The sequence below is a fragment of the Asterias amurensis genome, chromosome 6 (assembly GCF_032118995.1).
Source record: "Asterias amurensis chromosome 6, ASM3211899v1".
NCBI lineage: Eukaryota > Metazoa > Echinodermata > Asteroidea > Forcipulatida > Asteriidae > Asterias > Asterias amurensis.
The window spans coordinates 24,051,973-24,280,325 of NC_092653.1; the positions used below are offsets into that span (position 1 = coordinate 24,051,973).

A 228,353-nucleotide genomic window follows, 5' to 3' on the forward strand; every position below is an offset into this window, starting at 1 on the left:
GTTGGGACTTCATTTGTGCCTCAAATCGTCATTTTTTTACGTGTAAACTTGGTTGCAGATCACACAAAATACAGCAGACATCTTGCATGTCTTGAAAGCTACTGCATGTGTAAATGGCGCTTCGTATAACTGCGCATGCGCTATTTTCTGCTTTTGTCACACCAATAGGAGGCCTACTTTTCGCTCATTGCTATGCATAAATGAAACTTCTTGCAATCTCTGTTTTTAATAGAGAAATGACTGAATAAAACGTTAGATAGTCGAAGTAAGCTCAGTTAAGTCATTACGATAGTCTATTACTTCATGCCAGTATTATGTTTTGACTTTGGAGTCGAGAAACTACAAACATTTTTTCCCAAAAGATCGCCATGGAAATTTCAATGTGACTGTTATGAATGCTGCCCTCATACGATCAAAGAAGGAGAATGGGGTTGGTACCTGCTAAACGTGGATGTTCGACGGTCCTGACGAAAATTTCATCAGGGGTTTTAAGCTGATTTTCTACATAAGTACATATTTAAAAAAGAAACTTTCTCGTGTATTTTTTTTATTGTATCTTTTAAAATTTATTGCCTCTAATTTTGTATCATTACGCTGCAAAACAACCCAAGAAATGGCCGTGCAACGAGCCATTCTTTAGGGTAGCATTCTGCCCATTGACCTTTTTTGTGTGAAAATCAATTTTTGGTTGAAACTAGTGAGAACTTGTTTTTTTTTATGCGCTACCTTAGCCGTGCAATTACTCGCTATATTTTAGTCAAGTGGCACAAGCCAATTAACTTTTAAGTTTATAAAAACAAATTGCGTTTCCTTATGTTTTTCTTTAATTTTTAACCAATTAATCTATTCTTATAAACCTTTGTATTCAGCCCTTCGCTGCGAAGTTTTAATGGTTTTATAAAACCAATAATGATAATTTAAAAAAAAATGCAGATGATTTTGTTCCTAGTTTCAATCAAATAGAGTGAACATAGAGTGAAATTCATATAAAACTTTTAGAAAGTATAGCTAAAAAAAGGAGAGATATTGCGGACGCTAGGTGGCGGCAGATTCCTGCCGGCCCCTGAAATCAGCACACCATTTTGTTATGCATCACATTGGGTGCGTTCGTTTACCTTCCTCGGGTCGGCCCCGGCGTGTGGTGTTTTTTTTGCAGGACGAACGTGTGCAGATTATTACCCACATTCGTCCTGGAAAAAAAACCGCCACACACCGGGGTCGACCTAGGGAAGCTAAACGAACGCACCCTTAGTGTTCCCTTTTCGGTACCTTAATGTAGACCAAGTACACAAGAAGGAAACGAAAGGACTCCATCGGGAAATTCTGTAAAGACTGGTGGGCTCCACAATGACATTTGAGTACAAAGTCTATGAGAAACTTTTCAGTGCAGGGACAAAGGAAAGAACAAAAGAATGCTCGACAGGGGTGCAGTTTTGGTTAATTATTACGAAAAGCCGTTTTACAATAAGAATTTAGAATTATAATTATTCTAAGAGAGTGCGTTGACTTCCGGAAATCGTCCAACTGAAACTCAAGCAGCTGATGGGAGAAGAAGTGATGAGACACGGTTGGCAAGTTGTATCAGAGGGTCGGTGTCAACAGATCTCTGGACGAGTTGTGTCTGTCAAAAATACAAACAAATAAACATTAATAAATAAACATTGTGAAACATAATAAGATTGATGACCCATCAAGTCTCTATCAAGCGTTCGATAGCTGATTCTAGGCGAACGCAAAAAAAAAAAAAAAAAAAAAAAAAAAGTAAGCCAAAATAATAAAAAAAATAGAGAAAATGTCGACTCAATTAAGGGGAAAATGTGTGCGCAAAAATTGGCTCTAATTTTGCCTTAATTCGTTTATTTTGATTAGTCCCATTTTACGGTCTTTAGACAGTGGTTCAGAATTAGCATTCCAGAAGAAAAAAAACAATCACCCAATTAAAGCTGTTAAACACGTAAAAAAAAATACCTTTGTGCAGATGTCAGGAATGTCAAACCATTTTCCTGGGTCAGCGATTCCCTGCGTATAGTTGAGGTAACCAGACGAGCTCATGATCGGAAAAGCTGAAAGTAAATAGGGAAAACAAAGGGCGTTATGACCAGCATTTCTGATGTAAAACAATGGAAAAGTGTACTGCGCATGACTCTCAGCCAGTGACCTTTCACGCGAGTGGCGGTCAATGCATATTCGGTTTGCTATTTTTATCCTTGATAACTTGTCTTGCCCATCCCCTGATGCAGAGTAGATTTCGGAGTTTGGGAGGCTACTCATGTTCTGAAAAGAACTGTCCTGGGATCTGCTCCCGGAGGTTGCAAATCGACCGGGGAGTTCTGTGCTTAGTGCGATCGGGACTTTTACCTAAATGCTATTCACAGGGAACACAAACGTTGTTAATTCACCGGTTTGGTGACTTTAGTTGTAAAACATTCTAAATTGTCCCTGGCAGTAATACGGAAAAACAGGCCATCCGTTTCCTATTTTTTGTATTTTTTATCCGTGTTATGTTTTGCATACATACATGGTTGCTGAAGGGTCTTCCCGGTGACGATGGCACCAACTGGTATGCAGCCATCATGGGTAACCGAGAACGACACATTCCCTTCCACTGGCGATGGTGCCTTGGCATAGTAGGAGTAGGAGTCTGCTTGCAGTTGGTTATCACCAATGAAGTAAGTTCCCACAAACTGCGCAGTTTCTTTAAAAGAAAATAAATAATGATAATAATAATATTGAAGTCTTATATAGCGCACGTATCTACCAACAAGGTACTCAAGTCGCTTAGTTTCTAATTTTTTTTTTACAGAAAGATAGATATTGAAGTTATGAATTCTGAGACCCAATTATGTAGCACATTATAATGGTTTACAAGGCGCATTCAGCAGCCACAGCCAGTAACAACGGGGCGAACCCCTGCTCTTTACAATAAGTGCACCGTGTATTTTACGTGCGTCACACAACACACGGGACCAACGGCTTTACGTCCCACCCGAAGGGCGAATAAGTATACGTTTGGAATTCACTCTTAAATTGAGAATCGTTTCACTTCAAAGTAATGAGGTTACCAAACAAAATTACGGATTTTTCTTCGAACATGGATAAAACCGCTCCGGATTCTCGGCGATATCTCAAAAAACGCTCACACCTTTTGAAATGAAATTACCAGTGGTAAGTTTGATTGTATCAATCATCTACATTTAAATACATTATTAAACAAATCGAGCGGTTTCAAAATAGGCTCAAGTTGAATCATGATTTTTCTCGTGACCCAGAAGGCTGATCGATCTTAAACTTCTACAGGTTTGTCTGTTTATATGTTGGATTACATAAAGTGCTTGCACTGTGCCAGCGACTGTTTTGTGAGTAAAAAATAATTCTGTAATGTTCCTTTAACTGGCACACCGTGAAGTCTGTGTGATGTGAATCATTTATCACGGATGTAACACATTGTTCTGCCATGTTTTAGGCAATGCATCTCATCTCATGATTTATGTTTACATAATCTTCTTTTAAAACGGAACATAGCTTACTTGGTGTGCATGAAGGAAAATCACCTGTTGCTGCACTCTTGGTGCATTGTTTTCCAATAATGGTGTACATGTAATTCTGAAGAAGATGAAGAAAAAGACAAACAAACACAGGCGGTTAAAAAAATTGTAAAGTTAGGCGACGATTTGTATGTTAAAAAACAATTTATACTTTAAACTGCGTTTTTAATTTTGTGTCGACCAGTTTTTATTTTTATTTTTTAAATGTTGCTTTCCATTCCCGTTTGTCTTCTTCACTCAAGTAATCTTTATCATTGTATTTAACATAACAAATATGTGATTTTAATTCAATTTTATTGTAAACCAAATTCCCCTAATCTTTGACTTTTTAATTGGTGATGTGTATTTTTACATAAAATAAACCAACATTGAATTTGAATTTGAATTTGAAGAATCTTACCTCCTTATAGTCTATTATGACCTTGATTGAAGAAATTTTTCCCATGGTCTCTGTTTGTATCAATTCTCCGGCTCGATTATTGGTGAAGTCGAACGCACCCATGATATAATTATTTTGGACAATGGGCATTCCAGTCGGTAGCACCAACCCATTCACTTGGCCTGGGGAAAAGGAAAGACAATCTTTGGTCGTTACTGAACTTTCACCATAAAATGTGTGGTTAGGGATTTTGTTTTACATTACTGCCTACCTCAGTCCATCCTAATTAAAGACAGATTAAAATTTCATTTGTTTCAACCAGGGCCCAATTTCATGGTTCTGCTAACCGAATTCTGCACTTACGATCACAATTCTCCGCTTACGTGCAAGCGCCGAATTTCTGCGTTAGCTGTAAGCGTAGAATGGGGAGGGGAGTACGCACGCGCACAAGCCAAAATTCCCCACTAACCCGTGAAATACGCTTGACGTAAGCACAGAATTCCCTGCTTCCGTAAGCGCCGATTATTTGCCTACGGTAAGCAGAGCCATGAAATTGGGCCCAGCTTTTCAGTAGTTTTTTCTTTCTTTTATTTCCCTTCATCTGATGCTTTTGTCTTTCCATGCGTTTTGAGCACCCTACTATAGGTGGATAATGCGCAATATAAATATCCATTATCATCATTTATTATCACTTGAGCCTTTTGATATAGGTTCAAGAATACTACCATGCAGACAACGTTATTTTAAAGGGGAAAACAAGGTGTTTTTTGTTGTAGAAAATATTCGTATTCGTGAAGTATTGTGGTTCAAAAGTTTGCATTTTTGAAACAAAAAATATTTGTCATCATGACGTCATAGCTTGTTATCAAGACATTGAGATAAAGTTTTTTCAAGGTCATTAAACAATTTTGAGCTTGCATTATAATACTTCGAAGTGACATGCTTTATATATACTATATATATATACTAGTGAAAGCTGCTGTTTAGGCTTATAAAAATAACAAAATGTCTTAGTTTTAAGAGTATTTAATACCAAACGTATGCCTACCCTTTTAGGTATCTCTTTTGTATACTAAAACATAGGTAGGCCTAACTTCCCCTGCACCCCTATAATGTTTCGACACAGCCCTACGTTCCGCTCACATAATATACACTGTAAACAAATTGGGTAAAAAAATGCCCAACTTTTTACCCAATTAAGGGCGAATAGTGAACTCCTCCAACTTTTGGGCAAAATATTACCCATCAAAGTTAGGCACTCTGATTGCCAAATAATTGGGTAATATTTCCTCATCAATAGTTGGGTATATTTTGGTAACCAACAGTTGCGTAATTTTTTGTTTACCCATTTTCTGGGTATTTAATAAATTATCAGTAACTCACTTATTGGGCGATGATTTTATTAATGATTTAACCCTTTTCGGTGTTATCCAACAAATGGTGAATGTATTTAACCCTTTGATTTACAGTTTCTTCTGTGATACGTCATACAACCAGGCGTAGAAAATATCTTTTCCACGATGGCAAACGGTGGTGAGCTGTGACCTTCCAAGGCCTTGTCATCTCTCTCAAAATCGAGAGGGTGCTCAGTGGTTTGTAGATGCTTTGGAAGGTTAGTTTTCAACTAAAATAAATACAGTTTGTTTCCTGTTCAGTTGTTGTACACAGTCGTGACAGTTGCACATAATGGCATGATAAAACTGAAACTAAAAACTGAAACTAATTCAACAGTAGTGTCACATTGTTGCTCCCTCTGCAACTGTCACGACTATGTACGACTGAATAGAAAACACAACTTCATATTTAGTTAAAAACTAACCTTTAAATTTGATCTATATCTACTGGGAAAACCCCGCTCATCACAGCCACTCCTCCACTCGCCATGTTGGAAAATATCGTTATGTTTTTTCATACCTTGCCCAACTTTTGGGCAACTCTTTGATCGTAGTGCGCATGATCGGATGATTTTGACCAATTAATGTGCATCATTTTAACCAACAATCGAAATTAACTAAAATTACCAAAAAAAGTTGCTCCAATAAATACGCAAAAGTGTAACCAAAAGTTATGATAAATTCAGATTACGAATTATTTGCCAAACACTTGCCCAAATTTTGTTCCGCTTTTTAAACACAAATTTGGCAAACAAAATGTTTGTCCAACACCAATTATTGGTTTTGTTGGGCAATTAATTGTTGAAGTTACTTTGCCCAACAAATGATTTGACCAACGTTTTTGCAGTGTACCCTCACGCTAATAGGGTTAGAGTTAAGGTTAAGTTGGGGTTAGGCATTAGGGGTGTCAGATCAGAACATAGGTGTGTAACCCATAAAAGTCTCCCCCATATTACTGTGAAGTTCACATTACCGATTGAAGCCTCAAACTGTTTAGGAAAACAGCAGCCCTGTTGGTTGGTTGGTGCTGATGCAGTTACCGCCACAAGGACGAACACACAAACTGTAGAGAAGTACATCTTCAGGTTTATAACAATTCTTGACAGGACTTGATACTGTATGGTAGGCCTACCTCAAAAATGTCAATGGTTTGGTTCAAGTGTGTCAAAGTGTTATGGTATAGTGCGTGGACAGAGCAGCCGGTTTTATATGCGTTCATCAAAGCATGCAGTGCAGGCGCCTGAATTTAAATTATTGTTTTCATTTTATTGATACAAGGCCACAGCCTCGTACCCGGAACCTCTCCACCCAAAGCATGCACAGATTATTTAAACGCATTGACTACGTATGAGATCGAGGTTTGCATTGTACGTGTACAATTATATCACTCCCCTTTATTGTACAATGACGTCACCACTTAGTAATAACTATTTATAGCAAGCGTGTGCAGCAGTCTCGTGACTGACCTAGATCACGTAAAAATCACGGGGGGTATTATAGGCATCAGAATTTACAAGTTAATCTAACTTTTCTATATAGGCTAACAATTTAAACATAAATTCAGTTAAACCAACAAGAGTAGCCCTTTTTATTTATTTTTTTGTCGGCTAGTTCAAAATAATGAAGCACTTTGTCAATAAACGTTGCGCCGTTTCTCTTCAATATTAATATGATGCAATAATAGTTTGGAGCACAATATTGGACAAGATGTTTTCCTTATCCGTATAGTAATACTGCATGATAGGGTTTTACACAAAAATGACCCAATTGACAATGGCACTGGACACGGTTGGTTTGTGAAAATGTTGGCTCAAATGGCCCTCGATTTTGCATAAGAATAATAAGAGAAGAAAAAAACACTAATGTTGTATATTTTGTGTGCTTTCAGATGCATAATAAAAGGCTTCAGTTGAAGTCTTTTATTATTTGAGCGAGAAACTACCTCCTCCTTGGTGTCGTCTCATTATAGAATTAAACTGTTTTTCATGCGGATGAGCAAAACGAAGGAGCATGAAAGTATGTTTTTATGCTTGTAATTATTTTGAGCAATAACCAATAGGCCTATAGTGTCCAGTGCCTTTAATGTTAAGGATGTGTGGTTTTAACCAATTGGGTTAATTTGGGTTAATCCATAACCGACTGAAACAGTTGTTGACAGGGACACTGTTCAAACTTCCACACAATGGAGGTCCAATGGTCAAAATGGTAAACGAACCTTATAAACTGATCTCAAACAGAAACTTGTTTTGATCGACTTGAGCGTCGTTTTCATGTTTGCTTAAAACCAATAATCGGTGATTCGTCATCGGGATTGATAATGGCATTAGAATGGCGTCGTTTGAGCAAACATGCTGAATATACAAATTAATATAAGTTGGGATTATAAAAAAAAAAATAATAATAATAATAATAACACAAATTTTAATGTATAAATTCTGACGAAGGTCCGGTTTGGATCGAAAGCAATTAGGCCATCTCCTCTAATAATAATTTTAAATTAAAATACATATACAACATGCCTGATGTTGTGGCACAGGATGGGTATGTACACACATTCATACCGGGTAACAAAAGAGGAAAATAGGGTCCACGTTCGGGAAAGAGGTCCACAGTTGGAAAACGTGTACAAAACCAACGGGAGCTGTTGTCAAATATACAAACGAGGGACAATAGGAGGTCCACTGCAGGCGTTTAGTTTGTGTGTGTGCGTGCCCCCGCCCCCTCCCCCTCCCCACAATGTCCCACTACTGTAACACTCTCTTTTCCTTGGTACAGATAGAAGTAGTCTACTCCATCAGGGGTCGATTTCACAAAGAGTTAGGACTAGTCCCAACTTAGGACTAGTCCCAACTTAGGACTAGTCCTTATAGAGATATCATAAACGTACAGCTAGTCCTAAGTTAGGACGAGTAAGTCGAGATAAGACTAGTCCTAACTCTTTGTGAAATCCACCACAGGTCCTCTAAACACTGTATACGATTCCCAGAGCAATGTGAATACACAATACCGGTTGGGGGGGGGGGGGGGTTACATCATGCCACGTGTCCAGCGCCAACTTTCAAAACAAACAATGAATCAATAAGTTCAAGAGGTGTGTGATGACATCATGTTTAAATTTAACTTGTACAGCGCCTTGGGGTTAGCATTTTGTATGTGTAAAGACTTAGTTAAAGCATGTTAAAGTGCTCAGACCTTGTGAACTTTTGTTGATTTTGAGTCATGCGCCGTTTGTTCTTTCAGTGTTATCACTACTACAGCACTGACTACAGCACTGACTATAGTGACGAACACTTAAATAGAGAGAGCGGGCTCATACGGTACTGACTTATTTCGAAGTTTTCAGCTTTTTGGTGGACAAAATGAAGGTGTTCTTGGTATGTGCGTTTGTTATTTCAGTAGTTGGTGTAGTCACGTCAGCACCACCAAGCAAGGCTAAGTTTTGCTGTTTCCCCGATCAATATGAAGCATCAATGGGTAAGAGTAGTGCATCAATGTTTCCTATACCTCCGTTGTAGTGTGATATAGACATTGAATTACGTATGTCTACAGTGCTAAATCGATATACATGTACGTGCTGTTGGCATGCATGCAGTGAATGTATTAGTTTCACTAATGGACATTTGACATGTCTCATCATGAGACATTGCTGCACGGACGTACCAACTGAAATGGCCTAATGTAAATTACATGGTCCAATATGTCAAACATCCATGCAGTATCCGCCTCCATGATGTAGTTTAATATTGGACATTAGGAGTTCGGTACAGCGAATGTCTGCAATGCTAATGATGCTGTTGGTAGGCCTATACAATGAGTGTCTTCTTTTCATGAATATTGGACAATGGACACATATTGCTGTAGTCCATCGGCTCATGGAGGAATCCTCCATGATCGGCTGTACAAACCTACTACATGTATATTATGTGAATGACAATGTCCGATATGTCCAATATGTAAAACTAGTTTGATATTGAACATTCACGTACAGTGAATGTCCACTTTGCTATTTCGATTTTTGACATACAACCGGTTCATTTCAGATGCAACACTGTATAGCTCACAGGAGATTTTATCACGGTGCTACCGCAAACCCCACATACTCCTATAGACTTGATTCAAGTCCCGTTCTCGTGTGCGAGAGGTCCCTTAGCATATCGTGCCGTAAAGCAGTGCGCCCTCGCCGTCAAAATGTAACGCAGAGCATCACAAAACAATAGTTTTCTGGCGATGGCACGGGATTGGGACTTGAGTCAAGTCTAACCTACTCCATCCACGCAGTTTCAGGCCGAGAGGGCGTGCTTATTACTATTATTCATGGTTGTCTTTTCAGGCGAAGTTGATGGCTATGCTCTACCGAATGGGAAAGGAGGAGTTGCAAACAGCTTCTCAAAAATCGCTGTAGATTCTCAAAATGGACTGGCTGCTACCGAATTGACACAGATCTACAACGGCACAACGACCAAGTTGAAGATCATCATAAACTACAAGGAGGTAATGTTTTTGTTTTGCTATACAGGCAGTTTGATGTTTTTTATCAGTTTGAAAAAGAGTCACCTAATAATTGAACTTCAGGGTCATAGGTGACCTGAAACCAAATCGGATCCGGAGCAAAATTTACCAAGATACACGTCTCGTAGGTCTGACCCATTCCTAAGTAAGCTTGACCCGGAATCTGTGTCAAAATTACCCATAAACGAGTCAAACTGACCCGGAGCAGTAGTATTTCAATAGACAAACAAATGAACGCCATGTGTACGATTGTTCATTTCAGAAAGTGGATTACGTCATCGTTGGAGAAACATGCACAAAGGCTGTTATGAATGAGCCACAGTTTAGATGTGTTCCGGGTAAGTGGTAATAATGGAAAACTTCTGAACGCTAAGTGGCAGCAGACTTACCACGGAAATTTCCATTGTTTACGGTAACATCTGTACATTATCGAGAACCATTGATTTACCAAACTGAGTTATTAGTGCCGGATAGACTAAGGCTCGTTTGTGTATGAGTCCATAGGAAATTTATTTGAGACAGCGGACCAGTCTATGTTGTAAAAAAAAGCGGTTAAACGACCTTGAATTAGGTTTACCAAGCGTTTTCTCCTATAGTAGGAGTAATGGAAATGGGACTTACTTAAAAATGAATAAACAGAGATATATTTGCCAGTTGCTAGCTGGTATAACGTACCAGAGCTTTAGAACAAAAGTACGACCATAGGGCTTTTATTAAAATTGCCATGTAGCATAGTATAACTAAAAAGTAATTCTAACAACTATATTTTCTTCATTTGGTTTAGACAATGCTCAAGATGGAGGGACTTTTTACTTTGGTGATAAGGGGTTGGATGTAAACGTTTACACTTTCCCACTCAATCAGAAGGGACTATTTGAAGGCAACGTATCATTGACTGTTACCCGTGACAATTGCATCCCAGTCGGCACAACTTCGATTGGGCGGTCTTTGGATTCAACACTAGCACCATGTGAGTAACAGTAAAGAAGGTTTGTTATTTTATGCATAATTATGTTTATGCAAAGTGGTCTTTGACAATTACCAAAGGGGTCAGTGCCTTTAACTAAAGGAACCGTTTAGTAATCGAGTAAATGGCCCAAAATACCCTTACTGAGACTTTACATTACTTAATTATTGGACAACAAAATGAAGTCTGACCTGGGATAGGTTGAGGATTGCCAGAAAACCAAAAAGTTACCAAAAATATTCATCATCAAACAGTCGTCAGAAAACAATGAATTGTTCTTCTCTTTTTTACAACAGCCCTGCCAGTGATGAAGACTTCTGGTTTCGTCAACTTCGTGATCGGAGTCAAAGATCCCGATCATTGGTTCAAACTTCCATCCTTCTGCCCTAAAGTAAGTAAATGTCACCGTGGTCAGACTGATGGACCTGCAATCACAACGCTGTGGGTTCGAATCCCCAAGCTAACCATTGACTTCACAATGACTAGAACAAGTTTTGTCATAATCAGTTGTGCAATTTATAAGCAAAGACAACAATTAAACCAATGTTGCGAGAGATTTGCTGTTGCCAGCTTGGTGTTTATATCCCCTTGTTTGAACTTTGCCGAGTACCCTTCCTTGCCGGGAAGATCATCTAAACGACTACAACATCAAACGTGCCATGAATTTCTTAAATTTCATGATGTGAATGGATTGTAGTAAACAAAAACCTTGACTCTGTAAAGTGCTTTATGTAACACTGAAGTAGATTAATGTTACGTGCTATCTGATGACTTTATCAGGTGATACGAGAAACTCATCATGCAAATCAGTCCATGGCCTACGTCATAAACCATACATTATGTTTACAAATGCTCATCAGTGTGTGGGTTCGAGTCCCAGTCGTGCCAATTGTGTCCTATTATACACAAAACACTTAATGCCGCGTCCTTCAGATGGGACGTAAAGCTATTCGCGAAAGCGTTGTAGTGCGTTATAACGAATGATAAGGGAGGATTCGTAATAGGGAATTAGTGAATATTTGACTTAAAGTTTTCGTATTTATTTACAGGAAATATCTGAGAGATCAAAAAGATCTGTGGACGTCAATCCAGTGTCGGGGTTTTTGCCATTCACCAACCTCATGATGAAGTATGAGGAGTGACCTGCCAAACATCAAACAGCCGTAGAAGTCCAATACAGCTTAAAGACAATGGGCACTATTGGCAAAAGTCAAAGACCAGTCTTCTCACTTGGTGTATCTCAACATAAACATAAAATAAACAACCCTGTGAAAGTTTTTGCTCAATCGGTCATCAAAGTTGCAAGATAATATTAAAAGAAGAAACACCCATGTCACACAAAGTTGTGTGCCTTCAGATGTTTGATTTCAAACTCCTCAAATTCTAAATCTGAGGTCTCGAAATCAAATTCGTGGAAAATTACTTCTTTCTCAAAAACTACGTTACTTCAGAGGGAGCCGTTTTTCACAATGTTTTATACCATCAACCTCTCCCCATAACTTGTTACCAAGTAAGGTTTTATGCTAATAATTATTTTGAGTTATTACCAATAGTGTCCACTGCCTTTAACCGAGAACAGAGTTAGAACATAGACTTAAAACTAGTCGTTCAGTTTTTGATAATTAAAAAAAAAACAAGGTGTTCGTGAGTGATGTCATTTAATTAAGATTTAATTAATTGGTGACGACATTACTTTATATCAATCCAATGACTGGTTCAAGAGTGAACTTCCAATATAAAACTTCAACTTCCGGTTTGAACCGGAAGTCAAGATCTATTGGGTCACAATACGTGTAGCGTTTGTTGATTTCGTGATGTATAATTCCGATTCGAACCGTTTTCGTTGCAAAAATTAATTGTTTGCTCGTGACATTATTTTGTATCTAATAGTTTAATTCATTTTAATCAAACATGTTTAATACATTTATATTACCTTTATTAAGAAGTTGTGTCGCCTATTATACATACTCAAAGCAATTCATAAAATAAAACAGTTATAATAATAATATTATTCGTCGATTTTAATTGTGTTACAATAATTCTTTTTAGTCTAGACCAGATTTCAAAAAGGGGTCTACTTAAGGGGGTTAGCGGCATTGTTAAGCAAAAGTCGGTAACGTGCCTATTTTACCTATTTTGGGGCTGCTGATTCCGAAAATAGTAGATACCAAGGCTAATGTTTAGTCCTTGTCCCTGGAAAAAAATCACATTCAAAACAGCACAGAAAACCTAGCAGACGACAGTACTTTACATGCAAAAATAGTCAGGTTCTGCTGTAGTTCCATATAGAGGTTGTCAGGATTCCATGCAAGTCGGATATCCGGCTATAGTCAGGCTGTTGTTTCTAATGCTTTCGGTTTCCACAAGGTAGCCAATAAAACAAAATGTGACATGCAATGGTGTTTGAATGCTTGCAATTTATATGTCCACTATTTTACACAACTATACATCTAAATTGAGGCAATGAACTAGCTACTCAAGCCTCTCCATTTGTCTACACGTGGCGATCAGTTCAAACGGTTCCGGTGCCAAAGTAATCCCCATTCGTCCCTTGAGAGATGGCTCTGGCGCCCCCAACGGCAGAGTGAAATTAAATTGATGAAGAAGGTGGGTGAAAAACAAGAATACTTCCATGCTGGCCAGTCGCTCGCCTGGGCACATACGACGACCTATAAAGAGTATATCGAATGTCGGTTACTTCTAGAACAATATAAGTGATAGACTGGTTCCAGATCCCAAGTCATAGATATATGATTTGGGACCTAGAACCTATGGTCATGAGACCTGGGATCTACAGGCCCGCGAACTCTGCGACAATGAATGTCAACTTTGTTTACACTTATGGTAAACATTTCTTTCAAATTAATATAACAAGTTTAAGCCCAATGTAGACATGCCCGAAAAGCGATGCGTGAAATTCAACAAAATCAAACGGCGATTTTATTTTCAATTTACCCATTCTTACTCGATGCATTTTTGCTTTAGCAAACCTTTACAATATGATATCCCAGTTGTAACAACATTTTATTCATAAAAAGTTCAACAGTAAAGTGCTGTCAGAGGACTTCTTTGCAAGTCTATTTATGAATTTTAGAAATCAGGTTTAGTTAAAGGGGCACCCACCTGTTCCGTAAGGCAGAAAATGTTCATGTTTGCGGTATTGCCCTCTCTCGTCCAAGAAACGCTCCGGTCTAAATTGGTCTGGCTCCGGCCATGTCTTGGCGTTGTGCATGACGGCCCACATGACTGGCATGACCGTGGTGCCCTTCGGTATATCGTAGCCGTATAGTTTGGTGTCCTCTGTGGTTGCCCGGGGCACGGCTATAGGGTAAGATGGCAAACGTATATGGTTAAATTAAACATCTATCGGTAGGCTAAGTGTATTACATTATGGTAGGCAATTTTATACATCAGAAAAGATACAATATATCTGATTAATAGAAGTGTGTTTTAAAGAGTTGACTTACTTATTGCGGCAATGTAGCGTATTCTCTGAATCTCACTTATAACGGCCCTCGTGTAGTTCAACCGGGGTCGCTCCTCCATTGACGGCATACGGGCACGCCCAACCACCTCATCCAGCTCCTCCTGTACCCGGCACTGCACACCAGGATGCGCGATCATATAAAGCAGTGCCCATCTCAAAGTTAGGGCGGTGGTCTCCGTGCCTACTGCAAACAGATCAGCGATGACCCAGGTCAAGTTATCCTCTGTAAACGGTGACGTCTGCCCGTCGCTACTGCGTCTGCGTATCTCATTTAAATACGCGTCGATGAAGTCCCGGATGTTGTTCTTATTGAACGTCCCCAGGTGCTCGCGTACGGACTTTGTAACCAGACTGGATATAAGTTCCTGGAGGTTGGAACGGAATTTCCTAAACCCACTCAGCGGAACGTACTTTAAGAACGGGAAGAAGTTGACCAGTCCGGCCATTCCGGCCAGCTCGAAATTCTCCTGGAGTAGAGCGAGCATCCGTTTGAACCGGATACTATCGTACTCATACCGGGTTCCGTATACGATCGAGCAGACGATGTTAGACACCGCGGTGTTGAGGGAGTGGTTGGGATCCAACGGAACCGTCGGATTCGCCTTCAGCCGGTCACAGAGATAACAGATCTCGGTGGTGATATTTACCGCGAAGTTGTCCTTTCCAAGCCCCAGGCCACGGAGCGCGTTAAACGTCCATGCCCGCTGCTCCTTCCAGTGTTTGCCATAGAACGCTCCGGCAATACCTATTTGGGAGAAATAGAGTCAATACAATAACCTTTGGTCAAAAAGTAACACAATAGATTTTAGTTTATGATGCAAGTTCATTTTGGCATTAGAAAGATATCTGATTTGAAGGTCTGACGTGATCAGGGGCGTATAACCAGCTACATTCTTATTTTGGGGCAAGATTTACAATACGTAATCCCCCTCTGTTTTATAAACGCTACTGTCAGCCAGACGTAGCTCTATGGGGGATACCCTTGAGCCAAAACGGAATTTGATTTTACTTTATATTTACTCGAACTTAAACTGATGGTAATAGTGTCCTACCCTAAACCAAGTAGACCTTACATGATTTTTCCAGAATATAGTAATTATAGGCAGTGTATGCCGACCATGCCTCCGCATATAGAGTCAAGTATTTACACACACACTATACGATCTACATATTGACTGTGCGATGTGTAGAATAATTGATATGAGAGCTAGAAGTATAGGCTCGAGTGGGGGTCAACCAAGTTCAAGGATAAAGAGCACTGCCCCGAATGGGACTCAAAGAACCGACGGTCTGCCTTTTTTATAGCCGCAATAAATTTTCGTGTGAATATTTACAACTGTAACGGTGGCGGTCCATAATTACATGTAATAAATTCTCGCTGTGTGTTAATCTGACCCTAGTGGTGTACCATTAAACCGCAAACGAACCACACACAGACACAAAGTCCAAGGTTAGAATTTACCTTGTTTTAGGGTCCTTAAATAGGGCATGCACATTTCCGGTTTAAAATAACCCGAAACTTAATCAAAAATATGTTACTGACCCGGGTTTAGACCCGACTCAGATATGGGTAAAATGTCTGTTTCATTTCTGACCCGTTTGGGGTCAACATGATACAGAACTCGAAAAACATACACCTTACTGACCCTGTCTCCAAGGTTGACCCGGAAGACCCGAGTCAGATATGAACAGACCCTACCCTGTATGATATTGTGATCCGTTTCTGGATCAAAATTACCCGGCAATTGAATGAAACAATTCCTTTAACTGGCCCAGGTTTCCGGTCATGTTAAACCAAATGACCCCTAGCAGACAAGGACATTCTCTGCATCACTTCTGACTGAGGTCAACTTGACCAGGGATTCAAACAAAAAAACACCTTACTGACCCGGGTTTCCGGTCATGTTGACCCGGAATATCTGACTCAGATATAGGTATGGACATTACAAACTATTCAACTATTCAATGCAGGCCTTTTGATCTCTTTTCAAAGCCAATGTTTTGAAATCTGATCAAACAGTAAACTTGCGGATATAACCATGTATTAAAACTCTTTTGGAGGAATGTGGGATCAAAAGAGAGCCGGTTTGGTCTCGCATTTCCAACAGTATACTCTGTTCGTCTTCAGTGAAATCCCTTTAATATTGCCGGCCTGTCCCTGTGGATTATCACAGTAACACTTTGGGATAAATTGAACGGGGTTAACTCCCTGTGCGGTAATACGTATCACACTAATATTTAAGAATGGAAGGAGTATAAGTTATTTATTACTTTTATTTGACAGTGGCTAGACAGTTTTAAGTAGGCCCTACCCTAGAACGTGGACCGGGATCAAACACTAGAGGTATGTGGCTTTAGGTCGTGGTGTTTTTGGGGAGGATGTTTTTGAATAGTTTACCATAGGCCGGAAAGCCACAAGCAAACCAGGTTATAGAATAGTCATGTATTTGTTTGTTTGTCAGATACAAATGCAGAAGATAGTTTGATGAGCAGAACAAAAATAGCTGTAATGTGGATGGGAAAGTTAGATGGGGGTTTTAACCACACATTGTGTTATGTATTTGAAATGATATCAAGTAATAAACCATACGGGAAACTCACTGGATATATTGATTTATAAGCTCAGACAAGTCAAAGTTGGTAGAGCGACGGCACGTCAAATGGGAGGTCGTTGGTTCAATTCTCGCTCATATCAATGTTTTCTTTTTTGTTAAACCTAATGGATTAGGAATCTTTGAAAGCTATCTTTCGGTCACCATATTCACGAGAAAATAAGTGAGAAAAAACCTGCTAACATAAAAATGTGTTCACTTTAGTTTCAAATAGTCGGGTTTGTGACTCGATCGCGAGATAAGAACTTCACTCATTTTTCAAAACCTTGCAGCATTTCAGGAAAAAAACATTTCAGGTGAAGTTTCCATCTTGACAATCTTTATATGCTCCATATAAAGCTGTATGAAAATTAGTATTATACAATAAGATGAGTTTAGCAGCAACATTGTATACGGCATTACTAACAGTGCACTATTTCACACGACCACATCGCAAGAGTAGGGAAGTAATTCGCACCAATTCAGCTCAAGGTAGACCCCAGCGTGTAGCAGCTAATACAAATATGCAACGTTCAATTCAATAACACATTTTGATCAACTTAATTAGGCCACGTGCTCGATTACATCGATGCTCCAGAAAAGAACAGTACCAAGAAACTCAGTTTCCCAGTGCTGTTGGTGTTTTTTATTGAATCAGTCACCCACCCATCACTATCTCCATCAGGAAAACCTTGACTTAGCGCATGTTTATGAAACAGGACTTCATAATAAAAAACCTCGGACTAAACTCGCCCTCAGGGCTAACTCTTACTTAGCTTGAAAGCCGACTTAAAGGCAATGGACACTAATGGTAATTACCCCAAATAATTGCTTATCTTGGTAATGAGCAATGGAGACCTATTGATAGTATGTGAGAAACGGCTCCCTGTATGCTCTGAAGTAACATAGTTTTTGAGAAAGAGGTAATTTCTCACTCAAACAATGAAAATCTTTATCCTTTGTGCATCTAAATTGTGCAACAAGGCTGTTTTTTATTTGGTTTGCGGTAACACCAAGTGTATGTCTACTTGCCAGGTAGATGGTGTTTTCTTTCATTATTCTCTTGCAACTTCGATGACCAACTGAGTCCACATTTTCACAGGTTTGTTATTTTATTCATATGTTAGGATACATCAAGTGATAAAACTGGTCTTTGACAACCACCAAAGGTGTCCAGTGCCTTTAAGGCCACATTACGGAAAGACAACAAAAAGTCCCTGTAAACTGCTCCTTTATAACTTTCAATGAATTGGTCAAGCGTCCTTCTGTAACAATACAGATCAACTCGGCCTTCCCACACTTCGAATTCATTGCCGTCCACTCTGCTGGACGCACGTTCGCCCTTGCTCCGATCACGTCAGCGAACTTGAGCTCAAGTTGGCTTAAAAAAAATAATAAAAAAGAAAAAACCCGCAAAGGCATTTCATACGAAAGCGGTCGCCACATGACCAAAGTTATCTATCGTATACGATAAGTTTGGATGTATCGTGTACGTACACTATAATTATAAACTTATCGTGTACGTACAGGATAACTTATCGTGTATATACACGACACATTCAAACGTATCATGTACGTACACGACAACTTAATGTACGTAGACGATTCATCCACTTAGTATGTACACGATAAGGTTTTTTATTCTTGTGGCGGCAATATGCGTCCGTAATTTCGCAACTCACATGAGTTGTATTAATTTGTTTGCCAGTTTTCCGTTCGAAACACGTACATCTAAAACAAGCTTGGTTATTTAGTTTCATAATATTGTCTGTTTCTTCAACTTTTCCAGTCTCTAATCTCTTAATAATAAGGGTTGAACAAATAGATCAAGTCTATTCAGAGCCCGAGATTCCGTAAGTATTCCGTAAGTATAAAGACGATAGACAGATGGGCGAGCCTTAACATGATTCCGACCTCGGTCGACTAGAAAGAGAGAGACGAAGACGATTTGACTTGAGCTGGAATTGAACCTTCTACCTGTGGATTAACGTGCCGGCGCTCTACTAAAATGAGCTATCTAGCCCTAATGTTGGCGGTCTCCCTATCAGGGGATGGAGTTTGGTTTGACCATACATGTTACTTTACTTCCTATAGATCTCTAGTGGACATCTCTACTAACCTTTTCCTTCTCGAATCTCAGTGAACATCGGCAGCCTTGGTCGGTCGCTGAAAGCATCTCCAGACCGACCCAGTGCCTCTGTGATAGACTCATAGTCCCCAAGAACCACCACACGATGCACGCCGAAGTAACAGGTGAACAACCCGCCGTACTTAGCGGCTACCTCAGCCAGCCTCTCATGGGGTGCACTCATGCCTAGAGACGGCAGGATGCCCAGGAAGGGCCAGCCTCTCGGTCCCGGTGGTAGGTTGAGGGATGGTTTACTAAGGTACTCTCGAATCACCCAGACCAGCAGCCAGACAGACGTGAAGACCAAGATGACCAATTTGGCAGTGAACAGGAGGCTCTTCTCCTGGTTAAAACCAGGGGTAGGTTCGCGTCCACCCTCCATACTTTTTATCTCTACAACTGGTAACACCCTTCTTGCATCAATCAGAAACTTATCTAATATGAGGTATTAATAAAACAAACACCCACATCCGGAAGTTGTCTAGTGTGAGTTATCGGAAACAATTTTCAAAGGTTTACCCGCTTATCATTTACGATAGTGCAATGATCGTCTGAGTGATTCGCCTTTATAGCTATGCCTTTATTCATATGTAAATCTTTTTAATATCCACTGTGACGTAGTGACTTAACTGTCATACCATTTTTTTATGGACACTATGCGTTGACACGTGTTTGAGTCGGTGGTCGAACTTGACTCTACGTGGAGTGTCTATTAGAAGTGTGGCCTCGTTTTTTTCTATACTAGATTTTTTTTTTAGCTTACAGACAGAACTTGAGGACATTCTCAGTGGCGGGTCTAGACTTTGACAATAAACAGTTGAGGGGATCCACAAAGTTTAGTTTAAACAAGATTTTCGACTGCCGTCAGCAAATAGACTAACATTAGCTGAACAAGCAAGCGTACGCTGCGAGCTGTCTCTTTGACGGCGAGACAAACTAGCAGTACATAGAGCCCTTCCTCGTAAAAAAAGGCCAAATAAAAATAAAAAACAGTTAATCGTCCCCTCACTCATCCTTTTTGAGGCCGCATCTTTTTCTTTTCTTTCTTTTCAAAAAGATAAATGTTTTGTGTATGTCTCATTTAACCTTTTTTTTTAAAAGAACTTGTAACAACATAACGTTAGTGGCGACTTTAAAGTAAAGAATAGGTGGCCAGTTTGAATAATGTATGTAATTTGAAGAAATACACAAAAAAGGCCCTCATGGATGATCCTCCTCTTTTTTTTTTTTGAAAAACACGGACGATCAACTGGTATATTTTTGTTACTTGGCCTAACCCCACTGTGGTCATGATAACCTAATTTTCAGTACGGGGTGCGGCGAATGGTATGTGACAAACTTCACTGGTACTCTACGCGAAAAATGGTGTTAATGAACAGATCGTGACATTCTCAAGTACAAGAATGCCACCAGCACCCCTCTTTTTTTTTTTTTAGAGGGTCACGCCTCTTTTCTAGACACCGATGAAAGCAGTTAGCCAGTTGCACTGGCCTAGTTATTTATTCGGCTTTAAGATAGGGGCGTAGATTGGTAATGGGCCCCTACTCCAGAAAAATTAATGACCGGAAAAGAATAGAATAGCAGGTTTATTTGCAACCTTAATTTAAAAACGGTTGAACTTTACACTTGAAAACAAAGTAAAAAATGCTTTAAATGGAAACTTATAAAAAGCACTTCAGCTCTTGATAGATTCAACTATTTCGAGAAAGGGTTCACTTTGAAGGGGATTTGATAGTAGTTCACCCCAAATTTGAGTCGTAGAAGCGATTCAAGCCTTAATAGTTCATCTCGGATTTCTGGGGGTTGGTGTCCATTTAGTAGTCCCGGTCGATTTTATACCTTCCACCCAGGTAGTAATTGAAGAACAGGGCAGTTCTTTTTAGAACTGTCGACACACACATGGTGTCACTGCAAACCACTGATATGCCCTATTGATACCTCACCATGCAATGCCTCAAAATATTATTCACTGCGTTGTGGTAATTATACATTTTTTTAAACAGACACATAAACCCGGGTGCACCGTTGCCTGCCATCAGAAAATTACTTAGTCACCTTTTGTGAACAAGGTGTCCTATTAAATTGTTAAAGTATCACCTAATGGCGGCCTTGCTTTCAACAGATTCTAAAATGTTTTAGTTCTGTTATCTACAGGTAAGTGAACTTTCTCTGCATCATTTTCTCAGACATGTTGCACCCTCACTGATTCAATCAAACTGATTAAAGCCAACATTTTAAGGTGTTCCAGATGTAACCAAACAGAAACTCACACACTTTTTTTGTAATAACTATAAACACAAAATATGATTTGTTACACTTTGAAGTATGCTACACCCTAAAGGCGGTAACGTTTCTCAACATTTTTCTTGTCAAGAAAACTGACTTGGACAAAAAAGTACCCGAGGGTGCACGGATTTCAAAATATTCTGTCTGGAGGAAATATTATGAGTTAAATTCCAGACATGAAAACATCAAACAATTTCGGATAACATTTTGCCGTAAAACTGTAAAACAAAAATGTGATTTACGTTTTTATGTTGTATAAGGTCGTGGAAATTTGGAGCAGCGTCATAAACAAAGCTGTCAAGTCCCCGCAGGGGGTATAGGGGTGTGGGATACACATTGCGCCAAGGAGAGCTGGGACTTCTTTTTCTAGGTCAACCACTCCTTGTGGGGAAGTCATTAAACGAAAGTTTTTAAAACAAACCTTTGGCAGGGATAGAAAGTGGTGAGTGGTAATAACCGGGTTCGTTCAAACCATTCTGCCAGGAAGATATGGCAAGTTACTGCCACCTTCACTTAGGTAGTTAACATGTAACAGCATTAAAAGCAAAAAATACCTTGGAACCGCTCGTTTGTTTTAATTTTGTTTATGCAAGTTTGCCCCAAACACGACTTGGTATCGCATCACCAAGATTTAAACAAGTTGCACCAATTTCTTAACTAACAACATATATGTTTTAACAAACTGCTGGTGCAAAAAGTCCTCTTTGGACTCAAAGTAATGTATGAACATCAAATCCGTATACACAAAATAATCAACCTCTTGTCCAAACAAAACACTGTCATCATATTTCAATTTTATTAAGCTTTTTAAATGCTATTAATAGTCAACGGGAATTCTTTTACAAAAATACATTATTGTGCATAATATAGGTACAATAATATCGACATTTAATGAGTAAATGGCATTTATTTAATTCACATTGTAATAATATTAATTCGTACTAACATCATTGTCGCGTTCGTTAAAGCGTCCATAAAACAGTCGTAGTGTATAAGTAGTTCGGATCTTTCTAGAAGACAGCACATTATTATACATTGATACATTGAATACAGCACAATATCGGATCCACTTTGGGATACTTATGACCAGTGACTAAAACTGTAAGAAGTCGGTGTTTAAAGCAGGACAGATGGAAACCCAAATACACAGCAAAAAAAAAGAAACAAATAAATAAAATATAAAATCTTTTGCGATCCATTTCCTTGGCATATAACCAAAGATTTGGTGATTTGTGGGGAATAAAAGGCTGTGGTGGACTGAAGATACGAAAGTGAAAGGTCGCCAGAATTTGGTGAACCTGTGACATCAAAATGTTTTCAAAATATAACAGGAGCGTAACATAAAATCGCTTATAATAATAGCGTCCGGCCTATGATGCAAACCAACACTTGTATAACTTTAGTTTACATTTTGGCCGGTTCCTCACCAATTATTTGCTGAGCAAAGCAACATTTTCGGCTTTATATAATGTGGGGCATTTTGTGATATTCTAGTCTTTATTTTTGTTGTTGTTGATGTTTTTGGTGTTGTTGCTGTTATTTTTGTTCGGGGTGGGGGGGGGGGGGCAAATCACACTGGTCGTTGAAGTACAATAAAACTTAAAAAAATTACCAAACTTGTAGAAACCTTAAACAATTCTGAATACAACTATACAATCAACTCAACCACAGATTTGAAATACCAAACCGTAAGATTTCATTAATTCCAGTTCATTAATTCCAGTTCAGTCAGCCGTCAAACTTAGCCTTTACTCAAGACTGAAACAAGGTTATTTCAAATGGTTTGCACTACCCACAATGACAAGTCATGAGAGAGTATACTTGCATCAATACGGCCATGGAACGCACTCCTTAAAGGGGTGCGTTTCTCTGCAGTAATTGTAAACCTTTGTGGCTTGTAACACTCCAAAAAGGTAGTACTTTTTAGAAACGAGCCTTCTGCACCTTGAGAGGAGGCTACTCACTTGGTGATCAGCAGATGTTTGTCTACCCCGGCAACTTATTAGATCGCCTTAAAGATATACACCATTATATACAATCTATACACATGAGATTATACATACATACAAACATGTACAAGAGTAGACCTAGACAGATATTTACAAAGGGGCACGGTGTTTCTTCAAAGTTTAAGAAGCAATATAAAGTACGGCGTGTTTTGGGGGCAGCAACCAAAATCTGTTTAGTTTGTGGCTCAATATAACTTCATCACCCTGCGGCCATGTTTTGTCTGGTTTCCTAAATACTCAGTGATAAAGGCAGTGCTTAATCTCATAAGAAAAAACGCCAGACTAATGTTCTTTCCTGACTCGATTTGGTTTAAGATGACTGTGGTACAAATTCAAAATGGTCGCCTAACGATGCAGATCTGTATAACCAATAACAGATTTTAGTTCCGGCCAGCAAAACCCACCATAGTACGAAAATGTTTTTACAATAACATGACATTTAAAAAAATAATACAAATAATAATAAAATACAACAATAACCGCTCACCAAACTTCAACTGTAATATTTTTTTCTGTACGATTGTTACCATTTGGATTGTGCTCAATAACTTTCATTGTGAAACACATGAACACTTTAATTCAAATTTCATGATTATTATTTTAATTTTAATTTTAATGTGTCTGTTAAGGCAATAAGGGAAATAAACACCAACCCACGGCAATTGTTTTTCCATAAACTATGTTGAGTTTAGGTGGACACATACTATAACCCTATTTGGTTTGGCTAAATGTGTCTTAGCTGTATACACCCAAACCAAAGAGTGCACTCCTATACCATACCTCAAGAAGGCTAATGATACATGCCACTCAGGATGTATGGCTTAATAGATTCCCCAAAGAACCATTAATAGTAACCTTAATGTCTTCCCGGATATGCACACCTAATCATGTTGGGTAAATATGACACACAAACAACTTGTGCGTGACGCACTGGTGTTACGGTTTAGTTGTTAGGTTCGAAAGCTGCTATTATTTGTTTGTAAAGCCCCTGTCACACGAGAACCAAAAACTAACAACCATTGTTTTTAAATTCACTCATGTTTCCAAGAGCGATTTTTCTGATGTGAATGAACATTTCTGTAGAGTTTTTCATAAGCAATGTAAAGAGGAAGTATTAAACTAGACAACGGCTCGAGTAAATCCAAAAGCAAAATAGGCCCACATTCCAATATGGGACTTTTGGGACGCAGGTGGCAGCAGACATACCTTCGTTTCCTGTAATATGTGCAAGCTCAGAAATACGTAAATAATGTTAATTTAGATGGTAAGTCTGCTGCCACCTAGCGTGGCACCCAAAAGTGGGCGTGGCCTATGGCTTAATTACATGTACACATACTTCACACATGCCAATTGAATGTACATGTAGCCTACATTTTGTAAATGAAAGCCACAGAATCCTTTACGAAGATTTGTTATGAAAATGCCAATTTTGAAATTAATTAATTATACCCTTCCTTTAACAAATCAAATCTAAAGTGTGCTGGAGCAAAACATGATTTTCCAAAAATCATTACATATCCGGGGAAAAAATGTGTGGACCACAAAGTGTCCAAGGCCGTGACCAAATTAGGCAGCAACTGAGGCCCTAAATTAGGACAGGGCCTAAGAAGCAAACAACTTATTAGCTTTTGTGTTCCATGGACCCAACAAGAAACTTTCTTACAATAAAATTTCCAAATAATTTGAGGTTGTAAACAAATACACCGATAAAAATAGAGGTCATGTGTCGTAAAAAAAAGAAGGAAAAAGAACTTTAAATGGGTGTATATATTTATAGATATATTTACCAATAAGTTTTCGTAATTCTATTGCACTTGTAGTACTACTTACATAATAGACAAAACACACACACAGTCAAACGGTTATACACAGTCATTGGGTAAAGAGAACCGCTTTACGTTATAATCGGTGAAAAAGGCTGACTACATTGTACTGCAAAAACGACCGTCGATATTCACTGATGTTTCATGTCGTTCGTCAACTCCACAAAATATTCAAATTAGTTCAATGATAAGCGTAATCTTAGGAAAGTGAAGAAACAGTTTCATTGAATTATAAAAAAGACACACCGTCCAATCTCAATCTTAGAACACAAAAATACTGTACGTTATTCCGGAGGTCGTTGGTTTAAGTCCCACTCTGGTAAATTTGTCTTTGTTCAAAAACCAAAAACTAAAAACAAAAGAACAAAAGGTCTAACAGTTACTATCTCATTTATTTTTCCAAACAGCTACTTGTCAACAGCTTTTTGCGTGTTGTGGTCGAGCTGTTAAGTGCATCAGACTCAAGTTCTGGTTGCTGAGTCATCAGGGTGTGGGTTCGAATCAAAGTCATGACATTTTGTGCCCGGGAGCAAGACACTTAACTATAATTGCTTCTCATCACCCAGGGGTAAGTTGCGAGGGCAGATGTTGTTCATGTGATTGATTTAGCTTGATTCGGCTACATACTTGCATTTCTGGCCAGGCCTGTATGCTTTGTTTTTTGAAAGGTCAAGGGCACCAAGGCATTTCTCCTTGGTAAATGGCACCTTATGAGGAAACAGATAGGGACAAGGAAGAGTTGTAAACAAATTCCTGAAATCAAAAAATAAACCCGAACTTTAAAAACTGAAGGACTGTCTGATCAGAATCAGAAGATCAAAAAATGCATCAAACCAAAAAAAGCATCAGATGATTTCTCATGCTCACATGAAACTTGGGTGGGTCTAATTTTTTGTTTTCCTTCAAGGAAACTACTTCAATTATCTTCATAATCCTGTTGATTACTTTTAGAAAATTATACTTTCTAAATTTCCAAACCGATCAAGTAACAAAATAAATAATCTTTGTACAGATTTCCCCAATTATTAGTTCTTATTTTAGCTTTATGTAGTGACGTTTAGTTACCATTAACTATCAAGCCTGAAGTACCTGTACTTAAAAGCTCAACACTTTCTGTTTCCTGTTGATGTGTCGATATCAACAGTCAACTAATCACACAATTTTCTTCAGTTGAACGTCAACAACGTGTGGAGTCCAATAATGAATGCTGTTTCCCCTCAAAGACTTAAGAAACTAGACGCATGCTACTCATCCACAGATATGTTCCGTTGCATGACGTACTTGGTGTTGCTGATCAACATTCAACAGGTTTATCCACAAGCTTAGTGTATCTGTTTTCATGCATGAATCAACTAAATCCACAACATTGTTGATTAATGGTGGGGTAAGCTGTTCTTCTCATAGTGCTCCTGTCTAGCACCCACACATTCTTCCGTTTTGCAGCTTTGAGTCAACTAAGGATATCCTTTAGCATGTGGATAGGTTGACCCCATAAGCCGACTCCACACAGGGCTCTGTTCATAGCTATCCACAATTATTTTCCCTTTCCATGCACACATTAGTGATATGCTCTGAATGCTAACATGAAAACATCAGCTTATACATCTGATGTACCTGTCAGTAATCAACAACATCTCCACTACCACATGTTTCCAATTACCTATCCACAAGTCACTTCGGTGGTCATCAATAACATAGAATATCATTCTTGTATTTATCAGCTACATCTGGGACACTGATGGTTCATAACAGACAGTTATACATCAGCCAGTCAGTAGACTTTAACATTCAACGCTGTCAACTTTCCACACACTTGCTGATTTCCACAACACGAGTCAGCACAAAGAACCTGTCAACTATCCACACGCTGGCAGAAAATTTGAACAATTCCATGCACTGAGTGCTGCTTTTCAGCAACTCATATCTGTTGATTATCAGCAGACAACAATACCCTCGATTACAGTTCTTAGAGCTGTTTCCCGTCATACTCGTTGACTATCAACAGGTAATACCGTTGTTCATACATGATTCACCACAAAGCACTAATCACAAACCACAGACCAGCTGTTTTCTGCTATTACCCGAGGTATATTTTCAAAGTGGTATGGCTTCGCATCACTAAGTTCCCCAAACGATATGGCTTCGTTGCCATTATCAGTTATCCACACACCTGAAGCACCCGTTAGCTGTCAACACAATTGCATACACATCTGTTGCTGATCAACAACACATCACATAGCACCTGTCAGTTATCCACTAATCCCCATTGTAGCCCTGTGTTACTTGCAATTGGAGTTCTTGGAGCTGTTGCGTTTCAAGCTGTCAATTCCCCACACACCTGAAGCACCTGTTAGCTGTCCACACAAGTGCATCCACAGCTGTTGCTGATCAACAACGCCTGTTGCTGATCGACATCACATCACATAGCACCTGTCGGTTATCCACCAAATCCCCATTGTAGCCCTGTGTTACCTGCCATTGGAGTTCTTGGAGCTGTTGCGTTTCAAGCTTCCCATACTCCTGTTCTTTGGCACCTGATGGGCAGAGCTGTGGCGAAAACGGCCGGCGTTGGGGACGCCGAGTAATGATTCGTTCTGCTCGCCGTCGACAGGCGGGAAAACAGAACTGACAGACAAGGAGGACATGGAGCTGGAGAGGTTTGAGGTTAGGAGGGAATGATGGAGGGATAGGCTGTTGTTGGCCGAGTCGCCTTCGCTGGGAGGATGCTGTGTCTGACCTATCAGGGCGGATATCAATTTGACAAACAGCTCTGCGTTGGCCTTGATTTGTGCTTTCTGTCGAGAGAAAAATAATACAATAGGTAAAAATACTTAAACAAACCTTTTCTAAAAAATGATAATATTAAGGAGACAACAACAAAAACAAGTTGTGGAACAGGAATGTCTTCAAGAGATTTGAATACAGGCAACGAGATTGCTTCTCTCAGACCAGCAGGAAACTCATTCCATAGATGCAGGGCAGCCATGGCGAATGAGCTATCCCAAGCCTTCCTTCTAGTTCTGGGAACAGCAAGTCGGGTCTAATCAGCTGATGAGCGGAGTCTGTGCCAATTTGCAATCTTTAATAAAAGCACCTATAGAAGCGTGTAATACCTGTGAGAAATGGCCAGAGAATCTCCACAAACCACCAAAGCCAATACCCTGGAGGTAGGTGGTATGTTGCTGAGCAGTCTCTTCACTGGCCAGGGTGTTCTGGACAATGCTTTGTACAGCACTCAGCGTTGCCTGATTGTGGCAACTTTTCAGGATACTGACTATCTTGGAATCTAGCAACAAGTGCCTGTCAGCAAATGGGGAAAACAAAAAACACAAGTCTTAATTAGGCGACTCTTTTCACCATCCAACTGTTTGACCATTTAATATCAACAACATTGTCTTGATTAATAAAGTATTATATGAAGTATGTGTGAATTGGGGGAGATTTCAAGTGGAATTGGCTTGTCTTGGCTTAGAACTATTAACATGCAGGTTCGTGATATGAAATGCCATTATAATTATGCTTTATTTGAATCTGAGACGTGCTACTGCAGTAATGTAGCAACCCAAGATAAGCAAACCCTGGTGCAATTGTGCCATACACATTCATTCAGTTATTGTTCAATGTCTCCTCCGCAATTATCTAAAAGCTTGCCCCGAATCATGTGACATAGCAACCGTCTTGTAGTCTGAGGAATCCAAATTTAAGCGGTAACTTGGGATCAAGCATCTCATTGTACCAGACAATATTTAAATCTAACATGCATATGGCTTATTGAGATGGCATTAAAATACTTACACTATGGGGAAAACTTGTGGGAATACTTGGCTTGCCTCGGCAAGATATTCATACAGGATGCCTGCATCTGCTTCATTTAAATTACGCACCAATGTCGCCTGAAAAACAACAAAATAAACCAGAGGGCAGTCAGACACACTGAACGAAATGTTGGGCAGAACAAACGCGCCAAATTCCTGTGGTAGATGTTTTAGCAAAGAATGTCTAGTAACATGTGGTATACACACTTCCCTGCTTAACTGTGAAGTACACTTGATAAAAGCACAAAATTCTCTGCTTCTCTAAGTGGTTGGGCCGGGGGTGTAATAAATGAATCAAAGGGGAAATTGAGAGTTTTGGGGGTATTGTAAGACTCACCAGTACTGTCAGAAGCAGAGCTTGTATCAATGGATCAGTGAGTACTTCTTCATCAAGTAGTACATTCTCTGATGGTGTTGAGACCTTCCGCTCTTTCCTCGCTCTAGGCACAACGATAGTACCACTACTCATCTTCCTCTCCATCTTCGCCCTGCGCTCGACGACGATATCAACAGCTTCAACTCTCCGCGCGGATGACAAGGATGTTGAGGAAGAGGAAGACGTTGATGGCGGCGTGGAGAGAGCCCCGTGGGAGAGGTCCAGGCTCTTATACGGCTTCAGCTGCATTTTGTCGCCAGTGCAGCAGGCCGGCTGCCGCTGCAGCGCAGAGTCTAAGCTCCTCTGTGTTTTGAAGGCGCTGGCTGCGGCGATACTCGCGACCGCTGTCTTCTGCGGAGACCTTGCTTTCTTGGCGGGAGACTTAGGTACGGGTGCTGGACTTACAAAGACGGTTTGTTCGAGGTCCATTTCAGAGAGATGCTGACAGCCACGGCGGATGCTGCAGCGACTGCGCACCTCTTCGGAGCAGGGTAAGAGGGCAGCGAGGTAAGGTACACTCTCTACATTGACATCAAACTTATCCCTGAAGAACAAGAAAATCTCATTTAAATCTGCAGTTAAGAGTTTTCTTATCAGCTTCAGGAAAGTGTTGTGACCTTTACCTTGTAGGATTCTCTTTTACATATCCTCAGCTTTTTATATCTTTATATACATACTTTGTCTATGCCTTGCTCCCTGTAAGGGAATCCTAATGAACATTATTCAAAATCCAACTCACAAATGGATTAATGTAAACGAAATGTGCACATAATAATACTAATCAAATCAAAAACAAACAAACCACATTAGGCAAATAACTGTTGTGGCAATTTGGGTAGGATCAACGTTTGGTAAACACTTACACATCCCGGTTTTTGGAGACAATCTCTAGCATCATATTGAGAATACGGATGGTTCGTGAAACTGTGGTGTTGCTGGGGTGTCGAAAACCTACAACAAATAATAAATCAAAAGGAATTGGTACATCTTCGGTAAAGATACAGGTAGATGGAGAAAGAATACTTAGAAATTTGTTCAATGCATAACCAGAAGAGATATGGTGTGAGGTTTTAAAAAGCTTCCACTGAAAAAAACACAAGTAACACAAATAACTTTTTATTATCAGAACAAGTTGAGTCTTGACAGGCGAGTTTAACATTTAAAAGATGAGAAAAACTGTCAGCTGTAAATTTGTGCATGTGCTTTATTGTGCAGTTCGCTTATTGACCAGTGTTTTTACCTTTCAGGAGATGTCCAACTAATGCAAAGTTGAAATTGAATATGAAGCTGAGACCCACGGCATGATCCATCTGCTTGAAGTGCCACTCCTCTAGAGGTCGACGAACTTCCATCAGAACATCCTCAGGGCTCTGAATGAAAATATAGATACAATAAGAGGCTAGATGCACAAGTACCATATTGAAAACATACCACAATACATCTTGAGTATAAACCAAGCTGCCAATATGGACACCATGTTGTAGTATACATGTTTCTATGCCAGGTTTTTATTACGGGAAAACTTCATTAAAGAATTTCCAGAAAATATACATCAGAAAATATACTCAGAAAACCTAAATCCTTTTCACTGATTGGGTGTGTTTACATTAAATTACTTGGGTCATTAAACTTAATGGATGAGCAGTTAATGTCCCTAGAGCAGTCAGCAGCCCTACTGGTTTGTGTATGATTCCATGAAGTCCACTGTTTGGAAGAGGAATTACATGGAGATAACAGGTGTGAGTTGCCAAATGAAAAGGATGTTTTGTTAAGCCCCTCTCTTTCATGGAGCTTTCCCGCAATGTTATAGGTGTGTACCATATTGCTTCGAGTCAGTGCGCCATGATGGTCGCCGATGATTTTACCCAGAATTATTTGCATGTCGATCATACGCATTGGGACATGCATATAGGCTATTGCATCGCAGATATAGAATATTATTTGGTTTGACCATTACACAGATGCAGTGTAGAGAGTCATTGCTTTTAAGTTTGGATGGGCTTGCAGCCATAAAGATGTTTAAAATGCAACGCAAGTTTTCATTGAACAGCGCCCTCATACGTACCATGTCATTGAATATGCCTTGCTCATCCAGCGTGTGCAGGTTCTGCTCTAGTAGTGCCAATCCAGCTGCGTATAATGACACTTCGTCCAGCTGTAACACGGCTATTGCCACCCAGAACAGGAGACTGTGTAGTGAATCACTCTGCAGATAGGGCAAAGAGGGGTCAAAGTGTAAAGGTCAAGAATGATTACCAAAGGTCACATACTCTCAGCTAGTGTCTAAGAGAGATTTGCGGTAACACCATGTGAATCTCTTTTGAGTAGCGTTCGTTCAGAAAAGAACTGGTAGTTAACGATTCAAAGGTTTGACCAGTATGCTTGGATCGTCTCAATGAGAAAAATTACGACAATCAGATCAAAACATTTAGTCTTTCTAATTTTTTGTTTTGGTTTTCAGGTTTTGTATGTTGCATTTAGATACCTGGTCATGTACATGTATGTAATGTTGTCATTTAGCCTTCAAGAAAGACTCTGCTAGTATCGAAACGTCAGGCCATAGGTTGGTAAGCAGTTTGCAACAGCTAATTCTATTTTCTCTATATCCTCATTGTGTCTCTGTTATTTGACATAATGATAAAGAAACGAAGCTTACTTTCTGCAGTAGAGGTTGTAACCTGGTGAGTGCGATTACAATAGACTCAATAAGGAGCAGACTACTAGGAAGCTGAGGCGGCTCCCAATCCTTGACAGCGTGTACAGCACCGGCTAGCCTTTGTAGTAGAGTCTTTATTTCAGTCGGGTCTGTCTGTTTACTGATACAGCCAAAGACTACCATGGCACGGGGCTGCAGGGCGGGGTTCTCAGCAAAGGCAAACCTGTCAGACAGAAAACAAAAAAATGTTTGATGTAAAACCATGTGTTTATCTACATGTACTTGTTGACAAACAATGGTTGAGAACTTGTCTTACTTCTATATTCTACTACCATGAATGGATTTTTCGGAACTCATGAGCTTTCTCTACTTCCGTGGATTAGATTTTCTGGATTGAGGAGACTTCTCAGTTCTGAAATGGCTTTTTCATACACAATATCAACCTCTACCAACACAGGTTCCCATTTATACCCCCCTGGGTGAAGAGCAGCAATTATAGTTAAGGATGCAAGTGTCATGACCGGGATTCGAACCAACACTCCAATGATTTAACCACCAGAACTTGAAGTTGATGCTCTAAACCATCCTGCCGGTTTGGTTTTCCACATTTAAATGTAACAAACCTAAACACAAATGTCAATAACCACCCTTTTTTCACACTGTAGGTGTGTTTTGAATCAATTTTTATAAAACTAAAATATAAATGTTATATTGTAGCAAAGCAAGGAAACTCTACATTAAAATGTTGTGACTTACTCTCTGGTCCGTCTATGCCATTCAGCTAACCACTGACATTCTGGTATGTCTCTCATACATGCCTGCAAAGTTACAGGGAAAATAACAGTATTGTTATTTGGGTTTAGAATACCTGGACATCAAGTAAGTAAATAATCACAGAAATAATCACAAGACCAGGAATGGAAAATTGTTCAGGCCACACAAATAAAACGTCTTGTTACTTGGGTTCAGAATATCTTAACCTCAAGCAAATAATCACAGAATAATCACAATGTATTAAATGGAAAATGTTGGCGAGGCCACACAGATAAAACAATTTAAGCATTGCAGAAATAATCACAAGATACATCGCTGAAGAGGTTCACAAGGCAATACAAATTAAACACTCTGTTACTTGGGTCCAGAATGTATGAACACCAACTATGAGCAAATAAATCGACAAATAGTCACACGATTTGAGCATCTAGATAGATAGCCCATCATGGTGGACTGTGTACAAAACATAAGTAAATAATGCAGGCAGCAATAAATCACAATAGATCAAACAATAAGTAGTCAAGATTCATGTCAACAAAATCACAGCTTAAAGACAAAGAAAAGTATTGTTTAGGATAAACAACAACAAAATGACAAGTTTTGATATGAAAAAAAAATGCCGTTCATGATTCATTCATGTCCCCAATATCAGAAGAAAGCAAAGGCAATGATTACTGAATTCAAATTGCAGATACCATTAGTTATGCAGAAAGGTTGGTAGAAGTGAGCATGAAATACAAGTGATACTGCAGAGGTATCCGTTTTACCAAAATAGAACCAAATTCACCAAAATCAAATTACATGTACATGTGTACAGCGCCGGATTTCATACAGCTGCTTAGATACCAGTCATAAATTGTATGACATGGTATTTTGGCTGGTAACTGTATTCTGGTAAGCATAATTATTTTGCGCTTAGCTACTTTTTAGGCTTAGAACCTCTATGAAATTGTGCCCAGGAACTAGGAAGGCATTTACCCCCAATCCTAAACACTGCTTACCTCCATGATCTCTAGCAATGCATCAGTCACAGTCTCTAGTGAGCTCAATGGCATGACTTCACTCTGCTGGCTTACCGGTCGTTCCCTGTAGCTGGAACGGAACGCCGTGACGGCGGCGGATTTCACTTTACTGATTCCGAACATGCCGTAGAACTTGGGTAGTGAGAACTCAGTCAGCCCAAGATCTAAAACCTTCTTTGTCTCCTCTGTGGGTTGAAATTAGAATGATAATAATTTGCATCCCTGACAAATATGGCTAGTTAGCCGAGTTGGTAGAGCACTGGCAAGTCAGTTCGAAGGTCGCAGGCTCAAAAAAAATAATCAATATTATTCTTCATTGACACAGACACAGCGATTGTTAATTGATATACAAATGGCATTGAGTTAACTGTTACATCAGTGGCTTTCAAACTGTTTTTCATAAAATAGACACAAAACACCAAAAATGTGTACCAATCATTGTGGCTGTGCACACATAGCAATAAACTAAATATAATCTAATCTAGTATAATAGATGTTAAATTTGCATCTGGATAAAGAATATCCATTTAGGTTTTTACCCATACACCGATGTGTGTTAGCACTGTATACTCAGTGCATTCCTGAGTCCTGTGAGAAAATACCACAGGCATATTACACAAGTGGGGTTCTAACCCACGACCCTTGCAATTCTAGAGCAGTGTCATACCAACAAGACTACCGAGATTGCCCGATAGACACATTAGAGGCAGTTAGAATCCTATATTTTGGCAGCGGGTACCGCTAATAACTTATAATCTAATCTAATAACTTACCGCTGAATTTGAGTTGTGAACAGGTACGCAGGGAATGTAGCAGATTGATGACAAGACCATGGATGGAGGCTCGAAGGGGTAGAGGTCCCGTTGAAACCAGCAGGGGGATGATGTGGAATAGGGCAGGCAAGTTATTGGCAACTGCAAAGAGGATACAACATCTTGCTTTATAAACTTGTCTTTATATTAGAGAAAGAGTCTAGAATAGAACATCTTTTTCATCTGACAACTCACACCTGTTATCACCATGCAATTCCTTTCCCAAACAGTGAACTTTCATGGATCATGCACAAGCCAGATGTGGAATAGGGCAGGCAAGTTATTGGCAACTGCAAAGAGGATACAATATCTTGGCCTGGCGTTTCAAACATAAACAGATAACTAAGTGTAACATAAGCAGTGAAGTGGAAATACAGATTATAAAATTATGAATTTTATGAAGGATGAAAATGTGGTAGAAAGTTTGTAAGGGATGAGCTTACCATCGAGGCAGTTATTGAAAGATAGCATGAGTAGGTATCTAGTCAGGATGACAATGTCATCCCACATGAGATGCTTCTCTAGGGTCGGTGTTGGAGACAGGCAAGTCTTCTCAAGAATCTAGCATTGGAAAATAAAAAACAAGTTTCTGATCAATAGAGTGTGGGTTTGAGTCCTGGCCTAGACACCTTTAGCGACTATTGCTAGGAGTGTCGCGGAACGGTCTTGCTCACCGAACCCAAGCTCTTGTGTAATTAGCAGCAGGGTGTGGGTTCTATAGAACTGGTCATGAAAGTGCACCTGGTCATGAAAGTGCATTCTTCTCTACCAGCCAAGCTCCTTGTGGATGATACCCCTGCCTACATCCTTACGCACTGAGACATGGTTAAGTGTCTTGCTTAAGGACACAAGTGTCACGACCTGGACTCGAACCCTCACTCTGCTGATTAGAAACCTCCAAGCTTGAGTCCGGTGCTGTTATTATTAAAACGGTGGAATTACGTCGCAATAACAAATAGGATTTTGTGCGACCCTTAATACTCTAAGAGCATGACCTACCTTACATAATCTGTCAATGACCTTAGCAGAGACTAGTTTAACATTAGCTGAGGCTAATGCAACAGCTGTATCAGCCATGACCTCAGTGCGTGGTTGACCTCCTCCTGTTAAGCCAGTCTGTAGCTGAACGGTCACCTGTAGATAAAAATGAATCTACCATTAAAGTATAGTTCATTATTAAGCAGGAACAAGTCCCATACTTTGAGTCTGATAATACAATTCTGTATTGTAATGAGATGATGTTCTCTTAGTGCTTGTTCAAAGAAAAACAATTTCATTGTTAAACTTTGCAGAAAGCCCTTTCTTATGAAGAGTCTGGTCTTGTCAAATAAATTCAGGAGTGAATTTCGCGAAGAGTTAAGACTAGTCCTATCTCGAGATAGGTTAAGTTTTTAACAACTCCGAAAGAGTCCTAGGACTAATCCTTAGTAAGGACTATCTTTGTGAAATTGACCCCCTGGTCCAGTAAACATTTTGAGCTACAAGCGATGCAGTCTTATGGAGTTTTACGCAAAATTTCGGCTCTGGTCACCCTTGCCACCCATACACTAGTGATAAGTCACCACCCACCTTGATGAAGCTGTCCAGTACACAGTCTATGAGATCCTCAACCTGGCCGATGTTACCCCAGACTTTGGCCTGGATGGACGGGTACATCTGCTTCTCATCTATGGTCATATTGATCAGCTTGTCTAAGACTACAGAGAGCTTGTAGCGTTTCACCTCATCAGAACGCTTACAGAAACTATAGTGGGTTAAACCAATCAGGACTCAAATCAAATTATGAAACAAAACAAAAATACTAAACCATCAAACAGAAGTCCTTAAGACTACAGAGAGCTTGTAGCGTTTCACCTTATAAGAACGCTTACAGAAACTATAATGGGTTAAACCAATCAGGATTCAAATCAAATTAAGAAACTAAACAGAAATACTAAACCATCAAACAGAAATCCTTAAGACTACAGAGAGCTTGTTTTGCTTCACCTCATCAGAACGCTTACAGAAACTATAATGGGTTAAACCAATCATGATACAAATCAAACCATGAAACTAAAAACATAAGAAATACTTTCAAAACGAAACCATCGAATCCTTATTGAAGTGTGGAAGGTAACTATCAGGGATGTGATAGACTGTTAAAAAGCAAAAAGCCTGAAAGCTTGTGAGCGGAAAAACAACTACACCAGTCATTCAGCAGATTCAAATCTAGACTCAATGAACCAGTTGGTAAGATATCAAAGTTGATAATAATGCAGTGGATGAAAATCATGATTAAATAAAGCAGAGAAAGGTATATCAAAACATATTCTAACCAATTTAAACCAGTTATTGGTCAAATTAAGTGGGTTCTTGACCAGGTTAAATACTGACCGTGTTAGGTTAGGCAGCCATGGCGTCATGTACTCCAGACATAAATGCTTCAGTTCAATGCTGATCTTACTGAACCCTGTAATACACTCCTCCAGAAACTGTGGACCCAATACAGCAAACAAAAATTAATGTGGGCTGGAAGAAGAGGATTCAAAAGAGGGTGCTATCAGAAGAAGTAGACAGTTCACCGAGTAGGAGGACAGAATCTTGGGGAGGAGGGGATGGGGATGACAGAATCTCCTGCCATATCGAAACCTACCTCCAATGTAAGATGAGGTTCATTGGCAGCCAGCGTCTGGCTGATAGATACAATGAAGATGGTGTTATTGGCCGGTATACATAATCCCGAGGTCTCCAGCAGCTGGCCTTCTATCTTGAGGTTAAAGGTCGTAGTGAGTGCACAGAGGAGGTTGTATGCTGCGGACCGTAGACATGGATCGTTGCTTCCAAGATTCAACAATGCCTGAAGTTATAGAGGAGATAATACTTTATTATGATCAAGAGGTATTGTTTGTTTAGACGATTTTCCCATCAAGGGAACTCAGCAAACTCTCACAGGGGGATATAAACACCAAGCTGGCAACAGCCAATCTCTCTCATACAAATATTGGTTTAGCGTCTTTGATTATGAATTACACAAATCAAGAAATTGTGATTCAGTTACTACATGAAGTTTTTTATTCAAGTTATTGCTAAATCAGCAGTTGACTAGGGATTCAACCCCCCCCCCCCACAACCTTGTGTATGCAAGTCCTGCAGTCTAATCACTTGACCACAGTTATAATAACTCCCTTTGAAAATAAAACAAGTAACTCACCATGTTGAGGAGGGTGCCCGGTACATCCTTTGGTCGAATTTTTGGATGAACTGTTTCAGAATCCTAGAAATAAAACAAACCAAGAAAGCAGATTATTATGTATTATATGGATTGTAAATGGAGGTTTTGTAACTGTTGGTTTGGTCAATAAATATATATATATAATTGATGAAAGTTTTTGAGTGCAAAAAGAAGACATTTTTTTGAGTAAATACCCCCAAAAAATTGTGTACGATAATGGCACTGAATGAGTTATAGTGTACATGTGTATAAATATACATATATTTGTTTTTTGAAGTTCTGTTTTTAATTCTTCGGACATAACTCTTTGTTGGCAGGGGCCGCCCAGGGTAAGGCAATCAATCAATCAATCAATCAATAAAACGTTTATTCCATACTCTTGTTGGAAAGAAAAGAACAATTATGGGAACTAAACAGTACATAGAAATGTAACAAAATCAAAAGCGCTAAAAATTGTACAAAACAATAAAATGTTCAAGCAAATAGTAAACAAATAGGAAGTAACTATTTACAAGGCAGAAGTAAAACAAAAACTGTCATCAAAGCGAAGTACCCTCCCAGATCCCACCAACCAATGGCATACATATATATTAAAATATAGAATACAAAAGTATGAGTTTAATGAATTATGTTCTTACTGGTCTGGAGCGTTTCCACCTTGTCTTGATGTGGTGTATTGCTTTGGTCACTTCTTCAGATTCTTGATGCATGAAGGAGAGAGTTCTTACATCTTGGAGGGTTAGTGTGAACGTATTCTCATCTACCAGAGACACCTACAGGAAAATGGGTTCAAGTCAAATTCATTTCATTGCACATTCAATAGAGCAAGCACCAATAAAAGCCCCACAGGCCCGATAACGAGAACGAAAAACTATACAAATGCACGCCCCCAATTGGTTGAATGAGCGCGAGCATATTCTGCATGAAGCATTTCAACCAATAGAATGCGTTCTCTTGCATCGTTATCGTTATCGTTATCACTGCTCAAATTTTACACAGAACTGCAGGCCTGGGGCCAGTGTTTATTAAATGCAACAGTGTCCAGATGTTGGAAATCTCACTTTCTTTTGATCCTGTCAGAGAATTTTTCATTCATTCATTCATTTCTTTTATTTTTTCCCACACACAAAGAAAAGTGATATAATTTTAACATTAAATTATACGGATTAAGGAAAACACGAGTACAATAGGATTTTGTGTGAGGATGAAGATCTCCAAGAAGCATCAGCTTGTCCAGTACAGACCCCGATCATACAATAACAAAACAAAGAACAATACAACAATATGAAAATAGAAAAACAGACTGAAGTAGGAAAAATATGTCTGAAATACTGACCTCATCAATCTCTGATGCATGGTAGATGTCGTTGAGTAATACAGGCATTCCTAGTACCTTGACCTTATCCATGAAGGTCACCTGCATAGCAAACTGACCGACCTACAGAAAATCAAACAGGTTAATACACTGGACACTATTGGTAATTGTCAAAGACCAGTCTTCTCACTTGGTGTATCTCACCATAAGCACAAAATAACAAATCTGTGAAAATTTTGACTCAATTAACATCAAAGTTGCAAGAGAATAATGAGGAAAAAAACACTTGTACATTTTGTGTACTTTCAGATGACTCCAAATGGTTTGGCATATTAAGCAACTCACTGGCAAATAGTTCAGAAAGGAAAAATACAGAAGTAATAACTAATGAAAATTGTGACGTCAAGTTTTAGAAAGCTCTCTTTAAAAAATCAGATTTTTTTTATATAAATATTCTTCCACTGATTATAACCATTATTATACCAGTATTTTTGTTTAGGGCGGTCACAATATAACCACACTATCCTAACCTTGATAGAGACTTTGGTATCCTTGTGAGTTTCCGAGAGCTTGAGGGCATTGCTGAAGACTTTGAGGTCCTCGTCAAACGATAACGTAGATTTAGGAAGATGCTGCTGCACAGGCTCGATGAACTCTGACACCTTACTGATGGTCTCTGCAAAGACGAGCTTCCTTGTACCCTGAGAAGAGACCATTACACAATAACAGACAAAAATATCAGGACTCAACTAAAACTAACAGTACTGAGCATTACATAGTCAACCCTCCTACTGTCTGGTTTTGAAGGATAAATGCACTACTCCAAACTGCATTATGATATGAACTCCAACACCTCACTGAGGATTAAAGACAACAATTTCAGGACTGATAATTGTAACAAGTAGGAGGGTTAACTATTCAATCACATCCACATGGTTGTAAACAAAAGATGCATTACTCTCACGCTTCCTAATACCCTGAGGAGAGACCATTAGATGATAACAGACAAAAATATCAGCAATGGTAATTATATCTAAGGCCGTATTCGAATTGGCGGCTATGGCTCCGGCTATGGCTGGATCGCCGCGTCGTCATGCATTCAAGTAAAGGATGCCCTTAGCAACACCCCTAGCAACGGTCGTAGCCGCAGCCATAGCCTGGTTTTGAAGGATAGGCGCACTACACCAACGTGCATTATAATATCATGTGCTAAATGTACCACACAAAACACAAATTGATACCTTTAAAGCAATTATATCAATGTCTCTTACACTCTATCCAGCAACAAACTCCAGCATTCTCCTGAAGACGGTTAGAGCATACTGATCGAAATATTGAGTTGTCAACCAACGGTTCTTTTCAGTAAATATTAGTAAATAAAAGTACCTTGAATGGTGTGAGAATCCTCTCATTGCGTTTGATGTAATCCCTGAGCCATGAGTTGGAGTTGTAGATGTATACCATATGTAGATTCTCAAACATGTGTTCGGCGTACAGAAGCCAGAGCTGCAGGTGTTGCTGCCTGTAGCGATTGTCAGGACCGAAGTTTGTGCAGTCAAGGATGATCTCAAAGGGTCGCTGGTAGAAAGGTTTTAGTGTCAGACGGACGTGGTAGATAAGCTGGTCTATATCAATCTGGCCACACCTGTAACAAATGTACACAAATCAGAAGGAATAAAAACAACTAGAATATCAGGGTGTCGCTCAGTTTGGCTTGTTTACAAAGAGGGACAGAAGGTGCTGGAACCATTGGTCGTAATCACCCTTTATCGCAAATATCTTTTGGTATGAGACCTATTCCTTTATAGAAGCATGTAGTGGTTTACAAAGTGCTGTGGAGCAATGTGCTGCCGATCAAACCAAGATCACCGGGGCAAACCGCTTCTCTTTACAATAAGTGCACCGTGTTCTTTTATGCGCATGACACATCACACGGGACCTACAGCTTTATGTCCCATCCAAAGGACGCAGCAATAATGGAAAAGTGTCTTGCTTAAGAACACGACCGGGACTCGAACCAACACTCTGCTGATCAAAACACCAGAGTTCGAGTCTGGTGCTCTTATACGCTTGGCCACGACACTTGCCCTGTTCTAAGGAAATAGTACAAATTTGAAGCAGACTTACTTGTACTTGCGAGCAATGTAGTAGAAGACTGGATGGCCACAGCGTGAGGTTCCTTCTTGGTAGAATATATTGAGGCTCTTCAATCGCTTGAAGTCTTCCTCATTGTGAATGTTTCGTCTTGCCATCAACTCCTCAAAGTTACTACTTGTGAAATCCATGCTACCCCATCTGGAAAGATAGCATGGGCTAGTTTCATAGAGCTGCTTGATCACAAAAAGTAGCTAAGCAAAACAAAATTATGCTTACAAGAATAAAGTGACCAGCTAAACTACCATATTACAAGTACAATTCATGAATGTTATCCTGCTGATTTCTGCTTAGCAGGTATTGCTGAGCAATATTGTCTGCTTAAGCAGCTCTATGATATAGAGTCCAGGTCGTAAGAACACTATGAGAGGCACAGACGGCCCACCAAATATATGACAACTACTCCCTTCCTCTACTCTTCGCCAAGAAGACGAATTGGATGAGACCCAGGGCCCAATTTCATGGAGCTAAGCACGAAAATAGCTTGCTTATTTTACACATGTTACTGGCCAAAATTTCATGCCACATACATTGCTTGTGACTGGTATTTAACTCTTGTTTACTTAACATAACAATTGAGTGGAGTCTTGGCTGATAATCTGATTTGACTAAGCAGGGATTTTTTTGCTTAAGCAAAATTTTGTGATAAGCAGCTACATGAAATTGGGCTCTGGATTCACCATCAAGAGGTTGTCTAACAAATGGCTGCCACGGTAAGCAACAACTCGAGAGAAAAGAACAAAAACATTTAATTTTTATTTAATTTATTTTCATTTATTCTGTTGGGGAATCCATGGGCCCTCAGAACAGCAAACTTAATCACTACACTAGAAAACAAACAAGCAAAAAGACAAACTTACTGTGAGTCCAGTAATAGCCTGGGATGCTCTGGTGGTCCAATGTAAGCCAGCAATGTGATCATCTTATCAAATGGCCTTCTGCCTACAGCTCTATGATCTCTGTGGAATAAATATTACACACACAAACAACCATCAAGACAAAGTACAGGATTCAAAGATGAGATTTTGCAAAATGTGAAAACCCCTGAAAATAATAATAATTTAGAAATTTGTGAAGTGCCTAATGCAAAAGCGCATATAAAGAGAACAACGAAATATACAATTAGATTACAAGTAAGCAGATTACATATAAGCAGCTTCAAACAAATGAGTTTTTAGCAGATACTTATAACGGTTTAAAGAACTAGCCTGGCCAATATGCACAGGAAGACTTTTCCTAATACATGAAGCAGCGTAAGAGAACCTTTGACCATAAAAAATGGAAGAAGCTTTCGTAGTTGTGGTGAGCAATGACTGTTGAGATGATCATCAAGTCCGAGTAGGGGAATAATGGTGAACAAATTCATATAAAATAAGCAGATGACATGTTTGAGCTTTGAAAGTTAACAAAATGGCTTGAGGGCCTGGGTTCCACTTCATTCTAGAATTGGAACCTTCCAATTTTAAGGAAACAAAAATGTATTTGAAAGATGAATTTAGAGATTTGAATATTACCTGCTGCTTGATAGAAAGTCCCCCATCTTCTCCTGGTGGTTCCATAATAATCTATGCAGCGCCACAACGTTACTATCAGACGTAAACGTTGGGCTACTCTGACTGACAATGTCATTCATGTGGGTCTCAGATGCAATATCTTCAAAAAACCTACACAATCAAAAACAAGGTGAGGACAATTAAGTAGGAGCAACGTTGAATATGGGAAAATTAGTACATCACACAACTGAGTTTAACCTTGAAGCCCCTCTTTCAAAAAATGCGCAGAATATTCCCATACTTGGCCTATATTTGTTAAAGGCAGTGGACACTATTGGTAATTACTCAAAATAATTATTAGCATAAAACCTTTCTTGGGGATGAGTAATGGGGAGAGGTTAATGGTAAAAGACATTGTGAGAAACGGCTCCCTCTGAAGTGCCATAGTTTTCAAGAAAAAAGTAATTTTCCACGAATTTGATTTCGAGACCTCAGGTTTAGAACTTGAGGTCTCGAAATCAACCATCTAAACACACACAACTTCGAGTGACAAGGGTGTTTTTTCCTTTCATTGTTATCTCGCAAGTTTGATGACCGATTGAGCTCAAATTTTCACAGGTTTGTTATTTTATGCATATGTTGAGATACACCAACTGTGAAGGCTAGTCTTTGACAATTACCAATAGTGTCCACTGCCTTTAAATGATTCTCAAATACTCTGTACTATGATCATATATTCCTACACAAAATATGTACACAAATTAAAAAGTCAAATGTAAGAGATGTACAGTCCCTTCTAACGCTACCATTAGCAAAAATACGTGAAAACAGCCGCGACGAACCAGCTTTAGCCACTCCCACTATTTACTGCTGTTTTACATGCAGCATAACTTTGGTTCATTTGGGCCATTTTTTAAGACCTCAAATAATTAGTATTCTTTATTTTAAATGCTTCGTAAGGCTTCAAATACGATTAGTTAAATTTAATACGGTTAAGGATCTGCTGAAACCCTGCCATAATAATATCATAGCCTGGTAGAGACATACCTTCTGCCATCACTGAAGTTTGCCGACAGGAAGTCATTAAAGCTCAACATGTGCTGCTCTTTGAAGTGTACATGATTGGCAATGTTCTGCATGATCTTGGATACCAGCTTCAGACCACGTTGTGCATTGCCCACCGGTTTCTTGTCGACGATTCCTTGTTCATATGGGGAGACTGTAATTAAAAACAAATAAAAATAAAAAAAAACATTCTTATAAATTCTTTACTGTCACTCAACCTTACACTACTCTGTTTGCTACTTGATTGTATATGCCTTCTGTAGTGCTGTGTTTTTGACAGTATGGAAATAAATGTGAATTGAATTTACTCTTACCAATGGCTGGGTTGATGAAGCGTAGAAAGATGGCACTCCCAACGGCACTAATGGCATTCTGAGGGAAGCGTTGCGTAACTACCTCGTACAGACAGTGGCATACACTACGCAGCTGGGCGGGAAATCTGTACACAGTAAACACACAAAAAACAGATATGAAAGAAAGTCAAACAACTTACACCAAATTCAGACAGGCACGCGTCAAACAAAATAGGTTAGGAGCGACTCTAGGTCCGCCCAAATTTTGTTTGGGTTTCAGACAGGCAAACTTAATTAACATAAAAATTTCATTGACATCTGAAACCAAGGCGCTCCAAAGGTCAATCTGAAGGACTGTAACAGTCGATCGTCCATTTGCTCCTAACTGTTTCAGTCGTCAAACTTTTCATGTATTTTTCATTTGGTTTGTGCGACTCTGGAGCGCCTGTTTGAAACGGGTGTTAATTACATTTATTTTTCAGGTTTTTTAACTGGTATAATCATATGAACGATACAAATAAACATGTAGAAAGTCTACTTTCATATAAGAAAAGCTTGGAAGATACAATTAGAGTGTTTACTTACTTATCAGTGGATTGAGAAATGGCTGCAAAGAATTTCTTGCCGGCTTGGATGACATTCTGCCGGTTGGTCTCCAGACTCTCATCATCACCCATTCTGGGCAAGAAACAAAAGCAATGCCATCGTTATTCAGTAATCAACCTCCTTTGGCTAGTGCCATGTAATTCCATATCTGGAGCCTCACTATTATCAGAAGCCCATTACAAATGCAACTGGGTTCTTTTTTTGTGCATAGCATAATGCACAGGACCTATCAATACAAGAAAACTCCATTACAAAAAAAGGGACAGGAATAAAGCATCCATTTTCTCTGACGACTCACACCTGTTATCTCCATTCAAACAGTGGACTTAATTGGATCCTGCACAAACCAGTGGGGCTTCTATGACGACACACCACAACAGCTTTGGGTTGCAGTCGCTGAAGGGACATTCTTTGTTCTATACACTAAAATCCTATTCTTCAAAAATGTGGATAACACTGTGTGGACATGTGTAAGTCCACACAGTGTTTCAAGCCATGACATTAAGTAGACCTCTTTTGTTCTCAGGTCTGCACTTGTTATGTAACGTTAAAACGCACCCTGACAAAACATGGACATACACATTCTTTGTTCTGTACACTTAAGGAAAGCCCTATTCTTCAACACTGTAAATAACACTGTGTGGACATGCTTAAGTCCACATAGTGTTTCAAGTCCCTACAATACTGACCTGGCTGGGTCAACCTCATATGATATATGAGCTCGTTCAGCTGCCATCATCTCGCTAATGAGAGGCTCTAACTGACCATGGAGGTAGTTGAATCCGTACATCTTGAAACAGAAAGCCATGATCTTACTAGCGAGACTGTTCCCTCGGAAAAGCGTCTGCATACAGTCAGCCAACTCCACCTAAACGTGAATGGAAAAAAACATTCATTAACTAACACTCCACTCGGTGCATACTCCAAGATGCTTCAATATAGACACCATTTCAATGGCTCAAGACTCTAAGGTCATTGTTTGTATGCATTACACAAAATTACTTTTGAATATTTTGGACCTTTTGGTAATAGAGGTTATGGATCAAGACAAAACAGATTGGGTATTTTTACACTAAAATAATAATAACTTCTTGGTAAGTTGAGGGCACTTTTTCCATACACATTTAGTCTTGGTCCCAAGACCATTGGTGTTGCGCGGTCACACACAACCAACGTTCGGATTATGCACGGCAAAAACTGTCCACGCTTGTAATGAACGAACGCTAGCGGGCGCTCTGTTTCTCTGATTTAGATCTCACCATGGTCTTGAATATTTGCAACGACGGGTCTTAACTTTTTTATTGTTTTTCGGCAAATCTCCCCCGACTTTCCGGTGGAGCCAATCAGAGGCTGCGTTGCGGTTGGCTCATGAATAATTCATCAGTGTTGTGCATGTAGTGTACAATGCATGCAGTAATTCCATTGCATGACTTTTGCTTTACTCTGTGTGTGGGTATATATGTTTTTATCGGAATATAATAATGTCCAGATCAGTAGGATTTGAAACTTTGACACAGGGTGGAAATACGATGAAAGGTTTGTGGTACCAGCACAAACATTTCTGTGTATGTCCAGATCCAGACACCTGCATTGCCATGATATGCAGCTTGAAATGCGATCGTGGCGTTATGCTCCCGACGTGCCAGGGCCCACACTGATGAAGCCTGTATTGGCTAAACAATTTGCTTATAGTTAGCACAAAATAGTATTGCTTAGCAGAAACTGGTTGCCAGCCAATTTTTAATTAAATTTGAAATTTTGTAGTGCCCAAGTAAATTTTTGGATAGTAAAGAAATTGTGTACAGTATTTTCTGCCAAACGGATATTAACTGGTGGGCCCTGTAGTGTTATTCACAGTGAAAGTTTTTTAATCTTGGGGGAAGGAAATCTTGAGGGATTCAAACGCATCTTTGTGAGAACGTATTTTGAAACGTAACCGTAGCTGCATATCTTGGAACGTAAGCGTAGCTTGACTTGGGATTGAAAGGGTACTTTTTGATATTGTAGCGTAACCTATTAGTATCTTGGAGTGTATAAGCGTAGCTGAGTAGCTGCGTAGCTTGGAACATAACAGTATCTTTTGGTGGAGCGTAAGCATATCTTGGAACATAATTCATAGCTGCGTATCTTGGAACGTAAGCGTAACTTGACATGGGATTGAAAGCGTACCTTTTGATATTATGGCGTAACTTGAAGGAACGTAAGCAGATCTGTAAGCGCAGCTGAGTAGCTGTGTAGCTTGGAACGTTGACATCTTTTGGAACGTAAGCATATCTTGGACTGAAGCGTAGCATCTTGGAACATAAACGCAGCTGCGTATCTTTGAACGTAGGCATAGCTTGACTCGGGCTTGGAAGCGTACTTTTTGATATTATAGTGTAACTTGAAGGAACGTAGACCTAAGCGTATCTTGGAACGTAAACGTAGCTGCGTATCTTGGAATGTAAGCGTAGCTTGACTCGGGCTTGAAAACATATACCTTTTGATATTATAGTGTAACTTGAAGGAACGTAGACCTAAGCGTATCTTGGAACGTAAACGTAGCCGAGTAGCTGCGTAGCTTGGAACGTAACCAAATAACATTTTTTGGGAATGTAGTCGTAACAATATCTTTTGGAATAACTCATGAGAAATTTCGAGTTTTGATTGCTTGTCCAGCGGCGACTACTGCTATTCAACTCCCAGTTATTTGAGGCGAATAGTCGGGTCATTAAATTCCACTAGTTGCCCAGTTTAATCATTACCTCAAAAACAACTCTTCATTCACAGAATTAAAAAAAATAATACTTTGTTTGACAAAATTATGCTTTGAGGGAATTTTGTTTTAGCATTATTTTTATTTAAACCTTTTATAAAAAATTCTCATAATTTTTTTAAGCTACTCACACAATAACACTGTCAATATAACAATATGCGATATTCCTAGGTTTTGACATCATCAAAATTACCTGAAAACTCATAACAAAAAGAAATTAGGGGCCATGAATTAAAGTGGAGCATACTGGAACGTTGCGATCATAAGAAACAACGGATTCGACACCCGCAAGCTGGGAGTTCATAGCGCCTGGGATTTAACACCTTCAACCCCACGAGACACGGCATGGGCGGTACGTGATATTCCACAAGGCTTATTTCACGTTCCGATTGCTCCACGCCGTGGGGCCATACAGCGTCCGATACACGGACTCTCTGAATGCTAATTTTACGTTCGATTTTTGACCATTATTTACGATTTCAAATCGTCACGTATCCATAATCTGAATAGGTACCTATACTTAAAATTTCACTGTTTTCCTTTTAATAGGCCTATAATGACCACGGAATCACTCTTTGAGCAAAGATTATTAAAAAAAGACCGCCGATCATATTGACCTTTGATTCGATCTAGTTTGAATAGTCATCTTCAATTCGTCACGTGATATGAATATTGCATACATTAAAAGTAATTTACAAAGTCTGGCCACGCCTTCAATTTGCAAATATCCAAGACCATGGTGAGCACAGGACATGGTGAGATCCGTAAATCAGAGAAACAGCGCCCGCTAGCGTTCGTTCATTACAAGCGTGGACAGTTTTTGCCGTGCATAATCGGAACGTTGGTTGTGTGTGACCGCGCAACACCAATGGTCTTGGAACCAAGACTAATACACATTTAAACAGGAGCATCATTAGGAGCACTGTTAAGGTGTTTAACGACTAAATAGCTTCGTTTTAAGTACCGATTTAACAATTTTTATCCATCAAAAATTCCGTTCGACAAAGGAATAAAAGCAAAGAATCAAGTCTAACTATGAATGGAAACCCACCTCTTTTGAGAACATGTTCCATAGTAACTGATATAGGAGGTGCTTGGCATCAAATAAGGTGACAAACACTCTGGCCAACTCATCCTGTGGTAGAAATAATACACAGTTATTATCAATTAATAAACCACAAGGGAAACTGAATGGACAAATTTTAAATGATTTGGGGTTGAACAAAGACAAATTTACTAAGCGGAATTTGAACCATCGATCTCCTGAATAATGTTCTGGCGCTCTACTAACTGAGCTAACTAGCCCTTGGTGGAGTCAAGTTCTGTAATTTACAGAATGTGGGTTCGAATCCTGGCCTGCTCAGTCCCGACACTTGTGTCTTTGAGCAAGGCACTTAATCATAAATGCTTCTCTCCACCCAGGAGAACAAATGGGTACTGGTAAGAGTTGGGGAGTAACCTGCTATGAACTGACAAATTCTCAGTCGTTTAATGCCAAGGAGACCAGATACATGTATAAACACAGGCCTGATGAGCCATATAGGCTCGGGACAGACTTTACTTTTGTTACTTTCTAAACTGACCATTTGTGAGGAAGCAACCACGTTGGCCAAGGCCATGGCGATGGGTAGCTCTCCTTTATCCCCGAGCATGGTGACTAGCCCAACCAGTCTCTCGAAGCGATCAGCGATGACTGTCTCTGCCAGGGTGTCAAACTCTGTTCCCTGCTGTAGGATCTTAGTCAGTACTTCAATAAAAGCACCTCTTGTCTGGACGTCATTATGGTAGCCTAGCCCTGCAATGTGTATTAAGTAGGACTAATAATTTTTTCCACTTTGGCAAAATGACAACGTCCTTTTCATCTGACAACTAACAACTGTTATCTTCAAGTAATTCCTTAGTCAGTACCTCAATAAAAGCACCTCTTGTCTGGCAACATTATGGTAGCCTAGCCCTGCAATGTGTAATAAGTAGGGCTAATGATTTTTTCTGTTTCAGCAAAATGCTAGAGGCTAAAATAAACCGCCTGGATAAGGCGTAGTTTGTGCTATATAAGAAAATATTCATTTTTATGTTATTATTAAATATTTTCATCTGACAACTAACACCTGTTACAAGTCTGAATGTTGAGAGGTTTTAAGTAATGACTTAAAACTGCTCACTGAAGGTGCCGCTTGAATGTGGGTGGGTAGCTTGTTCAAAAGTGTTGTAGCTATGACAAAGAAAGCACGATTGCGACAGGCGTCAGGTAGCTGATGATAGTGAGGATGAACAAAGGGCTAATACATAAAAGAACTTGGAGATATACTGGGGCCAAATTATGAACATCTTTATACACAAGGAGAATTTTGAAACTTCATTGAAGAGATAACTACAGTAGGACAAGAGATATTGAAGCAGCATCCGTATGGACTGTAAAAGGGGTAACACTGTTTCAGCCCTAGGAGTAGGTGGCAACGACCTCTGGACAAAAATAATTGTAGCCCACACCTTGAAGTGGCCTTCAGGCCTTGTGTGTCTGGCGACTTGCATAAAAAAAAAATTTAAAAATAAAAAATAAAAAAGCATGACTACTTACCTATGGAATGTGTGAGTCCGCTATCAATGTTAGCGTTAAGTAGATTAGACATAGCTTGAATGGTGCACTTCCTGAGGTGAGCGTGGGTTTGTGTGTCGCCCTGCTGTCTGCTTTCTACACTCTTCTCTTCCTCTCCTTCTGTCAGGTCGTTTAATAGCTTCATGAACAATGTGAAGTACCTAAAGAATAGAATACAACATTTTAATGACCAGGTCCCGATTTCATAAAGCCTGTAAGCACAAAAACTTGCTAAGCATAGAAAAGTATTGCTTAACAGAAATAGGTTACCAGCCAAAATCACATTACATTTACATTGTTGTCAAGGAAAGTTGTCAAGCAGTATTTTCTGCTTAACAGCTTTATGAAATTGGGCTTAGGATGACAATATCAACCACCATTGAAAGAATAAACATCAAACCAACGACAATGACAGCGACAGCGACCGCAGCATAGCAGCTGCAACGAGTAACAACAGCAAAAACAGCAGTACACAATGGCAGCAGCAAACACAGCAATATAAAACAGTAACAACACTAACAAGAGCAGCAAACAGTACTAGCAACAGAGCAGCACCAAACAGCAGCAAACACAACAGCAATACAGCAGCAGCACCAAACAGCAGCAAACACAGCAGCAAACACAACAGCACCAAACAGCAACAAAAACAGCAGCACCAAACAGCAGCAAACACAACAGCAATACAACAACAGCACCAAACAGCATCAGAAACAGCAGCTCCAAACAGCAGCAAACACAGCAGCAAACCACCAGCAATACAGCAGCAGCAAACATAGCAGCAGTAAACACAGTTACTCAGCAACAAACAAAGCCGCAGCAAACACAACATCAAATGCATATGTAGCAAAAACAGTAGCACCAAACACAGCACCAACAAATACAAAACAACTACAACAGTATGCAATAGATGGATTGCAATAGCTGTCATCGGCTGCCATATTTGATGAATTGTGCATGCGTGAAGAGCTACCATTGGCTGAGAGTCTTGCGCAGTGCGTACATGAGTGCACATTTTCTCTTGTTAATACATGTACATCAAAGATGGCGGTTGATGAGGTGTATTGCAACCCATCTTTACAGAGCTGAGTGTAGTTTGAGGTGGTTATCGGAAGAGAAAAAAAAGACTACAATTTTTACAAATTCAGTTGCTCATGAATAAAGGACTTACTTGTAGAATAGATTAGATTTGGCTTTCATGATATCACCAGCATCTCCTTCTTCTGGTTGCAGAGGTAGACTAACTAGTAGGGCTGCCATTGCCTCCATACTGGCTTCATCTAACTCACTGCATAGCAAAACAAAATCAAAAATATTCCATCATATAGTAATGGTTTCTTATAACGCACTCATATCCGTCACTTACTGACACTCAAAGGGCTTCAACATTAAGTACCTGCAAGGCTTGTGGGGGCCATGTTTGAATTATAGGACCTACTCCTTTTACATTGCAACATGTCATTTATAAGGTGCTGTGGCGCAAAATGCAGCCAGTCAAACCAGGAACACAGGGGGCGATCCCCTTCTCTTTTTTGATTAGAGCACTGGGTTCTATTAAGTGCATTACACAACACACGGGACCAACAACTTTACATCTCATCTGAAGGACGAAGCATCATGATTAAGAATCTCGCTTATGGACACCGGTGTCAAGACTGGGACTCGAACCCACACTCTGCTGATCAGAAAAAACAGAGCTTGTGTTCGCAGCTCTTCTCCGCTAGGCCACGACATGCCACTAAGCATACATGGTGATTACTTGTGGGGTCACATGTTTACAAAAGCAAGGGCGAGAGTCAATGACAAATTATTTTTTTTTTGTACATTTTTTGTTGTTGTAATTTTCAAACTTTTTGACTTATTGATGTACGTGTAAAGGCGAAAATGAATTTATCGTTTGTGGATAATAAAGTGAATTAAGATATAAAAACTAACCCCAGGTTGATGAACCTAGAAGACTTACCGGGTTTGAAATGTGCCCTCCTCTCTAGGAATACTGATCCAGTCCGATAAATAATCCACCAACTTATTACGGAAGCGAATCTCTTGCCTGAAGGACAGGATATCGCGCTGGTTCATCATCTGCAAAAAAACAAAAAAATATTACCAACATAAATCAACTAAAAAGGGGTATTCATTTTGGTTTAACCCTAACACCGAAAATCAAACGCATATTACTTGGGTGGGATCCGAACCCATGACCTTTGCAATTCTAGAGCAGTGTCTTATCAACTAGGTATTGTATTTGACAATACACCAATGAGAGTTATGTAACCTACATAACTTGCATTTGGGATTGTTTCGTCAGCATTTTATCTCTAAGATGACGGCATGTTGACGTCAAACATAATGGTTCATCGCAGGCTGGCAATATTTAGGATAATTCAAAACATGTGGACAATATTGAATGGTCACACAGTAGGAGGGTTAATTTGTACAAATTTTTAATTTATTTTGTCCCATGAGCACAGAAACATTGATTATCAATTACAAATTCTACAAAGAAATATGAAACAAAAAAATAATTAATTTCAATCAAGTTGGGTGGAAGGGGAGTACTCACCGTCGTAAGTAGATTACATAAAAGCACCTTGATGCGCACCACATATGAATTACCATGGCTGTTGTCTAGTCTCCGAACATATCTGCAAGAAATTTCCAAATTAATTTGGTGTAAGTAATCTACAATCCCAGCCATATCTCGTTGGGTCCAACCGCATTGATGCCAAAATAAAAATGAATAAAACGCTCACTGAGCGATAAACCCCAAACGCGTAATTAGATTATTTATTTCTCATCAAATATGAAATTTCAGACAGAAATATTTCAAGGGATGTTTTCTACTATCATCATCATTATGCATTAGATCGTGTAAGTTTTATGTAAATCTGTGATCTTCGCGATTTTTGTTTCTTACCAATTCTGTAACGTTCCTTTAAATGAAAAATAAATTAAAAAAATAAAATAAAAAGGAGACAAGAAAGACTTTGAATGTAGCGAGTATTTACCTGATAATAGCTAGGATGAGTCCCTCTATGCTAAACACACCAAGGTATTCCGCTGCCTCCTCACTGCTATTCTCAAGTACTTTACATACCACTTGGATTGCTTGCTCAATGAACAATGTGTTGGGCTCTTTCTGCACCACCTAAAGAGATTGTACAGACACAGTGTTCAAGTCAAGAACAGAATGCGAGACTTTGGAACACTAGGTGGCAGCAGACTTACCAGGTAAATTTCCATTGTTTACATTGTTAACAAAGCTCTGAGCATGCGGCACATTACCGAGATCAATGGGTTTTACCTGGTAAGTCTGCTGCCACCAAGTGTCCAAAAAGTTTCCCATTGGGAGTAACGCATATCTCATGCATATTGAAACAAGAAAATAGCTACACTACGGAAAAGCGTCATTTAAGAATTTCCATATTTGACTGTAAAAACACAAAATAGGAGTAAGTAATAAAACATGGGAGTAGTTCAATCTGAAAGCATGCACTCAATATTAGCCCTTTTGAGATATGGTCATGATGGTGGACACATCGTGAGGGCACTACTCAGTTTGAATAAATCTGATTGCAGACACCCAAACTGAAACGTGCATTCCTACATAGTCCACCATACACCATACCTCAAATAGGCCAATAAAAAAAAGGCCAGCACCAATCCAACCAAGAAGTATTTTCATATGAAAAGATGCCAAAAGTCAAGGAAGGGTCATTTTAAGCCACCACAGGCTATTTTGATTGCTGTTCAACAAAATAAGGCCTATACAAACATGCCCCAAATCATACACACTTTAGCTGAGAAACCTACCTGGCCGTTGGGGTTGAAGAATTTCTCAATATGCTCCTTGACGAGCTCAAAGAGATGAGGGTAGAGCGCTGGGTGTAATTCACTGCCAATCAGGTCCTTAACTGAGTCTCGGATCTGGGGGCCAAGCCTCTCATTATTGCACACTAACAACTTAAGTAGACATCCTATGAAACTGAAGGGAAAGCAAGTAGGAGAAAATGTAACACACCAATAGCAATAGAATTATTAAAACCGCCAGCCAATAGCCCTTTTCACACTACTCTACTCTAAAGGCTGACCTTTCCACACTATGAATGCTTTAGCCTGGTCTGCCCCCCGTCTGCTCCGCCAAATGGGCATACTCAAGGGAATAGACCGTAGTGAATAACCCCTTTTCTGCTATGAAAGTCACCATCTTGTAGAGCAAACTGTATGCGCGTCCAAATGCGTACATCAATGAAGCACGCATCACGCAGCATTCCCGGCTTTCTACAGCATTTCTACGGCACATGCTTGACACTCGCACGCACACGCACACAGACGCCACGTTGTAGGGCAAATATTTGAACGGTGACGTCATAATACGGTCTATAGCAACCCCTGCTCCAGAGTAGGGGTGTACGGTAAAACCCAGGGGTAGTCTTGAAACCTGTAGCCGGAACCCTGTGGAATAAGGACCTGGGGGCAGTGTGAAAGTGCGCTGGGATAAAGGTGGGGTAAAAAAGTCCCAGGGCTGTGTTCCATATGGATAAGAGACATAGTGTAAAAAGGGCTCCACAGGGGTTGCAAATAATATGCTTGCGATTTGCTCTACCTGGCCACATTAAAGTACCACCCAGTGTCGGTGAATTTAGGCTGGTTGTACTTACTCATTAACAGCACAAGGCTTGTCTGATGAAGAGGGTCCGTTACTAGACATCGGTGACGTTCTTGGTGAGGTGTCGCCATAGGATGATTCATACCTAGTAATAATAATAAAATGCTGTTCTTAAATCACGTTTTATCACACCCGAGGGGGTATCAAAGCGGTCATTACCATACCAGAAAGCACCAGGGCAAACCCCTTCTCTTAAAGACCCTGGACACTATTGGTAATTGTCAAAGACCAGTCTTCTCACTTCTTCACAACATATACATAAAATAACCCACCTGTGAAAATTTGAGCTTGTCACACGAAGTTGTGTGCTTTCAATGCTTGATTTCGAGACCTCATATTCTAAACTTGAAGTCTCGAAATCAAATTCGTGGAAAACTATTCTTTCTCGAAAACTACGTCACTTCAGAGGGAGCCATTTCTCAATGTTTTATACCATCAACCTCTCCCCATTACTCGTTACCAAGTAAGTTTTGTTGCTAATAATTATTTTGAGTAATTACCAATAGTGTCCACTGCCTTTAACAATAAGTGCACTGGGGCCTTGGTACATCCAAAAGTCAATAGTATTTCTTGTATGATAATACCCTCACATGCAAACATAATGGGTCATACATGTACGATTGATGACAATTTTTGAAAAACATAAGATAGATCATTCATGTACAGTAATGACACTTGTGGCAATGATAATGTTAAGTGTCTTGCTTCAGGACAGAACTGACCGTCTCATTAAAGGCATAGGACACTATTGGTAATTACTCAAAATAATTGTCAGCATAAAACCTTACTTGGTAACAAGCAATGGGGAGCTGTTGATAGTATAAAACATTGTGAGAAACAGCTCCCTCTGAAGTAATGTATTTTTTGAGAAAGAAGTAATTTTCCACCAAACTATTTTAATTTGATTTCAAGACCTAAGAATTAGATGTTAAGGTTCCGAAATCAAGCATCTGAAAGCACACAACTTCGTGTGACAAGGGTGTTTTTTCTTACATTATTATCTCCCAACTTCGACGACCAATTGAGCTCAAATTTTCACAGGTTTGTTATTATGTGCACATGTTAAGATACACCAAGTGAGAAGACTGGTCTTTGACAATTACCAGTAGTGTCCAGTGTCTTTAAGATAAGGTACATGAACAAGAATGGTAGGGGTGGGGAGGTCATTGGTTCGAATCCCAGCTGAATACACAGTGCTTATCCCACATCGGTGCATGTTAATTTGATGTCATTGTAAATACAGTGTATGTAAAAAATAAAAAGAGAGATAGATACCTCTGTCTGGGGCTCTTGTTGGTCTTGAGGCAGACCCCACCAAGGGCGCAGAGGAAGCCGGTCATATTCTGCCACTCCTGGAGACGAACGGTGACAGACAATGGGTTGGAATGATGGAGGAGTAGGGAGGGGCTAAGGCAGCCGCATGACTACGAGAGACAGGTGATTCAAACAGCGAAGGTTGGGTTGGAGGTACAACACAGAGAGGTGGATAGACAGAGAGATGGAGAAGCAAAAGCAGCATGAGAGATGGCAGGAAAGCAATGGGGTTTCTTTTGGTGACGCTAGGTGGCAGCAGACTTACCACCAGGGCCAAATTTCATAGAGCCGCTTAAGCACAAAATTTTGCTAAAGCAAAAAAATCCTTGCTTACTAAAATCAGATAACCGGCCAAGACTCCACTCAATTGTTATGTTAGAAAACAACAGCTAAATACCAGTCACAAGCAATGTATATGGCATGAATTTTTTGCCAGTAACATGTGAAAAATAAGCGAGCTATTTTTGTGCTAAAGCAAATGTTGTGCTTAAGCAGCTCAATGAAATTGGCCACACGGCCCAATTTCATAGACCTTATCGCAAATATTTGATATGTGCGCTGTGCTGTAGGTGTTGAATAGACCGTATCAAATAACCTCTTTGTTGCTATGAAAGTCGCCATATTGTAGGGCAGACCGTATGCGTGTCTGAAACGCATGAAATTGGGTCCGACATGTTTAAGGTGCAATCTTTGAGTACTGCTTAGAGCAGAGGCCACTTCGGTTGGGCATGCCGAGATCAAGTGAAATGTATTTTGGGTGTGTGTTTGAAAGAGCAGTGTACATCTTCATGGATGATTTTAAGATAATGCGTTTTTTGAATGGGTAACCAATGTAGTTGTTGAAGAAGTGGCAATTCAAGAAAAATATGCATGAATAAATTCCATATGATCTTGCTGGGCAGTACAGGGGCCAATTTCATACTGTCAAATTCCAATTAATCATCACAGAATGTGCAAATCTTGCGCGAATTACAACTTGCGGGACAAAGTTTGTCCCAACTGTACTAAGATACCTACACAGTCTATCGGAGGGAATCAATTGCTATGTAGTCCAACAAGAGTAACTTTCTTACAAATCTGTTGGATCTCAACTTATGTTGGAACGGATACATTTGGATGCAGGAGCTTGTGGCATTCATGAGGGTTTGGTATTAACAAATGTAGTGCATTGTGCAGCTTGGCATTTACTTTGGGCACGTGTGGAGGCAGCACAGCAGTGGTAAACATCATTATTGACCCAATTCACCTGACGTCATCATCAGAATAATCTTGGATGTGCCATTTTGGTGGTCAATGTCAACGTGTGTTATTCAGTCAAGTGCGCAATTTAGGCGACGCGGCATTTACACGTAAACCTATTGACCACCAAAATGGTGAGCGTGTATTAGGCGACGCAGCGTTTACACGTAAACCTATTGACCACTAAAATGGTGAGCGTGAATTAGGCGACGCGGCGTTTACACGTAAACCTATTGACCACTAAAATGGTGAGCGTGAATTAGGCGACGCGGCGTTTACACGTAAACCTATTGACCACTAAAATGGTGAGCGTGAATTAGGCGATGCGGCGTTTACACGTAAACCTATTGACCACTAAAATGGTGAGCGTGAATTAGGCGACGCGGCGTTTACACGTAAACCTATTGACCACTAAAATGGTGAGCGTGAATTAGGCGACGCGGCGTTTACACGTAAACCTATTGACCACTAAAATGGTGAGCGTGAATTAGGCGACGCGGCGTTTACACGTAAACCTATTGACCACCAAAATGGTGAGCGTGAAACGGTCTCCGCGTGTGACACGCGTGCAAGGGGTCAATAGTAGTGAGTGGCTTCTTCTATAGCACTCATATCCATTACTCAGTGACGCTCAAGGGGCTTCAACATTCAGGTACATGTATTGTGGAGCTTGAAGTATGATAACAATTCCATTACATTGTAGCACCATGTAATGGTTTACAAGGTGCTGTGGCTCAATGTAGCATAATGTAATGGTTTACAAGGTACTGTGGCTCAATGTAGCATAATGTAATGGTTTACAAGGTGCTGTGGCTCAATGTAGCATAATGTAATGGTTTACAAGGTGCTGTGGCTCAATGTAGCATAATGTAATGGTTTACAAGGTGCTGTGGCTCAATATGCAGCCAATCAATCCAGGAACACCGGTGCGAAACCTTTTCTTTTTGATAAGTGCACTGAGGAAGCCGTAGTTTTAACCATAGCACAAGTAAAAGCAGTCGATATTTGTTTTATAACACCCTGAACATATATTGCGTCTAGATGTACCAAGAAGCTGCTGTTGCTATCGGTATAGTGCTGCGTGTAAAGCGAATTGGTTTGCGCAACTTTCTAGTAAAATTAAGACTTATAAAAAAGAATCTGAATTCAGATAAAAGTCTTGAGGTTTCTCGTCCCTGTAGTAGACCGATCCATTAAGCTCCGCCCCATTGTGTATTGACCAATCACAACCCATTGCGCAACCAAAAGTCTGTAAAAAAAAAGTCCCACATGCGTGCGTGTATGCTTGGCGCGCGCGGCAGAGTTGTGCAGAATGGCATTGGAGAGGCTCATGTGTTCTTGCTCACACGTGCTCAGTGGGCGAAGCCTAATGGATCGGCGTATTAATAGAACACAATCAACTATAAGTATACGTAATGATGTTAGTTAGTCCATAGAGAGTTACCACATGATCAGCATAGGTTATTTCTACCCTCCACCATACAGTTCAACCAGAAAAAAAAACAATTTCTGCTTCACACAAATGTAACACAAGATATGACATTAAGAAATTCAAAATTGAGAAGTTTGGTTTAAACAAACTTGAAAATGAACACTAACTGTGAGTCGATACTGCTGGCATGGTTAAGATCCTTGGAAAAAAGTACATGCTATTTAATACAAGTACCTACTATACAAATATTGGATGCATTTGCAGGCATGATATTTGGCCCTTGATAAAAAGTAGGAACATATCAAGTATAAGGGCTGACTTGCGAGTACACATGGTGTGGGCTTCAATAGACTTTTCAGGCCATTTAATCACAAATTTTATGTTTTTTCCCAACAACAAATACAAAATCAGAAGAAAGTAAAAAGAATATTATGCCTGCATTTGAGTGCATTACGGCAGAATATAATCACAGGGTTAAATCTGGACTATTCCATTTCACAAGACAAAGCCAAGAGAAACGGAAAAGCCTAGTGATTTGTGACACAACGCACCAACGAAATGTACTAAATATATATTTTTTTAATTCTGAAACATAGATCACGATCATATTAATTTTGTTCCCAATAACACAGAACAGGCAAAGAATCTTGTCCAACCAAGTTTCTACAAAAACTCTTCAAAACCCTTCCAAACGTGGACGAATCATTACAGTCAATAAAAAGAGCAGTTATAAAGAGGTTCTGGTAATAAAGAGTAAAGTCTGAAGTCCGGTTTGTGGTGACACCATGTACAAATCTCTTTTGTGAGTAGTGGTGGCTCTACGAAGAGCCAATTTATTCTGTTTGACGTTTCGGTCAGTAAGCTCTGACCGTCTTTGGAGAAATGTTTCTTTGTTCTGAAGAAATGTTTCTTTCTTTGTTTTGCTGGCCTCTTACAGCAATGTTACAACTATAAAGAGGCAACTTGGCCAGTCCCAGTGATCTTCTTATAATGAGAGTGAACTGTAATATTTTCACTATTTTCATTATGGCTTAGAAATAAAATGATGAAAATGACTACTTTGGGATAAAAGGTCAAAATGGTTACCTCTAGTTCATGCTCCTGAGCTGGTATGGTGTGGTGAGATATTCGCCTGCGGATGCTCCCACGCACTTCCGCTGCCTGACTGTCCTCCCCCCGGCTCTTGTTACTTAACAGCTGTCTGGTGATGGTTTCCCAGCGGCTGTAAGTTTCTTTCCAAGACTACAGGAGATACCAACAAAATGAGGAAATAGAATAAGCTTCTGCAAATTGCTTACCAACCATAAGGACCAGACATCAAGCCTGGCGAAATTACACAAAGGCCACGCAGGCAATGGCCTCCACAGCTACACATGTAATAATCCAAAAGTTATAGGATTTGAGGCATTACATGGTGAGGTATCAATATTTATTTGGTTTGCGGTAACACCATGTGTGTATCTACTTGCCAGGTATAGTTTGTTCTTAGAGAACTGTCTTGCTTTATTCTACTACCGCGTAGTAGATTGTTCGGGTGTTTGGGAGACTTCTTAGTTCTGAAAAGAACTGTCCTCTTTACTAACTATTACCTGGGCAGATGGTATAGAAATAGGCTGGGACTACTACTTTAGCTTGTACATGCCTGGAATAAGGTACAAAGTCCACAAAGGTTATGGCCTCTTATGCCCCTTGTCTTGGCCTTGGTGCCCAACCAGAAATGTCCCATAGACTTTAAGATTTTCCAATAGAAGTGCCCTTTACAAAATAAGAATGGTCTTGCCCTCTCAAAGATGAAATTCCAGGCCTGATAAATGCAAACAATAGTTAAAATCCTGAGGTTTTGACCCTACAGAGACTTTCTGGAAGGCTTGAGGACAAAAAGAAGTCATATCAAGATTTTTTTTTGCAAAGTTTTGAAGAAACAAGGGCATGGCTGCTCACCTGTATATTACCCTCTGTGACAAACTCAATCCTTCTCAAAAGAGCAAAGATTCTCTTCTGTAATGCTGCCCTCTCTGTTGGCGGAAAGAAAGGGACGATTTCACTTCATGGATATAGATACAATGACTTCCTTTGATGGTTAATAAATACTCCAAACCCTCCTACTGTCTGACCATTCAATATCATACAGTGAGGCTTTGAATGATGGAAAACATTACGGGAAGGCTCCATTAAAGAAAGAGGCCAGAATAAAAACATCCTTTTCCTCTAGCAACTAACACCTGTTATCTTCATGTAATTCCTTTCCCAAACAACAGACTAAGAGCTCCCAGATTTTTGACTGCGTGGGGGCGCTCTCATCTTTTTTTATCACTTCTGGGGGTATACGCGATTATCAATTACACAGTTTTACCATCGGCGTTCTGTCACTTCAATGCGCTGTGTAGTTTTTAGTTGCTTCTGAGGTGGGTCATAACGTCAGAACAGAAAGACTGCTCTTTTATCAGGGAACTTTCTGTGGAATCAGGGGGAGTTGGCAGCTCCCCAGTAGACTGCTTGGCTACAGTGTATGACACACCATAGGACGTGAAATTACAGGGTCGATAAGTAAGGATGTCATGACTGCCCCCACGCGGTCAAAAATCTGGCAGCCTAAGTCTATTGTTTGCAAAAGGAATTACATGAAGATAACTGGTGTGAGTTGCCAGAGAAAAAGGATGGTTTTATTCTGGCCTCTTTCTTTAATGGAGCCTTCCCGTAGTGTTTTCCATCATTCAAAGCCACAATGTATGATTTTGAACGATCAGACAGTAGGAGTTCTGGTGGTTAAGTCTCAGGGACTGGGTTCGAATCCTTGTCATGACACTAGTGTCATTGAGCTAGATCCTTTACTTTAATGGACTCACTTCACCCAGGGGTATAAATAGGTACCTGCGAGGGTAGAGGTTTATTTTGTCTATAAAAAGCCAACAGAGTGCCACAGCAGCTCAGGGCTTTATACTCCCCAGGGAGCTGATAAAGATGATATTGGCCCAATGACCAGGGCACTAATGTAAAGCGCATTGATACACTATTGGAAAATGCGCTATGTAAGAACTAGTTATTATTATTACCATTATTATTATCATTACCTTGGGGTCCTATGCCAACTGCCGTGGCTAGATCAGAGTACACGGTATGATTTGGTAGCACCTGGGTGAGGGTGAAGTCATCAGCTCCACAGCAGATCTCGGCCTCCTCACAGAGCTGGCCGAAGCAAGAGAGGGCCGTCAGTACCGCCTCTTGGTCACAATTCCATAGGTTCATGAAGAAAATACACTGTGAATAATGGAACGATTAAAAGTTTAATCGTAGGGGTACAAAATAACTCAATTAATTCACATTATATTATTTTATTTTTGTTTAAACAAGCAGAAAAGTGGTAGCACTGAACACTTTTGGTAATTACTCAAAATACTTATTAGCATAAAACAAACAAGCAACAGACAGCTGTTAATAGTGTAAAACATGTTGAGACTCCCTCTGAAGTAAAGAAGTTTTTGAGAAAGAGGTAATTTTTTTCAATAAAATATTTGAAGCCAAGAAAGACTCCAGGCCTCAAGCCTTTCTCAGTCATTTGAAGGGCGTTTTTTACTTGCAACTTCGATGAGCAATTGAGCCAAAATGTTTACAGATTTTTTATTTTATGCAAATGTTAAGATAAACCAAGTGAGAATAATGGCCTTTGACAGTTACCTAATGCGTCCAGTGCCTTTAAGCAATGTACACTGTATAGAAACAGTAATGGGAAACCAAAAGGTTTCTGAAATTGGGGCAAGTCTGGGGAAAATGTGCAAGGTTTATAATGGGTACCTCTAGTTTGTCCGGGGCATCTCTAGTGCGTGGAATGTGACAGTCAACGGTGGCATGGTCTTTGTACTTGTTCAGGAAGCAGTTTCTGAGGGCTAGGACCTCGCTGAGCCATTTCAGGACCTCCGTGCCGTTGATGACCTGACAGGAGACGAGCTTCTGGGAGACGGAGAACAGCATCTGAGAGCTGATGGAGGAGGGGGAGCAGGAGGTGGGAATAAAAGGTGAGTTTAAATGATGATAAGCTGCTGTTTTATACACATTCAATATATTTATTCGTTTCAAGAGTTTCTCTTCTCCAGCGTGCTTAAAACACTGCTGCAAGAATCATCACACCCACCAAGAAATTCAATCACATTACTCCATATAATTTGTTTTTACCCTTACACCGATGTGTATTACATGTAAGCACTCTACCCAAGTTCTATGAAAAACAAAGTCAGGCAAATCACTCGGGTGGGATTTGAACTCACTGTCTTTGCAATGCTACAGCAGATGTCTTACCAATAGACCACCGAGCTAGCCCGGTGGCTGAAGGCTGGCAAATCACTCAGGTGGGATTCGAACCCACAACCTTCGCATTGCTAGAGCAGATGTTTGAACACTAGACCACTGAGCTAGCCAGATGGCTAAAGGCTATTTCGCCCATGGAATTTTAACCTAACTCGGGAAAGTAGTGAGTATGCAGCTTTATGAAGTTTGAATGTATTAAACAGATTTTAATCAAGTTTCCGTTGTTTGACCTCAGCAATGACGGCCAATGGAAGGGGTCTATGGGAAAAGAGAAAACCTTGTGAAGAGTACCCATTAACTTCATGTTAGAATTCCTCAAATAATTTTTTTTAACATTTCATTCTTACCTAATATCCCAAAATGTTGCGATAGGAGCCTCTCTGTTCCACAGCTCCACATTCTCTGCTTGATGTAACGTCAACAGCGCCCTCATGGCCTCGTGGGCAACGTTAGGAATGGTTCCAAACATGTACATCAGCGTGACCAGCCCGCGTATGAGGTTGCTTGTACTATTCTGAATCTCGTGTCCCGCACGGTCTGGGTTCTGTGGACGAACACAACAAAACAATAATCACACCAGGGCCCGATTTCATAGAGCTGCTAAGCACAACAAATTTGATGATGATTTATCCTTGATAAAAACAGGATTGCCCACCAGTACGGCGCATCCAAGATTTTTCTGATGATGACGTCAGGTGAATTGGGTCAATACAATGCTTACACACATCGGTGTAAGAGTTAAACCAAATAACATTCTTTACCCCAGATGCAAATTTCAATTAAATTTCAATTAAATATTACCAAAGGAAAATTAATTGATTTTCTACTTACATGCAGCATTAGTTTGGGGTTAGCATGGACCAGTCTGACCAGCCACAGTAGTAACATGTTGGGTACTTCCTCATTTGATTTCTCTTTAAACTTCCTAACTGGTTTCTGGTAGACCCTCTTCAAAGTTTGCAAACTCTGCAATGAGACAAGGTTACATAGACAAATGTGTCTATCATTATTAATAATAATAATAATAATAATAATAATAGTAGTAATGAAAACTTATAAAGCGCACAAATCCATAAAAATATTCATGGCCCTAAAAAAATACGCACAATAACATTAAAATATTATACAATAACAAAAATAAAAATGTAAGCCTAAGTTGAGAAGAAATCTAGAACATGTGGTATAGGAATGCAATATTTAAGAAAACATCAAAAGGTAACCAAAAAAATTACAAAAATCAAACCATTGACTCAAATGCCTGTTTGAAAAGACGTGTTTTAAGTTGTTTTTTAAACTGGGTGAAAGAAACGGATGATTTAACTAGTGCAGGCAATTTGTTCCATAGACGTGGGGCAGCATGTAAGAAAGATCGGTCTCCCCACGAATGCTTGGATATGGGCTCATTAAGGAGGCTAGACATGTAAGACCGAAAGTGGTCAGTCAGGTTGTCTCAGTGGTTTCTTCCCTGCCTTTCATTTCCGTGGAGCCCGGTTCATTACCGGACCGAAGCTTCGTGTAAATTGGCTTTTCAATCTCTATATATAGAGATTGAAAGGCAATTTACATGAAGTTTCATATCCCACAGATCTGTGGGATATGAAACTTTGTATGGTTTGAGTATAATCAGGAGAGGTTTGGGGAAGCACAACGTGTATATCTCTTTTTAATAAGTGTTGGTTCTGAGACGAACCAGTGGTTGACAACTTAACGTTTCAATCAGTATGCTCTGATGGTCTTCAGGAGGACACTAAAAATACTGGTCAAAATATCAAGTAAAAACATTATTCCTCATAAGATTTAGATGATGTATGAGAGTTAAAGACATTGGACACTTTCTGAACAGAACAAAAATTAAAAGTTCACAGATTTACAAATAACTACCAGGGTTTACAGAAGGTAATGGTGAAAGACTTTTTGACAAAACATTAAAACAATTATCAATTCTCGATATCGAGAATAACAGAATTACTTTAAACACATGTCATGACACGGCAAAACGTGCGGAAACAAGGGTGGGTTTTCCTGTTATTTTCTCCCGACTCCGATGACCAATTGAGCCTAAATTTTCACAGGTTTATTATTTTATATATAAGTTGTGATACAATACTGTGATTTGGACAATACTGTTTACTGATGTTGTGCGATTGCTTTAAAAAAGACAAATCAATTTGTAATAGAAACGCTATGAGAGAAAATTGCAATGCTTACCTGACTTGATCTCATGGTTGGCTGACAGTGACTGGTGACTTTGGAATGAGTGTCACTAAACAGTATTCGGAGCGGTCCCGGCATCGTGTCGTACACTACATCTATTTTAGGCCACCATTTCATATTCGACTGGAGTTATGAGAAACAAGAAAAGAACTTGATTATTCAACATAAAAAGAATAGGGCTAGATTTCACGGAGAGAGAAGATGAAACTGTGAATCACTCTTAACTGCTAATTCTGACATGAGAAAATAGAAGGATTTTGGTGGTATGCAGCTTGGCCAAAATGGGATTCCGAAGGATATAGGCAGTTGGGGGATGGAAATATTTGATGTGATCGAGCAAAGTGAGACGTTTATCAATCCAGGTCATTACTTATTTTTGGCTACATTTGAAAGGAGCATAACCTATGGTTTTTAAGCTGTTAAAAACCCACGCTGAAACCTGTTTTAGTGCAAAAGTTGTGAAAGTAGAAACATCAAGTGCTACAAGAGAATAAAAGTGATAAAAAAAGGACTTAAAAGTCGAATTGTTTAATGAACATACATCGGCACTTTAAATTGAACGTACGTTGACACATTTTCTTATGATAATTTTAAGCCCTTTTTGATGGTATTTATCAGGAAGGAAGTTGGCAATATAAATTGAGATAAATTTGTGCATTTAAATTTACAACAGAAAATGTTTTTGAAAATGTCACCCCTGTTGATCACATCACATAAATATGATGATGAAGCCAGTCACATGAAGATTTAGAAGGATTTGGGCCATTAGAATGTCATCTGCTGCAACTGTACCATTTGATAAAGACACTCACCTTTGTCACGATGGAGTGCAATGCACGAACTAGCACCAAGTGAAAATGAGGTGGGGCGTGGACGGAGAGGCACGCATTAAAGTGTTCACACTTGTCTGGGCGGAGGCGAAAGCAGGCGACGGCACACTCTACCATCAGTTCAATGTCGGCTGAGAAGTTCCCACGAGAGAAGGGCTTTGCAGGGTTGAACAGGAGCATCTACAACACATCAATTCCAGATAAAGTTACCAGGGCCAAATTTTATAGAGCTGCTAAGCACAAAAATTTGCTTAGCATGAAATTTTTGCCTTGATAAAAACAGGATTACCAACAAAATTTTCACGTGATTTTGAGGATATGCAATTGACAGCTGACTACCAGTAACAAGCAATGTGTAACACATGGAAATTTGGTTGGTAATCCTGTTTTTATCAAGAAAGAAATTTCATGCTAGACAAATTTTTGTGCTAAGCCACTAAGGGCGAGCAGATCAGCAAAATTGTTCATGCTTAACGTGCAAGCTTCAGGTATGATGCCAGGATTCCAAAGTGTTTGTGTTATGGGGCCATGCAATAAGTTGACTGGCCTTTTTACTGTGTTCTTTCTCTGTGACATTTGATACTCTTTTTATCGTTAGCTGTGTCTCAGATCAATGCACAGTGGACAATATTATGATTTCAGGCCTGATACTACACGGAGGCAATGAAGGCGATTGCCTCCATTGCCCCAGGTTGATGCCTTGGTGCCCTTGAAATGCTCCAGTAGAAATTTACAATTTACTCATAGGGTGCCCTTTATTAAGGATAAAAAAGCCTTGATGCCCTTGCCCTTTCCAATACGAAGCATACAGGCCCGAGATATATTCTAGGGGAAATCTATTCTGGGCAGTACAATGTATTGTGCTCAGAGTGCTTGGCAAAAATTGTGACCACCCACCATGGGTGAAACATTGGTGTGGATCGTATGTCAGGGGTGAGAGTTATTGCTGACAAACAAAGTCTGAAACTGGGATTTAGATCTTAGGAAGTACATTGAAATGATTGCATGTCGGCCGTGCAGGCTTGTGGGGGGACAGAGCGCCGCTGGCCCTCTCCTCCGAACTGTATATTAATGATAACCAAACATATTACATATACGGGTTGTTTTTGACAGAACCCAATTTCATAAGGCCTGTAAGCACAGAAACCTGCTAAGCACAGGAAAATCTTGCTTAGCACAACCAGGTTACCAACCAACATTCCATAAAGTTTTCTCTGTTGTGACTGGTGCCCCAATAATTTTTTGCTGAGCAAAGAAATTTAATAAGCAGTATTTTCTGCAAAGCAGCTTTATGAAATTTGGCCCAGGTGAAATACAAACCTTCAAATCCATCATGAGGTCATTAACAAGCTTGCACAGCGTGGAATTCTGTGAGTCCTTGACGTACGAGGCTGCCTTGCAGAGCTTGACGCTCGACACCACAGCACACTCCGTCATCTGCTTGTTGCTGCCTGGTGAGCACAAGGACTTTTGCAGGTTGTCTAGAAACTGTTTCTTCTGCAGTAGGCGTGAGGAGAGGTTAGGGTGGTGGCTGGCGCTGCCGTAGATCGCTGTCATCAGTGCCTGAAAACAGACAAGGAGATGGTACTGGTTTAATTAGAGATCACCTAACATCACAAAGCCGGAAGGTCACTTCAAACTGAGGGCTAAACTTACCTGATTTGGACTACCAACCCAAAATGCCATCAGGAGCACGTTGCCACCTACTACACGCTACACCTTCCTAATGTCAGGCCTGGTCTACGATCCTCCATTCTCATCCTCCAAGTACCTATATCCTGCCTTGCTAGGTACGGACACAGAGCTTTCTCTAACATTGCACCTCGTCTTTGGAACTCACTGCCGCTTGCCCTCAGAACACAAAGTAACCCCTCAATCTTCAAACGGCAGCTCAAAACACACCTCTTCAAACAAACATCTTAAATCCTGGACTCTTGACTTTGGGAACCAGCGCCCTTGAATGGCATTTTCTTTGTCAGATACTGTGAGCTCTATAACTGCTGTATATTATTATTATCATTACACTTACATCCAACATTAACTGGTATATTGACCACGAATCACAATTTCTCAGGAATAGACTGTGCAAGTCAAATGTCAAAGTGTACGATTTAATTTCGTTTCACGACATGGTCAGGTATATTTTGCACTACTTACTGGGCAGAGGATGAGGAGCATGACTTGCAGGAGCCAGACCGAACTCTTCTTCTTTGTTGATTGCATTTCCGGCAGGCTCTCAGCCATGTCAAAGAGTTTCTCACAGCAATCTAAAATAAAACATAAAAACAATAATAATAACTGGGTTTATATAGCGCCAAATTAACAAAGGATGCGAGGCGCTTATAAGAAGAAAGACCAAAATAATGGGGACAACCAGATACACGTTGGAGAGCAGATAAGTCTTAAGACCCTTTTTGAAGGACAGATTAGTCTCAGCATTGTTTCAAGGTGGTACCTCCTCATAGCACGGCCACAACCCTGCTGGTTTTAAACTGCCGGTTAAGACACTCTTTAATTCCCTTATACCAAACAACAGTAGATGATATTTAATGGTTAGACAGTAGGAGGGTTAATGCTGAATACAATACACTATATTGTTGTCTTGAGCTTACCCTGAATTTCTGACTCCTGCGTTCCATGTAGTTCCATGAACTCTTCAGGATAGTTATCCATCCAATTCCATATTGCCTGTTTAGAGAAGAAAAAAAATAGATTTTAAAATCTCAAAACATCATCAAATCAGGAGTTAATTTCAAAGAGCTACCAAACAGCCATTTTTTTGCTTACTCTGTGATTTACACAGCGTTAGAAATTTACTCTGGACCACGTGGAAAGTAGTATATGTAGTTGTTCAAAGGGGTCTTGAAGGAAGCAACTGATGTGGATGAAAATATTTCTGTTTTTAAACATAGCTTCTTGTTAATATTGTGCAAAGCCACAACCATGGGTACACTTTTAGTTACAGAGACACCAAATGAACAACAGATAATATCGAGTAGATCTTTGTAGATTTTGTGTTGGGCAAACTCAAGCACTTTTCATTCACCATTGACACATTGATTGTTAATTGTTAGAGAAATGGCATTGAGGTAACTGTTATATCAGTGGTTTTCAAACCACTGCGCATACATGTTCTTGTGATTGACTGTTCATCAGTCGAAAACAGCTATCCTTTCAAGACTGCGACAATTTTACCTTTTCAAGACTGACTACCAATGTGGCCATCACACTCTTCCTCAACGTTGGGAATTTAGATATTGTTTCTGTAAATGAGATAAAAAAACATTGGGATCAAATTCAAAAAGACATTACAAATGGGTAAATCCATATCAAACAACCAAGAATTCCCCCAGCTCTCTATGTGCTAGAGTTCTTAAGATATGGACATTTTAATTTGCAAGGTAGCGATAATTTATAAGCTAAAAGTTTGCAAGAGTATAGCTCCCTTATTACGAAGCCTAGAGCTAAAATGTTAATTTGCCGTTTCTCATGGATCTAATAGATCCCTAAAATTTGAAAAACAAATCTGAGAGGTCAAGGAAAATTCTTGGTTGATTATTTATTATCTATTATCAAGGTAACCTATTCACAAACAATCCAGATGAATTTTCTATTGTTAAGCTTTTAATAATTATTGTATTATTATTAACGATTGTAAATTGTGTCGCAATTCAGCGGTACGCTGCGAAGATTTTTTTTTTTAAATTCCATTATGCAACAAAAAACATACAAATACAAAAAAATCACAGAAAAAGCAAACAACAGAATTAAACACAAATGCCTTAAGGGCAGTAAACAAGAAAACCATGAACTTAAGACAAACAAAAAGGGGCAACAAAAAGACCAAGGACTAGACAGTACCAACTAGACATCTACACACCAGAAAAACAGATATAAACCGGGCAGAAAATTATAATTAATGCGATGAAATTGTTAAATAAATTAACCATTTATATAAATGTCCCATCTGAAGGATAATAGTAGGAGGGTTAAAGAATCCATACCTGTTAAGAGTCTTGTGAGTCGTTTACAATCCATGTTAATGTGTTGAATAAGCTCGATATCCGACTCATCACCCGACTCATCTGTGATCTTAGCAAGGGCATCCAGTCTGCAAGCATTTAAGTCAAGTATATTTATGAATATTCTTCGTCATCCGGGTAACTATATTATTGAAAGATTTTAACCTGAAGACTATAAACTGAACAACTGGACTTACTATTTTTTGACTGACGACAGTTTTACATCCTATCCTGGGTGCATCATCAGGCCGACTGATGTTCTGCCATTTGCCGCTAGAACATCAGCCGGCCTGATGATGCACCCGGGACATAAAAAATTGTCTGGGACTACTACTTTAGCTTATAGGATCGTATAACTGTACTACAGCGGAGTCAGTTCTTGAATTGGTCTCAACGTTTCGACTAGCTTGCTCTATTAATTTTTGTTTTTTTACCCATATACACCGATGTATGTAGCACTGTATACTCAAACTCAAACTCACGACCTTTGCAATTCTAGAGCAGTGTCATACCAACTAGACCACCGAGATTGCCCGATAGCTAGAGGCAGTTCGAATCCTATGTTCTAATCCTAGCTTGCTCTAGTCACCATCATCAGACTGAATTTGTAAAGTCTTTTTCAGGTTACTTAATTACCTTGCATATATGCGACTGAAGACTGCATTGAAGTTATTGAGGCTGAGAGCAAAGAGGACCTTTGAGGCGGACATTTTGAGTTGTGTGGTTAGCGGATGATGCTCTTCATAGTTGAGGAGCTGACACACCTCCGGCAAGAGGGACTTGACAAGCATCGTCTCATTAGAACGAGAAGTATCTTTTGGTTGCTGAGATGAAAAAAATAAAATGTAAGAATGTAAGAATAATAATAAAAATAATAATAATAATAACCAGTTTTTATAGCACTTTTCACACCCGAGGGCATCTCAAAGCGCTTCCGACATTATTACCCCTGGTCACTTGGCCTTAAATCATTCCTTAAACCATCTCAACTTCCTAGGGAGTATACAGCCTGTACAACAATTATATGCGCTACTCGGCTTAACCAATCACAAGAACCATCTCTGCCCTCAGGTACCCATTTACCCCTAGGCTGAGAGAAGCAATTATAGTTAAGTGTCTTGCTCAAGTACACAGGTGTCACGACCGGGATTCGAACCCACATTCAGCTGAACAGAAGCATCAGAGCTCGAGTTTGGTGCTCTTATCCACTCGGCCATTTGAGGCATTGCATGTTGAGGTATCAATAAATATTTGGTTTTCCGGTAACAACATGTGTGTGTCTACTTGCCAGGTAGATTATGTTCTTTTGAGAACTTGTCTTGCTCTACATTTTTCTACTACTGCTCAGTAGATTTTCGGAATTCAGGAGACTTCTCAGTTCCGGAAAAGAACTGTCCTGCTTTTTAACTACTGTACCTAGGCCGAAGGTAGAAAATTGGCTGGGACTACTACTTTAGCTTTAAAATGGATGGAGGGGACTTCTTGTTATAAACTTAACTATCTCGGAGTGAGTTCTAAATTGGTCTCAATGTATTGACTAGCTTGCTCTAGTCATTGTCATCGTCTGAACAATAAATATGAAGTAATCTATTAGATATTAAATTTACATCAGGGATATTATTTGGTTTTAAACACATACACTGATGTGTGTAAAGCACTGTACATGTATACTCAAAATTCTGGAGCAGATATCAGAAAACTCTTGAAAGGAGAATTTGTGACATTGCTGAAAACAGGAAAAATCCTGAGAACAATTCTATGTCTGAACAATACTTACTGCTGAGAGGCACTTCTCTAGTGTGTCTAGGACAATGAGTTGAGATTGGTGCAATAACTTGACATCATCAGGTCCTAAGGATTTCTGTAAAGATAATATTACATAATAATATATAATAATAACCAGTTTTTATACAGCGCTTTTCACACCCGGCTAAATCAATCACAAGAACCATCTCTGCCCTCACAGGTACCCATTTACCCCTGGGTGGAGAGAAGCAATTAAGTGTCTTGCTCAGGGATACCGGGACTCAAACCCACACTCTACTGAACAAAAACACCAGAGCTTGAGTTCGGTGCTCTTATCTGCTCGGCCATGACACCCTGATAAAAGAGATTAACTTTAATCTTCTGTTGGTCAGACTACGAGTTGGTCAGAGTATGAGATCGATTCAACCATTTAGTCGCCCTTTGATTGACCACTGACCAGCAACGTTTGAAAGTCTACATTGCCTTCCACATTTTTGCTGTAGCGCCACTGGTTCCCTTCTGGGCTTTACACATGAATAGCATGGTACAGGCTATCAGGACCACGGAAGGAACCATGGTCGTGAGGCTGGGTTTTTTTTGCCAAACATGTAACTCTGGGCTCTTACCACAGAAAACGGGTTGAGATTGTTGAGTATCTTGGCCAGCCCATTGATGACTTGGGAGAAGAGCTTCTTGCTGACACTGATTAAACAGTTCTTGCTCCGCTCCAGGTCAGCGTGAGCATGGCTGGATTGTGCACTCACATGAGATGGGAGCTGAAGGGAAACAGAAAACACTTTTAACTTAATAATAATAAAACAATAATGACACAGGTTCAAAACTACCCACATTACCCACAGTCGTTGCCGTAGTGCCCTGTTTCTTTGCTGTGATGCCCTCTGCAAGGTTCTATTATCAACTTACATTTTCCACATAGAAGTGCCCTTACCAAAGAAAAAATGCCTCTTCAAGTGTCTCTACTCAGTTTTCTTGAAACACAATTATTTCAGACCTGATATTTCACGGATGCCCCCTGGTCAATGCCTTGGTGTCCTTGAAATGCTAGTTAGAAACTTACACTTTCCTCATAGGGTGTCCTTTACCAAGGAGAAAATGCCTTGGTGCCCTTGCCCTTTCAAAAACGAAAGCATACATGCCTGCAATTTTTGACAGTAATTGTGTAACATGACCTTTTGCTGGCATCACACTTTCGTTACATCCTTCCTCCGGGCACAGGACAGCTCACATTAAAATGTAATTACTCTTTACCTGATAGTGATAATTTAACTACATGTACATGTACTTGTACACAAATGTTACGTACAATAAATGTATAATATAAACTCACACTACATGTACATTGTATGTGTATCATACAGGTGCGTGTACTATTACATTGCCGATGGAATCAAATAGTAAATGAACTACACTGTACATGTACATTGGGTGTACAGTAACTTCACTGCACTTCAACATTGTAAACTCTCTGAACATTCAGTATACATCCAATGCGGTTTTGAATGATAGGCCTATAAACTTTGCCATCCCGCAATAATGTGGAATATGCAATCCATAGAAAACACACAACACAAGAATACACATGTATGCAGCAGCTGTACACAGTTCTACAACCACACAAAACCAGTGCAGTTGACTGATTACAAATGGTAGGTCAATTTGCTGGAAAATGCTACCAAGAAGAGAAGGAAGCAGTCTTTATATTCAACCTACACTACAAGGTAAACAGATTTCAGGCCTGATACTTCACGGAGGCAACAAAGGCAATTGCCTTCGTTGCCCCTTGTCATTGCCTTGGTGCCCTTGAAATGTTACAGTAGAAATTTACAATTTCCTCATAGGGTGCCATTTGCCAAAGAGAAAATGCCTTGGTGCCCTTGCCCTTTCAAAAACGAGGCAAACAGCCCTGAGATTTATAAGCAGGCCTGGATTGCATCTTGTTGAAAGGGCAAGCCGTTTTTATTTTACTATTAGGGCAGCATGTGAAAAAAACAAAAGGCACCGAGACCAAGGCCAGGGCCGGAGAACCCATGGCTTCCCCAGGCCTAAAATATACAACACCTCAAGTTCATGTCACATTGCATAATTATTTAGATCTGCTATGATAGGATAAAATGTTGCCGCAAAATTGTTTGAAATCTCAATTAAAATTTAGTGACAACATAATGAAAATGTGTCCAAGCCTACATGTAGGCATTAAGTACAGTGTCATGACCAGAAATTTAATCCACACTTTGATATGTACAATACAGCCATCAGAACTTGAGTCCAATACACATCACTCTGCCACAAGACTTCACATGACATACATAATTCGGGGTTCTCCACATGCGGTTTTATCCAGGTGCTGCAATCGTTTGTGCAATTGGCTTATCTATCGTGCAGGAATAGTTTGCGCAATTTGCCGATAGTGCAGGAATAATTTGCGCGATTTGATAAAAGTGCAGGAACGGTTTGCGCAATATTTGTCGAGCATGCAGGATTGGTTTAGCGCCCGGACAAAATTTAACCCTGTGGAGAACCCCTACTGATGAAGATGACCTGACCTGCCGATGGAAACCAAGCCAAAACCGTTTCCTGACACAGCGTACACTACAGTACATACATACTAGTCATTAATTACATCAAAAGAGAAAGAGAAAGTTAAAATAGATTCCAGTTCCTTTTTTCTAATCTCATAACAATATGGATCATTTGTTTTTGAAATATACACCGATGTGTATTACTATTAGTGTTACTGTATACTCAGTACTCCCCCGCCCCCTCCCCTCCTTTACTCTTTCTACTGTTTGAACATCAAAACGAGAGAGAAATATTTTACACTTACTTTACAACACATGACAATCATGACCATTTCACCCTTCAGTATGCCGTTTTACAGTGTACACTACTTATAATATTACAAATAAACAAACACAAACAATAGCCTACATGGCAGTACCCACTGCTAAAACATAGGATTCGAGCTGCCTCTAGCCACCGGCCAATCTCGATGGTCTAGTTGGTAAGATACTGCTCTAGAATTGCAAAGGTCGTGGGTTTGAATCCCACCCGAGTAGTGCCAGTGGTTTGTTTTAATAGGACTCAGGAAAGTACCGAGTATACAGTGCTTACACACATCGGTGTAAGGGTAAACACCAAAATGAATAGCCTACATGTCTACTAATACATGTAGTACCAGTAAACAGTATTATTCTCAAGCACATGTGCACTGAGTGAAAGTGCAAGGAAGTGCAGTACATGTAAAACATGTACAGTACGTATGTAAGTGTGGTGCATACTTGTATACATACTGCAGTTATATCATTTATAAAGGTAAATAAATGCATTGTGCCGACCATGGACTAGCACTGCATAACATGACATGACATTTGTACAACATGAAGGAAGGAGTAACAATCTTCAACACCTGTGCCAAAGGGTCTGAGATATTCTGTCAAAACACTGTCATAGTGTGATGTCACTTCCTGTTGAGGTCACTAGTATTTCCTGTGCTGATGGAGCATCTTGCAACAAGACGCTGGCATTTTCTTACTGTATGTCCTCATAGGAAAGCTACTCAAAGTAAAAGTTATCGAGTGTGTGCTTGAGTGTCATATTTCAAAAGCAAATCTATGTGAAATAAAATATGCAGGCATGTGTAGGCTCTATACTTTGTTTTTGAAAGGGCAAGGGCACCAAGGCATTTTCTACTTGGCACCCTATGAGGACATTGTAAACTTCTACTAGAGCATTTCAAGGCCACCAAGGCAATGACCAGGGGCCATGGAGGCAACTGCCTTTGTTGCCTCCGTGAAGTATCAGGTCTATTATGGCCTAATGTGTGTGTATAATTTATTAACAATAACAATTGAAGTAGTAGGCATTTTGAAAAATCACCAAGGAACTTTTCAACCAATACATAAAACCAAAAGTTTTAGGGACTTGTGGCAATATTTTTTCTGAGAAACAGTGATTCAAAAAAATCGCTTTGGTTCCATTTAAAGCTTTTTTATTTTACAGTTATTCTTACTATCCCTTGGACAATTATATTATATTTTATTATGAGGAAATTGAAATGTGACTCTCACTGAAACTAGGCACACGTAGGCCACATACTTTGTACACTTGTAGGTCAAGACCAGGACCCAATTTCATGGCTCAGCTTACAGGGAATTCTGTGCTTACGGCAAGCGTATTTCACAGGTTAGCGGCGAATTTTGGCTTCTGCGCGTGCATACTCCACATTACTAGGCATTCTGTGCTTACATAGCTAGTGCAGAAACTCAGCGCTTGCACGTTAGTGAGAATCGTGATCGTAAGCGCAGAATTCGGTGGTAAGCAGAGCCATGAAATTGGGCCCAGTGCTGTACCTGTTGGACTTGATGCCCTTCGAATGATTCCAATTGACTTTAGTTTTTCCGATGGAAGTACCCTTTGCAAAATGAAAATGACCTTGCCCTGTCAAAGATTAAATCTTGAAGTCTATGTGAAACTTTTGAAGGGGCACCAAGGTCAAGACCAGGGCAGTAGAGGCCATGGTCTCTGTGAATTTCCAGGTCTGGTGATGAGAGGCATTTTGTTAAGTGTGTTGTCCGAGGACACTCGTGTCACAACCGGTTATCGGACCCACTCTTCAATGATACTGTTAATTTTCTTCTGTAAAAGAGATAATCTGAAGTCTTCAGTGTTCAGATGGATGCTGTACATTTTTAAGAAATACATGTTATTGTTAGACAATCAACTGAAAGACTTTCATCAAAGTACACATGCTTATTTTCATTCATGTTTATTTTCATTCCCCAAATTATTGTTTGTGCAAAGTAAGTGAGAAGTTTTAAATCACACACACCCGGCTGTAATTTATCAAGTTTGTAGATGAATTGGAGTGTAAGCTGTTTATGTACAAAGATTCTAAACAATTCAATATTGAAAACATGGTTTCTATTCTAAAATGATTTTACCTCCTGAAAGTACTTGGGGGAAGTCTAGTTCTACCTCCATAAGGTTTATTGCAATTCAGAACCGCAATGCTTCATAGGCAGATGACAGTGTGCGCACGTCATGTCATGCGCCCGGGCTACCGATGTGCCTGGGCCACCGATGTCCCCTTTCATTACTCAGCATGCCCGGTGAAAAAGCGCCCTTTCTTGATATTTTCTATTCACAACATGGACGTAGATAGGGGCCCAAGAAGAAGCGGAGGGGGTATATTTATTGGCACTATTTTTGCTTTACCTCCATCATGTCATGTACATGGTCATTGTCATTGTCTGTAGTGCACTGTCAGTGTGAGTGTCACTAGTCATGCTAGTGTAGTGTTCAAAACAAAACTTTACATCATGTATTTTGATTGAAAAACACTTTCACTTCAGTTTCTAATAGGCCTACTTAAAATTGGGGAACTACTATTTAAATTATGTAATTTCCCTTACTTAACTAACTAGGCCTAGTGAAGGTAACAAGTTAAACATTTTCAATTTTCAGAAGGTCGAGTTGTCTCGTATTGTAACACTTATAATATTGGGGCCGGGTGTACGTCCGTAAATAGAATCCCTTAGTTAGATAATTATTCCTTAGTTTTGTTTTCATATAAAACAGTAAACTTGTTTACAAATAACAACTATTTGCGAAGAAAAAAAATGTCATTCTGGGACAAAAAGTCTACGTTGTGCTAGCAATGACCCGGTCGTGAGCTACCCTCTAAATTAACCCATCATACAGCACACAAGAATAGGCAGTCGCCAGAGAGTAGAGCAGTTTCTAACCAGGCAGTGCTGTCACTTGTTCTCGCTTCTTGCGCTCGTTCGGTGCATGAAAAAACGAACAAGTAAAAAAATCTATGAAAAAACACACACCTTCCTGACTCGATTAAGCCCAAACCACACCACGACAGCTCCTCTTACCTGTTCTTCGAATCTCGTGATAAGCCATGACACCCATTCCATAGGTCTTTGGGAAGCCATACCGGGTTGGAAACTGGAATTTTCTGCACTTCTGACGGCCAGTGTACACGCGGATTTGTGATTTAGGCCGCCATGACACTTTTAGAACAGGAACGGTTGTCTGCGCATGCTCAGGACACAAATTCCAAATAAGGAAAGTTGAATCGGAAGCAGGCGGTCACAGACAACAACACAAGCGCTGACGCAGTGTGTCCTTCGTTCATTCTGGGCTTTTGTTGTACAAGGTAATCCGACCTCTTTGACCCATTTAAAACGACAATAACTATTTCCCGGAGGCCAAACAAGCACAGTGAAACATAATCTTTGGACAGGAACAACTTTGCTTGAGCGAGTTTTTTCTTTCATCAATCCAAGTAAAATCTTCTACTGATAAACAGTGATGTAGGGATAAAACATGGAGGAAGCTATTTCTTCCTTCATGGATAATAAAATCAGCTGGCGTTATTTCACTTTCGTTTTACTTGTGCTGGTGATCTGAAACATAATAATTTGAGACAGTCCCGAGTTTATAAAATACTTCCAAATTTCTACAAAACACTATTGTTTGCCCCTACACCTTAAGAACCACGCCCCCCCTACGACCCCCCCCCCCCCCCCAAGTTTATTTTAATGTGTTGTGTTCTTCTCTCTCTCTGTCTTGTTTTTGGTAGGGATGTCAGGGTTTTATTTTGCTCTTCCTTTGTAACAGTTTTGACCAATCATCAAGAAGACCCAGGTTTCAACAAAAATCCGGCCTACCCACCCCCCCCCCCCAAGCAATTCTGGTTCATTACAGCGCCCTCTGTTGAAGTGCTTATACTGACTAATTGCCGTTTAGTATCCAACGATTTTGTTATAGTATATAAGTCGAGAACTGTGCCCAAAAATGCGCGTTTGCCTGAAACAAATTCTTGATTAACTAATAACAGTTCGGTTAAATAAATAACAACACTCTTTGAAATGCAGTAATAATTACAAAGACGTTTATTTTACAATTTTCTACTTTTATTTGCAACCTATTAATTATTACTAGTAAGTAAACAAAGTTGTTATAACTTAATAATATTGAGGGCTTACAAAAATGTTGAAGAGACTAATGCTCTGTGTGTTTTCCCTATTTATAGCCAAAAGGGAACTTTGCATTCAGATTAGGCGTTTTGTACTTTAAAAGGGGGGAATTTGCTATGAAATGAATGGTTGGAACGGAAATCATTTGTTTCAAAAGTAGAATTATAACAATAAACAAAACAATACCTTGAAATTGTGTTTTTCTTTTACTTCCTGAACTAAAAACGGACCGCCATTTTGTAGAACCAAATTGACTCCATAAAATAGCAGACCGAGTTAGTTCATAAAGTAAATAGGAAAACCACACAATTTCTAGGGATACTTTGTGTGAGTCATTATATTCTAACTTTCAAAATCTTTCAAACCATATTAATTTTCAAAACAAGCACTTTAATAACCCAAAGCGCTCAATCCGAGGGCAAATAAACTTTAATTGTCATATAATTTACTCACTCATACAAAATAAATGGTTATCCTTGACTTTCAGCACTTCATCTTCTTACTAACCATCCCTAAAGAGTACTGTAAATAAAAAAGTAACAGTACTGTTGTACCAATAACCATCAGGACCCACCAGGTACTTGTTGCGTTTGTTTGTTTATTTGTTTGTGGTTTGTTAACCCATCCCTGTTAAAATTGATAGATCTAAACCTGAATAGAAATTATTACGAGCCTCATCATGTATCCTTTTTGACTCAAAATCTACATGTGCATATAAATCTTGATAAAATAATAATTGTACAAGTATTACTTGAGCAATAAACAACCAAACAAAATAACTCAATATTTTAAAGGCATTGGACACCTTTGGTAATTGTCAAAGACAATGAGTATCCTCACATGGTGTATCCCAACTGGGCATAAAATAACAATTCTGTGAAAATGTTTACTCAATTGGTCATAAAAGTTGCAAGAGAATTTCAAAAGAAAAAACACCATTCTTGCACAAATTTGTGTGCTTTCAGATGCCTTAAGAAGGCTTCAGGCCTCAAGACTTTTAACATTTGAGTGAGAAAATACCTCTTTCTCAAAAACTATGTTACTTCAGAGGGAGCGTTTCTCACACTGTTTTGTATAATCAACAGCTCTCCATTGCTAGCTACCAAGTAAGTTTTTATGCTAACAATTGTTTTCAGTAATTACAAATAGTGTCCAGTGCCTTTACAACTGATCATCTTGGGGGGAAAAAATCAAGTTAATGTTAAGGTATTGCTTTATGAACTAAGATCAGGTGAACCAAAACTACTTTGAATGAGATAATCTACCACAACATTCTTGCTGGTAAAGGTAAACTGACCATTTCAAAATGATCGTTTGTAATGAAAAACAAAATTAACAGAAAAAACCCTAAAACATGTATATTTGCGTTTGAATGGTACGTGCACTCCAATAAATAAATAAATCAATTACTTAAAAGTTAACTGACCATTTAATGGTCCATGATAATGTACAGACATGATACCTTCCCTAAAACAAACCTCATATTCCTTCCGTGAAGGAGAACTTTGTCGAAATCATCCCAAATCCTGCACTAAGCCCTATGCCAGCGAGCAGCCAACTTGTGTAGGAACTTCCAACAAGAAAAAAGAGTACATTCAAGGGAGTTAAGAAAACCAAGAGTTGGACTTTTATGTTGTGATCATTGATCAGCTGGTACTGTACAAATGTAGACAAAACTGGAAAGGTTAGGAGAAATAATCCAATTTCCAAAATGGCCACAAATCCCACTCCCACTTGCCAGAGATCACTTTGCATCACTGCTGCTGAGAATACGTTGAGTAAACTTACCCCAACAACAACCCCACTTGTACTTCTGGTGGTTAGATTCACAAAGACAGTTGGATCTCTTTGTAGGCTCAACAAAATCAGCGATGAGACTGAATTCCAGATTTCCCACTGCTCAATTGGGCAATTCATGCAGGCAAGAAGGTAAGCTGAGATGGTTAACAAGTTGCAAATAAGTGCTTCTTGGTTTGGTGAAGACCCGAATGGATCTCTCTTCTTTATGAAGAAACAGTGGGCACGTAGAGCAAACACAAGAAGCATGCTGATTATGCAGTACAGTTGCAAACAAGGCATTTTCAAATCTTTGCCGTTGTCTTTCAGTGCTTGATTTGCCTCTGTAATATAAGTCATTAGGGCAACAATTGCAAGAAAACACACAGAGGGCTTCAAGATGAACTGCTTCTGAAGAGGCCTACTTGATTGAAAGTTTATCAAAAGGGTGAGCATAACAAAAGAACACGCTGTACAAGAAAGAGTATACTGTAAAATTGTTAAATTGGAAGCAGTTGTACAGAGCATCAGAGAGACTTTTAATCCAGATGCAAGTCCAAAGATACATGAGAGTATAAAGACCAAGAATGGACCAAGCTGAAAAGATGCTATTCTAAGGAAGATTGCTGAACCCAGAGTACAGGCAGTAATGGTCAGCCAGCTACTCAAATTGTACTGTGAAACTGAACTTGATGGCTGAATCACAAATATTAGACAAGTTGTCATAATCCACAGAATGTTGATTTTACGAGCAGAGGGAAGATGACGTAAATGTTGGGTAGTTATCTTCAGGCTTAGTAAGGTTGAGATGATGTTTACAAAGCATGCTGCCTGCAGTGATGTAGGGGTGCTGTCATAAAGAATGTAACACAGCGGTTGCAGTAGACTGTGATAAGAAAGTATTATGCCGACTGTGACAGATAAGATGTACATAGACGCAGCCCTGATTGAAAGATCACCCTGCTGTTCAAAGCAAAACAACTTGGTTACCGTCAACGTAAGAGCTACTATGCTGAATGAGCCAGTTATAGGAGACTGATTGACCCCGGCTAAAACTTCCACTAAGTATGGAGCCTTAAAGGCGTGTAGCGCTGACCCTATCCAAGCACAATACCAGGTAACAACACCGGCTGACAGCAACCTGACAAAAAGGTAAACACTACAGACACTTGTACACAGTAATAAAAAGGACGAGTATAGTTGGTGCTGGTACAATAGTGATTCAGCGTAAACCAGCCCTCCCATGAAAGCAATGAGCAGAGCCGATGAGAGTTTCTGGTTTTGTGAGCTGGATACCAAGAAACAAGCAACGGACAGGACTGCGATAGAGATGAGACCATAAGTGATCCATGTGAGGTCCAAGTCTTGAAGCTCTAAATGTCTTGGGATACTGTAATACACAGCCAGTGTGTAGATAAGACCAACAGCAACACCAAATATCAACTTGAACATTTGCTGCACGTGCCCTTTTTGTGATGCTGTCCAACCAAGAAGCACATTGGTTAGTACTGTGACCGATAACCAGTCAACCATGAATGAAACATGTGTGTATTTCATGAGTATTGACCCAAGAAGAAGTGCTGTTATACCTGAAATCCATCGAATCATGATGATGTATTTATAATGAATCCCATAACCTTCAGTCCATGCTCTCAGTTCCAGTAATGTCATTAAAAAACATGGTGTAAAAATCAAGAACAATAGTCTCAATACACTTATCAACTCAAATAAATTCAAAATATTCATGAAAATAAATACCTCTGCAGGAGTTGAAACATATAAAATTAAAAGTAGAGAAACTTCGACATGACCTAGAACAAAAGCCCCTGAACTGGTAAATGATTTATAATTGGGCTTACGAAATGAAGGTGATGTCGGCGTAACAAATAGTCTTAGTATGAGGAATCCATGAATAATGACGCTGTAGGGAATATAACTTGGAGAGGCCAGCATCGTCAACATGCAACAGGTTACTGCGACAGAAACACTGGGGAAGATGGTGAACAAAGACATCTCTAATGCCTCAGCGAGAGTGGGCTCTTCTTTCAGGAACTCCTCAAAGTGGACCAGAATCCACCCACCTGTCATCACTATGGACATATTCAGCAAGAGGATGGTAATGATGTTGTAGAAGGACTCCCAAAGAAGCGGCAAAGCAGAGTAGATGATGGTCATTTGGGCTGCAATAAAGACGCACAGATACACCAGAACAGCTCTCCGTTTTGCTCCTCCACTATGCATGAAATGGATCAGAAGCCCTCCTATGACCACAACACCGAGGAGTAGTTCTCCAGATAGGGCCAAAGCAAGGAACATGCCAGGTAAAGCTGTGATGAAGACACGGCCATCGTACTGGAAAGGTCGGAGTTCAAACCAATCAGGGAGTTCCTTTTGAGGGTCGGTTGGAGAAGGAGGTGGGCTAGAGTCGGTGGGTGACGGAGGAGGCTGATCACTTGTAGTTCGTCTCATGGTGACAAATTGCTGAAAAAAATTTAAACAAAATCATAAGCTGTCAATATTGTTTAGTCATTTATGTCATTCAGCGACAATTTTTAACATGGAAACAAAATTACAGCTTAGGTCAAGGTCATGGGGTTTAGAAACCCCGTTATAAAATTTGCCAGAAATTAGTGCGACTAGCTAAGTTTTTAAGATAACGTGAGCAACAGTATACTTCTGTTTATTGTGCTACATAATATGTTGCTGCACTGTTTAAGGCCTACTGTTAGTACAAAAATAAAACATTAGTTGACTACTCAGATTTTTTTGCATGCTTTGTTTTTTGCTTGTTTTCACGCTTATAAATACCGTTTTTAAAATCAATTAACAACACATTTGAGCATCTTTGCCCCAGTTGTTAGATCAGTGATCCTTGTCACACTAAGGTAAGGTCATCGTCATAACAGGTCCAATTACATTGTTTATTAATTCACAGGGTTATAAATGTGTGATTCGTATCATCAGACAAGTACTATGTTATGTAAAAAGTTAACTTGATTGAAACTTTGAAAGCAAAGAAAGATGTCAGCAATTAACAAATTTAAATGTCAAACTTAGGATTGTGACTGTCTATGAGTATGTCATGTCTGTGTAGCATTGCCATTGCATTGGTCATGACTGTGTCACTTGGGTTTTGGGGGTACGGTGTGTGCTGTCTATCACTTTCAGTGAGTAACCTTCTATTTATAAATATTTTTATAAGTTAGTAATTAGTATGAATGTAATTTTTTAACATTTATGATTAACAATCAATGTTTATTATATATTAGCCTAGGCAAACAGTCATATTTATTGGCAATTTTATATCATCCGATAATCATTATCAATGACAGTATCCTTATTTTTAACATTAGAAAATTAGAGAGATAAATATTATTCAGTTTAAACTTTATTTTGTTAAATTATTTTAATTATTTATTTAACATGTTTAATAAAAGTTAAAACTAGCAAAAAATTAGACCCAGTAACTGGGGCGCTGTACTCCTTTTCAACAATTTTTGACTTTATCTGTCGTACTAGCGCCCCAGGGAATGGCACAGAATTTTAACGAATACCCAGTTTTTCGCGACACCCAGCCACAAAAAATGCCTCAAAATGACAAAAAGACCAAACAAACTAGCTCAAAAATCGCCTACTCTATTCTCGATACGTCTAGGATGTAACATCAGGCATTTAATTGTACTCACGATCATTTTTTAAACTCCAAATCGATGATTTTTAACTCCGCATCGTGGAGCGATTGACAAGTCTGCGATTTTCGGATGTGTATGGTAACGAAACATGGCGTCGCGTTGTGGGTGGATGTCCATCAACGGCTGTTTAATGCTACACTTGTTACAGGCGTTGCAGCGAATGCTATACATTGTACACGGGGATGGGTACAGGCGCTGCAGCTAGCGAGTGCCCACGTGCGTTCAATCATGGTCAACGTAACTTACACGGTGCCGGGTTGTTGGAAAATTATCAGAAAGGGGGTGAAAGGTTCTCAGAAAGGGAATATTGTCTGAAAGAGGGGATTTTTCTGGTCTGAAGTCTGCTGGATGAAGCTGGATGGTTCGGGATGAAGTCTGCTGGTCTGGATTTTTCTGGTCATCGCCCCCCCCCCCCAAAAAAAAAAAAAGGAAAAAAAAAAAAGGGGAAAAAAGATGATAAATAAATATAAAAAAAAATCTACAGTGACACTGGCAGCACTAAACATTATAAGAAGCAATTTAACCGTGCACAAAAATCGTAGGCCTAGATGAAGTACAGCGGTTTTTATTTATTTATCATATTTTTCCTTTTTTTTTTTTTTTTTTTTCTTTTTTTTGGGGGGGTGATGACCAGAAAAATCCCCTCTTTCAGACAATATTCCCTTTCTGAGAACCTTTCACCCCCTTTCTGATATTTTTCCAACAATCCGGCACCGTGTAAGTTACGTTGACCATGATTGAACGCACGTGGGCACTCGCTAGCTGCAGCGCCTGTACCCATCCCCGTGTACAATGTATAGCATTCGCTGCAACGCCTGTAACAAGTGTAGCATTAAACAGCCGTTGATGGACATCCACCCACAACGCGACGCCATGTTTCGTTACCATACACATCCGAAAATCGCAGACTTGTCAATCGCTCCACGATGCGGAGTTAAAAATCATCGATTTGGAGTTTAAAAAATGATCGTGAGTACAATTAAATGCCTGATGTTACATCCTAGACGTATCGAGAATAGAGTAGGCGATTTTTGAGCTAGTTTGTTTGGTCTTTTTGTCATTTTGAGGCATTTTTTGTGGCTGGGTGTCGCGAAAAACTGGGTATTCGTTAAAATTCTGTGCCATTCCCTGGGGCGCTAGTACGACAGATAAAGTCAAAAATTGTTGAAAAGGAGTACAGCGCCCCAGTTACTGGGTCTAGTAAAAAATATAGTTTTTAAAAATATGCGTAAGATTTTCAGACAAATTTACCTTTTTGACAGCTTCCAAATGAAGTGACTTGAGATCAATTAGCGATTGTCGTATGCCTATTCACGAAGATTGAGCTAATTTTGTGAATACGAGTCGATACTGACAATACCAATCTCCTGTGTACTTGCTTGAAGCATTGATCTTGACCATCTTGACGATGCACGGGCGCCGCCATTGCTCCGTTGTTCATCTATCCGCCTATTCGTCAATTGGTGGCGCCTTTCAAGATTAATGGCGCACCAACTAAAAAACTCAAAATAATTCACAAGTCGTTCACACCGGTGGAAAGATGGAGCAAAGATGTCATGTGGGTTATTCGGATGCCGGAATATCCAAGAAAGAGTCAGGTAAGATTGCGTATCTTAAGGACACTGGACACTATTGGTAACTGTCAAAGACCAGTCTGCTTGCTGTATCTCATGCAAAAATCTGTGCAAATTTGAGCTCAACTGGTCATCGAAGTTGCGAGGAGAAAAAAAACCTTGTCACACGAAGTTGTGCGCTTTCAGATGCTAGTGATTTCGACACCCATATAAATAGAATTCTAATTCTGATACAATTATACCAATGGTCCACCAGTTATATTTATATTCCTCTATAACCTATAGAGGTTTCTCTCATCTCGCACCCACTTGCTAAAAAAAAATCCAAACGACATTGCAATTGGTAAAAGATTTTAATATTTTCATTATGACGTAATTTTGACGGAAAGAGCCAATTTTGACGAAAGGGAAAAGAAATAAAAATTATTGCAATGTCGTTTGGGAACAATACTTCGCCACCCGGTTCTGCCGGTGTACTGAGCGGGTTGTCTCGCGGACTGTTACACGGAGTATAGCCATCTAAACATTATGAAAAAACTATGCCAATACATGTTCATAATAATCTTAACTTGTGCCACAAAATAGTACGTTGAATCCGTTTGCAACCATCAATCTAATTCCACAAATACAGAGTTTAAAAAAAGGAAGCACGACGAGCAACTTGTAAATTCCACATTTTCTAATGGTATCTCTTTATTGCATTTAACAGAAAACAACCTCTTCGATCAATAATAAAAACAGTGAACTTACGGCCATTACCTGGAGACAAACTCTTGGAGGCTGAGCGTTGCAAACGGAGGGGTCTTTAAAAGACCGAAATTTAATGCATATAGACTGAAATTATGCCCTGTATTTTGCCAAATCTTAGAAAATCTTGGGATAATTTCACCCAATTCACCCAATAGCCATGGTCTGCCCGCTACATACTATCGTCGGGCCTCCCCGCTCTCTCTCTCAATGTTGCTGCCTTCTCTCGGAAGATCAATTTGCGTACTGAATAAAATTGTACTGATTTCGCCAGCAATCACTCTAACATTCCTCACTTACAACTCTTCCTTGTATACTTACAATAAAACACATTGGCACGTTCCCCAAATTCCTGGAACTCAAGCAAGAACAATGACAATTGTTTACATTAGCACTGTGACATATTATAAGGCATGCAGGCCGCGCCTAGGTATTCTCCACTAGTTGAACAATACTTGCGATTAGCCTGTTTGGCTGCCCGTGATTTAACCAAACAAACTACAGGGGTATTTTGCGCTATGCTAAACTTAGATAAAAGATGACCACATAATTCAGAATATGAACGGAAATTTGTGACAATTTCACTGTTAGTATACAAATATTGACTGCTTCGAGTGCTATGGTTAAAACTATGACTCCCGAGGTGATCCCCGGAGCGTTCTATTTAGAAAATAGAACGCTACGGGGATCACCGAGGGAGTCATAGTTTTTAACCATTGCACGAGTAAAAACAGTCAATATTTGTTTTATAATACCCCAAACACTTCTAAAGACTGTACTGTTATTATTAAGTTACAGACCTGAATGCTACAATCCACGGACGACGCGAATACAGATTGCATACACTTTTACTTACTGTGTTGCATGTAGTGTCGTGCAATCCGAAGTGGTTACAGACTATTAATTTATAATCCTCGTACACGCACAGGACGTCTGGGTACTGCACGCCATGTGCTAGTCTGTTGGACTAGCGCATGGCAAACCGACGCACTATCACACGGCCGTCGTCTGGCAAAACTAAGACATGTCATGTGACGCGCTCTAAACCAATGAGCAGGCAGAATACTTGCAAGGGGTGTTATAAAATAAATTAGTCAAAACGACGTTAAGTAATATTAATCACCATGTTGACTGACATAGGCTTACTTCGTTGCGTTCTTTATTTAATTTTTCAGTTTATAGGCTGAATTTATTTTGACTAACTTTTATGTAAGGATTGTTTTATAGTTATTTTAAACATGTTTGACGCTGGTTCGCTGTGCCTAGAAACCTGAATTGTCATACGCCAGTGGCCTACGTACATCGCTCTCCATTGTGTATTATAGCTTCTTTAAGAATTGTATGGGTTGTTTAAACCTCTGCCACCTTGGGCGGTTCCTTTGTTCGTTCAGAATTCTCGGGTGTATGGTGAGGCAATCCATGCAGGGATGAACTTCGTCTCTGCCCCCCATATACGGCATAGCTTAAAGGTAGTGGGCACTATTGGTAGTTACTCAAAATAATGATTAGCATAAAACCTTTACTTGGTAACGAGTAATGGGGAGAGATTGATAGTATAAAACATTTTGAGAAACGGCTCCCTCTGAAGTAACGTAATTTTCATTTTCCTCGAATTTGATTTCGACCTCATCAAGCATCGGAAAGCGCACAACTTCGTGTGACAAGTGAATTTTTTTTTTCATTATTATCTCGCAACTGACTTCGACAACCAGTTGAGCTCAACTTTGCACAGGTTTGTTTTTTATGCATTATGTTGAGATACACCAAGTGATCGAGACGACGTCTTTGACAATTATTACCGGTAGTGTCCTTAGCCTTTACTTATTATGTAATCCCCTCATCACATGGCTCAAGGCTGTTTTAATTATACATCCATCCATGGTTTTACTATACTTCGACTACAGTCTTGTCTTACTCTAGTATTCCTCCATGGTCTTACCATAGCTCCATGTTCTTACCAACTTGTCGTTTTCCATACGTTGCCTTTGAAGTATACCAACATCACCGAATATTAACATTATGACAATAATCTTCGATAAGAACTGGACTCAGATACAGCGCCGCTGTAGTTTTGTGACTTTTTCACGGTCGTGTTTTAGCCTTGAGGACGAGTTTACGGTCGTAATTAACAAGTATTCAAACACCACGTGAATCGTTCCTTGTCTTTGGCTTGTATTGGGTCATGTGTCTATCTTTGTTAAACAAATCACCCTAGGGAATGTTAGGTTTGTATGGAACGCCAAATATGTTCAACTCCGATCGGAACATTTCCCGCAATCCTAGCACTTATCCTTTGCGTTTTGAGGCGTACATTAGTTCACCAGATGCAAGATAATCCAGGTGGTCGCTTCTTTCTTGACGCCATCGATCAATGACATATTCTTATTGAAGTATAGTCTCAAAGAATTGGCAGAATAGCAAAGTGAAAGTTTGTATCCTTGGCGGTCTATACTAACTAGCTTGCTCGTTCCACCCGAATGGTTTGCATACCGTTATGTAATTCTCATCACCTGCTGGTTATGGGATGGGCCACTGACCATTTTGAGCAGCGTAGCCGTAAAACAGAGACCGAGTTGCTTTCCAGACCTTCATCTCGAGGAAGATATCCAGTGCATTCCTCGTAAGTAAACAACAATAATCTATTATGTAAACGTTTAATATCATTTATCTTAAAGAAAAGGAGTCCATCCTGGGCTGCTATATTTAGGGCGGCGACATCATGTAAAACAAGTCCTATGGTAGTTATATGGTGTGGTGGATACAATAAAATGACACTACATGTACATTAGGCTGGGTAAAAGTGTCTGTACACACTCACAACTACGGTGATGTAGGCCTACTCCTACAGACCTTTATCATTCTACCCAGTCAATCTTTGACCATGAAGGTAGCTAGAGAGCTGCTAAGCACACAAGTTTGCTTAGCATGAAACTTCTTCCTTGATAAAAACAGGACTTCTACCAACCAAATTTTCACGTGATTTTCAGGATAAGCAAACTACAGTTGAATACCAGTAACAAACAATATGCAAAAAATGGATATTTAGATGGTAATCATGTTTTTATCAAGGCAGAAATTTCATGCTTAGCAAAAACAAATTATGAACCAGACGGTTACACATGTTCTGGAGCATCACGTTAATGGATAAAAACAAAAACTTTTTTTGTTTGATACAATAATCGAAGTATATAAAAAATAGTAAAAAGTGTCCACCATTCCTCAAAAAGGCTTCTCGTACTCCAATCGGAGTGCACGTGTATTATTTTTTCAACATGGCATTTTACTTTATTAAACTTTGCAGTTCAACAAGTTAGTCACATTGTTTACCTTGAAGAAACTTTCAATGATTTTCAAGTGGATATATATTCCTTTTCCATTTTATCTAAAATAATTTTCATTGTTTTGTACACATTCCATCCGGTTTTAAAATATCAAGGGGGGTTACAAAAAATCAATTGGAGCACTCATTCCTATCCCGTCTAGAATTGTTTTATTTTGTTTTATTTTATTAACAGTTACAGTTGTAATCGGTCTTAATTTATTCACTATGTTCCTCTTCGTGTAAAGACTGTTTTATTATAGGCCTAATATATAGATAAAAGGTGTGTTAAAAAATAATTTAAAAATATATGTTTTAATGATTCCTTGTAAGAACTTGACAGAACCAGGTAGACAAAAGTGTCGTACGTCTTTGGATTTTTCATTTCGTTTTATTTGCCAGCAAACATGAAAAAAAAACATTTAAAAACATCAAAGATTTACAGGAACAAGCAATTCAATAATTGTAAGAAAAACACAAGCAAACTACTGAGAAACCAGGGCCCAATTTCATAGCGCTGCTAAGCACAAAAATTTGCTTAGCATGACATTTCTCCCGTGATAAAAAAACAGGAATAACAACCAAATGTCCACGTGATTATCAAGACAAGCACACCACAGCTGAATACCAGTAAGAAGCCAAATGCAACAAAATGAAATTTGGTTGATGAGATCCTGTTTTTACCAAGGAGGAAATTTCATAGCGCTGCTAAGCAAATCTGTGTGCTTAGCAGCGCTATGAAATTGGGCCCTGGCCTGGCCGCCAGGCAGATACATAACTGTTTTGAAAACTGTTATGTTTATTGTATATTTTCTAGTTTTAATTGTTTCATTTCGTTTAACAGGATTGCGACCATTTTGACAACTGTGACGAAAACCAAATCGCTTCAAAATGAGGACTTTGACTGCTGTACTCCTTCTTTCTTCCATTGGTAAATAACTTTCTTTGACAAATTGTACATTCCTTTAAAGACACTGGACACTATTAGTAATTGTCAAAGACCATCAGTTTTCTCACTCGGTGTATCTCAACATTTGCAACAATAACAAACCTGTGAAAATTGAACAAAATCACCATTCTAGTTCATTGTGTTTACTAACAGGGAGTATTATGGGTATCAGGTGCTATCTTTGCACCCTCGGAGTCGCTAGTTCGGTAGTCGATAGCCAACAGTGTGATGACCCGTTCAATGCACCGTCTTCTTCCACTGAGAATGGGACAACCAGCTCCGGGGTGCTTGACGTAGACTGTAGCACTGTCTCACCCATTTACGACGTCTGCGCTGTAAGTTATAAGGAATGTACTTGAATTGTTTATGTGATTAATTATTATATTAACATTGTTTTATATTGTATATTTAATCGTTCATTTTTTCTTTCATTTTTCTTTCTTCTTTTTGAGTGGAGATCTTAGACTCCGTTTTTTCATCTCTAATGAAAACAAAGAACATTCCAAACATCTTCTATAGAACATTAACACATAGATCAATACATTAAGTACATTGAGGATACAATATGGAAACAGATGTTCGACATTTTCGATGTCAGATTTACAGTATACATAGACGCCTCATGCGCTTTCTTAAAACGTCGGTTTCCAATACATGTCTCTCCATGTAATAGGGAATAATTATATTATAATTATCCTGTTTTACCATTTACTGTGCTTGTCCTCTAAAAAACATTTCGTCTTCCAAGAAAACGTTTTGTTTGTTGTGGTCATAATGTTCTCATATCTGTCTGTTTACAAAAGGCTACATTTATTTCACATTTCCCTTTACACACCTATGGATTTTTGGGGGAATATTTGTCATGGTCCGTTGAATATATGTGGGTGGTTGTGACGACAAAAACATTGTAACCTTATGATAACAATGGAGATTAATGTTAATTCAACGGCTTATGGTTGCACTTTAGGATGGTCACTATAAACTCCGGTTCCATTGTGTGCTTTCTGTTAACTTCCATACATAAAACTTTGTGTTTAATATTTTATTTGTGTAAAGTCTTATAGTTTGATGAATAATATGGCGGAAAAAACTTGTATCCTTTTAGAACTGAATGCATGATTCATTTTCTAATTCTCAGTCTCGCGTAGCTTTCTAGGAAATAGTAGGGTCAAAACGTGAGCACTATTTTTGCATGTACATTATGTAGTTTTAGTTGGACGCAGTTTGCTAACAACCATTAACCCCCAAATCAGTAAATTAATAAGTTTGCTTGTTACATGAAATAAAATTGAAGAAGATACCTGAATTGACGGATACAATTAGAGTTTGACGAGGTGCGGATAGCGTGCTCTCATTTGCTTATGTACAAGATTTTATACACACACATTGCAACGTGTGTTCAGGCTGTGTATAAGTCAACTTCTTGGTTTCTGTAAAGTCGATTTGGTGAGATAAATTATGTCAGTACATGTATATTGACTTATCATTTTATGTAAGTCGACTCGGTGAGATAAATTTTGTCAGTAAGTCGATTAATAATTTTATCTAAGTCGACTTGGTGAGATAAATTATGTCAGTAAGTCGATTTATCATTTTATCTAAGTCGACTTGTTGAGATAAATTGTGTCAGTAAGTCGATTAATAATTCTATCTAAGTCGACTTGTTGAGATAAATTGTGTCAGTAAGTCGACTTACCATTTTTTTAAGTCGACTTGGTGAGATAAATTATGTCAGTAGGTCGACTTACCATTTTATCTTAGTCGACTTGGTGAAATGAATTAAGTTGTCAAGTCAACTGATTGTTTTGAATAAGTCGATTTAGCAAAATAAAAAAATGTCGGAATTTAACTTAGTCCACGACCAAGTCGTCTTGATGAGATAAATCATGTCGGTAACTCGATATGTGGGATGGCACTCTTAGTGCTCAGGACTTCAGAGTATTTTTTCTAACAATTATTTTGAGTTATTACCACACCAATGGTGTCCATCAGTGCCTTAAATACTGCTCTTTTGTCCTTTCTTCAGAAAACAATCGGCAGAATTAATGGCGTCTACACTGTAGCCAGAACGTGTTACTCAAGCTTTGATTGCCTATCCGAGGATGGGTGCGTTTCTGGACAGGGAAACACTGTGTGTTGCTGTGGTACAGATGGCTGTAACGGTGCTGGTAGCGTAGCTGTCAACATTGCCGCCACTATCTTCTTGGCTGCAGCAACAGTGATGTTCACTCTGTAAAAGATAGTTTCTGTCTTCCGCCGTGTTCAGTTTTCCGGGACTCAGTGCGGCACTAACAACTGACTACTTTCGCTAGCCTTGCTCAAGGCAGTCGCATTATTCGCTCCGAAAAGACGCAGCTGTAAACCCACCCGCCGTATACCCTGTGCATGGTGTGTGCGATCACACCGAATGACCAACCCGTATTCACACTGTCACATCGCACGAATACTGTTCACACAAGTCATCGCACTCGTACACCACTAACCGCATGCGGAGGCCGTCAGGCCGACAGCCTTGTCGGGTCTGTATCTTCCCGTTTTAATGTGTTGTATTGAAAAAATTCCAATAGTGGACGAAATTGGGGGGCTCTAGGATATGCTAGTATGCAGCTCATGAATGTGTATATCGTTCGTCAGACCTATCAGACAACACAGGATGTGAGGCAAATGAATTATTCATTTTGACGTCCAATCACGCACTTCCCTTATCACGACCTTTGGACCCTATCATGCGTCCGTGGTGGTGGTGTGTGAGGTAAACATGTCTCGTCTTTCGCGGGCATTATGGTAATGAGCTGACCGTGGGAACTCTTCGCCTATTATAGTAATGAGGTCAGTGGCTTCAACACAGATCCTACAAGGCTGTCGGCCTGACGGCCTCCGCATGCGGATAGTGTACGGGGTCATCGTGTCGTGCGATGTTACGCACAGTGAATACGGGTGGGTTTTACGCACAGTGAATACAGGTGGGTTTTTATACAGCGGCGGTCTTTTTTCGGAGTGAATAATTCGACTGCCTTGAGCAAGGCTATACTTTCGCTTGCTGTGCGCAGGCGTCCTATGACGTAATGTTACCGTAATGTACCGGAAAACTGACACCGGGAGAGAGATAGTAGAACTAGGCCCTTTTCGAAACCACGACCTCGGCACCAGACTCGGCTCGAGCTAGCCTGGCCCCGCGTGCCTGTAACCTGTCGTGGCTTCAGACGAGAGAACGTAGCCTGAAGCTAAATTGATAGCCGAAGCCGTGGATTTGAAAGGGGCCATAGATTCTTTCACGGTAAAGGTTAAACACTATCTGAGGGGGACCAGTCAACTCGACGGAGCCAATTCGTCCACAAGCAAAGTCGCCCCATCACATACAAACTTTCTCCTCTCAAAGTCGCCCTCGCAAACTCGCCCTGAACGACTTTGAGAAGGGCGACAATCTATGTTAGGGGGCGAATTTGCTAGGGGCGACTATGTTTAGTGGCTGACTTTGCTGGTGGCGAATTGACTGGCGTTCATATGAGGTTATTGAAACTTAATTTGTAGAGGTAGTAAACATAACCGGCTGTGCCAATATAGAAATATCTTAGTGGAATGTAATCCTTGCCGTATATAATATGTCTTCGCGCTGATGTAACCGCTGCACACGTAGTGAGTCTTCCCTTTAACGTCTACCATGCACAAATTATTTCATAAAGGATTTATAATCAAACTTTTTATTGTAACATGAGTCGACTGAACATGCCTAAGGTCTTTTTTAACTATGCAACATTTCACATAGCAATATTAGTCTGTGACTCATTTATATAGACACAACATTGGAACAGAGCTCACTAAAGAACATTTTAAATTGGATATTGCACCCTTTAACTACATTTGTTATAATATTTTAATGACATGAACAAAGGGGTGACTTACTTAAAATGTTTTATATCAACATAAGCGTCACCTTTTTCATTACACCGTAAAATGTTACTAAAACACAGGCATGTGAGTTCTCATGATTATTTTAAAAATAAAATAAGGATATTCTCAAAATCGTAAAAAATAGAAATATTCCACATTGTAGCTTTTAAAGATTAAACCCCCTGAATTGTAAGATTTGGTCTAGACAAATGGGAACCCAAAGCAGCAGTCACATTCATATGAATATCATCTTTTGAAATATGTATGTTAGAAATGTAATAAAGGTCTTTTCATTTTAATAAACTTATTTTTGTTTTTGCTAAGTCTTTTTTTAAGGGATTCGTGGTGAGTTAATTATTACTTTAAAGACAGTGGACACTATTGGTAATTGTCAAAGACTAGCCTTCATAGTTGGTGTATCTCAACATATGCATAAAATAACAAACCTGTGAAAATTTGAGCTCAATCGGTCATCGAACTTGCGAGATAATAATGAAAGAAAAAAAGCACCCTTGTCACACGAAGTTGTGTGCGTTTAGATGGTTGATTTCGAGACCTCAAGTTCTAAATCCGAGGTCTCGAAATCAAATGCGTTGAAAATTACTTCTTTCTCGAAAACTATGGCACTTCAGAGGGAGCCGTTTCCCACAATATTTTATACCATCAACCTCTCCCCGTTACTCGTCTTCAAGAAAGGTTTTATGCTGATAACTATTTTGAGTAATTACCAATAGTGTCCACTGCCTTTAAAGGCTGTGGACATTATTGGTAATTACTCAAATATTAGCATAAAACCTTTCTTGGTGGAGAGGTTGATAGTATAAAATATTGTGAGAAACGGTGTCAGATGCAATTGTGTCTGCCATGCAATACTGTCTGCTCCGGGCACTTTTGCATATGCAATCGTGTCCGGGGCTATTCAAATACCGTCCGGCTGACATGTACATGACTGTACTTGTACAATGTATGTGCGCGCGTAAGCGAGCGTCATAGATTTAGAATTAAAGTATTTGGGTACCTTTTCAAAATGTCCATAGATTTACATTAAATGTCCATAGAGTTACATTAAACTTACAGGGTTTGAAGATAATGGTAGTGGAAAGCTTCCCTTCAAATATTACTTACTGAGGTGCTGTAGTTTTTAAAAAATTAGTTAAACAATGTCATGAAAATACGTTTGTAAATGCTTAAAACAATTTCCGTCTCATGAGACGAAAATATTTTCATGACATTGTTTTACTCATTTCCCCAAAACTACAGCACCTCAGCACGTAATATTTTCAGGGAAGCTTTCTACTATCATTATCTTCAAACTGTGTAAGTTTAGTGTAAATCTGTGGACATTGTGTTTTTTTGTCCTATAAAAGTTACATACATGTACACCCTTTAAACAATTATATTCTTTATCTATGTGCGTATATGCAGCATGAATATTCGCGTATTTAATGATTGCAGCGAATACCCAACGGCCGATCATTTCACATGTCATTCATGACATGCACTAATAGCGTGTAAACAAATGGCGAACGTGTTCCGTCGATCAATGGCGTTTAATTTACTGCAAGGACGGCTTTGCACGGGGCGGACACAACTGCATATGCAAATGTGTCCGGGCGGACACAGCAGCGTCCGGGCGGACACGATTACATATGCAAAACCGTCCGGCGTTATTGCATATGCAATAATGGCCTCCGGATAGTATTGCATAGAGGACATAATTGCATGCGACAACGGCTCCCTGTGAAGTACTAATGTAGTTTTCGAGAAAGAAGTAATTTTCCACGAATTTGATTTCAAGACCTCAGAATTTGAGGTCTCGAAATCAAGCATCTGAAAGCACACAACTTTGTGTGACAAGGGAGTTTTTTCTTTCATTATCATCTCGCAACTTCGGCGACCGATTGAGCTCAAATTTTCACATGTTTGTTATTTTGTGCTTATGTTGAGATACATCAACTGTGAAGGCTAGTCTTTGACAATTACCAATAGTGTCCACTGCCTTTAATGGCCTGACGTTTCGACCCTAGCAGAGTCTTTCTCGAAGGCTATAAATGACCAAGCATTATAAGCATGTACATCGGCACATGGGGATGCCACTGTAAGATGGCATGATAAAAGAACCTCTGGTCCCTAATGCCTTCCAGTTAAGTGTTTGTCAGAGGGGTGTGGGTCTTCTTTGTACGAACTGAGTAGAATAGAAATTACCATCTAACGTTTCGATCTCCCTTTGTTATGTATCCTTTCTGAATCGGATAGACCTTCACGGGTTAAAGGCAGTGGACACTATTGGTAATTGTCAAAGACTAGCCTTCACAGTTGGTGTATCTCAACAAAATGCATAAAATAACAAACCTGTGAAAATTTGAGCTCAATCGGTCATCAAAGTTGCGAGATAATAATGAAAGAAGAAAACACCCTTGTCACACGAACTTGTGTGCGTTTAGATGGTTGATTTCGAGACCTCAAGTTCTAAACTTGAGGTCTCGAAATCAAATTCGTGGAAAATTACTTCTATCTCGAAAACTACTCCACTTCAGAGGGAGCCGTTTCTCACAATGTTTTATACTGTCAACCAATCCCCATTACCCTTTACCAAGTGAGGTTTAATGCTAATAATTATTTTGAGTAACTACCAATAGTGTCCACTGCCTTTAAGAATCTGGGTCGATAGGCACAGCACTAAGATGGCCAAAGTTTATTCTATTACGCATCTCAATGGTCCATCATTGACAAAACAACTCTCTTAGGCATCCGCCATTTGTATACATGAAAATCAACGGTAGGCGATCATGCATGCAAATAAAGGTCCACAGAGGTCCTAGACAGGTAAACAACAAAGCCAAATTGAACCACAACAAGGCGACTCTATCTTTAACATTACATGATTCTGTGGTGCTGATGCAAGAACACTAAAGTAAGAGTACGACAAAAAAGGATTATGAACCGTTGGATTTGAACGGCGTTTTAACACTTCAAACTAAACATTCGAGAAACTCGTGCGAGGGTTACTAGTTGCTTAGTCATCGTGAATGATGAAAACTCTACGGGATCCACTGATTCTGTGGATGATGGTTGCGATACAGTCAGTGAGGATTCGATGTCAGGCGGGTGGTTCAATGGGATCGAGTCCATCGACAGACGTCAGTAGTGGTATGGGAGGTAAGGCAATGACTAAAAGTTAGTTTGATATATTGGACATTGACATAGATTTGTACAGCGAATATCAATGTTGTCTTTTCAATATTGGACATTTGACATTCACGTAGATTTGTACAGCAAATATCAATGCGGTTTTCCCCGAAATTGGACATTCACGTAGGTTTGTACAGCGGATATCAATGTTGTTTTTCAATATTGGACATTGGACATTCACGTAGGTTTGTACAGTGAATGTTTACCTTTTTCATCTACAATAACAAACTAACTTCACTGCCTTGGTGAGGCACCAAATATTTCTGCCATCAGACACAAGTCTTATCCGGGCATTCCTTGTTGGTTTCCATGTACAAAAACACCAAGAGCCGTTCCCTGTTAAATAAACTACAGTGCTCATCACTTTTAAAGGCACTGGACACCAGTCCTTCTTTCATTATTATTATCTCGCAACTTCGACGACCAATTGAGCTCAAATTTTCACAGGTTTGTTATGCATAGTTGAGATACACCAAGTGAGAAGACTGTTCTTTGACAGTTACCAATAGTGTCCAGGGTCTTTAAGTGTAAAAAGAGGCCATGATATGATTTTAGGCATCAATAAAAATTAACACATGTTGAGTAAGACTGTTTTGCCACATGGAAATACGCAATGGTCCGTTTACGGTGTAGTGAACAAAATTATTCATGAATTGGAAAACATCTTGATCAAAATGGTTCTTACTATCATTCAAACAGCCCTTTTATTTTGTATTTTTAGTTTCGGTTGTTATTTGTTCCATTCGCTTTTGTTTTTGTTTTGAACTATAGTTTCTGATTGCGTAAGTTCTGTATGTCAGAATGGTGGCACATGCTACAACGTTGGGACGTCCGTTGATGATGAATTTTGTGACTGTGAGTGGCCGTTCATTGGTCAATTTTGCGAAGAAACAGGTACGTACGTATAGTGTAATATTGCGTGTTAGAAACTCGTGTTTCGCTTTTATTATTAGACACTCGTTTTATAGTTTTGTGATTACATTGTTTATTTTCGTTCAACGTATACTTCACTTTGAGTTAAATTGTTAACTTGTGTTATGACAAAGCAATTAGAATGGTTCAAGCTGTCGATCAAACGCCGTTTTGTCATGTATTGGTATGTTTCGTTTCGCTTGTTTTTAGTGTAATTTGTTTTTGTTTTTGTTTTGAACTATAGTTTCTGATTGCGCAAGTTCTGTATGTTTGAATGGTGGAACATGCTACAACATTGGAACGTCCGTTGATGAGGAATTTTGTGACTGTGAGTGGCCGTTTAGTGGAGAATTCTGCGAAACATCGAGTAAGAAAATTGTTTTACTTCTAAACATTAACCGCCAACGAGCTTTAGCACCTTATTCGTTTGAACATAATTTCTTCACCGTGTAGGCTGTGTGCATAGAGTGTAAGATGTAGCCCATCTCGTTTAAATACAATTTATACATCTAGCATGGATGCCAGCCATTAACAAACAATGCCGCGGAATCATTTTCTGTTTCACTTTTTCAAGTTTGTCTGGTCTATACTACTACTAGTAGCCCTCCTCATATGTAAATGCCATTCATTTCTATTCCTTGCCGTTTTGGCCCATGCTGTTCCTCCATAGACCCTGATGTCATTTCTCCATCTTCTTCTCTGTCTACCTCTTTTCCTTTTCCCTGTCCTTGGTTGCCAGTCCATTATTCTTGTTGTCCATCTATTGTCATTTATTCTGGCAGTGTGTCCAGCCAATCTCCATTTTAGCTTGTTTTGGTGTCCCTTATGGTGTCTCTAACTCCAGTTTTCTTTCGTATTTCTGTGCATTCAATCTTGTCTCTATTTGAGACATGTAAAATGGCTCTCCATTGCTCTTAATTGTACTGTTCCGGGTTTATGATCTATCAGTTTTGTTATCGCCCATGTTTCTGCTCAATAAGTTATAATTTGTGTGAGTTTTTATAAAATATTATAAGCTACGCAAGCCATTTTTCCTAATGATTTGACTAGTGTTATGTTTTCTTATATTGCAGTTTCTGGGGTCGACTGCCTAAGCACTGTGTGTCAGAATGGTGGAAGTTGCCACAACATTGGCATGTCTATTCCTAATGAAATTTGTTATTGCCCGTTGCCGTTCACCGGAGAATTCTGCGAAACATCGAGTGAGAAAACGATTGTACTTTTTTACAACAAGTTTGCATCCTATCGTGTAAAGTTTGATATTAGTTTAAATAATAGTACTAATTTGTATTGTTTGCAAGTCTTCTCAACCGCATTTTCATTACAATGTATTGATGCAATTTCCTCACTATCTTCTTTCTAGGAAAGCCAATTCACCAGTTCTCAATTTCACTCTATCTTGTTTTGCCTGCTCCAAGCAATGCCCATGTTCATCTCCCACATCTTCTGTTTTGTCACCCTCTTTTTATTGTCTGGTTTCTTGGAGTCCAGTTGGGTGTTTTGCATGCCCGCCTGTTGTCATACTTCTTTGCTAGGTGACGTCACTTTGGCCAGTATTTTAAAAATAAATTTCATGTCTGCGTATTCAGTTCCGTGTGTTCTTAACAGGTTTTCTTTTATTCTTGTTTAAAAGTTTAACTGTGTTATCTCGTTTTCCTTTGTACCGTTTTGAAACCATATAGTTGATGTCTGTGCAGGCAACCCATGTGGGAACGGAGGATCTTGTACCGCAAGTAGGCCTAGTGCTGATACTTTTTATTGCAGTTGTTTTTCTGGCTGGACGGGCATTTTTTGTGAAATCAACGGTAAGTCTATCAGTCAAGTTCTATGTTTTAGTGATGTCATTGTTTTGTGTTTGTGTGATAATTCTGGGTATACCCACTGAAGTTTATGGTCTTTAAAATTAAAATGGCTCATGCCCTGGGACAACCCCCAAACAGTTCCTTCCATAGTTCCGGAAAATGAATGCAAAAGCATTTTTTTATTAGGATAGCCAGGGGTTCGTGCAACTTCAAAGTGTCATACAATGAGCCCTATTGTTGCTGTCCTTCGACGTTCACTTGACAATATACCAGCCTGTATGAAAATTACTGCTTCTTTCAATAAAACCATTCTCATAATAGTTACACACAAATCAATGGCCATGCATGGGACCCTTTTTAAATGATACACTTGGATACAGAGTTTGAGAGGGCATTAGTTCAACACCAATGCACATTGCCCTTTATACGGATAGTGTAGCCGCCATTTTTGTTTTTAATTGGCACTACCACACGTTGCTTGCCCGGGAAAAACTGCTCCCTCTGTATACTTGTGTAACAATAATATTGTAAAAAATGGTTACTGGCCTGCCGTTTCGACCCTATCAGAGTCTTTCTCAAAGGCAAAAAATGCCGTTGAGAAAGACTCTGCATGGTAGGGTCGAAACGTCAGGCCATTATTCATTTTTTGCATTTATACCATCGGTCCATTTGGTTGGTAAGTTGTTTGCAACAGCTAGTTTCATTTTCCAATAATAATATAGTTAACATTTCTATGGCGCTCTACAATGAACACAAGCCCCCCCCCCCCCCAAAAAAAAAAAAAAAAAAAATCCAATCGTTTTGTGAGTAGTTGTTGACGTCTGTGCAAGCTACCTGTGTCAGAACGGAGGAATCTGTTTCACAACAGCTACTGGTACTCCTAGTTGTAGTTGTATGTCAGGCTGGACGGGCATTCTTTGTGAAACAAGCAGTAAGTTAACAAGTTATGTGTTTTTGTTTGTTTTTTCCCCCAAATATTAAAAAAAAAAAAAAAAAAATCAAAAAACTGTGGGTGATAAGAGAAAAGCACCAGGAAAAAGCCTATAGGCTTATACAGGGCCTGGTCCCTTTAGATTATACATTAATTGGATTTAGTTTATAACAATAACAATATTAGTTGATGGAATGAGAGCGAAAGGTATAAGGCATATAGCAAACATAGATCCAAAAAATGGTTTTTGACTGATGATGATTGGGAATGATGATGATGATGATAATGGTGATTCACCGCATTTGAATGGTGCCATTTGATTTCAAAAAACATTCAAAGGCGACAGCTTCTCCAGTAAAGTTAGCATTTAAATGTCTGATGGAAGACGTGAGTCATGAGAGAAGTGGTCCAGGTTTGTTGTCAATTTCGCTAAGAAATTATGGGAGGGGGTTCCATACTCGAGGGAAGCAATAGAGGAAAATGCCTGATAAAATTTCACTGAAAGTTGGCCAGTTGGCCGTGTGGCACTGGCCGTCCCATTATACTTGTTTTACTTCAAAGAATAGCATTGTGCACACTGACAGAGAAAAGTACATGTATAGTGCAATAAAGTTCCGACAGAATTGCCATTAATGTCGTTAGTGTCGTTCTGTAAACTAACTTCCCTTGTTGCGTTAATTCTATAAATTCTTCTTTTTAAAATGATTATTTGGTTAAACTGTGATTTCTTGTCTTCCTTTGTACCATTTTGAAATCGTAGCTGACCTCTGTGCGAGCAACCCATGTGGGATCGGAGGATCCTGTTTCACAACTGCTGATACTCTTTATTGCGGTTGTTTTTCTGGGTGGACGGGCACCTATTGTGAAATCAACGGTTAGTTCATATTTTTCATACTACTTGAGAATTCCCTCTTTTTCATCTTGACCGGCGCCTTTGAATGGTTTTACATCAGATTTAGTGCGCCTTTATAAATGTTGTGTAATTATTAATTCTATTAAGTCTGTGTTTTAGTGGGGTTTTTTTTCTTTTTGTGTATGATAACTCTGGTATGCCCACTGATGTTTATGGTAATCAATGTTAACTTATAGTGTTTGTAGTAGTTGCACTATGTCACTGGGACTGGCCAAATAACCTCTTTATATCAAGAAGGTTGCTAAGAGGGCAACAAAACAAAAACACACAACGCAGAAACAGGATTTGGGGCTTTAGAAGTGCATTTTAAAAGTAAACATCTTGAAGAACACTGCTCCTTGAAGATGTTGTTATTAATTTCCTTTTTTCGTGTAAGAGATCAGTTTCCTACTTGCTTTATTTCCATATAGACGCTGGAATTGGTTGTAGAAGCGACGTTTGTCAAAATGGCGGCACTTGTTATGACGTAGGTGAGAATAGTGGTACGTACTGCGTCTGCCCTTGGATGTACACAGGTGGATTCTGCGAAATGGGTATGTACACCAAGTCATCTCCAACCAACTCTTTACTCTTTGTTGACCTAGCATTTCTTTGAGAGAACCTGGTGTTAGTTTTTGTACGACAACATGTCCATAATGACCTTGCATCATTTCACATGGCCTTAATGGTTCTGGGGATTTGCGTTTACCGACGTACATCTGAAATCATACAAACCAATACCATGTGCCCTTATCTTTGCGGATAATGACATGTGCCAGTCTAGCAACACGGAGTTGTTTTCATACAGAAATTGTTTCCACATAACGGGAAAATAACATGTGAAGGAAGCATATACAATTTATTACTTACACATCCGAGTCATTATTTTATTAAATTTCCAAAGATTAATTTAGAACTTAATTTATTTTTATTACTATTATTATTATTATTATTATTATTATTATTATTATTATTATTATTATTATTATTATTATTATTATTATTATTATTATTATTATTATTATTATTATTATTATTATTATTATTATTATTATTATTATTATTATTATTTATTTATTTATTTATTTATTTTTTTTTTGGGGGGGGGGGGCAACTATCAAATGTCATCTCACGTTGATGGCTTTAAAACCTTTTCATTTGTTGTTATCTCTTCCGTTGCAGCTACCAATGCTGACATTTATTGTTCTAGCGGCCCATGTGAGAATGGTGGTACCTGCATTCCCGATGAAGACTCGGGTTATTTATGTGCATGTTCAGCTGGGTTTACGGGGAACCTGTGCCGAGAAAGCAGTAAGAAATATTGTTCAATATTAATCTTTATTTAGTAAAATCAATACATACATAATATCAGAAGGCAAAAGATAAAGATTGCACACCTAAGCCCAGATAATGAATACATATTTCTTGTTTGGTTTGCATTTAAGGTATACTATATAGGGATATACGTTTGTTAATGTTGGTAAAATTAGTGGCAATAATAACAACTTATGGTTAGAGGCCTACAACAACTTTCGGTAGTATATAGCAATTTGAAGAAAAAAATCACTTCGATGTAATGTGGTTGTGTAGAAAAATATCAGTTGCTATAATGCACTAAAATTTGAATCTGTCATGAAGGCTTCTCAAAGTGTTTATTCCTATTGGGGATTATTCTTCCTGCGTGGGCATAGGCATACTTGCCTTTTTTCGGCAATTTCTCAAAAACTTAACCACTTTTTGAAGAGAAATTTTCACATGTGAATTTTATTGTCTACGTCTATTTTTATAGAGGATCAAGACAAACGAACGATTCCAAAAAACAAACGTATAAATTTCCTTTAGCTTTATTCCTTTTAGGTTCTGATAATGTGGGGTTATCGTCTAGTACTTTGAGATGAACTTAAGAATGAACTTCAATGGAGTTCAAACCAACGGTTCTTTTCAGAACCACCCCAACTCATTAGAGATAGTCATTACATGGTGTTACCTCAAACCTTTCTATAACTTAAATACCGTAAATGCAAAGCGCCATATTACATAAAGGTCTATGTCTGCACATTGATTGTAATATTGTATTTCCATTTAGGCGATGGTGAAGGCTGCAGTAGTAGCGTTTGTGAGAATGGTGGCACGTGCTACTTCATTGGTGCAGAGGATAATACATACTGTCTCTGCCCGTGGTTATATACTGGCGATGCCTGTGAAACTAGTAAGTTGTTATGTGTTTGTAGACTTGAGTCAAGGCATTATGCCTCCGATTGGTTTCAACCGATCGCTCTTAACAGTAGGATTCGTGGCATGACTTTTGATGCCCAGCGAACCCCCTTGAACCAAGACTATAAAGAGCATCCCACTGGGAGGATGTGTATATAAACCATGATGGTTTACGTAGGCCTAGCATGCAAAAGCCAGGGCTGTTGGCAGACATAGTGAACAATCATGGCTCAACTTACACACTTTTCAGAGCTGGAACTCAAATAGGCTGAACACTCCCCCACAGAAGTCCGGGGCACCTGAACATTCACGAACTTCGGGCATAAATTTGAAGTGTAATCGGGCATGATATTCTTCTTACTTTAGTCTGTTTTCCGATTTCCCCCTTGAAAAGTCAGAACAATTATTATAGATAGCCTCAAAAGTCTATTAAAGCCTACACCGTGTGTCTATATAGGTCAACCCTTGTACTAAACACATTTTCCTACTTTTTACCAAGGACCAAATACCATGCCCGTGTAATTCAGTTTGTAATTTATGCGTCTTTCTTTATCTGTAGCCATTGAAATGTACAACTGTGACACCAACAATCCTTGTGACAATGGAGGATCATGCTACCCGACGGGCGCCACCTACGTCTGTGTCTGTACACAAGAATGGACAGGCGACGACTGCCAAGTTAACTGTAAGACCCCGTACATAAAATTCCTGATAATTTACAGAACGAAGGCGATTGCCTCTATGCCCCCTCATTGCCTTGGTACCCTTGAAATGCTGTTTACAATCTCCTCAGGGTGCCCTTTTACTTATACCAAGGAGAACGTTCCTTGATGCCCTTGCCCTTTCAAAAACGAAGCATATATGCAGGCTTGAAAATGGCCTTGTCTGATGAGCAGACCAAATGGATGTAGACCTTTATCACAATGTGTCCATCTTGATTTTAATCCATTCCAACTCATTGTAACCAAACTGAGGCTGGATGAAATAATAGTCTGGTGCCATGTTTGCGCGATGAATGTTTGCATTCATTACTGTTATTTGAAGCAGGGAACATGACCAAGATGGCGACAGCGTGATAAAGGCTATAGCTTGGTCGTTGGCTGCAGATGCAATGTTGAATGTATGATTAGATGGCCGTAGCCGCACCAAAAGTTACATTTAACAAATCTATATTCAAAAGTTTACAATATCAAACAATGATCCATTATCTTTTTTTTAGACGACACTATAACATGTGCAATGTCGCCACCTTGTGGTCCAGATGGGAATGGTGCTTGTGAGGTAACCAATGGAGCAACTCAATGTATGTGTTATAATGGATGGGCGGGAGCAGACTGTGAAACCGAGGTGGTGTCTGGTGGGACTACTGGCGAGTCGTCAAGCATTCGTAAGCATTGTAATAAAAAATAATGACGTGCCTCGCTTTATAAGCTTGGAAGGTTATATTATGTAAGATGATAATTACAGGCACTCTTGAAGCGTGGCAGTTATCCCCCTGAAGCCTTACTTATTACTGATAGTGGATACTATTGACGTCCTTTATAATGGTGCAGCCATCTTGAACTTCCGTATAGAGCGCAATTGATGATCAGTGTCATAAACTTGTTCCAGAGTTTCCTATGTCAAGTGATAGTTTTATCTGATGGCGTTTACGAATTTGAAAATGTTTTTGTTTTGTTTTTTCATTAGCAATCATTGCAGGTGCTGCAGGAGGATTCATAGTTCTTCTTCTGATAGTTGGTTTTATCGTCTGCTGTGTAGTGTCATCAAGAAATAAACAGCGCAGGTATATTCATTCAAACAAATAGTCCCGCATATTATGCAAAACACCATGTGAATATTCATGTCAACCGGTAAAATGGTGTATAAAGATGGCCATGTGGCAAACGAAATAGTTTGCTTAAAATGCTATAATAGGAAATGAGTAAAACAATGTTCTTTATCGCACACGTCCGGTCAAACCCGATGTTTGAAAACAGTGAAAACATTTAATGGGAGTTTATATGACTTTGATGACCGATTTAGCTCAAACGTTCACAGGTTTATTATTTCGTGTTGGGCTAGGCCCTGTTGGATCACATAGTGCATATTATGGTCTATATAAAAATTACGAATAATGTTATTATGTGCTCTAAAGAATTTCTTTGATCTATTTCATTTCCTTTCATTTATCTTCCACAGAAATGCAGCCGCTGGGCCTCATCCCTACCCAATGAACGTACAACTAGGACCACAAGGCCCGCCAAAGTTCATTGACTCAAACCCACCGCCATATAATGGTTATGTGGCACCCCCTGATTCTGTGTATTATTCATCTGCAAACCCCCCTGAGTATCAAGTATCATTAGCTCCTGTTTCAAAATCACAAGGGCGTCCAGGCCATACGGCCCCGAAACAAGCAGCAAACATGGCCCCGAAACAACCATCCAGTATGGCCCCGAAACAACCATCCAATATGGCCCCGAAACAACCATCCAATATGGCCCCCAAACAACCAGCCAATATGGCCCCAAAACAACCATCCAATATGGCCCAGAAACAACCATCCAATATGGCTCCGAAACAACCATCCAAAATGGCCCCGAAACCGGCAGCCATTGCGAGGTCTCCAAAGGAAGGATACGCATATGACAATAATATCTACGAAGAGATTCCCGAACCTGCTGCAATGGAGGACGGCGAGGCTTACTTGGTGCCCTCCGCTCAAGACGTCAACCAGAACAAAAATAGTCGTGAATACATGGAGGTCATTTCCTAGGTGTACTGTACGCCTTTTGTCAAGGCTTTCGTGGCATAAACAGTGGAGCGACTGGAACGGTACGCGCGCAAGTCGAGTTGCGATCGAGTGGCGATCGCGTGCTTGGTCTCCCCTTCCAGTCGCTTGTGGTCGCGGCTCTCCAAGCCAAGTAGGCCTTGACAACAGGCGTAGGTTGTACAGTACCTAAAATTGAGCGGGGGGGGGGAAACGTCAAACAAATTCCGGGGTCCAATTTCATTGAGCTGCTTATGTAGTAATTTCCACTATTTTACTTTGTGTAAGCTATCTTTTAATTTGGAACTATCTGATACTGTTATTTCCCCTCCCCTTTTTGGAGGGGCGAGTAAAATGATTCCATCCTTCTTTATAAACCTGTTTTCTTTATAAACCTGTTTTTATGTACATTTTGTTCCTTTTGATACTTATTTTATGTTCATTTTTATAACTTTTTATACAAAAATACATTTTTAATGGAAACAACAGAATATAATTTCTTAAAATATATCAAGTTAATAAAACAATTATATAATTGTATTGTGTCATTATACAACGGAGTTTTTTTTCTCAATAATTATTTAAGACGATTACTTTTGGTAAACTTGTAGAACGACAAAATAATGTAAAAATGAAGTTTACCCCTCCCTCCATCTTCTGGTGTGGTCCCCACACAACCGCTGGATGCGTTGACGTAACTGTCAGTAAAACGCAACATGGATGTATCCAAAATGGCGTCTACGGTTATGGCTGCGACTGTTGCTAAGGGTGTTGCCAACGACTTTTAAGTGGACGCTTGATGCCACAACGATCCAGCCGGTAGACCTTGCCGTTGTCAGTTGCAATTGTGTCCGCCATGCAATACTGTCCGCTCCGGACACTTTTGCATATGCAATCGTGTCCGGGGGTATGCAAAAACCGTCCGGTGGACATGTAGATATAGAATTATGGTACGTGACTACATGTGCGCGCGTAAGCGAGCGTGTATGCACTGAACCTACGTATAAATGCAGCATGAATATTCACGTATTTTTATGATTGCAGCGAATACCCAACGGCCGAACATTTCCCATGTCACTCATGACATGCACTTAGCTTGTAAAAAATGGCGAACATGCTCCTTCGACTGTCCTTACTCTATGCTTCGACCAAGGGCGTTTAATTTACTGCAAGGACGGTTTTGCACGGGGCGGACACAACTGCATATTCAAATGTGTCCGCATTATGCAGCGGCGTCCGGGCGGACACGATTGCATTGTGCAAAACCGTCCGGAGGACATGATTGCATATGCAATCATGTCCTCCGGATAATATTGCATAGAGGACATAATTGCATGCGACACCGTGTAGCTGCCAACTCGGACAAGGCCTAACTATTATCGTACTGTTGCAACCATAAACAAAAATGCCATGTCAAAACATAATCTTTTGAAACATAAGCAAAGACTGAACGCCAAGGTGCTCATGGATTTTAGCGAGCCTAAGATATTTTCCCCAAATTGGTGTACTTTTATTTCTTCTTGTTGTTTTAATATGGGAAAAGGGTGAGAGAAAAATAACGAGTGGACTCAAAGTGAAAACTCGAAGCGCCCTCTTTTGAAACGGTTCCGCCTTGTTTTTTATCGTGGAAGATTTGGAGAATGTGTTCAAGACTTGTGACACCTTTTAAATATTATTGTGCGAGTTTCTTTTTTATAATCGGCAACATCCCTGGATGACTATGATCAAATATTTTGTTTTGTTTCCCATCGGACTCCGCGCATGACTTTTTATGAGTCATTTCAAATTGATAATCTATACTATTAAAAGCGTAACCCGCGCCATCTTTGATTGAAAATTAGAAGGTCCAGTGGCATGGCATCCTTGTGGAATTCAACACGGTTGTATCGTTACAGACGTCGGGTTGCAAGTCTACAAAACCCTGAACCGAACTCCCTCTTACGACTTGTCTGATTGGCTGGAGTCACGAGCGATATCTCCTTACATGTGTGGTTGTCTGGTTTTGATACGGGCCACCTGTTGGTCGAAGGGGGAAGCCGTAGGCTGCGCACAGAGTCACCTCTGTGGTTGTCTGGTTTTGATATGGGCCACCTGTTGGTCTAAGGGGGGGGGGGGGGGGAAGCTGTAGGCTGCACACAGAGACACCTCTTTAAGTGGGTGGCAACCTCGGACTCCCATTAACATTCCAGAGTGACTCATTGATGTTTCGCAGAAGGGTAAATGGCATTGTGTATATACCATTTTGTACAGGGGGTTTAATTTCGCGTGTTAAATAAAAAACATTAGGCTTTAATACATGCATCTGTTACATACGCGTTTATTACAATTAAATCACTCATGTAGGTCTACCCAACTTTCCAGCATTTTTTAAACGCATCAAACAGCAACCCATTGTTGTGAAACTTTATTTGTCCCATTTAACTCTGCACCATTAGTGGTTGAGTCCATAATTATGTCATCCCCACACACAGAACGTATACACGCAAAAGTTGAAACATTTTCAAAAAGAAAGTAAATGCATTACTGATTCTTTTCATATACATTGTATAGGTTTTTCCAGTTAAACCTACAAAAAAGTCCATGAACTCACCGTTTAAGAATAGTATGCTTTCATAGTTACGAACTTTGTGAAACATCAACGGCTGTTTTGAAGCTGTAAACGAACATTCCATTCAAAGTTCTGAAGCAACAAAATTGTTAGAACGTTGCCTGGTCAGGACTCAGGATGTAGGTTTTGCCAAATCCTTTTTGTATTAAGCAATCGGCCGTCGCGTTTTGTTATCGAAAGAGCCCTCATGTGCAGCTGAATCGGGTACTTTTTACGAATTTCTCCATACAAAAATCCAATCCTACGAAATGATTATTACCTGTCAGAATACCTCCCTTGCCCCCACATTACCTTTTACAACATTTGTATACTACAATCCTCCTCATCTAGCGGGGTGCCGCGCCAAGCGCGGCATCCCGCTAGTAAATCACAAATTCAGGCCGTGTCCGAAACGACGACTTCGGCTACAGCTACGTCTAGATCAGAGCGTCTACCAGTGTTGAAGAATAGGCAGACGCGCACGATCTAGCCGTAGATGTAGCCGAAGTCGCCGTTTCGGACACGGCCTAATTTTGTTGACAACTAGTTTAGTATGGTGCCCAACTAGCACGCCAGGTTTCCCCCAGACGTCTCAAAGGTGTGCAGGCTGCAGAGAGGTGCATGCGGCATGCATGGTACACACAGCATGCAGAGAAACGAGTGAACAATGTGCCTGCTGCGGATCTCCGAAGAACGACAAGACAAAACTAAAGCGTTCAGAATGTCTTATAAAAATTTCAAAAACCAAGGAGCTACCATTACCGCATTTTGTTGAACGGACAAGTCATACCTGCTTGTCTTGTAGTAGTGCTGTTTTTGTCTGAAGGACTTGTGTCCACGAAAACATGGACAAGTCCTCGGCCCTAATATTTTTGACCCAGCTGACAGTGTTGTTATCATTCAGGGCGAATGTGCATGGTTCCCCCGTGTATTCGTTTGTAAACAGTGATGGTGGAGCCGGAGACAACTCGACCCTGCATGGAGTCGGGAACACTTCTGCCGTCCATTTACAGTTAATCCAGGTATTTTTGTTAAGGTATCTCATTTATGTTTACTTGATTTGACTGTACACACAGTGACATTGTTTTAGTTCATTCATGATTCAGGAATTTTTGGGGCAGTTCAGTTCAATTTAAAAAGGGTTTGATAACTTTTGAATTTGAGTTCAGTTGCGTTTGTAATTTAAGATTGTCGACATGACTTGAATCCTACCTAGTCACTTGTCTTGTGAATGAAGCTGTGTTTCCTAGTGTGTATTGAAGCATGGTAAGTTTCTTCAGCATTGTGACATGTATAGTCGTCCAGTTTTAGGAGAACAAAAAGTGCAAATCACATAATCAATGTTTTCAGGATATTTGTTGTCTCCTTGAGACTGAAACTGTTAAATGTTCTATACTAATTTCTCAAAAACAGCAGCACCTTCTTAGCAAGTAATTAATAACAGGGAAGCGTTCTACATACCATGATTATAATTATTTAATGGATGTTTGTGTTTTAATAACATAACAGTATTTATTTTGTATAATAGCGCATATTATGAATTACGGCATTCCTCAAAGCGCTTAACAGCACAAATGAAAAGCATTACAAAAGAAAACAAACTTATATATTCACCAATTAAAGCCCCAAACAAATAATTATACAATTAGGCCAGACCAGCTGTTACCTAAATGAAACCATGTGTTGCTAGACCCAGTAACTGGGGCACTGAATTCCTTTTTCGAAATGTTGACTTAATCGGTCATGTATTGAAGGGTAATGTTTTCTAAATGTTATGCTTTAACAACAGCAGAGATGGCAAGTCCAGAGGCCAGCTTTGCGTGAGATTTTTCAAAGCTCACCACCACCCCGGTGGTCCGGTCTGGCCCCAATGCGTGAGAAAATGGTTGCTGTGAGTGTGAGACAGAGCCCAAATGCGTGAGTCTCACGCCTAATGCGTGAGACTTGGTAGGTCTGCAACAGCTGTCTGCTTCTCAGCAAGTAGGCCTAAGCTGTTATGGTATTTGATTTTGGGCTCCAAAAATCAAAGTTACTTTTGTAATAAAAGCTTGATGTTTCATTTTTACAAACTTCCTTCTTTTATACTTTAAGTGTACAGATTACCATGGGCTCAACGCATCTCTACAGTGTGAGTTTATCCGAGCCACCAACGACTGTCGCATTGATGATGGATTCATTAACTATCTGGAATTTTCTCACTGTGCTTTCCCACATCAGCTTTTACCGCTTGCGCTTTTCATACTGGTAAGCTTGGATAGGGATTTCTTCTAAGCACTAGTGCCCAATTACATAGAGCTGCTTAAAGGAACACGTTGCCTTGGATCGGTTGAGTTGGTCTATTAAAAGCATTTGAAACCGTTTGTTATGAAATGCATTTTGGTTAGAAAGATGTTTTAAAAGTAAAATATAATGATCCACACAAGTATCACTCGAAATTGCTTGGTTTTCCTTTTACGTCGCAAACTATCACGGTCGGCCATTTATGGGAGTCAAAATTTTGACTCCCATAAATGGCCGACTGTGTTACATGTAGTCGACAGGGTAAAAAGAAAACCGTGCAATTTCGAGGCATATTTGTGTAGATCATTGTATTCTACTTTTACAATATCTTTCTAACCATATACATTTTACAACAAGCGGTTACAGAACGATTTTCAAAGACCAACTCGACAGATCCAAGGCAACGTGTTCCTTTAACAGTAAGCACATTTTTGTGTTTACTGTAGCTGACAAATTTGCTAAGGTGTAGCTGTAAGCGTATTTCACGGGTTAGCAAGAAAAATTAGGCAACCATGGGCAAGTTTGAGCAGCGACCATTTGTCAACCTCTAGTCAATGTGCCATTGTTACCTTCGCTTTCAATACATCATGGTACCAGGCAATATTGCCCAATAAATGGTCTCACCTTGACCCATATTGTGCGATCACCATGGATTTGCATTGTGACATGATGTATTGTCTAGTATTTGGGTATTCAGCATTGAAGTTGACTTATAATGGGTATGCCTTGACTGCAGTCATTGATTTTAGAATTGTGTAGGCCTATTGTATGCAATTTCTTTTGAAAAGTTATGTTTTAAAGTCACCTGGAAATATATATTTTTTTCTTTCAAACATAAGAGTATAATTATGCTTACGAACAATAAAACAATTTTTTTAGTAATTGTTTGTCACGATTTATATGTTTAAAAAATATATAAAGTTGTTTGGGGGGCTGACTCCGCCTACCCCTTTTGTGACGTCAATCGAGGCAGACTTTGCCTGCAATGCGTATAGTAAACACACGTGCAAAGTACATGTACGTCCAAGTCGTGAGTTGGTCCATTTCAAAAAGTGTTTTTCTGCATTCAGCAGCAATACACCTGGTCGGCATTGCCGGAAAAAAACAAAAATTGTGAGTACAAACTCACAATTTGGTTAGTACATGAACTTTGCAATTGTGTTTACTCTACGCATTACAGGCAAAGTCTGCCTCGATTGACGTCACGAACAGCGCCCTCTCTGGTCGGGGTCTACTCTTAAATTTGAAAATAACATAAGAACTGATTTTTTAAAACCTTAGCTAACTGTTTGTTCACATTCCACTCATCAAAACACATATATTAGTGACAAAAGCTTTATTTTGAAAAAATACCACTTCCAGGTGACTTTAAATGTAGGCCTATGACTGACCAATGACCATCCTTGAGCAAAAGTTGCTGTTCCGGAAATGTCACCTTGAAATGCATTGCACTACACACTGGTTTTACAAATAAGGAAACTGCTAGGGTTAAAAATGCTTAGTGTGTAGTGCCACACTTTGTCCAGCAAACACAATATGGCACTCTTTATTGCATATTGATGAAGTACCAATGATAAGAAGTGCATGCATTTGTATTGTGCACTCCTTTTGTGCGCAAAAGTGGATTTCTTCACAAAGAAGGTCAATGAAATTTTAGTGTTTGATACAGTATAACAATTTCCTCTTCAGCCCATCCTTGACATGTATGTACTTGAATGAATCATGGATTTCTACCTCCATGATTCAATGAAAGGCACAGTGATGTATAAATCTGAATACAATTTATATTATTGTATTAATATACAAAAAAGAACTTAAAACGGGTACATCAATCTAGGTTGTCTAATGTCTTGCTATACAAGAGTAAATTCATTCACACCCTCTAGTTCCAATGTATGTCTAAATGGGCTTTAATTCATTTAGCATTCTTGAACCCACCTCAACTCCTATGGAGTATGCAGTATCGGCAGCCAAATTGGCACACAGGTTACCAATTATCCAAAATCTCTACCCTCTTACAGACTGTACCAAGTTGGAGTGAAGGGATTACAGTTGAGTGTTAACTGTTTTGCCCATGAACACAAGTGTCACACTCTCAGCCTTGAACTAACCCATAGCACATACAGAAATTGCAGTGGTGCCCTGTGCTTCTGGCATGGTACCCTTTGCAAAGTTCGAATACAAATTTACAAAGTGCTACTTAACAGAGCAAAATGGCTGTGCCCCTTTAGTGAAGTTTAGGCCTGTGCACTCTTACCAGAACTAATTACAATTTGATGTTCTTAACCGCCTGCCAAAACTTCATGATGCAAACAACCTGTACAAATCTAGGCTACCAAAACTGTTTGTGGGCAAGTTAAAATGTGAATAAACTTGAGTTCTTGGGGGAAAATATAATTTTGCTCTAGCCTATAGGCCCCTATGTTGTCTGTGTACACACCTTGAACGACTGTTGAAGTTTAGATGTGTTTTAAAATACACTTTTTTCTCTTAATTTCAGTTTGTCTGGCTGATTTTCCTGTTTGTTTCATTGGGAATAACTGCAGAAGATTTGTAAGTTCTGAATTGTTTTTTTCAAGTGTTTTCAGTGTAATTAATTTAGTTGATCCTCTCATGTTACGAGTGTAGTATTGTGTTTTGCAACTCTGCTCAAGAAGCTTACATTACTTTTTAAAAATGTTTACTCCAAGAAAGGGTTGACAACCTTTTCTCGAACCAGCTGCTTGTTTCAACCTGAATGCCTTTGTTTGTATACAAAGGTTTATTTGCTAAAGATTGATAAAATAACTTGTGTTAACTTATGGTCATGTGCTTTATTGCACGCGCTGTATTTATAATCAGCAAACACTGCAAACTATAGACTCTGTGATAAATGAACAAGCTAAAGGAACACATTGCCGTGGATCGGACGAGTTGGTCTTCAAAAAGCATTTGAAACCGTTTGTTATGAAATGCATATATGGTTGGAAAGATGTTTTAAAAGTAGAATACAATGGTCCACACAAGTATCACTAAAAATTGCGTGGTTTTCCTTTTACTGCGTGAACTAACAAGGTCGGTCATTTATGGGAGTCAAAAATTTTCAAAGAAAACCACGCAATTTCGAAGGCATATTTGGGTAGATCATTGTATTCTACTTTTACAACATCTTTCTAACCATAACGATTTTATAACAAACGGTTACAGAACGCTTTTCAAGGACCAACTCGACCGATCCAAGGCAACGTGTCCCTTTAATTCTTCATTGAAAGGCCTTTGTATCATGAGTCAGTGAGACCCTCAGCCTCATTAATGCCACATACATGTATACAATGTAGTTGAAGCAGTTCAAGGAGGGTCCTTACAATAGAGGGACAAAAGGGAAAATGCAAAGAGCAGAACCCAAGGTCCAAGCACCACATTGTAATGTTAGTCACGACCAGATTTTAAAAAAAAAACTTCGATTCTAGTCCTGCACCCTGAAAAATCACATTTAAAACATACAGAAAACCTAGCAGACGACGGACTTCTCACGTGAAAAATAGTCATGTTCTGCTGTGGTTCCATATTGATGTTGTCAAACAAACTTTTGAGTGTACTGGATAGATCTGCAATCAAATTGCACTTTCAGAGGGACCAACAGGTGCTTTCAATGTCATTTTGAAAGTATTTGAGTTAGTGTTTTTTCTAATAAAGAGTTATTTATTATTTGAACATACTTTCTCTTTTGTTAAAAGCACAAACCGTTGATTATTTTCTCTTATAATGTAGGCCTATACACACTACTTAAACAGGTAGGCCTACCAGGTGTAGTCTAGACTCAACAATAATACTTCATGGCTTGAAATTATCTTACCAGTTAAAAAAAACAAACTGATTTTAAAGGATTTTAAAGTAACTAATTTTTTGATTACAATTCTCCCTCGTTTTAAAAAGTATTCTCCACAGTTTACAAACCAATCTAGCTGTTGTAGGCTAACAATTGAAAAAAAATCCAGTTTGTTGGTTTGTTGGCAGTATAACGCATTGTTAGTCGTGTTTGTACACACGGACAAATTTCACACAAGAAGACGATAGTAAGATTCAGAAACAAAGGACAACAAAATATGTATCCCCTCCATTGATAAAACAATCCGCCCCTCTCTTTTCAGCTGGGTGTGAAGAACAAGGGGAAAAAATCTCTTTATTCGTTATTACCGCTCAATCCACAAGTATAGACTTCTACTTAATTTTTTTATGTCAGCTTTTTTTTGTCAGAATAGTTCAAGATACTTAGAGTGCGAAAATCAGGCAATGTTTTGAAGTGTTTCAGTTTGATTTCACTTAATATTATGTCCAATAAATAACCCAATGTGTATAAGTTATAAACGAATGTTTTGTAGTATTTGGGCTCCCATCCCTGTCCTTACAGAGACATTTCTATAAAAGAAAATAAAGAATTAATAGTACACAACACATTGCAATTCGATTGAATAATGACTTGTGAAAAAAAAACACAAATCATCATGTAGATGGACTATCATTCAGGAAACTGACAAGCAAACATATAGTTTTGTAAACATGCCAATTTCCTTTGGGGAGATACAGTTACATGACATTACAAAAGTGCCTCTATGGAATCGACGCATCAAAGCATTCCATTCAAGCTGATATTTCCCGAAATCCAATAGTGTTTTTCCTAAAATTAACCTGATTTTATGTTATGTTATGATAGAAGTATACCGGAGAAGGGATCCTTGTAGTACTGAAACAACACTGAAACACATACAGCAGCTTGGTGCAAGGAGGCATCTTCTTTTCAGTGTATGTCATCTTTTCCAGCATCCACTTAAACCCTATACTATAACATATACAGAGTCATGTAAATCAAAAATCATATACTATCACAGTGCAAAGAAGTCCACTGGGTATTAGACATTTTTACGATTAGGTTAATTTTTAACTTACTATTTTCATTTTTGGGGGGTTTAAGACTTTTTTTGAAGCGGCGGATTTCACAAAGAGTTAAGACTAGTCTTTTCTCGAGTTAGGACCAGTTACTCATCCTAACTTGGGACACACTTTAAGCTTTTAGTATGTCCTAGGACTAGTCCTGAGTTAGGACTTGTCCTACATGTAACTTTTTGTGAAATCAACCCCTGTCCTGATAATATGCTGTAGGCCTACCTTTTTACTAGTGTTTATAAAAACTTTTCTTTTCTTTTAATTTACTTTCAGTTTCTGTCCTGCGCTGACTGCTATCTCTAAGTCTATGAAGTTGAGCCAGAACATAGTCATATCCTTTTAGCATTATATCTAACTGATTGCTGAGTCTAAATTACGGTTATTGTGAATGTAAGACAAATGTTTCTGTGACGGGCAGAAAAAAACACAATTTTGTATGTTTCATTAGTGACTTATTCATACATCTACCCCGTATTAAGCGCCCCCAGCGGTGGCTTGATTTTCAAATTCATCCATTTGGGTCATTCTACTCTTTGATGTCAGGAGAAAGACCCGTCTTTAAACTTCCATGTTATTTCTCTGACTCTTTTTTTTTTTTTTTTTTTTTTTTTTTATGTTATGCAATTCGCCAGACACACAAGGCCTGAAGGCCACTTCAAGGTGTGGGCTACAATTATTTGTTCCCCCTATTCTTGGGGCTGAAACAGGGTTACCCCTTTTACAGTCCATACAGTCATCAATCAGAAGCTTGGCTGGTAGAAAGCACTACTTCCCCAACTTTATGTAGCAAATGTCACGACCGGGATTCGAACCCACACTCTGCTGACTGAACACCAGAGCTTGAATCCGGTGCTCTTAACCGCTAGGCCATGACACACCTAGCCTTGCTCAAGGCAGTCGAATTATTCACTCCGAAAAAAGACCGCCGCTGTATAAAAACCCACCCGTATTCACTGTGCGTAAAACCCTCCCGTATTCACTGTGCGTAACATCGCACGACACGATGCCCCCGTACACTATCCGCATGCAGAGGCCGTCAGGCCGACAGCCTTGTAGGATCTGTGTTGAAGCCACTGACCTCATTACTATAATAAGCAAAGAGTTCCCACGGTCAGCTCATTACCATAATGCCCGCGAAAGACGAGACATGTTTACCTCACACACCACCACCACGGACGCATGATAGGGTCCAAAGGTCGTGATAAGGGAAGTGCGTGATTGGACGCCAAAATGAATAATTCATTTGCCTCACATCCTGTGTTGTCTGATAGGTCTGACGAACGATATACATATTCATGAGCTGCATACTAGCATATCCTAGAGCCCCCCCAATTTCGTCCACTATTGGAATTTTTTCAATACAACACATTAAAACGGGAAGATACAGACCCGACAAGGCTGTCGGCCTGACGGCCTCCGCATGCGGTTAGTGGTGTACGAGTGCGATGACTTGTGTGAACAGTATTCGTGCGATGTGACAGTGTGTATACGGGTGGGTTATTCGGTGTGATCGCACACACCATGCACAGGGTATACGGCGGGTGGGTTTACAGCTGCGTCTTTTCAGAGCGAATAATGCGACTGCCTTGAGCAAGGCTATGACCATAGAGTAACTATGACACACCACAAGATTTGCTATTAATAAAGGCTGCCAACATGAGATTTAGAAATGGATTCCGCATACAATGTATCTTAACCGGTCACACTTCCTTAACCTTTTCTTACGGTGTTACATTCCTTGCGTTCGGTAACGGAGCCCCTGATATCTTCAGTGCAGTTGCAGCCATCACTAATGCCAAGGATGGAGATGCTGGTCTTGCTATTGGTGCTTTGTTTGGTAAGACCCTACATTGGGTGCGTTCGATTATGTTCCCCGGGTCGACCCCGGTCCGCCCCTGGTCAGTTCAAATAGCTTTGACGTCATTCCAGGGGCTCACCCAAGTCAACCCAAAGTGCCCTGCTTGTGGAACGAGTCACTTGGGCCAATAAACTCACAACTGTACAAGTGTAGCGGTCCTGTGTTTTTTAACAATAACGCCTCACTGCATTTTTCATTTAAACTGAGAAAGGTTGTCGTCATGGTCGTGCAATAAAGGACCTCGCCTTCAGCTCGGGCCTTTATCGTAGAGCTACGATCCTGCCGATTTTAAACTGCCGGTTTTAAGAACTTTTCTCCACTCTTTTATTCCCTAAGTTAAACATATTTGTTTACTTCACTCATTTAATTCCTTCGTGATCTGTTTGTGTACCGGTATTTCTTTTTCTCTGCTTGTAATGCGAAGTAGAGTTTAATAATATAGGTGTTGCGTAATATAAATGTCTGTTGGTATTATCATTATTATTTTTAGTAGTAGTAAATATCAGATGTTTGTTGTCTTTTGAAGGTGCTGGTGTCTTTGTCACCACAGTGGTCACAGGCTCCGTCTCTATAGCCAGGCCTTTTGAACTAGCTCAGAGACCGTTTTTAAGAGATGCAATTTTCTACGTTGGTGCAGCCTTTTGGACTTTTTATATTTTGTACACGGGAAAAATATGGACCGCAGAAGCTGTGGGTAAGGCTATGTGGTAGATTTCCATGCGAGACATGTTACTGCTGTTAATGTACATGTATAATTTAATAATAATAAGTTCTTATTACGCATTTTACAATATACCCTATCAATGCGCTTTACATTAGTGCCCTGGTCATTTGGCCAATAACATTCCTAAAATCTTTCTAAGCTCCCTGGGGAGTAGACAGCCCTGAGCTGCTGTGCCGCTCCAAAATCTTTTTCATACATGCCTCTACCCTCGTGGGCACCCTATTATACCCCTGGGTGGAGAGAATTTATTTTTACAATTCAGTTTCATTTTTTTCCCATCTCCTTCTTCATTCTTTTCGTTCCCTTTAGGATTTATCCTGCTCTACGTTGGTTATGTTTTAGTCGTTCTGATTGGTCGGAAAGTGTACCAAACAAGGTTGAAACCTAAAGAAGTACGCCTCAGGCCGACTGTCTCCATTGGGACTAACCAGGGTAAGTAAAGCACTGATTTTATGGTTCTTATATAGCGCTTTATCACACCCGAGAAACGTATCAAAGTGCTTAGTATTTTTTCCTGCATTTTTGTATGTCGAGCTATAACTTGAAGTATGAGACCTTTCCCTTTATAGCACCATGTATGGTTAAGGAGTGATGTGGCACAATATGCAACCAATCAGACCAGGAACGCCGGGGCAAACCCCTTCTTTTTACGATAAGTGCACTGGGATCTTTAACTTAACTGCAACAGGATTTGAACTTGCAGCCTTCAGACTGCCAGTCTGAAGGCTCTTAACAAATATCTGTTTCAGTAAATGGCTATTGATCAACCAATAGTAACAGCTGTTTGCTATGACTGCAAAACAACGCACCTTTACTGAGCCATCCAGCCCTAAAACGTTTTTCTCTAAAGCTCTTGACTGCAACTAAAAAAATTCTGTTTATTTCCTACAGATTTTTCTGAAAATGAAGGATATTCATCTTCGCCAGAAACAGATGGTTTTGGGTACGGAGCTATCTGGCAGTATGTTGGTGACAGAGATAAACCTCAAGACACTACAAAGGTGCCACATCATCCCACAGGTATCAGTGACAATATTTCTTCCCCCAGGTTGTCAAGTAGCCTGGGCAACTACTGCGACTAGTTTCGTAGTCAGGACTATTGATGGCTTAATCGAGTCGCGACTACTACAAAAATAATCGCGACTCTTACTCTTTCCTCTGTTTCAGGCATTTCAGAGGCGTTGTTAGACACTGAACAAGTCGTCTGCGCATCACTTCTGGGAGAGCAGAATACAGCCATCGCTGGACAGAATGGTCTTCCAGATTTTACCAGGCAGTACCGTCCGAGTGGTAAGAATAAAAATGATAAGGAGGATTTGAAACTTTGCATGGTGGAAATACGAAGAACCGTTGGTTTCAACTCTTACTAATAAATGATGATAATGGGTGCGTTCGTTTAGCTTCCCTGGGTCGACTCAGGTAGGCCCCTGTCCGATCGAATAGCTTTGACGTCATTCCAGGGGCTCACCCGGGTCAGCCCCCAGTGCCCTGCTTGTGGAGTGGGTAACTTGGGGGCTTGTAACACCATGTAATGACTATCTCTAATGAGTTGGGGTTGTTCTGAAAAGAACCGTTTGTTTAAACTCAACGTTTCGATCAGTATGCTCTGATGGTCTTCTGGAGAAAATAAAAGTTTTTTCCAGAAGACGATCAGAGCATACTAAAAAGAACCGTTTGTTTGAACTTGACATTTCGATGAGTATGCTCTGATTGTCTTCTGGAGAAAATCGTCTTCTGGAGAAAACTTTTATTTTCTCCAGAAGACGATCAGAGCATACTGATCGAAACGTCAAGTTTAAACAAACGGTTCTTTTCAGAACTACCCCAACTCATTAGAGATAGTCATTACATGGTGTTACCGCATATCTTTCTATATGATATTAATATAATATAACCATTCTTATATAGGGCATATCACTGTTTGGTCTCTATGCGTTGTAAGTTTTTTCCTACAAGCTGAAAAGGTTCATGTGGAGCTGCATGTTGAAGTATGCAAGATTGATTCTAAGTATACGCAAATACGACTCCATCAGTCTTCATCTATTCAACCTACATTGGCTTCCCATCACTCAAATAATCTCCTTCAAAGCTATGATCATGATGTATAAAGCGTACCATAAGCAAGCTCCTGGATATATCATGGACATGCTCGACTTAAGACTCAACAAAGACATCTTCGTTCAACTACCTCTTGCTCCCTTTATGTTGTGCCAAGAACTCGCTATTCTACTTTTGCAGAGAGATCATTCTCTGTATATGGCCCCAAAATGTGGAATAAGCTTCATACACAGATCAGAAATGCCAGCTCACTCACCTCATTCAAGACACTCCTTAAAGCTCACCTGTTCCAGCAGGCTTACTAAACCATTCAACTGTGCCTCAGTGCCTTAGAACAAACTCTTGATTTTGGCGCTCTACAAATGACCTTTGATTGATTGATTGATCTATTGATATGAAACCGATTCTTTTATATAGCACCATAATGGTCTACAAGGTGCTGTGGCACAATATACAGCCAAACCAACCAGGAACACGGGGGCAATCCTTTTTACACAACTAAAATTTGTTTTTTGCATTCACAAAACTTTACATCCTGTATGTCCCATCCGAATGACGAAGCTGTGATTAAGTGTCTTGTTTAAGGACACAAGTTTCACGACTGGGACTCGAACCCACACTCTGGCAACTGACAAGAGCTTGAGTTCAGTGCTCTTATCCGTGTGGCCACGACAAGCCACTAAGGAAGTTGTCCCTTTTATTTTTGTGTGCAGATGAAAGCAGTGGTAATCAACCATTATTAGACGGAGATAATGATGAGAAAAGTGAGACTGGTTGTGCAGGGAAGTGTCTGGTAGGCTTCTGGGATGAGGTCAAGTGCCTACTACGAGGCATCAACCCCATTGATGTTGAAGACTGGAAAGATAAATCTGTTGTCGGCAAAATTTATGAAATATTCAAGGTATGAATAAAGTATTTTAGTATTGAAGGCATTGAGTAGAATAGCACCCTCTAGTGATCATGTCTGGTGTACATACTTTACTCTGTGTTATGTGATTCTGTAGTGAATTGTAAAAAATAGATCATCACTGTCTAAAGAAGCCTAACAATTCTTTTCAGAATTGAGAAGTATCTCGTAGTTTGAAATATCTACTCTGCGGTTGTATAATATAAAGCAAGAACATTTAATCTACCTACATGTAGCAAGTAGATACACACATGGTGCTACTGCAAACCAAATAAACATTGACACCTCACCATGCAATGTCTCAAATCCCATATTATTTGCTTTATATAGTCTCCTCTCCAGCTGTTATTACAATTGACAGTCCCCATTGTGGACCACACTGAAGACAAGCATGGTTGGAATAGACTCCTCAACTGTCTGCAACTCATCATTGATCCACTTTTTTGTTTACTCGTTACAAAGAGTGAGTATTTTCTTTGTGTAAAGGCACAAGACACTTTTGGTTATTACTCAAAGCATAAAAACTTACGATTATGATAACGAGCAACATAGAGCTGTTGATAGAATAAAACATTGTGAGAAATGTCTCCTGTGTCATGTTTTATCAGGTGCAGCTGCAAGCCCCCAAACCATACAAACACCCACCCCCTTATATTACAATGTGTACTCTCCCCTGTACTGGTAGGTCACTTCTACTTTTGTCATCTTTTGTCAGGTGCAGTAGCAAGCCCACAACCATACTACCCCTGTTCATTACTCTGTATACTCTCTCTCTTGCACACAGATATATCCAGGGTGCTGATAGGTAACTTCTACTTATGGCAGCTCTTGTTGGGCGTAGGATTTATTTTGGCACTAATTGTCTTCCTGACTTCCAAGGCTGACAGGCAGCCCATTTACCACTGTGTAAGTTGACCCATAAGTTGTTAGCGTTAATTTTAGCATACAATAGACCCTTTTCTTAATGTGAAACGCTATGGGTACGCTGAGGTTATGTCTACGTTTTTCGCACAGAACAGCTATCGTCATAATAATTTGCATCCTTAGGCTTTTGAGAATGTGACATCATATGCAAGGAGGCTATTGAGGGATGAAAATTTCATATATTTACCTGAATTCAGACCATTGAAGTCAACCTGGTGAAGAAAATGAGCTCAAATGTTACGGATTCCTGCTCTTTGATCTCCTTTTCTAGTGCTGAGGACACTTTTTCGTACAGGTTCTGTGAAGTCTAAGGGGTTACCAAGTGGTGAATCCCTTTGTATTCCTTTAATTCTTTTAAGGCAGTTTACTAATATGGAGACTGCCAACAAAGGGCTAGGTAACCTGCTCATTCCCAAACAAAATTTGTCACAGGCAAACCCAGGGCGATAGAAGTTTTATATTATGTATATATTTGTTCTCTTATTGTAGGTATTTGCATATGTTGGATTTGTTGTGTCAGTGTTTTGGATCTACTCCACAGCTAATGAGATTGTTAATCTCTTACAGGTCAGTGCACGGAAAACCTCTTCCTTAATTTATTTTTTTTGTGACATTTCACAGGGTTTTTTTTTTTTGTGGGGGGGGGGGAGGAGGAATGCTGCAATAGCACTCTTAAGAGTCCTCTTTCCCATTCTGAAAATTGTGTTGCTGTGCAATCTTTAATTTGTTTTTCCCCAGATGTATGGCTCTGTTTTTCACCTGAGTAATGCAGTTCTAGGTTTGACGTTATTAGCTTGGGGTAACAGTATAGGAGGTGAGTAGCCTTAACTCAATAGTCTTAAACGGTTTTGATCACTGTTCAAAATTTGTTTATTTTGTTATGTTATGACCTTACAATAAAAAGAATTGTTTTTTTACACTGGTTGTTTTTTGTGTATTTTGTTTCCAGATTTAGTGTCTGACGTGACAGTGGCCAAGCAGGGGTACCCAAGAATGGCTGTCGCTGCATGCTTCGGTGGACCCCTCTTCAGTATCCTTTCTAATCATCATTTAATGAAGAAGTGTTTGAACCATAGAGTTATATATAAGAACTAGAGGGCGCACTGGCCTATATACGCGCTCCGGCATGCGCGCAGGCGGCCATTTTCTAAGTTGACAAAAACTGGCATCTCACAGCGTGTGTTTGTGCGGCCATTTTGTAAGTTGAACAAACAGCATCGCGTGAGCGTTCAATAAAAAAAACTCAAACGTGTATTTCATATTCAATGCACGTGCAGAATGACGCGCTTGTCATCTTGCGGTCCCGTGGCGTTTGTGCACGAAGCATCACTCGTGCGCCCTCTAGTTCTTATATATAACTCTATGGTTTAAACTTAGTAAATTTATGCGTATCGCATTCAATGCATATCAACTCTCATGTAAGAACTATTAGTCTTGGATTGTATTTGAGGTTGTGATTCTTTAACCAAATAATTTCAGATATGCTTTTAGGTATCGGGATCTCATGTACTATAGCATGCATCAAAAATGGTGGTACCTTCCATGTAAGTATCAGATGAATGAGTTTAGTACATCAAACGGCTCCCCCAAATTATGTTCTTACCCCACTTACACCACCCCCCCCCCCCCCTGTTAAAAACAAAAAGGAAACATTTGGCCACTTGTCTGTGGCCTAAATTTTCACAGGTTTGTTATTTTATATATAAGTTGTGATACACGAAGTGTGGGCCTTGGACAATACTGTTTACCGAAAGTGTCCAATACCTTGACGTTGTAGCCCCTCACCTTGAGTTGGTCTTCCTGCCTTGTGATGTAAGGTGATCTCTCATGAAACAAAATGATTAAAATGAAATGAAAAATTGATCCACATGAGTTTTTATTTAAAAAAAAAAAGAAAAATCTGATTATATTTTTTCGTTTACAGCTAAGTACAAACACACTTCAGTTTGTCCTGTTTGGTGGTCTGGCTGCCAGTCTCTTCTTCTCCTTGTTCTTCATGGTGGCAACCCGGTTCCATGCTAATCGAGTATATGGGATCTGTCTGTATGTTTTGTACTTCGTCTTTCTTGCGGTCGCTATTCTCACTGAGACGAGGGTCATCAAATGGTGATACACAAAGGTACAATTATAACTAAATGTTTAGTTTTTTTGATGAACACAATTTCATATTTTTTGGAAATTTTATAATGGTTTGTTTCTTATTTTATGATAGCTTTTAGTGGTTGTTAAAAGCACTGGACACTATTGGTAATTACTCAAAGTAATAGACCGATCCATTAAGCCCCGCCCCATTCCGTATTGACTAATCACAACGCAACGAAGGTCGACAAATAAGGTCTGACATGCGTGCACGTATTCTTGGCGCGCACGGCAGATTATGCAGAAAGGCATTGGAGAGGCTCACATGTTCTTGCTCACACATGCGTCGTGGGAAGAGCCTAATGGATCGGTCTATTGCTAGCATATAACATTGTGAGAAACACCGATATATTATGTACTCTTCGAAAAAGAGGTATTTTCTCACTCAAATATAAAAATACTTCAGGCTTGAAGCCTTTTCTGAAAGCACACAAATACTGTTTTTTGACAATTACCACAGGTGTCCAGTGCCTTTAACACAACTGGTTATCAATTGATGTTGATGGGAAACAACTCCCAAAAGCAAGAGAGAATTATACTCTTGTCAGTTTGAAATGTTGATGTTTCATAGCAATGCAATTGTCACATGTGTTCGTATGGGCTCCAGTTTTAAATTCTCACATTGCTTACTTTGGTACTTTGTGACTATGCTTTTGCATTAAGAGACAATAGTAAATGTTTAACTTATATGAATTTATTCTATTTTCCCAGTGGAATTGTGCATTTAAAATCAAGTGTGTAACGAAGAAATTGTCTATTTTTTATATGGACTGCAATTAAATGTATTTGATTCATATTTCTTTTATATGAGATTGTATATATAACAGTAACTATTCTATTGCAAAATGCTGTGTATTCAAATATGCATTCCTAACTCAAAATGAGGTTGCTGTAAATTTAAATTTTGAACAATGTATTAATGACAAATTATTTTTGATAAAGATTAATCACTACTATTTCTATTTTAAGTTTATGTTTTTAATTCTTTTCAGTTTTTTTTTTAACGGTAATTGCAATTCTTGTCAGTCTCTTTTAATAGTAATCGCAATATGTTTAATAAATTGATTCTCATGTACAATCTGATTGGCAAGCCATGCCTAGTTCACACAAGCTGGCTCCACCTATTACAAATTGGCGACTATCATAAAGCCCGGTTCATACTTCCTGCGAATGCGAATGCGATACGAATGTTGACGCCACAAATTTGCAATGAATAATTCACAGGAGCCTTGCTCGAAGGCAACGAAGGCAGAGTTGTGATGTCCAATTCATGTCATTATCGCATTCGCATTCGCAGGATGTATGAACCGGGCTTTACGGGAAAGCTCCATTGAAGAAAGTTGTTAGAACAAAAACATCCTTTTCATCTGACAACTAACACCTGTTATCTTCATGTAATTCCTTTTCCAAACAGTGAATTTACAGTGGGTCTGCTGACTGCCTCAGGCAAATTAACTGCTCCTTCATTAAGTTGAAATGATAATACATTAATGCAAATGCTGGCATTTGCGTTATTCAACAATCTTATTTACTATCATGAGTTAATGTTATTAACATTTCTCTCAAATCCAGTACTTTTTTTACACAGATTTTATAAGTCTTGTTATAGTGTTGGTGCTCTGTATTCAAACGGCATTATGTTTTAAGCACATGGAGCTTATGGAAGTGAGAATCATGTACAATCTTAACCTGTTAATGAAAACAAAGGGTATGTTTCGACAAAAGTGATAAATTTGAATGGAAAAGTGACTTTCTAATTGACAGCACTGCTGCTTGGTGTTTGGTGTTTGGTACAAAAACAATTAGCCTTTCTGAGATATAAGATAAGATAATAACTTTGTTATCAAACACTTGGGAAACTGGCCTTGATTCAAACAGTACAGAAAAAACACTAAATATAACAATAATAACAATAATAACAATAATAACAATAATAACAATAATAACAATAATAATAATAATAACTTGCATTTATATAGCACTTAATACAGGGTTTCTAAGCGCTGAAACATAAAACATGAATAGACAGATTGAAGAAACAATTAAGTATGAATATCAAGTATAAACATATGTTTAATGTAGGATTAAAAATGTTCATAGCAATTAATTATACAATGTTAAATATTCACAAGAGAAGTCCTTAAAACTTACAACTCAGAAAACCTCAGCTACTTAAAATTATTGTATGGTGGAAACCATTGGAGTACATCATTTGGTTTAGATGTTTTAACACTACATAATATAAAGTGTGGACCTGAGAACATAAGTCCACATCATGGAGGGACTTGAAACACTTTGTGGACTTACACACGTCCACACAGTATTATTTACAGTGTTAAAGAATAGGATTTTCTTTATGTGTACATAGCAAAGAAATGTCAACAGACTGACTGCAACACAGATGTGTGTGTGTATACAGACAGGTTTACCCAAACTAACCAATGCAATTAAAATGTGTCCACCATATCTCAACCGATTAGAGTGAATTTAAATCTAAAACTTTACGGGAAGATCATATAAACAAATAAATAAACAAACAAACATGCACTCATCATCCGCGTTATCGCTTCTTGGCTCCTGACGAGTTGCTCTTGGGCCGGATACCCTTGACGTTCTTAGGGATTTTGCGCCTAACACTGCTCCATTGTGATTCCTTGCGTCGGACCGTGGGTCTGGACAAGTCCTGAAGCCGACCTAAAGAAGGAGGATTAGAGTTAGAACTTAGTAAATTATGGCATGTTTTTTACCATCCGGAGTCAAACTCACTTTAAATGATTCATTTTTGTTTGTTTATTATAGCAAACAAATAAGATTTTTTTTAAAATGACCTTTTTAAAAACTAGTGTTTTTGGACTTTGGTTTCGGTTGTTTTCAAAGCCGGCATTTTTCGGCATAGAAATTCAAAATGGCGGTCAATGCTCTTTTGGTGCGCACTTTTATTTTGTCAAGCAAATGCACGCACAGCTGTTTTATTTGCGATTTTTGCAAGTTATTCTCCAAGAGAAATAACCTTTTTTTTCTGGTGGCCTTGGAGTGCGAATTCTCCCCTGCCTGCATCTATTTGAAAAAGTGATGTTTAGTTAACAGTTTATGGTATTGTTTGGATGCAATTTCCCTTTGTTCTGCTGAGCCATAGTCTTTTCTCGATACCCCAGGGTTTGCCCACACACTCCCCATGGTTCTCCCAGCCATACTTTGATTAACTATTCATAAAGTTGATTCATTTTGATTGATTTTATTGAGCATTTTCCCCCCAACGGGAAGATAACCGGAGATTGTGGAACACTCTATCAATGCATCCGGGTATACTTGTTTTGCACCTGCGCTCTTTATTATGACGCTGCAAAATTGATTACTATACATGTACCTGTTATCTTACATGTAGTGAGTAATAATTGTTCATTTAGCATTAGAGTCCAGCGTTCTACTGAAGACGATCGGAGCATCCTGGTCGAAACAATAAGTTGTCAACCACCGGTTCATTTCAGAACAAACACTACTCAAAAAAGATACATTTGCAAATATCACCTTATCATTACTTTCATTTTGTAAAACGTTAAGTTTGGCTTAATCATCGTAAAAAATGTCAGTTCATGTCATAACGATTTTGTTTATTGGTTGGTCACAAAGTGTGGGGTTAAGGTTGTGAACGTTTTAAAATGCCTTAATTTTATTATGTTTGTCTGAAAGTTGTACTATAGATAACTTTATTATTATCACATTATGAAACCAGTGTTCAATGAAGACAGTACATTATTGCATTTCTTTTTAACGTACACATAAATATTGAACGGTGAAATTGTTTGGTCAGGTTTAAACTCCAATGCATTAAAGACAGTTCTCTAAAAGAACAAACTCTACCTGGAAGTAAACAAACACGATGTTTCCGCAAACCAAATATATATTGATACCTCACCACGCAATGCCTCAAATCATATCTAAGGATGTATTTACTTGATAGTTCTGGGTAGTTTTTCTCCGGTTCGTTAATGAGCAGCGTGTACTTGGTAGGATCATCGTTTTTCCCTTCTGTGAGACGTAAAAAAAGGAACAAGTTAGAGACGTTCGAGGACGCACTGGGGAGGAAAGGTAATTGGTATACACAAAACGATTTCAGAACGAAACTTAAGTTCTATATAGTTCCCTTGTCTTGGCAAATCGAAGATGTTGGCTTGAATACTGGGTAGACAGAAACTAGTGGGACCTTGAGTTAATTTTCAAATTCATTGTTAACCAAGTGTTTGTCATTTACAAAATTTGTTTTGAATATTTCTACTCTGCCAGTTACTTACTCTCTACTTTGATGAGCCAGTATGTTTCTCTTCCGTCGAGGTAGACATTGGCGTAAGATTGCAAGTTATCTGCAAGTCGTTTCACATTACCCGATGCGTCCGATAAATCTAAAATAACTGCCAGAATAATATCAAAAATCATTAGAATATTGTATCTCACTTTTCTTGCCACTTTACATGCCTCTGTTATAATTAGTTTACCTGTTCATGTGTGTTGTGTTGCGTTGTCGTTTTAACCTTCATAAAAGACTCTTGTGTCGAACCGTCTGGCCATTTTAATAGTTAAAACTATTCTTTGCAAAATCGTGATTTTATAAGATATTCATTCATGGAGGTAGATTCAATTGATCACATTTATATATCACTGCAAAGAAGTACTCCATGTGTGATGTAACACAATTTGATATATAGTTCCAATATGGATCAGATCACTTTGCCTTTCCGCAGTGCTCGATATAGATAAAAGGGCATTGTTGTTGTTTTAAATATTTAAAAAATAAGTGAAATTATATAACATATTTTTTATCATGCAAACCAAATTGGATCATGGAAGCCAAATCCAAATATGTATTATATATTAATACATTTTGTAGTATAGTTTCCATTACCACTGCATGGGCCTATATTTTCTATCTGTACATTGTCCTCACCATTTTCGTCATCAATATTACACTTGTTACGTATACACTCCAGCAGAATCAAACAATTGCAGTATGGGTTGAATATCCGCTGGTCATTATCTATTACATCAAAATAATAAACATTTAATTAACAAATTGTTTTAATAAATAATTTTTACTTTGACCTTCATTAGAACAGTTTTTCGTGGACCATCTCAAATCACACCTATACCCATGGTTGTAAAGATAATTGCATACTCAGTCGAAACGCTAGTCGAAACGCTAGTCGAAACGTTGAGACCAATTCAAGAACTCAATATGCAGCAGTCGGTTAATTATGATCATATAAGCTAAAGTAGTGGTCCCAACCAATATTCTATACCATCCACCCGGGACAAAAACAGCAGGACCGTTCTTTTCAGAACTGAGAAGTCGCCCGAACAACCCACTCCGCGGTAGTAGAATAAAGAAAGACGGTTCTCTAAGAACAAACTCTACCTGGCAATACACACATGGTGTTACCGCAAACCAAATATATAATAATTGCATACTTAACTTATTTCCTTTGTTTATTATAACAAATTCTTGGGATGGCATGTGCTCCAGAGAGGGATATCTTTATGAGAAGGGAAAGAGCTTTTTTTTATAGGGAGATTCTTGAAGAAAGCATTGTGCCTGACCACACTGGCGGCTCTCTCAGAACCAACTCTGTACCCGCAAGTTCACTGTGGGGTCGTTCAAAGGATAGTTTTCTCGCCCTCAACTTTAAAAAACTCAGTTCTAATGAACTCCATTCTGAATCCAAGGCATGTTGAGATCGATTCACTAAACAAACAGTGTGTGTTTTCAAAAGATGATTTATTCATGTACAGTGAATAATTCAAATGTATTCAAGTTGTGTATATAAGAAGCTGGGATCCTACTATAATGATTCGTAAAAGGGAATGCAGTATTATCGTAGAGTTTGTCTTGCAGTTAATAATTCAAATTGTACAACATTAATAATAAATGTATGACTTGTTATAGGCATGGCACAAGGGGATGCCTGAGGCCAGGCTACACCCATTGTCAATTAGTAGGCATGGTGGGGGCTCAATTCAATTCAATTCAATGTAATTTCTCTTTATGGATCCCAGAAGGATATTTCAATGGCATACCTGATAAAATGCATTGGAACGTTAAGAATGGGATATGAAGTAAGAAAAACCATGGCACAATTTCATACAGCTGCTTAATCACAAAAGGTAAACTAGAACAACACAATTGTGCTTACCAGACTAAGGTTACCAGCCAAACTATCATATCACATGTATATTTAGGGTTCAGTACCATGCAACAACTGGGCTGAACCGTTTGTTTGAGTAAAATGGGTTGGTGGTGAAAGAAAGACCCATGTATAGAAACAAACTATACCTGGATGCAAGCTCGTGCATGCTCCTGTGCTCCACCAATGCAACATTCACACAGGGGCGTAAAAGGGGTGGGGCAGGGGTGTGGTCGATGTGTCCACACCCAAACCAGTGCATATCCATGCTGGTTGCATCAAAATGTCAAAACTCTTAATTTGTGATAACATTTCAACCATTCAACTCGATGTGGTATCGTCTTCTGATGCAGCCATGTAGGCGGGGAGACAAAAACTAGATCGATAGGGGATGTTGTCCGTAAGTGTAAGCCCATTAAACGTTCAAACATCGACTGCCCGTTCGGCCATTGTCCCTCCTCGTCCAAGTCACTTTTTGTTTTGTGTCCAAAGAATTTGTTCAATAAAAGTCATCTTGGGTTGCTTGTAGTTTAACGGTTCGATCTTTTTTATTTATAGAACCACGGCCCACTTGGTGGTGTGTATTGACAGGGGTGTTGTGTACACAGCATGGTGCCCTGTAGAAAGTTATTGTAAGGAACAATAGAGAGACATTTCTAATTTCGGAAAATGTCATTAGCGGCCGCATAAGAAGCGTTGGGGAAAGTATAACTTTGGTTTGGATTCTACATGTTGTTAAAGTGTGTGAAAAAAGGCCTGGAGAAATATTATCCTGTTGGGTTTTTTGAACGACTTTGCGGCTACACAACCCCCCCCCCCCCCCCCCCCCCGAGCTCCATATCACCACTTAATGCACAACCTCCACACGCGTTATATATGAAATCAACGTAATACAAACATTGGCAATCGTTGAGCTTATAACATCACAACACTGTTTCTTGATCACACTAACCGATCTTTCCCCCATACAGATAACTAATAAATAGTATATAAATAAATAAAGCACAAACATTACGTAATGAAGATAAATAAATTGAGTTTAAATCTTACCTCCAAATTTCACCGTAATAAAAGTCATCTTTTTTGTTGAATACCGGTACCCCCCACTCACAAAAGAAGATGAACCAATTGTTGAATACCGGTACCCCCCACTCACAAAAGAAGATGAACCAATTGTTGAATACCGGTACCCCCCACTCACAAAAGAAGATGAACCAATTGTTTTTATAAAGTCACAGCGTGGTGCAGGTATAGTTTTTCCGTCAAAAGAAATTCCAGGTGCCTCGTTGATCAAGTATCAATTTTTCCTCCTTAAATTCCAACGGGGCAAAGGCGTAACTTTCCCCGTTGCCTTGCAGTGGCGACTCGGTCCTCGTAATAAGATGTTTCCACACAGAATCCCGTATGCCTATAGGTAGTTGTAGTACCACTTTTTCACTAATGACTGCTAAAGTAAGGACAAAATCCACCATTACAACAGTCACCAGCCTCGGGCTCCAACAACACAATGAAGGACATCAATATCCTGTCGCACTGTACATCTAGACCTGCCTTCATTTATCAATAATTCAGATAAAATTGTTGAAGGACTGTTGCCCCCAAATCGCCGCACCTAAATGGGAGATAAGACCGGTCAGAAATTCCGTAGTCGCGAATACGCGTGAAGTGGTCACAAAAACAACTTGGTCTGAAAACACGTCACTTTACCGCTGATAAGTGTTTATTTAGGCCGTTAGGTGAGCGTGTAATTAGCTTTTAAAGTGACTTATAGCCCCATGAAGAGACCTCATTGCAGCGACCTGGAACTTGACAACAGACAACAGAGTCAAGTGGTTGCTGTACGGAGGTGTTGCACCTTTTGTTATGTATGTCAGGAGTGCCAGCCCGGGTTTTATTAGTACCATTGAAGTGTTTAGAACCCAACGACACTTCCGCTTGGTGGTAACCCAGTTGTTACAGTCATCCGTTAAATTTTTCCAGGAGGTGCGAGATCCCTTTGGGCTCTCACCGAGTGAGGGATTCTTGGTCGTCGTTCTAGCGCTGAAACTTGGGGGGAATTACAAAAATGAGGGTAGGGGTGTCAAACGCAATTGCGTCCGCCATGCCGCACTGCCAGCTCCGGACACTTTTGCATATGCAATCGTGTCCTGGGCTATGCAAAAACCGTCAGGTGGACAATGACTGGTATGTGCGCGCGTAAGCGAGCGTGCATGCACGATTCTACGTATAATATTATGCATCATGAATATTCACGTATTTTATGATTGCAGCGAATACCCAACGGCCGAACATTATTTTCCCATGTCATTTATCATGAAATGCACTTGGCTTGTAAAAGAAATGGCAAACGTGTTCCGTCGACCAAGGGCGTTTAATTTACTGCAAGGTCGGTTTTGCACGGGGTAGACACAACTGCATATGCAAATGTGTCCGGGCGGGAACAAATGCATTTATGCAGCAGCATCCGGGCGGACACGATTGCACGATTGCATATTGCAAAAAACGTCCGGCGGACGTTATTGCATATGCAACAATGGCCTCCGGATAGTATTGCACAGAGGACATAATTGCATGCGACAGGGGCAGACCGTTCTGTTTGGTTTCATATGGGTGGCCTTGTGAATGATCATCAATGGACCCTTCCCATGAAGTATGCTAATTACATTCACGCAGCGTACATACCCTGTTGGTTGGCAAACACCATAGAGTTGTGCACTAAGCAGACGCGCAATCGCGTGTGCGTCACGCACCCATTAGCCGTGTACATTTTGCCAACCAAAACGTTAGTGCGCACGCGTTATGTGCAATTAACATATTTCATGGGAAGGTTCTATTCCGCACTCTACAACTACAACCACAGAGGTTTATGATATAACTCGGTTGGTGAACAAACGTGTTTTATATTTGTATTGAACAATGTTTGTACTTTGATTTCACTGAGTTTAATTATCAGGGATAGGGTAGGCCTACACACAAATAAATAAAGAAAACCCCCATTATGAACCATTACTGAACTTAAATATAATTCCAAATAATACCCATTATTAAAAAAAAAATACTCATAAAGTCTCTCATTAGTCTTTCGGCAGTAAATCCTGGTCCCAAAACGTCAGTGATCGATAGTGGATGGTGCACTACGCTCAGATGAAAATTACTACAGGGCGCCCTCTTACGGTATGATCTAACCAGCTTGACTGGCTCGCACTAACGTCTTGAGTCAAGACTATCTTGGCAGGTGCGCCATCAAGATTGGTGGTAGAGCGCCCTCACTAAAGTGTACTGTTTCATGTATGATTTTAAAGTGGGTCGGCACCAAAGATTATAATCTTTGGTCGGCACTGTATCGCTTTGTGTGAACAATTTTTCATACCAATGTTTTATCATCTCAGTGAAACGATTACGTAAGAGAAACTCATGTCTGTTAGCCCAGGCCCTCATTAGCAAATGTATTTTTTATTTTGTTGGCCTCTTGCAACTGTTACAAAACTAAGCTAGTTAAACATTGTATGAAACAGCCGTCGTAATTAAACTGATCATGCGCAATCCTTCGACAGCGCACACACACACACAACTCTGTCATGTCTGTATGGTATGAAAATACTGCAGAAACTACACCACGTTTGTTGTGAAAACGAAGGAAGACCCATGTGCGAAGCACTCCTAAGGTAGGTTTCTTAACTATTTCTTCTAGTACCTTTGTTTGGATAGCATTTCTTTTAGTTTTAAGGGTATTTTCATGAATATTTTAGAAAAACAAAAGGGATTACGAGGTCCGCCAGTTTATTTTGTTTTTTTGTACTGCGCACTGTCGGCTTCTCTGTGTAGTGTGTGGGTGCCCAATTGATTGAGTCAACTCGACCCTGTTGAGCAAGGTCTGTTTTGTGCACATTTTGGGGCATTCAAGGGATGTATTTTATTCGAATAAATAAATAAAGTTATTATTTAAGGTTTTGAAAGATTTCCCTATCCTGCCACAATCTTTTCACTCATTTAGTTACCAAACAAAGGAAAGTATGAATGTTTTGTTTGTTTGGACTAAGTTGGACTTGCACTTGCAGTTGCACTTTTGGTAACTAAAAAAATGAGTGAAAAGATGGTGGCAGGATACGGAAATCTTTCAAAAACCGTAACATGTTTTGATTTTGAGTGAATATTTTTATTAATTTAATGATTATGATACACAAAATTTCCCAAGTTTAATAAATAAATAAATAGCCTAGATATTATTGAATTTGATTTTTCAAAATTTTGTTAAATTGTAATGTTTGACAAAAAAGGCCTTCATTTTAATTTGTACACTGACTGCGACACATATACTCTCACTCACAGTAATCCGAGTTGAGTGGGTGGTCTGTAAACTGTGTACATTTGTTAACTTTACTACATGTTAGTGTTTTACACTACTCCTAGAACTATGATATGAGGTTTGTTCAGCTACATGTACATGGTATCGTCTCGAGACGATAGTCGAAATGAACCGCATAGTTCTTCTAGGAGTATTTTTACACTATCCACACAGAACACAAGTCTACAAATCCAACACAAGTATGGATAAAATATTCATGAAGAAAACAGCTGACCCCAATCAAATGCTTGAATCATTCATTGATTAGTATAATAGCAATGTGCTTTTGTGTTCCCCAATTTTCATTTGGATCCATATTTCGTTGTTCCTTGTAACACAAAATATATAATATCATACAAACTGGTTTTGGTCATAGGGCATGTTTTAGTAATTTGTCACAAAATGACTGGCGCAATTGGGGAAGATGATTCAAATGCCCCCCCCCCCCCCCAGTCCCACTTAAATTTATTTCCTGATGGCTGAGTGAAATTGCACCCACATTACATGTAAAAGTGCACAATATCATTAATTTAAAAGTTAGCATTTTGATTTTAAAGTACATGTCGCTGTTGCCCCCCCTTTCAATTGAAGCTTGCCCCACCCCACAAATTAACAGGGCTGATGCCCTTTTGTTCTCAGGTAAATGCTTCGATATACATGTAGCATTAAAACACAACCCCAAATCTAAATTGATTCTCTAACATTGATTTTAAAAGCTTAGATTAACATTACACTGTGATGGACCATTTTCAGTTTACACTTACAAAAGAATATGTACACTAGAATAACAAAATGTTACATCTGGGACCTGTTCATGTACACAAAGCTTGTGACAGATTGAAACACATTGTAACTGGTCATTGATGCCAGCTTGACTGAGTGCTTTCTAATCCAAATTTTTGACACCTTGGCCTTAAAAAAAACCTGGACACAAAAACCTGAATGCAAAAACCTGGAAGCAAATTATCTACCCACTACCAAACTGTTAAAAGGAGTTTTTAATTGATTGTCGCAACGGCAGCGTTCTTCTTTGAGGTCCGCTGGCCAAATGCTAGTTTTGGACACTCAAAGACCAGGCCTTACTCCAGTGGCCTGGCTAGCTGTTTTAGTGTTGACAACTATATTTTTTTTCTCAGAAAAAGAAAAAAAAGTTGTTGTTTAAAAGCTTTGAAAGTCTGGTCAGCCTTGTAACTCAATTAATGTACTACGTAATGTATATTATGTACTTGTACCTTTTTTCAAGAGCCAATTTTCTTTTCTCAAATTTGTCTTTAAAATGGCCTTTCAAATGATTGGATTCTAGCTTTTAAGTTAAAAGATGACATTTTCTTCTACTTTTGTTTTGAAAATGCTTTGCAGTTATTTTTTAATAGGATTATTTTTCAAGTGGCATTTTAGCTGATGTTTTATACACTGTATGCCTATTGTGTAGTTGTACCATCATGGAGGGAAAGAAAATTCCATGTTTGTATGTACACTTTACTTGTAAAAGTTGTTGTGAAAATACTGTTGATCAAGCAGCCGTTAGCTTAGCCACTTTATTATTTTTACATGTTTTATTGATGTTCTGTTGTTGCTGTTTATGGCCCTAACAAGAATGGGGGGGGGGGGGAGTTCAGATGTGGTGCAATATTGATTACCCGGTTTCTGCACTCCCCCAATCATAGATAAAAGCATATGAGTTGGGCACCAATATTGATTAGATATAGTAACAGTGGTTGGTGTACAGCCACCATTTGTTGTTCAGAAATAGTTGGCGGGATGTGTACCAGTATTGATTGAAAATTCCGTGTGGTTTTGATGTTTTATGCATGAGTTGTCGGCGCACACTTGTGCCACTCAATTTTTACCCCCATCTACACGCTCTTAATTATTGACCACATGTGACATTCATGTATTATTAACAAGTGGTGTGCTTCTTTATGGATGTACGTTTATTGAATGGAGAGGCAAGTGTTAGACACCATCTGTATGTTTGCAAATGAGTCATTACTAGCATCTGGCTCAGTGCATTTGTTTTTTTGAACACACTGTGTTTGGTGGGTTGTGCAGAGTTGCCACATTGCACACTACACTACAAATTGTACACGTTCACTGACAGTTCCTAGAGATTTGCATGCTTTCGGAATGTCTATGCAGTGTTTGATGATTGAAGCTCTATAGTATCACATTGTAAGTAAGTGCATTTTCCTGTGTTTACATTCTTAGAGAAAATTTCATTGAAATTGTTTCCTGCATCAATGCAGGCCTGATACACATTCATGGACAGAGGCAACAAAGGTGATTGCCTCCATGCCCCTGGTCATTGCCTTGGTGCCCATGAAACGTTCTGGCGTAGAAACTTATAATAAGGTGCCCTTTACCAAGGAGAAAATGCCTCGGTGCCCTTGCCATTTCAAAAACAAAGCATACATGTACAGGCCTGTCAATGGAAAACAATGTACACAGTAGTACATGTGTAGTTAGGTAACATTGGAACATTGTTTTCCATGGAAAATAAAGTTTGTTAATAACAAGTTTTACAGTGTATTATTATGCATTCTGACAGGCTCAGGGGCTCAAATACTAGATTGCAGGCTGGAGGCCAGTGATTTTAGCTTAGGGCCAGTAAACTCAGTGGTTTGTGTTGAATTGTGGTCTTTCAGTCTGAATATGTACTTTTGTTCATCATTGAGGAACTACATATTAACATACTACATGTATGTATTCTCTAAAGCTTGTTAAAATTTGAACATTTCAGTTGTTTGAAGAATTTCTACTTCTCAATTCTATTGGGCCCAGCAGTCTTTTTGTGTTTTTCACCCTAAATCAAGCCAACTGATGCTGTACACATTGTGTATTTAAGTATAGTTTGAAGCTTTGCATGGTGTGGAGAAATAGGAAGAAACTATAAATTAATTAACTTGCGCGGATACAACCATCATGTGTACATCTCTTTTGTGTGAGTGTTGGCTCTAAGAATAGCCGGTTTGGTCTTGACGTTTTGACCAGTGTACTCTGCTCGTTTTCAAGTGTTGTATTTCTCCTTAAGACGAGCAGAGATACTGTTTGAAACGTCAAGACCAAACCAGCTCTTCTCAGAGCCAACACTCACACAAAAGAGATTTACTTACACATGGTTGTACCCGCAAGTTTACTATAGTTTCTTCCTACATTGTGTATAGTTCTACGAGGCTTGTGTACAGTGCTGAGTGTTGTAATGATGTACTACAGTACATACATAATTTACTAGGATCTATAATTAACCAAGGTGGTGATATTCCATCATAAAGTAGTACTAACGTACATGTACAGTGTATCTTACAACACAACAATCAAGTGTTGAAATAAAATTGTATTGTGTTCAAGTGTTGTATTTCAAGCATACGTGTGTACATTGTAGGCTGGCAAAGCTGTCCTGAATGTGAGTGCAAAATTATGCAATTAAGAACAAACCCTCAATTGGTAGAGTGCTGTTAAACATTGACTCAATGTCACTCTACAATACCATACTGTGTATTTATAATTTACCTATTGTAGGTAAAGGCAGCATAAATAGATCACCTTGGTTACAGCACACTGTACAATCATTGGGTTGAATGTGATACTACAGAATGCATTACACATTTCGATGCCTTGTGTAAACACTCTATCTGTTGTTTCAATATAGACCTTTCGCTTGTTAGTAAACAAACTGCCCTGGTTGGCACGAATGGAATGACCAAATGATGGCAAAACATTGAATCTTGTTAATAGATATAATATGACCAACATTCTGCAAACTTTCATTATTTTTTTTATTTTCTTTTTCATGATTGTTTGCTTTGTTTCCATTAAATTCAACACTATTTTTGAATGGTTGTTAACGTTACAAACTACATGTAGCTCTACCTGTTTTTACTTTACATTTACATGTATGGCCTTCCATAGTTTTCCAACAACCTCGGTTGGAAAAAAACAGGGGCTGTGACATTGCAATGTGAAGTTCTTTAAACAGAGGATTAATGTTGGAAATCTAGTTTATATATTTTGTGGTCAAATATTTCTAGAAGCTAATTTTGTTTCTTCAAAAATAAATCAACCTAGGAAAAGGCCTTACAAGTGCAGTATTCTCTAATAGGTGAACTAATCGTATTTAATTTGAATTGTTATTTTATCTTTCCTTTACCAAATCTGCAGTTGAACCAAGAAGTAAAAAAACAACAACAACGGATCAAGGGCTTTATTGACAATTTACAGGGCAGTGTCACTTCACTAATGCCCCCCCTATTAGACAACTGACCACCAACAGCCAACCAAGATGTACAACGGCGTTGGTTTGACGACGGCCCGTGGCAGCGGAACCAATGGCTTCGTCCAGCGGAACTTTGCCGTGGTCCGAAACCACTCAGAGAAGGTTGACTACAAGAGTCCGGAAGAAATTGCGAAACAGGAAGCAGCGTTGCTTCGGCGACCCAACCAAGAGATTCTGGCCCATGAGCGTAAGAGACAGGTGGAACTGAAGTGTGTGGAGATGAAAGAGATCATGGAAGAGCAAGGGTAGGTTTATACTTTATATTTTAAGATCAACATTCTTAAACCATACACCTGTATCAGTTCTAAGTTAAAGTCCTGCATCAAGTTGTGGCTGAGTGAATAAGAACACCACACTCATGCTCTGTCAGGCCTGCTTTGTTTTTGAAGGGGCAAGGGCACCGAGGCATTTTTACCTTGGTAAAGGGCACCCTATTAGAAAATTGTAAATTTCTACTGGAGCATTTCAAGGGCTCCAAGGCAATGATCAGGGGGCATGGAGGCAATCGCCGTCGTTGCCTCTGTGAAGTATAAGGCCTGCTCTCTGGTGTAATTCTTTGTAGTCTCTGTGTAATTCCAGCCTGGTTGTATTAAAGCCATTGGACCCTTTCGGCACAGAAAAAAAGAAAAAAAGTTCACAGATTTACAAATAGCTTACAGGGTTTACAGAAGGTAGTGGTGAAAGACTTCTCTTGAAATATTATTCCATGAAATGCGTTACTTTTTGAGACAACAGTAAAACAATATCAATTATCAATTCTCGATATCGAGAATTACGGATTTATTTTTAAACACATGTCATGACACGGCGAAACGTGCAGATACGAGGGTGGGTTTTCCCATTATTTTCTCCTGACTCCGATGACCGATTGAGCTTAAATTTTCACAGGTTTGTTATTTTATATAGAAGTTGTGATACACGAAGTGTGGGCATTGTACAATACTGTTTACCGAAAGGGTCCAATGGCTTTAAGTGCAACCCAATCAACAGAGTGGCGGATTACAGTTGACTTATAGCACAGAAACATTTAATACAGTGACCTTTCAAACTGGCGCATTTTGTTGCATTTGGCAGCCCATTAAAATGTGTGAAGAGTAAGGTTCTCTTTGTTTTAGGTTTAATTATTTTCAGGGACTACAGCGGCAGCAAACTGTACCGATTAATGCCCATGTAGACTTTTTTATTGTATCCCAATTTCTAAAACAAAGTCAAAAATCTGTTTCGTGTGTGTATAATTTTTTATGATTTTTTTTTGCAATAAACTTGAGTCAAAAAAGCAGTGTATACATTGTTGATTTTTAACTTGAAATTTCTGTACTTGACTCAAAATCAGACAACCACAATAAATTCTACACGCAAAGTGCCAGAAAACTACTCCATGAAGTCTCATTTCAGACTAGACCCTTTGCAGACAGACATTCATTTTAAATTGAGATGTTTTAGAAAGTCGCAACCATCATCGAGACAGTGCATGTAACCGTTTTTGTCTAGTTTTATTTCACAAATAGAGTTCAGCTTATAAAGCCAGTCTATCAGTGTTTGGCGTCTGGGCGGTGAGCAAGTCATTCCAAGCTCATTTGTCCCATCCCAGTAGACCACTAGATAAAAGTCTAGGTATTTAGCACAAACCAAAAACTTGTCTCGTTGGCTCCAGTCTCATCCAAACCAGCCTGGCTGTCTCGAGTGATTTTTCTTCCCTAGCCTTTAAAGGCACTGTACACTTGGTAATTACTCAAAATAGTTGTTAGCATAAAAACTGATTTGGTAACGAGCAATGGAGAGCTGTTGATAGTTTGCTATATCAGTGTGAAAAACGGCTCCCTCTGAGTTAACATGATACATGTACAATGTATGTACATGGTAAGTGTACTGTAGTTTTTGAGAAAGAGTCAATTTCTCACTCAAATAATACAATACACTGTACTTCAGCTGAAACCTTTTATTATGCATCTGAAAGCACACAAAGTAATGAAACGAGGGTGTTTTTCATTAATTATTCTCTTACAACTTCAATGACCAATTGAGCCCAAATTTTCACAGGTTTTGTTATTTTATGCATATAATGTTGGGATTTAACACTATAAGTGAGAATACTGGTCTTTGACAATTCCCAAACATGTCTCGTGCCTTTAAGTTTAATTGATGTACATGTATGAACTGACATGTCATATTACTAATGATGCAGTGCTGTGTATGCCTTGGATTGATCGGAATGAAGCTCTAGGCTGCATAAAAATCAATTGGTGATGCTTTGGAACTATTTATTGCAGAAAGTGGGTCAAATATTGATAATTATTGCACCGAAGAATCTTTGCTTCAAAGAAATTAATTTCATTATTTATTGAGTTAAACATTTACTAGATTCTGTTTTTTTTTACTTTTATTTGTATAATTATTTTTATATTGTTGTTAGTTGTATAGGCCCTATGTTTTATTATTATATTTTTTGGGTGGGAGGAGGGCTTTCTGATATGACCACCTAACGTTGCAGCCATCGAAGGATGGTTAAAAAAATTGTTTTGGAGGGGGTGGGGATGTAGATTAGAGGCTGTAAACTTGGTGTAGGGCTTTATTTACGTTGTACATTGTATCAATGTATGATGACTTCTAAAGTGTTTGAAAATGTTTTACCGAGTTTTGAGTTAAAAAGGGAACACACAAAAGTAGCAGGCATGAAAGTTGCACATAAGAAGTGTTTCTATGTTTTCTATTTATTTTAGTTTACTTTTTTATTTGTATTTTTTATATTTTTTTAAAAATCAATTTACTTATGGAATGAATTTATCCATTTATTTGTTTTGCTATTTTTTTTATTTTGCAACGCTTGCCAACAATATTATACTTTACATTGAATCTACCACGCACTAAAAACACTCGGCCATTTTATCTGGCTCCCACAAAAATTTGCCAAGCACTTCTCTTAAATACAAAAATTTGTACCAGTAAAAATATTGACAAAAGAGCCTTGAGTCGTCTTATTGCACATGGAGGGTGAATGCCCTTGCACAGGCAAACCCTGCCAGTGGCATTATGTAACACTGTGTCAGGTTCTGTACTTAAATTGCAGTTACATATGATTTTAATTATCACTGCTGTGCCTTGTGCATAAATAATCAATATCAATTTATTTTGAGACGAGTGTGCTTTAGTGTGAGTGAAATAATGCAGAGATCAGCAGGACACGCAAATGTGTTCAAATATTGCTGACAAAGGTTCTCTTCAATCAAACGTTTAAAGGCACTGGACAGTATGGTAGAAACTCAGAATAATTAGAAGCATAAAAAAAGGGCACTTCCATTGGAAAATTTTAAAACTGGAAACATTTGATGGGGGCACCAAGGCCAAGACCAGGGGCAACAAAAGCCGTGGCCTCTGTGGCCTGCCTGTAATTCCAGGCCTGCCCTTTTACCAAATCCTGGCTTAAAAACCTTGCCCCCAACCCCATGCAAACCTTCAACTCATTCAACTCACTACGTTTTTCTCCGCAAATCCCAATAAGTTGAACAGAATCTGTGGCGCCGGGATATTTTCTCTATCTTAACCTGGGGGCAATCAAAACCCGGACGCTATCAGATACGCACTTTGGCTCATCAATTTGAGTATGTAATCAACACTACCTCGAGCATATCACATCTGCGATACCAAATACATACTGATTTTTTACTTTTTATTTTCCTCTCGATTTTATTAGTTCAACCCGTCGGACTTCTAATTCCAAGCACTTGCTAATTTTGTTGTGGGTCCTAATTGGATCCGAATCATCGAAGCACTTGAGAATCAAGATTGGCAATCTATTTTTTTGACCAACAGTTTTTTTTTTTTCGAGGACTCGTAAACTCTCCTTGGTATTATTCATGTATTCATAGTTACTCTCGGACTACACTTTTAACTTACGAAAGACGTTTAGTGATTTTAACTACAATTCCTAATGTATTAACGAGAGATATTATTTGGAAAATTGTCATCTTAAAATAACGAGAATTACACTGTGAATCTAGCCTTGCTAAGCGAATGCGAACTTTAACAGCATGATCTGGAAAAGTTGAGATGTGACAACAGAGCTGTAGAGTGACGTCAAAATTCGCATCCCAATCACAGGAAGTGTGCACAAAAAGGTTTTTAAGTTTTTAAATTTCACGTTCCATCCATTTGAATAACTGTAGGGGCCTAGATACATTTTAAGAGATATTTTACTCTTTAAATTTGCGAAGAGGTTTTCTGCTTGAATAGTTACTGATTCTTGTCCTTTGTTTATTTCTCCTTGTTTTTTGTTATGCTTTCTGCCTGCCTTTGGTATCAGGTTGCTGGTAGGTATGAAGTTAATGTTCAGACATTTTGGCAGCAAAATGATACATTAGGTCATACACTGTGGTGGCTTGATGGTGTCAAAGCAAGAGATCCATTTAACAGGCTTGATACTTCTTTAAAAAAAATGGGAAAAAAATTCAAAGGGTACCATGGCGATGACCAGAAGCATGGAAGCAATTGCCTTCTTGAAGTTTCTGTGATGAGTTTTATTCGTTTATTGTGAGATAATCTGGCATTTCCGTCATTGTGGACTCAAATTTCAAAAGATGAGAACAAGTCAGTGTGAGAAATGTCTCCCAAGGCCGATACAGTACAATTAGAAGTGAGCCTGATTTCATAAAGTGTCAAACAGCATAAAAAACTGCTTTCCGTAGCAGTAAGCGTTAAAGCCAAACTGTCAAGTATTTCACATAGTCCTTTCCTAGGCCAAATTTCCTGCTTTGAAAAGCACAAAAAGTAGCTAAGCACAACAAAAATTATGCTGAGCAGAATAAAGTACCCAGCCAAAATATAAGTTTACACGCACCATTTGTGACTGGTATGTTATTGCTTTGCAGGAAATTGTTGAGCAATATTTTTCTGTTTTTATGACTGAGCAGCTCTATGAAATTTGGCCCTGATAAGCTGAAGATATCTGAAGATAATCAGCTTACAATGCTAACACAAATGAGATTCTAAGTAAACACTTACATATTCCTACTGTCAGTTGTAATTATTAATTTATTTTACCAACTACTTGTGTTAATTAGTTTATTAGCAAAAGAAGGAGCTCCACCAATGTCCTTCTTGTGAGGAATCCTAAAGTCATCACTTTAAAATGAAAAACAAGAAAATATAATTAGCTGTTGCAAACTGCTTACCAACCAAAAGGACCTATGTGCATGTATAAATGCAAAAAAAAAGTTAATGACCTGTAGCCGATTTCAGGAAACACTAGGATTAATCCTATCTCGAGGTGGGACGAGTAACCAGTCCTAACTTAGGACAGGTTCAATGCGTCCTAACGTCTTTGGATACGGAACTAAACTCGTCCTAAGTCCTGAGATTAATCCTAAGTAAAGTAGAGTTTGGTGAAATCGACGGCTGATGTTTCGACCCTAGCAGAGTCTTTCTCGAAGGCATAATGAAAAATTAACATCTTGACTGCTTTATATTTTCTGCAGGTACTCTGAAGAAGAGATCACTCGTAAGGTGGAAGCATTTCGCAAGATGCTGATGAGTAAAGAAGGTGTAAACGATGATGACATGCCACCTGCGAAAAAGTAAGATTTCAATTTGTTTATTAAAAAAGCCTCAGGAAGTGTGTGGTACAGTTTTACTTTCAGATTCAACGTCTTGCATGGCATTTATGGTGGACAGGTTGTCTTTGGTAATTTAGAAAATCATCATGGACGGCAGGTGTACAACATTTATGTTTGGCGTGTCGTGGCCGAGCGGTTAAGAGCACTGGGCGCAAGCTCTAGGCCTGATTTCTGGGAGCTGCTGAAGCAGAAAATATTGCTTAATAGTTTCCTGCTTAGCAGAAATGAGCAGGATACCAGTCACAAATTGTATACTTGACATGGTAGTTTGGCTGGTAACCGTATTCTGGTATGCTTAATTTTGTTGTGCTTAAGGTACTTTTTGTGCTTAAGCAACTCTATGAAATTGGGCCCTAGTGTTTCTGGTCATCAGGGTGTGGGTTCGAGTCCTAGTCATGACACATTGCATTCTTGAGCGGATATTTTACCAATCTGAGAAATATTTCTGCATGAAACATGTCTCTGATTGTGTTTCTGCCTGCGTTAACATAGCCACTCCATATATTCCCGAATAGCCAAAAAAATGCTACAGCCCTTTGAAGTGAAATTTTAACAGGTTAGTTTTGTTGATATCTACATTTGATTAGGAATTAAAAACAATCAAACAGCTCTAAAAACCAAGGGTATACTTTGTACTTTGCCTTTAAAGCTTATCTAACTATATTCTACTGCTACAGGAGTCCTTGAGATTTTTTATGAACCGATATTCGAAAACAAACTTTCCCTGAAAGCTTACACACTTGATGTCAAGTAAGCGATGCTATCAAACGTCTTAAAGAAATTAATTTTGCCCGAGGTGCACTTTTATACAGCAGAGAAATGATTTCAGAGCGTGTGCAGTTCTTATAATCATAAATACTGTAAGTTGTTTTCGCCGCTGATGGAAGTCGTAACTTGCAGTGTGCTCACTTAAGATTCTTTTAAGGTGATTTTAATTTATTTTCACATTCACAGTACGGCAGTTAGTTGCAGTACCCACTGCTAACACATACACGTGGGATTCGGACTGCCTCTAGCCACCGGGTTAGCTCGGTGGTTTAGTGGTACAACATCTGCTCTAGCAATGCAAAGGTTGTGGGTTCGGAACCCACCCAAGTGATTTGCCAGGGTTCTGTTTTCACAGAACTCAGGAAAGTACGGAGTATAGAGTACATAATACACATCAGTGTAACTGTAAAAACATGTTACATATTCTTTATCCCTGATGCAAATATAATAGGCACATTGTATGACATGTACAGTGTATGAAGGATGTACATATTCAAAAATAAAGTGTCCAAGAAACACCGAGACACTCCTCTAGCTATCACATTGATTGTATCATCATTCTCATGGTTACCTACGTTTTAAATTCAACTTCCCACAATTTGATTTGGGAAATGGCTATTATGTTGCTAAACTGATGACGTTACGTGTACATCTTAAAGGTCAGTTTAAGTTAATTTCTCACAATTGGCCGTCTGCAGACGGAGACGTGACTAAAAATACTCCAGCCCAAATATGTCGATGTGAGTTAACCCCATCAAATTCATTCCCATGGCAACGTGTGCTTTCTTTGTTTCACCCCCCAGTCGAAGATGTACCTTCATTATTTTGACGACGAGAAAAAAATGTCTTAGGAAATCAGGAGAAAAAGTTCACTGCGCGCATGTAAATTGATTTTTCTCTGTTGCTGTTGGCCTGTAGCATAGTGTGTGTGGCAGATCAAGTTCCATGTCGGACAAACAGAAACAATTGAATTGAGGCAATGCACACTTCGAGACCTCCATTGAGTTGTATCTCAAAAATACTGCTCCTCGTACTTGATGATGGCATCAGAGGGGCCGAAGGGCTTTGCCCAGGACTTGACAAACTACACTTTCATTATTCCATTGATTGTAATGCTGTTGAAAAGCGACGTTCATCATCAGTAGGTTCATGGTACGATGTACGATTACCCCCCATGGCCTCACCCTTATTTTACTTTAACATGTCCAACAGTTCAAGCCCTGCTGGTCCTTGTTCTATGGTGGACCAAGCACCTAGATTGGGTGTCCATTTTGTAAGTATTCAGGGCCCAGTACCATGGTTTTAAGGTTGTAAATGAGAAGTCAGAACATACAGTACGATTGCACACCTACTACATGTTCCGATAGCCCTTGCAGCACCCCTGATTTTGTTTCCTAACCCTAACACCAATCCTAACCCAAACCCCAACCTCATCTAGTAGATCATGAGGGGCTATTGGAACATACATACATCATGTAGGGATGTCCGAACCTACAATGTAGAGCAGTCAAATAAGTGCAGTACAGAAAAATCTACATTTAGGACCTTACCTAGTAACCTTTAGGCCTGGAATCACACTTGGGCCACGGAGCCCATAGCTTTTTCGTGTCAGGGTTTGCCCATAACTTTTTCATTGACTAACGATTGACTAACGATACTAGCTTGTCACTTTGGCTTTTGACTTTACACTGTTTAATTACAGTATTAAATTGGGTGGTTTTCTACACTGAACTACATGTAGTCAGTCAGACCTCTTGGACAGAATTTTGAGTTGTGATTTAGCGGACCACTGGAGGGAAAACGCTTCTTGTGCAAACATTACCCTGTAATGATGTTCTGCAACTTCCCTGTAGTTAAAGACACCCAATCATGTCAGTTGGCATCCACAACTTCAACACACAAGAAGGGGGTGCATCCAGTCTCCAAACATATCAATTAACACCGCATGAATAAAACACGTCCACGCATTTCAAATTCAACTCAAGCGGCTGCGGTCGTCCACTGCTTGTAAACTCACACCGTTCAGATTGGACTTCTCTCCACTTGCACACACCTGTGATTGTGATACTGTTGATATATTTACGTCTTGGGTGACAAAGAGGTGTGACTGTATGTCACTTAGAATTTGGAATAGCAGTTTAGTGTGAAATGGGGGCGAGGAGAGTAAATGCTCTATGGCTTGAGGGTTTAAGGACTACGTTTCATTAAACTCCACATGACTTAGTGAAGGAAACATTCAGAGGATTGACTTCAAGGCTTTGGCAAATTTTGTTATGGTATACTTTTTCACATACCTATTGGACACAAACAGGACTGGATTTTCATCTTTGAAAGGGGCAAGACTAATTTCTTCATATAAAGGCATTTCCATCGTGTCCATTGCAAAATCTTGAAGACTTTGGGCAATGGTGGAAGTGGAACCAAGGCCAAGACAAGGGTAATGAAGGCAAGGTTTAACCAGGGTTATGTAAAAGGGTGTCAAGACTTGACAGATAAAGCAGGGTGTCAAAATTTAAAACAGGGTGTTCCAGAAGACACACTGACACTCCTCTGGACTAACACGATGGACATGATGAAGGGAGGCCATGGCCTCTGGTTAATTCTCTAGGCCTACTCTACTCTACTCTACCCCATAACACCATGTCCATACATAGTTGCAACTTTAACGAAAAAATCTTTCAGCTACATATTGCAACAAAATAAATATATGGCATGGCTGACAAAGCTATTGGAAAGTTTTGAAGGGGTCGGGACCAAGGCCAAGCAAGATCAGAGCCTGTGTCCTCAGTGTAATTCCAAACCTGGTCTAAATTTGCATCCAAAGTTCAGCAAGTCTTGTACAGCTCATTAAAGTTTCCAATATCAACCAGTGAAGAAAGTCGTTATGAAACCCAAGCCTTTTAGTCTACATAATGTTTTTTTTCTTTTCAATAAGCTCTGAAGACGATACTTTTACAGTCGTATTATATGGACGTAAATGAGCAAACCACGTCCAAACCAATGTTGTAAATGTCTCGGAGTTATGCCAGATGCCACTCCAACTTATTGCTATCTCATCTCTATTTCTCTCCCTATGACAAGACTTTAAAGGTGCTGGACACGTTTGGTAAATACTCAAAATGTATATTAAAATAAAGACTTACTTGGTAATGAACAATGGAGAGCTGTTGTAAAACATTGTGAGAAACAAGTCCCTCTAAAGTACATGTACAATATATGTAATGTGTAGTTTCTGAGGAAAAGGTAATTTCTCACTAACATATTTGAATCTGAGAAAGACTTCAGGCCTGAATTCTTTCTCAGGCATCTTAGCACACAAATTTGTGTAACAAAGGTGTTTTTTTCTTTTTTTCTTCACCATTTTCTTGCAATTTCGATGACCTATTGAACCTAAATTTTCACAGATTTGTGAAAATTAAATGCATGTTGGGATACACCAAGTGAGAACACTGGTCTTTGACAATTACCAAACGTGTCCAATGCCTTTAAAATAAAATAAAATATAGCAAAATAAAAATGGAGAGGAAAAGAAATCAAGATGAGTCTGTAAATCTTTCTGTCTAATGAGGAACACACACACTTGACACCCTGTTCATTTACAAAGCAGTGTATAACCTCTCACTGCAATCCAGGGGGCATATTGGTTTCACTCTGGAGTGGGGGGTTTTAACACAGAGTATTACATATCCCTGGAAAATGCAGATTTTATGGATGACATCTGCGGGCGATCAAAGTTTAATGAGAATCTCTCAGGAGTTAGGGTGGCGGATCGGTTATTCCACTCTGCGTGAGCAATCTTGGTTTCGCGTTTTAGCCTTTGATGTCAAGTGTCTAGTGGCTTTGCTACAGTTACTGATGGAAGGGTTTTAAGTCAATCCTTTTTGATCTTGAGCCTAGAATGTTGTTAGAACACCGTCTCAGTGTTACACCTTGTACAGCTGCAAATACACGGAGGCCATTAATGACATGCCAGAGCTGTTAGTTTGTGTTGAGCTCGCTTTTGAATGGAAAGTATTCAACTGTGTTTAAGTGTTGAAAAAAGTGCATGTTCCCGTCAAAAACAATAAAACAAATATCAGATGGCAGCCAAGGGATAAATTGCAGACATTTTGTAACCAATTATTCATGAAATAAACAAGGTCTAAGGCACTTTATATAAATTATTAAGGAAATACCATGTTCTAGAATTGCAAGGGTCGTGGGTTCGAATCCCACCCGAGTATTATGCCTGTGATATTTTTTCACAGGACTTGGGGAAGTACTGAGTATACAGTGCTAACACACATGGGTGTATGGGTAAAAACCAAAAAATTAATATTCTTTATCTCCGATGCAAATTTAACATCTATTAAATACCATGTTGTTACATTATTAAACAGTACCATTAAAAACTGCTACAGAAACAATTTAGAATATTACATGGGTAAAATCAGAAAGTGGTTTAAAGAAAAGATAAAATAAAGGTTTAGTCAAAAGGTAAAAAGGCAGAATAGGTATCCTCGTGACACTACACCAACAAAGTGTGGTATTTGACCTATTTAAAACCACTGGCCCTGCACTCTGAATCTTGTGAAAGTGACAAATTATGCCACTCTCTGGCCTCACGGTTTATAGCCTTGCTCAAGGCAGTCGAATTATTCACTCCAAAAAAAGACCGCCACTGTATAAAAACCCACCCGTATTCACTGTGCGTAAAACCCACCCGTATTCACTGTGCGTAACATCGCACGACACGATGCCCCCGTACACTATCCGCATGCGGAGGCCGTCAGGCCGACAGCCTTGTAGGATCTGTGTTGAAGCCACTGAACTCATTACTATAATAAGCGAAGAGTTCCCACGGTCAGCTCATTACCATAATGCCCGCGAAAGACGAGACATGTTTACCTCACACACCACCACCACGGACGCATGATAGGGTCCAAAGGTCGTGATAAGGGAAGTGCGTGATTGGACGTCAAAATGAATAATTCATTTGCCTCACATCCTGTGTTGTCTGATAGGTCTGACGAACGATATACATATTCATGAGCTGCATACTAGCATATCCTCGAGCCCCTCCAATTTCGTCCACTATTGGAATTTTTTCAATACAACACATTAAAACGGGAAGATACAGATCCGACAAGGCTGTCGGCCTGACGGCCTCCGCACGCGGTTAGTGGTGTACGAGTGCGATGACTTGTGTGAACAGTATTCGTGCGATGTGACAGTGTGTATACGGGTTGGTCATTCGGTGTGATCGCACACACCATGCACAGGGTATACGGCGGGTGGGTTTACAGCTGCGTCTTTTCGGAGCGAATAATGCGACTGCCTTGAGCAAGGCTACACGGTTTACAAATGATCCAGACTCTAGCAACACTTTTCTAATGAGAGGAGACGCGTGTGGCTTCACTCACACACTGTGATGATGCATTCTGATCAATCTTAAATATTTAATTCATAAATTCGCCTCTGCTTGATTCCATTATACATTGTCCTATTAGCCCGCAGGGTATTGCATGATCAAATTGTGAACTTACCCTTCATACAAACATGTACACATGTACTACGGTACATTATGTACACTGTACAAAGGGCGCATTTTTGGAAGGGGGGGGGGGAGGTGCTAGTGCATATCTGTGCCCCCCCTCGCTCCTGCCCCCTCCCCCTTCCACCAATGCCCCCAACCAGTTGAAATATTGACTTCTTAATGTAGATTAAAAGTTGAGGTGGAATGAAGGTCTTTGGTTTGTAGTACATGATCTGCTGACTAAATAATAATGTGAACATAAAGTGTTGGCAAAACCGAAGTTCCAGAAAACAAGAAATGTACAATCATTTACCAGTTTACTGCAATGCCCTGAAGCCCAAGTCATCCTTTCACTTCGGCAAAGACGATATTGAAGTTGGGATTTTTAGGGCTTCTTGTAAGCATATTTGTTGCTTGCTGAGTACATGTAAGTGTAGCCGCCTTGCAAGGTTTCTGCGAGGATTTGGTTAAAGGGTGTCAAATTTTTATGGGAATTTTAAAACTGGGTGTCAAACTTGTTCACTTACAAACACAGATCAAACATAATGTCCAACAGGGTGTCCAAAAGACCCCAGACATCCCCCTGGCTAACACTATACTGCCTTGTGAAGATGACACCTACCGTCTTTATTATCAAGAGATGAGAGAGTTAAAAGGCAGTGGACACTATTGGCTATTACTCAAAATAATTATTAGCATAAAACCTTTTTTGGTGTTGATGTTGATGGTATAAAACATTGTGAGAAACGGCTCCCTCTGAAGTAATGTAGTTTTCGAGAAAGAAGTAACTTTCCACGAATTTGATTTCAAGGCCTCAGATTTAGAATTTGAGGTCTCAAAATCAAGCATCTAAAAGCGTGTGACAAATGTGTTTTTTCTTTCATTATTATCTCGCAACTTCGACGACCGATTGAGTTCAAATTTTCACAAGTTTATTATTTTATGCATACATGTATGTTGAGAAGTGAGAAGACTGGTCTTTGACAATAACCATGATAACCAATAGTGACCAGTGTCTTTAGGTATACGTTTCAAAAATAGCAATTTGTACCCTACCTTTAATGATGGCATTTGGGTAATGACACGTGGCATTGCACTACGCTTTGATGATTTTGCAAATGAATAATTAACATTGTTCATGCCCTTGTGTGTCTAATTGGTGAGGGGATAATTTATGCCATCCACATTTTCATGATGAATCTTGGTGCATGTCACCCATGAAGGCATCAGTGTGACTGATACATACTCATTGTAGAATGTGTATGCAGTCCGTACATGTTCTGGCACACCCCTTGTGTTCCAACACCCCTAGTGTATTTGCCTATCCTTAACACTAACCCTAACCCTAGTGTAGTTGGTAAACTACATCATGGGTTTATTGTCAGATCATAGGGGTGTCAGAATATAGAGCAGTGAGTCACCCTCTTTTTGTGCTCAAACATCTCCCACCATCTCCCTTCGGTCTTAATGAATTTTTAGTTGTTTTTCAAATTCAGATTCAAATTTCGAGGAATTTTGAGGATATATATGTATTTTCCCAATTAAAGTTTTGTACACTATCGACCTACATGTACATGTAGAAGGTTTAATTGCCATTCAATTTAACTTATGATCCGGCTTGGATTCTGTCTAGAGATTCGACTTGGATTCCAGTTTCGGATCCTGCTTGAGATCCCTCTTGGGATCAAGTTTGGGATCAAGCTTGGGATCAGGCCGGATCCCGCTTGGGATTTGCATGGGAATCCTGCTTTGGATTAAGCTGTGATAGATCCCAAGTTAAAATTAATGGCAAAATAAACTTACGTGGTTAGAAGTATCTTGATTAACTGAGCTCCCATTTAAAATTTGCTTCTTCTCACTCACTGTACATCTCTTGAATTCTTTGATGGAATGTACACTTTGCCATGTCAAGTGTATAATTGTACAAGCCAGACCATTGTTTTCCTAACGATGTTTCAATTTAATTACAGCCAGGAGGCTAAGCCCAATGGCGTGTTTTCTCTCATAAGATATCAGCCTGTAGCTTCACCCTCTCGAGGCTCGGCTCCTAATTTAGATTTAATAACAACTTGCTAACCTTTTGCAACACGCATGTTTCACAAATTGATCACGATCTCATTCGTTTTAGAGGGACAGTTTAAGAGATGATAAACATAAAACTGAGATATTAGACACTAAAGTTTTTGATCCTTCTCCCTTTGATTTTACAATGACAAGAATATTTAGAAGTATTGTCGCCTGGTTACTGAATCACAATATATTGATTTGTGAAATTCATAATCATTGGCGCTAGACCATTGTTTGTATGAGAGAGATTGGCTGTTGCTAGCTTGGTTTTTATATTGCCGAGTTCCCTACACGGGAAGATCATCTAAAGAAGCAAAAATAAAAACTGCCATTTAAAGGCACTGGACACTATTGGTAATTACTCAAAATAATTGTAAGCATAAAAACTTACTTGGCAACATACAATGGAGAGCTGTTGATAGTATAAAACAGAAACGGATCTCTCTGAAGTAAAAGATTTGAATTTGATTTTGAAGCCTCGGAGTAGATTTTGAGGTCCGAAATATAGCATCTGAAAGCAAAGGTGTCCATTGTCTTTATATAGAAAATACTACTATTGCGCCTTAATTATATGACTTCTTTAAAACCACCTACATGTATTGATTGATGTGCAATTTAGGACCCTGCTGGAAAGAGTCCAATGCAGTTTGCAATGCCGTTAATCATTTACAATTATCATTTACCACACCAAGTTAACATTACATCTTGATCTTTCTATTGCCACACACATCATCAACCCTTCCTCATGCCCCTAACCTATATCGGCTGTTGCTGTTCTGCCAATTAATCATTTGACTTGTTCATAGTTTTTGTCTTCAAGAGACAATGAATGAAGGTCTCAGATTGAATTAATTTGAACTCAAATGAATGATTGCATCCTTGGGGGTTGGGTAAAAATACATAAAATATGGTCTTCTTTAGGCTGTCAGCAACTTGGCGTTTGTAAAATTGTTTTAATACCAAGGTCATAATATAGTTTCTCTAGTACATGTAGTTCATGTGTCACTGCTGCTAGAGGATTTTTGTTGGTGGGAACTTAAAGTTTTCTGATTGAGCTTCATCAATTTATTAATAAATTTATTTGTTATTTTTTAATTACTTTTCCTGTATGGCTTTATAAGGCTTTCTTGATTCATAATACTTTGCTAAGGAGAGAGAGCATATTGGATGATTGGTAAAGCCCCCTTGTGCTTGGAGCATTTCAGTTTAAACCAGGTGGTTCATTGTGCATGCAGGATTGGCAACATTTTTGTCGTCATCCAGTGCGGAAATTAACCTGCAAGATATTTGTCTCATAATAGGGAAAGGCAAATTCTATTTAGAGAATCTAATTACGAATAATGAGAACACACTTCATGGTTTATAAACGAAAGACGGTGATCGTATAGAAGTTATTGTAATGTCAGTTTGCTTGAGGCACTTGGTGTGTACATGTATACATTGTGAACTTTAAGAACAACTTGTATGCAATGAATGCAAGCGCACAGTCATGTTTTCAGCAACGATCGATACTCTGGTTTTCTTGAATTTAAAATGTAGAGTTTTCATCTACCTGTGTATCAAATGCTGGAAGCACATGTTGACTTTGTTAATGTTGTGTTTATAAGTTGTGAATTTAACAAGCGGTAAACCTTGAGGTTCACCATAGACGTAATGTTTGTCACACCTCGGAGCCACATAGTCAGTGAAAGGCTGCAAATAAAAGAGAAAATATATGAATTGTCTCTTCACACCTTCGTGGAAACCAACCATCCTTGTGTCCTGCAAGACACTCCCGCTTCCCCCCATAGGTGTGGAGGAAATATTATTTTGGATAAGTCACGCTCTACTTGTTCCCCAAGGGTCCGTGCTTGGCCCAGTAGGGTGGGAGTATGCAAAGCTGTCATCCCATGATGGAACTGAATCAATATTAGCTGGAGCGATAAACAAAAAAATGAATTGCAATGTTGGCTTGGAGCCGCTGATCATCTATGACCGAGCATGAATCCAGGATGTTACGGCGAGGCACGGTACAGAGCGCCCAAGACTGTATATTTATATTTCTTCTGGATTAACATCAATTTATGTAAATGTAGAAGATAATCGTTGAACACCAGGAGTGGTTTTGTGTAGGTTGATGGATTGCATGTAGCTTAATGTATTCAATGTTGATGGGAAAGCTTAGAGACAAATCCCTGAACAGGATAACAACGGTGTGATGTGGAGTTATTTAAAGTGCTTACTTGGAAGCCATTTCAAAAGTCAATTAATTCCCTTTGTTTTTTCCATTCTTTATACGTAAACTTATCCGTAAAGAAATAATTGGATTGTCAAAATAAAGATAACAAAACCTGGTACAATAGACTACCTCAATAAATACAAGTAACTAAATTACAAACAATGGTCCAGATTGCAAAATAATATAAAACCTAACCACTGTTTTCTAAACTACCTGTTAAGTCGCGAAAACAACCTCCAACAACTGATGCATTTTGCTTCATTTGGGAAGGCGTGGTTACATTAGTTCACACATGAACGAAAAACACTTTTTACAATCTATCAGTTTCACAGATCCACCCATGCAGTAGAAATCCAAGCAGAGAACCCCTGGCTTCACTAACAGCAATCTAGACAACACAAATTTTGTTTCTCCTAGTTTTGAAGTAACTTTCCCTGTCCAAACTCCAGCACACATCTCACAGACACTGTTTCCTCTCTCTAGGGAAGCAAAACTCGGCCTCGCATTTACCAAACCTTATCCTCGTTCAATTTCATCTTCCAAACCCAGGGGATTCCTTTTCAAAACTGTGTTGATTCCAGTCTGACTAACAGTTCAATCATTGGCAGCCTCCAACGAAATTTGTTTGCGTAATGATGTTGTAACATGAGACCTTTATGGAGTAGTAAAGAGGACAAAAAGGTTTAGTGTTCTGTTTGGTCGAGACTGCTACAATTCTCTCCAGCGATTCAATTTGTATTCCGATTCGCTTCGTACCACAATTCCTCATACTCTTTCTAAATAATCACATCAAAGAACTGTCCAAAATAACACCAGTCTTTCCTCTTTCCAAACATCCAAACAAAATCCAGCCTAAATCAAGATCACATATGTTCCCCAGGGCTCGGTGCTTGGACTTCCAAAAATGCTTCACAATACACAAAAACCTTTAAAATAAAAGCATTCAGCACTGCGTAAAATTACATCCCTCTTTTTTTTCTCTCCCATTATGATGTCTTTGTTATTTTGTGGGAGCAAAAACAGCAATAGTGTTGCAATTTTGCACAGTGATTATTGTGTTTATTTGCAGTGTAAAAGCTTATGAGATTTGAGATATTTATGGTGTAACTTGGGATGAGCCTGGTTTTGATTGGAGTGAGAAAAAATGAAGAGGTATGTAATTTTGCACAGTGCTGAATTGTGTTGTAAGAATGTTTGTATATTGTAAAAAGCATTTGTGGTCCAAATACAGGGCCCTTGGGAACAAGTGTGATTTTTGATGAGGCATGGTTGTTTGGATGTTTGGAGAGGAAAAAGAGTGGTGTAATTTTGAACAATTCTTAATGGGTTTTAATATTTAAAAAGAGTTTTGAGTATTGTCAGTCCTGGAATTTTAGCCTTGACAGGGCGAGGCCATTTTCATTTTGAAAAGGTCATTTCCGTGGAAGTTTTTTAATTCTATGGGAAACTTTTAATAGGGCATCATGGACAAGACCAGGGCAACGGCCAGGCAATGGCCCGTGTGGCTTCTGTGAAATTCCAGACATGCACTTGCTCTCATTACAGCAGTTAAACAGTTACTGTGCTGTATCCACGTATTGTAAATGGTCAAAAGAATTAATAATTTTTTGTTCCGTGTTGATGATTTTGAAAATGGAAGTAATTAAAATAAATAAATAAATATCTAGCCCACAGACCATACTTGACCTGAAGATTAACATAAAATAACTTGAAAATTGTTTACTTTTTAACACCTGTGAATATCTGAGAACAGAATCCAACCCACAGCTGGTGCCCACCATTAGTTCACTGTAGGCTTACTGTGGCTTAGCTCTATATGGAAGGCCCCTGGTGTACTTGCATGCTCTTATTCCCTACATTGATTAACATGATTCTAATACCACCTGCTTGCTATTCGGTTTTTCCCTCGGCAATTGTTTCATCTCGATCCATGAATTTTATTTAAAGTCGTTAAAAAGATTGAAGCAGGGGGTTATTATTGCACGTAATACAAGGACAAAGGAGAATATACATTCGGCAAAATTACGCTCTTTTCTTTTCCTTTTTTAAATTGTCATTGAAAATATTAGAGCAAGGAGAATTTGGATGGAGGTAGTAATAATAATCATAAACCATTCTTGTGAAGCGCAGTCTGTCCATGGCAAGACCCCAATGCGTTGGTAGGCAAGAAACTTACTTTTGAAATGAACATGATAGGAATTACTTGGAGGCCGTGGCCTTTGTTGCCTCAGGCCTTGGCTTTGGTGCCCCGTCAAAACTTTCTTTACGAGTCTAAGATGTTCCAAACTGATCATGATGGAAGTGCCATGAAGGCGATCTTTAAAGATTCAAATTTGTCAACATACTTTTTTAAAAATTTTTATCGAGCGTTTACCCTTTTTAACCTCAGCTTCAACTTGTAAATATAGTTCAATTATTTGTTTAAAGTTTATGTGATTTTGTTGTTACTTTTAATGTATTTTTATAAGGAATCCAACCTGATTATGGTTGCAAATAAATAATTCTTACCTTACCTTACTTTTTCATTTCTAATCAACGAGGGCTCTTCGGACAAAATAATTTTGCAGGATGCTTACAACCATGACTACCATTACCATCTTTTTGTTGAGAAGTCTTTCGGATAAAAATTACACAATTTCTTTGGTTTGTTTGAGGAGGCATATTCAAAGTGAAACCCTTAATAGTAGAATGCATTTAGAGAAATTTTACTAAGGTTGCCTGACTCCTTTATGTTACACTGCACAATTACAAGTACATGTAAGATCATCCATTCCTTGCTCTATGGTAAGATGCACTTAAGAGTCGCTGCGTATCGCCGACCCTTGATCATTAGTAAAGCCTCTTTCTTCGAGATGCTGTAATCAGTGCAAATCCAATTAGTAGGCTGGATTTAAGAACCGTAAGGCTCTGTCCTGGGCAGAAATCTATAGGGTTTTAAATCAGGAGGGGAGCTAGAGTTTGCTCATGTGGAGATTACATTAGAGCTGTGTAGACCTGTTAGAACCCTGCTCTTCATCAGGAGAATGAAGATGAGCAGAGAATACTGTTTGAGACATCGAGACCACAGAAGTTCTTCTTAGAACCATCACTTTCCTAAAAATGTTTTAAGAAACCTATTTTGGCGAAGGTTTACCGTGGATCAAAAAGTTTAAAACTGCCAAAGCTTTAGTGGGCAGGTGAGTCAAACTTCAATCAAAATTTAGTTTTTATCTAACCCAAAACGATTATTAACAAACAAAAATAAGAAGACAAAATTCCAAGCTGGGCAAGATCGATAACTAAACTTCATTCCTGTTTAGACTACAAAGTTGTTTGATTAAAAGCCAGAAAATGCCATTGAAGTCTCCTGGTGTTGGAAACCTTTGATCTGAAATATATGGTATACTTGAGGCATTACTTCAGTGTACAGTATGGAAATATTGACTGCTATGAGGGGCACAGTTAAAATTATGGGCCCAAGGTGGTGTCAAAACCATGACTATGTCCGAAGCGAAACTGAGGGCATAGCCATGGGTTTGACATCACCGAGGGCCTATAATTTTAACTGTGCCCCGATTATTAAGCAGTCAATAATTCTTTTATATACTGAATAAAGATTTTTTTTTATCAACAACACTGGACGGTGACACGGAATGAAAGTCGTACATATCCATGTACATACATGTATCATACAGCATACACGAACGACCTATTTGCGACTGTTACTTTCAGGGCGGGCATCTGGGCATAGTCAATAGAAAAAGGGGGGCATAGCTATATCCATGACTCCAATTTTATGAACAAGCCAATGTTTAAAATAGACATTCGGGCGGGTGGGTGCGGTCCAAATGATTTTGGGGAAAAAAAACAATTAAAGCCGGTCATTTCACAATATCATGGTTTTGATTCGCTCCCCTTCGCAATAGAATTGAAGAGCCACTAAGCCAACGCAAACCTTATCAATCAGGCTGTTATCAATGCTAAATCAATTATAAAGTTCAAATCAATCCCCATTTGAGCAACCTTGCGTATTTCAGAACCATCAGGAATTAAGATAAATATCCACATTGCTATTATGTGGAGCAATTAGGATGTAATTTGGGCTCTGGAAGCATTGGTTGTGGTTTTTACTGTGGATGCATTTGACCTTGGTGTAAGCAGCTGGATGAACTTGGCCTTGTGACGAAGAAGAATTAGAAGAAGGAGGGGAAGAAAAATCAATTTGAGGCATATTTTTCTTGGCTAGTCTTTGGAAGTAATCGTAGGATCCTTGACCATGCATGAGAAATACCTGTAGTTGATACAGTACAGTTTCGAATCATGAGCAGGTCTCGAAATAATCCATGGCACGCACAGCAATTGCCAATGTGCTTTGTGCTTTTGCAGTGGTGCCCTTTGCAAGGTTCCAATACAAATTTACATTTTCCTCAATAGAAGTTCCCCTTGTCAAAGGGAAATTGCTGTACAATAGTCAAGGCCTGTATGTGCACCATGTGGCCCGCCATGTACAGTATAGTGCAGTACTCTACATTACGCACACTTGCAAAAATGCCAATGCAACATTTTGTTGAAAATCTGTTCATGGGTTTTTAGAAATTACAAGTCACAGGACTTAAAACATTGGTACATGTAGATGAGTTTATATCAACTTTCTCTCAAACCCTCAACATTTTCACTTTTTCTTCATTTGTTACATGGTTCCTGAAATTTTAGGCTGAGGTTTTTGAAATATTTGTTATGATATCTGTGTTAATGAACTTAAAAAACTTGTGTTAAGAGGTTCACCAGACTGCTCTTGTTCGGTTGTGGGGTTGCTGGCCCAATGCGTAAGTTACTGAACTCCCCCAGATGTCAAGTGGTCCAGCAGGTATTGCGAGCCATCAACAATACTTTGACAGATTGGTTCATTCCAAATAAAAACGTTGACAGGAAATTCACCAGGTTCCCCAAAACAATTAGTATTGATCTAACAACGCCTTGTTTTTGTTTTTCCGCAGTTTAACCGAGACGCATCAACTCGCCGAGGCCAAGGAAAAACAGAACGCCAAACTGAGGGAGGCCTTTGGGATCGGCGAGAACTACGTTGACGGCAGCTCTTTTGATGCAGAGCGCAAGGCGAGGGAGGCGGAAGCACGAGCGATGCAGGCCAAGAAATACGAGTAAGTGGATAGTAATATCATCTCGTTCACATCCCATTAACGTTCAAAGGGCGGTCACAATAGACGGGTCTTGAGGGGAAGGTAATGCGGAGTTCCTGCCAAAGACAATAGCTCTGTGTAATTGGACAGGAAGGCATCAGTGTAGGGAGATATAATTTGTGGTGACATAACGTATTGTGTGTCCCTTGGGAGAACCTGTAATTCTTTGTTTGGGATCCTGTGTTGTGAGTAAATAAAGTACATTGAGTACGAATGGGTTCATACAAGTTTACAACAAAGATGACTTTGTATTATGCCCTCATGGATTGATGTCCTTGGTGCTCTCGGAACAAATTCCATCTTCCGCTATATTTTGTGTCAGTTGCTGTCAAATATACAGTTCACATATATACTTCTATAGTTGACATTACAATTGCTAGGTTTTTCCCAAGGGTTTTGCAAAACTGTATGGGGCAAGTTTTTGAAGTTTGGACAGTGAGTTGAAACAAGGTCTTTTTAGAATACTTTCTACTTATTTTTCCAATCAGATTGCCAGAGCAGTGTTCTAGGATACTGCACGGCAATGATATGCCTCAAAGTATGGATGCCATCTTAAAACTGTTTTTATTTTTGTACAAAGAGCATGTTGGTTTGTTGAGGATCAAATTGTACATGTACAACATGTATTAGTCTTTTCATCAAAAAGTTCTGAGGCAATCTGTGTGTCGCACTTTCTGTCAGCAAAGGTAAGGAATTTCCTCGACGGTGTCGAAACACGAGAGTGGATTAATATTTACCTTACTGGCTGTGGAAGTGTGCGTTTGTAAAGGATACATTTCGCATATCGCTCAGTTCCTTTGATTCGAAAGCGTGGACCACGTACGGAGGAAGTAAACGTTGTGTACAGAGTGAAATTGTAGTCTGGAAACTTCTACGATTTCAGGAGAAGTGTCTTACCACCGAAGAGAAACCCTTAAGGGCTAACACTTGTAAGGTTTTTGCCCTTTTGTGCGGTAGGTCTCGGCCTGGTTTTTGTGTTTTCACGGTTGCCTTAGATTGAGCGGTTTCTTAGGGGTAGGGATTGTTGGTCTGGATATAAGGAGGGGGGAATATGAGAAAAAGTACCCCTAGATTGATTACATTGGGGAAAATGAGTGTGACCTTAAGGCACACTTGTATCACTACAAATATTTGGATGTTGAGAGTGTATTATGTGATGTGGAGGTCTATTGAGTTGTGCCACGTTGATGTTACCCATCATGTCGGAGTCTATCTAAATGTAAGCTTCATGTCTGTTGTACTTGGCGAGGGTACATGCAACTACAACATGGTTGAAAGTGTGGCTCGCATTACAAGGTGCTTTCAAAGAAGATTAAACCCAGCCTGTCAGAGTCTGTCTAGTTGTAAGACAGTTTTCTGTTGTACTTAGCGAGGGTACCCACAACATGGTTGAAAGTGTGGATCACATTAAAAGGTGCTTTCAAAGAAGATCATGGGAGAAGTTTTTATTATGTGATGTGGAGGTCTATTGAGTCGTGCCACATTGATGTAACCCAGCCTGTCGGAGTCTATCTAAATGTAAGCTTCATGTCTATTGTACTTAGCGAGGGTACCCATGAAATGGTTGAAAGTGTGGCTCACATTACAGGGTGCTTTCAAAGAACATCATGGGAGAAGTTTTTATAATGTGATGGTGGAGGTCTATTGAGTCGTGCCACATTGATGTAACCCAGCTTGTCGGAGTCTATCTAAATGTAAGCTTTATGTCTGTTGTACATGTACACGTACATGTACTTAGTGAGGGTACATTTACCCACAACATGGTTGAAAGTGTGGCTCACATTACTAATGTGCTTTCAAAGAAACATCATGGGAGAAGCTTTTTGATGCTGTGTAAGGTGATCAATATAGGTTTTGCAAATCAGTTATAGCATTTCTTAGAACCTTAGGGTTCAAGAAACTTTGAGTTGCCTTATTCATTGCTTCAAAGTGTGACAGAAACAAAAATGTACCAAGAGGAACAAAAGGTACTGGAGTTTATGCTCAAAATGTTCCTTTTACTTCAGGTTCCTTTATTGATTTCTTTAATTACAAAGTGTGATGGAAACAAATTTGCACTAAGAGGGACAAAGGGTACTGAAACTCATGCTAAAAATTTTCCTTTTACCAGGTCGAATCTAGATCTTTGTCCTATTGTTAGACAACAAGAGTATATGATAGGCTGCCACCATTATATACCACTGTCTGCAGCATCAGAGGTACATGGTCCAAGATCCGACAAGCCATTATTAATTATAGGCCGAGAAAAATGTACACAACTTTTAAACATCTTCTAAAAAGGCAGCTACTGTTCCAGTGAAATTGTGGGAGGTTAGTTTCATGTTTCTTGGAACTATACACCATTGGAATCGAGGCACTCATTAAAAAACCAATGTGTTACCATCACTTTAAAGTAGAGTGCCATAGACCACACGCCTAGCACACTTTGTTGAAGGTAATCAACTTCCGATATTAAAGATCAATAAGAATGGGTTGAGTTGATCATGTTCGGTGTATTGCCAAAGGGAGATTGACATTGCATGAACCGCTCAAAGCACATGCTGCAGTAATGGACTCTCTCCGTATAGAGTTCATTGGCTTCCAGTGTAAGTTAGAAGTAAGGTCAACATCAAAAGTGTAAGGGGTGTGTTCGTGCAGTAAACATTTTGCAAGCAATAGTCCGGGCTCATATTTGGTGAAACAGTCCACTTGACGATCAGGGCTCCAACTTTTTCTTGGACCAGAATTCAGCAAGCTTGTGAAAGTTTGTGCAAACTACATGTTAGATATATAGACGAAGTTACCTTGGTTTACCAAAAGGCTAAGAGCGACCTTGTACAGTCCAGGGCCTCTCTGGCAGGCAAGATACCACACTGTTATGTATGTATACGTAGGGAAACTTTACATTCTGTTTTGCTGTGGTGCTCTCTGCCTTTGCTGCGCGTCATCTGCAAGGTTCCAAAACAAACGTACAATTTCCCCATAGAAGTGCCCCTTACCAGATGAAAAGTGCTGTGCTGTGATGTCACAGGTCTTATGGAATATTGGGTTGAATTGAATACAGTAACGCAAGACCTCAGGATCATTGGCTCAATGCTAAACCCATTGACCTCGGCTGTACAGTCCAGTGTTTAAGTCAAGGCCTGAATACATGTATTATGTATGGACAACTGAGGAAGTGCGGACCTCAACAAAAGATGCTGCACAGAAGTATCTGTCATGATACATTCTCTTGAATGCATTAATAGTTTGACATGTTAATTAGAAAGTGAATTCAGGCCTGAAATTTCATCCTTGAGAGGGCAAGGCCATTTTCATTTTGCATAGGGCAGTTCCAACGTGCCAATGGGAAATCTTAAAGTCTATGGGAACATTAAATAGGGCACCAAGGCCAAAACCAGGGGTAACAGAGGCCGTGTAACCTGAATGTAACCTGAATTGAATGTCATCCTGTTATAAATTTGTATTCACTTAAAGGCAGTGGACACTTGTGGTAATTACCCAAAATAAATATTATCATAAAACCTTTCTTGATTACGAGTAATGGGGAGAGGTTGATAGTATAAAACATTGTGAGAAACAGCTCCCTCTGAAGTGGCGTTGTTTTCAAGAAAGAAGTAATTTTCCACGAATTTGATTTTGAGACCTCAGATTTAGAATTTGAGGTCTCGAAATCAAGCATCTGAAAGCACACAACTTCGATAGATCATGGTGCGACAAGGGTGTTTTTTTCTTTCATAAATATCTCGCAATTCCGACAAACGATTGAGCTCAAATTTTCACAGGTTTGTTATTTTATGCATAAATGTTGAGATACACCCACTGTGAAGACTAGCCTTTGACAATTACCATTATAGTGTCCAGTGTCTTTAAAGTCGCATTTGGGAACAAAAGTTGAACAGGTCCAAGAGTCTGATTAGGCTTTATGGACAATAAGCCTATTTGGTCTCTTCCCTCCTCCCACCCATTAACAAGCAAATTGGTTTTTGATTCCTATCAGATTGGTGGCACTTGAGTTCCTATTTTACGTAGTAGCAGACTAAATACTTGTCTAATAGCTAGATTTACTGCAGCTTTCAAGTATGTACTTCAGTTGTATTGTGCAAGTCAAATTTGCAATTTCCGTCTTATAACTTATCGATAAATCGTTCGTGCTCACACCATAATGTATCCCGGTGCTGTATCAACACGCCTTAACTACACAGTTGTCCTTGGATCGTGTATAAATTTGCATCGTTAGTTTAAAACATGTGTACAATGTGATTACTTGGTTATAATTAATCACAGGTGGTGTGCTGGATGTATTGTTCTAAATGGTACTCGACTCATTAGAGTCGAGATCAATTAAGTGTACATTTTGTATAGGGTAGGCGATAGATACGTGTTCTGTTTAAAGGCATCAAGCTGAGGCCCATGTTCCTAATAGACCTTTATCATGCATGGCACCAGACTATTATTTCGTTCAGCCTCAGTTTAGTTAAAATGAGTTGGAATTTCAACTCGATTTAGAGTGAAGTTCATTCAAATTTCACTCAAAAAGAGTGATTTATATTGAGCCTCACCCTCAAAAGAACGAAAATGCCACCACTCGGACAAGATAGTGAAATGCCTTGAGAGAGTATGACATAATTTCAGTATGCATCATGAACAGCTCTGTCTCAATAAAGTCCCTAAGATCTCCAAATCCCCCTGCCCAACCCAAGTGAACAAGTTTCACAAAGAGCCGACCTAATCCTTTGAAAACGTCGTGACAAACGGGGGCGATGAACATTTCTCAACGGCGGTGAGGCATATCGTGCCGAAGAGACAAGTGGTTTGCCCGAGGCGGGTAAAGATAGAAGAAGGAAGAAAAAACCTAATTGGTTGAATGGCAGTCGTGAGACGGTACTGACTGATGAAGTGATATTCATTGACTTTTTACTGTGTGAGTGTTTGGAAGTTGTTTAGTTAGTACGGTTATAGCGTGATATTAGTCTCCTCTATTGACAGACACTAATATTTTTAGCACCTTTTTTGTCTTCACTTGGCCGATAATACAGTTCATGTGTACATTAGAAACTAGATAATGAGCTGTGTGTGGTTGAGTGTGCGCTCAAGTGCTATATCCGATTTGAAAGGGAATACATGTACATTGTGGATGTGCTAAATGTGAAGGACTTTAAAATGATCAAGATTGAAGCCTATCGCCAAGCAGTTTGGTATAACCGATGATAGCAATGTGAATGACCTAAGAAACTTGGCATTCAAACATTTATATGACTCCATTGGGATTGTAGGCCTGATATTTCACGGAGGCAGTAGAGGTAATTGCCTCAATGCCCCTGGTCATTGCCTTGGTGCCCCTTGTTCCTGTAGAAATATATACTCTCATACATGTACACGTACACGTGTAGAGGTGCCCTGTGCAACGAGTCTGGGTTTGCCCTCAAATCGTTTGTGTGATTTTAGTGACTTGTCAGCAGGACAAGTTAGCTCCTTTTTTCATTAGTCTCGTCAGGTTTTTCACTAGTCCATATGCTACAGTGGGGAGACTTAACACAGCCACAAGGCTTGTTTTTCAAAGTTTTACTGGACCAGAATTTTGGTATAAGACCAGAATCAAACTTTTAAACTGAGGGGCGAAGTACATAAAGTACACAGTTTTTTTAATATTAATAATAACATCGAAGTCTTATATAGCGCACGTATTTACCAAACAAGGTACTCAGAAAGATAGGATATTGCAGTGATGAATTCTGAGACCCAATTATTTAGCACCTTATAAGGGTTTACAAGGTGCTACGGCGCATTCAGCAGCCACAGCCAGGAACACCGGGGCGAACCCCTTCTCTTCTCGATAAGTGCACTGGGTTCTTTTACATGCGCTACACAACACATGGGACCAACGGCTTTACGTCCCATCCGAAGGACGGAGCAATGGTTAGGTGTCTTGCTTAAGGACACAAGTGTCACGGCTCTCCACAAGCTTTGCTCTCGCTTACCCCACACCCCAAATGAAAGTGTCTGGTAACGGCCTGTGACAGGCCTGTGAGTAGGAAAATTTATTTTGTGGTATCATAGACTCCATAAATATTGCTCCAATTACCAATTTGAACAATTTCACCAAGCTCATCAGCCAGAGGGGAATAAACTAACCGGCCTCATCAGATTCCTTCAAACATTTCCATTGATTCACCACACAAGATTGAAAAGTACATCCTTGAAAGCTTGGCAAACAATATCAACAATTCTTAATTACTGAAACAATAATTTGCCTTCAGGCGCAGAATTTACGCCATTTCAATGTTTGTATTTTTATGCGTGTGTATTGAGTGATTGACCAACCGTCCTTGTACATATATCGTTGAGAAATCTTTACCCCCTTGATTAATGGAACAATCCCCCTTGGGTATAGGATGCCCAATCAGGTGAAACCTTTCGAGTTCGACTCTCAATCAAGAAAGTTCGGACAATCATGCCGATGAAGTTCTGACGTTGAAGTTGATTGGAGCTTGAAAGTGATCGCCCTATCGCTGCCATGACCAGTAATTATTAGCATATAGTGGTTACAATTAAAGCTGACCTACATGTAGGAGTTCTACTTCAGCTAGTAATCCCTGGTCATCCAAGCATGACTTTCTTATATGGGACCATGGTAAATTTCAATCAGAAAGGATAAAGTCTATTGGAAAATGTTGAGGGGCTAAAGTTTAAGACTACATGTTCATGTAGGCATTAGAGGCAATAACCTCCTGGTGAATTTTCAGGATTGTCGAATGTATATAGCAGGCCTGGAATTACTTTTTGCCCCATGGTCTTGGCCCTGGTGCCCTTTCAAAAGCTTCCCATAGACATCCATTGGAAGTGCTCGATGCAAAATGATAATGGCCTTGCCCTCTGTTGCCCTAGTGCCCTTTTCTAAAAATTTCACATAGACTTCCAATGCAAATGCCCTTTGCAAAATGAAAATGACCATCACTGATCAGAATTCAACTTCCGTTGCATGTATCCTTTTATTTCTTCTGTGCATATAAAACTTCCTAGGAAATGATAACCAAGAAGTTTTGGCAACCACAGCTGATGAGATTTCAGCCACCGTTTCATGTATGTCCTTCTATAAGTCGGGGGAATTACAAGTATTAGCTCCTCGGGAGCGTTCGGTTTTAATCAGCACAAATCAAAGCCGGTTCCGTCAGGGAAGATTAACCACTCAATCAGTCCACGGCTCCTGAACATGCATTTGGCAAAAATAAAATGTTCAGTGCCTCCCTTTTTGAAAAAAAAGGAGGAGGCCCTTTTTTTTCAAAATGGCCGCCGGACCTGCTTTTTCAAAACAAACGGCTACGCTAGGCCTACTCAATAATTTGTTTTGTTTGGTTGACAGTGTTTAAATATATTCGTTTTTTTGTTTGTAAAGAAACAAAAAATCCATTAAAAAAAGTGGGAAAAAAAGAGACAGCATCTAAAAAGGAAGCGGGCGGGGACGCTAAACACGTTTTATTTTTATTTGGCCTTTAGGATATTTCTGGCAGTACATAGACTGGTACTTCGTCACTGTCCTGGGTGGCGATTCATTTGATCATTTCATACATATTGCATGGAGGCGACGTGTGCAATTAGGATACAGATACCTTAGCATTGTCTGGGTTGTAGGGATTTGTGTAGCATTAGGGAAAGTGAAATAGTATATTTGTGTCAGTATAATCATTCCTGCACCGACGGGTACTCGAGCGTTTCAACCAAAAAGGTCAAAGTAAAGGTCATGACTTGTATTGGCATTTCACATGTCTTAAACATGGTGAGCGCTTTGAGATGCCCATCAAATTCTGATTTCCCCTTAAAAAAATGTGGTCGGGATCCCGACATATCTCACCGGGATTCCTGACTCATCACACCGGGATACGTTGGGATAAGTCGGGATGGATGTATCTCGATGTGTTACATCAGGAAAGGTGATGTCAGGATCCCGACCCAGCGTGGGATACGTTGGGATAAGCAGAGCAAAATAACAATGTAAACTTAAGCTGGTTATCTGTTACTTCTAAGCAATATTATTCGGTGTTTTGAAAGTTCTTGCACTTTGGAAACGTAATAACCTTGTGTCTTAACAGTATTTATGTTACCGTGACAATTTCAGTTTGCAGAGTCTTTCCTAAGTGTGTCTGTCATTGAAGGGTGTCATTTAAAAATGAAATGGCCTCGTTTTTGTAGCAGGTTTCATGCCCACTTGATACACTAACAGCTTTGCAAACGAAAGTCCTCGATAAAAACAACAAAATACAATTTGGGAGGAAAATAACCATGCTGAAATTGGGCCCCGGGCACACAGTTATGAAAGGCCAACCTCTTAGTTTCCTTAGCAACTGGGGGTTCAAATTGAATTAACCCCATTTGGACTTGTTACAATTCCCACCAAAAATGTTTTGATTTGATATGGTTGCCTTGCATGAATTATATAGACCTGTTGTGTGGAGTATGTCTTAGTATGGTATGATGTTTAGATGGAGCAGAGCTGCCAACTCCCTGATTCTGCAGAACTTTCCCGGAAAATAAACCAATATTTTCGGCCATGTTCTGATGAACAAATTTGAAAATCTCCTTGATTATGGAAACTTTGTCCCTATTACGTTGAATGTAAATATCTCTCTGGTTGTTGTACGAAATCTGCAAAATGTTAGCAGCTTTGATGTACATGTACATGTAGCAGCATACTTAGTTTAAAGCCATTGGACCCTTTCGGTAAACAGTATTGTTCAAGGCCCACACTTTGTGTATCACAACTTCTATATAAAATAACAAACCTGTGAAAATTAGGCTCAATCGTTCATCAGTATGTCTGTTGACAATGACTTAAAAGAGTATTTGTATAGACCGTGTTACCTTTGAAGAGTTATCTTAAACATTCCACAGCATTTTCTGGCAGGCAAGATGTATGTAAAATGGGCATATCATTTATGATGACCACATGCCTTTCGTTTTGAGTGCTTTAAAACCTTTTTGTTTTTGAACATCATCTGCCGTTAACATGGTTTAAAGGGGGGTAGTCCATGTGCATAGTGCTTACGACAGACTTTCCCAGTGCATTGGTATTACTATTAAACCGATCAAAGTGCTCTGACACAATTTTACATCGGAAAAAAAAGTGTATAAAATTCTTTTTTTTCTCTGAGCTTGTTTTTCTTTTCAACCTATAAAATTGTATTCCTGTTGAACTACATCAGATGTTCTTTGTAATTTATCTGTTTGTACACAAAAACCACAACCAAAGTTCATCGAAATGTGTTCCGTAATCGTTGTTAATTAAACTGTCTACCTTTTGTGTAATATTTTTAGGATCTTGCGAGAGCCAAGTACGTCACCGCCACCGACCAAGCACAAGAGAAAGAAGTCTAGCCGCCATCGCAGTCGGTAGGTCTGACATAAATGTATAGAGCTCGTAAATCTGTAATTTTGTGTCAATGGTTTGCCGTGATTGAAATATAGGCTGTGATGAGACAAGCACTGACTAATCAGAGCAGCTGTCTGGGCTAAGCACAACAAAATTATGCTGAGCAGATTAAGGTTACCAGCCAAACGATGATGTCACATGTACAATTTGTGACTGGTATCCTGTTAAATTCTGCTGAGCTAAATCTGTTAGTCTCAATGGTTTGTCGTGATTGAAATATAGGCCCTGATGAGACAAGCACTAATTAGAGCAGCTGTCCTGGCTTAGCACAAAAAAATTATGTTGAGCAGAATAAGGTTACCAGCCAAACGATGATGTCACATGTACAATTTGTGACTGGTATCTTGTTAAATTATGCTGAGCTAAATCTGTAATTTAGTCTCAATGGTTTGTCGTGAGTGAAAAATAGGCCCTGATGAGTAAGCAATTATCAGAGCATCTGCTTAGGCCCGATTTCACAGAGCAACTAAGCACAACAAAATGTAGTTTTTAAATTACCCCTTCACAGTAAACTTTCAAAGTGATTCTGACGACAATAATAACGAAAAACGTTCAAACACTTGGTGTGGAGGGCAGGTGTCACAGACAGGAAATTTAACTCACAGTTTTAATAAATGCACAACTCATAAATCAATGACATAAAAAAAGACTCATTAGTCATTAGGGCCCTCCTGCTGGGCTCTGCGCTGGCCATTAGTAAGCCCCAATCAAATAAAAATAGCAAATCAATTGATTTTTTACGGTTTGCTATTGTAGAGGCACTTGACAGCCAGTGGGCGGGAAGAGCATGATCGCTCACTTTGTTTTTGTTTTCAGAGGTGGTTGAACTTTGGCAATTGTAGTCAACTTTGTGCACTGCAGAGCTCGGATTCAAAGAGCTGGGGCGGATTTCACAAAGAGTTAGGACTAGTCTTATCTCGAGTTAGGACCAGTTACTCGTCCTAACTTAGGAATATCCATGCAATTTGTATATCTTTTAGGACTAGTCCTACCTACATGTAACTCTTTGTGAAATCGACCCCAGTATACTCACCCAGTATCCCAACATATGCATAAAATAAGCATGTGAAAATTTGGGCCCAATAGGTCATTGAAGTTGCCCCAAAACAATGAATGAATAAAACACCTTTGTTGCTTCACAATTGTGTGGTTTCAGCTGTGTGTGACAGGCTTTGCATTGTCGAAGCCTTTCTCAGATTCAAATTTGGGGGTAAAATGATCTCTTTCTCTAAAACTACATTACTTTAAAGGGGGTCGTTTCTAGCAATTTTTTATTTAACATCATCAACAGCTCTCTAGTGCTCTTAAAGTGTTTATGGTCATTGAATTTTTGAGTAATTACCAAAGCTACATACCCTCCATTAAAGGAGTTTGGAGGAATGCATTTCACGCTCTTTAAAAATGACATTCTGTTTTTGATGAAAACTTCCTACAATACAGGGATTTTTTTATCCAGCTTGCTAATTGACCTGTTGTTTTCACCAGACAGGTGTTCTTTGTTTTCTTAGCTGTTTTTCTCTCTTGAACGAAATAGACTTAGACCTGACGGATATTTGCTTCTCATCAATTAACTCTCTTTCTTTCTTGGTTTGTTACTTTGTGTTTGCTCTTTGCTAGCAAAAAACGGAAAAATGGAGACATGGACAGGTAAAGTATTTTTTAAAGCGTGTGTTTTTTTCTTCTCAGATTTAACTCGTCATTATTTTCCTCTACCCCCAAAACGGTGGTTTTTGTAGATTAAAAATCCACCTGTTGTAAACTTTGCAAGAAATGGAAAGTCAACATCCGCTAGCAGTGGAGATTACATGTAGATATAGATGGAAGTCGGAGGGGGTTTGACTGCTTGCCTTGGAGCAGTGTTTCTCCGTTCTGATGAACTGAGTGAAATTGTACAAAAATTTAAATTGATGATTGAGGACAAAATTAAGCGGTCTGCAAACTAAAAACTATGTGGTGCTCAATAACACGATGACCCAGTCCACTAAAAAAGTATTTAAAAAAAGTAATCTAGGTCATGGAAAAGTCTTTTTAATGACACAAAGTGACGAATTAGATTAGTATTTTTTTTATGGCACGGATATTTTTACAATTTAGTCTGATTAGAGTTATCAACATTTGTATGGTTAAAAGAATCGATTGGTTCTAAAAAACGCATCTATATAAAATAATACTTGAAATCTATGTATGCAGAGTTTTTATAAGGATTTATTTTTAATAAATATCTTTTAAGATCCAAATAGAGTCAGCATACAGACTTTATTGTTGAGCCTTTTAATTAGCTTTAAATATAAATATGTAATGATAATTTCATATTTGGAAACAACAACAAAATGAACAAAAACTATGACCGATTGAACTGTAGGAAGTATCGCAGATTACACCCTCGGGCTATCTAGATATCCATCAACCCTCCAAATCATACACTGCAAATTAATTTCAGCATGGTCGGGAAGACTTCGTGGGAGGAAACAAATGCCAGCGTTTCATCAGCGCTCATGATGCGCGGCATGTTGATACTGTTAAATCAGGCAAATGTCCCAGGCTTTGGATGAGAGTAGACTAGACCGAAAGTGAAAAGGATTTGTTATCCTGTTTTATTCTGTAAAGGCATGATTGATTAGAAACTGATAAAAACCGACAAGTGTGATCTACGTGTACTAGTAATACAAGTCATAAACATGCAAAAACATTGGTTAGATTTTTTTGTGTTGTACAATACTTTAAAGCTTTCATTTAGTGCTGTCCGGTGTGGTTGCTGTTTATATAGTTCATCAATTACTTTTGCTCGCTGGGTGGGTGCAAGCCTTCAAACTAGATCAATCTTTTCATTTTCATTTAGGGTTTTTAAGGGTGAGACTCTGTGTAATTCGTAACTCTTGCTGATATTTGAACATTAGGCCCTTGTTACGGCACTCAATTTTCTTTCCTGCAAATGTTAAAGCAATAATTATATGGAAAGATCAGGTTTTTAAAACTGGTCACACATGCACCAGGCTGGCAAGGTCTATTAGTTGAGTAATGTTGAAGTCCATGCTCTAGACAGATTTATCTGTTGTTGTTGCCCAGATACACTATACATGTATAGAGGCATACTTGTACAAGCTTGATGGTAAGGTTTGTAAAAGGCACTTCACTTTGTCTTTTTGCCAATATTTAAAGACACTGGACACTAATGGTAATTGTCAAAGACCAGTCTTCTCACTTGGTGTATCTTAACATATATGCATAAAATAACAAACCTGTGAGAATTTGAGCTTGACTGGTCGTCGGAGTTGCGAGATAACTATGAAAGAAAAAAAAAACACCCTTGTCACACGAAGTTGTGTGCTTTCAGATGCTTGATTTCGAGACCTCAAATTCTAATCTTGAGGTCTCGAAATCAAATACGTGGAAAATAACTTCTTTCTCGAAAACTACGGCACTTCAGAGGGAGCCGTTTCTCACAATGTTTTATACTATCAACCTCTCCCCGTTACTTGTTACCAAGTGAGGTTTTGCCAAGTGATAATTATTTTGGATAATTACCAATAGTGTCCACTGCCTTTAAGGGTCACTAGGGCCAAGACAAGTGGCAACAGATGCCATGGAGTTCAGATTCCTCCCCATTCAAGGCTTCTTTTTATGTATCAGGCCTGAATCTTAATCTTTCAGAAAGCATGTTAGACCCTTTTTTATATTTCAAAGTCCACTTCCAATTGACCTTTATCATGGTGCAGCCATCTTGTTTTTTCTCCCATTGATACCAAACCAAGGCTGGAAGAACAAAACAGTCTGGTTCCTATTTGCAAAATGATTAATTATTGTTATTTGATACGAGGAACAAGACCAAGATGGAGGCAGCATGATAAAAGGTCTATTGGTCGGGTTGGTGTATTTGTATCTTTTCTCCACTTTATAGGACCCAAGTTCGAATCACATCAGGGCACTCTGCGGGTTGGTTCAAACTGTAAATAACAACAATATCTGTGTTTACATCAATATTTGATAACAGTTTATATTTTGCCACTTGCCCATCTCAGATCAGAGAGTACATCCCCCGTGCGCAAGGACAAGAAGAAGAAATCACACAAGAGAAAGAGAGACAGGTGATTTAATCTTACTTCAGTTCTGGTAGGGGTAACCACCCCTATACAAAAACGTATAGCTACTCAGATTTATTTGAATGTCAGACTAACACTGTTGTGTGCCCAGTTTTTGTTTATGTATTTGCAAATTGTGTGCTGCATGATCACAACTGAAAATTGTATATATTTCTAGTAAAAAAAAATAAAAAGTGTTTTCGGTTTCTCCACCTTTTCACACTTTTATCTCTGTGTAGTTATTAAGGCTTGGATATATACTGGGTAGGATATGAAAAACTTGGGTTTCATTAGATAGTTTGGGATTGAATGTACATGTATACATGTATGGTTACTTTACTATAAACACATTTGTAGCATTTCAGTTTTACAAGCTATCAATTTTCTTTTTCGGAAAGGTTTCCATTTTGAAATATTTTCTTAAGGCAGTGTCCTTTTTTCAGTACATGTTTGGATTATCTGTTTCATTGTGTAAAAGAAGGGGTTTTTGGGTTAAACTGCATGTCATCAGGAAGTCTTATGCTTGCCTTTGTGTTTGTTCTTTGTGCACAAGGGTTTATATAGGCTTTCATTTTATACAAACCTTATTTTTAGTGTTCTTAGAAATAGACAAACTACTTGAATGTCAAACCTTTGAAGAAAAAAAATCCACTATAGCTTGTATGCATACTGCATAAAAGCTTTACTCCTGGAAAGGTGTGTACATTTCTATGCATGGCCAGTGAAGCATGGATGGTGTTGGATGATGAACCAATGGGCGTCACAATATACATTAATGGACCGCATAGTAGGAGGGGTTAAATGAGATCTAAACTTGCCCTTTCGCAATCAGATTTAAGTTTTATATCAAATAGGTTTAGTTTGTGTCTTTCTGCACTTAACAACAAAACCTGTAGAAATTCCTTTTTATTTGTGTGTGTATTGTGTCTACATGTACAATGTATCTTCATGTCCTTACTACTATTACATGTTGGTACGTACTTTCCTTTAGCTTTCATGCTTTCTTCTCAGTTAGCTTAATCCCTCTGTACAAAAGTGGAAAAAAAAAAAACTTTTCTGCCTGCATTTGTAGTTTAGTTTATATGTTTTGGAAACACTCAAATCTTACTAGTTTGTATCTGCACAGTGTCATCTTTACCATAACGTGGTTTAAAATAATCATATTTTAATTTGCAATGTCATTTGCCAGCACCCATTTCATCAAATTCCAAAGTCCAACTTTGGCAACATTTTTCAGTAATTGTTCTACCTCTGTTTAAAAAAAAAAATATTGTGAGCAACTTCACAAGCAAGGTTCTTACAAAAATGGTGAGTGGCTGCATTTGTTTGGTACAATGTACTTCATGGACACCTTTTATGGTTATTGGACCCTGTCCTACAAAATCATTGCTATTGGGGCTGGGGGTTTGGGTGGGGTAAAGTGGGTGTGGTCCGCTGTTCACATCTCATTTTGTAGCTTTTGTATTTGTTTGCATGAGAACGCATCAATGTTTTCCACTTCTACTTGTCTTTAAATGTCACATGCCATCCATTCCAACTAAATGTTGAACTTTGCGGATAACATATTAACTTCTAGACACTGAGGTTTGTGTTTAACATTGACATGCTGGAGGGTTGCAAGTTTGCGTTCCATCTCGCCCATTTCTAAGCAGTGTGGTCACGAATCTGTACTTGAACGGGGACGAACAGAATCTTGTTATTGATATTTCTTCAATTATCTTTTCCCAGCTGCTTTCAAAGCTGGAAGTTTCCATCTGGTGTAATGAAATGTTTCAATGTTGAATGTTTTGTATAATGAGCTAACTGATATTAATACATGTATCTGGTGCTGTGATTTACTGAGTGTAACCACATCTAATTGTTTTGCTTATTTCTTTTCTGTTTTGTCACAAACACAAGCTGTGAATGTTTTATATTGTATCTTTAATTATACACTCTATGTCACAAGGAGTTTCATGTAAATATCAAGATGTTACTTTAAGAACGATATTTTGTACAAGGTGAGAAAGTTTTAATGGAAAATAATGACGATAATTTTCAAAGTTTGGAAAGAGTAGTTTTATAGAAGCTTCAGTTTTGGGTATTGCTTTTTGTTTATTTGTTTGTTTATCTGTTTGTTTACTGGCTTCACTATTTCATCATTTTGTGTAAATAATGTATTGCATGGTGTGAATATCAAACTGCATGCATTCTCACGCTAACGATAACTTCATGACATTTTATCCATATAGATGTTGACTTGCATGATCGTTAAGAAAGTAATTTACAACTTTTTCTTAATAGGGGGGACATTCACTGAGTTCTGCATAGGATACATTTCTGTAGCTGCTTTTTGCATACATTTGCATACATTTGCATACATTAGCCACATTAACCAATCACCTGTGTTTTACTGTGCGTAATAACGAGCCTTAATGAATAACCCTGAAACCATCTTCTTTTTTCGTTATTTTCATTCCTGTGCTCACTTACGCATCCTATAGTCCATAATCTTTATATGTGGAACAATCAAGGTAAAAACTTCTGCATTACTTTATGTAAATCAGGTCTTTCATACATGATGCAGAACTGATCATATCTAGGAAATCAGTTTCCTATCTGTCAAATCAATTAAAGATCAATTTTTAGGATTATTTTTGTAAAGTTTGTTAAATTTACTCAGAAATAATTAAATGATGTGCATAACATTTAGTAAGGTTGAAAATATAAATGTTCGCAGATTTACGCATAATTTACATGGTTTAAAGATGGTCATGGTGAAAAACTTCCCTCAAAATATTTTTGCCTGAAAAGCTATTTTATTATTGTTTGTAGCAAAACAGTTTACACGCAAAATTGTTATTTAAATGGTAATAAAATATTGTTCTAGATCAAGGAATAACAACTCACTCACAAATTTACAAGTTCTTCCAATTATACACAATTGTACACGTTTCTTGATATAAACAAATAATATGAGATTGAAGAAGAAAACAAAATTTATTTATCACTTGGCTGAAGAATGATTTTGTTTTTGCTTGAAATTTAAGAATGGCAAAAGATATGGTTTGAAATGTCGTCATTTGAATTTAGTACAAAATAACTAGTTGAATTGTTTGTACAAATTCATTGTACATAGTATTTACATGTTCTGGTTTTGAGTACACAACCACAAAAGGTACATCGACATGTACATTTGTATACCTCAACTTACAGTTTTAGATGCTTTTCAAGGGAATATGATTTGCGAATGAAAACTGAAAGTTATTGTAAATACAGTCCTAGATCAACAATTAAGTCCTTTAGCCTTTGTATTTGTTCCTGTACATAATCTTGTAATGTATTCTCTAGAACTTTGGCTACTGTAATGGAACCTACCCAATGTACATGTCTACATTCGTAGCTGACTGAATTCTTTTTCATTTCATCGGGGAAAAACTACTTGTTTTAAACTAAAAGCAAAAATTCGCACAGCTTTCATGTGTAACAGGCATTTAAAAAGGGTATGAAAGAGTAGACAATTAGGTCTGAAATGGCAGGATTGTTGCTGTGTGATTAAGGACCGAGCGCAATCACCTGGCCATAACCTTGCAAGGTTTTAAACTGCCATTCCAGAAATAATTACCTAATTAAAAAATCTCAAGAATTGTTTTTTACATACTCTGCTTCATCATCTGATAGCATCCGAATTTGACTCATTTTACTCAGTCCATGTTTAAACTCACGTCATCACATTTAGTTCTCTGGTTTAAACATGGCCAGGTGATCTCCTCCCGGCCAATCAGAATGGATAAACTGTACCGGGTATTTATGACTAGTTTTTAAAACAAAATAGTATCTTCTTGAATGTACTGAATAATCGTAATGTTCAGAAAAGACAGTCAAACACAGAACACAAAGAAAGCTACTTCTGTAAAACAAATTAGGTATTTTTTGTAAACCAGGGCCCAATTTCATGGCTCTGCTTAAATATAGGGAAATTGATAAGCTACATGTAAGAAGAGTATAACATTTTGTTCTGACTTATGAGTGAGGCATGTACACTGTACATGTATATGTAAGTTACTCTAGACTGAACAGGTGTTTGCGGCTTACAGTTCATCATCAGACATGCTTGAATGTTTGATTGGTGACATTTGCTCAAATTCAATCCTTTTCAGTGTAGATTTGAGTTCTGTTTGCCATTTTGTGAAATGGCAACTCAGATCTTAGGGTCCTATTTTATGGATGAGCAAGCCATTTCTACTTGCACATTACAGTTTCAAGATTCAAATTCAACTTATTACCAATTGAGAAAAAACACAACAACAATAAAAACCACAACAACAACAATGATCCATATTAGGCAGTGTTTGCTTATGCAGATGAGGTTGGGCCCTAGGTAAAAACCCAGAACTGATACAGTTTTGAGTAAACTTCTGTTCAAACTTTCTGCTGTTGATATATTTTGTGAATAAAGAGTGTTAAGTAACATTGACCGAAGACTAGTTTTCAGTGCATATACGAGTGCATTATTACTTACATGTAACTCAGTAGGGAATCTCATGTTGAGTGTTGATGACACACACTGACAAGTTTTAGGTCCGTTTTACATAAAGATGTCAGAAATTGAATTAGATATATCTAGGCACAGGCTGTGTTCATAGTTGCAAGTTCTGGTGGTGACTATAGGAGCCACTTTCTTGGGCAGATTTAAAAAAAAAAATTTTTTTTTAAACTACACAACTGTGAATGTATGAAGACGACATTTAGCAGTGAGACCAAGTCTAAACTTGCTGATAATATGTTTAAAACATCAACTGAAATCTTCCACTGTAGCCCACTTCTAAAGGATATTCAAAGTGGTATGCACTCCCTCATTCTGAATCCTTTTTTGTGATGGTAATTTCACTTGAAGGATCAATGAAAGATGAGCTAAATGTATGCAGGCTTAAAATAGCTTACAAACTAACTCTGCTAAGCAAAACCATACAAGGAGCTGGTCTTATGTTTACCACTGCATTGTAGTTTTTGCGAAAAGCAGTTTATTTAAGCAAATTTGTTCATCCTGCAAATGAAGCAGCTCTATCGTATTTGAACCCCAACTTTTATCTGTTTCAAAAAGCTTCAGAATCGGTTGTTGACAACTCAATGTTTCAAAAGAAGTAAATCAGACATCGTGTGTTCTAATATTGTAGCTTTTGTAGGGATTTGTTTACAATTGAGAAACAGTTTCTCTAAATACGTTTGGCCTTTGGATGATCTTAGGCTGCTTGGTTGTAATTTCAAGAAGTTGTCTAAAGTTGATTTAAACTGTAAGGCCCGGCTCATACGTACCGATTATTGCGTCAAAAAAAATCACTTACGCATTCGCTGGAGAATGAACTGGGCTTTAGTGTTTAAGTCAACACCAAGAAATGGTTCTAGGAGGTTTAATTTTAAAATTTAGGTCAACTTTATTTTGGAAGATGCTATACAGAAAAGGGATGGTTAACATTGTTTTTAAGTTAACCGTTTTTACTTGTACAGTAGTAGCAAATCATCCGCTCAGGACTATAAAATTGTGAGTGCAGTTAGAATGGATTTCATAAAATTGCTTTTGCATATTTTGGAGCTCCTGGTAAATGGAGGCTATGGATTAAGAATGGTCTTCAAAGTCATTGTTGGCAGTTTCTATAAAAGACATTTACTTCTGGATTTTGATTCATTTTTCAAAGTTATAGCCATTTTTCACTTAACAGCCTTTTAAATATTGCAAGTATGAAATAGCAATTAACAACCTTATAGCACTGAGCCGAAGAAATATTATAAACAGCCAAGTGTCTATTTGCTAAAAGTCAAGCTTTTCGTAAGTTAAATTTGAAGGAAAAGTGTGATTCAGTTCCCTGAGCAAAAGACGATTTCAAAATAATCACAAACTCAACGGTAGCGGAATGAAATTTGCACCATGTATCAGAGTTTTTATCAGTAGATTTGCGAGATCTTATTTCTGCCGATGATTCCACAGAGAAATCTTTGTTTCCTATAGTTCATCAATCCAATCCATTAGATAATCCATATTCAACATCCCTGAACAAAAATAACAGACCATGATGTTCCCTTAATTCTCATGCGGTGGTTCTGATTTTCCTTTGACAACCATCGATAAAAAACAACCACCAACCCAACTTTCATCACGTGTGCATGTTTGTTTATTCGTTGCTCTATCCCTCCTCTCTCTTGGAGCATACTAAAAACAGCCTGAGCAGGCTTATATCCCAAAGGTAATTAACCAACTCCACTCTTCATTGCACTCTTCTTCTCTTGTTTTTTTAATTTTTTTTTTTGTGAAATTAGAAAAGCTATTACTGGTATGTTTGGCGTGTTATCCACAACGTTTGCCAGTCAGTCGCTGTGCTTCATTCGATATGTTGTTTCTACCTAAGCTAGTACCAACCAATCCATTTATAACCATTCTCTGTTAATTTTAATGACAAGTTAAGGATTTTTTTTAAAGCGCTTCAAATAATCCACTTCTTGGGGGATTGAAATATTGCTACCACGTTTTACTGTCTCGGCATATAAATTTTGAGAACGAAAAACTAAATAGAGTGTAAAAAGCAACAATAATTGTTGCCTCTTTACACTTTTCAATTTATTTAGTTTTTCGTTCTCTTATACAAAAAACAGAGAGAATATGTGTGTAGTTATGCATTTTAATGATATGAGATGGATACCAAAATCACCATTTGAAAGTTGTGAATTTTTTTATTCAAAGTTAGAAAGTTTCAGTTTTTATTTTTTTAATTTTTTTTATTATTTTTTAAATTGACAAAAACAAAAGCAATTGAAGTAATAGTTGGTTTTTGAGTCCGTAAGTTTTCTTGGCCTAACTGTAAATAATTGCATGAGCTGTTAGTATTTTTACTTCATGTATATGTACATGGATTGTTCACTGGTGTCATTTTAAATCAGATTTTACTCACTTTTTCCATTGATAGTGCGTGTCTCATAACTTTCCCAACCTTTCAGCTCTATCCTTTGACTCTCCCAGTATTCCGATTCCGTTGTTTTCCCCCTTTTTTTGATCAACCCTTCCATCACTGTTTTCATCTCATTGTATGGTTCAATGGGTTTTGATCGTGAAATTAAAATTAACAAATCCAAGTTGCTGTTAACAGGAATAAATAATTTATGAAACGATTTACGGGTTAAACTGTCTTGCTGTGCCACTATATCATCGCACCTCAGACTTTTTTTCACAGCGTCACTTGGTGTTTGTGATAACCTGTTTTAACTCCCCGCACAAAACTGAGTTGTTAAACAGTTTATGGTGTATTATAGTCCTTCCTTCTTTTATAACCAGGGTTAAGCCCTGTGGTTAAATAAGTTAACACTCTTGACCGAGTTGATAAAACCAGATTAACACTCCATTAACCATTTCTTTTCCTGTTTCTCCTTACTATATAAAATGCTGCTTTCAGATCAGGGAAAAAGAGTAAAAAACACAGGTACAAGATGTTGTGAATAGACCTTTAATGTTGGAGATTGAGTAAACTCATTTTGTGATCGTCAGTTGACTTTTTGTGAATCTTCTTTTGAAACTTGGTATAAATTGGTATAATTGTATGTAGTGCAATCTGTGTAGAGCGTAGCCTTGTTGTATTTCTGCCTTCGCTTGCTGTCATTATTTATGTATGCACACTACAGGTTACTCTCTTCAAGTAACACATTTTGATTTTGCCTGCATGTTCTAACACCAAAAATGAAAGGGAATCAGCTCTTTCCCAATCACTGAAAACATTATTTATCATCACATTCATGAAGGCCAGATCTTTCCAAATATCTTGCACAGCTTACATGTACGATGTACTGGTACATGCAGTGAATTATCAAACACTTCTTTTATAGATGGTAATATTGCATCTAGGATAAAACATATTGCATATCCAATACGTATTTCAAATGTCTCAGTATGTGCGTGTGAAGCTGATAAACTAACAAACCCCCCAAAAATCTTTCCGTTTTAAATGCTTCAATCTTTGAGAAAATCATCATTTTTGGTTGGGGGTTTTATGAGCTTTCTGAACTTTAGTACGATACCATCCATTTATATTACATTGGGTTTTTGTATTTGTTATTTATTCACTTGTGCGTGTTTGGCTTTTTTCTGAACAGACTTTTTGCTTTCACTTTTGCTATGGCAAAGGTTTTGATTTTATAAAATGTTGCTGGAACACATGCTAGTGGCTCCTCTTTGACAAGATATTTTCTCTCATTGGCTGTTGCACAATTTTGCTTTTGTATTATGTCGTGTTTGAGTTGTCTTTATTGCACGTATAAGTTTTCTTTGTCGTTTATACCCTTTCAGGTGTTTTCTTTGTCCTGATCATCTTAAACTGGACATTTAAAGGGATACAAACAAGGTTTTAATTCTAGCTTGTCTTTAATATTTGATCATCCTCATTGACGTGTGTTTTTTCACTGAAGCGATCCAAGCCATCAGGTTTCACCATTGCCCCTGATGTGACCAAGACAAGTCATGTAACCACAGCTTTTTCTCAAATATTGCAGTATTCATTTTCTAAACTTAGCGCCTGGCTTTACACTAACATGACCAGTTAACATTATTACCAGTTTTTGTAATAGAGTATAGGATGTACATGTAGTGCAATCATTTGAAACTGCCACAGTTGCCCTATTAACTCGATAAGATGTAACTTAATGCTAAACTTTTAGAAAACGGCTATTAACAAATTTAGATTTGTTTTTGTAAGACGAATATGCCAGCAACTATGTAAAATGAAAGCTATATTTTTTAAATAACATATTGAAAGTTAGGGCATGGTGAAATTAATTCAAAGGAAAAGTCTTGATTTCCCATGCCAACATGTGTGTTTGTGCTGCTGAAAATAGTGTAGTGTCTTACCAAATTTATAAAGCAATAACATGTATGAAAATCGCTTATTGTGCATGCCGTTAGATTTCAAGGTTAGCAGCTTCAATATGAGCCTTTCCCCTAATATTGCTTATCAGTTTTCGAGTATTCATCGCAAATAAACTAGTGCTGCATTGGTAGTATCTAAAAATTTATTTTAACTTGACTTTTTTTACTTGTTGTGTAAGAATCGCTTATTGGTCAAGTAGTATCGGCCCATTAGTGTGACATGGTAAGTGGGTTAGAATGAGTATTTTATAGTAACATTCAAATTATCAAAAATAATATTTCCAACTGGTGTTTTCTAGTCTATAAGAAAGACTCTGTTTTGGTGCGAACTCAAGGCGGTTACTCCCCTCTTTTGCTTTTTTTGCACAGCCACAGTCAAGGGTACACTTTTTGATACAAAGACACCAAATGAACAACTGATATTGATAATAAACTCAAGCACTTTTTATTCATAATTGACACAACGGTTGTTAGGTGAAATATAAACAACATTGATATGAAACTGCTACATCAGTGGTTATAAAACTTCATAAAATGGACTCGAACAAAATGTGTGTCCATGATTGTGGCTTTGCACATTAACAAGTAAACCACTGGTCACTTTTATTGGTAAACAGTTTGCAACTGCTGTTCAGAAATGAAATTTTTAAGTGTTTCCATTGTGCACTTTTCTAGCATGTGTTCTATACGTCTGATATTTTTAGCACTTATTATGCAAGTTGGTATGTGTATCACAAATTTGTCATTGTGGATCACTTTGTTCATGACATTTGACTCTTTGTGCTTGTAAAAAGAAATTTGCCTGTTCATCTAGTATCGACTTAGTTAACTTTTTTGTTTGCATTCATTCTTCAGGTCCAGTAGTCGCTCCAAGCGCAAACATAAGAAGCATCATAGTAAAAAGTGAGTAAACATTATTAGCACTCATCACAGAAATCCTCAAAGAAAGATGCCAGAACAATACATCCTTTTCGGCTTTACCAACTCACACCTGTTATCTTCATGTTATTTGTTTTCCAAACATTGGCCACAATTTTTTAACTGGATTGTGAACAAGCCAGTACTTTTGCCGACTGCCCCAGACAGATGAACTGCTCATAAAATCTGTTAAGTTTAATGCCCCAAGTATTTTAATGTCAACATACACACTAAGTGAAAAAAATGTATACTTTTCTGATTTTTTTCTGGCCAAACTCAGAAATTCTTAAATGGAGCTTCCCCATAATGGTAGAATAGTGAGCCATTTTTTAAAATTAAGTTATTTTCTTGTCTTGCAGGTCCCAAGACAACGGTGATAAGAAAAGTCATCACCATCGCCACCATAGTTACAGTGATTCTCCTTCAGACTACAGCTCTGGGGGCAGTTCTTACTCCGATTATGACAGTGACAGGTGGGTAGATTGTTGTAACGCTGATGTTAAGTAGGATTTGAAACTTTGCATGGTGGAAATATGATATGGGAAGGTTTGCGGTAACACCATGTTATGAATATCTCTAAATGAGTTGGGGTGGTTCTGAAAAGAATCGTTGGTTTAACAACGCTGATATCATTCAGCCTTATGCAAGTAGCTAGTAATCATCAGGATGTGCTCGAGTTGTGCTCCACTTTTTACTTGTCATCATTCACACAATTGTACTGACCTACCCAGACCTCAACCTCTGATAAGTGGAGCCATCCTGTTCTTCGTAGCAGGCTTCCAGGGCCCATTTTCATAGAGCTGCTTAAGCACAAAAATAAGCTAGGCATAAAAAACTATGCTAACAGAATAGGGTTAGCAGCCAAAATACAATGTCGCGCTCATAACTTGTCACTGATATCATGCTCGTTATTGCTAAGTAGGGATTTTTAAGCAGTACCTTGTGCTCAACTAGCTCTATGAATGGTGGCCAGATATGGTATCTTGCTTACAGCCTGTGCAAGGTTCTGTGGTCTCCAGGACCTTGCCAATCAAACTGGGTTTTCTTTGCCAGTGACAAGTGGAGAAAGAATCTTCCTCATTGTTGCATTCCTTGGGTTACATGTCTCTTATTGGTACCATTTATTTTGTTTACATCTTGCAGTTCTCGCAGCCCTTCTCCGAGGCGTTCCCGCAAGTCCCGCTCCACCTCGCGCAAGAGGAACCGGCACGCTTCCTCCAGCCCTTCCCGCAATAGCAGACGGAGGTCAAGATCCTCATCCCCGAGGTCAAAAGATGACAAGAGGTCACCTAGGGATTCTGATAGGTCCCAACGAAGACGAGATACAAGGTACTGCCTGGAGTTCGGCAATTATTTCCTTGCTTGATTACAGGATTTATTTTTTCTTCATTTCCTGAATTTTGTTTCCCTCTAAAGGGGCTGTGGCAAACAAAACATAGCCTGATGAGTGGATGCACTGTGCGTGCTACACACTGGAATATCAGAGTCTAATAAGAAGTCACCCCTGTGTTTTTTGTAATGCCAAAAACAAATAGTTCCGGCCTCTATACATGTCTGTTGGTGGCATCCTATGCACAACTTTATAAAACGGTTATAAGGCTGTTGTTTTGTTTATGAAAGTTGTGCCTGTGTACTTGTAAATTGTTTGAGAGATAAACACAGCTTTTGGTAACTATCACAAACTCTGGACCAAGCAGTATGCTCTGCGGCACCCTCATTTCACTACATTGCTTTATCAAATTTGTGTTCCTTGTGGAACCTCCACTTTTAAGGTATAGATAATTATTTTGATTATTCTTTAGGTCTCCATCACCTAGTAGGAGAGATCGTAGGTCCAAATACTCTCGCAGCCCATCCCCAAGAAGACGGTCCAGAAGTCGCTCAAGGTATGGCTTATCAGAAAGCAACATGGGTCTCTTATATTATAGAAATGCATACACTAGAGGAAAGCTCCTTGAAAGATAAAGAATAACATCCTTTTTATCTGGCAACTCACACCTGTTATGTCATTGTGATTTCTTTTCCAAACAGTGGACTTAATTGGATCATGCACAAATCAGTAGGATTTTGGATCCCTGAGCCATTCCTGGGTTATAGGCTGACCCGGATTATGACTACCAGAAGCAGATGAACTCCTCATCCATTAAGTTTAATGACCAGAGTAATTCATATCCTCTCTTTGCAGACTATGTATTTGACAAACTCAAGCACTTGTTATTTAGCGTTGACACTGCAATTTGTAATTGATATATAAATAACATTGAGATAACTTATACATCAATGATTCTCTCAAACTGTTGTTCAGAAAATGGACACAGAAAAAAATGTGTACCCATGAATGTTGTCTATTGCGGACCAAATAATTAGTGGTTGTACATATAAATAAAAAGTGCTTCTGATGAGTTTCTGTTTTTTCTCTTCATTTCATTCCGTTGGACAGGTCAAGATCCCGAACCCCAATATCTCGTAGACGATCTCCCTCTCCAAGACACTCTCCCTCACCGAACCACACCATCAAGAGCCCCTCAATCTCTGAGAAAAGAAAAGACTTCTCACCGATCCGCAAACGACGGAACTCTCCAAGTTTTCTGGATCGTCGGAGAATAACAAGGTATGGGGGGCTGGTTAAGTAGAGGTCAAAGGTTACCAATTTTAATAATGATGATGAGATTAGAGAGTGAGAGTGTGGTACATTTTTTTCTATTGTCATGTACTCGGACTACAGCCTCCGTAACTCTTGACCAGCTATGAGAATCACACGTGTCTGCTTAAAGTCATACAGTATTTTGGTCTGTGCGTGATGTTTAATAAAGTTTGGAGCTTTATTCTTTTGGATGAAACATTTCTGAAGGAATTTAAATGAATTTTGCATCTATGGGAAGAGTGAGCTGCTAGTGCCCCTTTTTCCAGTGCTGAGCTTTTCAAACCATTGGCTCTGGCTTGGGATCTCTCCCTCCATTTTGAACCCAAATGATGTGTGATCTTACAATGTTATAGTGGCTAGGGGAGGCCAAGCCAGAGCCATGATTTAAGAAAGCTGGTCAATAAAGTTGCATTGGAAAATTTGATGAGTTGGGGGAAACTAAAGGACATCGATTTGCTACAGTTTGATTAGACTTTGCTTTGAGATTGAGATGATGAAAGGATGTGATTTTTATTTTGTTTTTGTAGAGATGCTAACCTTTCTACTATTTGAAGAACAAATTATTGACAATTTATTCCTGAACCATTTGACATCCATCTTATAACAACATTACAAAAATTAATGTGTTTGTAATTGCTGGGCATGGGTTTCCCCATGGTAAATAATAAATAAATAAAATAATAAAATAAACAAAATAAACCAATATTCAAATTCACTCAAGACTATCAAAGTGACTTTTAAAATAAATCTGGAATATTTTGAAAGCTCTTTTGATTAAAAACTGTAAATTTGCCAGAGGGATTGTAATAATTTGTCAATAGTTGAAAATTTTACTTTTATTATTAATAACAATCCACACAATTACACACTGTGAATATACAACAAGCACTTATGCACTTGCAGATAGAGTGAAAGCACATTTTCAAGTAAATTTGTGTGGTTTTTGATATTTGAGTGGGTGTGTATATTATTTGTAATAATTTTAATCCCCACATGACAGGTTCCTGTTTTAGGAGTTATAGGTTTTGTGTGCACAGGAGTGTCGTGAACATTGTGGAAGTATGTGTGTACATTGTATGTAAAGTGTCGTATATATTGTCTTGAAATAGTTTGTGTTTCATTGTGCTGGATGTTATGTTAAGATAGTGCTTTTGTGAAACTGTCAAGCTGTGATTTTAAGTTGTGGTCAGCTATGATGCTATTGTCAAACTGTTTATTTTTTTACCCGTCTTGCTTGCATTGTGTTTTGTATTCTTCAAATTACATAATTTTTACCAAACATTATCAAGGTCACCATTTAGGGACAGAGATGATCGCTATCACTATGACAACGACCGAAGAAGACAACGTAGCCGCAGCCGATCCCGTTCCAGAGGGCAGGATCGCTACCGAAGATAGACCAACCTTCACCTCCCTTGGAAGATTCAACGGCAAATTGATGTGTGTATGTCTCAAATCTGCCATCTTGTTTGAGATTTTCTTTTGATATTGGGAGCATCTTGCGTGACTCTTGCAGAATTTTGTGTTTATTTCCACTCTGGCTTTTTGTACCAGAAAGTCGGAAGTAACGCAACTAATAGACAATGTGGCCAATGTTTACAAAAAGAGTGACCTTGTTGTTTTTTTCAAGGTGTTTCTGGCAGGCAAGATACTAAACAAAATTGACATTTTGTGTCCTAATTTCCACATGAATTCAATAGTTAAACAAATAATGGCTGGAGAGGTTTTGAGATGTGCCCCTTTTTTAGTGCAGTCTTCAGAAAAAATGTTTTAAGTTTTCTTCCAATGGGCCATGTATAAATCTTGCCTGCATGGAATTCAGGCTCTTTTGTAAACAAGTGATGTCACAGGTCACAAGGCCTAATTTCAAAGCCAACTAACCAAATATTGATTCATTATTTCATTTTAGACGATTAAGAAGGTTTGAAGAACATGTTGTCTGTAAATAAGACAGTCATGTCAGTGGTACCTTAGAAAAATATTGTTCAGGACACAACTAAAAGTTTTTGGTACCACATTTTTAGTTTTGTTTATTCTTTATGTGGTCATTTAAAGACAGTGGACACTATTGGTGTATCTCATCATAAACATAAAATAACAAACCTGTAAAAATTTGAGCTCAATCAGTCATCGAAGTTGCGAGATAATAATGAAAGAAAAAACACCCTTGTCACAGACCTCAAGTTCTAAATCTGACGTCACGAAATCAAATTCGTGAAAAATTACTTCTTTCTCGAAAACTATGGCACTTCAGAGGGAGCCGTTTCTCACAATGTTTCATACCATCAACCTCCCCCCCCCCCCGTTACTCGTTACCAAGTAAGGTTTTATGCTAATAACTATTTTGAGTAATTACCAATAGTGTCCACTGCCTTTAAGAACTGAACAGCAAAACCAAATGTGCATGGAATGATACCTGCCATAACAGTTGTATCACTATCCAATCGTTTGGTTGTTGCATTACCATAAATTTTGATGGATACAAATAATTTCCTCAGCAAAATGTAACATGCAAACTGAAAGTTAGGCCGTGTCCGAAACGGCGACTTCGGCTACAGCTACGGCTAGATCGCGCGCGTCTGCCTATTCTTCAACACTGGTAGACACGCTGATCTAGACGTAGCTGTAGCCGAAGTCGTCGTTTCGGACACGCCCTGAGTAAAAATGAAAAGAAGAAGAAAAAAACCGGACAAAATACATTATTTTAGCACAGATAACATTGTTTCAAACATTCTTAGGTAATTTGATAGCTCATACAGTTATTACATCTACAGTTCATTGCAACTACATACTAAACCGCAGAGCTCAGCAAACCAAAAACTTGAATTTTGAATCAAATCGCCAGAGGTTTTCTACTTTGTTCACTTTTTCGTTTGAAAAACTACTCTTCTGAATTTTGGTTTGGGTGGCTTTTTAGGGGTTGATTCTTAAGGCAAATGTTTGGTTTGATTATTGAAGTGCAATGTTTCTATGGTAAGGTGCTGGGCTCTCTCTTCCATTCTGTTTGAATATCCTTGACGATAATTTGCATATCATTAAATAAAGCATTATCATTTCATCAGGTTGTTGGCTGCCACTCATACATAATGCATGAGCTGAATGTAATTTGCATATCATTAAATAAAGCATTATCATTTCATCAGGTTGTTGGCTGCCACTCATACATAATGCATGAGCTGAATGTAATTTGCATATCATTAAATAAAGCATTATCATTTCATCAGGTTGTTGGCTGCCACTCATACATAATGCATGAGCTGAATGTAATTTGCATATCATTTTCTGTGCTGTTTACAACTGCATGCATACTCATTGGCCTATTGTTTTAAACTATTACTCATTTGCATGCCTCCTTTCTTGTATCATTCCATACTCCCATTGCATGCCTCAGTATTATTAATGGTTACTGGTGTTATTTTGGACACTTTGTGCATGTAAGTATTTTCCGGATGGAGGCAGTTGACTTTGTCCTGTGCAGGAAATGAAACAATAAAAACATAAATAAACGGTGATGGCTTTTTAACAGTTAAGTTACCTCAATCAGCAGATGTAGTTTTTATTGTAATAGGTAAAGGTGCTTAAATATTGAAATGAACACTCCTTAGTGCCATTTAGTGGTGAGTAGATTCATGGCGCTTGCCCCCAGGGGTTGTTTGTGTGCGCAAACATTTGCTAAACCAGTTCAAAGGTTGACACACAGTACACTTGTGGTTTAACTAAACCAACCTTTGCTAAACCTGTTCAAAGGCAGACACAAAGTTGTGTATAAGCATGGTGGTACATGTATAAGTAAACTAAAACATATTGGTTTCAACATCAAATCGTAATTCTTAAGGTAGAAATTGATGAGTAGGCCATGCTTTATTTATAAACAAACTGCTAAATTATACAAACAAAAGATACCTCAATATGGTTCTCTTAAGAAATAAAACTTATAAAAGTTCCAGTGGAGAGCCATACTGATAAATCACAATTGGGATAATGAGATTACCAACATAGTGTACCAGAAATGAAAAGGATTTCTCACACAAAACAGCTGAGTAGACAATTGCTGCCAACTCTGTTTGCAAAACATTGAGTGTTTTGGCAAAGAATGCTATACTTTTCACATTATTGTGAATGGTGCCCATAAGTCTATTTCACTCACTTTAAGTGAGCCACCGTAGAGCCACTATATCACATTTTCCATAACCGACAGCTTCAGAAATTGAGCTTAGATGTCTTCTTATCAAAAATGAGTTAATTTGACTTGCTTGAATTTGAATGTTGTTAGATAAAGGTTTCTTTATGGTAGAAGTAGTACTTGCAATAGGATTAAGAATTGTGGGCTTTACCCAACACTAGTGTGTGATAAGTACACATGTTCTCAAAATTCCATCCCTGTGGAGTATTCTTTTATTCTGTCCTTTGTCCCTGCACATCGTTTTCAAAAAAGATTTTGTAAACAAATTTCCTTGTGCGTCACTTAAAAGGTTCAGTTTTAAAAGGAACATCCACAATTTCTTATGTAACTTTATGCTTAAAGGAACACCTTGCCTTGGATCGGTCGAGTTGGTCTTGGAAAAGCGTTTGTAACCGTTTGTTATAAAATGTATATGGTTAGAAGATGATTTAAAAGTAGAATACAATGATCCACACAAATTTGCCTAAAAATTACGTGGTTTTCCTTTTACTTTGCGAACTAACACGGTCGGCCATTTATGGGAGTCAAAAATTTAACTCCCATAAATGGCTGACTGTGTGAGTTGACGAGGTAAAAGAAAAACCACGCAATTTCGAGTGATACTTGTGTGGATCATTGTATTCTACTTATGCATTTTATAACAAATGGTTACAAATGCTAATCAAAGACCAACTTGACCGATCCAATGCAACGTGTTCCTTTAATGCGTTCTGGAACACCTAGTGTTGGTCAGGTGAAAAACACTTGAGCTCTAGTTTATTTTGTCCTTGTGGTCTCCACCAGGTACCAAAATGTATACTCATTGCGTCCTGGGTTTTTGAAGGTAGAAAGTTCACAGATGTACAACTCGGGAGGGATTCGAACTCGCCACCACTGATATGCTAGGAGTCTTTCCACCGAATTCTGCGCTTACGATCACGATTCCCTGCTTACGTGCAAGCGCCGAATTTCTGTGCTAGCCTTGTAAGCGTAGATTGCCTAGTAAACGCAGAGTACGCACGCGCAGAAGCCAAAATTCGCCTCTAACCCATGAAATACGCTTGCCGTAAGCACAGAATTCCCTGCTTCCGTAAGCGCCGGTTTTGTGCTTACGGTAAGCAGAGCCATGAAATTGGGCCCTACTTAGCTCATTGTTTGGGGTTGGGGTTTGAATCCCAATTAGTATACAGTGCTAATATCACACATTGGTGTAGGGTTAAAAAACAAAATAATAGACATAAACTTAACATACGTCAATTTGTAAAGTAACTCCTGCATGTGGTACATGATGATATTGACCTTTTTTTCTCTCTTTGTCTTTGCTTGTTTTTTGTTGGGTTACCATGGCAACTGAATGTGTCTGTTAAAAAATAGTTTCTTGAGTACGTGCATGTGAATGTTGTCTCGATGATTATTTATTTTAATTTCCGTTCACTGTTTGCACGACTGCATGCACTCTGAAGCACTTTCAATATTTAACAAAAGCAAATGATATCAGTGCATTTCTAATGCGTTAACAATGAATACCTTTTTGTAAACAAGTAGTTTGCAAAAAAAACAAGCTTGGATTGCTGTGCTTAAGTGTATTTAAAGGAACACGTTGCCTTGGATCGGACGAGTTGGTCAAAACAAAAGCGTTTGTAACCGTTTTTTACAAAATGCATCTGGTTGGAAAGATGTTTTAAAAGTAGAATACAATGATCCACACAAGTTTGCCTCGAAATTGCGTGGTTTTCCTTCTACTGTGCGAACTAACATGGTCGGCCATTTATGGGAGTCAAACTTTTGACCCCCATAAATGGCCGACGTGTTAGTCGACGAGGTAAAAGGAAAACCACGCAATTTCGAGGCATGTTTGTGTGGATCATTGTATTCTACTTTTACAACATCTTTCTACCCATATGCATTTTATAAAAAACGGTTACAAACGCTTTTCAAAGACCAACTCGACCGATCCAAGGCAACGTGTTCCTTTAAACCTCTTACTTCTAATGCGGAACGAGCTTAGACAGTATTAGACATTTCTACTAAAAGTCAAAACTTAATAACTTAACACCTATGTTTCAACACTCAAATAATCCAACACCCCTAGTATAATCATCTAATCCTTACGCTAACCCTATTTCCAACGTGTAAACCACAAGTGTTTACACTATCTTGGAGTGCCGGAGTATGTCACCGTTTACAGTTTCTCAAGTTTGCTTCGACATGCACAGGCACTTCTACATGACTATAACCAATCAAATAACACCAGTTTATTTTCCTTAACTAATTATAGTATTATTTTTAGCGTAAGTTTTATAGTTCTCTTCATTGTTTAACTAATTATCGATGCACTGCCCATTTTTTCGGCCGAAAAAGTGGTTAAACATTGATTTAAAATGTTTTCGAAACTTTACGTAACGACGTAAGTCCACTTGTTCGAGATTTCTTGTGTAATTGATACAACACTGTCGCAATAAATGTTGTGCAAGTGAACTTCGAGCATAGGAAGTTGCAGACAATTATTTGAGATACTGAAACAAAAAGGGCTTAGAAAGTGGATTATTTTCTCACATTTCCAGCAGCCATACTGCTCAAGGAGTATATAAAAAGTTTGTACAAGCACCACGGTGTTAATTGTGACACACAAGAAAGTTAATTATGTCTTTGAAACGGTATCTGTTGAAATTCTTTCAGAGGAAAGTTCAAAACTTTTAAAGGCAAAAAAAAAAAATGGGCAATGCAATGTCACTTAGTTTTTACTCTTGCAGGATCTCATTCTGCACGGACGTAGGTGAAACACGTCCAGCCATTAACAGTTATCACCTAACACTTTACATGTTTTTGCTTCAGTTATCTTTTAGAAGTTGACACAAACAATAAACTAAAAGTAGCTTTCGTTAACGTCATGTACTAACCACTTACTTTCATGCAGCTTTAACTTCTACAAGCCATTTCTACGAACTACAAACCACGCCTACATTAACCATTTTAGTGTGTGTTTGTGTGTGCTTTGCACTAACTTTTGAATTCATCAAGTGTGGTAAATAACTTGTATAATTAACAATACCTTAATAAATACACAGCTGGCTTAACCATTTCATTGACCATGCTTGAAATATTATCTGGTATATTTTACATGGCTTTTAACTATTAAACATTACCTGTTTGCACTGTTGAGCCAATCAGATGTGTGTATTTTATCATTTACATATTCAAATCACTTACTAGTCGTTCAAAACAAATCACTTATATCCATATTCCTCAACACAAGTAAATATGACTGTGATCATTGTCAGATTTTAATTTTAGAGGAAAGTAAATCAAAACTATGTCAAATGACCGTCAAAGTAGTTTGAATTACAAAGATCTTGCCAGAAATACACTGCTTAAGAAAAAAAGTGCAGAAAACATGAGGAAAATACACTATGACCTTCATAGAGAAAACTTCTTTTTATAAGTGGGCCGATTTTTTTGTACTTCATCTCTCAAGATAAGACTCGCCCATTTGTCTGGACTTGTAAGTCTGACCTGTAAAGAACCACTCCATCCATTTCACTCACATGTTTTCATTAACACATAATCAGAATAGCCCCCCCCCCAAAAAAAAAAAAAAAAAAAAAAAAAAACCAAAAAAAACCCATACATCAGTTATCTTACTGATTTGTTAATCATTTCTATTTGCTAATCCTATCTCCTTTTTAAAATTTGTATAATAGCGCCCGGAAGCTACCCATTCCCTACCATCGCCCAGAGCCTACTAGCCCCTCAATCAGCGAGAGCTCCTACTTCTCTTATGACAGCCACCACAGCTACAGTCACTCTCCCTCCAGGTCCCCTTCACGCTCCCCTAGAGGGTCCAGATCCCGGTCAAGGTCCCGCAGTCAAAGCCAGAGCTACTACAGTAGAAGTAGTTATGAACGGTGACACCTGGCTAGACTCGAGGAACCAATTTCATAGAGTTGCTTTCAACAAGAAGTGTTTGGTGCTAAGTACAGACAATATGTGTAAGCAGAAGCACTTTGAACCAGCCAACATGCCATGTTGTGTACTTATCAAGCAAGTGAATACGTAGTGCCCTCTATAGTTTTCCCAGGAGAGGCTATGTTAGCAGTTAATTATGGGGGGGGGGGGGGTTGAACAAAGTTTGCCCTCAGGCCCGCCCAACACCTGATCCCAAGTGAATTCTAAGTTTGCAAAGCAGCAAGACCGTTTTTCTGGTGAATGATTTTTACATTCGTTTGAGCCATTTCAAACTTCAAAACTACTGCTGGAAAGTGAAAATGTGATTTGTTTTGCTGATCTATTTGGGTAAATAGCCTTTTGTGGGGGCAACTGTAGAAGGCGCACCAGCTCACCCATATTGACAGTTCCTGCTGCCAAGCAGCTCTATGAAATTGGATCCATGTTTCCGAACTACCTTTGATAAAAGAAGCTTGTCATTGATTTGTTTGAAATTCTAAGGTTTTCAAGATTCCTTGTTTTGTACAACTTTTTGAGTTTGGTCTTTCATGTCCATGATAAACTTCTTTTGTTAGGGGTAGCTCTGTTTTTACTCTCTCATATTTCACCAAAATATGGTTAAATTTATTAAACCACTGCAAGTTAACTTTTTTTCACCCAGAATTTCTGTGAGAAACTGATCGAAGGGTTGCCTTTGTAAGTTTTGCAAACAAAACTTGAATTGAAAGTCTAAACTTAAATGTGGAGCAGCTGGTTTAATATTCTTGCCCAATGATTTATTATTATTATATTGAAAAATGAGAGCGGAACTATATTTACTGTGGCTTTTTCCTAAAATCACCCTGCTTTAATTTGGCAGCTGTATGTACAGAGCTTTTCAACAAAAATATTGTTGTGCTTTTAATAAATTAAGCAAATTTTTTAACATTCAGTTTTTCCTTAAAGGAACTTGGATTTTTAGATTTTTGGAAAAAGCCACATTTTGACCGGGATCTGTGCAAGAAAAATTTACCTGAAATAATAATTCAGGATAAGTTATGCCAACATGCAGTGTTATATAATCTTTTCAAAAGTCTTTATTTATTGACCAAATCGGATTTGATGTTTACATTCCTTTTATGAAAGCTGTTACTGCCAAATGTTTATCAGGACTCTAAAATGGAAGGTTGTGAGTAGTTTTCCATGTGTAGGAAAGGGAAATAGACATGTTCTTCTTTGAGAATGACCAAAACTATGATTTTGCTTCATCAAAACAAATGCAAACATTTGATAGAATGTGAAATCATTTACCTGCAAATTAATAGTGTACTTGAGTTAAAACACTGCAATTCTTTGATTTTAAGGAATATTTTAACATCAACATAAGTGAAATAGGAGCTAAAATATGCTGTTCTTGTTTCACCCTATTCTTAAAGTTGTTAATAAGTCATATTTAAATGAATTTTTTTATTGTTCATTAAATGTCTTGTATTAATTCAGAATTTTTTTAATTACTGATTGTATTACTCTTAGTTTTTTTTGTTTTTTTTGTACATCTTGAGTCGGTATTTTGTTTCTAATCATTCCAGAATATCGAGTAAGGTTTGCAATGGCGACACGAACATTCTGAAACATTTTTGTTGTTGAAAACTTTGATCTTGAAGTTTTCATCCTTCAAATGAAACTTGAAGCAACACATAATAAACAACTTTCTGAAAAAGAGTGTGAGAAAAATACTTTAATGGGAACCTACCGAGAGAAAATCACTTGGTAGTTATTCAAATATGCATGTTTTAATTATTAGTGTTTTATATATTAGTGTGAACAATATTATTTTATCATCAATGTTATCTTAGGGACAATTTTTTAGCAGGTTTTTGTTTTCTTCAGATTTGCCACTATACCAGAAGTTCTAAAAGTCTGTGTTTTATATTTTCAATTTTTAGCAAGTGGGAAGACTAAAAATGCAGCCTGAACCCAACGAGGGGTTGGATACATGTTTCTTATAGAGGGAGTCTTTAATGAGCCTAACAATCCCCATTTTTAAAAATTTTTGATTGAAATCTTACCAAAGGGGACTTTTCTCAAAATAGAAAGCATTTGAACTAACTGAAACCAAGTTTGTTTTTAAGTTTTTTAAATATTTGTTAAGATATTTGTATCATGACCATCGGAGGTCTTTTGCTTTCATGACACTTCAATTGGGAAGTCCATTTTCTGAAGTCTTTTTAGCAGTCTTCGGCTCGCCAAGAATTGTAATATTTGGAGTGGGAGGAGCATATGGCTCTGTTTGTGGAAGGTGTTTAAGACTCTCTCTGAGGCATGTATGCAGGCTGCTATTGTATGAGAGCGGAGTGACAACCCGATTGTGCCATCATCGGTGCAATTGGTTGCTACAGTGTATTAAAGCAATACAAAATGTGTAAATAAAAGCACACTTACGTAGGAATAGAAACTGTTTCAGCCAGTTAAATCTATATAATTCTTTTTTTTTTCACGAACTAAACCATTGTTTGTTTATTATTTTATCTCGAACGATGACTAATAGGCCTTCTGCATACATTTGTGGACCTGTTATCTCTTAATTCTTCAAAAAACATTCATAGACTTTTTAAACAACTTTTTAAGTGTTTCATTTGTTGACATAAGTTGAGCATTTTTTTGTTAATTTATTTTAGTAAAACCTGTTTACTTTGCAAACCTCCCTTTTCAGCTCAACATTTTATGATGTTAAGCATTGGTGAATCAATTAAAAGTAGTAAAAAGAACAAGTTTAACCCCTTGCAGTTTTTTTTACAACAAATCCTGGCTCAAACAGACCCATTTTAAAAAAGTTGGCCGAAAAGCAAAATTGTCCCAATATTAGTCAAAAGAACAAGATTATCCCTTGCACTTTATTTTACAAAAAATCCTGGCTTAAAAAGGCTCATTTAAAAAAAAAAATCCCCAAAATAATGGGTCCCAAATCTGTCCAAAGAACAAGTTTAACAAAGTTTTTTTAACAAATAATCCTGGCTCAAAAGGCCTATTAAAAAAATAAAAAAAATAAAATTGTATCAGAATTTAAAAATGGCCGATAAATAAATTGGTCAAAATCTTTCAAAACAACAAGTTTAACCCCTTGCAGTTTTTTAAACAAAAAATACTTGCTCAAAAAGGCCCATTTTAAAAAATTGGCCGAAAAATAAAATGGTCCCAAGCCAGTCAAAAGAACAAGTTTAACCCCTTGCAGTTTTTTGAACAAAAAATCCTGGCTCAAAAAGGCCCATTTTTAAAAATTGGCCGAAAAATAAAATTGTCCCAAACCAGTCAAAAGAAGAAGTTTAACCCCTTGCAGTTTTTTTTAACAAAAAATCCTGGTTTGAAAAGGCCCATTTTTTTAAAATTGGCTGAAAAAAATACTGGTCCCAAATCAATCAAGAGAACAAGTTTAACCCCTTGCAGTTTTTTGAACAAGAAATCCTGGCTCAAAAAGGCCCATTTTAAAATATTGGCCGAAAAATAAAATGGTCCCAAACCAGTCAAAAGAACAAGTTTAACCCCTTGCAGTATTTTTAACCAAAAATTCTGGCTCAAAAAGGCTCATTTTTAAAAATTGGCCGAAAAAAATAAAATGGTCCCAAACCTTTCAAAAGAACAAGTTTAACCCCTTGCAGTATTTTTAACAAAAAATCCTGGCTCAAAAAGGCCCATTTTTAAAAGTTGGCCGAAAAATAAAATGGTCCCAAATCTTTCAAAAGAATAAGTTTAACCCCTTGCAGTATTTTTAAACAAAAATCCTGGCTCAAAAAGGCTCATTTTTAAAAATTGGCCGAAAAATAAAATTGTCCCAAATCTTTCAAAAAAACAAGTTTAACCCCTTGCAGTATTTTTAACCAAAAATCCTGGCTCAAAAAGGCCCATTTTTAAAAATTGGCCGAAAAATAAAATGGTCCCAAATCTTTCAAAAGAACAAGTTTAACCCCTTGCAGTATTTTTAACCAAAAATCCTGGCTCAAAAAGGCCCATTTTTTAAAATTGGCCGAAAAATAAAATTGTTCCAAATCTTTCGAAAGAACAAGTTTAACCCCTTGCAGTATTTTTAACCAAAAATCCTGGCTCAAAAAGGCCCATTTTTAAAAATTGGCCGAAAAATAAAATGGTCCCAAATCTTTCAAAAGAACAAGTTTTACCCCGTGCAGTATTTTTAACAAAAGATCCTGGCTCAAAAAGGCCCATTTTTAAAAATTGGCCGAAAAATAAAATAGTCCAAAATCTTTCAAAAGATCAAGTTTAACCCCTTGCAGTATTTTTAACCAAAAATCCTGGCTCAAAAAGGGCCTTTTTTAAAAATTGGCCGAAAAATAAAATTGTCCCAAATCTTTCGAAAGAACAAATTTAACCCCTTGCAGTATTTTTAACCAAAAATCCTGGCTCGAAAAGGCCCATTTTTAAAAATTGGCCGAAAAATAACATGGTCCCAAATCTTTCAAAAGAACAAGTTTAACCCCTTGCAGTACTTTTAAACAAAAATCCTGGCTCAAAAAGGGCCTTTTTTAAAAATTGGCCGAAAAATAAAATTGTCCCAAATCTTAAAAAAAAACAAATTTAACCCCTTGCAGTATTTTTAACAAAAAATCCTGGCTCAAAAAGGCCCATTTTTAAAAGTTGGCCGAAAAATAAAATGGTCCCAAATCTTTCAAAAGAATAAGTTTAACCCCTTGCAGTATTTTTAAACAAAAATCCTGGCTCAAAAAGGCTCATTTTTAAAAGTTGGCCGAAAAATAAAATTGTCCCAAATCTTTCAAAAAAACAAGTTTAACCCCTTGCAGTATTTTTAACCAAAAATCCTGGCTCAAAAAGGCCCATTTTTAAAAATTGGCCGAAAAATAAAATGGTCCCAAATCTTTCAAAAGAACAAGTTTAACCCCTTGCAGTATTTTTAACCAAAAATCCTGGCTCAAAAAGGCCCATTTTTTAAAATTGGCCGAAAAATAAAATTGTCCCAAATCTTTCGAAAGAACAAGTTTAACCCCTTGCAGTATTTTTAACCAAAAATCCTGGCTCAAAAAGGGCCTTTTTTAAAAATTGGCCGAAAAATAAAATGGTCCCAAATCTTTCAAAAGAACAAGTTTTACCCCGTGCAGTATTTTTAACAAAAGATCCTGGCTCAAAAAGGCCCATTTTTAAAAATTGGCCGAAAAATAAAATAGTCCAAAATCTTTCAAAAGATCAAGTTTAACCCCTTGCAGTATTTTTAACCAAAAATCCTGGCTCAAAAAGGTCCTTTTTTTTTAAATTGATCGAAAAATAAAATGGTCCCAAATCTTTCAAAAGAATAAGTTTAACCCCTTGCAGTATTTTTAACCAAAAATCCTGGCTCGAAAAGGCCCATTTTTAAAAATTGGCCGAAAAATAACACGGTCCCAATTCTTTCAAAAGAACAAGTTTAACCCCTTGCAGTATTTTTAACCAAAAATCCTGGCTCAAAAAGGCCCATTATTAAAAATTGGCCGAAAAATAAAATGGTCCCAAATCTTTCAAAAGAATAAGTTTAACCCCTTGCAGTATTTTTAACCAAAAATCCTGGCTCGAAAAGGCCCATTTTTAAAAATTGGCCGAAAAATAACACGGTCCCAAATCTTTCAAAAGAACAAGTTTAACCCCTTGCAGTATTGGGAACCAAAAATCCTAGCTCAAAAAGGTCCTTTTTTTTATATTGACCGAAAAATAAAATGGTCCCAAATCTTTCAAAAGAATAAGTTTAACCCCTTGCAGTATTTTTAACCAAAATCCTGGCTCGAAAAGGCCCATTTTTAAAAATTGGCCGAAAAATAACACGGTCCCAAATCTTTCAAAAGAACAAGTTTAACCCCTTTCAGTATTTTTAACCAAAAATCCTGGCTCGAAAAGGCCCATTTTTAAAAATTGGCCGAAAAATAACACGGTCCCAAATCAATCAAGAGAACAAGTTTAACCCCTTGCAGTTTTTTGAACCAAAAATCCTGGCTCAAAAAGGCCCATTTTAAAATATTGGCCGAAAAATAAAATGGTCCCAAACCAGTCAAAAGAACAAGTTTAACCCCTTGCAGTATTTTTAACCAAAAATTCTGGCTCAAAAAGGCTCATTTTTAAAAATTGGCCGAAAAAAATAAAATGGTCCCAAACCTTTCAAAAGAACAAGTTTAACCCCTTACAGTATTTTTAACCAAAAATCCTGGCTCAAAAAGGCCCATTTTTAAAAGTTGGCCGAAAAATAAAATGGTCCCAAATCTTTCAAAAGAATAAGTTTAACCCCTTGCAGTATTTTTAACCAAAAATCCTGGCTCGAAAAGGCCCATTTTTAAAAATTGGCCGAAAAATAACACGGTCCCAAATCTTTCAAAAGAACAAGTTTAACCCCTTGCAGTATTTTTAACCAAAAATCCTGGCTCAAAAAGGCCCATTATTAAAAACTGGCCGAAAATTAAAATTGTCCCAAATCTTTCTAAAGAACAAATTTAACCCCTTGCAGTATTTTTAACCAAAAATCCTGGCTCAAAAAGGCCCATTTTTAAAAATTGGCCGAAAAATAAAACGGTCCCAAATCTTTCAAAAGAACAAGTTTAACCACTTGCAGTATTTTTAACCAAAAATCCTGGCTCGAAAAGGCACTTTTTTAAAAATTGGCCGAAAATATTATGGTCCCGAATCTTTCAAAAGAACAAGTTTAACCCCTTGCAGTATTGGGAACCAAAAATCCTAGCTCAAAAAGGTCCTTTTTTTTATATTGACCGAAAAATAAAATGGTCCCAAATCTTTCAAAAGAACAAGTTTAACCCCTTGCAGTATTTTTAACACAAAATCCTGGCTCAAAAAGGCCCATTTTTAAAAATTGGCCGAAAAATAAAATGGTCCCAAATCTTTCAAAAAAACAAGTTTAACCCCTTGCAGTATTTTTAACCAAATATCCTGGCTCAAAAAGGCCCATTTTTAAAAACTGGCCCAAAAATATTATGGTCCCAAATCTTTCAAAAGAACAAGTTTAACCTCTTGCAGTATTTTTAACCAAAAATCCTGGCTCAAAAAGGCCCATTTTTAAAAATTGGCCGAAAAATAAAATTGTTCTAAATCTTTCGAAAGAACAAATTTAACCCCTTGCAGTATTTTTAACACAAAATCCTGGCTCAAAAAGGCCCATTTTTAAAAATTGGCCGAAAAATAAAATGGTCCCAAATCTTTCAAAAAAACAAGTTTAACCCCTTGCAGTATTTTTAACCAAATATCCTGGCTCAAAAAGGCCCATTTTTAAAAACTGGCCCAAAATATTATGGTCCCAAATCTTTCAAAAGAACAAGTTTAACCTCTTGCAGTATTTTTAACCAAAAATCCTGGCTCAAAAAGGCCCATTTTTAAAAATTGGCCGAAAAATAAAATTGTTCTAAATCTTTCGAAAGAACAAATTTAACCCCTTGCAGTATTTTTAACCAAATATCCTGGCTCGAAAAGGCCCATTTTTAAAAATTGGCCGAAAAATAAAATGGTCCCAAAATCTTTCAAAAGAACAAGTTTAACCCCTTGCAGTATTTTTAACAAAAAATCCTGGCTCGAAAAGGCCCATTTTTAAAAATTGGCCGAAAAATAAAATTGTCCCAAATCTTTCAAAAGAACAAGTTTAACCCCTTGCAGTATTTGTAACCAAAAATCCTGGCTCAAAAAGGTCCTTTTTTTTTAAATTGATCGAAAAATAAAATGGTCCCAAATCTTTCAAAAGAATAAGTTTAACCCCTTGCAGTATTTTTAACCAAAAATCCTGGCTCGAAAAGGCCCATTTTTAAAAATTGGCCGAAAAATAACACGGTCCCAAATCTTTTAAAAGAACAAGTTTAACCCCTTGCAGTATTTTGAACCAAAAAACCCTGGCTCAAAAAGGCCCATTTTTAAAAACTGGCCGAAGAATAAAATGGTCCCAAATCTTTCAAAAGAACAAGTTTAACCCCTTGCAGTATTTTTAAACAAAAATCCTGGCTCGAAAAGGCCCATTTTTAAAAATTGGCAGAAAAATAACATGAACCCAAATCTTTCAAAAGAACAAGCTTAACCCTTTGCAGTATTTTTAACCAAAAATCCTGGCTAAAAAAGGCCCATTTTTAAAAACTGGCCGAAGAATAAAATGGTCCCAAATCTTTCAAAAGAACAAGTTTAACCCTTTGCAGTATTTTTAACCAAAAATCCTGGCTAAAAAAGGCCCATTTTTAAAAATTGGCCGAAAAATAAAATGGTCCCAAATCTTTCAAAAGAACAAGTTTAACCCCTTGCAGTATTTTTAACCAAAAATCCTGGCTCAAAAAGGCCCATTTTTAAAAATTGACCGAAAAATAAAATGATCCCAAATCTTTTAAAAGAACAAGTTTAACCCCTTGCAGTATTTTTAACCAAAAATCCTTGCTCAAAAAGGCCCATTTTTAAAAATTGGCCGAAAAATAAAATGGTCCCAAATCTTTCAAAAGAACAAGTTTAACCCCTTGCAGTATTTTTAACCAAAAATTCTGGCTCAAAAAGGCCCATTTTTAAAAATTGGCCTTAAAATAAAATGGTCCCAAATCTTTCAAAAGAACAAGTTTAACCCCTTGCAGTATTTTTAACCAAAAATCCTGGCTCAAAAAGGCCCATTTTTAAAAATTGACCGAAAAATAAAATGGTCCCAAATCTTTTAAAAGAACAAGTTTAACCCCTTGCAGTATTTTTAACCAAAAATCCGGCTCAAAAAGGCCCATTTTTAAAAATTGGCCGAAAAATAACACGGTCCCAAATCTTTCAAAAGCACAAGTTTAACCCCTTGCAGTATTTTTAACCAAAAATTCTGGCTCAAAAAGGCCCATTTTTAAAAATTGGCCGAAAAATAAAATGGTCCCAAATCTTTCAAAAGAACAAGTTTAACCCCTTGCAGTATTTTTAACCAAAAATCCTGGCTCAAAAAGGCCCATTATTAAAAACTGGCCGAAAAATAAAATTGTCCCAAATCTTTCGAAACAACAAATTTAACCAGTTGCAGTATTATTAACCAAAAATTCCTGGCTCATAAAGGCCCATTTTAAAATTTATCCGGACACTTCGGAAATAAGTATATATCACAGTTAACTTGTACTTCTTTTTTTGTAGACACAATTTGCTGTTCTAGAAATATCTATTGTGATTTGTGGTCATAATTATTTTTATGTCACCAAAATGTGATGAACTAAATGTTAAAGGCAGTGGACACTATTGGTAATTACTCAAAATAATTATTAGCATAAAACCTTTTTTGGTGACGAGTAATGGGGAGAGGTTGATGGTATAAAACATTGTGAGAAACGGCTCCCTCTGAAGTGCCATAGTTTTCGAGAAAGAAGTAATTTTCCACGAATTTGATTTCGAGACCTCAAGTTTAGAACTTGAGGTCTCGAAATCAACCATCTAAACGCACACAACTTCGTGTGAAGATAAGGGTGTTTTTTCTTTCACTCTTATCTCGCAAGTTCGATGACCGATTAAGCTCAAATTTTCACAGGTTTGTTATTTTATGTTGAGATACACCAACTGTGAAGGCTAGTCTTTGACAATTACCAATAGTGTCCACTGCCTTTAAGGATGCTCTGCCTTATGGGCTATGTTCTTATTCAGGAAACTCACTGTTAATGTAAATTGGACTGGAAAACTTAATTCATGTTGAGCAGATCTTTCAGTGACAATATGAGGAATGTTTTTGTAGCATTTAAAATTTCTAAATTTTATAAGCCAATTATAAATTCGCTACAAACTTGATTGTGATAGTGCTTTGATTGTGTAAACCAGGCACTTTGCAAGTCTGTTTTATTGTTATTGTTTAAGTGTTTGATTGGTTCCTCAGTGACACAAATGCATTGTAATTTAATAAAAAGTCACTGGCATTAATAAATTTTAATTGAAATATGCAACTACTTTCTGAAAGGTTTGATTTATTTGTGTTTGAATTATCAGTGTGTACAGTTTGCTACATTTTTGATTTTTTTTTTGCTTAGAGAAAGGACGATATAATCAATAACAACGACAGTGAAGTTCAAACTGCTCAATTTGCATATTTGCTGTTCTATAATTCAGGAATTATGTTCGTCCTATTCGAGTCAAATTTCAAATTTTTGTCCCGTAGAAAAGTACAAATAAAACAATTTTCATTAACAAAAGGATGAACAATCTAAAGAATCTAAATAAAATTGTTAGTCCTGGGCAATTTATAATGCCTTGCAACCATAATCTCATCTTGACAGTTTTTTAGGGAGAGAATTTCGAGGGGGGAAGCTTGATCACCATACTGCAACTGTTGTATTTTTTACGGGTGTTCCCAAATAAGCATTACCTTTCACTTTACTTAAAATATAAATCACATGGGATTCTGATTTCAGCCCATGCTAACTTACAAAATAAATTGCATAATATTGACCAATTATTTGCTTGTCTGGCTGGCTGGCATGAACATGGGAGCAAATGTGATCAACAGAGGGCCGCTCTCTGTCAGAACATAAAAGCTAATACAAAAAATTGGCATGTAAATATAATATTTAATGAACAACTTGGTAGTTTTGTTACAATTTCAACTCAACATTTTTTTAATAAGTAAACTACCAAACAAAATAAGAATAAGAACGGGATCTAAACTTGTGCCCTCTGGTGTTATCTGAAAGCTTTCAGGTTAAAAAAACGGCATCATAATGTTTTTCGGTTAACCGCAATGAATTTGATTATATAAAAATAACTTAGAACAAAATATTTCCTTTTTTTAAAAGACTCCCGCTTTTGTAACAAAAACTCCAGATGAAAACCCGCCCAGCTACAAGTTCTTTCACAACTAAATCCTTTGAGAAGGACTTGGTTTTGTTATGCAAACTAGTTCATAGCCCGGGAAGGCTTGATCATGTGACACGCAGAACAGGCCGGCTCTACTGGAAAGCAACATGGACGACGTCGAAGGATCTCCGTGGAATACTCGCCAACAAATTCACGTTTTCACAGATTTCCTCGAACACAACCGCCGCTAAAGTGTGTAGGTGAGTTAATTGATTGATTGTGGACATGTTGACAAAATTTGTAAGGATTTTGTCACCGTAGATTTGAGATAATTGGGCCATTAATGTTGGCTCAGTCGTTTCTTTCGCGATTTCTCGCCTTCTGTACAGCGGCCCCGTGCACGCTCGGACCGGAGTCTTGCTTGTGGTTGGGGTTTACTATGGTGACCCTGAAGGGACATCGCATGTCGCAAACGTGTGCGCATACGTATGCAATGTCGTGAACCAATTTGCGAATATGTGCGCACACGTATGCAATGTCGTGAAACAATTCGCGAATATGTGCGCACACGTATGCAATGTCGTGAAACAATTCGCAAATATGTGCGCACACGTATGCAATGTCGTAAAACATTTCGCGAATATGTGCGCATACGTATGCAATGTCGTGAAACAATTTGCGAATATGTGCGCACACGTATGCAATGTCGCGCACACGTATGCAATGTCGTGAAACAATTCGCGAATATGTGCGCACACGTATGCAATGTCGTAAAACAATTCGCGCATATGTGCGCATACGTATGCAATGTCGTGAAACAATTTGCGAATATGTGCGCACACGTATGCAATGTCGTGAAACAATTCGCGAATATATGTGCGCACATGAATGCAATGTCGTGAAACAATTCGCGAATATGTGCGCAGACGTATGCGAATTTGTTTGCAATGTCGTGAGTTTTATTGCATACCTTGTCGCATACCTTTGGGATGATGTCATAGTTGCGGTCAATTTGTTAGTGATCTAGGGAGTACGCAAATTGGCACTGGTTCCATTTTGTATACCAAATATACTTCATCAAGGCAGGAGCTTGGGTACCATGCAGGTACATTTTAGTGTGGCCATCTCTACACCAAGCTGAAGCTAGCCGCGAATTCTCAGCCGCCACGCCAGCCGCGAATTTCATTACCAAAGTAGTTTCACGAAGCGACAGGATTTCCTAACTAGCTGCTACAACTCCCCAGTTCATTAGGAATTTAATTGAAAGGTATGCGACAAGGTATGCAATAAAATTCACGACATTGCAAATAAATTCGCATACGTATGCGCACATATTCGCGCATTGTTTCACGACATTGCATACGTCTGCGCACATATTCGCGAATTGTTTCACGATATTGCATACGTGTGCGCACATATTCGTGATTTGTTTCACGACATTGCATACGTCTGCACACATATTCGCGAATTGTTTCACGACATTGCTTATGTGTGCGCACATATATGCCAATTGTTTCACGACATTGCATACGTGTGCGCACATATATGCGAATTGTTTCACGATATTGCATACGTGTGCGCACATATTCGCGAATTGTTTCACAACATTGCATACGTGTGCGCACATATTCGCGAATTGTTTCACGACATTGCATACGTGTGCGCACATATATGCAAATTGTTTCACGACATTGCATACGTGTGCACACACGTTTGCGATATGCGATGTCCCTTCAGGGCCACCATAGTTTACAGTACCTGCCTGGTGGTGTGGGTTTTCCTCATGGGTTTTTTTATCCACGTAAATAGCTAATAGTCTTTTCATCGTTGGTTGATGTTTCCATTGCTGCTTTGCCGTCTTATCATTCATATTCTGAAACTTGGTGATGTTTCTTGCAGGCAAAAAGTACACCGCTTTTTTGTTTAGTGTTTCTCAACAGAATCTTATTGAAATGCTTGTCTTCACCCGGAACCTCTATATAGTCCATGGCCAACGAAAAAAGGACCAAGTCAATTCAGTTTTGTTTTCCTCCAACAAACTGTTGACCTAGATCATCACTAGTTAAGATAATCTTCACACCAAGGTTATATCAATCATTTAACCAACCTTAAACCCCTATAAACAGACATGTACACGTTTTTAATTAGCTGTGAGTCTGATTAACTGTTGTTTATAACTCGTAATTTTTATTATATAATTTTTATTCCCCTTGCGCAATGTGTACTATGAAACACTGGACTCAATACTTATTTTTATTTTGTTTTCTTTAATTGTAGGTTATTGACAGACATGCCTTTGTCAACAGACTTCTACCTGTCCATCAAGAGAGGTTGCTAGATGCCCGAGGACTGGAGGAGAATGCAGCCCATCGTCAGCAGTCTCAGATTTTCTTACAGGTAAATCTTTTAGTATGAGAAACTTAACTAAGATTGCTGAACCTTTAATATCCTAGGAAATTGATAACATGTGAAAAATAAATTTAGCTGCCAAGATGAAAGTCATTCCGTTTGTGAGTGTGTGTATCAAACCTGGAACACTGCATGCTTCATTGATGTATGCGTTTAGACGCACTTCATTCTGCTCTACAAGATAGTCGCTTTTATAGCAACAAAGGGGTTGTTTACTATGTCATTATTTTAGTTTATTGCAATCATTTTTATTGTAAGGCACTTAAAGCCATTTGACCCTTTCGGTACAGAAAAAGAAAAAAAGTTCACAGATTTACACATAATTTTGAGGGTTTACAGAAGGTAATGGTGAAAGACTTCTCTTGAAATATAAGTCCATGAAATGCTTTACTTTTTGAGAAAACGGTAAAACAATATAAATTCTCGTTAGCGAGAATTACGGATTTATTTTAAACACATATCATGACACGGCGAAACGCGCGGAAACAAGAGTGGGTTTTCCCGTTTTTTTCTCCCGACTCCGATGACCGATTGAGCCTAAATTTTCACAGGTTTGTTGTTTTATATATAAGTTGTGAGACACGAAGTGTGGGACTTGGACAATACTGTTTACCGAAAGTGTATAATGGCTTTAAGAGTGTATGGAAAATGTAGGTATATCGTTTTTAATAATATTTTTATTTGATACAATCTATTGACTGATTTTGTTTTGTGTGTTTGCATTGTAGGTGCCTCGGCTTCAAATGTTGTGCTTGCAGAGCAGATTCATGAGTTTCAAGCGCCTTTCATCAGTTCATTGTCTAACCGTCGTCACTGTAGATGTGTAACAGTTATAATGCAGGTAAAAATTTCTTTGTATTATGTATATTTTGTACACCGTCGGCGTATAGTGGGCTGTTTTAGCAGCACTATGCCACAACACTCTGGGAAAAAAATTGGGAACTTGAGAACAGGTACAACATCAATTTAGTTTCCAAGATAAAAGTCATCCTGTTTTTAATTTTGTGTACCTCATTGCTTCAAAATCAGCACTCCATGATGGTTGCTGATGTCGCGTGAACTGGCATTTCACCCAGAATCTTTTGCAAGTTATTTTGATCACATGTGTATTGCGACATGCATTGGCTCTTGGTAATTTTTCAAGAAAAAAAAACATTTCCAATAGACAATATCAAATGATGCCACCACTCAAATACCTGCCCTATAATATGGCGCCTGTGAGTGAGTGTGGGTTCTTGTACGAGCGGGTGCCACAGAAATCAAACTGGGAACGCTGCGTGCTTCATTGATGTATGTGTTTAGACGCACTTACAGTCTGCCATACAAGATGGTCGCTTTCATAGCAACAAAGGGGTTCTTTACTATTATCATGATGAACTAAAACAATGACACAGTAAAGAACCCCTTCATTGATATGAAAGTGACTATCTTGCAGGGCAGAATGTAAGTGCGTCTAGTTTATCATGATAATTTTTATTGTAAGGTGCTTTACAGCATACAGAAAATGCCGGTATCGTTTTTAATTTTATTTATATTTGATACAATCTATTAACTGATTTTGTTTTGTGTGTTTACATTGTAGGTGCCTCGTCTTCGAATGTTGTGCTTGCAGAGCAGATTCCGGAGTTTCAAGTGCTTTCATCAGTTCATTGTCTAACCCTCGTCACTGTAGATGTGTAACAGTTATAATTCAGGTAAAAATTCCTTTGTATTACGTGTATTTTGTAAACCGTCGGCCTATAGTGGGCTGTTTTAGCAGCACTGTACCCCACCATCTTGCTTCAACAATCTGGGAAAAAATTTGGGAACTTGAAAACAGGTAAAAAATAAATTTAGCTGCCAAGATGAAAGTCATCCTGTTTTTAATTTTGCGAACCACATTGCTTAAAAATCAGCACTCCATGATAGTTGCTGATGTCATCACTCACATTTCACCCTGAGAATCCCTTGCAAGTTATTTTGATCATGTGTAGTGCAACATGCATATTGGCTGTTGGTAATTTTTCAAGAAAAAACATTTCCAATAGACCATACCAAATATGACGTCAAGACTCAAATACCTGCCCTACAACATTGTGTCTTTGAGCGAGTGTGTGTACTTGTGGGTGCCACAGAAATCAAACCGGGAACGCTGCGTGCTTCATTGATGTATGCGTTTAGACACATTTACGGTCTGCCATACAAGAAAGTCGCTTTCATAGCAACAACGGGGTTGTCAACTATGTCATTGTTTTAGTTCATTGTGATCACTTTTATTGCAAGGCGCTTAGAGCATTTTTAGTAATGCGCGGTATAGATATCATCATTAATAGTCTTTTTTTTTCAATATGATCTATTTGCTGATTTTGTTTTGTGTCCTTGCATTGTAGGTGCCTCGTCTTCAAATGTTGTTCTTGCAGAGCAGATTCCGGAGTTTCAAGCGCCTTTCATCAGTTCATTGTCTAACCCTCGTCACTGTAGATGTGTAAAAGTTATAATGCAGGTATAAATCACTTACGTATTACGTATATTTTGTACATCGTCGGCGTATAGTGGGCTGTTTTAGCAGCACTGTAACCCACCTACATGCCACAACACTCTGGGGACTTCATGCAGGCACCAGCCTAACCCAGATGAGTGGTTGTACCCTACAGATCAATTACAGTTTAATTATGATTATCATTTTTTATAACAAATATTTATTGTGAATTTCCCAACATTTTTGCTAAATGAAATGACTTATTTACATGCCCAGCTAATGTCTAGGATTATTGGAGCCAATTTTTTTTCACTAACCTTTGCTTTAGTTAGTAAAACATAATAAGGGGCAAACGAAAAACAGCTATAACCTTTACCTAGCTTTCACTTCACTCTGGGTTAACCTGAGTGGCATGTCTTTTGCCAAGTAAGCAAACACAGATTAAGCCTGCTCTATATAAAAAAGGACAGCTCGAACAGGGTTTAATCAACTGTTTTTAGGACATGGGATACTTAAATAGTGCACTAATTCAATTTGTTGATTTCAATGGTATTATACAAGGTTGATACATATGAATTAATAACTTTTAAACCTACACTAGAGTAAATTTTTGCCCATCGAGTCCTACTTTGTTTAACCAAAATCTGAAACTTAAGCATGCGCAACTTCTCAAAAAACCAAGACTAAAAACAACTTAATTGTTGACTTGTACAAATTAGGCTAATATTCACTTCCTGTTCAATTATTAAACCTCCGAATATTGAATTTCTAAATTTTGGAAAGGCTGCTTAAGTTTTAGTTTTGGTTAAAAATTGTGCTCCTAGAAGGTATTAGGCATTTCTATCCCTTTAAACTCGAACCTATCATAGAGCCAGTCACCAGTGTTCAATACATTAAATAAATATTAAAATCGAAAATGGTTGAATTGTTTTTCCCCACAACCTTGTGGGACAAAAACAATCTATAGTTGTGTATAATGTCATCCGGTTTATGAGAAGTAAACCAATGGCTTTAATAAATTACCTGAACACAAAACTGGCCCAAAAAGGGTCGAGTTTAAAGGGATAGTGTAGGCTAGTTTAACTTTAACTTTTTGGGGGGAGTTTTTATTTGCCAAAGTAAAAGTAAGCATACAAATGTGCCAAAAAACCTTAAAGACAGTGGACACTATTGGTAATTGTCAAAGTTGGTATATCTCAACATATGCATAAAATAACAAACCTGTGAAAATTTGAGCTCATTCGGTCGTCGAATTTGCGAGATAATAATGAAAGAAAAAAAACCTTGTGTCACGAAGTTGTGTGCTTTCTGATGCTTGATTTCGAGACCTCAAATTCTAAACTTGAGGTCTCGAAATCAAATTCGTGGAAAATTACTTCTTTCTCGAAAACTACGTCACTTCAGAGGGAGCTGTTTCTCACAATGTTTTATACCATCAACCTCTCCCCATTACTCGTAATCAAGTAAGATTTTATGATGATAATTATTTTGAGTAATTACCAATAGTGTCCACTGCCTTTAAATATTAAAGCATGATTCAGGATCAACTAAAAAATGTGATTTTGACCACCTACTTTGATGTGGGGGGGGGGGGGGGCGGGGGGCTGGCAACTGCAAAAATGAGTAAGCAATTAAATGGTGCATCTAAGGAATAAAAAACATGTCTGTGTCAATCAACAGTGAAACCCAAAAATTAACTATTACAAAGCTTTAGAGTTGTTTTATCTGGACTAACAATACTGTGGGAATGATGCTGATAATTTTTGTAATTTTATTAACATTAATGTGTATAATTTATTAATTTGAAATGGTTCAATAAAATGATTCTATAAATGTAGCAAAGAAATCTGTTTTCCCCCTGTTTTGAGTACATAATGTATAGTCTGTCATGGTTATCAGTGCTAAGTGCGACAGAAATATTTACCCAAAAAATTAATGTGAACAATCTACTTTGCATTATGTTTTGGAACACCTTTTGGCTTCTCCTGATTTTTTATTGGTAGTCATGACAGACTTTTGTCTTTATTGTTCCACTTGCCCTCAGAAGTATACTTCTATATATCCCCTTACTATTGTTTTCTGAAAAGTGAGCAAGAAGTCCTTTTTTTGTCTCACAGGAAAACAAATTAGTACCCTTTTTAATTATCTGGGAAAAATATAGGCCCTTTAAAAAAAAAACATACCTTTAAAAACAAACCTTCGGTACAAAAATACTACAAAGCTCTAAAACTGTTTTACCACAAATATGGCCCTTTAATCAAATTAAAAAAACACCCCGACCTTTAAAATATGACAAGCTTAGTCAAACTTCCAATGATTAATTACCACACATGTGCCTTTATACACATTATTAATTCCTTGTCAAACTTCCAATAAATAAAACACAAAACCTCTAAAGGCACTTTAAACTTAGTAAAGCCCCCAAAAAATAGTATTTAAAATAAATACCCCTTAGGCCTACCTTTAAAACATGTTAAACCTAGTCAAACCTTATTAAATAAATTAAAAAACATTACCTTTAACAAAATTTACACCTAGTCAAACCTTCATTAAAAAATAAACAAACATGACCTTTAAGCACATAGTAAACCTATTTAAACCTTGATTTAATAAAATACAATACATTACCTTTAAACACATAATTTTACCTAGTCAAACCTTCATTGCATCAAATAACAAGAATCATCTTTAAAATCTTTAAACCTAGAGAAACATTTTTTTTAAAAACCATGAACCTTTAACAGTTAGTATTAAAAACCACACCTTTAAAAGCATTTAAAAGACAGTCAAACTTTCTTTAAAAAAAATACAAGACTTGACCTCTAAATACATATTAAACCTAGTCACCCCTTCATTTAATTAATTAACATACACGTACCTTTAAAAACATCTTAACCAAGTTAACCCTTCATTACATACAAACAAAAACATGCATCTTTAAAACCCAGAGAAACCTTCGTAAAAATAAATAAAATACATGTACCTTTAAAAAGCATTAGCCAAACATCCTGTGCTGAAAACGGGGACAAATTATTTCAAACTAAAAAACCAACCCTTTAAAATTACTTAGCAAAATATGGTAATTAAAAACCCTCCTTAAAAGTCGTACATTTTACACATTTGAAATAATCACTAAATACCAGTTTATTACAGCAACATCCCAGACCCTAGCCCAGTACCTTTCAGCAGCCGAAACCCCCATTGCCAGCCATCCAGCCCGTACCCTAACCCCAACTCTCCAAGCCCAACCCCATTGCCAGCCATCCAGCCCGTACCCTAACCACAACTCTCCAAGCCCAACCCCATTGCCAGCCATCCAGCCCGTACCCTAACCACAACTCTCCAAGCCCAACGCTATTGTCAGCCATCCAGCCCAGACCCTAACCCTAACCGACTCTCCCAGCCCAACCCCACTACTAGCCATGCAGACCCAACCCCAGTGACTGCCATATAACACTCCAACCCATCAACCCAGAGCTCCAAGGCCCATGGTTAACCCTAAGACCATTCATACACTTGAATTACCAATAAATTCCAGTTTATTACAGCAACATCCACAACCCTAGCCCAACCCCACTGCCAGGCATCCAGCCCTGACCCTAACCCCAACTCTCCAAGCCCAACACCACTGCCAGCCATCCAGTCCTCCAAGACCCCAACCCTAACCCTCAGATCAGTCAGTGACTGCCATCCAACCCTCCAGCCCCTCAGCAGCCCACCAAAAGTGTGACTGCCTTAAAGCACTCCAGTCCCCTCAGCAGCCCAGCTCTACTGACTGCCTTTTAGCCCTCCATCCCCTCAGCCCCTGAGAAATCTGAGCCAGCAAGGCCCTTGGTCAACCCTCAGATCAGCTAGAAATCCAAGGCTTGAGCCAGGCAAAACTTTTGGTGAGAAATTTGTGAAAAATTTTCTAAGTCCAAATGCGGTAAATTCATCACTCCAAAAACCGTTAGGTTTTCATAACAGCTCGTAGCACAGCGGTGAAGGCCAGAGACTACAGAGCGGAAGGTCCCCGGTTCAAGCCCTACACATTTTTACTAGAATTTAAAAAAAATCTTTATTTTAATGGTAAAAAGGCCCCGAGCAGGATTTGAACCCACCCCGCTCACAGCCCCAGGATTCTGGGGGCTGTGAGCTAGCCCGCTGCGCTACGGCGGCTCTTGAAAAAATTTGCTCGGAACTAATATTTAAACCTTAGGATGAATGGGTCAAAAAAAATAAAAAATTTAAATGAGACGAGACCTATGACCTTTGACATCACCAGTAAAGCAAATGAGAAAAAAATGAAAATTTGACATTTGAAGTCATGCATTACCATACAGTGGCATCTTTATTTCACCAATGGTCAATAACAATAATAGTACATACAAGTACAGAAGATACAATTATTTGTGGGTAATTTAGTCATTTAACATATCTAATATAAGTATAAGAATATTAGTATAAGTACTTCAAATAAAACTCTGAATTCCCTATAAATAGTTTTAAATGAGTAACTATTATAAATAACTAAAATTAAATGCATTAATTTCTAGACACCATTTCTTTCTTTAACATTATTCAATAGCATGCCATGTCCTACAAATGCAAATTTTTTGAAAGATATTATTTCTTTACAGTACATCAACTTGTTTTTATACATGTTTATATCTATACCCTTGTAATTCGTTGCTAAAATAATAGCCAATCTAAAACAATTATCGGTACACATTGAAAGTGCAGGTAATTTATGCGCAAAATGTTTTTATTTGCTTCAAACACGTATTGGGGGGCATAGTGTTAGCAAGAGGGGTGTCTGATGTCTTTAGGACACCATGTTTTAAATTTGGACACCTTGTTTTAGCTGTCATTTACATGTTTTAAATGTATTATTGGTGAACAATTTGGACAGCCCGTAAAAAAATATTTCAACAAATTTTAACACCCTTTTACCAAATGCTGGCTAAGACCTTGGGGGGGGGGGCGTCACAAGGAGATTATTATGCAACTTTTATTAATATTCTTCTATTTACATATATTCTTAATGTGACTAATTCTACCCTTGTGATTGTGTGCTTTAATAAAGCAAAAAATTGTTCAGCTTTAAACATGGGGGGGGGGCATAACGTTATCATGAGGGGTGTCTTTTGGACACCAGCATTTTGACATCTCAGCATGAAACTTTCATGTGTTATTGATTGTAAGCAAACAATTTGGACACCCTGTTCTTAAATTTCCAATTTTGACACCTTTTTTGTGTGTGCTAAAACCTTAGGTTGGGGGGGGGGGGGGTGGCACAAGGGGATACATATTGTCTTTCAAGGGTGCTCTTCTGGCCAATTGAAACTGTACCATTCACATTTTCTTTCAATTTTAGTGCTCTTGTTCAGCCCTCTCGTTAAGCTGCTATTTTATTGTTTCCACAAGATAATGTTTTAGGTAGAGGTGACAATAATACATATGTTGGGTGTTTGAAAAGGGGTTATATAAACAATCAAATTACTGTATACAAGTTTATAAACTGCATTTTAATACAGACTTCAAATGGGAAAGGGGTGACACTCCAATAGACCCTTCCCATGAAATATGTCAATTGCACATAGCGCATGCCCTAACATTTTGGTTAGCAAAATCACGGGAACATCACACTGTTTTGTACACGGCCATGAGCGGCTGTGTGACGCAGATCATGCATCTGCTTAAAGCACCACTGTATGGCGTTTGCCAACCAGGGTCTGTACGCATACGTGCATGTAATAAGCATATTTCATGGGAAGAGTCCATTGGTAGAGAGGAACAGGGCCACCCCCCCTCGTTACATCCACTACTGCAAACCATATTGTTACATGTATTTAACTTTTTTGCAAATGATACACCTTCAATACTAAGTAGGTTAAGTAAATTTTACTACAGTGAGTGTAGGACACTCATAACATTTAAACTTACATTTTATTGGGCCATCATCAAATCATGATCATTTACTATTATTCTAACCCATCATAAGGTCAGGGGGGCGGGCGATCTCTATGCTTAAATCTTGCTAAATTCTGAAACCCAAATGAGCCCATGAATAACTTGTACTCACTATTAACAGTTTAAAACTTTGATAAGACCATTACGCACGACCAAGTGTGTGGCACCATTTCTTTTCTCAATAATGATAGAACTGAAGAGCCAAGGGCTAAAAACAGTGATAGAACTCTAGAGCTGAGGGCTCATGACAGTGATAGAACTGTAGAGCCAAGGGCTCATGACAGTGATAGAACTGCAGAGCCGAGGGCTCATGACAGTGATAGAACTGCAGAGCCGTGGGCTCATGACAGTGAAAGAACTGAAGAGCCAAGGGCTCATGACAGTGATAGAACTGTAGAGCCAAGGGCTCATGACAGTGAAAGAACTGCAGAGCCGTGGGCTCATGACAGTGAAAGAACTGAAGAGCCAAGGGCTCATGACAGTGATAGAACTGTAGAGCCAAGGGCTCATGACAGTGATAGAACTGTAGAGCCAAGGGCTCATGACAGTGATAGAACTGCAGAGCCAAGGGCTCATGACAGTGAAAGAACTGCAGAGCCGTGGGCTCATGACGGTGATAGAACTGTAGAGCCAAGGGCTCACAACAGTGATAGAACTGTAGAGCCAAGGGCTCATGACAGTGATAGAACTGCAGAGCCAAGGGCTCATGACAGTGAAAGAACTGCAGAGCCGTGGGCTCATGACGGTGATAGAACTGCAGAGCCAAGGGCTCATGACAGTGATAGAACTGTAGAGCCAAGGGCTCATGACAGTGAAAGAACTGAAGAGCCAAGGGCTCATGACAGTGATAGAACTGCAGAGCCGAGGGCTCATGACAGTGAAAGAACTGCAGAGCCGAGGGCTCATGACAGTGATAGAACTGAAGAGCCAAGGGCTCATGACAGTGAAAGAACTGCAGAGCCAAGGGCTCATGTCAGTGAAAGAACTGCAGAGCCGAGGGCTCATAACAGTGTTAGAACTGAAGAGCCAAGGGCTCATATGAAAGTGAAAGAACTGCAGAGCTGAGGGTTCATGACAGTGATAGAACTGTAGAGCCAAGGGCTCATGACAGTGATTGAACTGTAGAGCCAAGGGCTCATGACAGTGATAGAACTGTAGAGCCAAAGGCTCATGACAGTGATAGAACTGTAGAGCCAAAGGCTCATGACAGTGATAGAACTGTAGAGCCAAAGGCTCATGACAGTGATAGAACTGTAGAGCCAAGGGCTCATGACAGTGATTGAACTGTAGAGCCAAGGGCTCAGGACAGTGATAGAACTGTAGAGCCCAGGGCTCAGGACAGTGATAGAACTGTAGAGCCAAAGGCTCATGACAGTGATAGAACTGTAGAGTCAAGGGCTCATGACAGTGAAAGAACTGAAGAGCAAAGGGCTCATGACAGTGATAGAACTGAAGAGCCGAGGGTTCATGACAGTGATAGAACTGTAGAGCCAAAGGCTCATGACAGTGATAGAACTGTAGAGCCAAGGGCTCACGACAGTGATAGAACTGTAGAGCCAAGGGCTCATGACAGTGATAGAACTGTAGAGCCGAGGGCTCATGACAGTGATAGAACTGTAGAGCCAAGGGCTCATGACAGTGATAGAACTGAAGAGCCGAGGGTTCATGACAGTGATAGAACTGTAGAGCCAAAGGCTCATGACAGTGATAGAACTGTAGAGCCAAGGGCTCATGACAGTGATAGAACTGAAGAGCCAGGGGCTCATGACAGTGAAAGAACTGCAGAGACGAGGGCTCATGACAGTGATAGAACTGAAGAGCCAAGGGCTCATGACAGTGAAAGAACTGAAGAGCCATGGGCTCATGACAGTGATAGAACTGCAGAGCCGAGGGCACATGACAGTGATAGAACTGAAGAGCCAAGGGCTCATGACAGTGAAAGAACTGCAGAGCCAAGGGCTCATGACAGTGAAAGAACCGCAGAGCCGAAGGCTCATAACAGTGTTAGAACTGAAGAGCCAAGGGCTCATATGACAGTGAAAGTACTGCAGAGCTGAGGGTTCATGACAGTGATAGAACTGCAGAGCCGAGGGTTCATGACAGTGATAGAACTGCAGAGCCGAGGGCTCAGGACAGTGATAGAACTGAAGAGCCGAGGGTTCATGACAGTGATAGAACTGTAGAGCCGAGGGCTCATGACAGTGATAGAACTGTAGAGCCAAGGGCTCATGGCAGTGATAGAACTGTAGAGCCAAGGGCTCATGAAAGTGATAGAACTGTAGAGCCAAGGGCTCATGGCAGTGATAGAACTGTAGAGCCAAGGGCTCATGAAAGTGATAGAACTGTAGAGCCAAGGGCTCATGACATTGATAGAACTGTAGAGCCAAGGGCTCATGACAGTGATAGAACTGTAGAGCCAAGGGCTCATGACAGTGATAGAACTGTAGAGCCGAGGGCTCATGACAGTGATAGAACTTAAGAGCCAAGGGCTCATGACAGTGATAGAACTGTAGAGCCCAGGGCTCATGACAGTGATAGAACTGTAGAGCCAAGGGCTCATGACAGTGATAGAACTGTAGAGCCGAGGGCTCATGACAGTGATAGAACTGTAGAGCCAAGGGCTCATGACAGTGATAGAACTGAAGAGCCGAGGGTTCATGACAGTGATAGAACTGTAGAGCCAAAGGCTCATGACAGTGATAGAACTGTAGAGCCAAGGGCTCATGACAGTGATAGAACTGTAGAGCCAAAGGCTCATGACAGTGATAGAACTGTAGAGCCAAGGGCTCATGACAGTGATAGAACTGTAGAGCCAAGGGCTCATGACAGTGATAGAACTGTAGAGCCAAGGGCTCATGACAGTGATAGAACTGAAGAGCCGAGGGTTCATGACAGTGATAGAACTGTAGAGCCAAAGGCTCATGACAGTGATAGAACTGTAGAGCCAAGGGCTCATGACAGTGATAGAACTGAAGAGCCAGGGGCTCATGACAGTGAAAGAACTGCAGAGCCGAGGGCTCATGACAGTGATAGAACTGAAGAGCCAAGGGCTCATGACAGTGAAAGAACTGAAGAGCCATGGGCTCATGACAGTGATAGAACTGCAGAGCCGAGGGCACATGACAGTGATAGAACTGAAGAGCCAAGGGCTCATGACAGTGAAAGAACTGCAGAGCCAAGGGCTCATGACAGTGAAAGAACTGCAGAGCCGAGGGCTCATAACAGTGTTAGAACTGAAGAGCCAAGGGCTCATATGACAGTGAAAGTACTGCAGAGCTGAGGGTTCATGACAGTGATAGAACTGCAGAGCCGAGGGTTCATGACAGTGATAGAACTGCAGAGCCGAGGGCTCAGGACAGTGATAGAACTGAAGAGCCGAGGGTTCATGACAGTGATAGAACTGTAGAGCCAAGGGCTCATGACAGTGATTGAACTGTAGAGCCAAGGGCTCATGACAGTGATAGAACTGTAGAGCCGAGGGCTCATGACAGTGATAGAACTGTAGAGCCAAGGGCTCATGGCAGTGATAGAACTGTAGAGCCAAGGGCTCATGACAGTGATAGAACTGTAGAGCCAAGGGCTCATGACATTGATAGAACTGTAGAGCCGAGGGCTCATGACAGTGATAGAACTGTAGAGCCGAGGGCTCATGACAGTGATAGAACTGAAGAGCCAAGGGCTCATGACAGTGATAGAACTGTAGAGCCGAGGGCTCATGACAGTGATAGAACTGAAGAGCCAAGGGCTCATGACAGTGATAGAACTGTAGAGCCAAGGGCTCATGACAGTGATAGAACTGTAGAGCCCAGGGCTCATGACATTGATAGAACTGTAGAGCCAAGGGCTCATGACAGTGATAGAACTGTAGAGCCAAGGGCTCATGACAGTGATAGAACTGTAGAGCCGAGGGCTCATGACAGTGATAGAACTGAAGAGCCAAGGGCTCATGACAGTGATAGAACTGTAGAGCCAAGGGCTCATGACAGTGATAGAACTGTAGAGCCGAGGGCTCATGACAGTGATAGAACTGTAGAGCCGAGGGCTCATGACAGTGATAGAACTGTAGAGCCGAGGGCTCATGACAGTGATAGAACTGAAGAGCCGAGGGCTCATGACAGTGATAGAACTGTAGAGCCAAGGGCTCATGACAGTGATAGAACTGTAGAGCCGAGGGCTCATGACAGTGATAGAACTGTAGAGCCGAGGGCTCATGACAGTGATAGAACTGTAGAGCCAAGGGCTCATGACAGTGATAGAACTGAAGAGCCGAGGGCTCATGACAGTGATAGAACTGAAGAGCCAAGGGCTCATGACAGTGATAGAACTGTAGAGCCAAGGGCTCATGACAGTGATAGAACTGTAGAGCCGAGGGCTCATCACAGTGATAGAACTGAAGAGCCAAGGGCTCATGACAGTGATAGAACTGAAGAGCCAAGGGCTCATGACAGTGATAGAACTGTAGAGCCAAGGGCTCATGAAAATGAACATGTTACAGGCTGTCTATGGAAGCGAAAGATTGTGTATTTTCTGTTTTCATTTTACATGTCAGAATCTAGCAAAAATTCTAGGACTTGAAGCATGTTTTTTTTTCAGTTTATAGTTATACAACATCAAATATGTTCCCTTCAATTTTGTAATTTTAAAGAGTAAATAATACTTACAAAATTTACAAAATTGAACTTAAAATAGCACCTTCTCTTAAACCATTTCTTAATTTTCAGTTTCATATCTCCCGACTATAAACAAACCTCAACATAAAAACAATAATAATTCACATTATGTGGATAGAACATAATAACACCCTAGATCTAACACTAAGAATATAATGTCAAGTAAACCTTAATTGTAGCGGTTAATATTTAAACTTTGCATTTTCAGTCAGTCAAAACTTGTTAACAGTCGACTGAGAATTATAATGAAAACTGTACAATAAAGAGGGGAGCGGTTACTAGCACTTCACCCTCAGCCAGTATTCTCAGTATACGGCTGTGAAATTAAACCAATAAACTGGAGTTTTAAATTCCGAATACAAATGACCACAATTTCTAAATAAACATTTGAGGGGAGAGGTTACCAGCACTTCACCCTCAGCCAGTATTCTCAGTATATGGCTGTGAAATTAAAACAATAAACTGGAGTTTTAAATTCCGAATACAAATGACCACAATTTCTAATTAAACATTTGAGGGGAGAGGTTACTAGCACTTCACCCTCAGCCAGTATTCTCAGTATACGGCTGTGAAATAAAACCAATAAACTCAGGTTTTGGAACATAACTGATGCTGCATAACTACTGGTGAGGTGGATTAGCTTGATGATGCAAGAAGGCCGGAAGTTGGAGCTTGATGATGTGTGGGAATGCTGGATCCTCAACTGAGTCAGTATAGGAACAAATTAAAGATATGGGGCCTAGGGGACTGAGGGTATAGACGACCCAAAGCAGTCTAAAAAAGATGGGTGACCTGGAGGAGACTAAGGGGATACCTAGGGAGTGACCGTGGATATAGGAGATCCATTGGTCGGGAGAAGGGGAAGAGATGTCACTGACGTGGAAGCTGATGTCTTGAGGTATGACGCCTTAGGGCGACCCAAAGCAGTCTAAAAGGTGGTGTGGGGCCTAGGGGACTGAGGGTATAGACGACCCAAAGCAGTCTAAAAAAGATGGGTGACCTGGAGGAGACTAAGGGGATACCTAGGGAGTGACCGTGGATATAGGAGATCCATTGGTCGGGAGAAGGGGAAGAGATGTCACTGACGTGGAAGCTGATGTCTTGAGGTATGACGCCTTAGGGCGACCCAAAGCAGTCTAAAAGGTGGTGTGGGGCCTAGGGGACTGAGGGTATAGACGACCCAAAGCAGTCTTAAAAAGATGGGTGCCCTGGAGGAGACTAAAGGGGGTACCTAGGGAGTGACCGTGGATATAGAAGATCCATTGGTCGGGAGGACGGATATCACTGATGTGGAAGCTGATGTCTTGAGGGTACGATGTCGTGTTTGTGGATCTGGGTCAGCTTCACCCTCAGCCAGTATGTTTCAGCATTACAGCTGTGAAAATAAACCAATAAACTTGAGTCTAAACACCCAATGAAAACCTGACAACAAGTTCTAATTAAACATCTGGGGAGAGGTTACCAGCACTTCAACCTTAGCCAGTATACTCAGCATTACAGCTGTGAAAATTAAACCAATATATTTGAGTTTTAACAGTACACCCAGTGAAAACATGACCAGGAAGTTCTAATCAAACATTTGAGGGAGAGGTTACCAGCACTTCACCCTCAGACCAGTATTCTCAGTATACGGCTATGAATTAAACAAATAAACTTGAGTTTAAAAACCCGTGAAAACATGATCAGAAGTTCTAATTGAACATTTGAGGGGAGAGTTACTAGCACTCCACCCTCAGCCAATATTCTCAGTATACTGCTGTGAAATTAAACCAATAAACTTGAGTTTTAAAACCCAATGAAAAACATGACCAGAAGTTCTAAATGAACATTTGAGGGGAGAGGTTACCAGCACTTCACCCTCAGCCAGTATTCTCAGTATACGGCTATGAAAATAAACGAATAAACTTCAGTTTTAACAGTATTTTCACAGTATACGGCTGTAATAAAGTAAACCAATTAAACTCGAGTTTAAAACACCAATGAAAGCATGACAACAAGTTCTAATTGAACATTTGAGGGGAGAGGTTACCAGCACTTCACCCTCAGCCAGTATTCTCAGTATACGGCTGTGAATTAACTTGAGTTCCAAAAACAGGATCCCAGAATTCCAAATTCATTTCTAAAGCATTCTAGAGCACAATCTTTCCATGTTTATTTTCTGCAACAATGGTTCATAACACCTTCCAGTTGTAGCTTGACTAGTCGTTATTGTTGAGTGATTTCACAGATAAAAGCAAAAGCGCTCCGAAGTCGACATTGAAGAGGGAGACATCACCAGCATGGCAGCCTTCCATGTTGACCTACTGGTCGAACATACACTCTCAAGTACGTAAGAGTCAACTTGGGACGTTAAATAAAACCCTGCTATTTGCTCACTTGCTTTATAGGTCGAAGGGTGTCCTCCTATCATGATGCTTCTCCATGCCTTTTTTCCCCCATCGCCGACTTCAAATCTATACTGATTTCAGACCTGTGTCAATATTCAGAATGTCAGCGTACGTTACTGCAGGTCTACCAGGCTTCCTTACTCCTCCCCTGCTTATGGGGGTCCACAGAACAATTTTGGATCCTGGTTGTCTTTGCTCCTGTAGCAGTGGCAAACAGCGCATCTTTCAGTGGCTGAATATTGTTGAGAGCTTGTGCTGGTCACCGTAGGACTTTGTTGGTCATATGTTGACTCCATGTGGATGATGAGCAGCTCTCAAACAGCAATGTGAAGCATATGCTTTCCGGTTTTTGAGTAAGAGTCTATGCCTCACAGCCCGTATAACAGCACAGACTCTACTGCCATTTGACATCTGGCAATGCTCAACTCAATATACTTAGTCATTTACCTAGGCACACTATTTAGCCTCTCCCACATCTCTGGACCTTTGTGTCACAATGACTCAATAACAACAATAATCCTTTTACTTTTAACTTGTCACAGTAAACTCATGGGCAGTTACTCTTACTAAATAATGACCGTTTGTAATTGTAACCCCTTTATGATCTGAGAGGGAGATACATCCTTTGAAATACAAATCTTTTACCATGTGCTCGAGTAAAGATCAAAACTCCATTTTTGTATCAGACACGTAAATTAAATTTTAAAAAAAATTAAGAAGAGAGCCAAGTGTAGCAAGACTTACTAGAATTTACAACGAAAGACATCAGGGCCCAGTTTCAGGACTGTGCTTACCACAACAATTCTGCGCTTACAATCATCATCCTCCGCTGGCGGGGAAAGTGCAAAATTTCTGTGCTAGCTGTGAAAGCAAAAATATGCCTAGTAAGGTGAAGTACATACGCGCACAAGCAAAGTCCCTGCTAACCCGTGAAGTAGGCTACACTTGGACATAAGCGCAGAAATCCTGCTTCCGCAAGCGTTGATTCGTTGTTTGTGGTAAGCAGAGCCATGAAATTGGGCCCAGGTGTGTTTGTTGTAAGCAGAGCCATGAAATTGGGCCCAGGTGAACAGTAAGTTGCATACCTGTCGTACATAGAAGTTGAAACCCTTGGGGTCATGGTTCATCAAGGTCAAAGTTCTTTTCTTGAGGTTCTTGCTTTATCTTTTCTTGAGATGCTTCTTGGGCTTGGGAAGGTTAAATATTTCTGTTCTGTGTTCTCAGTCTTAAGTTCTCAAGTCAAAGAAATCAGGTGAAAAGTTTCATGCTTGCCGACACAGAAATTGAAAGCGATTGAAAAACAATGTTCCTCAGCATTAAAGTTCTTTACATGTGATTCTTGCTCTATGTTTTCTTGAGATGCTTCTCGATCTTGGGAAGGTTCTGTAGTTCTGTTCTTTGTTCTTAGCCTAAAGTTCTTCAGCGTCCCTCCTTTAAAAAATGCTGTTCCTTAACAAGAGTCTGTGATTTTCTAAAATGTTTTGTGTCCTGGCGGCTGTTCTCATCTGAGGTGTTGATGCTGACGTGTCCATGCAAAGAGGTTGATAATCCACTGGTATATTCATAGCATGGTTGATGGACCCACTCCAATAACAATTGGGTACTTCCACTTCTCTGTATTTCATCTGATAAGATTCTGCAAACAAACACAGATAATGTCATTATATTGAACACATACATTTTAGAAAACAAAATTAAATTTACCTAAATAACACAATCGATAGACTGCAATAGGCGTCATTGGCTGCCATATTTGATGAATTGTGCACGCATAAAGAGCTACCATTGGCTGAGAGTCACATGCAGCCCGTACACGTGTGTACTTATCTCTTGTTAATACATCAAAGATGGCGGTCGATGACGCGTATTGCAACCCATCTATATCAATCTTTCCACGAAGCTTGACTGACAGGTATAAGCCAAGGTAAGGCAAACTACAAACTGTGACCAATCCACCAATGATGCCGTATTAAGAGAAGGCAATCCCTCTCTAAGCTCCGGGCTTTTCAAAATCACCCAAGCAAGGAAGTGCACCACCCATCAATAAGAACAACGCGACCATGCCACCCAAACAACGAAGGGTAAAAAGAACGGGACCAGAATCACCCAAGCAACGAAGTGCACGCGACCATGCCACCCAGACAATGAGTAAAAAGAATGGGACTAAAATCACCCAAGCAAGGAAGTGCACCACCCATCAATAAGAACAACGCGACCATGCCACCCAAACAATGAATAAAAAGAACGGGACTAAAATCACCCAAGCAAGGAAGTGCACCACCCATCAATAAGAACAACGCAACCATGCCACCCAGACAATGAGTAAAAAGAACGGGACTAAAACCACCCAAGCAAGGAAGTGCACCACCCATCAATAAGAACAACGCGACCATGCCACCCAGACAATGAGTAAAAAGAACGGGACTAAAATCACCCAAGCAAGGAAGTGCACCACCCATCAATAAAAACAATGCGACCATGCCACCCAAACAACGAGGGGTAAAAAGAACGAGACCAGAATCACCCAAGCAAGGAAGTGCACCACCCATCAATAAGAACAACGCGACCATGCCACCCAGACAATGAGTAAAAAGAACGGGACTAAAATCACCCAAGCAAGGAAGTGCACCACCCATCAATAAGAACAACGCGACCATGCCACCCAGACAATGAGTAAAAAGAACGGGACTAAAATCACCCAAGCAAGGAAGTGCACCACCCATCAGTAAGAACAATGCGACCATGCCACCCAGACAATGAGTAAAAAGAACGGGACTAAAATCACCCAAGCAAGGAAGTGCACCACCCATCAATAAGAACAATGCGACCATGCCACCATGCCACCCAAACAACGAGGGGTAAAAAGGACGGGACCAGAATCACCCAAGCAAGGAAGTGCACCACCCATCAATACGAACAACGCGACTATGCCACCCAGACAATGAGTAAAAAGAACGGGACTAAAATCACCCAAGCAAGGAAGTGCACCACCCATCAATTTGAACAACGCAACCATGCCACCCAGACAATGAGTAAAAAGAACGGGACTAAAATCACCCAAGCAAGGAAGTGCACCACCCATCAATAAGAACAACGCGACCATGCCACCCAGACAATGAGTAAAAAGAACGGGACTAAAACCACCCAAGCAAGGAAGTGCACCACCCATCAATAAGAACAACGCGACCATGCCACCCAAACAACGAGGGGTAAAAAGAACGGGACCAGAATCACCCAAGCAAGGAAGTGCACCACCCATCAATACAAACAACGCGACCATGCCACCCAGACAATGAGTAAAAAGAACGGGACTAAAATCACCCAAGCAAGGAAGTGCACCACCTATCAATAAGAACAACGCGACCATGCCACCCAAACAATGAGTAAAAAGAACGGGACTAAAATCACCCAAGCAAGGAAGTGCACCACCCATCAATAAGAACAATGCGACCATGCCACCCAAACAATGAGTAAAAAGAACAGGACTAAAATCACCCAAGCAAGGAAGTGCACCACCCATCAATAAGAACAATGCGACCATGCACCCAAACAATGAGTAAAAAGAACGGGACTAAAATCACCCAAGCAAGGAAGTGCACCACCCATCAATAAGAACAATGCGACCATGCCACCCAAACAAAGAGTAAAAAGAACGGGACTAAAACCACCCAA

At 38.9% G+C, this 228,353-nt stretch overlaps 10 protein-coding genes and 1 long non-coding RNA gene across 25 annotated transcripts; 6 read left to right on the forward strand and 5 right to left on the reverse strand.

The window, feature by feature from the left end:
- Nucleotides 1-275: 275 nt before the first annotated feature.
- LOC139938400 (ependymin-related protein 1-like) lies at nt 276-6,576 on the reverse strand. Its single transcript, XM_071933905.1, has 6 exons — nt 6,292-6,576; nt 3,946-4,106; nt 3,528-3,603; nt 2,519-2,695; nt 1,969-2,063; nt 276-1,621 (listed from the first exon to the last, which is right to left on the reverse strand). The coding sequence occupies exons 1-6, from the start codon at nt 6,395-6,397 to the stop codon at nt 1,532-1,534; spliced, it is 705 nt and encodes a 234-aa protein (XP_071790006.1). The 5' UTR covers nt 6,398-6,576; the 3' UTR covers nt 276-1,531.
- A 1,927-nt stretch (nt 6,577-8,503) lies between these two features.
- LOC139938888 (development-specific protein LVN1.2-like) lies at nt 8,504-13,191 on the forward strand. Its single transcript, XM_071934537.1, has 6 exons — nt 8,504-8,792; nt 9,649-9,809; nt 10,090-10,165; nt 10,612-10,797; nt 11,091-11,185; nt 11,844-13,191. Exons 1-6 carry the CDS (start codon nt 8,678-8,680, stop codon nt 11,934-11,936), a joined length of 726 nt encoding a protein of 241 aa, XP_071790638.1. The 5' UTR covers nt 8,504-8,677; the 3' UTR covers nt 11,937-13,191.
- Nucleotides 12,443-19,516, reverse strand: LOC139938887 (cytochrome P450 2U1-like). The gene is made up of 4 exons (XM_071934536.1): nt 18,992-19,516; nt 14,262-15,026; nt 13,918-14,115; nt 12,443-13,463 (listed from the first exon to the last, which is right to left on the reverse strand). Exons 1-4 carry the CDS (start codon nt 19,380-19,382, stop codon nt 13,267-13,269), a joined length of 1,551 nt encoding a protein of 516 aa, XP_071790637.1. The 5' UTR covers nt 19,383-19,516; the 3' UTR covers nt 12,443-13,266.
- A 2,556-nt stretch (nt 19,517-22,072) lies between these two features.
- LOC139938898 (neurofibromin-like) lies at nt 22,073-77,961 on the reverse strand. Of its 2 annotated transcripts, none has more exons than XM_071934550.1 (55): nt 77,730-77,961; nt 72,453-72,602; nt 71,858-71,941; nt 70,717-70,904; nt 70,063-70,169; nt 69,254-69,321; nt 68,671-68,746; nt 68,216-68,325; nt 67,379-67,621; nt 66,041-66,238; nt 65,223-65,351; nt 63,846-63,980; nt 63,362-63,558; nt 62,505-62,688; nt 61,784-61,970; nt 60,654-60,727; nt 59,799-59,954; nt 56,003-56,079; nt 54,720-54,812; nt 53,872-54,043; nt 53,067-53,206; nt 52,622-52,703; nt 52,022-52,140; nt 51,230-51,346; nt 50,044-50,222; nt 49,049-49,260; nt 48,517-48,600; nt 45,400-45,578; nt 44,690-44,782; nt 44,126-44,250; nt 43,794-43,965; nt 42,768-42,917; nt 42,114-42,212; nt 41,227-41,394; nt 40,486-40,744; nt 39,630-39,800; nt 39,121-39,222; nt 38,423-38,557; nt 37,764-37,826; nt 37,206-37,409; nt 36,947-37,044; nt 36,143-36,317; nt 35,573-35,707; nt 35,017-35,134; nt 34,535-34,675; nt 33,741-33,946; nt 32,722-32,783; nt 31,966-32,188; nt 31,375-31,515; nt 30,550-30,679; nt 30,173-30,260; nt 29,271-29,853; nt 28,914-29,011; nt 28,232-28,418; nt 22,073-27,913 (listed from the first exon to the last, which is right to left on the reverse strand). In XM_071934550.1, exons 1-55 carry the CDS (start codon nt 77,787-77,789, stop codon nt 27,587-27,589), a joined length of 8,253 nt encoding a protein of 2,750 aa, XP_071790651.1. In that variant the 5' UTR covers nt 77,790-77,961; the 3' UTR covers nt 22,073-27,586. The 2 variants fall into 2 exon arrangements, with proteins under 2 accessions (XP_071790651.1, XP_071790650.1); XM_071934549.1 differs by having other exon boundaries at nt 56,003-56,151.
- A 795-nt stretch (nt 77,962-78,756) lies between these two features.
- LOC139938900 (uncharacterized) lies at nt 78,757-85,690 on the reverse strand. The gene is made up of 2 exons (XM_071934551.1): nt 85,556-85,690; nt 78,757-83,093 (listed from the first exon to the last, which is right to left on the reverse strand). The coding sequence occupies exon 2, from the start codon at nt 83,079-83,081 to the stop codon at nt 80,316-80,318; it is 2,766 nt and encodes a 921-aa protein (XP_071790652.1). The 5' UTR covers nt 83,082-83,093; nt 85,556-85,690; the 3' UTR covers nt 78,757-80,315.
- A 125-nt stretch (nt 85,691-85,815) lies between these two features.
- LOC139938901 (uncharacterized) lies at nt 85,816-107,871 on the forward strand. 3 transcript variants are annotated; one of them, XM_071934554.1, is made up of 14 exons: nt 85,816-85,902; nt 98,748-98,870; nt 99,133-99,255; nt 99,962-100,090; nt 100,571-100,693; nt 101,502-101,621; nt 102,382-102,495; nt 102,945-103,067; nt 103,696-103,824; nt 104,600-104,722; nt 105,287-105,412; nt 105,947-106,114; nt 106,417-106,513; nt 106,909-107,871. In XM_071934554.1, exons 1-14 carry the CDS (start codon nt 85,845-85,847, stop codon nt 107,483-107,485), a joined length of 2,133 nt encoding a protein of 710 aa, XP_071790655.1. In that variant the 5' UTR covers nt 85,816-85,844; the 3' UTR covers nt 107,486-107,871. The 3 variants fall into 3 exon arrangements, with proteins under 3 accessions (XP_071790655.1, XP_071790653.1, XP_071790656.1); XM_071934552.1 differs by lacking the exon at nt 85,816-85,902 and adding an exon at nt 97,401-97,943; XM_071934555.1 differs by lacking the exon at nt 85,816-85,902 and adding an exon at nt 98,534-98,592.
- On the forward strand, nt 89,136-95,087 carry LOC139939079 (uncharacterized). Its single transcript, XM_071934813.1, has 4 exons — nt 89,136-89,245; nt 90,789-90,875; nt 91,047-91,228; nt 92,920-95,087. The coding sequence occupies exons 2-4, from the start codon at nt 90,836-90,838 to the stop codon at nt 93,127-93,129; spliced, it is 432 nt and encodes a 143-aa protein (XP_071790914.1). The 5' UTR covers nt 89,136-89,245; nt 90,789-90,835; the 3' UTR covers nt 93,130-95,087.
- Nucleotides 107,872-110,665: 2,794 nt separating the features above from the next.
- LOC139938786 (mitochondrial sodium/calcium exchanger protein-like) lies at nt 110,666-125,859 on the forward strand. 3 transcript variants are annotated; one of them, XM_071934413.1, is made up of 17 exons: nt 110,666-111,088; nt 112,158-112,310; nt 114,847-114,899; nt 117,543-117,599; nt 118,994-119,106; nt 119,654-119,821; nt 120,161-120,283; nt 120,743-120,871; nt 121,019-121,141; nt 122,623-122,810; nt 123,147-123,279; nt 123,601-123,722; nt 124,230-124,307; nt 124,479-124,554; nt 124,690-124,770; nt 125,220-125,284; nt 125,665-125,859. In XM_071934413.1, exons 1-17 carry the CDS (start codon nt 110,912-110,914, stop codon nt 125,848-125,850), a joined length of 2,025 nt encoding a protein of 674 aa, XP_071790514.1. In that variant the 5' UTR covers nt 110,666-110,911; the 3' UTR covers nt 125,851-125,859. The 3 variants fall into 3 exon arrangements, 2 of the variants coding, with proteins under 2 accessions (XP_071790514.1, XP_071790515.1); XM_071934414.1 differs by having other exon boundaries at nt 110,987-111,102; XR_011786204.1 differs by lacking the exons at nt 124,479-124,554; nt 125,665-125,859 and having other exon boundaries at nt 125,220-125,275.
- Nucleotides 125,860-128,435: 2,576 nt separating this feature from the next.
- On the reverse strand, nt 128,436-133,892 carry LOC139938787 (uncharacterized protein CXorf65-like). Of its 2 annotated transcripts, XM_071934417.1 has the most exons (6): nt 133,229-133,892; nt 133,106-133,138; nt 130,822-130,911; nt 130,172-130,288; nt 129,834-129,908; nt 128,436-128,573 (listed from the first exon to the last, which is right to left on the reverse strand). In XM_071934417.1, the coding sequence occupies exons 2-6, from the start codon at nt 133,131-133,133 to the stop codon at nt 128,440-128,442; spliced, it is 444 nt and encodes a 147-aa protein (XP_071790518.1). In that variant the 5' UTR covers nt 133,134-133,138; nt 133,229-133,892; the 3' UTR covers nt 128,436-128,439. The 2 variants fall into 2 exon arrangements, with proteins under 2 accessions (XP_071790518.1, XP_071790516.1); XM_071934415.1 differs by lacking the exon at nt 133,229-133,892 and having other exon boundaries at nt 133,106-133,183.
- A 1,723-nt stretch (nt 133,893-135,615) lies between these two features.
- LOC139938914 (uncharacterized) lies at nt 135,616-199,690 on the forward strand. 8 transcript variants are annotated; one of them, XM_071934586.1, is made up of 15 exons: nt 135,616-135,720; nt 140,559-140,918; nt 146,145-146,243; nt 161,827-161,988; nt 171,319-171,393; nt 173,051-173,080; nt 175,453-175,518; nt 182,934-182,960; nt 185,252-185,299; nt 185,674-185,787; nt 186,458-186,643; nt 187,117-187,200; nt 187,755-187,925; nt 189,248-189,398; nt 195,822-195,961. In XM_071934586.1, the coding sequence occupies exons 2-14, from the start codon at nt 140,680-140,682 to the stop codon at nt 189,354-189,356; spliced, it is 1,410 nt and encodes a 469-aa protein (XP_071790687.1). In that variant the 5' UTR covers nt 135,616-135,720; nt 140,559-140,679; the 3' UTR covers nt 189,357-189,398; nt 195,822-195,961. The 8 variants fall into 8 exon arrangements, with proteins under 8 accessions (XP_071790687.1, XP_071790686.1, XP_071790680.1 ...); XM_071934585.1 differs by having other exon boundaries at nt 189,248-189,402; nt 195,822-195,960; XM_071934579.1 differs by lacking the exon at nt 189,248-189,398 and having other exon boundaries at nt 195,822-199,690.
- A 7,234-nt stretch (nt 199,691-206,924) lies between these two features.
- LOC139938534 (uncharacterized) lies at nt 206,925-212,152 on the forward strand. 2 transcript variants are annotated; one of them, XR_011786165.1, is made up of 5 exons: nt 206,925-207,065; nt 209,083-209,202; nt 209,943-210,055; nt 210,797-210,908; nt 211,584-212,152. It is a non-coding gene; the product is annotated as an uncharacterized lncRNA (long non-coding RNA). The 2 variants fall into 2 exon arrangements; XR_011786164.1 differs by having other exon boundaries at nt 209,973-210,055.
- Nucleotides 212,153-228,353: the final 16,201 nt, after the last annotated feature.

Bases quoted from the DNA above. Each gene is read 5' to 3' on its own strand.
- LOC139938400 (XM_071933905.1), bottom strand. From the start codon at position 6,397: ATGTACTTCTCTACAGTTTGTGTGTTCGTCCTTGTGGCGGTAACTGCA. The intron at 3,604-3,945 runs GTAAGATTCTTC...CATCTTCTTCAG, and splicing joins TCATAATAGACTATAAGGAG to AATTACATGTACACCATTAT. The intron at 2,064-2,518 runs GTATGTATGCAA...ATTTACTTTCAG, and splicing joins GAAGACCCTTCAGCAACCAT to CTTTTCCGATCATGAGCTCG.
- LOC139939079 (XM_071934813.1), top strand. From the start codon at position 90,836: ATGAGGACTTTGACTGCTGTACTCCTTCTTTCTTCCATTG. The intron at 90,876-91,046 runs GTAAATAACTTT...GTTTACTAACAG, and splicing joins ACTCCTTCTTTCTTCCATTG to GGAGTATTATGGGTATCAGG. The intron at 91,229-92,919 runs GTAAGTTATAAG...TCCTTTCTTCAG, and splicing joins CCATTTACGACGTCTGCGCT to AAAACAATCGGCAGAATTAA.
- LOC139938901 (XM_071934552.1), top strand. From the start codon at position 97,814: ATGATGAAAACTCTACGGGATCCACTGATTCTGTGGATGATGGTTGCG. The intron at 102,496-102,944 runs GTTAGTTCATAT...ATTTCCATATAG, and splicing joins CACCTATTGTGAAATCAACG to ACGCTGGAATTGGTTGTAGA. The intron at 106,115-106,416 runs GTAAGCATTGTA...TTTTTTCATTAG, and splicing joins TGGCGAGTCGTCAAGCATTC to CAATCATTGCAGGTGCTGCA.
- LOC139938914 (XM_071934579.1), top strand. From the start codon at position 140,680: ATGTACAACGGCGTTGGTTTGACGACGGCCCGTGGCAGCGGAACCAAT. The intron at 146,244-161,826 runs GTAAGATTTCAA...GTTTTTCCGCAG, and splicing joins GACATGCCACCTGCGAAAAA to TTTAACCGAGACGCATCAAC. The intron at 187,201-187,754 runs GTATGGCTTATC...TCCGTTGGACAG, and splicing joins CGGTCCAGAAGTCGCTCAAG to GTCAAGATCCCGAACCCCAA.
- LOC139938887 (XM_071934536.1), bottom strand. From the start codon at position 19,382: ATGGAGGGTGGACGCGAACCTACCCCTGGTTTTAACCAGGAGAAGAGC. The intron at 15,027-18,991 runs GTTAGTAGAGAT...TCTCCCAAATAG, and splicing joins TGAGATTCGAGAAGGAAAAG to GTATTGCCGGAGCGTTCTAT. The intron at 13,464-13,917 runs GTGGGTGCCCCT...TACTCTTTATAG, and splicing joins TTTTCTGCCTTACGGAACAG to GTCGTCGTATGTGCCCAGGC.
- LOC139938898 (XM_071934549.1), bottom strand. From the start codon at position 77,789: ATGGCTTCCCAAAGACCTATGGAATGGGTGTCATGGCTTATCACGAGA. The intron at 43,966-44,125 runs GTAAGAGTAAAT...TTTTAATTACAG, and splicing joins CTTCATCAACCCAGCCATTG to TCTCCCCATATGAACAAGGA. The intron at 35,135-35,572 runs GTAGGTCATGCT...TTCCAATGCTAG, and splicing joins TCATTGACAGATTATGTAAG to ATTCTTGAGAAGACTTGCCT.
- LOC139938900 (XM_071934551.1), bottom strand. From the start codon at position 83,081: ATGAGACGAACTACAAGTGATCAGCCTCCTCCGTCACCCACCGACTCT.
- LOC139938888 (XM_071934537.1), top strand. From the start codon at position 8,678: ATGAAGGTGTTCTTGGTATGTGCGTTTGTTATTTCAGTAGTTGGTGTA. The intron at 10,166-10,611 runs GTAAGTGGTAAT...CATTTGGTTTAG, and splicing joins ACAGTTTAGATGTGTTCCGG to ACAATGCTCAAGATGGAGGG. The intron at 10,798-11,090 runs GTGAGTAACAGT...TTTTTACAACAG, and splicing joins GGATTCAACACTAGCACCAT to CCCTGCCAGTGATGAAGACT.
- LOC139938787 (XM_071934417.1), bottom strand. From the start codon at position 133,133: ATGACTTTTATTACGGTGAAATTTGGAG. The intron at 129,909-130,171 runs GTAAGTAACTGG...TACGTCTCACAG, and splicing joins CTGGCTCATCAAAGTAGAGA to AAGGGAAAAACGATGATCCT. The intron at 128,574-129,833 runs GTAAATACATCC...CTCCTTCTTTAG, and splicing joins AAACTACCCAGAACTATCAA to GTCGGCTTCAGGACTTGTCC.
- LOC139938786 (XM_071934413.1), top strand. From the start codon at position 110,912: ATGGACAAGTCCTCGGCCCTAATATTTTTGACCCAGCTGACAGTGTTG. The intron at 112,311-114,846 runs GTAAGCTTGGAT...TCTTAATTTCAG, and splicing joins CGCTTGCGCTTTTCATACTG to TTTGTCTGGCTGATTTTCCT. The intron at 124,771-125,219 runs GTATCCTTTCTA...AAATAATTTCAG, and splicing joins CTTCGGTGGACCCCTCTTCA to ATATGCTTTTAGGTATCGGG.